This window comes from Mustela erminea, chromosome 18 (genome assembly GCF_009829155.1).
Source record: "Mustela erminea isolate mMusErm1 chromosome 18, mMusErm1.Pri, whole genome shotgun sequence".
In the NCBI taxonomy this organism is placed as follows: Eukaryota; Metazoa; Chordata; class Mammalia; order Carnivora; family Mustelidae; genus Mustela; species Mustela erminea.
Window position 1 is genome coordinate 53,709,640 of NC_045631.1, and position 243,793 is coordinate 53,953,432.

The 243,793-nt window shown below is 53.4% G+C and overlaps 2 long non-coding RNA genes across 8 annotated transcripts; one reads left to right on the forward strand and one right to left on the reverse strand.

The window, feature by feature from the left end:
* Positions 1-60,718: 60,718 nt before the first annotated feature.
* Positions 60,719-65,503, forward strand: LOC116577808. The gene is made up of 4 exons (XR_004280624.1): positions 60,719-60,951; positions 61,988-62,153; positions 63,765-64,374; positions 64,976-65,503. It is a non-coding gene; the product is annotated as an uncharacterized LOC116577808 (long non-coding RNA).
* Positions 65,504-80,956: 15,453 nt separating this feature from the next.
* Positions 80,957-242,808, reverse strand: LOC116577109. Of its 7 annotated transcripts, none has more exons than XR_004280389.1 (4): positions 242,256-242,808; positions 116,203-116,271; positions 95,366-97,681; positions 80,957-83,099 (listed from the first exon to the last, which is right to left on the reverse strand). It is a non-coding gene; the product is annotated as an uncharacterized LOC116577109 (long non-coding RNA). The 7 variants fall into 7 exon arrangements; XR_004280387.1 differs by lacking the exon at positions 80,957-83,099 and having other exon boundaries at positions 94,885-96,804; positions 97,031-97,681; XR_004280391.1 differs by lacking the exon at positions 80,957-83,099 and having other exon boundaries at positions 94,885-96,804; positions 96,921-97,681.
* Positions 242,809-243,793: the final 985 nt, after the last annotated feature.

A 243,793-nucleotide genomic window follows, 5' to 3' on the forward strand; every position in this document is an offset into this window, starting at 1 on the left:
CGGGAGTAGACTGAGAATGTAATCCTCACGCATCCTTTCTTGTGAGGTCCCATTTGGGACCAGGGTTACTCATTTATGAATGAATAAAGTGCCACCTTGGCTTGGCAGTGCCTTTCGTGGGTCCAGATTACAGCCAGGCTAATCAGGATTTAAAGGGGACTGAACCAACGGTGGTGTCCTTACCTTAAATGAAGCCAATTAAATTAGCCAGTGCATGTCCTGTTAGCCCCCTCCCCATGGCACCCCAACGACGCTGCTCCTCTCTAAAAAGAAGAGCAGTTGGAGAAACACGTAGCTTCTGCAGAGAGAAAAGTGGCATGTAGAAACAAACATACGAAAACACCTTCTTGGGTAAACTCGCTGCTTCCTGGGCTTTTGTACCCAAGCCCTGCTGGCTCGCAGCTTGGTTTGTTTCCTTAGTGGGAACCATGATGCATCTGGCTGGCTCTTGGCTTCCAGTCCTACTTGTAATTTGAAGCGAGGGTAGATGGCTGGGGTCAGACAGCAAGGAGCCTGCAGGCTTAGGGGGGAGCCTCCTTGCTTGATGAGACACCGCAGGGCGCCGAGGTAGGAAGTCCTAAAACTCTGCGGTGTTCGGCATCCTAAGCTGGATCCTTCGAGAAGTCTAGGAGGTGGCAGAATTGAACTCGGGCTTTAGGAGTTCCCTGGGGATGAGGACTGAGCACACCTAAATACCCCAGGGCTTGATCTCCCCAGGGCACAGGAGATATCTTACTTAGGAACCAAGGATAAGACAGATGTTGCTGCCGCTTGCTGAGAATCCCCGGGGAAAGAGTGAGCCCAGCGCTTGGCACCTTGTCGACGCTCTATAAATGTGAGTTGATTTAAACCAGGAAAACCTCTGTCTGCCCCCTGTCTGGCTTACACCCCTGCCGTACCAAAGAGGAAATAAACTGTGGTCATGGGTGAGTCGAAAAATAATTTTGGATCAACTTGGAGATCTACCATAGAGAGTTTTTGTTTTTTTTTTTTTTTTTTTTTAAGGCTGATTCATCCATTTGACTTCGTTCACTGTTTTAACCAGGGTGATGAAGAAAAGGGTCTGTGCATGAGGTCCCATGTGGAGAGTAATGAGAGGTGGCCAGAAGCGTCCAGGTGGGCATCTCTGGCTGAGAAAACCACAGGAAGCAGGCTCATTCCCGTCCGATGGAGGAGACTTGGTGCTGGTCAGAAGGCAGAGGATGTGGGGTGAGGCAGTGTGTGTTCCCGGATGACTCAGCCGGCACCAGAGCCCAGAGTGGGTTCCAAGTACCCAGAGTCCCCAGGGGCCGGGCTTGGAAATGGCCATGCGGAAGGCAAGGTGAGACCCATTTAACTCTCACCTCCCCTGAGAGCAGCTGGATGTCTCAGACTCGCCTCTTCCTGTCCCTGTTCAGTGAGGCCGACTTCAGGAGTGCAAACCCATCCTCACACCAGCCCGGAGAAAAGTGTACAGCAATGAGTGTGCATTCACCAGCAAAGTTAAGTGCATGTGTTCCGGAGTTAATCACTGATGTTGGTTTCTTTTTTTTTTTTTTTTTTTTTTTAATTCTCTGCTGGCCAGAAGGATCAGAGACTGTTCTGTCTGCCAATATTGCCAAGGCGAGCCTCAGGTCTGCCCATGGTGAGCGGTGCAACCTTGGGCATGTGACTTGCCCGCAGATGCAACCCTCATGATGCCGTACCTGTGACCCAGGAGCGGTGCCAGGGGCTAGGGACACACACATAGGTAGCCACCTCTCCTGGAAGAGTTATTGGGGGAAGATGAATACCTCCGCCAAGTATTTCAAGACCACGTGGTCAGGGCTAAGCTGCACTAGGTCACACATGTGAACATGGGTGCACACACACGTGTGCATTGCACACTGGGAGCAGAGAGTGAGATACTAAGTCGTTACTGTTACTGAGGGCGTTCTGCCTGTTTTATGCCTGCAACCCTATAGGTAGCTAATACCATCCCCGTTTTACAGATGAGGAAACTTTACGGCTCACGGGGCCAAAGTAAGATCCCGATATGACATAGCGAGGACACGGCGGAGTCAGAATTCAAACTCCAATCCCTGTCTGTCTGAACTCCTAATCCCTGCACCATGCATGACCTTGAGGATTTACGGTCTGGTGAGGGACAATGGGCAAAACAAGGTAAGAAAGAATGACATCAAATGGGGCAAACATACATAAGTAGACAGGTAGATCAGTAGTCTCATCCCAGCTTCATTTCCCAAGTTCCCGATTCAGATTCCCAGGGCCTTGCTGAAATTTGCCACATGGGAACACAGGAAGCCTGGAGCCACCTCAACGTTGGCAAATCCCAAGTCTTCATTCTCCCCACCCGGCACCCAGACACCTGGTCTACCCTTCTATATTCCTTATCTCAGCCAGTCTTGTAATTGCTCAAATGAGTGTCTTCGTGACCCTTCCTCTCACCCCGCACACCCCAAATCCTGCTGAGTTTCCTACCTGCCTCTCCCAGGATTCTTCGGCCTCTCTCTCCCTGCTGGCCCTGCCTCGTCAAGGCTGCCATCAGGCCTCCTTACCTGAATCTCACCTTCATGCTAGAGTCAGCGACTCTCCAACAAACCCCTCTAATCGTGTCACTCTCCTGGACTAAAATGCCTCGCTAATGTCACCAAGCTTTCAGAAGAAATTAAACCTCTCTGACATCAGTCCCAGCATGCCTAGAGCCCCATTCTAATCTACGTTCTTGCCCTGTCTTCTACTCACTAACATCTGGTCCGTGGTTCCCCCATCCCCTAAACACATCCATTTTTTTTTTTCCAGTTCAACAAACAGTACTAAGTACCCTTCATTTGCCAAGCCCCATGTTGGGCACAGGGATGTAGGGCAAGTTTTCTCATTTGTGACACGATTGATGTTTTGCACAGATAATTTTTTATCACGGGGGCCTATCCTATGCTTTATAGGATACATAGCAGCATGCCTGGTTTCTACCCATGAGATGCCAGTAGCGACTCCCCCCCAAAGTTGTGAGAACCAAGGATGTCCCCAGACATCGCCAAGTGCACCTCAGAGGGACACAATCATCCACGGTCGGGAGTCACCCCTCTAGAAGAACGAACACTTCCCAGTCTCTGAGAGCCTGGCCGTGGTTTGTGAGAAGTGCTGGACCCCCGACTGTGCAATGCAAAACGGGGGATGCCGAGGACACAAGCTTTTCCGGGGGGCGCCCTGAGTTAGCGTCCTGACTCCTCTGCTTCCTTCTGTGGGACTTTGGACAGTTTCATGAGTTTTCTGAGCCTTCAATTCCTCATGTGTAAAATACAAATTCTAATTTCTACTCCAGGCCGTACAGTGTGCCCTTGTAAATGAATATCTGTACGCTCCTGACAGGTGGAGACCCTCAAGGTAGGATCTTTTCCTAAACCCTGTCATACACTTTCCACGTCCCCGGATCATGGCCCAGAAGGAGCTTCCGTGCCTTTGCCACATGCTGTTGCTTCTACTCAGAATCCTAGCCCCCCTCCCTTCTCACCCTTGGACAAATCCCTTAAAACTCAGCTCCAGGGTCGCCCCGACAAACGGGTACAGCACCGCAGAGACAGAACTAGGTGCTGTTTTCTTTGCACCCTCCATGGGCTTTGCTTCTACCTCTTGTAGCCTATTATTCCCATTGCAGACTTGTTCTTTCTCAAGGGCAGGGGCCAGCCAACATTTTTTCTTAAGGGCCAAAAGCAAATATCTTATGTTTGGGGGCCACAGGGACCGGGTTCCAATTATTCGATTCAGCCACTGTAGACGAAAACATCCATCAACAGTAGTAAACAAATGGGGGCGGCTGTGTGTCAATAAAGTTTTATTTATAAAACAAGATGGCGGCTGGATTTGGCCAGGTCTAGGACCTCGGCTCTGAACAGTGAGCTCCATGAGGTCAAGGCCCGCGTCTTCATTGGTTTTTGTATCTGTAGCACCTCCCACAGCACCTGGTGCATAGCAGACACTTTAAATGATTAAAGATCAATGGGTCCACCATCATCAGCACACTAATATATAAAATCTTTTTTGAGATTGTGTGCATTAAGGAGCTGACCAGAACAATACAAATTACCTCCAAAGCTAATTCAGTGATTGCAGAGCCAACATACATTGAAAGAAGAGTGGAAAACCCCTCTTCTCTTGAGCAGTGAGCCAGGGTTTAGGTAGGTGTAAGATTGCCAGAGAAAGTACAGGATATCACGCCAAGTTTGAAATTCAGAGAAATAACAATGAGGTTTTTGGCATAAGTATGTCCCAAGAAATTTGGGGGATATACTTACTCTAAAAAAATCACCGGTTGTATATCAGAAATTTAAATTTTCTCTTTCTTTGTTTTTGTTAAATCTGGCCACCTGATTTGAGCACAGACTGTTGATAATCTCTTCTGTTTCCCTCCCTCAACCTTCTTGCAGAAAAGATGAGAGCCTGTCTGACTTGCTGGGCCACCTTCCCACCCTCCAGGAAGAGGGCCCCCTGTAAACCTCATGGCAGCGGCAAGAAGTTCTGTTGGAACTGGAAATTTAATTAACAAAATGCTAACATGTAATTTCAAGGAGGAGGGGGGAAAAGCGTTATCATGAAGTTAATAAGAGAACTATTTTAATTATGGTATTTAACAAGTTATGACCATGCCACTATGTTCTCTGGGGAAGGATTTACATAGTTCAAGTATCTTGGGGCAGGGAAGGGATATGATGAGGAATGGAGTTAGAAACATTGCTATCCTGCGCTACTCTGGCAAATCTTTGAGTCCTTGGGCCCAGTGTTGAAAAGCCACAAATGTCAGCTTGAAGGAGCTCCCACTGGCCAAATCTGGGATACTTTGAACAACAAAATCAATGAAACAATGGCTTATGACTAATGAAAATAAGAATGCATGAGTCCATACTGATAGAAATAAATTGATCTTTTGATGAGAAACAAAGTTATTTGCATTGTCTCAAAATGCCTCCCCAGGCAGGAAAAATATTTATTAACTACATAGGGAAAAGTGGTGATTTTCTGATTGTGGGATCTGGTACACCCACCTTCTTTAAGTGCTCGGCGCTGTGTTTCACGGGTCAGGACATAAGGAGAAGAACACAGCATCGTTTCTATGATTTGTCTGCCAAATACATGCACACCTAAAGGTCATCATGAAGAATCATTACACAAACTAAAACTAAGGGACACTCGAAGAATTCCTGGCCTGTATTCTCTAAAGTTACCAATGACACAGGGGCACCTGGTGGCTCAGTTAAGCATCTGACTCTTGATTTCGGCTCAGGTCATGATCTCAAGGGTCATGAGATTGAGTCACGTGTCAGATTCTGTACCTCGTGTAGAGTCTGTTGAAGATTCTCTCCCTCTACTCTGTCCCCCCCATCTCTCTCTCTCTCTTTCTCTCAAAATAAATAAATAAAGCTTTTTTTTAAAAAAAAGTGTCAATGTCACAAAAGTCAAGGAAAGACTAGGAAACTGATGGTTCAACATTGTCCAATGAGATGCCTCCATTACGACAACTGGACCCATTACTGGAACAAGGGATGAAGGGCCTTGGGTGCTAATGTCGGGATCAGGGTGGCCATATGCTAGCTTACGTAGGATGCACTTATGTAAATATACGTGTGTAAGAAGCTATGCGGCTTGTAGAAATTCCACACTAAGATTTTCACGGTGATGGGGCATCATGTTAGCAATTGACTGGAAAGGGCTTCCTAAGACAAAGTTCTTTGTACAGTGTTGGTGATTTTTCTCTAAGCTTGAGATTGTTTCAAAATTAAAACCTAAAAAAAAAAAAAAAAAAAAAAAAAAAAAAAAGGCCTGGTAGGGTGACAAGACACAGATATCAAAAGGTAGTAGTGAGGAAGCTGCTGGGTTTGGGATTCTGTCAAGACAAAGAGGTTGAGGGGCACCTGGGTGGCTCAGTAGGTTGAGCCACTGCCTTCGGCTCAGGTCATGATCCCAGGGTCCTGGGATCGAGCCCCGCATTGGGCTCTCTGCTTGGCCGGGAGCTTGCTTCCCCCTCTCTCTCTGCCTGACTCTCTGCCTACTTGTGATCTCTCTCTCTGTCAAAAAAAAAAAAAAAAAAAGGAAAAAGACAAAGAGGTTGACCAGGAAGTGGACCGGAACTTGAGCTGGGAGCTACGGGCTCGCCCGAGCAACTTCAAGTCATGGAGGCACAGAGGAGATGCACCAAATTCCCAAGAGGGTCCTGCTCATCTTCTCCTCCCCAAAGAGCTTGTGATGATCCGTAATCTGTGAGGGCGAGCCAGATGTCCTGGTGCTGGTTCCCTGTGGGTTATCTTCGACCCCAGGACACCGTGCCTACTATACCTTGACTTAACCAGCGGAGTCCTGGGGAAGCCTTGGCTCTTCTGCTCCCCTACAGCCCGCTTCCCAGAAAGCTGGCTGTGGTTGTGGTGGTGCGGCTGTGCGTCTGTCCCTCCTGGGCCCTCTCCCCGCTTCTCTGTGTGGAGCCCGGTGGCCTGAGGTTCACGGGGACAATGACAGAGGTGCTGGAAACACAGCCCCTGCTTGTCCGATGTTAACAAACCTTCTAGCAGCCGTTCCTCAGATATGTTCGAGACCTCATGTCATCTCTTTATCCTTACAACTTTGAGTCACCACAGAGGCGGTAACAGGGGGACGCGGGGGCCACTAGGACGGGATGGCTCTTCCCAGGCAGCCGGCCGAGTGTCAGGGTAGCGTGTTTGAGGAAAAGAAGTCAGATTGCTTCGTCAGCACGAAACACAGATGCCCGCCCACCACAGTCACAGACACTCTTAAATATCTGCCCCAAACGCTTAGTCCAAATCACCGTCTTCCCTGACGACAGGTTAATAAGGCTCCGGGGCGCTCCAATGCCCCTTTCCACCTCTGTTCAGGTTCAAAAGCCTACAGATCCCATCGGAAAAGGGCAGGAACAATGCCCTCCTAGACCAGCTCAGGTGTCTTTCCTCCTAGAATTCCCCAGGAAAGGGAAGAATGCAAATTATGCTTTTCTCTCAACGGCTGGCCTGCCATGACGCCTGGCCGCGGGCGGGTCCGAGGGATGGCCCCGATCACATAACATGGCCTTGGCACCCGGCTCCGTGTGGCACCCTGACAAACCAAACACGAAACTGCCAGGCTCGCTCTCTGCCACCCGCGCTGCCGGGAATCCAGCTCTGGATGAAATGAGAGTTTGTTTACACGTAGGTAGGGGAGATCAGCCTGAGGGTCTCGGCAAACTTTATAGTCTAGCCTTGAGAACGAGGTGCCCGCTGTCGTTCTCATCACGTGTGGCTCCCTTAAGGAGCACGGTGGTGTTCACTCAGCTGAAGCACAGAAATGAACAACGGCCAGCTCAAGCTTCTATGTAGAGATTGGGTCAACTGAGGCGTTTCTGGCCATGATTTAAAAAAAAAAAAAAAAAATTGCCTGAGAAAAGTAACTTTGAAAAACAAATACGTTTAATTATGTCATAGAGTAAGAGGTCTGAAGGTAGGTGGTCCCAGGGTGAGTTAATTTGGCAGCTCAGGGCCCTGGGTCACAGTCCTTGAAATGTTTCCTCTCTTTTCCTCATGGTCACAAAATGGCCGCTGCAGCTCCGAACATCAAATCCTGCATTAAGCACCTGTCATCTCCTGGGCACTGTACATGGAGGAGCCAAAGAGAGGAGATCCCTGACTTCTCGTGTCTTACAGTCTATCATTAGTTCATAGAATGTCCTGGAACATGCCCAACTACAGTGATGCTGACGTCTTTCCATCCAGATTGCATAAAACAGCTTTGTGCAATTCAGTCTGTACTCCTGTATGGTAGTCTGAAAGCTTGACATACCCAGAATTCCTTTCCTCCAGGATTCCAGCTTTCCCAACTCTCTGAAGCAGGTTGTTAAATAATTAAAAGATGTTCTAAATTCAACGCACCCAACACAGTGCCTGAGACATGGTGAACACCCACAAAAAGTAAGTTCCCATGTTCTCCTGATGGTTCAGGCTGCTGGGCCCCATGGCACGGACGTGTCTCCTCGTCCCTTTTATGAAAGAGGTTCCTCTTGTTGTCTTCTTCTTCTTTTTTTTTTTCTTTTTTTAATTTCCCTTCTTGTTGTCTTCTTAACTAAACTACTGCCTCGTGACAGGAGGGTCGGTGATTTATAAGGAACCTTCTAGCCTTGGTTTCAATTCTCCCACATGGGCAGCAGAGCTAATTAGTGTTCTCAGAGCATGGTTTGTCCTGGGCCCCCATCATGAAATCAGTCCCAGTTAATTTTTTTTTAAAGATTTTATTTATTTATTTGACAGAGAAAGAGATCACAAGTAGACAGAGAGGCAGGCAGAGAGAGAGAGGGGGAAGCAGGCTCCCCGCTGAGTAGAGAGTCCGATGCAGGACTCGATCCCAGGACCCTGAGATCACGACCTGAGCAAAAGGTATTGTTAGGGAACCGATACATGTACGTAAATAGCAACAGAGTTGGACAGAGAAGCAAGCAGTAATGATCTGATACCTCGTGTTGCTGAGCAGGAAAAACATTCCCTCCTGACTTTCACACCGCACTGCCAAGTGGGAAAATTCCCCTCCACATCCCTGTATCAACTCTCCACGCCAAATCTCCGGAGGGCGTGCATCAAGGAGGCCCGTGGGGACCAGCTCTGCTGCAGTCGGTCAAACGTGAGAGAGGAAGCCAGGCAGGGAGAGGAAGGAAGATGAAGTGACAGACTGAGCTCAGCCTCTCAGTGCTGTCATTTGGGGCCAAGTCACCGACAGTCTTGTCGAAATTTCCACTTCTCCGGATGCTGGAAATAACTAGCTTTGCCCCTTGACTGTTCAAACAAGCAGAGGTCCACGGGCTCCGAGGGCTGCAACCAAGCAGAAGGGGCCCGCCCCGGCCCTCATCTGTTCTGCTCCGGAGACCATGTTGACCAAGAATTCCCACGGTCGAGTCTTTCTCACGAACACGAGACGCGTCTCGGAGTTCTCCGAGCCCTTCAGTGTCACGCCGGCTGCCCCGTGGCCTCTTCCCATGACAGTCCCTGCGGTGGGTGAGATCCGGGGGGGGACACGACAGCTTTCTGGTTCCTGGACCCCAGTTTCAACGCTTGTCACTGTCTTTGCCACTTTTCCAGCTGTGTCTTGGACTTGCTGCCATCCCCGAAGAGTCCCGCCTCTGACATTTAAAACCAGAGCTCCCTGACACAATGTCCATCTTTCCAGCTCTTTCTCCTGCTCAGTCTCTCACCTCGTCATGCTATCCAGACTCTGGACGCCTCCCTTTTCTCTCACACTGTCACCTTTCCCTTCCTGTACGTTTCTTCCCAGGTAAGCCCATCAGCCAAGGCCACACTTCCGCCAACAACTGCAAGAGTGACGGTGTCTCTCCGCTTCCAGCCCCAGTCGTGCACCAGGACCACCACAGATCCGCTCTGCCTCCACGTCCCAGCCTTGCTCACAGACCCCAGCGGGCCAAGAGCCACCCCCAATAGCTTCCTTACCACTCAGCCATCCTCTTACAACTTTCTGGTCAAACCCATGCCCCCATTTCCTCACAGCAATGCCAGGATCGAAGCCCCTTCTGCCAACTTTCCTAACAGAGGGCACCTTGCCTATTTCACCGAAAATAAAATGGAAAGAAAAAAGAGGCAAGTGGACATGAACTTCCTCCCTTGGTGCCCAGCTCTCCTTCCTTCCTGCCTCCCTAGCACGAGTCCTTCCCCAAACACCCACATATCGTGCCCACTTCTCCGATCACCTCCCTGCATTTTCTCCTTCTGTCTCTCCGTTGACATCTTCCTGTTGCTCTTTTGACAAATTCAAGCGTTTTCTATCCTGAAGGGTCTATTAACTTTGCAGCCCCTCTAAATCTGGTTCACTGTCTACTTACCGTCTACCGCTCCGTTGACCCGCTGCCAGTCTCCCCGCACGCACACTACCAGGTTTTCTGCAGGGAAGTCTACATTTAGCGCAGCTACTTTCTCACCGTCAGTGTCCCTCAGCTCATTGGATGGGTCCCCTCCTTCTCTGCCCCGAAACAGTTCGCTCCAAGGTCCCACGTGGGCTCCTGACCCCCAGACACAAGGGTGATTTTTGGTGGTCGTGGCTGCCCTTTCTGCTATGCCTTCCGTGTTACCCACGCATCCTTCTTTGGATGTGCTCCCGCCTGCTTTGGGGACACTGGCCACTACCTCTGAACAAGCTCCCTTCTACGCCTAACACAGCTCCCTGGCTCTATGGAAGAGTTCGCTTTTTCTCCCCATCTCGCCAACGTGGCTGTTTCCCAAGACTCGGTTCTCTTGCCACTACCTCCTGTCCCCTCATCCACTCACCTACAGAGCCCGTAACCACCACCCACATGCTAACGACTTCTAAATGGCTGTCCCCGCTCACACGGGTCCTCTGGGCTCCGTAGCCCCAGAGCCCGCAGCGTGCCGGACATCTACACCGAGACCTCCCCGCAGCGCCTCAGAGACCGCCCCCCCCATACCGGCTGGCTCCCCTCACCCCCTCTCTAGCTCCCTCCGTGAATAGAACCATTCACCACTGTTTGTCCGAGTAAGAATGCTGAACGCTCCTGACTACTCACATGTAATTGGAAATTAAATCTAGTTGATCCCCCAAATCTCTCCACCACTCCCTCCTTGGCACCCCCATCGGCATGCCATTTCTGTAGCTTCCTTTGCCCAGAATTTGGAAGATGACCCTACCTGGTCTTCCTGCCGCTGGCTTATCTGCCTATATTCTATCCACTCATCCTTCTGGCCTCAAACACCTCTCATCCCCTCTTAACCTGTCCCCACGCAGGTTAAGGTCTTTCCTGGCTTCTTACTGACCACGGGATGAAGGTATTTTTTTCATGGTATTGGACTTCCGGTGAACTTGGCTTCTTTGCTCTGGCCTGCCTTCATCTCACCTCGGCCCCCCCTTGGTGTGATACTCCAGGCATCCGTAACTGCTCACCCCACCCCGCCCCTGTAATTGCTTCCCACCCCCCACCCCCGGCTCTGAGCACCCTGGTGCCTTGACATCTGGGCTTCTCATCTTTCTGAAACAGCTCATCTCTAACCCGCTCTCCCTCTGACCTCTGGCCTGTCTTGGGCGGGGAGGGGGTCTCCGCTCTGGGACCTCATCTCTTGAGAAGCGTCTCCTGACCGCACCAGAACTGGTGCTCCGTCTCGTGGCATTGGGGTTGTTTTCTCTGCCCCTTTCTTTCCTCCAAGGGATGAGTCCTGTTCTTTGACCTTCATGCTCCAAGAGCTGAGACCCAAGCAGAGTGAGTGCGCATAAAACTGTGTGGAGTGAATGCGTGAATAAATGACCTAGAAGAAGGAACACGGCTCCCGGTCTTTCGTCTCAGAGAGGTACAACGGAGAGCAAACGTGCCAGCAGAAGGAAAGAAAAGAGGACCTCAGCAATAAATGCAGCCAGGTCCAGATAGGAAGGTCTTTATCTGTAGAATATTAGTTTGCAAGTCGGATCATACAACTAGGGGTTCTGTAAGAAGGCCCTCGATGATGTGTGAGTCTCTATTATTTGAAGGATGGGACAGCTGAGATCAAATCATCCCCTAGATTCGTGGAGTGTCTATTGGGTGCTAAGCCTCCCTGAGCCTCTGACTCCATTTCCCCAGAAATAAAAGCCTTGCCTCTGAGCATCTGGCCACTGGCCCATGGCTCCTGAAGCAGACTGGTCTACACCCCAGAGAACAGAAAATCTCCCCTACATGCTGGGCTGCTGCTCCCACAGACCCTTCCTACCCTGACGTCAAACTTCCTGAAACTGATCCTTCCTCCTGGTCGTGGCAGGAATCGGCGGCTGCCCCAGACCAGCAGAGATGGGAGATGGGACCAGCGTGACTTAGCAAGAAGCCGAGGCTGGGCTGGGGGAACAAGAGCGTCCATGGGGAACCGGCCAGGAAAGGGCCCACCCCGATTCCAGTCTGGTTTTCCAGTGTCTAAAATATTTTGCTTTTTTCAGACCTCTGGACAGGCAAGGCAGAGCCACGTCGAAGGAGGTAGTGCAACAGAAAGAAAAAAAAAAAGAAAAGAAAAAAGAAAAGAAAAAAGAAAAGAAAAAAAAAAAAAGAATTATATCATGTCACCACTATTCTCGAGCAAGGAATCCCAGAATGTTTTAGCCCATTTCATATAATTTGGGAGGCGCCCACAGCGAGGCAATACTGGACAACTTCACAGGGAGGAGCCCCTATTGTCATCTATCTCCCAGATTTTCACCCCTTTCTGGCCCCCACCTCACCCCTCAGACCCACCAAAGGATCTTGGAGTTCAAGTACACATAAACCAAGCCTCTTCCCTGCCCTCTCCAGATCTTTGTCAAACCGCTGCCCGAGAACAGCCAAAGACAAGTGCCACCTTCTGGGTGACTCCTCTTTCAAATCACCAAACCTGAAACTAGACTTTTCTATAGCTCGCCGAACTCAACAGTACGTGCTTACCTGTCCTGCCATCTAGAGAGGGTCCCCCAACCCCTGGACACCAAACCGATCATTCCAGGGGAAGAAAATGTATCCGGTTGTTTCCTGCTACCTCGGACCAGGGTCACCACCATTTGTTGGCAAGTGGGCCAACTTCCAGGGGTGAATTTTATTATGACCTCTAAAGACTTTCGTTAACAAAACGGAATCCCGGAGGCCAACCTAAGGAATATTTATATCGGACCCTTTGTTAGGCACTTGCAAACTGGGTCATTTAACAGCGACCAGAGACTTTTTGTCTCGTGCTGTAAGGAAACTTAGGGAAAAGCGACACCTGCCCACCCCCATCTCGGACACCTACAACCAGCCCCCAAGCAGGCAATGCTGAAGGGAAGCACGTACCTTCTAGACCTCTCCCTGTGACTGCCTTGGGTGCTCTCTGCTTTATTGCAAACCAGGCGCTCTCTCAAACACTACAGAGCTTGAAACTCTTCCAGAGTGTCCTACCTCTGGCCCTCTGAGCGTGACCTCTTGGACTTTGATCTCTGACTCTTAATAGGCTTTGGATTTGCTTTTGCCTTGAGATCCTTCCACTCTGCTCCAGGCCCCTCAAAACCAGCAGAAGGGGCCACAGCGAAGGGCTCCTGGGAAGAATTCCCGCTCCCGGAAGTCAGTCCTACTCACACACGGAGGGTGCCGAGTGGGGAAGGAGGGCCAGAGAGCGAACTTGGAGATGGATGGACACACGTCCCAATGTCAAGCCATGCCACCGTGTGCCCTGTTTCTGCTGCGTCAAGCCCGAATTTGGTCCTTCTTCAAAGCCAACCCTTCCAAGAGTGGGATAATGCCCTGGCCAGCAAGGCGATCCCTCCTACTCAGTTCCTGGAAGCATTAGCTCATCAGAACTTTCTTGCTTGCTGCTGCACAGAAGGAGCTAAGGGGGAGGCGTGCCAGAGGCTCTCAGCTGCCTTGCCGGTTTGAACAGACCTCCCTCCTTCTGCTGAGACGGTGGGTCTTCGGGAAAAGGAGTCCCAGCTGACTAGGCTGCCTTATTGTTCCCCTGAGCTTGCCTGCAGGTCCCTGGTCTTTCCCTCCGCTCCCCCTTGGCCTCTCTCCCTTCCCCACTCTCCCCTTTCCCGTCCATTTGCTCTTGTCCTGCCCAGCAGACAAGGGGTTAAACATTCAGTAGAGGCACAGGTGCTAACAGGGAAAGTGTGGGCTGGAATCTAGAATGATCTGTCACCGTTCCAAGAGCTTCTTTGGGTGAGGAGTGATCCCAGATTTCACTAACAGTCTCCAGGTGAAAATTCCATAAATCTAGAAACTGTGAAACTCAATGGAAATTTAATTAAATGAGTTAATATATGTGGAAGGTCAGGGACAATGCCTGGCACCTAGTGAGCTGTGTAAACACTTTGAAATGAGTAAGAGTTTGGGGAAGTATATATTTCAACATCGCAGCTGTCTGTATGTTCCAGAACCCTTGCAAATGGTTATTTGGCTGGGTGTCTGTGCACTCCAAGTCACTGCTCTGTCTGTCACCAATCCTAAGGTGTTTCTCTCCTCCTTTTCTTTCCTTCTTTCTCTCCCGTCCCCCTACGAACCTGTGAGTCGGCGCACATGGCTAACGATCCCTGTCTCCTGTTCTCACCCATTTGCCTTCCTCTCGAATCCAGTAAAAAGTCTGGATTTCCCTGAACCTTGGGTCGGTGCGGCTTATGTGGTGTCTTTCCCATCGCCTTGGCTGCAAACACATTGGTTTTATAATAATAACCATTTCGTTGCTTTAGAATCAAGCTGTAATTAGAGAAAAGCACTGGAAAGCCCATCTAAAGTAAGCTTTCCTCTCCCAAGCACACGGGCAAGCGTTCTGGTTGGGTTTTGACAAAGGGCGGCCCTGGAAATCTCATGGAGAAGAGGTTGGAGGCGTGGAGGGCGGTGAGAATCTGGGGGCTCTGACCTCTGCACTGGCCGTGAGTGGGCTCAGGGCGGCCGTGCACCTGCCCGTGAAAAGTGGAAGCAGCCTCCAAGGCACTGAGAATCACCTTTAGTGTCCTTCAGAGTCACGGCTCAAAGGGGAGAGGAGCAAGAAGGCTTTCTTCTTCCTAATTCACGCTTCATGGGGAAAGGAAGCAGGTGTCTAAGAAAGCGGGAAGCTTCCTTCACCCAGATGTGCACGGGGCCTGCGCTTGCTGCCAACCTCCCAGCTTTGCTAATTGGACCAGGCTTGTGCCGGGTCCTGGTTGTGCGGGGCGCCAGCTGACTCTGCCCAAGGCCCTCCCGTCCTGTCCTCCAGGAGAAGGGAGTGACAGACGCCGTGCTCCTGAGACATGATGAAGATATGAGTCAGAAGAAGTGGGAGGGAAATCCGCTCCAGGTTTCGGGGGCGGAGGGGAGAAGTGCCCCCAGCTGGATGGGGCTGACGGTAAAGGAAGGAGATCCCTACGGAAAAAAATATCAGTGTCCCCAGCTTCCTTCTTTCTAACCTACGCTGATATTTCAGAAATAGACCCGATAAAGAATAGTCAGGTCCGAGAGCCGAAGAGCCCACTCTGGACATGTCCTGAGTGCTCACTCCGCGTTTCACGTGGTTCTCGGTCCGGGCTGATGAACGGACCGGAGCAGCCTGGTCACGCCGTATCATGTCTGACTTCAAGCCGTTCTCAGGTACCACCGCTTTCGCAGATAAGCAAACTAAAGCTCAGAGAGAGCAAGGAAGTTACCTGCGACACACAGCAACCAAGTTGGCCGCCAAGGCTTCACCTCTTTTAGCCCCTAGGACGATACAGTGTGCAGGGACACTGAAGACCTGGGGCATGAACCCCGCATCTCTGTCTCCGGCGGGGGATGGGGGGACACTGACCTTCTCACAGCTCCCCATCACATTGTCACCTGTCACCTGTCGGGATGGCCACATCGCTGACATGACTCACCTATCTCGGTGTCTCCGTCCGGGTTACAGTCCAGGGTCTGAGATGAACAACTTCCCAGTCCTGCAAAAATCAAAGGAAACCAAGTGAGCAAACGTGATCCATGATGGGAAGGTTTTCAATCAAACACCATGAAGCTTGAGACTCTAAAGTCTCATTATTATTATAAAGAAAAGGGCCCCACGGCTGATAGAAACACTGTATCATCTGCCTCCCTGTCTTTCAAAACAACAACAGGAGAAGTAATCTGTGGTCCGTCCAGATGACTATAATATTCAGCACTGAAAAGAAGGGAGCCAGCAAGTCGCAAAAAGACACAGAGGAAGCTCAAAGGCGTGTCACATGGCGGAAGAAGCCAGTCGGAACAGGACGTATGTGCTCTGATCCCAATTTCATGACATGGCGAGAAAGAGAGAAACTATGGAGAAAGTAAAAGGACGAGGGTTTGCCAAGGGTTAAGGGAAGGGAGGGGTGAGGGGGTGGAACCGGTGGGTTTGGTGGGCAGTGAAACGATTCTGCATGAGACTCTCATAGCGAGTACATGTCCCTGTACCTTCGTCAAAACCCGTAGAATGTGCGAGACTAAGAGCGAACGCTCACGTAGGCTGTGCTCTCTGGGGGATAGTGGCATGTCCACGAGGTTCACTGGCTGTAACAAACGTCCTTCTCTGGTCAGTGGGGGCGAGGGGACGTCGAGAGTTGGGGAAGCCGTGCATGGGGATGGGGGGTATATGGGGAATCTTTGTTCTTTCTTCTCAGTTTTGCTGTGAACCTAAAACTGCTCTAAAATAAAAAAGTCTCAAAAAAAAAAAAATTCCGGGGCGCCTGGGTGGCTCAGTGGGTTGAGCCGCTGCCTTCGGCTCAGGTCATGATCTCAGGGTCCTGGGATCGAGTCCCGCATCGGGCTCTCTGCTCAGCAGGGAGCCTGCTTCCTCCTCTCTCTCTGCCTGCCTCTCTGCCTACTTGTGATCTCTCTCTGTCAAATAAATATAAGAAAAAAAAAAAAAAATTCCTATGGCAGTAGGAATCCATTTCAATCCAACCAACATTGACTAGACTTGCTAGTTTCAGCAAAATAACCTTGTTTTCTCCCTGACATTTGCCAGTTTCACTTTGCACAGTTTTCTGTCTCCTGTTTTATTTTGTGGAAATACAAAGAAAAGTAGCAAGTGGCCCCTGATCCTAGGAGAAATGTTCTCAGAACGGTGGTGCACACATTTCAACCTACCCGGGTGGGGGTGCGAACATTCTTGTTAAAAACGCACATCCTTGGGGCGCCTGGGTGTCTTAGTCATTAAGCATCTGGCTTCTGCTCAGGTCATGATCCCAGGGTTCTGGGATCAAGTCCCACATCGGGCTCCCTGCTCAGCAGGAAAGTTGCTTCTCCCTCTGCCACTCCCCCTGCTTGTGTTCCCTCTCTCACTATCTGAGGTCTGTGTCAAATAAATAAACAAAATCTTCAAAAAAAAAAAAATGCATATCCTTGGGCCCTCCCCCAATCCACAAATTCGGGTCCTCTAAAGACGGGGCCGGGTGATCTGCATTTCCACGACTTCCCCATGTGACCATGTGTGCTCAGGTTTGGTAAAAACCACCTCCTTGGGACCAGGAGCCCGAAGAGCCTCTGGGAGGAAGCATGCCAGCAGGACTGTGCCCCTGACCTTCATAACCTGAGGTTGGTGGGAACCGACACACAAAGGACCACAGACATCCGGGGAAGAGTCGGCAGCCCCGGACCAGCGCCTCCCCTTTCCGAATGATGGTCACATCTGAAAATCTACCATCGCTGCGCCTAGTCCCTCCTAGACCGATGGCGAGCAGGTCACACTCATTCACAGTGGTCTCCCCAGCGCGGGGCTGAGCAGGCGACGTCGGCTGGACCCAGAGACGACACAGCAGCAAAGATCTCCCAAAACCTCGCCACAGGGATTTATTCTCCGCTCGTGGGCATGTGCAGCTTTCCCTGTGGACCCCACGTGGAGCACCCCAGGCTAGGCAGCCGAGCGATCCAACTCAGAGCTTGGACAGGTCTCCTTGGCCTCTGTGGAGACTGTGACCCCAGAGAGCTTTATAACCTTCCGGAAACCGGGAACATTCTGTGTCTAGAAGTCTCAGCTCTAGGGAGCCCCACTTGCTCAGGGCGGTGTCACCAGCCCGGCTCAGTTTCCAGGATACAAATATGAAGCAGCTAAACACTGAGTTCTCAAAAGGGAACCAGGCAGGGAATGAAAGGGAGCCCGAGGCCTCCCGAGGTTTGCAACCCCAGCTCCCGCCCCAGCATTCACCTCTCCACAGTTCAGAGGGCCCTGGGTGCCATCAGCACCCCCGACCCCTCCACCCCCACGGATGCATTTTCTTTGACTTTTATCTCTTCTTTGAAATCCAAAATGCTCCTGAAATTGTGGGAACCCTGATGCGCACACTCTGGGTCTTGAGTTTGCTGCAGTAACATATTTTCAGAGACTGGGTGGCTTCCGCCAAGTGTATCAACTTATCGTTCTGGAAGCTGGGAGCTCGAAATCAGGGGGTCGGCAGGGTCGGCTCCTTCCAAGGGCCCCGAGGGAAGGATCCATCCAGGCCTCGCTCCTCGGCTTGTAGACGGCCGTCTGTTCCCTGTGGCTCTTCACGTGCTCTTTTCTCCGTGTATCCCTGTGTCCCGGTGTCCTTTTTATAAGGACAGCAGTCGTACTGCGTTAGGGCCCCTGCTCTCATGATCTCACCTTGACTTGATCACCTCTGTAAAGATGCCATCTCCAAATATGGTCACCTTCCGGCGGACCGGCATTAGGTCTCCAAAGTGTGAATTTTGAGGGGAACAGGGGACACGGTGCAGTTAACCCACCATATTAAGCAGTTGCCTTCCTTTGGGACAGAAGCAAAACAAAGAGAGGCTTAAGGAGAAAAGCTGCTGATCAGAAAAGGCCCTGAAAGAAGGGATTGGTAGCCCCCAGAGCGGTGGGGAGAAGGACATACACTCAGTCTCAGTGCCCAGTGGTCCTTACCTGTCTTCGCTTTGCCAATACCTTTGCGACTACTTCCCCCTGCACCTGCCCCTCCACACCTGCCCCTCCACAGGGTGACATGGGCACACTGCTGCTCCACAGCTGAAGGAAGGGGACAGAATGGGGAGATATGCCCTGACCCCCTTTCTCCAAGTCCTCAGTCACCTTAACAACCTGCTCCCACACTGAACGCCCCCCGGAGCCCAACGTGCGACATCGCCTTTTCTTCTGGGTTGCCCTAAAAATGCCTTCCAGTTGTGACCAGGGGGCGGAGCCTGTCACCTTTCATACATTTTTCAGTTCTTTTGGCAACAGGCTAACCCGAAGTCCAATACCAGTTCTGTCACTTACCACCTGTTTGGCCTGGAGCAAATTACTTAACCTCTCTGTGCCTAAGTGTCTTTGTCTTCCGGGAGAGATGATGGTGAGCCTCTGTGTTATTGGAATGACTCAGTAAGAGAGTATATGTAAAATGAATGTGTGTGTGTGTGTGTGTATGTGTGTGTGTGTGTGTAAGGCTGGGATGCCCTGCTGTTCTGAGACGCACAGTTCCTGCTCCTCTCCGTGTGTGTGATGGATGCCCGGGGCTCCCAGCACCTGCCCTGCACAGATGAAGGTACTAGGAAATGTTCCCCTCCAAGTGCTGACCCTGAGTGAGCCCCAGACTTCTTGTCTCTGTGCCTAGAAGCCAGGGACCGTCCCCACCTCTGCACCCCGAACTTTTCCTTGAAGCCCCAAATATTTTTTTTTTTTTAAGATTCTATTTATTAGGGAGAGAGAAAAGTTTGAGCACAAGCAGCGGGGAGGGGCAGAGGGACAAAGAGAGGGAGAAGCAGACTCCCCCACTGAGCTCGGAGTCCGATGTGGGGCCTGGGATCGTGATCTGAGCTGAAGGCAGCCGTTTAACTGACGGAGCCAGCCAGGTAGCCCAAGTCCCAAATATTGTTCTGAATATACCAATTCCTTGGATCACTTTAAGGGAAAAACCCTCTAATAAAGACTGGGCAGTTACAGCTGGTGGGGTGAATTATGTCTCAGAACTTGAGGACCTCCCCACATTCCCCCTCCCATCATCGTCCTGAGAGTTCTGGGGGTCCCGATTCCTGGGGCGCCGGATAACCTCTCCGTGTATGCGGCGAAGTCAAGCCAGATCCTCTGTCCCTGCTCCGTGCTTGCTTTTGAAACCCGGCCCCCAGGTGAAAGAGTTAACAGAGCTTCATTGCAGGAGGATTTCTCCATGATCTGGATACACGTCCCAGGGATCAGGGCTGTGGGAGGTGGTGCAACTTGTGGCAGTTTTGCTCGGACCCTTGGCTGGCAGCCCACCGAGCTCCCAAGCCCGATCGTTCAAGTCAATTTCAGATTTAATTAAGAACAACCAAGCTGAAGCTGAGGCCTCCGCGAAGCCATCACCCCGCAGCTCGGAGAAGGTCAGGGAGATAAGTATCTTATCATGAAACAGAAAGCTGGAAAAGGCTCCCGTCACCTCACCTGTGAAAACAAGCCCCAGTAACCAGCAAGGTGCAGAGGCCCGGAGTCCGGGCTCAGAAGGAGTCAGAGCCATGCCTGTGGGGGGCGAGGGTCAAGGGGAGGTATGAAAAGTGCCCTCCAGAGTGGCCTCGAAAGGATCACCTTCCTCCTGTCCCCAAAGGCAGCAGGAGGGCCCCACAGGCCTCTCCACCTCCCTCCGGCCCTCTGGGGTCCGAAGACCAGGCACCATCTCTCACCTCCTGCGGGTGTGACTTAGGAACTGATGTCTGGAAAGGGCTTCCGGGACGAAAGCACAGAGAATACAACGGGAAGAGAGAAGGAAGGAGACACAGACCAGGTGGTCCCTCACCTCTGGATGGAGAGGCCCCAACAGGGGGAATGCGTGGGGAAGGATCAGTGCCTCAGCCGATCAGCCAGAATGCCGGGTAATTTCCAAGTGTGGGTCATGGGCTCCCACCTCAGAATAGCCCTCAGTTCTGGGAGGCTCCTGATCAATCCCGATTCCTAGGCTCCATCCAGACTCCGGAGAAGACCATCAAAAGGGGCCAGGAAATGTAAATTTTAAAACATCCTTCTGATGAGGCTGACCACACGTGTTTGGAGGAGAGGGCGGCCTAGAACCAGGATTGGCAAACTCTAGCCTGGCGGCCGAAGGTGGCCCACTGTCTGTTTTGATAAATAAAGTTTTACTGAGACCCAGCCACGCCCATTGTTGATATGTTGTTTATGCCTATTTCTGCAATACAGCGGCAGGATTGAGTGACCGTGACCCTCAAGAACCTGCCCCTTTCAGGGAAATGTTGACCAGCTTCGGGTCTGGAATAGTGACAACCTTAGCACTATGGTAGAATCACCTGGAAAGCTGCAAAAATAACTGAAGTGACCCGCCCCTGATCAGTTAAGTCAGAATGGGGGTAGCGGGAGCCTCAGGCAGGGTTAGATTTTTAGATTTTTAGGTTGCTAAGGTCTACAAAGTGGGGAGAAACCCTGTGGACTTAGAGAGTGGGCAATGATTCAGTTAGTGCTCCCTCCTCCCATGGCAAATGGTATCGACGAATACTTAAGGAGGATCTTCTAGGAGGAGTAAGACCCCAGTTCTAAGAGGGGACTCCGTCATACCTGTGTTCTACGGTTTATAAGACTTGTTTTGCAGTAAGTGAAACTCGGCAGTTTTCTTTCTTGGACACCAAGGCCTGCTCTGTCCTTGAGGAGACATCCTTGAGTTCCTTCTAGTGGCTGCCCAGCGCCGGCTGGCCCACGGACTGGTAGCCTCAGAGGCAGTTGGAGGAGCTACTAGCAATCCAGGCTCTGGATCCTGCCCAGGAACTATGACTCCAACTCGCTGCAGCCTGGGAAGAGTCTCCAGGTAGTTGCAGAAGCTTAACGGTGGCCTGCATGCGTGTACGTGTGTGCCTGTGTGTGCGTGCGTGAACATGAGACTGTGCGAGTTGTTGAGCCTGTGTGAGCCTGAGGGTGAACCCACGTCGTTGTGGTGAGTGTGTATGAAACATCCCTACACGAGAGACGGTTCTATCCCACGAGGAAGAGCTTGGGTTCTGCAGGTGGGCAGCGGGGCGGGGCTGGACCAGGGCAGGGGGAGGGAGACGCCAAAGTCCCTCTTGCTTAGGGTCCCCTGCCTCTGCTGGGTCGTGGTCCCACTGCCAGCCTGCGGGTCCCTTCCACCACGCCCCTGCCCTGTGCTGTCACTTCTCAAAGGCTGTTTCCTCATCCCAAATCCTTGCTGATAGAGTTTGGAGAGGAGAGACGAAGAAAACATTGAGATAATGGTCTTAGGCGCACAGTTGAGGAGGCTGGCAACTGCTCATTTGTCCTTCTCATGAAACCTTTAGGGAGAACCTGCTCTGGGCAGGTTCTGTTCCAGGTTCTGGAAATAAAGCACGGCACATGGGGCACCTGGGTGGGTTAAAGCCTCTGCCTTCGGCTCAGGTCATGGTCTCAAGGTCCTGGGATCGAGCCCCGCATCGGGCTCTTTGCTTGGTGGGGAGCCTGCAAACCCCTCTCTTCCCCCTCTCTCTGCCTGTCTCTCTGCCTACTTGTGATCTCTGTCTGTCAAATAAATAAAATCTTTAAAAAAAAAAAAAAGCATTGCACAAAATAAAATGAACTCCTTGCCCTCACGGAATGTGTGTTCTAATGGGGATAGAAGGGGACAGGAGCACACACAGACAACCAACTAACGGTACTGTGCCTTCCAATGGCTCTAAAACCTGTAGAGAAGAGTGAGCAGGACCGGGCATCATATGAACACGGGCAGGGACGTTGGTCATAGTTCCAGAAAGGATGCAGCAGACATATCACTGCTTCCCCAACGTGGATGTCTCATCGGCTTGGCTCCAACATTCCCAAACTTCCTGGGACTCCAATATAGTTATTTGTGGTTAAAAATCGAGCATTCTATCGAGAAAGCTATGTGAAACAAAACAAACATACGCACAAAAATAAAGTAGAAATGCAAAAACAAACAAAAAAAAACCCCCACACTTTTGCTGGAGGTTTGTTTGCACTGGCTTCTCTGCCAAGAGGGAATATTTACCCACACAACAAGGGGGCGGGGCCTTCCAGAACGCAGCCGAAGCCGGGCCCCGTTGCCAAGGCTGACAGCTTCAGGGACGGCAGGGACCCCAAGCCTACCCCTCCAGAACCCAAACCCTCATTTGCAGCGTGTAATTCTAGACGCACCGAAGACAGAGAAACCAAGATTGTGGCAGCTTTGGCCAACCCCACTCCCAGGGGGCGTTTTGTAATGGAGGAAGAAGATTTTGAAATAACTCTCTTCTGGCCAGTGAGAAATAAATCTCAGTTTCTGGTCAGAGGCTGAGACTAACTGGCTCTGGGAGTCACTCAGGAGAGAAATCCACCATCCTTCCCCTGCTGAGTCCCATCTGCATGCTGGGCCACCAGGGAAAGGACCGTTTCCACACCCCAAACAAGCCGGCTTTTGAAAGGGCCCTCCAGGAATCCAGAACTCAGATGCTTGATGCTGGCCGTGATTTCCCAGCCATCATCCGTGTTGGCTCGTATACGCTATGGCCCGCGTGCAAGTTTCGTTCCCAGAGTTCGACCCCACGCATCCCCTGCCGCACCTCCTACCTCCAGCACACGCTCACTCCCAGGGGCAGCCAGGAGCCCATTAGACAGTGTCAGTAAAAGTCCTTTTAAAAACTGCTGGATACAGGGGCACCTGGGTGGCTCAGTCTGTGAAGCGTCTGCCTTCCGCTCAGGTCATGATTTTGGGGTCCTGGGATGGGGCCCCACATCGGGCTCCCCGCTCAGTGGGGGAGTCTGCTTCTCCCTGTCCTTCTGCCCCTCCCCATCCCCACTCATACTCTCTTGTGCTCTGTCTCAAATAAATAAGTAAAATTAAAAAAAAAAAAAACTGCTGGAAACAGATACTAAGGGAACTGTTGTTCTGACTCTCCGTTCAGATCATCAGGACTCTCTGCCCCGAGTCCGCACAGACACACCCTGCACGGGGCACCTAGCGTGTTGAGAACACTCAGAGGGCTGTTTGCCTATACTGCCAGTTTCAGGGAAGGGGTGGCGAAGAGATTCTGCCACATGGGCTGCACGCTAAAGACATTCTGGATTCCTCTGTCCATGGCCGCCACACCTTTCCTCCGAGCTCAAGGGCCAAAAAGAGACAGACCATGGAGAGAAGTTATTCCCACTTGGATTTTAACATTGAAGCAAAGAAGACCCCTTAACATACATTTACTGAGCACTCACTGTCCCCAGACGCAAAAAATGTAAAACGAAGATGTCATGTTCCCTTCTGTCCTTCTAGGAGTGCAGAGTCCGTAAAGATAACAGATGAACAAATGTATTTTAAAATGACAATGACATCCACCCTCCCTTCTCTGACCATTAAGACCTTATGTGATCTGGTACCTACCTACTTTTCAGAACATATGCCGCCCGACCTTTGCCTCATTCACTCCACTCTAGCTGGTCTTCTGGCCAGTTCTTGAACATGTTAAGAATGTTCCTGCCTTGGGGACTTGGCATTTTCTATTCCCTCTGTCTGGAATATTCCTCCTGAAAACATGCCAATGGCTTGCTCCCACACTTCATTCAGTCTCTGCCCTCCTGTGTCCCTCTGAGCAGGCTTCCCTGCCATTCTACTTGTGACAGCCCTGTGGTTTCTCCGTCTGTCCATCTTACCCTGCTTTATTTTTTTCTCAGTGTATCACCGTCTGGCATGAATGGTACAAATGAATTTATCATCTGTCTCCCTCAGTGCAAGTAAACCTTGTAAGTGCACCAACTTTGCTTTTGTGTTCCCTGCTATATGCCTAATGCCTAACACACAACAGATATTTATTAAGCAAATAAATAAATGCTGTAATAAAATCAGAGTGCAACACAATCTGTCCAACCCAGTCCCAGGCTAGGAGAAGATTATCTCACTTTCAGTGTCTCCCTTTCCTGGAAAGTCTCCCCAACCACAGTCCTAAGGATCAAATCGTATTTCCCTGATGACATTGATTGTAAAAGCTGGAGATGCACTTCTCCGAAAAAAGAACTTTGCACCAATATACAGTGAAATCTCAGAAAACTGTTCCAAATCATAAAAATACAACATGGTGTTTTTCTAAAATATTAGCTGCAGAGTTGCAGAAGACTCAGATGGGAATGCCCAGCAATAAGGCAAAACAAAGTCAGCATGGGGCCATGGAAGTGGGAGAAGGAACCAGAGTATCTTCTATCAATCCCTCCACCCCTTTATTCCCCAAAGCAGTTGCTAAGATAGATTATAAGGACTCCAGCCATCTGGAGGCACAGTCTACAAAGTAAATTCTAAAACTTACTGAGAAAAGCTGGGAAATACAAAACAAAGTCAATGAGAGCATATTTCTCTACTGACACCAAAGTTTCAAAGCTTAGAGAAAGCATCGCCACCAGCCTGTGGCACGTGGCACGCAGACCAAGCCCTCCCCAGCGGTCTACTGCAGTGGCACAAGCCTCCTTTATGGCTTGCCCCACGCTGGGTTCAAGACACATTGACACGGTGGCTGGCTTTTAGAAATTTGTTATAAAGATGATGTGACCAACTCAATCTTATCAGAGAAGAAAGAGTGATGATTCAAAATGCAGCAGGAAGTGAGGAAATCAAGGAGACTCACCATGGAGAAGTTTAGAAAAAAAAATAAAAAAGACAGAAGCATATTTATTGAATCTGATGGAAAAGGGATGCTGTGAAGTCAAGTGGGATGCATGCAAGTGAGACCCATGAGTCCCGCGGCTTGCTCTGAGCCCAGTCCATGCCAGCCACTGCCACGGGGACCCCTCTGTGGGCAGTGGAACTTGTGTCAGAGGAAGAGTCATGGGAGCTAACGTCTCACCGCCGCTCCCACTCTGCCTCGAGGGCTATAGGACACCGGTCAGAGAGCACAAAAAACCCACAGCAGCCTTAATAATAATGACCTGCAGCTCCAAGAGCTTCCTGGGTCAGCAGGACACGAAGCCTCTCACATTCACGATCTCAGTTAATCTGTCAACACTTTAAGAAACCAAAAGTGGACTCCCCCGCCTTCCAGACCCTGCACCGCCCTGGGCTTCAAACCCGGGCCTGACCAACCCTTCGGACAAAGAGACCCTCTGCCCACCTGCTCCCTGTCTACACAATGGCCTTCACCCTTTCTACCCTGCACCCCTCACAGGGTCACTGTGAGGGACAAACGACATGTCCTGTCGAAAGTGCCTCATGGGGTGCCTGGGTGGCTCTGTCAGTGAGGTGTCTGCCTTCAGCTCAGGTCATGATTCCGGGGTCTTGGGATCGAGCCCTGCATTGGGATCCCAGCTCGGCGGGAAGTCTGTTTCTCCCTCTGCCCCTCCCCTGCTCTCTCTCAAATAAATACATAAATCCTTTAAAAAGGAAGAAAGTGCTGCATAAATGGGAGAGGGTGGTCTAGTTGTCCCTTCTTCAGATCTGCACAGCAGGCCTCTTCCGGGCCAATCCTCCTGGTGACCAGAGAGACGGAGGTGAAGTCCTCTGGGGCATGCGGCCAGCGGATGATGCAGAGAGAAGCAAGGTGAGTGTTACTAAGGGCTGGGGGTGGGGGGAAGCAGAACGGGCCAGGGCAAGTGACAGTGAGCTGGGGAGATGTAATTTTGCACAAAGTCAATGAGGAGGGCTTCCCTGGGGAGAGAACCTTCGAGCACATGAAGCCCATCCCTGGAAGATCACTTGGGGCCCCAGAACAGTACAGGCCAATGGATGAAGCCTGGTGAGGGGAAGCAGGGGCATGAGATCAGGTGGGCACCCAGGGTCCAGAAGGTCTTGGGACTGTCCTCCTGAGAGGCAGGAAGTGGCAGGGGTGCAGCAACCCCGGGGAACCTTGGAAGGGATTGCTCTGGCTGGTCACAGAAGCAGGCTCTTGCTCTCTCGGGGGCCAGCAGCTCCTGAGCTCCATGAGCCGTGCAGAAACAGCCCAGCCTGACTGCACCAGCGCTCAGTCCTGGCCTTCGACTCCTCTCGTTAGCCCCCTTTGCAATCCGCACGTTAGCTGCTGAGTACAGGGACGAGGGAACCGGAAGTTTGCCCAGGTGCCTCCCACCAGCTTCCCCCACCCCCTGCTTATTTGCATGAGATAACAGCAGTGGGTAATTCATTGCAACCGAGCAACAGAAACCAGAGGATGGAGAGCAAGGGCATCCCAAAGCAGGAAATGATAAGGGTGAGCGGTAATGCGTGAAAGCCTAAAGGGGGCTGGGCTTCACCAGGGCGCAGACGAGACTTAACCAAATGTGATTCTCCACGCTCCTGAGAGCAACACCCAATGCAAAACTATTTGCATGCAGCCGCTGTGTATGGCATCGGCTAATGCCGCAAGGGGACACCTAATTTAAAGGCACGGGATAATGGCCGTATCGGCTTCCCGCCACATGCATGAGCTCCCAGGCTTGAGGTTCAGGCATGGCAGTAAGTGGGTCCGCACAGTTCTGGTTTCTCTCCTCGAGGTCAGTCTTCTGGAAGGGGTTCTCTTTTCCAGAATAATAGCCAGCACCGTTGCTTTACGCGGGGGCTGCCCTTGGCTGCAGAGGAACCAGATTCCAGACTTCTTTCAATGCTGGACCCTCCATGCGTGGTACCAAGAGGAATTGCATGGGGGTAAGGAAGGCGGTGATTTCTCATAGAAGGTTCCTGTTCACCCTCAAAAGGAATCAACCCAGCGGACAGCTGGATAACAGATCTCCAGCCTCTATGGTCATGACACATTATATTTCTGCTGTTTCAGCCACTGGATCTGGGGTTTGTTATGACAGCCCAGGGAACAGGTGTACTCACCAACAGCTCACACTCCACATCAGGTCTCTAACGCTCATTAGGTTTCCCTGGGGGCCTTCCCTGACGCCCTGCAGAGGACACTCACGGAACAGAAGCTGTGGACAGCTCCCATATGGTGCTGAAAGTTGTTGGGCTCTCGGCTCCTGGTTCTCCAGTGAGGGCTGGGAACATGCCCCCATCACTGCTCACTTTGTCCTAGGCACTGTGTAAGGACTAGTTCATTTCATCCTGGTGTTATTCTTTCCTCCACTTTTCAGGTGAGGAAACAAGAACGTTCGTTGGTACGTGGTATTCATGACAGATGGCAGGGGAATCTGGAGCATCTTGGCCAAAGAAGAGTCCTCCTGAGAAGAGCTCTGCTCGTAGTTGGTGGGTGATGGAGCTCATGGAGCTGTGAGCTCTCCTGACCCAAGGAAACATATCCCAGAGGAGGAGGAGGTAGGCAGTCAGGCCAAAGTTCAAGCCTGGCTCTGCCCTCCCCGCCCGCTCCACCCCAAACAGCCATTTGACCTTGGGCACATGGATTCCAGAGCTTTTTCCACAAGGAGGGTATTAACCGGAAAGTCCATGTGTCATAGGACATTCAGCATCCCTAGAAACCAGCCACCTATACATTGCAAACGACACCTTCCCAAATGGTCCCCCAAATCCTTCTACGAATTCCAAATATCCCTTAGGGGACAGTGTCCTACCTAGTGGAGAGCCACCCAATCACCTTTTACTGCTAGAATGAGAAAGAGACTATGCTTTTGTCTAGGTCATGAGAGCCTAGGGATTCTCCATTTCCAGAGAGCGAGCTTTTACAAGCTCAGCACCATTGACGCTGTGGACAGGATGGACGTCTCTCATGGGGGTCTGTCCTGTGTGCTGTGTGTTTGACTACATCTCTGGCTTCTACCCATCACATGCCAGGACACCCCTCCCCCAAGCTGTGACCATGAAAAATGCCTCTAGACGTCCTCACATGTCCCCTGGGGGGCAAATCCCTCCCAGTTGAGAACCACTGATACAGAACACTCAGTACGAGGTTTGCAGTAGCGCTAGAAGGATTATAACTATTATGGTGAAGACACCTAGCTTTCCTCCGATTCCGTTCAGTGACGGCAACGGATCAATTCAATCAGACGATGAGACTGGCCCACGAACCCCCGGCAGACCTGCCTTAGAGGAACAGCCCGCAGGCTTCCTCATCAATTCTGAAGACGGAGTGTATTTATTGCCAATTTTAAGAGCCCTTAGCCGAAGCGCCCGGCCTCCCCTCCGACCTCTCCCTCTCCATCAGCTGTCCGATGCTCCCCGGCCCCTCCCCCACTTGCCATGCCATCTCCAGTCTCTCCACCACCGCCCGAGGCGAAGTGCCCTGTCTCCTTCTTCCACACACCCTAGCAGGTTCTCGAGAAAGACCCTGGTCTTCTCCTCCTCCTCCTTCAACCCTTCCTTCTCCTCCTGTCAGGACCACATTCCCCAGACACCACGCTGATGTTCCTGACTCGCAAACTCCCCTCTCTCATCTTTCACCTTCCCACATGGGCAGCCTTACTTCCCGCGTCCCCCAAGGTGTGTCACCTGTCCCGTTGCCTTGGTGTCATGCGTGCTTGCTATGTCGTCCCGAGCAGTACATGCCTTTCTCCCCACTCCTTTCCCGTTCTTCCCATCCTAGCTCAAACTCCGCTTTCCCCAAAGCCTTGTCCGTTTCTCCAAACCCCAAGGACATTTCCCGTCATCACACTCTATGACAGCTTTGGTCATTCCATACAGCAGAACACTTACCCATTGTTTAAATCCAGCATTGCCCCCCTCTTTTTTTTTTTTAATTCTGAAATGATTAGATGAACAAAAATATTATTTCTATGGTATGAAGCTCAGTCAACCCCCCCCCCAACCCACGCCATCCCACTGAAGACACCTGGCTTGTTCTGTCCTTCAGATTTTTACTTAAATGTCATCTTCTTAGCACCACCTCTCTAACCATATCATATTTAAAGTTGCAACTCCCTCCCAGGACTCCCAGGCAGCCCATCCCCCACCTGCTGGCAGCTAAAGGGATTGATGAGCTTTTGCTAAATGAGCTGCTGCTTTCACGGAGCTTATGTGAGCCGACAGAATTCCTTGGACATCAACTACACTCATGTCACTCCCTTACTTTGTTCACAGTTCAATATCAGATCTGTTCTCAGTATTTTATGATGACTCCCCCTCAGTGCCCGCGACCTTGACTTTAATCTCAAAGGCAAGAGTCTCCTCTGGGTCTTTTTCATGGAACTTTTTATTCTAAAATTTTTTGATTCACAGAAAAGCTGTGGGGTTGGTGTGGCAAGTTCCCATACACCCTAGCCCGTTTCCCCTATCATGAACACCTTCCATTACTGTGGTTTATTGAACCAATATTGATGCATTATTATTAAATGAAACGCATACATTTTTCAGATGCTCTTAGTCCTTCCTGATGTCCTTTTTCTGTGCCAGTTTCTCAGCCAGGATACATCACACATAGTCACCATGTCTCCTCACGTGCTTCTTGATGTGACATTTTCAAGCTTCCCTGTTTATCGTGACCCTGGTCGTTTTGAGGAGCACCCCTCAGACATTTTGTAGAATCTCCCTCCAGTTTTATTTGTCAGATGTTTTTCTCCTGTAAGAAGGTAGTTACAAGTTTGGGAAAGAAGACCGCGGAGGTGAAGTGCCAGCCTCATCATCTCATCTCAAGGCTACATGCTCTTGACATGTTTTATTGCTGTTGATTTTGACCTTGACCTCCTGGCTGAGGTAGCATTCATCAGACTTCTCCATTGAGAAGATCCATCTTTCCCCTCCTTTCCTGGCTGTGCTCTTTGGAGGGAAGTCACTAGGTCCTATCTCCTTGATGGTAGAGTATCTACATAAATACTTTGAAATTCTCCTGCACAGAGAAGGGCCTCCCCTGATTATTTGTTTACTCGGTCATTTACTTACATCACTATGGGCTCATGGGTATTTATTTTCTACTTTGGTTTGTAGTGAAAAGAAGGGCCATCTGTACCCCAATGTTTATAGCAACAATAGCCACGGTCGCCAAAGTGTGGAAAGAACCAAGATGCCCTTCAACAGATGAATGGATAAGGAAGATGTGGTTCATATACACTATGGAGTATTATGCCTCCATCAGAAAAGGATGAATACCCAACTTTTGTAGCAACATGGACGGGACTGGAAGAGATTATGCTGAGTGAAATAAGTCAAGCAGAGAGAGTCAATTATCATATAATCCAATACCACGTTATTTTCTTGTTCAAACTGTTTCAGCTTTGACCACCAAGAGCTCCTTCATTTTGGTTCCCGTGCTCCTTTGCCATACTCCCAGCCTTGTATGCATGGGTGTTTTGGTTTTGGTTTGGTTTGGTTTGGTTTGGTTGTAGTTTAGGCATTCCCTTGCTTTTTGGCACTAAATGTCCTCCAGGCTCATTTTGGATATTTCCTGTCTTGGCCCTGGGATCAACCATCTATCCAAGGACCTTGGTTCTTCTTACTGGAGAATAGGACCAGAAACAAAAGGTGTTCGGTGTGCGCATGGGCAGTGTGGTGATGTGAATTCTACACCCTCCAACAGACAGCACAAGGAGACATATGCATATACTGATCCTTGTTTGTACACACACACATTTATAAATGTTTCTATACGTAACCCTCTGTGTCCATATCAAGCTAAACACGAGTTCACGAGTTCAGACTGATACTTCCAACGCTCATCCATCACCACACAGACCACTCTAGCCTCCTCCCGTTACTTATCGGAAGTGCCCACTCCAACAGTGAGAAGCTGGGTTCCTACCATCCATGGTCCATCTACTTTCCTGTTCAGTTCCAGTAACCATGTAGAGCAGTAGGAGAACGATTAACCAGTGCCCCCATGGGGACCAACTTTAGGAACCAGAGTAGCATTACGTGTGTTCCCTTTGCTTTTAGTCTTACAGAGGCATTTCCGAAGTCACGTAGGTCCACACCTTTCGCTCCTTAACCATTCCGTGAGAAGGTTGTGTATATTTCCAACACAGTTAGTTTCTTCTATCACATTTTGCAATCCATCCTAGAATCCTCCAACTTCCCAAATATTTTTTTTTAATTTAAGATTAATTTATTTATTTCAGAGAGATAGAGAGACAGAGAATGAACCCAGTTGGCGGAGGGACAGAGGGAGAGAACCTCAAGCAGATTCCCCACTGAGCGCAGAGGCGAACACAAGGCTTGATCTCCTGACCCATGATATCATGACCTGAGCCAAAATCACAAGTCAGATGCTTAACCAACTGAGCCACCCAACAGCCCCCCAGATAATTTTTTTCAACTGTGTACATTAAGGTTTGCTTTCTGGGCTGTAAAGTTCTATGGGTTTTGACAAATGCCCAGAGCCATGTGTACACCATTACCGAATCTAACAAACCTTCCATTGCCCTAAAAATTCCCCTGTGCTTTGTCTATTCAACTGTCCTCCTGAACCTCTGGCAATCACTGAGGTTTTTTTTTTTTCCTTCAGTTTTTGCTATCTGTATTTTTACCTTTTCCAGAATATCATAGAAATGGAATCGTGAAGCATGTAGCCTTTCGGACTGGTTCCTTTTATTTAGCAATACACATGTAAGATCCACCGTGCCTGATAGTTCATTCCTTTTTGCCACCGATCAAGGTGGGTACCTACCCAGGCTTCTTGACCCATTTCACCTATGGGAGTACATCATAGCTGCTCCCAGTTTTTGGTGATTGTGAATAAAGCTATTATAAACATTTGTGTGCAGGGCCCAAGTTTTCAAATCAGCCAGGTAAATATCCAGGAGCACACATGGTCAAACTATATTTAGCTCTGTAAGACCTTCTCTGTTTATTTGGGAGTTTTATTCATTTAGTCTGGTTGGTTGTTTTTAGGAAGGCTCGGTGCTGAGACATCCACAGACAAACGTTTGATAAATAATATTTTATGTATCAAGGATCTAATAGTGCTGGTTCTAGACTCCGTTCCTGGGAGAGCAGGTTAGATTGAGGCTGAAGGAAAGGACGTCCCCAGGGTATAACCCCCTTCATCACCAGAAACAAGGAGTCAGGATGCCTCAACATCAAATCTGCCCATGGGGTCATACACTGTGTCTCTTTCTGTACCTCAACTCAGCCGTGCCTTGTGGTTTCTGAGATAACACATGTGAAAGGAATATTAATCACTATTAACTGCCAAATCCTCAGTTAATGTGAAATCGTGTGACCCAACTGAAAACCTTATTGTCTCCATTTGATTATTTACTGTATCCTCACTCCCTGGGCAGCTGTTTTCCCAAATCCAAACACTCTTGCTGCCACACCCCAGAGTGAGGAGAAGCCCATTTTTTCCGGGGGGCGCGGGGGAGGGAAGTAGTGTTAAAGAGCCTGAGCTCATTTACAAAATATCAGATCTTTCCAGCAGGATCTGGCTCCCCTCCCATGCTCTGGAGGATAAGAGATCCTGTCCTCCTCCTTTTCCAGTGTGTCATGGGACGGAGGGGACCTGGGGTGTGTCTGGATTGTCCTGCCCAGATTTATCCCAGAGCTGTGGGTGGGGGACTTGAGCATGCATTCAGATCCCCTAGATGTTAAAACTCAGACTGCTAGGACCCATCCCCACAGTAGCTTATGCAGTAAGTCTGGGTTCAGGAGAACTTTCTAACAAGTTTCCAGGTGTTGAGATGCTATTGGTCCAGGACATGTCTTTTTTTTTTTTTTTTTTAAGATTTTATTTATTTATTTGACAGACAGAGATCACAAGTAGGCAGAGAGTCAGGCAGAGAGAGACGAGGAAGCAGACTCCCTGTTGAGCAGAGAGCCCAAGAAGGGGCTCGATCCCAGGACCCTGAGATCATGACCTGAGCCGAAGGCAGAGGCTTTAACCCACTGAACCACCCAGGCGCCCCGGTCTTGGACATGTCTTAAAGAACCACTTCCCCCCAGAGGATTATCTTTCATGTAATCAATATGCCCAAACCATCACTAGGACTTGCCTTCACTGCTCAGAGGGAAGACAGAGTTGGGTGGAAGAACTGGGGAAGGCTGGGCTGAATGCAGGGCAGGAGGGCCAAGGAGTCTGGCACATTGACGCGGGGCACACGAGTCCCCCTGCTGCTCTGGAGATGGCTTCCTACTGTGGTAATATCAGCTTCGGGAGCAGAAATGGACTATGGTGGCCAGAACGCCTTTGTCGTAAAAAGGAAGGAAGTGAACTCGGTGGGTGGAAGCGACTCACACAGCCAACCAGGGCAGAGCCACAGTGACCTCCATTTTCTGGCTCTTTCTACAGTAGTAGAGCTACTTGTCCTTGCTCGAGGCAGCACAGGTGACTTCTGTGCTCAGAGGTGAGGAGGCCAGAAGCAAGCCCGTTCCTGAGAGGATGGACGCTTGAATTGTCATCGCAACAGGAAGTGAACAAAACACAGCTGCTCCCTCCATCCACCCCGTCCACAGACACACAAGCACACAGGGGTTCACGAGGGTCAGCGCTCCAAAGAGACAGGGTGGGAGGTGGTCAAGAGGGAAGACGAGGCATCATTGCTTCTCAGAGCAGTAACTCGTGTTGGACCACGCAGGATAAAGAACTCCAAGCTTCTAGAAGACGAGACTACCAAACTTCCCAGTTGAAAAACCAAAGATACTTTCAGTCCCTCCCTCCAAAGAAGAGAACCCTGGCCTTCCTGTTCTTGTGACCTTGGAGGTCACTCACCGGAGCAATTCACCGTACTTGTGGAAGACGAGTAACTTCCCGTCACCGTGTCTGGACCCCGGATCTCAGAGCCCCTCTAAAAGGAGAGGTGAGGGACCGGCAAAGGAAGGGAACTGGGGTGGGGGGAACTGGGTGGGACTTTGGCTGCTTTTCCTTAGACTTAAAATATTATTAGATGATTTCTTTGAATTTCTAACAAGCAGGTTGAAGTTTAAATTACAAGATCTCTAACAGAGTCAGAATCCAAATGGCCCAGGAGTCCACAGACAACAATTGCCGCGGCCGGATGGGTTTCAGGTTCGTTCTTTGCGGAGACAAAGCTCCCATTGAGTGGTGGGGAGGAGGAGAACCCCGGGGAGGGTATTCGTTACCCTGATCCCCATCCCCAGGGCCAGGGGAGGCCGAAGAAGGAAGAAAGCCCGACTGGTCCATGGGCTCCCGAGGACGACCATTCGCAACGAGGCACATACCTGCTCTTTGGGACCTCTCCGGACCAGAAGACCTCTCCGGGCACAGAAGACAAAGATAAGAAAAGAAAGAACCAAGCCCAGTGATGCAAGCTCATGAATTCGACAAAAATGAAAAAGCACAAGCTTCCGAGAAGTGACTGGGTTCTTGGTAGCAAAAAACCCTGCCGTGATTTGTGTGAGAGAGGAGAGATCCCGCTGAGGTCTTCTGGGAGGTTTGGGTCACACGTCCCTCATTTGGTTGATGCACGATGTGCAAAACCCTTCAGCCAGAACTCTGCATTTAATCCCTTCTCTCAGAGGCTGTGCAGTCACGTGGCCATGGAACCTGGGTTTGGGGTGAGGATTTCAGTCCCGCTTGGGATAATTAATAATAAATTACGCCCAAGTCCCCTGTGTCTCCTGGGGCTTTTGTGAGCATTCAAATGCAAACATATGTAATTGTCAGCAGCAGAGCATCTGCAACTACTGGTCATCTGTTCCCACATACCTTGAGAGAAGAGGCTCGGAACAACATGGCGACTTCCATTAGCCTTTGACCACTCTTGGGATCATCCGCCACTGAAGGACCTTCAGCCGATTGCTTTCTTGCTCAAGTTTCAACATTTCCAGTTTCTTCTCCAAAACAGCTGGTCCCAATCTACGAAATAACCCCTTTGCACACTTGAAGACCATTATTAAGATTCCCCTTGGCCATAAACATATGAAGAAGTGTTTAACAGATGAAAAAAAAAATGTTTAACCTCACTGGTAATCAAAGAAATCCAAATCAAAACAACAAAATGCAATCTTTGCCTATCAATTTGGTAACTTTTTTTAATGATAGTACTCCATGCTGGTGAGAGTAGGGTAAGGCGGCAATTTCGTACATTGCTGGTGGGAACATAAATTGGTACAGTCTTTCTGGAAAGCAATTTGGCAATATGTTATCAAGACCCTGAAAATTGTCCTTACCCTTTTACCCAGTAATTTCACTTCTGGGAATCTATCTCAAGGAAATAATCAAAGAATCGGACACAGATTTCTGCTCCGTGGGATTTGTTCTAGTACATGGTATTTTGATTTGGGAATAAGTAAAACCACCCAGAAGTTCAGGGATGCCGTGACACATATTAATAAGTTATTAAAAGACATGTTAAGGAGGAATATTCAAGGACATACAGAGCGGTCGCTATAAAATGGACAACACAACCACACACAATAGGATACAAAACGAAACACAGCAGGATTTTAATTATATAATGACATATTCATACTTTTCTATGTGCATAGGGAAAGGCTAGACTCAAACAGCAAAATATTAACTTCTTATTAGAGGGTGATAGAATTATGGGTGCCTTTTTATTTTCTTCTTCATAGTTTTATAACTAAAAAAAAACTGTTTAAGAGCTCACGTGGCCTTCTACGTTTCTAGGTATGGTCCCCAGCATGGTCCCTGCCCTCCCACAGCACATTCTAGGACCAAAACAAAGGGCGATCAAGGGTTGCAGAGATTTTTCTAGAAAGGGCCTGAAAGCAAATACACCAAACTCTACAGATCATACAGTGTCTGCTGCACCTACTCGACTCCGCTGTTGCTGGGAGAAGCATCGGTGAATGATGCGTCAACAAGCAGACACGGCTGCGTTCTAATAAATCTTTATTTACAAAATGAGGCCGCAAGTTCCTTTTAGCCCACCACCTTCGTTTGCTGACCCCTGGTCTAGATGATTTGAATTTCTCCCAGCCCCTAAATAAATAAATAATAAATAAATAAATAAATATCGTTTCAAGCAAATACACTTGTAGAGACTTCTAGAAGGATCGGAGGAGGCAAAGTTCTTCCCCATTCTCCTGATGAGTCAATCCATATGAAACCTTTATTCAGAAGCAGCCAGCCAAGGGCACTCTTCACAGGCCGGGATGATTCACCCCTGCAAGGTGTTCCCTCCTTCCCCGTCCTCCGCACCCCCTTCCACGTCGGCTGCTCTGCACCACCCACTTCAGCCCTTCCTGCAGACCGTGGGGGGGGCATGAAGAAAGCCAGAAGTCAAAGTGATGACAGCCGAGGGGCTGCAGACTTGGTACGGCAGAGAGCTGGTTTGAGATTTCCACTCTCTGCCATCCACGCGGCTGCAGAGGCGCCCGGAGTCCTCTGTCTGTTGTCATGTTCTCTTCTGGTCACTGTCTTGGAACACTGACCACACATTAGCTGGGTCCCAAGCAATGTTCAAAGGGGGGCAAAGAGATGTGGTCTTTTTTTGGCGGGAGGGGGTTGCTCGGTTTTGCAGACAGACAAACCGAGCCCAAGGTGAGAACACACGATGCACTTGTAGGAACACTTGTGTATGACACGAAGCTTTGCAATGTCCCTTCTCGGGACTGGAATCCTTCCCACTCACCTTGGCATAGACACAGGTCATTGTGGTCCAAGCGGTCTTTCCCCCCACTCCCCACCTCTCTGTACCCCCCCCCCCAGCCTCCTGGTGTGTGTTTGCAGTGGGGACACCGGACCTCAACCGTCGTGGACGCCGGACGCTTGTCCAGGAAGCAGGAATGGCATCTGGGAGCAGCGTGTCCATCAGACCCAGGGACGGGACAGGAGGTTATAAAATCAAAGTGACGTTCTGGGGCTCTTGACGGCCTGGTCACTAATCAAATGTCACCAAATGAAATGTCAAGTTGCAAACCACCAAGTGAGAACGGCCCAAGTGGAAAGAAAAAAACAGTCATCGGGAGTTTCTCCCAAAGTCCCTTCTGGCTCTTGGGTTTGATTCCCCTGACTCGGCTTGGCCTGACTGCCTTATTTTCTCCTAACTCTAAATCCGGGTGGTGAGGCCGGGAGACAGGCACTGGCGTTGGCCAGCTTTCCATCAAGAACCCACTATCCTGGCAATTACACGGTGCTACGGAAGAGAGAACAAGGAGATTTTGCATTTAAAAAAAAAAGTAGAAACCCCAGGAGCTTATTTTGCTCATAAAATGCCTGTCACACCCTCGCTAAGACAGAAAATCTTCACACCAAACCCTCACACTCTGCATTAGGCTGACCGCCGAAGACTTATTTTCCTGTTCAAAACTGTCGCGCAGGTCCCGCTCTGATTTGCCGGGGATGGAGGCGTTTGATACTGTTTCGTCAGAACAAGGGTGTGTTGAAGGCCCATTGTGAGTTGCACTGTTGCACCCTAGGCCCTCTTTTTTTTTTTTAATTATTAAATCTTATTCAACAAACAAATATTGGGAGTAGTAGGGTGTATTGAAAGCCCATGGGATTAGAAGTAATCCATGCAGCCTGCTTTTTACACATTTTTCGCCACGGAAGACAGTTCCCAGGTTGAAACACAGTTCCATTACTTCCCAGCTGTGTGAATTACTTAATCTCCCCAGTCTTATCTTTCCTCTATTTGAAGAATAATAAAATAAGATAAAAAAAGGAACAGTGTGGGGGTGGGAAGCTAATAATATCCCTCAGGCCCAGTTGCAAAGACGGAGCAAGAGACCGCATGTGAATGTCCAGGGTAGGACAGAACGTTTTATTCCCTCTTCCTTTCTTTAAGCAAGGAATGGTGTTAATAACTCGGAGAGAGGCAGGAGGTTGGCACCTGGCCCTGCCACCCCCCACCAAAGTGTTGGCTCTTTAGGGAGCAAGATTTATGGGCACAGGTCATTTGAAATGTGGGACATGCCAGGAAGGGCTGTGTAATGTGCTGTTGGAACAGAGAAGAGGGAGAGGGTCAGTCTAGCCAGCAGTGTCCGTGAAGGCTTCTGGAGGTGGGGAAGGGGGGTGCATGACACTTCAGTCATGCCTTGAGGGACAGGGGTGGAGACCCATGACAGACTTCTGGGCCGGGGACCTGTCAGAGCATGGGCTATAGACAGAAAGGGACAAAACATTTCAGGCAATGATGAGGCATTCAGGAGGGCTGCTCGGTCAGGGGCACGAGAGCCCAGGAAGAAGGCTGGACTAACATCGCCAAGCAGGCCAGATCACGAGGGACCCATGAGCACTGTGCTGAGACCATGTGTCCGTGCGGGGGCCGGGAGATTTCAAACCCAGGAAATGGCATCATCAGAACGCCACGCTGACGGTGTGACCCTGTATTTCTGTCTGCCCGGGACAGTCTGGCCATGAAATTATTTCATAGATCTCCCTTTCCCTCACAAAGTGCGTTTGGACACCGAATCACGGAGCCACCCGAATTTTTCACCTTGCTGTCAACGGGAGAAAGACACCGGGACAGAACGGGGCTAGCCCCGGACAGATTCCTCTGAAGGCCACTTCGAGTAACCAGGTAGGAAAAGAGAGTCTCCAAAGGCAGAGAGCCAAAGGGAACAGCAGGAAAATGGCAGAGCAACGGCCGCCTCTGAAGGTAGGTCAACAAGACCTGTGCGTTGGGAGAGGAGAGGAGGGAGCTCGCGCGCTGGCGGGTTTTTTCCAGCCTTAGGGGAGTTGAGTCATGGGGAGAGCCACGCAGTCTGCGGAGAAGAATGTGCAAGAAGCTGGAAGTACAAATCCAGAGCACGGGAGAGGTCCGAGCCGGAGACGCGGATCTGGCTGACTCGTGGGTAAAATGGTGGAAGAAGGCGTGGGGGGGTGGGGGGACCACCCAGGAAGAGGACAAACAAGATGACACTCGGGGCTCCCTGACAGATGATCATGAGTCATAAGTAAAAGAGATGAGGAACCCGGGAGAAGCAGAATCATGGATGCCCCGGGGAGAAGAGAGCTTGGGGAATGGCCGTTGGCCTCCACAGAGCCCGACGCTCCCGAAGGACTGAGCAGGCCCGAGGAGGGCCCTCGGGAAGACCTCGAAAGCTCCAGTTTGCCAGAGCCGTGGGGGCGGGAGGCAAATTGCAGGGGCCTGAGGGGGCGTGGGAGGCCGGGAAGTGCTGTCCACAAGCTTGGACGACTCCTTGGGTCCATCTGCTAGAGAAAGGGGGGAAAGAGATGGGACCGTGGGGTGAGGGAGCCGTGGAGAGAAGGCAGGCGCTGGGGGGAGTGAAATGGAACCGAAGCGCGTTTGGGCACCAAGAGGAGAGGGCAGGTCTCATTAGGATTTCCTGCTCCGGCGGAGGAGCCACAGCCGAGACACAGGACTCCCCGACGACATCCAGAAGGCCGGGAGGAAGCACGGCTGTGACCCGAGGTGGGGGCTGTTAGGTTGAGGGAGTGAATGGGGGTGATGGTATGGCGGTGGTCACCGCAGAGGTGGCCCTCACTTGTCACAACTCGCGACACTTAAGAGCGACCGCTGTTGACGCGCAAGTTCCCCGCATTCATTGAAACCTCGCGGCCACCCATTTTACAGGTGGGGAAATTGAGGCTGAGGGAGGCGAAGCCAACGGGCCGCGAGCAGCTGTGGAAGGGGCAGAGCCCCGACCGAGACCCGGATCCTCGCTGACCACACAGCCGGACGCGCGGGCCGCCCGCGGGCCGTCCGTGTAGACCGGCGGCTTCATCCTGTCCGTGGAGCCGGAGGTGAAGTCATCCGCCGTGAATGATGGGGGTGGATTCGGAGGCCTCCGAGGAGGAAGGAGGAGAGTTGAAACAGCTGCTGTGAAGGCTGCAGCGGGGATGGGCCCGGGGGGAGAGAGGGCACCGGCTGCTTCCCAGAGGTGCTGATAGCTTCCAGGAGATTCCGTCTTGGTCTTATCGCCCTCACTCCCAGCCCCATTTCCTGCCCAGAACTTGCCCCACGAGCTTCTCATTTCTTTTGTTGTCCTCTCTCGGCTCATCCTTCCCTCCAGGGAGATAAGGGTCACCTGGGTCAAGAAGAACCGGGTCAAAGATCCTTCCCGCCACGGGGTGGCTCGTTGGTGGTGAGCAGCAGGGGATGGGGCCGGGGAGGCCATCCTGAGCTCCGAAAGGTTTAAGGGAAGCGGTGCATTCAGCTGGCGGAAATGACTGCGGATGGAGGGGCTGGGAGCCTCGGTCCAGAGAGTGGAGTCAAAGTAATCAGCCAGGTAAGCTGGTCGTCACCTCCTTCTACCCCAGCAACAGGCCCGTCCGTCCCTGGAGGCCTCTTTCCACGGAAGGGGTACCATGTTGTTAGCAGTCAATGAAGAAGCCTCCTGGGAGCCTAGAGCTTAAACTTTTTCCTCCGAGGCACTGGTTTGACCACTTGGAGACCAGTAACAGGCCGAAGCTGGCCCTCCCTCTTTGGGAGAACTCCACTGAACTATTAACTAAAGGTGTTGGCCCCAGGGACAGGCCTGAAGACACAAGATTATTGCTTGCTGGACGTGACCCACCAGCTCAAACACAACTATTAAGCCATGGGTGGAATTAATAAAATCCATACGGGCCCCGAGTCTAGAAGAAGCTGGGCTCAATTCAAATTTCCATAAAAGCGGCTAACAGGACCGGGGAATTGGCATTGGATTCTAGAAGCGTGCTGGCTTCCTGCCTCCCCAACGTCATTTTCAACACACTGGGACTCGGGATAGAGAAATCTGTGGGCTGGAAGATTCCAGAAGCTTTTATTAGAATCTTCTCAGGGCTGTCGTTTCCACGGGGCTAGAAACTCCCTTGCAGGCGGGTCATCATTGTGGAGTCTTTGAAAACAGAGAAAAAGCACAGGGAAAATGACCCGCAGCTCCCGTGCAGGCTAAAAGGGAGTCCTTGGAGGGGATACAAGCAAGTGGTGTTCCGGTTTATATTCGAATGCTGCTAGTTGGGGGATGGGGCTAGGAAGAGGGGCAATGGGGCTCTTCATGGAGAACCGGGCTGAAGGTTCGTGTCTTCAGAGTGCATGGGCAGATGATGGAGAAGCGGCGATCCCTGTGTGCGCCCACGTGCACCCCAAGCTGGGGGAGAAGGGCCTACCATCATGCAGCCCAAGGTAAAATAAAGCCGGTGCCTCCCCTGCAGCCCCTGGTTAAACTGGGTTCCCCTCCCGCAGGCAGGAGAGTCTCCTGAAACCCGGACCACGTCCCCAGCGCTCCTGCTGATTACCATCTTTCCCCTAAGTCGCCCTGAAAAGCAGCTCAGGGGCAACAAACCCCTCCCTCTCGCACCCGTTCCAACATTTCTCTAATTAATGCAGGAGAAAATTAATTACAGAGGGATTTTCAAGACCTCGGCATCTAATGGCCAGCCCAGCCCCCTCCCCCACCCCAACCTCATTGGCCCCCATTGGCTGTGCCGGGCTCCCTCCTCCCCAGCCCCGCGCGCACAATACCGAAGGCTAATTAGGCCGGGAAGGAGTTTCTTGGCAAAGGGGGCTGAGCGCTAGGTCAGTACCTTGAACAACCCAGAAGAAAAACAAAACAGCATTAAAAGAAAAAAAGAAAGAAAGAAAGAAAGAAAGAAAGAAAGAAAAAAAAGCCCTGCTAATCCCAAGCGCATTTCCGCCAAATATTCTCCTTTTCAAGTGTTTTCTTCCTGGTAAACAAAATGCTGTCGCTGGCTGGGCAAATTTTAGGACACGGTTGCTTAGTAATATTGGGGAAAACACCATGTCCTCACCTCAGCTCCATTTGTTTCTCTTCTGTCTTGCTCACTTCACTGAGAGGCCCTGACATTCCCACATCACGAGGGTTTGCCGGTTTTGTAAAGAAGAGCCGGCTTTTCTTCTTTCTCTTTTCCCCTTCCTTCCTTCCTTCTTTCCTTCTTCCTTCCTCTCTCCCTCTCTCTTTCTTTCTCTCGTTCATTCACTGTAGTCTAACCGCTCCCCAAAGCCAAGCTAGGAACATAATTCGGGTCCTGTAGACCAGCGCCATCCAGTAGAACGGTCCAATATGGCAGCCGCTAGCCACTCATGGCTCATGGCTTGGAGCGCCAGGGCTCCTGTCAAAACCCCTGAGGGTTGAGCTGGCAGAGACACCGACAGGGTGGTCGTAGAGTCTGGTGGCTCTGAGACGGTAATGAGGGACCAGGGGTGGTTTAGCGTAAGGATCACACCGGCTTCCCCTGGAATGTGGTCCCATCTTCTCTCTGTGTGTCTTGGTGTGTCACTTAACTCTTCTGTACTCTTGTAGACAGTCACGCAAGCACACCTCAGGGTCGTATCTCAGGTCCTGATAATGGACGCCAAGTCCCCACACATATGTGAGGCCCCCAGGGAGCCCTTCCACCAGAGCATAGCGAGGACAGCTGGCGTGACCACGCTGCAGTCCGGCTCTCCTTGGCTTGCTTTTCTGCTCCCAGAATTCTGTGCTGTTTCCCAGCTCCGCGCTTTCCCCTCTGCTGGGAACGTCCTGCCTCCTTGCTCCTCGGTCTGGGCCTCATGGCTTCCTATTTAATCCAAGAATTCCTAAAGGCTCTCAGCTCGAGAACTGGGAAGCTGTTTCTTTTCCTCTCTAGTGCCCCTTACTCTCTCTAACCACCCCCCAGTGTATGCACACGCACATTCACACATGCACACACCCACCCCAGAGCTGGGCTGGAGAACTTTCTGCAACCTCGTCTCCGTGAACATCCGCTTCTCTGCGTTGGTCTCTGAACGATCTTTCTTTTTCTTTTTCTTTCTTTCTTTCTTTCTTTTTTTTTTTTTAAGGTTATATTTATTTATTTATTTATCTGAGAGAGAGAGAGCATGAGAGGGGAGAAGGTCAGAAGGAGAAGCAGACTCCCTGTGGAGCTAGGATCCCAATGTAGGACTCCATCCCGGGACTCCAGGATCATGACCTGAGCCGAAGGCAGTTGCTTAACCAACTGAGCCACCCAGGTGCCCCACTGTACGATCTTTTTATCAACCTACCATCCCTGTTACAGAGTGAACCCCGAGGATACAATCCGTGTTTAACCTCGTTCAGCTTTTCAGTGGTGTCCCCAACAACCAAGATGGCATCCAGCACCCAGGGACTTCTCCCTTAACATTTGTCATCTGTGAGACAGCAGTTCTGCATCACGGTTTACCCCCTGCCTCAGGGGTCAGCAAATTATAGCCCACAGGCCCCATCCAGTCTGCCACCTGCTTTCCTATGGCCCTCAAGAGAAGAAGGTTTTTGGTTTGGGTTCTGTTTTGTTTTGTTTTTTTAAATGTTTGGAGGATTAGATTTTAAGTGGTTATGTAAGCACCTACATAATGGAACTGACTTTGCCTCTTGACTTGCAAGGCCTAAAATAGTCCCTTTCTGGCCCTTTAAAAAAAAAGTTTGCCAACCTCTTGTCTAGATCCCAAGAAGAGCCGCTGATGGGGCTCAGGGTAGCCGGCAGTCAGAGAGAGGGACAAAGGGTGCTTGGGGAAGGATGCTGAGAGAGGAACCCAAAGCTCACATCTGGGCCACTTCCAACGGAGCTGACCCCGGGGAGCGGGGCGGATGGCACGAGTTAGTCCCGGAGACGCAGCCGGCGGCACTTACCGCACAGAGCATGTCTTGTCTTTCTCAAGCCACCGACCTCGCCCCACGACAAACCCCTCAGGGCGTGGGGGTTGGGGGAACACATGACCTGGACTTCTGAGAAGGTTCTGACATGCCTGCCCTCAACCACGGCAAATGCAAGAGGGGCTTCCTGGCGTCCGGGAGGTGGCTTGGCTACGTGAAGGAGCCGTTTCTATTTAAAGTCAAGCCCCCAAACATGTCTTTAATAGCAATGGAAAGGTCTTTCAGAGCAGCATGCACGGAGGCGTGGAAGCCGTCACCCCGCAGACAGGAAGCCGTCTGCTCTTCCCTGTCCTGCAAGACAGGAGCGGAGGCTTCCAAGAGCCAAAGCAAAGATCGCCCAGGCCCGGATGCCACCGTATCAAGGTGAACAACAGGAGAGTCAAGGTCACCGCGTCTCCGTCCCACGTCCCTTCCGACCTTCCATTCACCGTCAGTGTCTTCCGGTACCCCGCTCGGAAATAATTGGCCAAACGTCACGGGTGTCCGGGAGGACGTGGAGGCTCACTCATTCGCCGGCTTGGTTCCCTCGTCCCAACAGGGAGGGGCCGAGCGCACCCGACGTGCTAAATATTTCCCGGCTGGAGAGTCGGCTTTGCTTCTGCTGCTGCTTGGCACCAGAGAGACAGGAAGCTATTTAGATATATTATCTTCCCTTTCAGGAAGTTTAGAGGAACTTTTCTATTGCAGTTCACACAAACATCCAGCTAATGGTCATTTAGTCATGCCGGCTCATTAAGTCACCAGGGAAGAATGCGCCGCCTGGTTTGACGACGCTCCGGCTTCTCCACTCGCTGCCCTCGACAAGGCAGAGAGGAAAGGCTGGAAGGGCGCTAACCAGGACTGGGAGCTCCGCCGGAAGGCCGTGAGGGTCCAGCATAAAGTGATTCCCACTTCCCAGGGTCGCCTCTGGTTTTACAGCGTCATTGAAATGGGAGTGAGTAAGAAGACGGTGGTCTCCATGAAGAGTTTCCAGCCAGACGATGCTGCATTTTAAGGGAGATCTAAGAGAGCTCTTGGCAGGACGTAGTGAGAATGTGGTTATGAAAAATGTGATACGGATCCACAGACTAGAGTTCAGGTCATGGAGAGGAATCTACAGCTGGGAAAGGAGCTTGCTGCAGACCATCGTGGCTAACTACGATCCATCCGTTATTAGGCTCTGGACACTCATATGAGTGCATTGACTCATATGAGGCTCAAACAACTCAAGGAGGTAGGCATTATGAGAACGTTGGCCCAGAAAGCCAAATACGTCGCCTAAGCTCACGCCAAGGATGAGTGGCCGGGCTGGGATACGGATCTGGCCTGCGCTAGCCAATGGGACTTTCTGCAAGGGTTAATGTGTCCCATATCATTGGTTTCCAATATGGAAGCCACTAGCTCCATGTGGCTCCTGGGCCCTTGAGGGTAGTGTGACTGAGGACCTGAAGCCTTCATTTTACTTAATTTTAATATATTTAAATTGAGATAGTCACATGTGGCTAGTGACTACCATATTGGACTCCCCGTTCTAAGCAGTCTGGCTCCAGAATCCACACTCTTCAAGGTTAGACTGTCTTGCCTCGTAAATCAATTGAGAGCATTTGTAACGATTTATTAGGATATTTTTCAATATTTTCAAGGATAACAACATAGAAGAAATAGGGTTAAATGAAAATGCAAGAGAGAAAAGTTTGCTTAAGTTAAAAAAGTAGACATCTGTTCAGATCCGGTGTTTGGCAAAACACCCATAGAGGGAGTAAAGTGAAACACTGTCGAGAGAGGCGGTGGCTTCCTCTTGCTTAAGCAGTAAATTGTATCAAGCTCCTGTAAAGTGACCTTATTAAGTCCCTGCTCTCTCTAGAGCCATATGGTCTGGGTGGGGAACCAAGTCAAATCCATCCAACAAAGCAAGGATACAGAATCCAGGGTCCATTCGTCCTGCTGGAATTCAGGTTAGATGTTTATGCGCAAAAGCAGAAATGATCCTGGAAGCCTTCATGGAGGAGACGGCATTTTAGCTGACGGTTTGAAGGATGGATTGGATTAGCACTGTGGGAAGTTGGAAAGGATGAAGGCAATGACAGACTTGGAAGGAAAAACAAACTGTTCTTGACAGATCTCTTGGAGACTGACATTTAGGGATTAATCAAAAGTGACTCCAAAGTTTCTAGCTTGGACAAAAATAGTGGTTCTGGGGGCAGACGTGGGAACGTTAAGGGGTGGTAGGTGACAGTTTGGGGAAATTATGACTTTGGTTTTGGCCATGTGGATTCCGAGGCCACAGCTTGTGTCAATCTCGGATTAATACTCACTTTTCAAGAGCCATTAAATGTCCAATTAAATGGGAGGAGGGTGGTTCGGAAGGCTGCCCAAGATCGCCTCCATCCTGGTACTCAGTGACTTTGCTTTCCCCTCTGAGGCTGAGAAATGAGGCCACGGCAGAACGGAAGGGAAGCCACAGGCCTCCAGAGACGCACACGTCACCACACCACTGGGGACAAACGCATACCTTGTTTTCTCTGCAACGGCGAGTTGACAGACACCCGCTTACTTCATCTTGGAAGTTATATTCATCTGCCCTTTGGAACATCCTGCCCGATGACCGATTCCTTTAAATAGCTTTTTTTTTTTTTTCTTGATTATATTTGTAGTACCTACTCACTGCAAAACATTTGGAAACTTCAAAAACAGAAATAAGGAAATGCGATCACATAGACACACACAGGCGCACACACACACGGACCTACATATGTATGTGCAAATGTAGGCACACGTACGTGTATATATATTTATGTAGCTATGGTTTTCATCCATTTCTAGCTGGTATTTCAAAATACTTTGTTGTCCAAAAGAATCTATATGAATAAGTAAGAAGATAACGGTACCCAGCTTTTATCGAGTTGTTAGTGAATTCTGGGCATATAGGAAAAAATCATCGATTGCTATGCCACACGCGAGAACATCTAGAAGAGTCTCTTCCTAAAACTACCCTATATACTTTCCTCTTACTGCCCAGCAAGTACATCTTTAATGCCTCTCTTCATCATATGCCTTTTCCCTTTGACCCAGCCCACTGCAGATTCAGAATTCCCTGTAAGAAACCAAGAAAACCAAGAAGGAGCAGCGGTGGGGAGTTAGAAGTAACGAGTAGGGACCCAAGGAGGCAGGAGCCCCGCCGATTTTCTAAACCACACATCTGGAATTCCGGACTCTTAAGAATGTTCCTGACAAGAAAACAAACACTGAACACACATAGGGGAAACCACAAATAGACACATTGTCAGAAGACTTGCGGAGGAAAGAGAGTGAAGAAGACACACGAAGAGGTTGGGTAGGACCAAGGGGAATTTGTATGTTGCCTTTCAACTGCCCCAGGGAAAGCTGAGATTAAATGACCCCCTAAAGAATATGATCCATGGAGACAGGGAATCGGTGGATAATTGAAACACACACACACACACACACACGCGTGTAACCTCAGTGGGGTTCTTCTCTCTTGCCTTGGTTTCCAGGAATTCAAACCAAGGCATTGGCGCTCGGTTCTTGGAGATACCCACAAACACCAAGGGTGTGGGGGGATCCTTATCTAGTCCTTTTTTTTTTTTTTTTTTTGCAAGAAATGGCTTGTTCTCTGAGCAAAGCCTGTAGGAGGGGAGAGCTATCTAGTGTATACACCTAGGGAGGGGGTAAGGAGGGGATGGCCTTTCCTTCAAAGATAACACAACAGCCCCAGACGGCCGGTGATTCTCTCTCCAAAACCTTCCTAATGAGCTCTCTCGGGGGGTGGGGGTGGGAGGGGGTATTTTCAACCATATTTCGGCCACTGCTTGTTTTTTTAGAATTCTGTGTCCATTTTTCGATTTCACAAACGCTGTTTGCAATGACCTTTCCCTCTCCACCATCTTTGACAGTTTCTCATGCGTGAAACATATTTTTGTTCATTATTTTTTTTTTTTTTGTCTACAACCTCCCCTCCCAACCGTCCAGCCCGGGTCTCCCTCCCTGTACCCTTCACCCCCATGTCAGACATATAATGAATTACCATTCCTTCAGACAACGAGGTTGAAAACTTGTGGTCTCCAAGGCAACGGGGTGTCCTGGGGTAGGGTGCCGGGGAGGGGGGCTTGCCCGGCCAGGAAAGGACTGGAAGTAGAGGGGGGTGGGGAGGCAGAAGCAGAGATGATATCATTCCTGAAGCCTGAGAGCAGCCAATCGGCTCATGAGGATATGATGTCATCTCCCTCATCTCACCCCCTTTTGGCCTAGGTAGCCCCACGGAGAATTCTAGACAAGTATTGAGCTCAAGTTGTATGGCTCTGAGAGAAAGAGGGCGGGCGATGGCAAAAGGGGGGAGAGAGAGAGATCCACCGGCTCTCCGGATGGCCCTAGCAGACACTCCAGTCTTCACTTAGAGGCAGCCCCATAAAAATGTCATCAGCTTGGGCTCTCCCTGCATTACAACACAATGATTTCTTTGGGGAGAAGAAAAAACCCTGAGATTTATTTTGCAGCCACACCCCCGCCTCCCTTGGAAGAGAAAAACCAACCAACAGCAAGTGGTGAATGAACGTCTACAGATCAGCCCCCAGCAGCCCAGCCTGAGAACTTTCTGAACGGAAAGATGCACACGTTCGCACCCAACCGGCCGAGCACATTTATGCCGCTTCTCGGCAGCCACGGGGATGGGGAGATGCTCTAAGTGCTCCGGGGTTGGGAGCCTGCTTTGGGGTGAAGCTGGCGGTGCGGGCCACTTAAGGTGTTGGGGGAGGGGCGTCTGTCCCCAAGACAATGACAGTATCTAGGGCTCGGTGCCAGGCTCCTAGGAGAAGCAAACAAGCCATGGCTTTAGGGAGGGGTGCAGGCTCGTTAGAGCGCCTACTGATGTGTTACCCCCACGCAGAGGGGAGGGTGAGTGTGCACGGCTCTCTTCTGCCAGATTTTTCTCTTGGGACTGGGAAGCAGTGTTATTTTGCAAAAATGTTCCCAGGAGTCCAGGCCATGGAACGGTGTGTCCAAAAGCTTGGACCAGGTCAGGGCGGCCCCCTCCCTGCTCCTGGACAGTGCAAAATGTATAGCTTCCCCCCAGCGGTCTTTTGAAGTCTCTCCGGAGTGGTATCATGCGGACCCACCTATGTCACCTTTGAGGAAACAAAGAAGCCAAGATCCATGCCCACTCCCCATTTTGCAGACCTGAGCAATCAAGGCCAGAGAAGGAAGGGGCGAGCCAAGGACCAACAGGAGGCACCAGTAGGTCTGGAGCTGGACCTACAGCTCTGTCTCCTGCCCACTCTTCGTTCTTGGAGACCAGCCCATGACACAGTGATCGTCCCGGAAGACAAAAAGCCTTCACTTTCGACATCACCTTTCTCCCATTTTCTGCATAAGTCATTACGGTGTTGGACCCAGATGATGACCTCCAGCCCTGTCCCTATGAAGTGTAAGCGAGACACGCTCTGCAGACCTCTCCAGCTCCCCCTTGGTCAGCAGGCCGGACGCACACCGGACGGGCCAGAAAGCAGAGCCAGGCTCCCCAGGAAACCACCTCCAGGAAGGGAGACTAAACAGAGGTCATGAAAATAGGTGCAAATTGTACACACGAGCGTTATGAATCAGGGCTGGAGACGCACAAGGGAAGAGGTGAACATCCATATTTTAGCAGATACTTACTGATTTCCTACTCTGTGGCAGGTGTTGAAATAGAAAGATGGCTAAGTCTGAGTTTCACCTCATGGCAAGTCTATCAAGTACAAGACACTGAGGCTGTGCTTCCCCCTTTGAAAGCCCCAGGAGGACAGGGACTCGGTTGCATTAATGGTGTATACCCCGTGTGCGGCTTGGTATACAGCAGACGCTCAATAAATTCTTGCCCCATGGCCAAAGAGAAGCGATGCTAGAATGATGGTTCTATCTTTGGAGGACATCAGCAAGGAGGTGATACCCAAACAGGGCATTGCACGACAAATAAAAATTTGCCAGGTGGAAGGAGAGAGGATATTCTAAGTGGAGGGAATCCCATTTGCAAAGATGTAGAGCGTAAGGATAGGACAGGATGGGTTAGTGACATCCAAGCCTCCGTGGCTAAAAATAACATAGTTTCAAAATGGTGTTTTCGGGCTTTATTGCCTCCCCGCATTTATCCTCTGGCCCTCAGAGTTGAGTTAGCAATGATTCCGTGATCTATCAACCAACCGCCTAGCAACAGCATTTACGGACTCATCAATATAGGAATATTTAATGGTTTGTAATTTTTATGGACTAAATGCTTGTGTCCCCCTGGGTCCAAAATTCCTATGTTGAAATCCTAACCCCCAGTGTGATGGTGTTAGGAGGTGCAGCCTTTGGGAGGGAGTTAGGTCATGAGGGTGGAGGCCCCATGAATAGGATTTGTGTCTTTATAAAAGACACCCCAGAGAGCCTTCCATTTCTTTCCACGCGTGAGGACACCACAAGGGGATGGCCATCTCTGAACCCGGAAGTGGGCTCTACCAGACACTGAATCCACTGGTGTCTGGACCTTGGCCTTCCCAGCGTCAGAACTGTGAGAAAGCAATGTTTGTTGTGCAAGATCCCCAGACTCTAGTATTTCTGCTGTAGCAGCCGGAGCGAAGACAATAATTCTACCCCGAGCTCAATCATGGTGGCCTTCAAATTCGTGCCAGACTTGGCGAAGGGGAGGGCTCCTTCAAGCTGATTTCTGCAACAAGCCCCTGTCCTTTTAAAAATGTGTATCATGTTTTAAATTGGTACCAAAATGACCTTCTTCGCTTGGATGTTCCAGTGGGATCATGAGGCAGCTGAAGTCTTCGGGGAGGCAGGAGAGTTTCGGGGAAGAAACACTTGGCTTTACAACATTCTGGAGAGAGGAATCGGCTTTGTGGAGGGACTGATGAGCTCCTCTTAACAAAAACCATTAACAAGAACGTAAGAAACATGGTCAAACAAATGACTACAGAAAGGCTCATGTACCAAGAATGAAAAGGTTTAGAGGCACAGGGCAGAGGTGGGAAGGAACTATTTCTTCACACCATTATAGCTCAAAATGTCACATTCTTGTGATTTGTGTGGGGTTCTGTGAGTTTTTAGCAGCCCGGACACAAGAGTCTCTATTACCGGGGCGCCTGGGTGTCTCAGTGGGTTATGCCTCTGCCTTCGGCTCAGGTCGTGATCCCAGGGTCCTGGGATCGAGCCCCACATCGGGCTCTCTGCTCGGCAGGGAGCCTACTTCCCCCCCTCTCTCTGCCTACTGCTCTGCCTACTTGTGATCTCATTCTCTCAATGTCAAATAAATAAATAAAATCTTTAAAAAAAAAAAAAGTCTCTATTACCCACCCTCATTTTTGGCTGTCATCTCCTACATGATCTCCTAATAAAAACATTTAAGTGGCACTGAGGTGGCTCAGTCGGACAACAAACAAACAAAGAAATAAAAATCTTAAAAAAAAAAAAACCCACAACATTTGGGTAAGGTTTCCCTACTCCCGTTTTACCAAGGATAGCACCAAGGTCCCAAAGCATCAGGAGGAGACAGGCAGGTGTGTCTGGACGCTGGCATCCTGGCCAGCCTGTGACGTGGTCGGTTCGGGTAGGCGGGAAGCTCTTCTTCACCCCGACTCAGCTTACATGACCACTGAGGGTCTCATGCTGAAACGGGGCCCAGCATGAGGCAGGGGACAATGGCCGCATCCCAAAGCGAATAGTGGGGCCCGGTTGGAGCAACATTAAGATGCTGACTCTCGTCACCAAAGCAGGTGTCCGGGAACCACGCCCAAAGCAGAATGAGGAGGCCTCCCAGTGTCCTAGCAGAAGGGAGCCCATTCAGGGGACACCTGCATCCCTATCTCTGGGGTCAGAATGAGGTCACGGCCTACAGGTTAGGAGACTGTCTGCTCTTGCAACACGGGTCAGCAGTGCCGGCCGGAGGACAGTCCCCCATCACAGGACCATCGGGAGCAGCAACTGATCTTGACCTCCAGATCCCCCCTAAGTAAAACAGGGACGCCAAAGGCCCACAGAGAGGTCTCAGCGTGTCTCTGATGCCAGCCCCCTGGAAACCTTGTTTTTTTATTCCTTCCCTCCCACAGCCTTTTGTTTCTCTTTTGCCTTAGAGGTGGAGCCTTGGAAGTCAGGGAACTGGAACAATCATCCTGAGGTCCCACGAGCCTGTTTCCTCTGCACATGGGAACAAGCACACCTCCACCTCAGGGCTGTGCGAGGGTTCAATTAGGCACCGTATTTCCCACTGGCGCTTTGCTCAGTCTGGCCCAGAGAAGTACCTGGGGACTTGGAAACCCGAGCTATATTCGCAGGTAGGGTCGCTAAGGAGGTCACGAAGGCAAAAATGAGATGATCCAGGTGGGTCCTATCTGGACCAGTGGCCTTGTAAGAAGAGATTAGGACACGGGCACGTGTGCATTGCACGGACACGCGAGAAGAAGGTGCGTTTGCAATCCAAGGAGAGAGAGCGCAGAAGACACCAACCTGCCCTGCCTTGACCTTGGCGCTCCAGCCTCAGACCTGCGAGCAGATAGCTGTCTGTGGTTTAAGCTGCTCGGGCTGTGGTGGCCTGTTCCCTGTGGCTCAGGGAACCCTGAGCAGACTTGCCCTTCCTCTCGGCTCCTACCCTGTCTTGTCCTTCTCCCTCTCTGTGTCTCTGTCCCTCCTGCCCTGCTCACGGCTCCCATGGATCTTTCTACAGCGTCTCATGGCGGGCGTGTGGCTGGTACCCCTTCTCCAGGGACAAGACTCAGAGCGCTCGTCTGGGTCCGAGCCTCCTGTTTTCTGAGCTTTCGGCTCGAAAGTGGATGGCAAAAAACACAAAAAGTAGAACTTTGCCTTTTGTCCGGATTCTGTTCTTCACTTAAAAATGCCAGGTCTGCTGTCCCTTATACCACCAAAAGCCATGGCCTCGAACTTGGCAGCCAGAGCTGGGACGTCAGAGCAGCCGTGAAATAAAATCGCTATTTATTGGTCTCTGCCTTCTGACAAAACTGGTTCTCTGCTGCCCACCCGCCCACCAGGCCCGCGGGCAAGACTGCGTGGTGAAGACACGGGCGCGGTGAGTCACCAGTCAGCTCAACCGAGGACAAGGGCTGCTTAGGGAGAGCCAGGCCTGAAGCCCCACTGGGTGGGGGTCCACAGCAGGGCGGGCTCCCCAGAGACCCCTGGCCTGACAAGGCCAGGAAGAAAGCCCTTCCTTCAGGGTTCCGACAAGGCGGTCCTCTTAGGCTTACATCACGTGGCCCTGACCGCAGCCCCCTACCAGCCAGGAAGCTCTGGAAGACAGAAGAGGGTCTGTCTGGAGGAGGCCTGAGGGCAGGGGAGGGCCCCAGGGCCGCAGGAGAGGGAAGGTGTCCTCACTCACAGTTCAGCTCTGTCCCCGGGGACAGGTGACCTGCACTGAGGTTCCATTCGGGGCCCCTTCCAGTGCCGCTCAGCCTTCCCCACCCCTCACGGCAAATCGGGGCATTTCCAGAAATGATTACAATCAGCCACGCTACCCTGAGAGCTGCCCCAGAGCCCTGCCAGGCAAAAACACACTGTTCTTCTATTTTATGAATGAGCAAGCCTGTATGCTTTCTATAAATGTCTGCGTAAATCACTGGTAAGCATCCCATCTTGGCACAGGAAACACATCCCAGGCTGCAAAAGTGGCTTCTTCCCCGAGAGAGGCCCAGGGGCCGCTCCCTTCACTGCCTCTGGACCCTAGGGAGCTGCCTCCCGGCCTGTTTTCGGGCTCCGTAGAGAAAACCCTTGCTCAGACAATGAGTCAGCCCCACAGGGGCGACGGCTCACCTTTCCAGGGGCATCCTGGGCCGAGCTCCAGGTGAGGCCCTGTCAGGGCTGCTGGGGTTTACGGATCCTTCTTAAGCCATCCTCCTGGGAGTTCCAGCTCCCCAGACCCGTGGCCGCACCCTGCCCACCAGGGCTCTCGCCAAGGGTGGCGCCTGCCGGCAACAGCGCCTGGGAAGGTCTCTGCGCTGTTGGCATTTTACGTAAGAGCTCGTGTCCACTTAACTCACAAGTAATCATTAATGTTACCCCTGGCCCATGTATCCAACTGTTAAACTGACACTAATGAAATGAGTCTCAGGCACCCTGAGACCAATATTAAAACCAAGTCTGCGCTATTAACTTAAGTGACCGGGCTGATTTATACACCGTGCCTTGCATTTAACCAGAATGGAGGGTATTTTTTTTTTTTTTATCAAAATGCACAGACATTTCTCCCACCCTGGCTTTATTCATTCTGATTACATCCCAGCGCCAACTGGATCAGACCAGCCCACACCAGACGGCCCCAGCCTTAATTGCTGGAATCCTAGTTCTGCTTCCTCAGTAGCAAGGGATTCGCAACAAAGGGGAAATGTCATGGAAAATCAAGGGTTGAAAATAATGTGCGACGTGTGACTTTGGAATCAGCTGTAATGAGTTTCCCATAGAGTCGACTCATTCAAATGGTTTGAGTTTTCACTTTGGTTTAAAAAAAAAAAAAAAAGATGGGGGTACCCAGTTTTAGGAGGTCTCTCCCCAGCAGAGGCTCTGACTCAGCAAGTGTTGTTTATGCTCTTACCTCCTCCAGGCGGGCCTCTGGGAGGCAAGAGAAAGTTGAGATCCAGGACGACTGTGTTGCAGAAACCCTGCCAAGGGTGAGAAGCCTGGTCGCTGTGGTCCTTACCCCTTCCCCAGCATGCTGAGCTTGGTGGTCTCCCTTCATTTAGAAGTCAGTGATGCATTCATCCCACAGAACACCAGGCATCCTACACTCACGCCAGGCAGCCTGCCTTCCTCCTGGTCCCCACCCCTGGCCTCAGGGACACAGACCAAGACGGCCGCTCAGCCCGCATCCTCTGCCCGAGACTCCCAGGCTCCATGCAGGTGGGTGGGCGGCACCTGGAAGAAACACAGCCAAGGACAGCGCCGGTTCTCCGGCTGCCCCGAGGCGGGCACACGTGGGCCAGAGCAGGAGGCCAGCTGGCCAAGGGACCCCATGGCTCCTCTGTGACAGGCAGGCCTGGGTCTTTGGGGTGAGGCAGCTGTTGGGGCATTTCACTCCAAAGACCTTCGAAGCTGTGCTTCCACAAGCCAGGATTCAGGGTTCTGGGGTGTTGCTGGGAGGTGGATAGCATCTACTCCCTGAGGAAGACCAGAGGGAGCGGTGGGAGAGACAATTCGGGAGCCCACTACTGAATGGGTCGAGGCATCCTAGGACAGAAGATGGAGCTCGCCCTCCAATCCTGGTAGACCCCCCTGCCCCCCACCCTGCCGTGTGGCACAGTGGAGGGGGCTGGGGGCATGCTGATTTAGAACAGAGGCTCCAGAGTCTCACCTTTTTTTTTCTTTTTATTATTCACTACTTGGTTTAGATTCCTAAATCCAGCTGTGTGGCCTTGAGCAAGCTACCTACCCTCTCTGAGGTTTCTTTTTCCACGTCCGTAGGAGGGGCATGGTAACAGCCACAGCACTCCTATCAGAGGGTTAAGTGAGATGCTGCATACAAAGCCCGTTGCACAGTGCCTGGTATATATGGCTAATGCTCAAAACCGATGGCTTTTCTCATCTTCTTGCTTCTCCCCCTGGGGGCGGCCTCACCCCTTCATCTCTGGAAGGGAGGTGCTCTTTCCTCAATTCCCACCCACTCTTCACTCATCGGCTCCATGTTCTCCCGTTTATTCGGCTCACACGGGCTCTCCTGGGAACCTGGGACCCAGGTGGCAGGTCTGGAAGCCGTGGGCCAAGTCAGACCATCACCCTGTGGGGCCAGCGCTGGGCAAGACCACTTCCACCTGCCTGGCAGAGGTGTGCTGCCCCGAAGCCACGCCCCCACGGCGTGCCGGCCCGAAACCACGCCCCCATGATGTGCCTGCCCGAGGCCACGCCCCCACGGTGTCACCTTCAGTTCAATCACCTTGGCTCTCCCCCTTCCTCTTGGCCTGGCCTCGCAGGTCCCTTCAAGAAGCTTTCAGGCACCCCTGCTGCCTTGTCAGGCCCTAACTCGTCGGGCCGGCTTGCCTTGGTGCTGTGGCTTATCCAAACATCTTCATCGCTTTTCATAAATTCAATCCCTCCTTATCTGCTGCACCATCAGGAGGAAGGGCAGGGGGGCTTGTGACTGAAGTGCGGGGAAGAGAAGCTTTAATTAGCCTCCCTCTCCTCGGGGTCACCCGCAGTTCACTCGCCCTGCCCTCACATGTTCCCAATCACGTAGTGGGAGCGCCAGCGTGGCACACGCGGGCGACATCTGTCCTCGGCTCCCTGCTCCCGGGGCTGTGCAGGAGGCAAATTGTGCAGGGAGCTCAGCTGGTGTGACCTCCCTGCCCCCCACCCCCACCCCTGATCTGTCTGGTCACTGCCTGAGCTGCTAGAACAGAACCCCAACCTTGGGCCCACCAGCAGGGTCTCCCTGCACAGAGCATCAGAAGGCACAGGGCTCCTACCAGCGCCCCCGGAACCGCTTCTGTGATAAGGACTGGAAAGAACACTGGGCTTGGAGGAGGGCCCATTAGACTCTGATTCTAGACCCTTTAGCTGTGCAACTGCCAAAGATTCCTTGTCTTAACAACAACGACGACAAAAAAGTGGGGATGAGCTTTCTGATCTCACCTACCTCCCAGAGCCGACAGCCCGGAGCAAGAATATAGGCAGATACTCTTCCTTCCGTGCCAAGTACTCTCCAGACCACTGGATGTGTGGCCACGGATTGCCACAAACAGGCTCAGAGACTGCTTCCGTTCACGCTTGTGTTTTTAACCCAACTCTGCCATTTTCCTAAAGCCCGGTTTCTTCCCCGAAGGCCTTGACTTGATTCAGTCACCCAACTGATGGGGTTTCAAAGCTGGGGTCATTTTTCAAAGTGTAAGGATACCACATGAACATCACCCCCTACTCCTCTGGCCACTTGCTCTTTCCACACATTTAACTATTTGAAGGCTGTACAGGAAACCCTCATGAGAGTGCCCAGACCCCCAGTCTTGTGCTTTTCACAGGTATCAAATCACCAAGATCATCCAACAGCGCAATGGGTTTCACAATAGTCATTTCCAAGGGTTCTTCTGGGTGCCAAGCAAGCCCTGTGCTGGCTCCTAGGAAAGGTCCTCAACTTGGTCCCGGCTGCCCAGAAGGGTTACGCCTAGAGAACCCACAGAACCTGGTCATCCAAACAGGAACAGTCCTGAGAGCAGAAATGTCCTATTAATAACCACATTGGGAAAACCCATGCAAACTGGGACGGTCTTGAGCAAATGGGGAGGTGTGTTTTTGCATTTCCTAGATCCGGGGGGAGAAAGGAGAAAGAAGAAGGGAGAAGCTGGGTTTATTTTCTCAAACAACATTGGAAAGCTGGGTGCCCAAAGGGACAGAATGAATGGATCTCTCAGCCACTGTGCTGCCTGGGAGAAATGGAAACGCCTGTCCTCTAACTGGTTCATCAAGAATCCCACTAGGGAGTGAGATCCTCCCCCCCACCCCCACCCCCGCACCGTGTGCAGCTTAGCGCCTGGAACATTCATATGCAGTCCACGTTGGCTGGCCTGAGCTCGAGGGAGGAGACCGATCGCAGGGAGAGACAAGTCCTAGATTCCCCGAGAGGTCCCAGGCCCAGCGTTTATGATTATGATTATAACTGGCGTGTGTGTGGTAACCAGGCCTTCCGAGCGCATTCTCATGCATTTTTTCTTTTGATCTGAAGCAGATAGCTCCGACGTCGGGAGCATGCGTCTGATGGGCCACCCGGTTGAACAGCACACTGACTGAGCAAGAACAAAGACCATCAATGAAGAAGGATGTTTGCACTGTGCTTCCCGCTTGCCTGAAAACAGGAAGCTTTGGAGGCGAGATCTCCACCTCTTCCTTACCCCAAAGCGACATGGCCTGAGAGGCTTTCCTTTTAAGACTTATTTTTTTTTTTTTTTAACTAGGGCAAATCTCTTCCAAGATACTTGGGGGTGGGGGGCATCATTCTGCTGCAGTGAGAAGGAGCTATGTGTGCTCTGATGGTTTAGGGGGGCAGAGGAGCGCAGCGCCAGGCCCTGCCCCATTTTCCCCGTTACTCCACACGTGACCTCTGCCGATCTCACGTGGCACAAGCCCCCAGGGTGGGGGTGGAGGGTGGGAGAAGCTACCACGGGGTGGGGGTGATGCTAGCAGTTGACCCAGTGGAGACAGCTGGGCACACTCCTGGGGCTAGTGACTTGGAAGAAGTCAGAGGGGGCAGGCTGTTGAGGCACGTTTCCAGGCCGATGACAAGGATTGCAAAATGGCCAAACGGACCTGTCACGGGGATGGTCTTCACTGACACCAGGAAGGACCAGAAAAGGGCTCTCTTGCTGACAGAGAAGGACTGGGGACCAGCCAGCGAGGAAACCCAGGGGCCAAATATGGCCGAACATGGAGAGGAACGGGACTGGGGATGTGTGTCTGGAAGCCGACGGTGGGACAGGGTTCAGACTGCCCTCATGAGTTTTTATTCAGCGGTCTCAGTGGCAGCCTCTGGGTCTCCTAGTTTCCTCTTCTTAAAAGCCAAGGTGGGCAGGGGAATCACGTTCTGATCAGCAGAATTCTCCAGAGAAACAGAACCAATAACGGGACATGTACATTTGTGGGCATGCTTGTGTGTGTGTGTCTTTGCAGCTCACATATATGCATATAATGTTCTCAAGGGCAGTTGTACCTCAAGAACACGGCAGAGAACATCCAAGCAAATTCAAAACGTAGGTAGGTAGGTAGATGATAGGTAGACAGATAAGATCTGTCATTAAACATGTCAACTAGAACGTAGAATTATATAAGCCAACATGAAGGGATATACGATCCGTGCGTTTCAAGATTTGGATTTTCCTCTTTCATTTTTTAATCGTGGTTCTCTTTGGACACTTGCTGAAAGCCTCTGGCAAAACCATATGTTTCGAATTTGGGTAGAGCTCCGGGGAACAGTCAAGACTGTGTCTACTTGTCTCCATATCGGAAGATTACGAAGTCAAAGAGCCACCCTGGAGAAAGACAAGACTGTGGAAAAGGGAACAGGGGACTTGCGGGAGGAATCCACGTGGTAAAACACAGGAAAAGATGCTCAGTGTCCCAGGAACCGTGGGAGTCCACACTTTAGAAAGTACCGTGAGGACAAGGTCTCACCTCTCACCCTGCTGACACGGGCTTCTTGGAGGTCTGCTGGGCATAGCTACCAGGTTTAAGTTATACTCTTCAACCTAAATCTATGTATAGATTCTATGTATTTGCCCCTAGGGAATACCTGCCTATGGGTGCATACGTGTTGGAATGCTTACTGCAATCTTGTGGCTACTGGTTAAAGACTATTAGAAGTTTATACCACCACAGACCGGTTAAATAACTGATTATATATCCAGGTGATGGAATTTTAAGCAGCAGTTAAAGAATGGGGGGCAGGGCGGGGGTCCGTATACACAGACAGGGAGAATGGCAGAACGATGCATACAGAATGAGCCAAGGTTCTGTTTTACAAGCTCTGTATTTGCGCGTGTGTGTATGTGCGTGTCTACAAAAATACCGAGAAAGCAGGCCTAGATCAAAGCCCACTAGGATGAAGGAAGGAGGTGACGGCGCTAGGAGCCCTGAATTAATCACCCTACGAGCACTTGTGTTGATTCATCTGTTTACAACCAGCACGCAGTCCCACATCGCCTGCATGATTTCAATTCCAGTAAGAATAGCAACGACAGTATTATAAGAGGCAAAAACAGAAGAGAGTCGCTAGCCTTTCGCTAGTGCCTGTGATTTTCTCCGTGGGGTCCACCCTCTCCCTCCCCGCTCCCCAGTCTCTCCAGAGTGAGGCTCTCAGAAGCTTAGCTTACCCTTAAGGAATGCAAACGCAAGAGGGACCCATATATGCCGTTGCAATTTCTAAATTCTTCCATCAAACTTCCAGTTACGGTGCTGGTCAGGGTCTCGGCGGGAGATGGACGACACGCTCAAATTAGGTAATGGGAGCTGAGTCAGGGTAAAAGGATTATTTGACAAGATGCAGGCAGGGGTAGGGGGTTCGGGAGGGATGGTACCATCCACAGGGGCTCTACCTTTGCCCAGAGAACGCAGGGGGAGAGAGGGAGGTGCTGTGAGCGTCCCGGCTTCACTAGCCTCCCTCTCTCCCGTCTTCCTCCAAAATTTGCCACGGTCCAGAGTCAATGTCCAGAAGCCAGGGAGGCAAGGGGGAGCCCCCTGGGTGCAGTTCACACAGGTCAGTCCCCCCGGCCCAGAGCAGGGGGCGCAGGAAGGAGAAGAACAGACAGGGGACAAGCACACACGCCGTTGTCCATTCGAATGCAGGAGACACGCCTGATCACAGCTGGACTTTCAAAAAGCTCCAGGACCCCACGCCCACTTGCTTGGATCTGAGCTTGCATCTCCTCCACTGACTGGTTCTGTGCCCTCAGACTCCTCCCACCCCACTCCCCAGCCCCTCGTGTCTCTGCTGTAAGACAAGGGTGTTGAGTGGATCTAATTATTCTCCAGGAGCCTTCCGGCTCTAACTTCCCTGAGTGTGAGTCTAGAACTCTGCCTGAGCATTGAGCCCTTTCCGTGGACGTGTAGTACGGGCGACAGCTGTCAGCTTCTCGGCAGCAGGGAAGCAGTCAATGTTGAAGGCCCGTGGCAGGTCGTGAGTAGGTAGGGATATTTATGCACCTACTGCCCCTTCTGCTTGGCACCAAGCAGGTAAACAAAATAGCTTTGCCAAAATGGGACAATCCTTAATACCGGCCCCCTGCTGGTGCTCCGGGACAGCAGGTGGGATCCACACGCTGCTGAGCCTACAGTCAGTCTTACCGATTCACTGCTTTTGGACAAGGTGACTGGGTAAAGGTAAGGATAGGTAACAGATTCTCACCTAGTCCAGTTCCATTTTCTCTCTCAGCCCTGCTCAGCCCCCGCCCTCTGAGTCAGAATAAAGACAGTTCAATTCCCGAGGAATGTTGCCAAGAACCCTCATTCCTCAACCAAAGGCTCACGCCTGAGGAATGTAATGCATGGTCCACCTTGCCTTTGGGCCCCTGACAACCCAAACAGGAGGTGGTCGAGTACCCAAGTGACCCCATTGTGGTTTGGCCCTGCCCCTCCGAGGCCATAGGCTCTGAGCTCTCCTCTCTCACGAAACGAGCTGTTCCTTGGAAACCCCAGGACTTCTCCTTTACCTCTCCAAAGCAGAAGAGCTCTCAGCAGTGACCTTGAACCAAGAGCGTACAAAGCCCGAGGAATCATCTGACTTCAGAAGGGTACAGAACCCAGCTTCATGCCTGGAAGGAATTGTAGTGGCGATCGTACATGCTTCCTCCGTGACTTACAAAAAAACAATCCCTCCCCACCACCCTTCCTGTAGACTTTTGGCTTCAGTCGATGGTGAGTTCACTTAAAGGCAAGAATTTTATTGTGCCTTTCCGTCTCCAGTGTTCTAGCTGTACTTTTATTAGACAAGTACCCATAACAAGGAGACGGGATGGGCCCTCCAGCTGAAGAAATTGATACTGAATAAGGCAACATGTCTTCCTAGCAACACACTCTCAACCATGAACTAAGTCCCCAGCCATGCGAGGCATTGCAGAAGACTGAGTCACACCATGCTGGTCCTGTGCCAAGAGGACATACTCACCTACCCATCTTCCCAGGTATTAGAGCTAAGAAAGAAAAGACAGAAAGGTCTGAATTATTCTTCCTCTGTATTTGGTTGACTTTCATTCCTTATCTGAGTGTCCCGTACATCCTCAGCCTGAAATGCTTGGATTACAGAGACAAGAGCTGTCCTCTCATCTGTGGACGTCCAAGGAGAAAGAGAAGGGGACGCCCAGCATCGGTGGCGAACGGACTGGCCAAAAACCTTCACAAACTTCGTTGTATGTTACCTTCACAGTTACTAGGTCCATTTAAAGATGTGGACATGGAGACATTTCCTGGAGAAAGAGATCGATTTTTTTTTCCAGGGTCACTGCTAAGCGGTAAAGCTGCTCTTTGAGCCCGCGTCACCCTCACTTGGAAGCCCTGGTTCCGTCCACCTCGACACACTACCTGGATGTGGATTTGGGGGAACTAAATCTGGATCTAACGGTTTTTGAGGTCCCAACATGGGGTCACGTGGGATGTTTCTGTTCCGCGGGCTATACCACATTGTCCACTCTCCCCAGTATGAGGGGGTCTGGCCAGGGCAAAGGAAGGACTTGCTAAGGGAAACAGTGGAGGGATGGGAAATGACCCAGCTGCTTAGTTCTCCGGGCCCGGCCCGCCCAGACTGCGCAGAACGGGGAAAGAAGCTTTAGGTGAGGCTGGAAAGGAGCCAGGTCAAGTTCCCCAGGACAGGTGCAGTGGGATGATGGTCTAGACCCCTTAACCAGTGCTCACAGCCCCTCCTCTCCCCCCATATACTGTCTCCTTGTCCTCCTAGGCTTCTCCGAGGCTAGTGAGCGAGGCCCAGTGGAAACCGCTGTATCAGAGAATGGCCAGCACAGCAGAAAATCAAAGAAATGATCAAGTCCAGTTGGAGTTTCAAAGAAGGCTTTGGAACACACTGGGGGGAAACACAGGATACGGAAGAGCCAAGCAGCACTTGGGTAAGGACTATGAGAGATTCCCTGTGTTGTTGGGGGTGGGCAGGGACTGAGTCAACATTCTGGGAACCAGGTCAGGGGTGTTTCCAAGGCTCCTTAAAGCAGTAGCTGGAGGCCTGTGGCCCCAGAGGGTCTCTGGTTGGGAGCAAAAGATGACTCAGCAGTGACTGGTGGGGACTGATGGCCAAGAACCTCTTGAGCAGGTTATGGCGGTGTCGGGGGAGGCCAGCCTGGAACATGACGCAGACGCGGCAGGCCAGCAGCTCCTGAAGCCACTCTGCTCTGCTAACCCTCCCCAGTCCCGGAAATTCCATGTGGCCCCAACTAAAAGGGGGCCGGGGTTGAAATGTCCTGGTAGAACGCAGTTGTAAGAAAATCAAGCTGAAGTTCTTGCATTTCTGACTTTGTAAACAGAGGCTCACATCTTTTCTCTGAGTCAGGCATCTCTCCAGGACAGACCCCTGCCCCCCTCTTCCCATGCACAGAGTTTACAGCCTCGGCTCCTTACCCCGAACCCCCGAAGAACCGGCCCCACAGGCGTCCCTGCCACCCAGGAAGATTCCTGTGCCTCGATGCATGCCGCACGCGGGGTCCGGAACCTCGGGCTTCAAGGTGCCTCCCCACAAGGGCAGCCGCTCTGGGGACAAGTCCATCGCAGCCCAGTCCATTAGCAGAGGAAAATGCTGCGGGGGGGGGGGGGTGGGGGGGGAGAGGCTGAACTAAAAAAGGACAATCTCCCCCGCCCGCTGCCTCTGGGAACACCGTATCTCAGGTCTGTTGGCCACCCAAGGTGCTGGGCTCTGCCAGACCAGATAACCATTCCGGTTTGACAGGCACCCACGGCCCCCTGGTATGTGCCTTTGGCCCACCTGATAGTTCTGTTTTCCTTCTCCTCTGGGATCCCCGGGCGGCTGCGCCCCTCCCCTTCCCGGGTCGTCCTCACCCCTGACTTACAGGCGCAGCAGATGTCCCCCCCAGCCCCGCCTTCCCAGAGGCCACCCTCCAAGAGGCAAGCAGCCCGATGCCCTGACGTCATATTGTTGTTTAAGCCTTTAAAACCCAAGAAGCACTCGCAGGGGGCAAAAGAGCTTGACATATCTCAGAGCACCCATTCTCTGCCCACACCCCCCCAGATATGCATTTGTCTCTCCGCAGTGCTGTGGGAGCCCCTATTCTGCAGAAGGCCCTGTTCTGGGGAGTGGGCGGGGATGGGGATCTGCCACAAGAAAGATCCCCAAGATCTCTGCTCTTGGAGGATGCACATTCTAACCCGGAAGGGCAGGCACGCAGTGGGGCTGCTCAGATGCCCTTTCCGAGGACTCCCGGCCTGGCTGAAGGAGCCTGACTAGCTCGCAGCCCCCAGCCACGCTACCTCCAAGGTCCTCTTCGGCTTTCCAGCTGAGGGCATACTCTTCTTGGGGAAACCCCTGGCCAGTGCCTGAGCGAGGCGGCGGGCCAAGAGCCAAGCCATTTCCACCCACAGGGGATTTCTCCGACGGGCAGTCTCCACTCCAGAGCTCCTCGTGGGCTCCCGGAGACTTTGCAGGTTCACGTTCTCATGGCCCCTCCTATCCAAGCCTGTTTTACACCCCCCCCCTTTTTTTTCTTTTATAGGCGTTACACCCCAATAAACCCTAACTCCATCTCTGCATCTGCTTCCCGGGGAGCCCACTCTATACACAAACCACGGTGACTGACAGGTGTTCCAGAAAGAGACAAGGATGCTAGGATAGCAGTGGACTTGGCGGAAGAGGACAACGTTAGCTGGAGGTCAAGTGCACCCACCGTCCCCGAGAAGGTGACATTGGAGCAGAGACAGGAAGGAGAAGGGAGCGTCAGTCATGGCCTGAGGACCAGGGAGAGGGCTCCAGGTGGTGTGGGTTGGGAGAGGCTGAGCAGCCGAGTGATGGGAAAGCCAATGGACAGGAGCCAGCAGGGCTCGTGGCCTCTTGAGCGCCGCCAGCGGGCCCTGGGGTTCTCCTTCCGGTGGCGTTGGACGATAGCTCTTCTGTCCTCAGCGTCGTCCCCCTGGACAAACCCAGGTGTGACGAAACAGTGAAACACACCAGTCACTGGTAATCGCATCACGACTCAGGGCGTATGAGCAAAAGTTATCCCCGCAGTCAGGGCTGTGACCTACATGAGACGCGCCTGTGGCAGTGGTCAGTTCTGGCCGCTTGGAAAACCGAACTGGAATTGGAGAGACGGCAAACGGCGTTGCTATGTTAGTACCTGCTCTGATTTGTTTTCAAAAGTGAATCACTCACAAACCTCAGGATGTTATTCATAGCAAGTCATTTGTTCCCCTCTTCAAGAGTGACGGTGACGCACTCGCCTATCATTTCTCCCTGGAGTAGAGCTGCCTCCCTGGAGAGGGGGTCGCAGGGTGGGGTTTTGGGGAACCACAAAGAGCCCCTCTCTCCACCTGGACACCTGGGTCTCAGCAGCCATCTCCAGAGAGCCTTTCCCAAAATCAGTGGTTCTCGACAAGAGGCGATTCCGTGCCCCAGGGAACATCTGGCCATGTCTGGGGACATTTTTGGTTTTTACAGTTTAGGGGGACATTCCTGGCAACTCATGGGAGAGGCCTGAGATTCTGCCAAACACCCTGCAGGGCACAGGGTGGCTTCCCGACACGGGGAATTGGGGCCCCGTATGTCAGCAGTGCGGAGGAGGGGGACCTCGGAGCAGGGGCTGTCCACGTGGACCCGCCCAGACCAACGGTTTCAGCTTTGACCTGGGGGCACGTTAGACATGCAAATCCCCGGCCAGGGCCTCACCCCGGCCTTCCTGAATCTTCTTCCCCAACTATTTCCTGATTCCAGTGATCGCAGCGGGATGAACCATGAGATGAACCACGGGATGATTTCAGGCAGGTGCCCTTCCACGGAGAGCCTGCAGCAGAGCCTGAGACACACACAACCAACGTGGAATCTTGCTCTTGCAGGCACCACGTCTGCCTGTTTGCACCGTCTTCCTTAACTGTCGGTAACACACCAACAAAGTTCCTTAAAAGAGAGACTCTAACCCTTAAGATGGCAGACTCTCCCCCACTAGCAGCCGTCCGGGCTGGCTGGTAGGGCCAGCTGGGGGGACAGACCCAGGCAAAGGGAGGAGGATGGGCGCGATGACCGCACCCGCCCCGCCTGCCCCAGGGAGGTCCTTTCCAGGCAAGGATTCCTATGATAATAACGTAGAATGTGGCAGAGGGCTGCATTTTAATTAATTTTAGTCCCTTTCAAGACCACAGTTATTATTATAAAAACACTGATAATACCAAACACATGTTGAAAATACACAGCAGGCTGCAGCCCGGGAGACCCGGGGACGTGCTAAGTCATATGTCATCTGGGGTGCTGAGAAATCAGCAGGCCCCTCCCCTGTGCTCTCCGACACCCCACACCCTGCTCGGTAGGCCTGCTCTCTCTTTGTCACCAGCAGGCCCCCTCCCGGCCCGGCCTCAGCCCTCTCCTCTCCCTCCCTGCAGAAACTGCTAGAAGCTGGGAGGGCGGGGAGGTGTCAGGCCCCCATAAATCCCTGTTTAATTATTTTATTGGGAAAGGTGGTTGGCGGGAGGAGGAAAGAAAAGGTGCATTCTCTTATTTTGGAAGAATGCGTCATTATCTGCCTCTGGGGAGAGGGGAGCAGCTCCCTGGGCTGCAGGCACTCCTGAATTATGATGTGAGATGCTCAGGCGCTGGGGGTCTCCCCTTCCCCACAGCAACCCCCCCTGCCGCCCGCCCACCCCGCCGGCTGAGGGGTCCCTGGGCACAGCCCCCTTTCAGGTAAGCACTGAAGAAGGGCCAAGAAGTGCAGTGCAGTGCAGCGTGGTCGAAGCAGGGTAGGGGCCTGGTCCCAAGGCGGCGGCACTGCCCCAGAAGAGGACCAGCCCGGAGAACGGTTGGATCCACTATCACCTGCCCAAACTGTTCCGTCCTGCCTCCTTGGCCCCTGGTCACTTCTGGTTCCCCGGTGTCCCTTGCCTGGGAAAGCATCTCGCGTCCCCTGAGGAGGTTAGGAAGTTCCTTCGTAGCTAAAACAGGAGAGACACCTGCCCTGGTGGGGGGTGCTCTGGGATTGACAAGTGAGTTTGCGAGTTTTCTATCCACGGTCTTACTCAACGTCCCCTCTTCGTGCAGATGACGGAGCCGTACTGTTCACCCCATTTCATGGAGGTCAAGTGCCTTTTCCAAGGACACACAGTGGCTATAAGCAAGGTCATGGGAGCAGGGAGCCAGGATGGCATAAGGCTCTTGCCCTCAGCAATCCACTGTGGTCCCCTACCCGCGAACGGATCTGCCCCAGGGGTGGGCACTCCCCACCCTCGGCCAGTAGCACCCTTTGAAGACATTCCCTCCAGCCCCCGGGCTCGTGCAGTTCCTTGCACAGAGAAGAGGATCTGGTCCTTGTGTCCCAGATAGTGGCCTCCATCATTTGGGTTCACAGCACACAGTTCAAGTCAACGGCTCCCACCCGCTCCTCCCTCAGCCCGAACTCGGGCTCCCCCACTGAGCTTGAGCGTCTGGCCCCTTGCTTCCCCCCCCCACCCCTCAGGAATCCCTGCCATCACTACTCTCCCTCATCCAGGGAGCTGAAGGGCCAGCCAGGCCTCGACTCCATCACCCATGGAGAAACTAAAACCCATCTCTTTCCTGTTGGTGCCGAGCCTGACCTGCCGAACTTTCTTTTAAAGACCTGAGCGAGGATTTTCCTGAGGACAGCCCCTTAAACAAGGTTTAAAAAAAAAAAAAAAATCAATAAAAACTAACACAGGTAGGCGCTATTGCCTGTTACACGATTAACACATTCAACCCTTGCGACAGCTCCATTAAGTAGGCCCTGTCTCGTGCCCATTGCTATGGATTAAGAAACCAAGGCATGAAGTGTTCAAGTACGTTGTTTGGAGGCCACATAACTGGCAAGTGAGGGGGAATAAGATTAGAAAGAAACTCTCATGGGGAGGGCATTCGGGGAGAAGAGGGGTCATACAGGAGTTTTCCAGGAATATTTCCAGGAAGATAAAATCACATTTTCATTCTTTTCAGTGTCCTGAGGTTGGGGGAACAAGGCAGAATCCCAAGAGACTGTTCTGCCACCCGCATTGTTGGTGTAAAACCGTCACGTGTCCCCTGGGCTTTCGTCCCACCGCTGTATGAGGATAATCAGGCCAGCTCATGTGAGCTGCTGTAACAGACACGCCCCGGATCTCAGTGGCTTAACACTGGAAACGTTCATTTCTCATTCTTGTCCCAGACCAAATGGATGAGCTTGGAAAGGAGCCTCCCAAGCGGGATTTCAAAGGCATCAGGGTGCCCAGCTCTTTTGATCTTGTTTTGTCACACTCTCGGGATCAGGGACAGGAAGGAGCAATCCCAGAAGTAGCATCGTGAGGACATTTCACAGGGCTGTGGAAAGGGAGTGCTTCAGAACTCCCCATACTCCACCATCCAGAAGCTAGTCACTGTTGGGCCAAACTAAGTACAGGGTGAAAAGGGGGCTGGGAGGGAGGCTGGTAAATGTTGACTTGCAGCGCATCTAGGAAGAGAACATGGGATGACGAGCATCTGGGGCTCTTTCCCATACTGGTGAATCCACTTCGGTATCTTCAGCTTGACCTCCGTCGCATGCTGCCAACGCTGGCTCTTAGTTTCTCTTTCAGTGTGATGCTCAGGATTAAACAGACTCTTCCAGACATGGCCTCGCCCAGTCCACGAGACCCTGTAGCATCACCTCTCTGGGTCTGGATACCATATGTCCATTAAAGCAGCCTACAACGATTTCAGCATTTTTAGCAACAGTCACACTGTTGGATCATATTAGGCTTGTGGTCAACTAAAACCTCCAGATCTCTTTCATGTGAACTGCTGCCAACGGAGGGCTCTCTAATCTACTTCTTGTGCTTCTGAATTTGAAACCACACGAAATTGAACAGCGATCATTGAAAGTCTTCCATCTTGTTGGGTTTGGCTGAGCATTTGTGTCTACGGAGATTATCAGGGATGCTAAGGCTCCCATCCATCATCTGGGCTTCAATTCTAGCCTACGGTCATCTTTAGAGTTTCTTGATCTTTCATCAGGTCACTGATAAAAATTCAGAGGCCAGCGGAAGCCTCAAGCGCAACTATGTTTGCAACGAGTTTTTGATTGATGCTTCGGGGTATGGTTGTTTAACTATCTGGGGATCTGTCTCACAAAACTGATATCCAGCTCACATTTACACTTTCAACCAGATGATGAAGTCAAATACAACTTCATTCATTTTGAGCTTGGTCTTTGAAAGCATGTAATGTACCCCAATGTATCATTCCTATTGAATTCAATATGCCATAAACCCTAGTTAATCCACAGTTGTAGTTTCTTATCTGAAGTCCACATGGGTTGTTATTAGGAGGATCCCAGTGGAATCTCAGGGTCCTGAATCCCACACCATCAAGAATACATTGAGACAACAAAGGCACATGGCCTTGAAACAGAAACTGACCCAACCAAGATGGCGCCACATAGCTGTTAGTCCCTCCCCTGAAATGCCCACATGTTTTCCAGCTTACAGCCTCCCATCCATCAACCCTCCTTTCTGCCCTTCCAGTTAGAAAGACAGGAAATAGGACTGCCAAGCATCATGTTGGGTAAATTACCTGAAGTCTTTCAGGTGTGACTCACGTCAACTGCGTGTTCATCACTTGCCCAGGGAAAGCCTCCTAGGGACTCCCATGATACTGCCCATCAAGGTCCACCTCCACCCAGCTCCCAAGGTCAAACTCAGGAAGGAGGGCTGGTCTGAATTAGTGAAAAACCCCGAGTACAAAAAGCTGCCAAAGATGGACGCTTGCAGGATTTCCAGTGGCGGAGTACCTCATCTACGAGGGTGTGGCCAAGAAGAGGTTCTGGAGATCTGATAAGAATCCTCCCTAATTAACACACTAATTGTTTCCAAGTAGATGTTTCTAAGGGCTTGAGAAGCTTGTTCCCTCAAGTAGATCCAAACCCTCCCTCTCTCCACCAAATATTGTTTCTATTATTTACTCCCTGGGCTATGCTTTTTATCATAGGATATCTAGAGGTAAACCTAAAACATGGTGAAATTATTCTGAATTCTTAATGAATGAAATCCCTGATAATTACTGTATGCGTGTGTGTGCGCGCGCGTGTGTGTATATATATATATATATATATATATATATATATATATAAAATAAATATTATATATATAAATTTATATGTATATAAAATATATAAATAAAATTAAAATATATATATTAATCTGAGTTTTTAGGACCTTACTAGAAAGTGGGAGGAAACTGTCCAAATTAATTTTTCTTCAGACTAGAATCATGCATCTTTTGTTTATAGGTTTTTTTTTTTAATTTACTTAAGTCATCTTTACACCCAATGTGGGGCTTGAACTCCGAAGCCCGAGAGCAAGAGTCACCTGCTCCTTTGAGCCAGCCCAACCAGGCGCCCCTTTAAAAAAAATATATATATAGTTTTTAAGACTAACATACTTAAGACTAACATAAGACTAACATTTTAAGACTAACACATTTAAGACTAACATATAAGACTAACATATAAGAAAGATAGCTTTCTAGGTAGGAGTCAGGCACGGGCTGTGTACTTTCATTTATTCCTTTAATCCTCCCAGCAAGAACAAATCAGCCCCAGTTACAGATGGAGACAGGAAGGCTGAGACAGATCACGCAGTGAGTAACACTTAGTTTCTACAAAGCCAGGAATCAAACTCAGGCTTCCCGACTTCAGCAAGACTTTCTTTTTCTAAGAGATACAGGCTCAGGGACATAAGTCGACAGACTTTCCACGGGCCCATGGCAAAACACTGGAACCCTTCAAGTCAAGAAAAAATATTGGCTCCAGAATATAAAGGACTACAAAATCTACTTTTACCAAATATTCTTTAAAAAAAAAAAAAAAAGTCTCTTCAAAATAACCTTGTTAACTGGCCAGTGGTAATTTAACTCAATTCTCTAATAGTTATTAATGAATATAATCAAGTTTAAAGCACAAGAATAGACCTCTATAAAAGTCTTCGTTCTGCTCCTCCATAAAATTATATTTAATGTGGGGTATGGGGACATTTTAAGACTTTTGATAAGGTGAAGGGCAGGGCCTCCAAAAATAAGAAGCTTAGGGGTTGCTGAGATCTGAAAACATCCGTGGATTTGAGTCTCGCCTCGTAATCCCACTGCTACGCTACATTTCATGTCCAAGTTCATGTTTCTCAGTCCCTGAGAAATAAGCCTGTTCTCTTTGCACTAACTTACTCAACAACTTCTATATGTTGGCTTAGCGGGTCCCCTCAAGTTGAACGTATAAAGCGATATTTCTTTTTAAATAGTTGCCAATACGCTAACACGACGGGTTTGAGCTAAGTCAGTTGCCTGGGGAGACGTACTGTGAGCGTAAGTGGTGTTTCACGACAACTGGGCAGGGACAGGATAACCAGGAATAGGTTCGCCCAGCTCAAAGGGACCATTGCTCCCCTAGAGGGCATGGGCCAGGCCTTTTCCAGAAGAACCTGGAAGGGTCGATGGTACAGCAAGCTTGCCCTACTCCACTCCACCTACTTCCTGCACAGAAATCCCATGTGGTGTTGCCGGTCACAGGAACCCCAGTTTTCCGGAGGTGGTGTCCAGGCCAAGCGTCCTGGGCACTGGCCTGGCGGTCAGGAGGCTCTCCGCCCTTCATGAGGCTTTCGTCTCTGTCAGCAGCCAAAACAAAACAGGCAAAACCAATTTCTTGACTTAAAGAAAGTTCTAGAAACCCCAGCTGTAGGCACTGGTCAGGAGGTACAGGTGGGGATGAGGGCTGAGCTCCCCTGAGCCCTGCTAACCACCCCTTGAAACCAATACCAACCAATACCAATACCAACAGCACCGGACATTTTTAGAGCACTTTTTTGGGCAGGTACGTTCAACCGCATAGCATCCGACGCACGTCGTTGTGCCACGCAGGGAACCTACATGAGGCAGAGTCCACCACTGCAATCCGTAGGTAAGGTCCCCGGCAGTCAAGGGACTGTCCCAAAGCCACCCAGGGATGCTGGGGCAGAGCCTGCCCTTGACCAGGTCTCCGGACCAAAGGACAGCCCTTTCCTGACTCCCGCCGGTGGCTCTCCCACACTGCGGTCTGGGCTCCCAGGAGAGTCACCCCCTCCGCTCCTCTGCTCCAGGACACCGAAAACCCCAGAGACCCTGGCCTGCTGGCAGAGGGCCGCAAGTTACCCAAGATCTTGACTCCAGAATAGTGTTTGTGTGTCTAAGACCTGGTAACTTGAACTATGCTTCTCATTTTTCCCCTTGAAAGTGGCCCAGGAGCCTGACTCATGCTCGCTGGGCTGGAAGGTGCGGCCACACCTCCCGCCGGCCGCCACTCGTCCCCTCCACCACGGTCCTGGGCCCCCGGGCGGGCAGGCGGGCGGGCAGAGCGGCTTTCCGGCCACACCAAGCCCCGTTCTCTCCCCGCTTTAGGAGCTGGGCGTCCGTCCTGCCACGTGCACCTACACCGACGGCAGTCCCTCACGTGGGGCTGCCTGCAGCGTCTCCTGACCCCGGTGGCCTCTGCCCACCTCACGTTCCCAGCGCAGGTAAGTCTCCCAGACACCTGAGACCCACGCAGCCAAACCCACGACTCTGCCTGCGCGGACCACACTCGGGGCACCTGCCTCATCTTTCAAACCCTGTCCTGTCCACCGTGATGACCTCTGCCAGGCCCCTCCCATGGGTCCCTTCCACAGGCATTTTATGTAGCTCTCCCCGAGAGCCCAGGACTGGTAGTCACCTAGGATACAGCCGATGTCTTCAAACAGTGCCTGGTCGAGGGGCTGAAATGGACAAGGAAATAAATTTCTATTCAAATGAATTCGTATGAGGAGGGAAGCATAGGGCAAGCTGTAACCCAGGGGCAAAGAAATTTTAAACACCTACGACTCCAGGAAGGCTTCCTGGAGGAGGGGATGCTGGAGTGGAATCCTGACACGCGGATCAAATTCTGTTTCCAATCAGGGCTCTGCTGGCTCAGCTTGGACCAGCCCAAGTGGGTGGTCACTAAGTTCATGCCAGTAGGTGGGGCTCCCGGGAATATTCCCAGGGTCTCCAGGGACCCTCTCCCCCATTGGTAGCTGGTCTGGCCTTTCCTCGGGGTTAGCCTCGGGGTCTCCCTCGAACCAGGAAGCCAAGGCAAGCGGGGAGGGCCCTGAGGACAGCTGTCCCCGTGAAGCCATGAGGTGTGCTGGCTGGAAGGAAGAACCCCAGAAACGGGCTCCTTGGGACTGAGGTCTCCGGGGGCTGAGCCCGTGGGGACCAGCAGAGAAACCACCGGCTTGGCTCTCCAGGCCCCTGGAGAGCAAGATGCCGACTTGGCTTGGCTGCCTTCCCAGATGAGGAGACGCAGCGCAGACCTCAAGGCCGGTGCTGTTATTCCAGACGCCGAGCTTCTCCTCGTAGTCACGGTGAGGCTCGGCCGTGCCCAGAGACGGTGTCTGCACACAGCAAAGAGGGCCACCTCCCAGCTGGCCACCAGGAGCATAAGACAAGCAGCTTTGAGTTTGATTTCAAGCCCATCCTGTGACCGACTCCAGGCCAAGGCAGTCCCTCGGTCCCAAAGGGGAGGCAAACACAGCTTGGCCAGCAGGCTCCAACAGCATTCCAGGGAAGGGCGTTTGAGAGGCAGGTCCATGGTGACCACAAGGGAGTGGGTGGGGGAGTGCAAAGCATAAGGTGACTTTGGGGGAGGGCAGAGGACCTAGGACAAGTGACTACTCACTTGTTAGCTGGGCCAGGTGCTTGGCTGGGGGCTCTGTCTACCTTAGATCATCTGAGTCGTGCTGAAAAGCGTGATGTGTCCCATGTTAACAGATGAAGGAACGGAGGCTCACAGAGGCTAAGTAACTTGCCAGAGGTCCACCAGCCCAAGGGACAGCTCTCACGTCTCAGCCTGGCTCAGGGGCCACCAGCCCCCTGACTCAAAAGGTAGCTTTTCCAATCATCCTAGTGTCAGGGAATGGGAGAAGGACAGGAAGTGGGCGACCGAGAGCTGGGGCAAGGCTCAGGAACGCAATCATCCGGGCCCAGCCTGGGGAACGGCAGGTGCCATGCTCGGAGGCAAGGAGGGTGACGGGGAGCCCGTGACCGGAAGGGAGCCACACCTGCAGAGTGGGCTCCCCCAGCTTGTCCATCCTGTGTACCCCAGGCACCCGCTCGCAGTGTCAGCTCCCCTGCCCTTCCCCTGACCCAGCCAGGACCTCCCAGGGGACCAGGGAAGCTTTTGGCCTCCGGTCCTTTGTCCCATATCCTGCCAGCTCCACGGAGCCAGGCAGCCACCTCTCCGCCACCCTCAGAGGTGGCTGGGAACACCGGTGCCTGGCTCAGGGAGGCTCCTGGAAGCCCTAGGCACGGATCAGTGCACTCAGCCATCGGATTAAAGGGGCTCAGAGCGAGGGCAGCCTGCAAGGTTGGGCCCGCCGGGTGGCTCTGGAGCAAGGCCAGGCGGCCCTTCCCTCCTCGGCCCAGCCAGTGGGATGCTGGGCAGCCCGAACAACCTGGGGGCAGAGAACAGGGCAATGATGTGGCCTCAGATTTTCCTTCCAGCTGCCACAAACGGCAGAGCCCTTGGGGTCCGGAGGTGGCTTTTCCTGGGGAAAGGAAAGCTCTGCGTGGTCAGAGTCCCTGTGGAGGGGTGCGGGCCTGCGCCGTGGACCGTGTCCCACCAGGGTCTTGTTTAGAGTGATTCACTTGGACAGAGACCTGACACTGTATCCTACAGGAAATCACAGGCCACGAGCCAGAAAGAAACCAGGTCAAGCTTCATGGAATCAGGCCACCAGGAAGGAAAGGCAAAGAGCCCACTGTTTGCGGAGTGTCTTCTCCATGCCGGCCATACCCAGCACACACAGGGCATCACCCTTCCTGGGAGGTCAGGCCTTTGCCCCATTTCACAGGCTAGGCCAAGACAGTCAGCGATCTGGTGGCGGTTACTGGAGTGGCAGGTGGCCCACCTCGGATGCAAACCCAGGTGCTCCTCACCCCAAAGGCCGACCTCCATCTGACTTTGTCATACCGAAGACCGCCTCTGGGCTTTGCCACCACCCCTCCCTGGGGCACCGCAGCAGATGGCGTGGAAATCCCGGAGGGCACCCTGACTCTACGAGGCAGCGGGGTGTCGGGGTCGAGAGCACGAGACGGAGTTCAAAGCCAGGCCCTGCATTTACAAGCCGTGTGCTTTTGGGCAGAGGTCTTCACTTCGCTGGGGTGTCGGCTCCTCTTGCAAAGGACAGGGCTATGGCTGTTCTGTCCTCCGAGCTTGCCTGTGAGGAGGAAATGGAGGGCTTGGGGTAGAACGTTGAGGCCCAATGCTTGCACACTGTACATGTTCCATGAAAGTGAGCTCACGGTCCTACTGGTAAAGTCAACATCAACCCGCATCTCGAAGACCTAGCTGCTGTCACCACACCTTCCCTTACCAAATCCCTCCCCACCCTCGAAACCCCAAACAAGCTGCAGGTTTTCGGGCAGGTTGCTGATGGCTCGGGGCAGTCCCGCAGTGGGGCTGAGACCAGCCGGGGAGGAGGCAGGGGACTGAAAATAAACACGCGTCAGCAGACCACACACCTCATCTCCCGCCCCTCCCTCTGCGGACGGGAGGAGGGAATGCCGAGCTCTCCGTCCACGTCGAGTCAAGGCAAACGTACTTCTTCTTCGACGGTCGGGAGGCCGCGGGAAATCGAAGTCGAGTGCCATGAAGGACCACCCCGGACGCCACCTCGTCTCAGGGACAGCCTCACCTGGCCGCCCCCAGGGCTGGGAAGGAGCCAGGAGCTGGGAGGATTGGGGACCCTCACAGGCTGCGAAGCCAGAGGTGGACCCATGAGCCCACAGAGGGGTCCCACATGCAAAGACACACACACACACACACACACATTCCAGCTGTTCTGAAACTCTGTGGCCCTTGGCCTCTGAGGGAATCACAACGCAACTCAACCTCCCCCTTCCCAAGACACTGGACACAGACGCCTGGCCTGGGGAACTCTGAAAGGAACAGAGACAGACACAGAGACCGCCATGAAGTCCCCAGAGATGGGGCCTTCCCGGACCAAGCCCAGACCATGCACAGGTATTAGAGGTCTACTTTATTTTGAAAGATGACAACACGCCCCACACCCCTCGCCTTGCTCACTGGTGTGTCCCAGTCCCTGACTTCAGTCCACTGGCCCTGCAAGGGACCTCGGTCAGGAGCCCCCTGGCTGCAGCCATTGCTTCCAGTCCTCCTCAGACGCCCCTGACCCAGCGGTCTCTGAGCGCCCCCGAGGCCGCCTCCAGGCAGCACGCTCAGCTCGGCGGCTTCCCCCGGAGCTCACAAGAATTAATTTACTCCCAATTCTCAAGGCTCACCTCCTTCCCGGTGTTTCCACCCTTCACGGCTCCCCACAGCACAGCAAATAATACCTCATTTTATATGGAAAACGCTAAAATGGGGTCACACCTTTTAAAAGATATTTCCACGTCACAGACTGCAATCAGACTTCTCCTTTCTCCTGCCCTCTGCAGTCACCACGCTGGCCCCCTCCACACACACACACACACACACACGCACACGCACACGCACACGCACACGCACACACGCACGCACACACCCCCGTTCTGCTACCAGACTTCCCTAAGCCCGTTTAATTGAAAAGGCATGATTTAGGCTAATTGACAGCAGATGGGTTCGGCTGCAAAACGCGGAGAAGCATTTGTTGAACATGATTTACAGCAACGAGGCAAAACTTTCTCCTTTTTATATCGTTCTTCGGGCTCTACAGCCAAAACAGCTCAGCAGAAATGAGAGGAGAAAAAAAAGTAATTAGTGTTTAATTTTTTAACAATTTTTAACTCCCTTTTTAATTGCTTTACATAAACCTGTCCTAGAATTTTACAGCCTTCAAATCTCTGTCTAAGTCTGGTCCTTGTTTCTGGTTTTAATTACAGGGAGGCTTGTCTGGCACGTTAAATTAGAAGAAAAACACACACACACAATTTCAGAAATATTTTGCTGTTGGACTCCCGACCGAACATCTAATATTTCAGCGTGCGAATGGGAAGGCTCTGGTGGAAGCAAAAGTGGGCCAAGGGCTCCCACAGTGTGACTGCGTCAACCCCCAAACGGTCCCTCAGGTTATTAGCAGAGAAAGAGCGGTCACGAGACAGTGTCCGGTGGCACCCGGTGGCCCGGGCTCCGTACGGCTGCTTTGGAAACAGCCGGCTTTCCCAGAAGAGCGGGGCGTGTTGTCGACCTTTGCAGGCCTTCAGTCCGACTTCAGGTTCTTGCTTCCAAGCCAGGCCGTCAGACCTCGTGCTCCCGTCTCTGCAGTCCCTTTCTCGGCAGGACGGAAACCAGAGAGCAGCGTGTAGAGCAGACAAAGGAGGGGCAGGGGGTGGCAGGTCTCCATAGTGCAGGGTTAATGGGACAGAAGGGTCCGGGGTGGTGGCGGAGAGATGCAGGCTGTGTCCAGACCAGGTGGCTGCATCCGGGGGCATCCTTTGCAGAGACCATCCAAGCTAAGTCCTACCTGCCCTGAGCACTGGACCTTCTGCAGCCTCCAACATGGTAGCCCCCAGCCTCCACGTGGCTACTTAAATTGAAACAGAGGAACGTGAGATCCGATGGACAGTTCCCTCCTTCAGCTGCGCTGGCCACATCCTGACTGCTCCGTAGGCTCCTAGTGAACACACGGTACCGTCTAAGTATGGGGCTTCTGTTGGACAGGGTCGCTCCGCTCCAGGTTCTTCCTGTGGGAAACGTGGTCTGGGGCGAGGCCGCCTGGGTGTCCCCCCCCGGGGAGGTGGTGAGACACGCAGGGTCGGGGGCCTCACCAAGACTTGGAAACGGCGACACAATGAGCCCCCAGGTGATGTGAGCACACATTCGAGGTCCCATCCCTGAAGCACCGTGGCTGGCTGGGACTTGGAGCAGGATAATGGCCCGTGGATTCCCTTCAAGGTGCGTGCAGCGGTGGGGGAGAGCGAGCAGATGCGGATATGGGCTAAGGGCTGCGGTGCCGTCCTTAGGACAAAGACCCCGCAGGGCTGAGGCTCCCCGGCTTGTGTTCATTAGCGCCGAGGCCGCAGACCCCCTTGGCAGACCCTGCCCGAGCCTGCCCTGGGCTCCTCCAGGACTCCCGCTGGGAGGCGGAGGGCTGCCTGGCGCCGCTGGGCGGGCAGCTCTGGGGATGGAGCCGGGCCAACGCCGGCTCCCCACACACGGTCATTACCTCCCGAAAACCCGGGAGTTATTACAATTAAAACACGTTGCAGGGGGGAGTGGGGGCTGGAGGAGGTCCCTTTAGGAAGGAACACTGGGATTAAAAGAAATTAGAGCTGTTGTCATGACGACGCCGCCAGGCCGGGCCTACCCTGTGATTATGTCAGTGGGAGGGGGATGGAGGCAGATGGGGCTGGGACAGGGGTGCTGGGCGGTCGGACCCAGCTGCGCGGGCAGGAGCTAGGCTTTTTCCCTCAAAATGGGGTGCAGCGGCCTGGGAAATTGGATTCCTGCTGGCTCTCGAATTCTCTGGAACTGCTGCTTATCCCGGGGAGCTCTGTGCTCCAGGACGCTCCCTCCCGACCCAGGCCTCTGCCATCCCTTTCTTTCTGAACTAGGAACCTCCCAAGAGGGCCCCTGCTCTTTTGGCCGAAGAGGTGGAATGGCTTGGCCTGGTTTCCTATCAGCTCCGCGCTGGCGCTTAGGAGACCCACGGGAAGCCAACCATCCCTCCTGCAGGCGGCTGGGGCAGGGACTTGGGGGACCGGGGGTGGGGGGCCAGTCTGCAGCAAGAAGTACACGTGTGCAGGGTGGGCAGAGTCCAGGAAACCAGGAGCGGACGTGTTCTGGAAGGGGACCCATGATAATGAGCAAGATGGAAATCTGCCTGGGACCCCTCCAGGCCCCAGCAGAGGATTAGGGTCCCTACAGAATGGGGATCCTCGTTTGGCAGAGCTACAGCGACTGCAAAGAGAAAACAGTAATTAGCTCTCTATCTCTCTGCTCGCCATCCCCCCTCCCCCCACCAGCAGGTCTGGCCCACAGGCAAGGAGGACCTGTTCTGGAAGCCCCTGGGGGAGCAGAAGGGATGGAACCAGGAGTTTGAGGCAGGGGAGGGGTGTAGGCTCCTCTCGTGAGGGGGGCTCCCAGCAAATTGTCACTTCACCAATCCTGGCTCCTCTGGTACCACCTTCAAGGGCTCATGGGCTGGACGCACAGGAAGGGGGTACACGCCGGACAGGAGGGAGGAGGTTCAGGCGTCCAGAGGGCGGAAGGTTCACTGAGCCCCAGGCTCGTCCTTGGTCCTCCTTAGAACCCCAGGCTGGAGAGCCTTGAGATTCTGGATCCTCCTCCTCCTGGCTTTGGCCCTCCATGCTTTGCCTTTTGAAAGCTCATCATTTCCAGATTTCCCATGCCCAGAGCCACTGCCCATCATTCTAGACTTTCAGAGTTTCCCCGTTTATATTTGCAAGACCTGAAGTGTCCCTGGAAAACATGCACGTGTTGTAAAATTAGGTCTAAGTGCAAAGCTCTGCTTCAGCCACTGAGTTTGTGTGTGACCTTGCGCAACTCACTGGACAGGTCTGTCTCAAGTTCCTTCTCTGTACAAACCCATCTAACATGCAGTGTCATCTCGGGGTTTGGGACTCCCGGTTTTAAAATAGGGACATTCCGGGCCACCTGGGTGGCTCACTTGGTTAAAACTGCCTTTGGCTCAGGTCATGATGATTGAATCCGGGATTGAATCCCGCATTGGGCTCCCTGCTCAGGGGAGTCCGCTTCTCCATCTGACCCTCCCCTTCTCCTGCTCTCTCTCTTTCTCAAATAAATAAAATCTTAAAAAAAAAAAAAAAAAAGGGACATTCCCCAGCAAACCAGGACATGTTGGTCACCCTTCCGGGCACAACACAAGCATCTTGGGGGGCCAGCGATTGCCGTATACGAATGGGCTTCCCTCCTTTGTAAAATCCTTTCCACAATATAGGCACACAGAAGTATCTGTATACATGCATACACACATGTGTGCACCTATATGTGTATGGATTTTCCGAAGACATACACTGAGAGGTAATTATTCACATTTCAGCAAGAATCCGCACTTGGCAAAATGACCGAATGTGACGATCCTCTCTACAAGGCTCAGGTTAGGGAACCCGACACATTATGGAAGGAAAATCCACGGAGACTGAGTTGACAGACAGGAAAGCCAGAGGACATCCGTGCGCTTCGGAGATCCTCTCATGTCCAGGGAAACCCCAGGACTTCTAGAAGACTCTTGCTTGTTCTAGAGGGAAGCGCAGACCGCCTCCTGCGCTGGCCCCACTATGCCTCCATGGGGGTCTGAGGGTCGCCAAGGCTTCGCAGTCGCAAAGGCTTCTGTCCAGCCCAACCGGACAGAATGGGCATTCTGCGTCTGCCCTTTGTGACCCACACAGGCAGCACTGTTCCATGTATTTTCCTGTCCTCCCTCAGGTCGGAGTTCACGGACCGGCTGAGGCTCCTTTCTGCAGCTCGGAAGCGACTTCGGGTGGCGAGCTCCCAGGCAAATTGAAACACTCACATCAGTGAGGGGGGTTCAGAAGCAATGACTCCTGCTGGGCCCACGGAAGGGCAGTCCTGGGGACTGAGGTCCCCCAGCTCCACCACTCCCAGCACCCCTGCAAACCTGAGCTGAGAGAGGGCAGGGGCAGTGAGGAGGGGTTGGGCGATGCTGAGATTCCTGTGTCTCTGCCCCCTCCCCTCCACCTGCTGCTTCCAGGGACAACCTGAGCCACCATCAGTGTAATACACGTCACTCACTCCCCCCCCTAAATCGTGAAGGGAAAGGGCCCAGCTGGAAACACATCCTGTCTTCCTTCAAGGTGAGGTGACAGTGGGGCCAGGCACAGCAAGGGGGGAGGACATTGGAAGGCGTTGAAAAGGAGCGCTCTCTTTCTCTCCCCTGTGGAGAGACCAGAGTCCTCTCCGGTAGGTAATGAAAAGGATGCAGACTGCCTCTGTGTCCCCGAGGAAGGGCAGGCTCCCCAAGGCTATAAGGCTAGAGAGCCCCAGGACCCAGAGCCCCCTCACCCCTGCAGAGACAGAGGCTACATCCCAGGGAGCGCATGGTGACTACTTAGCCTGTCCGGACACCCAGCATGCTGGAAGGGGGCTAGCCATGATGCTGGCTCTTCCTATTTCTTAGCTGGTTGTTTGGGGGCGGGGGGGGGGTGCTCACCACCTTCAAGGCTGGGGCTCAGTCCTACTAGGAAGAGAATGTTGAGCTAAAGGATGCTGACATGCCCCCCACCAAACCCCACCTCCATCCCTGCCTGTTTCTGCTACTTACTGCATTTACTATACTACTTGGGAGTCTCTTTCCCTCTCCCCAACCTTTGACCTCTTAGAAGACTAGGCTTTCTGTGTGTCCCTTTGTATCCCATGCACACAGGAAGCACTAAATAAATGCTTACTGAAACAGACTCTTTTTTTTTTTAAAGATTTTATTTATTCATTTGACAGAGATACAAGAAGGCAGAGAGGCAGGCAGAGAGAGAGGAGGAAGCAGGCTCCCTGCTGAGCAGAGAGCCCGATGCGGGGCTCGATCCCAGGACCCTGGGATCATGACCTGAGCCAAAGGCAGAGGCTTTAACCCACTGAGCCACCCCGGCGCCCCTAGACTCTTTTTTTTTTTTTTTTTTAAGATTTTATTTATTTATTTGTCAGAGAGAGAGGGAGCACAAGCAGGCGAAGGGAGAAACAGGCTCCCCGCTGAGCAGGGAGCCTGATGTGGGGCTCCATCCCAGGAAGGCAGACCCTTAACCCACGAAGCCACCCAGGCGTCCTGAGAAACAGATTCTTTACAGCCTTACAACCACGCTTGTCCAAGGGGCGCAGGATCTAGAGGACAGCAGACCAAATCCCCAGGAATCCGGGCGGGGTATCCTGACCACTCCCTCCCTCTCCCCTCTCCTTCCCCACACATTTCCCCCAAAGGAGGCTGGGAACTGGCCCACTGCTCTGCCTCACATAATTTAACAATAACAAAAAGGAAAAAAAAAATGCAAACAAGCCCTCGAGGAGAAAAGGTAGCAAAGAGGAAAACACAGAAACCCGGGAGAAGAGGAACATAATGTGCACTGTGTACACACAACTGCAAGTTAGCATATCCCAAAGCCCCCTGGACAGAAACCAAACAGGAAATCTAGAATCATTACCAAATGCACTTCCCTGATTTGCCCTGCCCTCGGCCCCTGGGGGCAGGCCAAGGGACCTCAGGCCCTGCTCACCCGGGCTAGAAGCCTCGCCAGAGGGCGGGACTTTGATGGACTGATGGGCATTTCCTCCCCTCCCTCTTCCCTCCTGACCTCTCTGTAGGGTAGGGTTTCTCCGGGGATGGTTGACAGGATGGGACGGAAGCCTCTAGCTGCTGCCACCTCCCAGGAGCAGCAGGGCTCAGAGCCTTTCCACGGAGGCCCCCCATGATGTGGGAGTGGCAGGTGGCCAGCAGCTGGCCGCCCTCACCCCACTCCACGGAGAGCTGTATGATGGCCTTGGCTTTGGGATCAAGACCTCCTGCTCTTAAGAAAACAGATCAGAAATTTTGGCATCCAAATAAAATATGGGGAGAGGAAGCAAGTAACCCTTCGAGCGAAAGGCAGGCCACGAGGTGGAAGTAAAAAGCCTGAGCAGAACCCTGAGCTGCCGTGATCACAAGTTCAGGTTCATCCTCTCCGGGGCTATTGCTCTTGTTTGGAAGTACCATCAAAGACTGCACCCGGGCCCTGGCTGCCTTGCCAATCCGTCCAAAGTCAGCCGACCTCGCGTGTGAAAGCCAGATAGGAAATATTTTCAGCTTCAGGGCCAGGGGGATCCCTGTCGCAAACTCTGCCACTGTCCCACGAAAGCAGAGACCACACGGAAATAAGGGGCGTGACTGCGTCCCAATAAAGCTTTATTTACAGGGAAACCTGGCTGGCTCGGTAGGTAGAGTGTGCGACTCTCCATCTCATGGTTGTGAGTTCAAGCCCCGTGTTGGGTGTAGAGATCGCTTAAAAACAAAATCATTTAAAAAAAAAACTTTATTTATAAAAAGGGTCAGCTGGCCAGCTTTGGCCCACAAGCTACAGTTTTCCTACACGTTGGCACAGTTCATGAAGACCATGGAATGATACGATGGCCGAAGACTACGGGCTTTGAAGTCAGGCAGCCCTAGTTCAGGTCTTTGCCCGAGGCTTACTGGCTGCGTCACCTTGGGCCAGTCACTTACTCAAGCCCCACATCCCCACCTTTAGCGAGTAATCATGCCCGTGTCACCGGGTGAGAGTGAGGACGGAACCGAACCGACTAAAGCATTAGCCACTCCGTAGATGCTCCTCGTTCTCATCTGGAGGGGAATTAAGGGGCATCCCCGGGCAGGCGCGGCTGTGAGTCTTCCCCTGTTGTTGGAAGAGCGTCTGTACCCCTGGTGATGACGGTCCTCAAGCGTCTTTCCACGCAAAAACTCGTTTCCTAAAATTCAGTATTCGCCGGATTCATTTCAGGATGCTAAGTCAGTTGGTTGCTCGCAAGAACCGACTGCGGAGCTTTTAAATCTCTTAGGCCCGAATCTCTGGGGGTGAGACCCTCAGGGATCGAGTTTGCCGTTCTCCAGAGGATTCCACGGGGCTGCTCAGATGGGAAGAACAAGGGAGAGCGTGTCCTCTCCTTTCTGTCTTCTGCTCCCGGTGGCGATCCGTGCCCCGGCAGCATTAGCATCACCGGGGAGCTCGTGAGAAAGGCAGGTTCTCAGGTCCCACCCCGGACCTGCCGGATGGGGCTCCCGGCTTCGACAGAATCTCCAGGGGGCTCCTGCGTACGTCCGACGGGAGGAAGATCAGTCTAGTCTACAGATGCCTGACCGAACTTGGCTCTTCCTCAGAATCCCCTGCAATGCTTAAAAAAAAAAAAAAATTCACCATCTCACTGAATGGAAATCACTGTGGGTGGCCCGGGATGGGTACTTTGTTCCAGCGTTGTATTTGCAAATGTTCAAATGTAGAGGAATGTTGTACCCACACACCCACCACCCAGATTCTAAGATTCTCCAGCTTTTGCTGTGTTTGCTTCCTCACATACCTGTGCACGGATCTACCCATCAACCATCTCGCTGTTTCAATGCATGTCAAGGTCCACTGCAGACATCCGGACCCTTCATCCCTAAACACTGTGGTATGCATATCATTAATTTCTAACAAGGTCTCCAATTGGTGCAGCCATTCATCTAGTGAGAGTCTTTTTTTTTTTTTTTTTTTTTTTTTTTCCTGTCCAGAAGGAATGGTACTCAAGACTTGGTTAAAAAAAAAAAAAAAAAAAAGCAGTCCTCTCCCTCCAACGCTTAAAAAAGGGATGCCCTGGGCTTTCTGGTGTTGTCACTTTCAGGATTAGGGGAACGTCTGGTGTTTGGCGTCATTCCACATTGCTCGTGAACCCCACCTCCTCTTTCCCTTGGTAGGACCTGGAGACAATGGCCACGCACTGCTATCTCCCTGCATGTCTTGTATTTAACACTGTCATTAACTGTGTTCATGTTCCCCAAACCTTCCCTGGTGTGTCTCCTCCTGGCAAACCCTCCAGGTCTTCTGCATCCCGTCTGTGGAGACTAACCGTGAGCCTGCCATTACAAATGTCCAATTCTGTAGTCGAGAACGTTGGCCATAATGTCACCTTTCCCTCTGGTTTTCCCATATCTTCTCCTTGTTTTTGCTTCCTTTTGTTTTTGACCATGACCATGACTGCGGAATATAAAGTCCCCAGCTCTGTCATTCAGGGCTGCCGTGAACCCAGAAACGAATCAGATATTTTTCTGACCACTTTAACCCAGAAACCAGGCAGGACCATTCATTCTGGCCAACAACCAGAGCCCGTCAGTCCATTACTGCTCCCAGCAGCTTTTTAGGAATGTTCCAGAATCCCTGAGTCGGGTCTGCCTGGTTCTAACTAAACTTCTGCTCCTCCCCAAGGCTCGCGGATAGTCACCAGAACCCTCGAGATAAATTAATGAGAGTTATTGCCCTTAAATAATTGCCCGATGACTTCCAGATTATTCTTCCACAATCTAGAAGTCTGAGCACACACCCCCAAGCTGCTCTGTGTCAGAGATAACTGGGTCACACATAAGGTCACGCTTCATTCAGCATTTCCACCTACAAACATAAAAGGGCGAATGGGCTCTCTCACCCCCTGGCCCTTGCCCACTTCTTTTTCCAGACCACCCACTCTCTGTTTGCACTGGTCCTCCAACCTTGAAACCCGACACCCTCCTCTGTCGGAACCACCCATGCTTAAACAAATAAATACCCCAGAGCTACCCACTCCCCGGAGGTATTCAAATAAATGTCCCAGGAAGGAGTGTGGGGGAAGGAGGAAGGCCGCTCTGGGCCTTCTCTGCTGGGTGCCTGCCTCCAGGCATCCCTGGGCCTGGGAATCTTTGCAAATATTGGACTGGTGGTTCTGTGCAAGGCTCGCCACGTGACCCACCAGAATGGAGAGGGACTCCATGGGCTAAGAGGGTCTGTAAGTCACCTCCGGGGAAGTTTGGCAGCTGGAGCTCAGGGGAAGGGAGGCAGGGACAGTGGGCAGGGCTCCATCAAAGGGGAAGACCTCCAAAGCCTGGGGGGAGTCCTCCCTGAACTCCTTCTTACTCAGCCCTCAGCGTTGAAATCCCTCCAACTGGGGAGGGAGTGCTAGGTGCCATTCGGAGAGCGGATGGATGGGTGAGTGGGGAGGAACAGGGACCAGTTCTCTGGGACTCCGAAACACTGAGCTATAGCCCTGAGACCAGCCTTCAGTGAGGAGGGGAGGGGTGCAGGGAAACAGGACGACCCGCCAAAGCAAAAACCTCCTTGTCTCTGACTCCATGCAGAAAACCACCAAGAGTCTTTGGTTTCACGGAATGTGGACAGCTAGGAATAAAGTCTCAGCTTTGTCACGGGTCGGTTGGTCAACGGAGTCACTAATGAAAAGGATTTTCAAGCGTATCTGGGAAATAAGTAGGGGGGAGACAACGGCTGCTTTAAGAGACTCTCAGATAGTTGCAGACCTCCCCCTACCCCTCACCCCCACACCGGCCCCCACCCCCAGGAAGGGAAGAGGAGGGACGTCCTGTCCTCAGAAGTTGGCCGAGGAGGTTTTACGGATGGTCCAGGAGAGTGTGGACGAGGCCTCACTAGGAAGCTGGCCGAGAGCCGCTGGTGCGTAAGGAAGAGGGCGGGGAGAAGGAGCCTACGTTTCAAAAATAAACACAAACCCCAAAATAAACACTGTTAATGGAAGTGACTAATCAAGGGTGTGCTGAACTTGGTGGTTCTTGATAAGATACAGGTGGAAATGCACTCGGAAAAACTAACAGATTTTTTTTCCCCCTTCGGTAAACCAAGCGAGGGCAAGGGTGTGGGGGACGGGGGTTGGCGCACGGTTCCACCGCGCAGCAGGGATTTAAAACACAGCTTCTCAAGGCCAACGCCACCGATATTTGGGGCTGGATAATACTTTGTAGTCGGGGGAGGGGCTGTCCCGTTCATCGTAAGATTTTTAGAAGTTCTCCCGGCTTCTACACACATCGGAGCTCGCTGTAGGGCCTTAGAGGGCCAGACAGCTGACCAGGTGATGAGAACATAGGACCTCATGCATTTGAACGTCTGCTGGACGTTAATGGCTGTGCGCTCCCAGGACCTCACCAGGAAGCCAACCGCTGGTCCCCAGACCAACATGATCAGGGTCTTGTCGATGAGGAAGCCCAACAGATGAAGTCCCAGAGCACACAGCTTCTAAAGTTTTGGAAAAACAATTGCCATGGCCTCACAGTTGCCTCGGCGGGGAAGGGGAAGGACTATGACCCATTTCCAAGAAGAATTCTCTAGACAAGTCACACCAGGATGCCACTTGGAGTCCACGGGGTAGACCCGCCTGCCTCGTGGGGCTCCAGAGCGAGCCACAGGTAGGACCAACGAGAGTCACTTCTCAGACCCCAAGCTTCTCTTGCAAGGCAAAGACTAAGGAGAATGCAGGGTGATTGCGCAATGGTTTTTAAAGACACTGTTTTCAGAGACCCCCTTGGCCACCTCACCACTTCTGGTTTCCAGAGTCTGCAGTGACCTAATCTGTAGTCAGCTGTCCCTTTGCAGGGGGGCGGGGTAAGAAGGATTCACCAAGGTCTGAAAGCAAAACGTCAACCGCCTCATTGGCCATCTTTGCTGGCGAGCACCTCCACGATGCTCTGGGACCCCCCTGAACCCAGGCGGCCCACATTCCCAGAAAAGAATCTCATCACTCGCGATCCTGCGCCCAGGCAGCCTGGCCTGCTTCTGTCCCATTCCACAATGGGACAGAAGGGGACATTTACCATGGGGGAGGGGGGTGGTTTCTGTCGCTTGGATGCACGGAATGAAAACCACTGCCTGCCTGTCTTACCTGGACAAGTAGAAACTTTGAGATGCTTCTACCTGGCCTCCCTAAGCTCTGTCTGGAGTCGGGCTGCTGGGCTGGAGGAGAAGAGTGATGGACCGAGCGAGACGGAGGAAGGGGAGAAGCCTATGGGGCCCCTTCGCAGGCGCTAAGTCCCGGCCTCTCTCTCTCTCTGCCTCCCCACTCTCCACCCCCTATTCTGGAAACACCACAGAATCATCTTCCCCGCTGGCCTGCTGCTTCCCTCCTCAGCAATCTGCTTTTCACGAAAGAAAGAAAGAAAGAAAGAAAGAAAGAAAGAAAGAAAGAAAGAAAGAAAGAAAGAGAAAGAAAGAAAGAAAGAAAGAAAGAAAGAAAGAAAGAAAGAAAGAAAGAAAGAAAGAAAGAAAAAGTGTTCTAAATAGAGCGGAACTGAGAATGGGGAGGCAGCCCGGATGAAGTCCTCCCCTCCCCGGAGAGCCTGGCGTCCCCCATGGAGGGCCGGTCCACCCCCAGCACCTCTTCTCAAAGCATTTTTGACCCAGGAGCGCCCAACCCTGACGGCAGGAGCAAGGTCACCACGGATGGGTTTTTCCTCTGCAGCACTTGGCCTGGGCTGGAGCCCTCCTCCCCGCCAGGCACCTCAGACATGTTCTCGGGCCTCCTCTCCCTGCATCTGCCCTTGGAGGCGGCACCCAAGGGGTCCTGTTCCAGGCGGGGGCTCAGAGGCCCACCCCCACCCACGCTCACCGTTAGCTTGCCGCCCCACGGACCCACCCGGACCTCAGCGTTCCCAGATCCGAGGTCTGAGGACAAGGACTGCCGGCTCTCCCCTACCACATCAGATTGTGGAATACGAGGCTGCATTAAGTCAGTCTCTGGGTGCTCTCAAGGGGCCCGGGGAACCAGACCGGGCGTGGATCCTGACACATTTCTCCTCCATTCTGGAAACGTTCACCCAAAGCTCTGACAAACCCATCACGGGAGGAGTGGGATGTTTTCCGAATCCAGGCACCGTACACGGTCCCGTTCGTTTCACCCGTCCACGCGCACGCCCAGAATCATTCTGATGTCAGCCAGAAGGCCCTTCTGCCCTCTGGCCCAAGACTCACACCCATCAGCCCCTCAGAAGACAGGGCCGTGAAGAAGGCCCACATCAGAGGGGGCGTCCAGCTCCCCCCTCCAACCTGCCACCGACTCCTAACCCAGGTGACCAAGCCCATCGGGGCTTGGTCGCGGACCCTGGGACAGCTGCTCTAGGACGTCTTTGGAAGAAGGGTGTTGGGGGGCCAGTCAGGAAGAACGGAGGAAGCTGGGGGGCTCATGGGGAAGTGGTGGGAGGTAGCAGACCCTGCCCTCCACCCCAGGCCACTTCTTGGTGCCTCCACGGAGTTAAATCCGAAGGAATCTGAAGTCAAACGGATTCCGTGACTTGTCCGTGAGTCACGCCACCCTGTCTTTCACGGCCTCCCTAAATTCAGCACCTCCAAGAATGCCAATTCATGCTATTGGGCAAAGGCGAGCCAATTAGAAAGTGAACTTACCCAGGAAGTGGGGATAACCAGCGCGCACAGCTAACGGCATAGCGGGGGGCGCACCTCCTCCATCCAACACGGAAGGAAGACAGAGGGCAGAGGGGCAATGCGGAGACCAGAGGGATAGTTTGAGATAGGCAGATGGGGCCCTTCATCACGCAGTGCGTTTATAAGCAAGAATAAGCATTGTTCAGAACTGTTTGGTGGGGGGAGGGAATTGGGTTTTTGTTGTTTTGTTTTGTTTTCGTCTGATCTCATGTTCAGAGTTCAGAGCCCAGGTGGGGTGGGGGGAGCAAAAATAATAAAAAATAAAAAATGATTTCTATCTCCTTTCTTACGAATCTGGCTTGGACCCCCCACCCCCCCCCCAAAAAAAGAAAAAGAAAAAAAAATTAAGAAAATGCTGAAACAAGGTTTTCTCCCCCTCTGGATGAACTGTTTTACAATAAGCTACCTGCTGGGGTCAGGAAACCTGAGCTCAATGTCTTTCCGCTCGCACAAAAACTCATCACGAGGGGGACTCGTGCAGAAGAGCCTCTGCGGGGAGACGGTCACCCCCACACAACCCCTTTGTATCTGTTCCAGCTTCTCTGTGAAACCATGTCTCACCTCCTCCCCTGCTCCCTCCTCGCCTCCACCCTGCTTCCAGCTCTGCGAGAGGAGCATGGCGTCCGGCTAGCACCAACCATCCACCACGTCTACACCAGGAGGTGAAGTCAGAAGGCGAGGGTGCGGGGGAACGCTCCAGCGGACAGGGGCGGGGAGGGAAGGGCTGCTCCCTGGGCCCCGATAGGGAGCTTATTTTCTTTCCTATTAGGTGTGTGATGCTCGAAAGGCAGGGGAATGGTCAAAATCAAAATAAATAGCCAGCGGAAATAGACGGCCCCTCCCTGGGAATGGTAATTGCACAGGATGAAAGTTTATCCAAACATATGAGAAAAATGGTGCGTGGTGCAGGGCGGCGGGCGGGAGCGGGGAGGAGTGATCCTTACTGGAAAGGAAATTTGTTTACAACGTCTTATTTGCTCCTGAGTTTTTAATGCTGTGCTGGCCCCATGTCCTGTAAACAGACCAGCTTTTCCACTCTCCAGCGGTGCCAGGAGAGCCAGCAACCGAACAGCCAGAGCTGCCGCTGGAATCTTGGGGCACCGAGGTCTCCCGGCTATGAGAACCCACGCCCAGCCCGGGGTCCGAGGGAGAGGGGCGCTGGCTGGCCCGCAGCGAAGAAGGGTGTGATGGGAACTCCAGGGGTGGAAACGGGGAGAAGCCTGCTGGGCTTGGGAAATCAGCTCTTCTCTCGGCTCCCCGGGGAAGAGGCCAAAGGACGGGCCTCAATTACCCAAGGTGGGTGTCTAATGGGGTATTGGTAGGGGCCCCGTGGACGGTAGGGGCTCCAGGCAGTCTGGAGAGAACGTGGCCTTTGGGAGGAAAAGTGGGACTGGCATCCGAGAGGGCCAAAGAGAATGTGGCGTTGAGCGTGCATGGGGGGTGGGAAGGCGATCACTGCTCCCAGAGTCAGGGTCCAGACATCACCCCCATCCGTACTCCCGGCCAGCAGCTCAGCTCTCTCCCCAGAACAAACCCAACAGCCCAAAGAGCTTGCTTGCAGTCAGAGGGAATCAGCGACGCCCTGGCGCATCAGGGGAAGCCTGATGCGGGGACGGAGCGCACACTGGAAGTTTCTCTTCCTGTCCAGGCACGGAGAACATCTGAGCCAAGAGTCACGGCAGACGGGCCACGGGGCTCCGTGTCTAGCGTACAGAGGGCGCACTGCCTGAGTGCGGAGTTGCTGGCACCGTGCGCAGGGTCTTGCCTACAGGCCCACGGAGCCCCCACGGAGCCCCACAGAGCAATGTGAAGAGAAGGAAACTGAGGCCCAGGGAGGCAACGGTACTCCCTAGAGGTCTCATGGCTAGATTGAGCAGGATGGTTCCGGCCGAGCTGGTCTGGAGCCAGAGGCCGGTCCAGCTAGCCTCTCTTGAAGGTCACTGCGTCCTAAGATGGTCACCAGAGTCCCTCAATTTTTGCACAAAAAAGAGTCCTCTGGACCCACCCCCACCTCTTCCCGAACCACCGAGGTGTGAATGGGAAAGACTCCGAGGTCTGGGGTGTTTTGTTACAGTAGCAGACTGGGACTGATACGGCTTGCATTTCCTGTCCCTCCGGAGATTTCGGTGGAGAAAGCGGAACAGGGTGTGGAGGACGGGGTGTGTTCCCCGGCGAGTCACGGACCCCCTCAGCTTCGTGTCCTCATCTGTAACAACGAGGTCTCAATACCTTTCATGAAGGGCTGTGAGATTCGAGCGAGGAGCTGTGAAATTGTAAAGCACTCTAGAACACGGGACGTGTTCCGTCCTGGATTGCCTGAGCTTTCTTGGCCGAATGTCCTATGATCTCTCTGTTTGAAACTGGTGCTGGTGACCGCAGCCCACAGAGGGCACCCCCTCTGTCCAAAACTCCGATTCTACTGGTTTGTACAACGTGAGGAGATGGGAGGTACTTTGAGTTCTTCCCTTCTTCCCAAAGAAGGTGGACCTCCCACCCGTATCTCCGTGGCTCCCTTTTCCTTTCTATGCTCCCGGTTAATCAGAGAAGGGTGGTTAATCAGCACATGGGAAGAGACCCTCTTTCCCGGAGCCTGCTTGATTTTGAGTGACCCCTCTTATGTCCTTGCCTTCTGTCTCCGGGTAGGAGATCTGCAGGAGATCTGCCCATCACTCTCCATCTTCTCTGCCTGTAACTTACTGGGAGAGTTTGTACTGGGGTGAAAGGCAGGAAGCAGCATCCATCCAGATTCTCCAGGAACCCTAACAAACAGCAGATCTGGCAAATGCAACAAAGACAGTGCGTAAGATTCTGAAGGCAGGGAACATCTCCTACATGGGCTTTTCTTCCCTTCTGTGTTTCCCCTATTACACGCTGTTAAGTTCTTCAGAAATTTTGACCTAAACTTCTGAGTTTAAATTTCTCATTCCGACCTTAAAAATGACCCCAGCTCTCAAATAATGAGCATAAAAACAGACGCGTGCTATTTCAAGAAAGGCTTCTGCAGGGAAAGCCATCCATCCAGCCACAAGTACATTTTCTCCACTGTTCAGAAAACACTTTATTGGTGAATAAAGGGCAAACAAGAAACTGGCAAATGTGGTAGGACACGCGGCCACAGGTCATGAGCAGGGAAAGTCAACCCAACATCTCTCTTGTCCATCCCCCTTGTTGAAACTGCCAAGCTGTAACTGAAGAGCTCTGAACTCGAGGCCCCTTAATGACCTTGGTTTCGATCCCAACCCTCCCAGGTAAGACTTGGTCCAAGTGATTGATCCATGTGATTTTGTTTTCTGAGAATTAAATGTCAATCACGGTGCCTGTCACGTGACCATGACCACGGGTGGGCATCTCAGGAATAATTTTCCATGTACGAGGAGTGATCCTGCTTTCCATAGGGTAGGGGGGGAAGGGGAGGGAGGGCTGGGGAGAAGGGGGTACTGAAAACAAGTTCAGTGTAAGCACAGTGAATGCCGTATGAAAAGTACTGTGGTCTAGGGAGGAGGGGTGAGCATTTTTTGAGTGCCCATCCCACGCCAGATGCATTAAAAGAACATGTACCTGGTCAAGAGGAAAGAGGGAATTCAGGAAGGCGTCCCAGAGAAGAGAGACTGGGAGCCGGGCCTTGAAGGACTAGTAGGACTTCAGTAGCCTGGGTACCCAGCATTGACCTTTTTAAACATAGACACATATAGGAAGAATTGCCAGAGGATTAAAAATCATGCTGAGTTCAATCAAAAATCACCACTGGAATGTGAAAAGAACTTTCTTAATTAAGCAATTCCAGAACATTCCCAACTCTTGGCTACAAGAGGAGTGTGGGTGAGCCATGATATCCTGAACTGGCCCGTATGGTGCACCCTCTGTGGACCGTTGCCAAGGTCACCAGGCACTTAGGGTGCCCTGTGGGCCGGACCCCATAGTGGTGGGTATTAGCAAGCCCCACCCATGAGGTCCAAGGACCCCAGGAACTGCAGTGCTTCAGGACAGATTGGCTTTGGACTAAGGACGCTTGAGGCAAGGAGTAAAGAATGTTCCATATAGGGGCGCCTGGGTGGCTCAGTCGGTTAAGCGTCTGCCTTTGGCTCAGGTCAGGATCCCAGGGTCCTGGGATCAAGGCCTGCATCGGACTCCCTGATTGGTGGAGGGCCTGCTTCTCCCTCTCCCTCTGCCTGCCTCTCCCCCTGCTTGCGCCCTCTCTCTCTTGACTGTCAAAAAAATTAAATTGAATATTTAAAAAAAAAAAACATTCCATGTAGTTTAACTTCATTGAAGCTCATACTTGGAAACTGGGGAGACCAGGTGCCTGTCCAGCCCCTTTGGTCGGGACATTTCGCTCCCTGGATGGTGACCGGCCCTGGTCAGACCCCAGTTAGCGTTCCCGGCACTATCCTCAGCGGCTCATCCCGCAGGACATCTGGCTGAGGTCACCAGCCGCTGTTCAGCACCAACAGTCACATAGGAAGGAAAGGTTACAGCTAAACAGGTGATGCCTATCTTTTTCCGATGCCCAGATTTATGTTCAGGGCCAAGGGCAGAGGGGGACCCGCGAGGACCACCTGGTCCCCAGCCTCCACCCCGGCAGGTGGGCCATTCCGAAGCCAGCGGAAGCCCAAATGCAGCCAGCTTTGGGAACAGGACAACGTGACAACATGTCTTCCACACTCTGCCTTCCCTATCTCTTTAAAACCCAGCCCTGAGTGGCAGTAACAGCAGGGGAGGCAGGCAAAGGAGGGAGGAAAGAAGAAGGACACGGGAAACAATTAAAACAAAACCGCACGACCAAAACCCTGTGACAGAACTTGATAACCCGAAGTACACAGTGATCGGTGCCGGACGGCATACAAAAGCCAAGAGGCAGGTCCCAGGACGGGTCAACTTAAGACTTAATATTTGCCTTTCCCTAAGCAAACTCATAAATCCCCTCCAGTTGCAGCCACGCAGAGCCCCCGGTTTTTATTCCTTGGTCAGAACGACAGGCAGCTCCCTTCCCCCTCGGTCACCCCGGCAGAGAGCAGCCCCTTCCCTGTGTCCGCCATCAGTCTAGATGTCTATTTGCCTTCTGCCTCAACAAACTCGAGTTCAGTGCGACTGACGAGTGCAAACAGCTTTGAAGTATTCTTTGGTAATGGACTTCCCGGGACAGCCCTGCTTTCGGCTTGTGCCGCCGAAGGCAAAGGGAGAAGAGCTACTTGTCAGAGAACAGGCAGGCCTCAGCGGGGTCAGGCGGGGCTCAGAACTTGACCCATGGGAGGGATCCTAGAGGATCACCTGCACCGCCCACTTCCGCTTCCCTCTCCCAGTTCGTGGATGAGAAGACTGAGACCACAGGAAAGGGCCTTGGGGCTGAGGTTAAGGTAGGACTAGAGGACAGACTTCCAGACCCCGGGGTTCAGAGCTCTTGCCAGCCTGATCATGGAAGGTCTTATTCAGAAGCATAGGCGGGGGAACCCAGCCCTGCTTCCCACCAGCCTCGCGCGAGGGTCTTGTCCAACATCAGTGGCCATTCCCAAGGTCACCCTTATGCCCTGTAAACCACATTCCCCTGAGCAGAGGACCATACTTCACCATTAGAACCTTCTATTTCTCCATCAACACTGGAGTTTGGGGGGCCCTTTGAAGAGGATAACAGGTCCCTGTGGGTAAAGCTTTGATGCGACGGGGCAATCTCACAGGAAATCCCGAGCAAAATCCCGGGACGGGGCCCTAACTTGAGGTTACGTTCGTAACGGATCCGTGTAAGAGGAGCGCCCTCAGCGCACAGATGACATGCCTTTCCTCCATACCTTGGGCAACACCTGATTTACTCTTCGCACAGGGAGCAAAACCCAGCAAAGCTTCAGGTCACGGGCTCAGGGAGCGAAGACGGCGCTGCGGCAGTCAGAGACCCAAGAGGCTTCAGGGACCACGTGGCCCGACTCCTCCGTTTTACGGGGAAGCAAAGAAGACGAGGGGCTTTCGGAGACAAAATCTCAGATTTCCTCATCTCCCCACTCTGCGCTTTTTATCAGCAGAAGTCACCCTGGATTGAAATTAAGAGACCGATCCACGCTGGGGTGGGGGGTGGGGACAGCGCACCTGCCTCAGAATCTCATTGGGAAGTTGACGTTCATGGTCTCTAGGCAGCCCATGAACTGCTCTTCACAATCCCACGGCTTCCGCTATGGGGCAGAATGTCATCCCCCCCTCACCCTCTCTCGTCCCTCCCCCACTCCGCCAAAAACGCTGCCTCCCCCAGGCCTGGGCGATCCCTCGTCAGATGATTCCTGCCTCAGTCAGAGGTAAATCTAGAAAAACGTGATGCTTTTAGACCACCTTGAACTCTGGGATTCTGGGGTCCTCTGCGGATAAGATAGGACAAGAGAGGAAGAGGAGACGGTTGCCTTTGGCACAACAGTGAGACTTCTGGAACCCAAGACGGTACGTGGGCCATGAAGGAAGGGTACGTCTGAAATGAGTTCATCTTTTTAAAAAGAAAAGCGGTGCCTAACGTGCTGGGCTGGCCTTTCTCCACCAGCAGCGAAGGCACAGAGTCAGAACAAGGGGCAAAGTCTCAGGTGCACGGGGGATCTCAATCTTCGCACAGGGGTAATAAGAGTCGGGTTTCTCGACGTTTGCATGCACGTCTCTACCTTAGCAGGCAATGACCCCCCTGTGTGGTCACAGCATGCGGGGGCGGGGGGGGAGGGGGTGTAGGATGAGCCGCAGGCTCGCGTTCCAACACCGCAGACGCTCACGCCCGTCTTTCAGCAGAAAAGATGGAAGCCTGATCCCCTGACAAGAAGCAACAGCTTCGGGATGGCATGCAATCCCGAGAGCCTGGCTTTGACTAACCCGAAAAGAACCTGTAATTTGCCTTCAGATTGTTCTTACTTGTCAAGAACACCAAAAGTTGGGCAGGTACAACCTTCCCGTCCTCCTCCACCGCCCACGACCACGACCACGACCACCAAGCTCCGCTCCCTTATCCCAGATAAGGTCAGTGTCTGGAGAGGGAAGAGGGAGCTGGGAGGTCCTATTCAACAGGATTGGGGTAGAACTCGGAGGTGAGCTTTGGAGGAAAAGCACACACTTAGGTCACACTGACACGCCCTTCAATATTTCAAAGAATCCTAGAGTTCAAAGGAATTTCAGGAGGTTCTCCAGCCAACTCCTTCACTCCCTAGACAAACCCATCTCGACAGTTTTAGCTCTTACTCTCTCTCTAGCAAAGACGCAGAGTTTTCTTTTTGGCTCATTCTCCATGGTACGTGCATGTCTCTGAGACAGGCGTAGTCTGGTTCCCCAGTGGCTGTGGGAGTTTTTGTCTCCGAATGAACTGCTCTGTCCTTACCAAGGAAGGTTATGAGCTTCACCTATTTGGAGTAGGACTGTGTTGGCGAGGAATCCCTGATACCCTGCGTGGCTCCCGTCTCCACTATCCACAGCCCCTCTTCTGAAGGACGTGGTCTCAGCTGGTTCATTGTCCCCAGGTTGTAATTCAGTATCATGCCACCCTACCACCCGGCAAACACCTGACGTGGTCAGGACTGGGTGCTTGAGCCAATGCCTCCATCTGTAGGCTGCCCAGTGGTCAACAATGTGGCCAGACGTTGTGGCTCTGATGGCAGCTGGCCAGGCCTCTTAAGAGCATCAGCGAGCTACGGCAGATAACACAGCAGACGCGATGTCATCAAGCCACCCAGGAGGGTGGCCAATTGTTCTGGTATGCCCAGGACTGTCCCAAGTTTATCAGTGGAAGTCGTGTGTCCCCAGACATCTCTCAGTCCGGGGCAAACTGGGACAGCTAGCACTCTTAGCTCATCATCAGTGGAGAATTCTAGAATCAGGAGCAGTGCGCCCTACTGCTGAGCAGATAATCAGAATGACATGGCGTCAAGAGCTCTTGCTGTTCCTAGAAACCGTCTAGAGAATGGATGTTTCGAATGGCTTCAGGCTTCTAGAAAGGCCTCGCTGTGCAGTGGCTGGGTGGACTGGTCCTGTCTACCTTACTTCCAGAGCAGCTTGGAATAAACCCACGTGAATGGGGGTGATCTAAGAGGGTCTCTGTTCCTTGAAACCCCAAGGACTCTAACCAGGACGACGAACCTGTGTGCGCCTCAAGGAAGACCAAAGCCCACAAACAAGACTTATAGTTCAACAGCAGGACACGGCCTCGGGAGGCTGTCCTCGCTCATTTTGTGGGGACTCTGAGAGGCCAGGAAGGATGCCACTGCTCCAGTGACCAGACAGGGACATCGCTCCGGGGTCACAGAAACACATCACTACAACGAGGAGAAGGTCGCCGCGTATGGCCTTAATTCCTTCCACAAAGGCAAGCCGTCCGTTTGCGTTAGCAGGAGAACAAATGGACGTTGTTGGTCCTGCGACCGAGACAAGGTAGACTCTAGAAGGGTTTTCAGACTCTAGAATGGGCACGGCGGCTCTGGAGGGAAGGAGCAAACAGGACTCGTGTCTCGAGGGGCCCGACCGGCCGTCAGGAGTGTCCTCGGGGGCAAAGAGGGTCGACAATAGACACACCAGCTCTGGTCGTTAGACGGCCTGTGATGCCGCACCAGGCGCTGGCACGGGCTCCGACTGCCATCTGAGAGAAGGGTCTTCACAGCTGGTGGCGCGTCTGTGTCAACAGAAGACAGCTGGGAAACGGATAGAATGCTATGTCAATTATACATCAAAATGAGATTTAAAAAAAAAGAGAGAGAGAGAGAGAAGAGACCACAGCATTCATTTTTTGGCGCTTCCAGACAAATACCTATGTGGGATCCAAGCAGAGAAAGCTGGACATGGAGGACCCCAACGCCCCTACAGGAGCCCCCTCCAGGGTCCCTGACCTCTGAGGTCCCAAAGAACTTCTGCCCTGACCTGCATCGCTCTGGAATCCGAGGGCCCGGATCCCCCAAGAAGCAAGAGGACATTTGACGCCGGTGCTGCTCACATAGCAACACAAACATCGGCTTCTTCAGAAGGAACAGGAACAAAAATTAAAATCCCATTTGACCTGAGTGTGGTTAACAATTCACTCTGTATCCGGCTGGAAGATAATGGAACAAACACGAATTGCCGAGTCCAAAGGCACAGCAGACGCGGGAGCTGGGGGGCCGGCGAGGGTGTGGTGGAAAAGCCTTTCGGTTTCCGGGCACTGGGGGCAGGGGAGACGGAGGGGCAGCCGCGGCAGAGGAAACGCTTTCCACAAGGAGGAACGGCAAGGTCTGCGATGATGCTGAGTCGTCCGGCCGGAGGTCACGTCCGGCGCACACGGGGCCGTCCACAGACTTCTCTCCTCGGTGCAAGGGTCTTTGCTTTCTCCTTCAACGTCTTCTCAAATCCACAAGTTTCTTCATTCTCCAAAGCAAGAATTCTTAATCAGATCCAGAGCTCTTGCCTCTTAAGAGATGGTCCCATCTTAGCCGGGTCCTTTGCAAGGTGGCGATGGTAGAGCTTGGCTCCCGCTAGCTTCCTGGTGAGAACGGCGAGCGAGACAGAGCGGTCCTTAGCCGCTTTCCCTTGCCGGGCCTGTAGACCGAAACACAGCATCAGAGTTAGGTTCTGCCTCCTCCCTTTCCGCAGTGAGCTAGACTCTCCTGTCCTTAGCGCGTAACGGTCTAGCCGGTGAACAGATACCACAGTGCAAAAATCACTATTTGCGCTAAGACAGAGAAAGAAAAAAAAAAAAAAAAAGGAAGGCCTGTTTATACGTCCCCTACACTGAATTCCCTCCAGGAACCCTCCACACGCATCTCACCGCTATACCAGACAGCTGACTTAGACACACAAAAGCAAAGCGCTGAACCCAACCATCCCAGAGGAACCGCAGGCTTGTTTTCCAGCCCATCACGACGTCGTCCGTGAGATTTGACGCAGGGAGCATGGAGGTGTTAGGTGACCCACTTTATAGACGGGAAAACTGAGGCACAGAGGCTGCCGGTGTTCTCAGTACAGGACGGCAAGGGTCTGGTCCCTATCCTAATGCCCACTTGAGCGGGGACTTCTGTCTGTTCTCCCAAATCCCTTAACAACGAATTAGGAAATTATCCAGAACTGATGGGGTCCCTTGGAGGAAACGGGAAGACTCAGCTTAACACGTTTGCTTTCCAAATGTTGACGGCAAAGAAGCGAAGACGGACTTGGGCTCCATGTACTTTCCTGACTTCCCACCACCCCCTGTGATTCCCCATTGCCGAGGGGCCAATAGAGTTAGTGCCACCAAATGCCCTCAGGGGACGTCCCCATTTGAAGATTGATGGGGCCCAGTGAGGCAAACAAAGGGCCTACTCCCAGACACGAATAATCCAGGCCTCTGGACTGCGACAAGCTCCGTCCACCCCCAAGGAACAACGTGGACGCCTGCGGATACATCCATTCCCCAGGACCACTCCGGGTGAGACGCTGTGGAACCGGACCGAGAGCAGACAGGCAAGCCCTGCCCTTCCAGGCCTTGGGAGAGAGGGGACACTGACCAAGCACGAGGCCACAAGGACCTTGACAGCGGCGGGACACACATTGGAGATTCTGGGGGCGGTCTGGGCTAACAGGCCCCCACCAGCACCCCCCCTGCAGGCCTTCGGGGGTCGCTAACAGCCCAGCCTGTGCAGGGGTGCCGTCCTTCCCGTGGGCTTTGGCTACCCCCCTGGCAGGGACATGTGCAGCTGCTGCGACACCAGAGACAAGGCACTGTCAGAGACGGGACGAGGTACCAGTGAGGGCTTGCTCACGGGAGAATGGGCAGAGAGAACGCAGAAGACTTTCCTCTGCAGGAGAGCTGCAGGGAGGGGGGGGTCTGCGTGTGAGAGCCACCGACCCACGGAAAACCAGCCAGCGTGGCCCACGCAGAGGCACTCTGGGGTCCCGAGAGGCTCTCTGATTGTCCACCAAGTGGGAAGCACAAGTCTCACCCAGGTGGAGCCCGGGCCCTCCAGATGCTCTTTCATTTGGACCTGAAAACACCCTGAAGAGCCCCACCGTTCTGCGAACTTTCCTCCCGTCCCTCCCGGGCAGCCACTGAACTTTCCTCCCGTCCCTCCCGGGCAGCCACCCTCCGCTATGTCTCACGGAGGGCCAGAAGGAGCCTTTTCCCCAGGGAGACGCATGCAGCGAGCAAATGAATTGGCAGCAGCGGGTGGATCACACAGGGACTTCCTTCTTGTTGCCCAGCAACTGCATGCACTTGGCAGGGGGACGTTAAACACAGAGGGGAATGTTGGGAGGCATTTGCAAAATAAAATAAAAAGCAAAACATACAACACCCCAGACTCATCCCAGCAGGCAGACCGAGCCAAGGCGGCTGGGGGCGGGGGGGGGGGGCGGGGGGAGTGGGGGCGGGATGGGGTGGTGTTGGGGGGACAAGGGAATCACTGCAGGAAAGGAAAATAAAGTTAGGACAGAACCAGCCCAATGGAGCTTAACGCTCCGGGCCCTCCTGCCTCCCATAAACTCTGCTACGGGTAGCATTTGGATTTGGCCAAAGACACACCTCCAGGAGCCTAGAGAAAGGCAAGAGGGGGCTCCGAGATTGGGAGACACCTGGGGGGTTGCAAGGTGACCTAGAAACCCGCAGCCCTGAGGGTTTGCCAAGCCTGCCTCGGGTGACTGTCCCTGCTGCTTACGCTTGTCCAGCGTGCGTCACGTCCAGGTGAGGTCACTGCCACCTCCAGGGCAGGACCCCCTCCCCCACTCCTTTTCCACTTGAGTGTTTTCGTGCCCGTTGCCACGGCTGCTGGGGCTGATTAGACAAATCTCCGACTCACCGCCTTGCCCTTCAGAACCTGTCTCCGGCCTCTCTGAAAACCCCCCGAAGTGAAATGCAGGCAGCGTTCCGGTTGGGAACAGCCCACGGAAGCAAAACTGGGGACCAGGAAAGGGAGCAGAGGAGCAAAAGAGCCCCTGCGGCTGGCTGGGTATCAGCCCCCAAAGACACCACGTCCTAATCTGGGCAACCTGTGCATGCAACCCTCGGTGGCAGAAGGGGTCTGATGTGCGCAAGACGATCCCGAAGACACAGGTGGGCCCCAAGCGTCAGCAAGAGGGTCCCTGTTAGAGGGAGGCGGGGGGTGGGGTCTGGGATAGGGAGAAGATGTGACACAGGAGAGGGAGAGAAATATGAAAATGCAAGCAGGACTCTGGAGTCATTCGGGGAAGAGTCGGAAACATAGGGCTTCCAGAAGCTGGAAAAGGCAAGGAAATGGATTCTGCCCTAGCACTTCCAGAAGGAATGAGCCCTTGGGGTACTCTTGCCTTTGGCCCAGTGGAATGAGCCTCCAGAATGTATGAGAATAAATGTGTGTTGTTTTAAGCCACGAAGTTTGCGGTAATTTCATGGCGGCCGTAGGGAACCAATCTTGTCTATGCAGCAAACCAGGCCTCTGTCTCCTGCTAGATCAACAGAAGAGGGGACTGCGGTGAGGACGCAGGTAACAGTGGGATGCGGCAGGTCAGAAGGGACGGGGTCCCACATTCGGCTTAGAAAAGTCTAACAGGGTGCCTGGGTGGCTCAGTGGGTTAAAGCCTCTGCCTTCAGCTCAGGTCATGGTCTCAGGGTCCTGGGATGGAGCCCTGCATCGGGCTCTCTGCTCAGCGGGGAGCCTGCTTCCCCTCCACCCCCACCTGCCTCTCTGCCTACTTGTGATCTCTGTCTGTCAAATAAATAAATAAAACCTTTAACAAAAAAAGAAAGAAAGAAAGAAAGAAAGAAAGAAAGAAAGAAAGAAAGAAAGAAAGAAAGAAAGGAGAAAGAAAGAAAGATAAAAAGAAAGAAAGAAAGAAAGAAAGAGAGAAAGAAAGAAAGAAATGTCTAACAGACACCCTGCCGGCCCAGCAGGAAGAGGTCAGGTCCCCAAGAGCGGCCAAGGCAAGAAGCAGCCCAGGAAGCAGGGTCTCAAATTATAGCATTTGTGACTGTCACTTGGGCTCGTGGCTTAATCTCTGCAAGTCTCGGTTCCGTCATCCGAAAAACAGAGATGATGTTATTATGTGTCTTGCAGAGCTGTTAGGATTAAATGATATACGGCATGAAAACACACGGCAGATGCCAAATACACAGATAGTAATGGTCACTCTTAGGAAGGATTAGGCACGGACATATGGGCAGAAGCTGTTAGTTGATTACCCTACCATGTATTCTCCCTTTTCTACTTAGTAACGTAACTCTAAGTTTAAGCTGACACATTGTGGCCCAAAGCAAAAAGACTACATTTCTCAGCTCTTCCTGTAGCTAGCTATGGCCACGTGACCAAGATCTGGCCAAAGAAATGTAAGCAAAAGTGTTGTAGGACCTCGGGAAAGTGTGCCAAAAAGTGTTGGAAAGATGCCATTGTTTTCCTGTCTGCCTTTCTCACCTTCTGCTTTCAACGAGGACATGATGGCTGGTGCTCCAGCAGCCATTTTGGACTATGAAGGACACTGGAGATGGGAATCACGCATTAAAATGATCCAACAAGAAGATGGGAACCTGGGTCCCTGGTAACTCCAGAACCATCAAATCAGCGTTGGATGGCCTTTCTCTGGATTTCTGTTATGTGGGAGAGAATGCTCTTCTTTGTTGTTAAGTCATTGCCATTTTAGAGTTTCCTAGCGTCCATAATGGGTACAATATATCACATATCTAGAAAAACAGGATTCAGAGTCAGTCTAGACTAGTGATTCTCAAAGTGCAGCCCTGGACGGAGAGCTTGAGCAAGGACCTGGGAACTTGTTAGAAATGCAAATTCTCAGGCCCCACCCCAGACTTATTGAATCCCAAACCCTGGGAGTGAAGCCCAGCAGTCTGTGTTTTAACAAGTTCTCCAGGTGGTTCTGGTACACTCAAGTGTGAGAAACACTATTCTAGAGCAAAATTTCTCAGCTCTGGAAGTAATGTTTGGGGCTGGATAACTCTTCCTCAGGGTGTGTGTGCAGGGCGGGCGGCTGCTCTGTGCAGTGTAGATGATTAGCTGCATCCTTGACCTCTAGCCACTAGATCCAGTAGCACTCTCCTGTCCGTGTGACCCTGAAAAGTGTCTTAGACATCGTAAGTGAGGAAGGGTGGAAAAGGGGTTCAGCAAAGTCACTCCCAGTCGAGAAATGCTTTCTCTTGGTAGTGGTTCATTCTCAACCGTGGCTACACATTAGCATCCTGTGGAAAGCTTCTCAAAATCCCAATTTTCCCTCCAGCTGGGTTAAATCAGAATCTGCTAGGGCAGGACGAGGTAGCAGTTAAAGCTCTCCAGGTGATTCCAGCGTGTGCCAGCAACCCAGCGAGAGACGGCCCCAGGCCGGGGAAGGTGACCCACCACTATCCTGACAACGGGAAGCCCACAAGAGGCTCCCAGGCAGACGCTGTAAAAGCCTGACAGCTGTCAACCTGGGAATGGGCATCCTCGTCGCCAGATGGGGTGACTAGATGGGGAGGAATTCCTGGAGGCTGTGTCACCTCGTTTCCCATCAGAACTGGGCGGACGCCTCTCAGTGTCTCCCATGAATAACCACACAAAGCCTCAGTTCCCTCCCCTAATAAACAGCACACAATGGACCAGCTCCCATGAGCTAGAAACATGAGCTCATTCAACAAAAAGCATCATCTTAATAAAGACAGTGGTATGGCACTAGGGCCTATTTAGAAACGGGGAGCATTAATTCTCCTTCCAATTGGTAAACTCCCCGGGCGTTGAAACCCCAGTCCTCCCACGAGGATGCCTTCAGAGCAAAGGGAGATTTCCCATACACTGAGCGCAGCCCTGCAAATCAGCTTGGCTGGGGCTCCACGCTGGGTTGGAGCAGGAAGGAAGGAAGGAATTCAGTGAGAACCAGCAATGGAGAGAGGGACAGATGGACAGGTTGGTGCTCTGGAAAAGAAAGAGGAGGTCATGTGTGAATTGTTTCTCCTGCTGGGAACTGTCTTTTATTCCATTACTTTCTTCCCTGCTTGGCCTGCCTGAAATGCTGAGGCAAGCTCTTCCTCGTTTCCCTTGGCCCAAACCATTAAGTCCAGGATGGCACTGGGGGAGGTGGGGCAGGGGATGGAGAAAAGGAGGAGGAAGAGGAGGGGGAGGAGGAGGAGGGGAAAGAGAGAAGCTCACAGGGCTCTGGCATTCTTAGGTATCCCTTCCTGCCAGTTCCCGGAGGAGCTGGCTTTTCTGTGTCCCGCTTGCATCAGCCCTGCCTGGTTAGCCCAGATGCGAAGAGGAGTCTGTAACCCTCGGAGGTAAAGCCCCCTGACCCCACCGCGAGTCTCTAGGGGGCTAAGGTTCAGCACAACAGAGCCCACCAGTACATTCCCGTCCTTTCTCAGAGGTCCTGCCTTCTGCTCCTTCAGTAGCCGATCCGGAACAAGGTAGAAGAAGTCCAGTTCTCTGTGCCACGGATGCGGAGGAAGCAAGGAAGGAACTCAGGTCCTTCTTCTGTTCCGCGGGGACCTTTTGACAGGCTCCTGGGTTATCCCAGTCTCTCGTGTGCAGGACCGGCTGCTGGCACTGGCCACTTCCAGGTGCCCCCACCCTCTCCCTGTACTACGGCCCTTCTCCAGCTTCAAAATCTACCTCCCGCTTGACAAAACCCCCGGTTCCCTCCAGCCTGTAAACCTCGTGTGCAAATGTCCTGACTCTTGCAAATGTGTTAAAAAATAAACTTTAAAAAGCTTCCAGATGTTCTGTTTGTATGGTGGTGTTTCTCTGCGGCTGTCTCCAGAGGCCAGCGCCTGCGGTCCAGCATCCTGACTGCCCAGAGGAACTACGAGGCGGCCAAGGGGCACGGCCTGGGGCTAGCGGAGGGGGATGCTCCTTCCACTGGGACTAGCCTCCACCAATGGTTCCATCAACCCTCCCCCCCTGCAAAGGTACGACTCTGCGCTTCCCCCTTTATTCTCCCACAGTCCGTCACGGCCCATGCCTTCCTAGAATACATCCTCGGGGTTCTTTCTACGGAGCATAGAGACCTCCAAAAGACCCCAAAAGGGCAAGCCTGAGATCCCCGAATGAGAGGCCTTCAGGCTCCACGTCCTCAGGGTGCCCACCTCATGGCTCCCTTGACATCCTTCTACGAACCGCCTTTGACACAGAGTCGAGCAGGAAATGACACGGGGAGTCCCTTACATGTAAGGGGTGAAATGGTGTTCGCAGCTGGTCAAGGCCCCTGGGGGCTGGTGGCCTCTGATCTGTAGGAAGGAAATTGCCAACGGGCAGCCCTGGGCACACATGGCCCCACACGCACCCTTCCCAGCACACACACACCTGAGGGCAGAGGATTCTTTGCACAAGGTGACGCCTGCTCCCTTTGATGCTCGCCGGATGTGTTCCCATTGGGTGAGAACCAGACCTCAATAAAACCGGGCATTATCAAGAGGCTGGTGGTTTGTGATTGCCCCCGCCTGTTATCTCTGTGGCCCCGGGTGGGGCCGCTTTGCGGTTCTCCACTGAAAAGCATTAACTTCTAGGTGGATCAAAGACCCTTCCGAACCAGCCAACCTGGGTCTCTTGTTTACCCCCATGAGATTGTGCCTAAAGATGGACTTTCGAGATAATAGGGACCCCAGTCCCACCCTCCCCTCGGTCCTCTCCTCATCACGCAGCCTGTCCCTCCAGGGCCACCCAATGGCCAACCACAAGGCCCTTCTCCTCTCCCTCTTCAGATGGCCCGTTTAACGACAGCTAATCGGGCACGGGGCCCCAGAGCGGCCGGCTCTGCTCTAACAACGGGGACCACGGGCACAGAGAGACACCTACTTGCAAGCCTTGCAAGAGCTCCTCTGTCCTCTGCGAATCACGCCGGGGATGGGGTTCCAGAGATCACCGGGTTCACCGGGATCACCAGCCCTCACCGGGTCCTCTGTGGGGCTCTCCTGTCTACCCAGACGTGGGAGGGCCCGTGGCCAGCCTTCAGTGAGGACACGGCGGGATTTCTGACCTGTCTGGATCGAAAACACCAAGGACAGTCAACCACATGGGAGAGAAAGAGCTCGTGCATCCCAGGACTGCCATGCCAGTGGGCTTCGGGGGCTCCGAACGTTCCTTCTCGGCACCTCGCAGGTGTGTCCCGGGGCAGTGGGAGGCTCGCTGTGGCATCACACATCAACGGACGGACGAACGAATGATTGATGGAACCAGAGAAACACGAGCAACCCAGGCTAGTCATCTCCCAGGTGTGGGAGGGACGTGGGCGCCCGACACTCATCCCTACGGGCAGGAAAACAGTCCGGAGGCAAGTGGCACTGGAGACATCTCCGCTTACAGGAACGGAGTCAAATCGAGGACAGAGTCCCAGATCTCGGGCAAGTGCCCCCAACACCCTGTGACCCACACGGTAAGCAGGAAGGAGAACAGTGCCTAGTCCGTTGTAGGACCATCGTGAGGACTGAGTGAAACGCAAAAGGCTCCGTAAGGGCATCGGTCAGCATCATCGCACCTACCCCATCTGTACGAAAAAATACAGGAGCGCGCTTCCCGGGAAGGAGGGACGATGAGTCAGCGCTTGGTTATTTTCCTGGTCTAGACCAGACCTCACAGGTGTACAGGGACTCCAGGCCCATCTGACGTTACGTTTCTCTTTTCCTTTTGTTATCAATAATGTTGTCTGTAGCCCTTCGATTGCATGTGTGGGGCTGCGTGCTTAGTACAGGGGGCAGGTGACACGGCCCCGCCTCAGGAGCCCCCACCGTGAGCCAGGCAGACGGGGCGACATGAATCGAGCTCCAGCTCTGCTGCTGTTCTACCTGGAAGTGCATGGACGTCCTTGGGCTCCAGCTCCTGGGTCCCACCCTTGCCCCTCTCCTCCTTGGAGACACTAGTGGCTGGACAGACAGCTCAGGCCACCCAGAAGGGCAAGGGGGCCTCCAGGGTCTGGCCCCAGCACCGCCGCCTGGACGGCAAGGGGCGTGGGTGCCAAATGGACAGGGGACACGGGGCCTCAGCACCTGCCCGTCAGGACTCGGCCAGGCTGCTACCCAAGGCTGCAGCTGGGCTTTCAGAGGCCGGGGGAGGTCAGGCAGCAAGTTCACAGGACAGGCCACCCACAAGGCACATCAGGGCTGCTGGACTGTCCCCGGGGCCAGTGCAGCTCCGGCCCTTGGCCCTGACTCGGAACACTCGACCATATGGCTTCCCTCGGGGAGGATGAGAAGAGGAAAAGAATAAACCGGGGGCAAGAGAGAGAGCCACACCTCCCTCTGGACACCGGGGACCCTTCCCGGGCTTAGGGGAGGGGAGGCTGGCACAGCCCCCAGCAGCAGGTCGGAGCAAAGCAGGCGGACGTCCCTCCAGGAAATGGGCAACCGTGACCGCAGCGTGCCCACGAGGACCGGGGTCTCCCTGTGTTCTGCATGCAGGGCCGGGGAGAGAGGCTCCCAGGGTCGGATCTGAACTTCAAACGGCCTGAACCTAGGGTTACTTCACGCTTTTCTAATGAAAGATCCAAACTGGATTTTCATGTTTGCAGAGACAGCTTTGCCCAAAAGTGTAGGCAGCGGAACAAAACAGGAAGAGAACTCTCTCTCTCTCTTGCTCTCTCTCCCCCTTCCCTCCCGAAGTCCAGGGTGGGGGCTTGGGGAGGGCAGGCGAGGGGGCAAACAAAATCTTGGCAGCCTGGGCCTGTAGGTCCCCTGGAGCCTGCTTGTGTTCTGTTAGAAGCTTTTCTCTTTTCTTTGGTCCCGCAGACACCAGTTGGTTGGTCACTGGTCCGGGCAGGGGTGGGGGTGGAGAGGAGCTGGGTGAGGCTCGGGAAAAAGAGAAGAAAGAGGTGAAGAACGGATTCTCCGGCGCAGCTGGAGAGAAAAGAGCCCGGGTGCCTCATCGGGGCGTGCTGGGACTTGCTGGAAACCAGAGCCCCAGCTGGCAGGAGGAGGGTGGACAGTGGAACCAGAATTCAAAGGGGCAGCCGGAGGAGGGGGGGGACGATGGGGGAAGAAAGGGAGGTTTCAGTGAATCATACAAATGAGAGACAGAAAGGATGTCAGGCCACCTTCTCTTCCTTCCTCTCCTAATGTGAATTATCTCATTAGCCCCGAGGTTCCCAGAGGCCGACGCTAAATGATTCCTGTAATGGGGAGCTCAGTCCCCAGCCTCTCTATGGGGTCAGACTCCTAGAAGGGCTCTTAAAGGGACAGTAGCAAACCACGTCAGACAATCCGTGCGACACGGAGTGCCTTCTCCAGATGCTTCATGCACCGTTAGTCAGACCCTTGCGTCCTGTGTTTCCACGGACGAAAATTTACTGTGAGGAGACAGTTACGGACATCGGGATGGGCTCGTCAAGGACACCCCCTTCCCCACCAAAAATGAGAGTCACCGTTCAAACCCCCGGCACCTGTAAATGTCGCTTTATGTGCCAAAAGGGACTTGGCAGGGGGGATCAAGTTAAGAGTCTTGAAATGGGGAGAGGAGATGCTGGATTATCCAGATGGGCCCTGAACGCCACCACAAGGGTCCTTATCAGAGGGAGGCAGATGGAGGGCTGAGCACAGAGAGAACAGATGTGAACGCAAACACCGAGGCAGAGGCTGGCGTGATGTGGCCACAAGCCAAGGAATGTGGCAGCCTCCAGAAGCTGCATGAGGCCAGGAACGACTTGTCCCTGGAGGCTCTGTAAGGAACGGGCCCTTCCCACGACTTCATTTTAGTCCCATAAGGCTCATTTTGGTCTTCTGGCTGCCGGGACTGTAAGACAGCACATTGGTGGGTTGTTGTTTTTTAAGAGAGAGAGAGAAGGACAGTATCCACACACATTTCCCTGCACAGCACGGGGAGGGGCAGAGGGAGAAGGAGAGAGAGAAGCTTAAGCTGGGTCCACACCCAGCATGTGAGCCCAATGAGGAACGTAAATGACCCTGAGATCACGACCTGAGCCAAAAATCAGGAGTTGGATGCCAAACCCATGGAGCCACCAGGTGCCTTACATTTGGGTTGTTTTAAATCACCCAGTTGCTGGTGATGTGTTACAGCAAACCCCCGAAACCAGGATGGATATGAATCAAGTTCTTGCTACCAGGCTGGTCTTCAGAGCCTTTCATGGCAAAATAAGAAACTGGAGGAACATCAAAGAACTGTTCAAAAGTAACTATGCCATGGGTTCAACAAGGAAATACTATATAACCATAAAAACACTGAAATATCCTTTTCTTAAAAATAAAGGATGGATGTATAACTGAGTACAGATCCTGAGTATTTTCCTTTTATAAAATTTTCCAACAGTAAGCAACTTATAACTACGTCTGTCAACATATAAGTCACAATTTGGCAGAGAGAGAGGCTGAGAATCCAGGCTGGGTACCATTCTGGATTGTGAAGACTGTCCCCTGGCAAAGGTCTCTGCTCATACACGCACCTCAGCCTGGCATCATGGCCCTCGGCCCACGGGCCAGTGGGCTTGCAGACTCTCGTCCCTAACATGCAAATCAGTCCTGTCTCCTCACAAGCAGTCTGGTCCCAGGGACCCCTCACCTCAAGCCTGTTCTCCTACCCTACCAGACAGCACATTCTTGTCAGCCTCATACTCTTAGACCAAGGCGTGCCTAACAAATTACTACAATCTGGTGGCAAAAAGCAACAGAGACTTCTGTCCTCCTAGTTCAGGAGGATGGAAGTCCAAAATCAGGGTGTGGGCAGGGCTGGTTCCTTCCAGAGGCTGGGAAGGGGAACCCATTCCAGGCATGTGTCCCAACGGCTGCTGGCTGCCAGCCATCCTTGGCTTGTGGATGCTCCCCTCCGATTCTGTTCCCATCTGGAGACCCCCCATCCTCTCTGTGTCTCTCTGTTCCCTGTCTCTCCTCACCAACTTGTCAATGGATCCTTCGTGAATCATACTTGCAGAGACCCTATTTGCAACCACGTGGTCACATCTGAGGTTCTGGGTGGCCGTGACTTCTGGGGGATGCTCTTCGAGGCACTGCACAGGTGGCCTCCACGACACTCTCTCCTCCAGCTTCCTTTACTTCAAGTCTCAGCAACTCCACAAGGCCTGCTAGGATTCTTCCTGGTCCCAGATGTCAATCGCTTCTGGAAGGACTAGGAAGCAGACAGAGTCTCCTGCCATGACAAGGGCGTGCGGCCTCAGGAGAGATGGAATTCTCCACTGTGCAAGGTTCCTGCAGAGAACACCTCTCTGGAAAGCCTCAGGGGAGATCCTGGTCTGGCCAGGAGACGGAATGAGACGGTCAGGGAGAGTCTGGCTTTAGGAGAGCAGGAACTGTGCTAGATTCACTTGGCACGGCGCTGGGCAAGGAAAAGACACTCACCAGGTGTTCACTGCCCCACCAGAGAGGCCCCCACAAATGCCAGCATTCCTTCTTTCATTGAGTATGTGGAACATTTTAGAACAAAACAAAGAATTTGACGATGTGTATATTCAATGACTATTTGCAGAGCGACCTCTCCATAAACCGCACTACGAGATACAATCTGACGTTCCTACACGCCTCTCTCTTCTTTTGTGGCAAGACGGTGACAGACCACAAGGCCAGAGATCATTAAATCAATACCTCCACGATTAGGCAGACTGAGACCCAGCGCCCCCAGAGTTTCTATATGGGCAGGTGGTGGGTTCCTCAGGAAAGCCTACGAAATAAGGCCCTTGCTCCTTGTCGGCCCACTGCAGAAGGGAGAGAAGGCAGAGGAGCTTTCTCTGCAGCAGCCAAGGGCAGTGTCTCTGTTCCTGCTGCAGCCCAGACAAAGGACACCAGCCACATGGTGATTTATCAGCCGTGAGAGGTCCAAGGATCTCTTAGGCCACAGGTGGGTGTCTGGAAAGCCACCCTCCCGGGGAGCACAGACCACAGACCCTGCACAGTGCCTCATCCCCGATCTGGGTGGCCCTTGGCCACTCCCGAAGCCTCGCCACAGTGCTCAGTGATCTCAGCTGGCCTCACACAGACCCTGTCAGGGGAGCAGGACAAGTGATGTTATTCTTCCCACTTTACAGATGGGGAAACCGCCTGAGCGCTGGATGACTTGCTCAGGGCCACCCAGGGAGCGTGTGTCCCGGCCAGGAGCCCAGGGCCCTCCGTCCGTAGCCCAGGCAGGCAGGTGGCATCCCCACCGCCCCCCTGAGTGGCTCCCGAGCGCTTTAGGGCCTTCCACGGGAGACAACAAATACCGGGGGCGGCTCTTCCCTTTGGGTGCTGGGCTGCTTTTTGGGGGACCTTGGGAAGCCTGACTCCCTAAAACTCCCACTCTTCCTGGTCCATCCCCCGTCCTCCTTCTGCTCGACGGCTGCACGTGGAAGGGCAGGGACCGGCGGGGGCAGGCCTGACCTGTGTCTGGGCTGGGCCTCTCCCAAGAGTGGCGAAGCCTGCCTTTTGGGATCCAGAAGGAGAAGCCCTTATGTACGTGTGTACTCTTCCCGGCCTGGAGAAAGAGGGAGGCAAAGCAGAGCTGACCTGAGGCCTCGCTCTCCTCTTGAGGTTTGCCCACCTGCCCCACAGAGGTTCTCCAAGCCGTCCCCTGTTGTATCACGCTGTCTCAAGCCACCCCAGGAAGAGGCTGGGTGACTTCAGGGCAGGAAAGAGCTGGAAGAAGGCTACCCACTTCTGGGGCCACAGGTCAACAGGGCAGGGATTAATTATCTTCGGGTCAGGCCTCTGGAGGAGGAGGTGGGGTTCTTTGGCTAGGGCCCCTGGCCTGACAGAGCCCACACCACCCAGAGGCATTCACGGCAGAGCTGATGGAGGCCCAGGAGCCAGGACTCGGCAGGCGGCACCTGCACACGAGCCCGGGCCAGTCCCGTCCACAGCCCGCGCCGTCTGGAATGCCCGGGATCAGGCGGGCTCCTGGGACCTAGTCTTCCGGCCAAGGCTTCCCCTTACCAAACCACTTCTCGGTCCCCTTCCTCGTCCTGGGTGGAATGTGTGTCATCCTCAGAGCGCCCGGGGACACGTGGTACAACCCAGAGCTGCGTGGGCTCCTCTGCCTTCGGGGTTCAGGCCGGAGAGGAGCCCTCGGAAGGTGAGCGAGAGGCTCCACAGGCTCTGGGAAGCCCAATCTTGGCCGGCGTCCGGTTCCCATGACAGTCTTCCTGGCAGCGTTAATAACTAACCCCGTCCCAGACAGGTGCTGGCGGCCTGGCCTCAGGAGTTCTCGCGCAGGGTTGACAGTGAGTCACTTCCCTTGCATAGTTTGCTTGCAGACTGAGTCACCCAGAGGCCGAGCCTTCCGTACACGTTCTCACACCTGGGCCAAGGCACATTCGTGCCCATGTCCTTGACCCCCTCGTCTCCAGTCAGCTGCGCCCTGCGAAGTCGACCCTCACGGCCGGGGCCACACAAGTGTCCCCGTGAGCCAGCCTCTGCCCTGCCCCCAACCCACCCACTCCCTCAGCAGGGACGGTGACCCCAGGGCCCAGGGAGTCTGGAGAGATGTCAGAGACGGGTGCGGGACAGGTGGTCCCCTGGGCCCGATGCTGGGTCATGTATCTGTCACCTCGGACCTTTACCCTAAAGAGCACTCTCATACCTTCCCACTCCTCCACTGCCAAACGAAGGACGACTGGACGTGGAAAGTTCTCAACAAGGAGCCAAAGCACGAAACTGTGAAGCCATGTTGGCTCCACCACTCTGGGGAAGGACAGAGGCTCTGGGGTGGTAAACTGAGTCTCATGACTGTGGCCATGCTCTCTGTGCACTGCGTCAGGTGGGAGAAAGGCCTGGCCTGGCAGGACCAGGACCAGGTTCCATGGGCTCTGGGGACACCTATTAAATAAACCTTGCCTAGAAGAACAAACTGTCAGGGAACCCTTTGTCCCCCAACTCTTATATGGTATTTTCCTACAAAAAGGATTTTTATTGAAGACACAGAGAGAGAGAGAGAAATATGAAAAATGAAAAACAAAACAAAACAACAACAAACAACAAACCCCAAAACGTCACTGAAATCGTTTGGGGATTTACTCCTGTTTAATCCTGAGAAAGTCCCTCCCGCCACCTGGTTTCCAAAACAGATGCTAAACACAGATGAGCTCAGGTTGGACCGCGCTGGGCGTCTCACGGCCAGGGGCTCCTGGCAGGTGCGAGACTGTCAGGTTGAGAAAAGATGACACTGTTTCTAGCATCGGAAGATGTCCAGTGTGCAGGCGTGGCGGGAAACCTGACACCTCACCAGCGCCTCCCCCCCAGCACCTGGCCTTTTGGATGACCTCCCCTTGTCTGGAGGAGGCGATGGGGTGACAGGGCGCTCCCTGGGGGCGGGTGGCCCCGTATCGCCCACTCTCAGGAGTCAGAGTGCAGCCCATCCGCAGGGCTCTGAGACCACGGCTACAGCCCCGTGCACCCCGGGGAGCCCCCCGGACTTTCCAAACTGAATTTTGAAATCGGTTTTGGCAGCCGTGGCCATGGCGCACCCACCCAGGCCATGAGGGCCTCTCCCCACCACACGCGTCCTGCACATCGTGTCCAGGGCCCCAGCGCCGAGGGGACAGAGGCCAGAGGGGAGCAAGGCTCCACTCCCGGGGGCTGACTCGGGGAGCCCGAGTGAGTCATCAGGCCTGAGCGGTGACCACGACGTCCCGGGGTGAAGTGGGAGGCCTGAGGACGGAGCCCGCTGCCCAGACGCGAGCCACGGTGACTCACATTTGGACCCCGAGGGAAAGTTCCATCTGCGAGTCCTCTGGATGGCTCCCGTCTCCCGGGTGAGGTCATCCGCGCTGCCGCTCAGAACTGGGACATGCTTCTTTCTCCCAGAACCCCGGCATTTCACTCGCAATTATGGTTAGGGCAGAAATCCTCATCCCAGCCACAGCCGCTCGCCCTGCCCACCGCACACACACGCACACACGCACGCACACACACACATGCATACACACACATGCGTGCACACACGCATACACACATACACACACCTGCGCACACACGCACGCACACACACATGCATACACACAACAGACGGACGGTAGGGGAGAGGCTGTCCTCCCTGGGTGTCGGGCTTTTTCATCGTTCTTTATGCCAAGGGGTCAAAAGGCAGCGACGGGGACAGGCCTTTGAGAGGAGGGACACTAAATCTGCGCCCGTTGGTTCGACCGTGTTGTCGCTGCTTCTGACGATGGCCCTGTGGGTCCAGCCGTCAGGCTACCATCTTGCTCCACGTCCCCAGGGGCCATCGGCCTGGAAGCCGAGGAGAGCACAGCCTCGGGTGGAAAGAGTCCCCTGCAGAGCAGCGCTCAGGAGCTCGGCAGGGTCGTTCAGAAATACACTCGAGCCTGGGAGAAACGTGCAGGCGAAGACCTCACCCTGCTCACTGTCCTGTGCTTTGCAAGCGAGTGTGACAGGGCGTGTGCACTCGGCTAAGGCTTTGCTGGGGACGGACTGCAGTTTCCGGTGCACGTCAGCTCACGGGACATTAGCTAACAAGCACCACGACCAGGTCCTCATGGAAACGTTCTGAGAAAGACACGTCTGTCAGGCGGGAGCTCTGGCGCACGCTGAGCCGTCCCCACCTGGACGGTCACGGCGACCGCAGGGCGGGAAGGACCAACGGCGAAGGCGGACATTCCCGCAACCGTGAGCTCCCTATGGTCAGAGGAGGAGGACGATGAGGTCGAGGCAGGGAGGCTGCGGAGGGAGCGCGTGGCCCCCGCCAGAGGGCTGTGGGGACCCCATGCGGGATGGTCTCGAGCTGCATCCCTGAGGGCGGCCGCCCCCCCCCCACTACCCTCCCCACAACTGGAACAGGAAAGCCAGAGCCTCTGGTCCCTCCTCCCGTCATTTCCCACCATTCCCTTCTGTTTCCCCTTTCCCTTCTCCTTGCTGCTGGGCCCAGCGCGGCCCGACTGAGGCCTGGAGACCCCCCCGGGCAGGGAGGAGCAGAGAGGGACCCGCCACCACCCCGTGCAAGACGCCATCCTAAATAGGCAACCACAGCTGCTGAGAATCATGCCCTGAGGAACAGCCTGGAAGCTTCTCGGCTCATCCCCGCTGGAAATGCCATCCGTGGTCACATACCTGAGATCAGGCCCGACAGGCGCCGGCACCTCAGTGCCCCTTCCGCGCGGGCCATCGGCCGCCTGCTGCTCTGCTCCTCTCTGTCTCCAAACCAGCCCCCAGGAAGGGCGACCGCAGCACACTTGTCTCACTGGTCTCAGAATCCTGCTGTGACTCCCGGTTCCCTCACTGGGAAAGCCTGACGCTCCCTTTCCCCCGACCCCTGCCCCCGCCCTGCCACCCAGGCTCTCCCTGGCCTGGGTCTCATTCCAGTTCCACCGTGCTCCTGTCCTCGGCCTGAATGTCACTGTTCCCTCTGCGGAACCCTCGTCCCCAGCGTTTCACGGACCGGATCCTTGGAGCGTGTGCACAGGGGTCACCTCCTCAGTGAGGTGTCTGCTCCGTTCAACGCTGCACCCAGCCCTCCCCTCCCTGCCCTGCACACGCGGCCTCCCTTTGTGCCCCCATGTCTGCTGTCTTGCACAACACCGTCACCTTATGTACAAGCTAATTAACCCATATACTGTTTTGCTGTTTGCCATCCACCGTCTCCCGCACTAGAAGGCCAGTCCCGTGACAGCAAGATGGTGTTCTCCGCCTAGAACGGTCCCAGCACGCAGTGAGCCTCTAATAACGCTCTGTTAGGCCATTCCCACGGGTGCAAGGGGCCGTGTATCTTAAGGAATGAACCGCTCTTCCTGGGGGAGGGAAGGGAGAAGCCGGGCTAAGGCAGAGGGTGCTGTGTCGCCAAAGGCAGTGCCCACACTGGCCTGGAAAGTCCCCTGGAGTCGCTCAGTCCTGTCCCCGCCCCAACTCACACACAGCCTGCTGGTCACCCGGGCACACGCAGCCACCAAGGAACCCTTTCGCCAACGGACTCCTCCCCAGCCCCAACCTCCCACCGGACGCCCACACCGGGGAGCCAGCGGGGAGAGCACGGAGCACGGAGGCAACGTGTGGAAATATTCCAGATTCGGGGTTAGGATACACAGCAGGTCAGTTTGGCTCTGAGGATCCAAATTTGGGTGGGAAGTGGGAGCAATTAACATTAAGTGTCCTGTGAGAGCTGGTTGCTGGGATAAACCAGAAGGGAACCAGGACAAGGCGGCGGCTTTTTGGTTTTCTTTGGCCTTTTTTTTTTTTTTTTTTAATCAGAAAGTGGCAGGATGAATACTGGATTTAAGAAAGAAGTTTCAAGAAGACAAAGGCAAGATCGTTTTAGGAAAGAAAGACTAGAAATTCCCAAGGTCGGAGCCCCTCATGAGCGTCCCAGCTTGCGCGACCCAAGTCCAGATCAATAGCGTGGCTGGGAGAAGGGGCGGGAAGGATCAAACCGAAAGTCGCCGGGGAGCAACTGCCAGGATTTAGTGTTCCAGGGGGTGGAGGCGTGAACACCGTTAACACCACTGGACATCATCCTTCTGCCTGACCCATGCGGAATAAGATACGTAAGGAAGGGAAGAGACAGGGCATCTGCCGAGGTCTAGACTTTTATTGGTATCCACTGTATTGTCCCATGTAACCCACGACCTCCCCTGAGGACAAGGTATCAGCACCAGCATCTTCTAGGTGAGGAAACAGAGGCTTAACAATGCACCCAAGATCCTATCCGGAGCTAACGAGGGGAAAAAAACAGCCGCTGACATTCACTGTGTGCTTTGTCCGTTCCGGGCACTGGGCCAGGCATCTCACTCTGTATCCTCTCATCTCGTGCCACGACACGGCAGGGACGGCTCGTTCATTGTCCCCATTTTACAGATGGGAAAACTGAGGGCTAGGGGAGGGAAGGTCAGCAGCGACAGAAGGCAACCCCGGGTGAGCAAGCGTTCCTCTGCTTCCTCATCTGTAGGCTGGGTATGACACGCTCCCCTGCTGGCATTTCGAGAGGTGAGAACGAGTTCACCCAGGTAGACGCCGTGAGAACCCAGCCCGCCTGGAATTCACTGCAAGGACTGTTAGTATTTATTAACCTGTGTCTCTGGACCTTCTCCGACAGCTAACTGCAAGGCTCCTCCTGCCAGTCAGCCCTCTGGGCTAGCAGGCGGGTGTGGGTGCAGGAGGGCTGTCTGGGAAAAAGGAGGTTGGCTGCAGAAGGAATAAACCCCCACCCCCACCCCGAGCGAGCCGAGCAGCAGGGGTGTGGCTCTGCTCTGATTACCCGCCGCCTCACCTTCTGTCTTGTCCTTCTTTTCTGGGCTCGGAGCACCTCCCTAGGTCAGCCTCAAAGCTCTGATTTCACCTAGAAAAAGAAGGGAAAGTTATGCCAGGAAAAGCAGAGTAAAACTCATCTGCAAACTTAAAATCTAGAGGGAGTGGTCTCCGAATGCCCCACAGCCTTCCAGGAACATAGGCGTTTAATAATTGTTTAGTCTTCAATATAGAATAAAACTACATTCCTTCTGAACAAAGGCAAAAACCCATTTCCTCTGTCAGTCACAGACATGGCAAACTGGAAGGTGACTTTCAAAGAAATACAGATGTTCATTCTAATAAGGAGACCTACAAGAAAATGGAAGGAAGGTTACATTGGAGAGCAATTTTTTTCAAGTTAAAACTTAAATTTACAGGGGGCTTGTACACCTCCCCCCCAAAATAATAATCTATTGTCACAGTCCTGAGTTGTTCTGTTTTGGGGGCCCCTTTCCTCAAAGACTCTTATGACACTGTATCTGAATTGTTTTATGTTCTGACCACATGGCACGTCTGAGTTCATGATATGGATCGCCCATGAGGAACCTCTAGCTCGGTGCCCGGTCCCTGTCGTTATGAGCTAGACCTTCCCTGCCTCCTGCGTGAGTTTCTGGAGTGCAAGGCTACGGCGTGTCATTCCTGAGCAAAGGCACGAGGTTACCGGCAGAGTTGCCGCTGCTGCTAAAATAGATATTTAATCTTTAAATCCGACCTCTGTCCAACCTGATTCAGACACCAGGAAGGGTAGTATTTCAAAAGGTGTTTAAGATAATAGCCCCATTCTAAGCTTCCCCATCATTAGACTCAAAGAAATCACTCTAGACCCCTAGGCTGGCAAATGAAAACAGAGAGAAGAAAAAAAGGGGAAAAATAATACCATCAGATTTGAAACAGAAAACTTGTAACCTTCACTCACAAGGGAGAGGATTGTTTGGGTGGCGTTTTGTTCTTTCCCTGGATGCACACAGACATCATCTTGGGGCTTGGATCACTCCCGTGGTTTCTAGAGTTACGGAGGACCAGGTCCAGGCTGGTCCTCTGTGGCCAACCCCACCAGCCAATGCCCACTGCCACCACACACCCTCCAACGCCAAGTCGGGCAGCAGAACGGATTCCCACTCCTGTTACTGCCTTATATAGGGCCACCCCCACACCCAGCCCAGGTTCAGTCTCTTAGGTGCGGAACATCCCATAACCTCATTCAAGCTAAAGCCTTGCATGGAATGGACTGTAGCCTGACCCTTCCAGGGGAAATAGGAAATTGGACACAAGTCGATCTAAGCTCACCCGGCCCCAAGACATTTCAGTCCAACCAAAGCAAGCCGACCTCGGGGAGTGGGGAAGTGGAAAACCCTAGGGTAGGGGGAGAGCTGGAGGAGACGAGGGGTTCTCACCGTCCAGGTCCCCAGACTTGGCTACCTGCTGAAACCACTGTTCCCCATTCCCCTGGGCAGCCTGAAAGACATCTTGAAGCCTAGACCTCGTTCCCAGCAGTTCTGATTGGCAGAAACTCAGTATTGGGTTAAAAAGAACTGAAGCTCCCCAGGTAAGTCTAACATGCATTGAAATGTAGGGACCATCTGGAGATTCTTTTAGAATTCAAAATCAATGGCTCTGAGGGGGCGGCCTGAGATCGTGCCTCTCTTACCAGCTCCTGGGTAAGCCCAGCGCTGGCGGCCCGCAGAGCGCGCTCTGGGTGGCCCCGGCTTAGCAGGGGTGCCCTCTAACACCTGCCTTACGTCCGGTTCCCCTGAAACCTCAGGCAAACGGATCCCACTCCACCCTCCCGAGCCTCCCCAACCCCTGTCCAAGAGGCCCTGAGGCACAACCCCTGAGGTCCAAGAGGCACAGCTAACCTGTGGAGTGCCAGACGGGGAGAGACGTCACTCGCATCCCAAGAGAGCTGCGCCTATGCCTCCATCCCCCACCTGGATCCAAGCCCCAGCCCAACACACACTCTAGGAAGCAGTGCAATCAACAGAATGGTTTCTTTCTCTTTTTTTTTTTTTTTAAGATTTTATTTATTTATTTGACAGAGAGAGGTCACAGTAGACAGAGAGGCAGGCAGAGAGAGAGAGAGGGAAGCAGGCTCCCTGCTGAGCAGAGAGCCCGATGCGGGACTCGATCCCAGGACCCTGAGATCATGACCTGAGCCGAAGGCAGTGGCTTAATCCACTGAGCCACCCAGGCGCCCCAGAATGGTTTCTTTCTGCTCTGTTCCTTAACGTGAGTGGGGCTCTTCCCCTCTGCTTTCTGTGCCCACAGGCTTATCGAGGGCCGGCAGGCCGCAGGCCTCCAGGAAGCCCGGGGGCCCATGGATGCAGCCTCTCCCGGCCCCCTGGCTCAGCATCTGCCGTGCGGAGCCCTGCACACCCACCTCCCCGCTGCCCTTCCGTGCCCAGTGTGGACCAGGGCAGGACCCGGAGCAGAGGGCACTTCCTCGGAACAGGCCAATGGCAGCAGGCCACGCCTGGCACCAAACCGCTGTGCCACGGGCTACCCACAGCTGGTCCCCCAAAGGTCCCTCCCTTCCCTCTGTGCCCCCACACTGACTGGTTCCTTCCGGGGGTCTCCGGGGATGCCTTGAGCCAAACAGCACCTAGGGGTTCTTGGCCTCACCACCTCCAGCCAGGATGGAAGGGGCTGGTCCCCCGGGATTCCTCCGACGGAGGATCAAAGAGCCCAGCGGGCAAGGCCACAAGAAGACTCTGGCCTGCAGCGCGCCCAGACCCTCCCCAGCCCACAGCCTCTCCAGAAAGCACATCACCACCTCCGTCGGTCCTCAGACAACAGAAGGCCACACACCGCAGCAGAGGGAGGGCAGGAAATACAGGCGAGATCAAACTCGGGCTTCTCCCACTCTGCAAGTGAGCAGCCCCTCTTTGGCCAAAATAAGGGTTGCAGGTGGGAGAATTCTTGGACCTCCTGGATGGGTCCAGCCAGGGTCAGAGGGGCGTGACTTCCACAGAGCAGGTCAAGTCGCTGGCAGGAGGCCAAACCACTGGGTCCCATTTCGAGGCATGTACCAAAAGGCCAAAGCCCATTGAGCGTAGGAGGCAGTGCCCAGGACCCCCCAACCATGAACATGTTCTAATTTCTTATAAAACTAGAAGGAATAAAAGAAGTATAATATGAAAGCTCACATCTCAACGAATCTGGCCTGCACGGCAGTCATCCTACACCACAGCAATCAGAAAAGGCCATTTTTAATTTTTTTTTTTTTTTTTTTTTTTTTTTTTTTTTATGTTGGAAAGGGGCTCATGACGACAAAAATGCCTAAGGTCATGAGCGTCTGATCCACTCGGAGTTCGACTTCCTTCCAACCTCCAAACCCGCCATTCTTCATGCGGACCCTTTGTGGAAGGCCTTTGGCAGCCCTGGAGGCCACTGCTCTTTCCCAAAGGCCCCCAGGCCAGCCCAAAGACCCTTCCCCTAAGTGCCTCCCAGCAACACTCCCCTGACTCCGACCCTGGCTCGCCGGGTCCACGCAGGTGCGCTGGGCCTGCTTCAGACCAGGCAGACAGCCCAGCAGCTCCCACCCCCGCTCAGCCTGGCAGGTAGACCAGCCCCTCTAAGTCCAAACACACGCTCAGCCCCCTGCAGGATAAACACCGGGCATACATCACACCCAGGCCTGTAAAAGATAATTACACAATCTGATCTGGGCAAATTAGGCCCACGGAACCGTCTAATTCGTACACTGAACTCAAGGGTTCTATCGGCAGGAAAAATTAACCTGGCTCTTTATTGGGATTTGCCCCCAGGTCAGGATTAGGCATTGTTTACCTTTTTAAATTCTCTAGCTGAGGAAGCCTGGAAAGGCTCTTTCTGCGCCCACCCCTTCTCCTTTCCACCCCATCCTGGTCCGCCAGCTGCCCAGGGGTCTTTCCTACAAACTCGCTCAATAAAGCCCCAAGGAGAAGAGACAGACAGACAGACAGACAGTTATTTTTTCACAAAAGAAAAGTTGGGCCATCCCAAACCCAAATCAAGGACTTTATTAATGGGCACTGACTCAGAACGAGTAAACAGAAGAACTGACATGCCCAGATGGCAATGTACCTCCTAATTATTCTGGCCCAACTGTGAAATGTGGACTTGGAAAACACTCACAAATGCACATTTCCCTAAATAAATATGCTGTCTCTCTCTCTTCCTCTCTCTCCCTCTCCCTCCCACCTCTGTGGAGGAGTCTCTCGAGAGGAGATGCCATGAACAGGGGTTGCTCGGTGCCTATCCCCTTAGCTCATCACCGGCTACAACACCCAAGACCTGTTGCCGGGACGTCAGGACAAGTAGACAGCAAATGAGGATTATCCTTCGTCTAACCAAAATAAGCACCGTGGCAAGACAGCCGGCTTTCCCCGCTCTTTGCAGGGGGTTTCCCCTGGGGGGAAAAAGTCCCCCGCGGACTCCCAAGTCAGTGCTGTAACAGGGAGACGAAGCTCTGGCCCACCCAGGGGTATTTAGGGCTCATATGTTTGTGGCTCCTGCAAAGGGGGGGTGTCCATGTGAGGACAAAGACGGTGATGAGCACACAGGCCGAGCGGTGCTTCGGGCCAACGTGATCTACCCATGAAATCATTGCAATGTGCCTCTCCAGGAGACGGAGATGGCTTTTCTGAGCCTACCCTGGAGCCTACAGTAGGTCCTCTTGCTCTTTAATCAAAGGGCCGTGGGAATGGATCGTATATGGACAACCTGACCTCAAAAATATATGTCTGTGTGCACGTCGCTCTGTCCGTACGTGTATACTCCAGGACAATGACTTTATGGGAAAGAAAACCAGTTCCACACAACAGCCTTCGGCTTCAAACAACAGAGATCTAGTTCTCTTGCTCCTGATCCGCAAGGATTCCGGGCGAGCCAGTTAAGAGACGGGGAAGAGGGAGCCGGAATGGGCAGACTTACTGTCAGCTGGATTACTGTCTTTGTAAGGAGGTGTAGCCAGATCTCAGCCTCTGAGTCCAAGAAGGCTGAGGCAAGTGTACACTTTTTGGAAGGAGACCTCCATCCCGTGCCAACTATATTAAGGAGCCTTGGAGGAAGGTCGGAAGCAGCAAAGAAACGTGTCCCTCTTCCTGAACGGGGAACACACCGACACATTCGGCAAAACTGCCCGTTCCAGGCGCAGACAAGGGGAAGTCGAGTATCCGGCAGAAACCGTGCAGATGGGACGACACCAAGGCTTGGTGAATAAGCGAAATGATGTCACACACACTTACGGGTTCTAGAGTCAGTCAAAGGCTAAAATCCTAGCTTGGCCACCAACCAGCTGTGTCACCCTAGATCCCTTCCTGGGTGTCCCCTTTCTCACCTGATAGTCACCATTCTTTGTCACTCATAAGACTTCCACGACCGCGAGCCACGATCAGTCCTGTTATTTCTGGTGGAAGATGCACAGTGGAATTACTCTTGTCTGCATTTCACACATGGGGTATCGGTGCTAAATTAAACCACGCGTTCAAGTGCGTAGCTTGTTTCCAGGTTGGGGTAAGTTAACTGGGAAGGATTAACTGCTAGCAGTGTAAAAATAACTAGATTACAGAATTGCACAGTTCATAAAGGCGAACTTGGAAGGAGAAGGCAAAAGGTTAACCACTGTCATGTCTGGGGAGCAGGAGTATGGGCAATTTGTTTTATTTCTACATGTCTACAGTGACCAGGCCTTGTTTGGTGAAGGAAAAAAAAAAAAAAACACCCTTGGTATTCATAAAGATAATACAAATAAAATGGACATTCCAAAGTCTTAAGTTAGAAATAAAACTATCCACACGATTTTTAAAGAGAACAGTCAGAACGGAAGTTGCAGGATTGCTTGTGAAGTCAGAAAGAGATACAGCAAGCTTGACCCCAAGTTGGGGTTCGAGGTGAGATCCAGCAGGGGTGCACCTGGGACCTCCTGTGTGATCCCCAGAACAGGGGTGAGCCGCACCGCAAGGGGCAAGTGTGGGTGACTTCAGAGGCAGCTGTAGATTTCACCAAAGGGAGAGCAGCACCTTCCCCTGAAGGGTGCAGTCCACACCGGCTTGAGCTATAAAACCTGACCAAGAATCTTAACCCAGCCAACACGCTGCAGGCCAGAGGGTTAACAGACCTGCTCCGTGGCATTTTCCAAATACCTGTGCCATTATAGACAGAGAGCTCTGAGGACACTAGCCACTTTGGTTCACGACATGTGTCTCCATGCACTTCCCGGAGCTTCTTACATAACCCCTGGCTGGAAACAGAGGCCAAGCACCATGGAAGCAGCTGAGGCCACGCCAGAAATAAGGGGCCTGCTGCTCTGCGAAAGCATGCAGCGGGACAAGTGGATTTGTGCCTGAAAATCAAGATCCTCATGGGCCTCCTTTGGGTGTCCAGGCCCAGGAACTGCCCCCTCCCCTCCTCTTCCTCCTGGGTCCAGTATAGACGGGGATCCCAAGGCTCCAGCCCCAGCCCTGCTGAATGTCCATCCTCTCCCCTGGTCCTTTAAGATTTCCCCAAATCCCTGCCCCTGTCCTTTCTCCTAAGCTCCAGGGTGCAAACAGCCTTCAGGCTGACCCCTGATTCCCAAAGAACCTTAAGTTGTCCACATTTAGTGGTAAGTCCTTCTCTCCCCCTCAACCAGGCTCCCCTCAGCACCTTCCCATTTCAGTGAATTAAACTTCACTCTCTCAGTGACCCACATGGACAATGTCCCCCCAGATCGCATGAGTCACTACCCCTGGTCAGTTCTTCTGCTCATGTGGTTCATGATCCATCTTGTCCATATGTCTCCATATGGACACAATCCATATGTTCCCCCACAGCCGAGGCTCTCGTTAGCCTCCAGCCCAGGTGTCCACATAATAAAAATGTCATTTGCTGAGTGCTCACTGTGTCCCAGCACTTCCCATGGATTCCTTTACTTAAGTCCCTCATCTTGGGCCACGTCTCCCCCTGTTATCTATCCCTCTGCACACTAGCTCTATTTCTCAGCTAAAAAGCTTCCCATCTTTGGTGCCTCAGGTCCTTTGCACTTACTGCTTCCTGAGCCTGAAACAGTTTAATGTCCAGAGTCTCAGCTCAGACCGTGCTTTCTTAGAGAGGCGTCCATGATGACTCCAGGACACGGGCCACCCAAGCCATACAAGCCACAAACCTCTTCACAGCACTTGACCTCATCTGAAATGACCACATGTGTTTATTTAATTCTAGTTTGTATCTCTGCCTGCCGAGAATGTACCAGGTTCTCCACTGTATGATCGGCATCTGTTGGAAGATGAAGCCCTCTTCCGGTTAAAAGAATGAATGAATATTAGGATCCCCGTGTGGAAGACAAGGTCCCTGACATACAGAAAGATTTAAAACTAGTTCAGGGTCATGAGGCTAGTAAATAGTTGAGGCCACATTTGTACCAAGCTCCTCTGGCACCCAGGAAAAAGCTGACAGCACCCTTGCTGTCCTGTCTATGGCTACTGTAAGGGCCCCCACCCGGGCTCCCTGCCTTTCAGCTTGCCTGGTCAGCCCCCTCTGTATTGCTCACCCAGGCTACCACTCTGAAATATCGATTACGTCCGACTAAGCTTGCCAGTCGACAGCGGCTCCCTACTGCCTTTTGTGCACAGACCGAACCTGCCCGCCTCGAGTCAAAAGCCCCCTACTCTCCATTGCTCCTCCCCTCTCCCCAGCCCTCCTTCCCACTCTGGGACTTGTTTGTAGGACTTCTCCGTTGCTATCTAATCTTCACTTCCCTGTACCTGCAAGGCCTCCCTCACTCTGCGCCTCCCTAACACCTTCCCTTTAGGCCCCACCCAGGTACCGCCTCCTACAGGAAGCCACCTGACTTTCCAGCCCTTGGTGGTGGCTGGGCCTTGAGCCACAGTATTACCTCTGGTACCCTCTATGTGCACCAAACCTGAGAACACAGGGAGAGGTTACCTATCCTTTTTCCCCCCACAAAGAGATCTTAAATTCCTTTAGGGTGGGAATTTGCCTCCTGTGTGGGGCTTCCTAGAGCCCCATGGGGTAAACAGAACCTTAAGGGGAGGAGCCCTGGTGCCCTGTGCCACCCTCCGGCCCGCGGGGCTCCAAAGAGGTGGGTGGCTGGCCACAGCACCGGCAAAGCTCTCTCCCGCCTGCCGAGTCAGAGCGGCTGTCCTTGCTGCCTCCGGAGGCTCTCCGATGCCTCAAGTCTTCCCCAACAACCCACCTCCCCCTGGAGATGCTAACAGTAGGCCCAGTCTGACCTCTCCCCCGGATCTTCACTGAGCGGAGTCCCCAACAGGAGGCCAAAGACAGAGGCCAACCCACTGTGCCGAAAAGAACGGAACCAAGGAAGAAAGGAAGGAAGGAAGTTAGTTAGTTTACAAGTTTCTCTCTTGAAACCACATCTTTGCCCCCTGGGGACACCTTCTGCCCATACGGTCAATAACCCCTCCGAAGTGGGAGCATCGAGGTGGAGTGTCCCCAGGTGGCGGTCAGGACGTACCTGTGGCCGAGCGCGGGCCGACGGCTCACCCAGAGAGGCGTGCGGCCTGTACCCTCGCCCTCTGGCCAAGCCTTGGCCTCCGTCTACGTCAGTTTCACCGTGTTTAATGGAAAATAAAATGTTCAACTCAAAAACACTTTTCCAATGATATTTTAAGGGAAAATGAGATCACAGAAAACGAGGGAGGTAAGTTTACATGGTGTAACCCCAAGCCACATTCTTTTCCCAAAGAATCCCCCGAGAAGTTCGTGTGTGCAGGTATCTACCTGGGGAGACCTGGCCCTGGAGGCCACCTGGACAGCAGCAACACGCATGGTGCCGTGAAAAGTCACGCCGCTACCCAAACCCACACCCTCAGTGCAAACAGCCTCCTCCCCGCCGAGGCCCAGATGGATCCTGAGGTCCCTTAGGTTTGTGAAAGCTGCCGACGGCCCCCTCGCCAGCCTGGGTCAGCCCTGTGCCTCTGCCAGAGATACCAAACGTTTCCTAAACCCCAGGCCCAGCGTACATAGCTATGAATAGTTATTAACATTAACTGGGGGCATTAATTAAAAACCATTCAGCCAGGCAAATGCTCATACTTTTAAAAAGTCATTTGGGTAATCGCCTTTCCATGCTACAAACTTTCCGAACGACTGACAGGTTGACATTTCATAATGTTGTTTGTTTTAATCAAGAAGAGGGAAGGAGCCAGTGTGGTTCCCGGTTCCTTTTTCAGGTGCCTTGATTTATTGATTGGCAAATCCCCACTTAATAGCTGTAAAGCAGGGCTAGGGGAGAAAGAGGCTCCCACCTCTCTGGGTTGGTGTCTGGGCCGGTGATGAGGGACGTGCCCCAGGGCATTGGCACGGCTTCTTCCATCCTCCTCCCCCGCCCAACACCCAGCAACCAGCTTCTCCTGGGTTGCACCGTGGGACCTCCCGAACTCTGCTCTAGGCTGCCCACCACCCCATCTGTGCCCCCTCTCTACCAGAGAAGGGCTACTTCCAGCACAAATATACAATGGAGGGGCTCCTACTTCAGCAAACTTAGGAGTTGGGGGGCAGTGGAGACTTGGCTCTTAAACTCTCGAATTTCTTTCTTAAGGCAGCAGAACCCAAAACCCAGGCTGGCCTGCATGAGTTGGAACCCCAGACCCACCATTTACTCTAAGTCTTGGGCTTCTCTGTGCCTTGTTTTCCCATCCATCAGCAATTTGTATAAGTTGAATACCCGCCTGTAGGGTTGTTTGGAAAGTTAAATTAAGATCAGTAAAGCGGGGCGCCCGGGTGGCTCAGTGGGTTAAGCATCCGACTCTGGATTTTGGCTGGGGTCATGACCTCAGGGTCCTGGGATGGAGCCCCACATCAGGCTCCACATTCAGGGGCGGCGTCTGCTTTAGAGTCTCCCTCTGTCCCTCCTCTGCTCGAGCTCTCTCTCCGTCTCTCTCTAAAATCAATAAATCTTTAAAAAAACATATTGACAAAGCACTAATAACAGCATCTGGGGCACAGTAAATGCTCTGAGTTTAAAAGCCCCCCGTGCCCCACAGGAATAAGGACACCAGCCTCTATGTGAAAACAGAGTTGAATTTGCCTTGGTTGACAAGACCACCAAGTACCGGGCCTTAGACCATTTCCCCAGCCTTCCTGTTTCTGGGGTAGGGTGGTGGTGGGGTGGGGGGCGCCAAGACCCCTCCAAGGCCCAGCCAGGTCCCAGGCACAAGCGGTGACAGCCGCTGCCCATTCTGGGGACTGAAGGCACTGAACTTTCCATCTGACACTGTCAGCCTGCCCAGGCCACGAAGTCTTTTATGGAAAGACAAACAAGCTTTCCCGGGAGGCTGCCCGGAGCGCGGCGGGCTCCCTCGCCAGGTGCCCCCAGGTCCGGGGCAGGCAGACGACACACGGCCAGTGACGGGGAGAGAGACGTGAGGCTCTTGGGGAGGCGCACACTCGCCACCCAGCCCTTCCTCACGGCCACACTGTGACCTGCCTGCACGAGGGACACCAGCAGCAGCCACCCCTGAAGGGAAAAGCGGGGAGGGTTCTTAAGGAAAAACCACCCCAAGGCCTTGCGGCAGCCTTAGGGCAACGAAACACGACACAGGCAGGCACAGATCTTATCTGAAATCACTGCACGCCACTAGCGCATTTCAGTATTACTGGAACACCCACTGCCTGTCACATATTACCACGGGCACCGGAAATACAAAGCGGAGAAGGCAGGTGCCAGGCTCCCAGAAAACCTTCTAGGAAAGATAACGTCTCAAACAACGGATGCTCTTATTTTGTGATGTGAATTACATGTGTGTGGTGTCCTTTATGCGTGTCATACGTGTGGACATCTGTATGTTCACACACCGCAGCGAGGAGCTCCAGGAGAAGGCGGCTCCCACCCTCCGGGGTTGGCAGGATGGAGGGCATCTGGGCTGGGGAGAAGGGAAATGACTATGGGGTCATTTGCCAGTGCGTTAGCTGGGTTTAGTGCAAAAGAGGATGGTGGGCACTTCTGCATAGGAATTCCAAGTCTGGCACTTTCCTAGCTGCACAGTCCTGGGCATCAGGGGTGTTAATACTTGGCTGAGCATCAGCAAAAAGCGAGGAATGCACAGACACCCCCAGGCAGACAGGCAGGCAGGTGATCGATTAAATGCCCAGGGAGAGGAAGCGAGAACGCTTGGCAGAGGTGGCGTTCAAATGAGGCCATCGGGAGGCGGTTGGCTGTGCTCAAAGTCAGACGAGCAAGCGACAGGCCCTCCTGGGAGCCTGCGGGCAGCACAGGCCCGATCTGCATTTATGCTGCTGTATCAACCCCATCGGCAAAATCTGGGCCATCCTTCCTCCTCCCTCCTATCCCCACGGGATGTCTGGGGACACATGAGAATCGAGCTGGGGCAGAGAGTGGGGTGAGGGATGTGTGATTCTCAAAGAAAGGCAAGCCATGAGCGGAAAGGATGATTATTTCACTTGGGGAAACCACGTGTAGGCAATGGTTGCGGTTTCTTCGGGTGTATCAGGAAATCCTAACAGAAAAGAGGTGATTTAACTGAGACCGGGAAAGAATGTGCAGATGTTTTAAAATATTAAACGGAATTCCGAAAGCCCCATAACATGATGCCTCCTTTCTCAAGCTTGGCCAATTTTAAAGGCCTGAGCTATAACCGGGGACCGAACAGATCATAAGGCTGTTGAACTTGGCTCCCCGGTCCCATAGCAACCAGCCTCCCTCTGGAACCCAGGGACCCAGCCAGGCTCCTCATGCCGTGTGACACCACTGGATTCTGTTTGGAGTATCATCTTCAGAGGCAGTTACTTAAACTGAGAGGCAGAAGTCATTCCAGGCTTCTAGTAAGACCCAGGACCTGTCGGGACTCGGCCGAAGCTGCAAGCCCATCAGCAGACATGTCGAACTCTGGAGGAAAACTGGGAGGTCAGTGGGCTCCAGAGAGATGCAGGGCAAATGGGGGACCACCTGCCAAAAGGCTCAGAAACCCCCAAACACAGCCAAACAGACGGGGAGCAGAGATCACCCATGATGGCACGCATACAAAGGAGCACAGAATAAACACGCCTCGCAGCCAACGGCCCAGAGCCTGGTGCAGAAACTCCACAAAACCCAACTCTACAGGGCACAGAATGCAGAGAGATACAGGCTGTGGAGACAAGCATCACGCCAAGCAAAGTTTTGTTAACTTATGGGGGTGAAGGATCAAGTTCATAACTGGAGAGAGACTGGGTTCGCCCATCGCCTTAGATGTTTCAGAAAGAACTGGACAGGATGACAGCTGCACAGGTATCAGTGCGAGCTTTAGCAACAGCGGAGTCCGGAATTACTTGGTGGATGTTTATCTCCTATCTAGCTGCTCCCCCCAGCTCTCCACGGCTCCTGAAAATTTCTAGCTGGGTCTATATTGTGAGAACTTAGGGAAAGGTCTCACTGTCTTACTGTCCTTACTAAGATGGATCTCCCTTCAAGGCAGAGTCCACAGGCCAACTCATCTTTTTGTGCCATTCGATTAACGTAAAACCCTTCAAAGTCCCACCTTCAGAAATCCCACTTCCAGAACTTCCTCCTTTGAGGATGAAGATGGAGATCATTCTACTGTATTGTGTATAGGAAGGTGTAAGGGAGGCCAATTCTGCTACAATCTGATTCCAGGCCACTTCCAATGAACAACAGGCAACATTTAACACTCTGTGGTTCGGAGATGGTTGGAAAGTCGGAGGTTGTCTCCTGTACCACCACGTGGCTCAGAAGCCTCCTAAGGTCGAAAAGATAATGTCTTCCAACACTTCTTTGGTCAAGTGATAGCTACTGGTCAAGTTTCAGAAACAGACAGCATCTGAAGTTAAGTAGAAGAGGCAGCAGGGAGCGGTGGGGGGGACAGGGGCAGTGGGTGGGGTTGGACTGAAGACACGAGGCAAGAAGGCTTCCCCTAGAGGAAGGGGTCTCCACCTCAGCCTGGAGACATCTGGAGCTGGACCACTCTTGGCCGTGGAGGCTGTCCTGTGCACTACAGGACATGGGATGTTTAGCTGCCTCCCCGACCTCACCCACCAGATGCCAGGAACATCGCCCAGTTGTGAGACTCAAAACTGTCTCTAGACCACTGTCCGATGTCCCCCAGGAGCAGGAGGATGCCATATCACCCCTGATTGAGAACCCCAGGATGAAAGTCACAAGTTGGTCACGAATTAGCAGTGGGATCTGAAGGCTGTCAGAGGTCTCTGTTCCTTCAAGTTCTCATCCACGAGATGAGGACACTGGACTCTACCAGTGTTTCCCACGCTAGGGGTGAGGCATCCCCTAGTGGTATCTGAGATAGCTATTGGTCACACTCAGACATGCTGTTAGATAAGACGGGAGTCACACGGAAATGGTTTTCCCTTTTCCGGTCTCTTTCCCTACTGATCAAAGCAGGAAAAGCATCCTCATTTGCGGCTTTAAGTTGCAACCCTCCCTGTAAGAGAGAGAGCAAGTCTCCGGCACAGAGACTTGGGAAAACCAAAAAATCTCCATCTTTTATGATTTCACTGTATTTTCTCTTTGTGTACAGCGACCTCCTAATTCCATTTACGACAGTGATGCAGATTTTCTTCTTCATGTATGTTTATTTACATAACCTAGGAGCCCACATGGAAAAATATTAAGAAAATAATAGTATGTGTGCCAGGATGGCAAAATTCACAGAAGCCTTAGGAAGTGCTAGAAGGGTTGACACCATCCTTCCCACAATGATTCCTAACTCACGCTGGACATTTTCTCGGGTGCCTCACACGAACCCCAAGACATGAGGTGAGATTAGTGATTTGGAAATTCTTGAATCCAAGTCCTCTCATTAGTCTGTTGTAAAGGCTGGTCACTTGTCATCTGTCACAGGTTGAATTATGCCCCTCCCCCCACGGAACAAATTTGTAGGTTCGAGTCCTAATCCTCAGGACTTCAGCATGTGATCTTCTTTGGAAAGAAGGTCGTGGCCAGGGTCATCGTTAGGATGAGGTCACACTGAAGTGACATGGGCCTTTAAGGTGACAGGGCTGGTGTCTTTATAAAAAGGGGAAATCTGAATCCAGACACACACACGAAGCACAGCCCATGACAGTGAGGCAGGGACGGGGTGATGCTTCAACGCACCAAGGGATGCCTAAGGTCACCAGCAAACCCCCAGAAGCCCAGAGAGAGGCACAGAACAGATCTCCTTCAAACCCCTCAGAAGGAGCCAACCTTCTAGTTCCCACAGCTGAGACGCAATACCTTCCAGCTGCGTAAGCCGCTTTATCGGCAGTCCTTTTTGTTACATTAGCCCTAGTTGACTCATACCTCCTCACGAGTTCATTTACTACTTTGTTGACTGTCCTTGGCACTCAAGAACCTCCCCGTGGGACAGGAAATGCAGACATACTTGCTGAGGAACTTGTCTTTTGTCTTCATTCGGAGATGGTCATGGAGGGCAAAGGTCATAAAAACAAAACAAGCCCCCGTCCACCGCCATCAGTGCTTAGGTACATCTCCATAGGCCTGCTATACGGAATCTTCACAAATTGTATAAATTCACTCTTTGTTCGTTGCGTGTTCTTCTCTGGTGGTCTACAGGGTCAGTCTCCAGCTGTGACACATGGGTGCCCAGCTTCCACCCAGAGGGAGGACCCAGGGTAGAGGCAAAGCAGGGCACAGCTGTTAGTACCTAGACTTCAGAGCCTGCAGGATTCTCACTGTTTCCCCTAAAAAAAAATATCCTGGCCTCCTATGCAGACATTCATACCAATCAGGCCTTCCAGTCTGAAGGCGCTGGCTACCTCCAGCTGCTTAGAGCAAGCTCCAAATATGCAGGCATTTGAGAATTCATGACCAAAAGCAAACTCAAAACTTGAAGGACGGTCTGGTGAGTGACAAAGCAGACAAAGTCTTTTGGGTCTTTCTCCCGGAAGTGTTCACCCAACACGTTCACGTAACGTGCGACCTGGTAGGGGACCAGAGCCACCGCTCACTAGCCAACAGCAGAAGGAACTAGAAATTCACTGAGGCTAACACCAAATCAGAACCCAGGACTCTGAGACACGGCCGAGGGGCTGGGGAACTGCGGCTCCATCTTTTTGGTTCAGAAACATGCCCCTTCACTCATTGGCCTCTGCATTATACAACAAGAAGTACGCCGAGCCCACAAGCCCGCTTGCGTTTTCCCTCCGTCTAAAACAGATACACCGTCATCCCACACCTCTGATCACAGCCGTAGTTTGAGAGATCGATACTGAGGCTTGAACGTAAAATAGCGATCCTCTTTCTCTCCCTTTCCGGCCGTGGCCACGTAAAAACCAGAGCCCGCCGAAGCGAAGGGAACCAAAAAGCACCACCGCCCAGCTGCGGCCACACACCTGGTTCCGCCAGCTCCCATCCTGGAGGTGTGAGCCCCAAGAGTGAGCGGGCATCGATGGTGAGTGAGATGCTGTGCTGGGAGCTGGGGCTTCGTCTCTCATACAGTGGACACAAGCTCTGCCTGGGTCACTTGCTTATATCCCAGGTAGGGACACGGGTCGTGAGCAAGTAAGCACAAGCATCTGATGACCAACCATGAAGCTTCTGGGAAGAACAGAGGAACGATAGAGGGGTGGGAAGCAAGTCACAGGGACCGCACAGGTCCCTCTTGGGGACTAATGTGATACCTAACGGGAGTAAGTTAGCCACACGAGCGAACGTACGGAGCTGCCGCCTCTGGCTGTCCCCCAGGCACAACTGGGGTGGACCCCACTCCCAGGCCACGCTGCAGAGAGTGGAAATTCTGAAACAGTTACAACAGAAAACAACAAGACTTGAGAGAACACGAGACCCGTGAAGACACAAGCCAGGGGAACACCCGTTCACCCAAAGTGGACCTCAAGGTAAGGTAAGAAGCTCAGAGAGTCCTTGAGAGCTGTGCCTCATTCTAGCACCTACCACCGAATGGAGTTTTAAAGGAACCGAGCAAAGCCGTGCGATTTTACCCCTCTGGTCCCCTGGGCTCTGGGAGGGCATTGATGAGGGCCTCCAGCATGACCACTCAACCTTTTATCACCATGAGGGAAGCATGGCTAAAATGAAATAAAATAAATAAATAAATAAATAAAGGCTTCCTGATACCTTGTCTGTCGTTGGGATAACCCCCAAGGCAAGCCTGGAAAATCCCTTGGCTTGCTAGGTCCCTGGGGCTCAAAGTCCTCCTCTTCCCGGCCCCACCCGCCCAATGGAAAAGTACTAGCATCTCAATGGCTGGGTTTCTTCCAGGGGTCCCTACTGGAGACGTGTCTATGCATCCCGCCCTGCCGGTACCCTATAGGAACATCCCACCCCACTGGGGTGAGCCCCAACCTCCCTTTCTGGCCTGACGGGCTTCCACAGCCTGAACAACGCTGCCCAAATAACCAGGCAGGCAAGCGTGGCCAGGGGCCAGGAAAAATGCCTTGAAAAGCAGGGAGCGCTTCAGACCCGACGGCTCGCAGCGTGGCTGGGCCGCCCCCCTGCGCGGAAAACGAAGGGACACGAAGATCTGGCAGAGCAAGGAGGCGAAGGCGCCCTCCACACCCAGCAAGGCGGCGGGTCCCGCGCCCACGGGGCACAGGGCGACAGGGAAGGCGGCGCTTCCCGAGCCAGCCAAGGGCTCTGGCAAGGGGAAGGCCGGGGTGGGCGGTGGCCGCGGGCGGACTCTGGGACCTCCGGGACTCTTTGCATGAGACGACACACCTGACTGGCCAGGGCACACCTGGAGGCCGGGGCGGGCCAAGCTCTCCAACAGTCGCTCACTGTTCCCGGTGCGGAGAGGCCTGGCAGCCTCGCGGCTCACGGACAGGGGGGCTTTTCTCCTCCTCGGTGGGCCACGCCTTCCCAGGGCACACATTCCCTCCATCCAAGGGTTTCGTCCAAGCCCCAGGCTCTGACCACAAAAAGTGCCCTTTTCTTTGGCGGGCTCACCTCAGACGTGAGGTGCTGGAGAGCCAAACCGCCTGCTAAAAGGACATCCCCAGCACATTTCTTTCTAGTCAGAGGGTCCATGGCCGGTGGCCACAAATAGCACGTCCTTTTCTCTCCCTGCCCCAGCCCTGGGGCCCTCCCGAGTCGCTCCCTCGGTGCCAGCTTTATTAATGGCCAAAGGGCAGTGGCCTAGAGGAGCCCTTGGCTTTCTCAGGGTGCTCTGGGTTGACCCAAAGCAAGCTGGGCAAATCTCTGGTGGGAGCCAAAGCCGTTGAACACAAGGTCTTCAGGTTCTCAGCTCATCAGAACTGAGTTCTGGGCTGCCCCCAGCCCCATGTTTCTGGAAAAAATGCAAAACGTCATGGCGACCCCCTCCCCCCTGCGAGCCTCCCCCCAGCATACTCCGACGTGCTCCTGGTGGGGGTGGCGGGGGGGTGGGGGGCTTCCGGCCTAACAGTGGGACAGAGGGACACTCTGCCCAGGAGCTTAGCAGATTTCTTCTTTTTAAAAAAAAATTTTTTTTTTTTTTTTTTGGTCCCACAAAACCTGGTTGTGAAAGGAAAAGCAAATGCCAGCCCTGTTTGACAGACATCAGATTTATGGCCGTTTTTTAAAGCCTCAAGTACGTCACAAGAATTGGCCCACCCACTGCACTGCCCCAATTGTAAACACGGCCGGGGGCCCGTCGCCGCTCTCCTCGTATCGGGTCTGTGGTCGTCCACCTCTGAACGGCCCTTGTTCCCCTGCCTCGGTCCCTGGTGGGTTAAAGAGCCGCCTGTCTACGCGGGAGAAGACCGTGGAGCGCTCCGGGCTCAACCCCCAAGACAAACACGACCGGCTCACGCCTGCGCCGTCTGCAGACGGGCCGCAGATGCTCATAAACACGGTTGGGGTTTATGGTCTGCCCATCGATTTCTCCATCCATCCCCTACCCGGCGAGCCAGGAGATCGTTTTTTTTTCCCCCCCTTCTCTTAACGTACGAGCTCAGTAAACTGTTGTCAGGCTTGGCGATAAATTTATGCGTGTTGGCCTCCAGATGTGGCTGGAAAGAAAAGTCAACACAGGGCAGGAGCAACCGCGTTTCAGGTTTGTGCCCTGTTGAGGCTGAGTCTGCAAAACCAGGGCCGAGAGAGACTTGTTTGCCCTTTTCAAGGAGACACGGGGAGGCAGATAGCTTTTCCTAAAGGTAGGGATGCTATTCTGGGCAGGAAAGAGAGGCCCAGGTCCTCCGGACATTTGAGGGTAAGGATCGGAATGCAGGGGTGTGGCACCTTATCCAGAGTCACTTGGAGCCTGGTCCCCCTCTGGCTCAGGGAGGGTTTGCGGGGGGTCCCAGCGGGGTTCTTCAGCGACTCCCGACTAAGACGCCAGCCTGGAGGGGCAACGTCTTCAGATCAGAGTGAACTCTAAAAATCCCTATCGTGAGATCTACTTTGCTGGTATCACTTATCCAGAAAAAAGAGACGGGAGTTCAGAAAAGAGGCAGAGGGGTACAAGGAAGCAGACAGCTCTGCCCATTCCAAACTTGAACCCGTAGGTTTTAATTGATTTTGTGGGTCATGAAACCAGTGGGGCATGGGAGCCTTTGAAATCAGACCAGCTGACCTAGCCATGGTGAGAAGCAGAGAGACAGGCACCTCTGAAAAACGCCAGGTGTCAGAAGATGGCATTTCTTCTGCTATTTCTTTAGAGGGAAAAAGAGAGAAAGACAGGGCACCTGGGTGGCTCAGTGGGTTAAAGCCTCTGCCTTCCTCTCAGGGCATGATCCCAGGGCCCTGGGATCGAGGCCTGCATCGGGCTCTCTGCTCAGCAAGGAGCCTGCTTCTCCCTCTCTCTCTGCCTGCCTCTGTGCCTACTTGTGATCTCCATCTGTCAAATAAATAAATAAAATGTTAAAAAAAAAAAAAAAGAAGGAGAGAGAGAGTCTGAGCTCTAGGCATAGCGTTTGAAGGAGAATACCCATGTTTTTTTGGAGTGTATTTGCTTTACCAAAGTAATAAAACAAAAATTCATAAGGCAAAGGTTTTCTTGGTAACAATTCAGTGGAGATATCTGTGGAGTTGTGACCGACGGCACATACTGAAGATGTTCTCCCTGGAGGTTTGGTGAGGCGACAGGCTGGGCATGTGGACCAACAAGGGGGCAATGGTCACCGCAACCCACCTTTGTTCAGTTCCAGAGAAGAGGCGAGTAATTCGTCTCTGAACATCAAGTCACATACCCACATCAGCATGGAAACCGGATCCGGTGACCAGTGAGGACGGTCTCCCTGGGGGACGTCATGAGTGACACACCTGGGATTTGCATGATTGGGGCTGTGCAGACATGTGTTTTGTACCTTGTTCTGTTCTTTTTTTTTTTTTTTTTTTGGACAAAGAGAGAGAGAGAGATCACAAGCCACCCAGATGCTCCCTCATTCTGTTCTTTAATTGGAACTTTGAGATGAACCTGAAAAATGTCTTCCTTGGATGAGAAATTACAAGATCACTGAATGACGTCCGGAGTCACGAAAGGTCAACAGTCAGTTCTCTGCCTCTGTACTCTGATGTCTTTGGTGGGGACTAGGGGCATATAAAAGCTAGCTGGCTCAGTATAGAGACCTGAAGGGTGCTGTGACATTCTTTTGGAGCTACATGATGAGAGAGAGATTTTTAGATTGTATGTCAAAATCCGGCTTTCTGGATGGTCTTGTGAAAATGAGAAGATCCGTAACGCCCCCGTGGGTTCCTACACAGGAACAGTATCAACCTGAGAAGCAGCTGCCTCTTTATGGTGGGGGGTGTGTCTCCAGGGTTCTGTAATCTGCACTGTCCCAAAGCACCGACCTCATTCAATCTCTTGGGCTACCTTTTTGGTCCCTGTAGGCATTTGAATTTATAATTGAATTCAATTATAATTGAAATTATAATTCCTGGTCACAAAACATCTCCACTAGATGCTTCTTATTTGATCTTTTTTGTGGCAAAGTCAAAGGTGGTTTCCGATCCAGGCAGCCCTTCTATCTATGTAGAAACAACAGAGCGTGGTAAAAAGGGGGTCAAAGAGAAGAGAAGATATTATATCAGCGACTGGCTCTCTTTGATTTCCTCGTACGAGCCAATAGAACTTTTAGTGCTATGATACTCCCAAGTCTCTCGCCACGAAATGATTGGAGCAGGTATGTCCTAGATCTGTGCCTTATAGATGTCACTAAACAGCAGCATGAAGGGACCCAAGAAAGCATCCAATGGACACAAGTCCCTTCTCTCTCTCTTCCCCACATTGGAGTTACTGTCCTGGGTGAACCACAATATTGATGTGTTCTCAAGGGGCTTACAGTCTTCTCAAGGGGTTTGTATAAGGACCCACGAACCAGTTTGAAGGAGCTGCCAGTGGCTGAATCTGGGACATTTTGAGCACCAAAATAATTAAGGAAAGCAGTGGATTATAAACCACCCAATAGGTAGGTATTCATGAGTCCATGCCAAGAGTGAACAGACTCATTTGTTTACTATATAAATAAGTAGGGAAGTCGGGGGACTCTTGCTAGCAGTGGAATGCCAAGAAGCAAACGGCAAATGTTTAGGGAGCCCTGGAGGCGGAAAATTATTTGCAACCATCGTAGCAAAGATTGGATCAGGCAGGAGTCATCACTGGATGTGGATTCTAGGAAGAAATTTCGATGAGGATCTTTGCAGGATTTTTAAAGTATCTCTCCAGCAAGACTGTTAATATTGCAAGGAAGAAAAGCCCAGTACTTATACACTGGAGAAATCAGACCATACCTTACATGGGTGGTCAAAATGAGCATCACTTATCCTGGACAGATGGACACCGGGTTCTTCTAGATGTGTGATGCTGAGAAAGATACCATACCACCTATCCAGCAGTTCCAGACCACGTAACGTCAGTCTAACCACAAGAAAAGTTCAGGCACAAAATGAGGAGTTTTCCATTAACAAAATGGAGACGGGGGCCCTGGAGAAGAGCAGTACTCTTCAAAAATGCCCACATCACGGGGCGAATGGGTGGCTCAGTCACTGGGCGTCTGTCTTCAGCTCAGGTCATGGTCCTGGGGTTCTGGGATCGAGCCCCACATCAGGCTCTCTGCTCAGCAGGAAGCCTGCTTCCCCCTCTTCCACTCGCTCCGCTTGTGCTCCCTCTCTCGCTGTGTCTCTCTCTCTCAAATAAATAGAATCTTAAAAAAAAAATGCTCATGTCCTAAAAAACTATGGCTATGGGAATGTTCCAGATGAAAGGGCAGAAGATACCGCCTTGCTGTAACAGACTCTAGACCGCGTTCAGCACCAGAGGGAAAGGGTACCATAAAGAACGTTGTTAGAACAACTGACAAAACCAGAACGAGGCTGGAGAGTACAGAGAAGTATCCCATGAGTCTACATCCATGGAAGGTATGGAAGGCGTGGCTACAATGTGGTCCCTTACAAGGATACCCCTCTTCTTAGGAAACGCACGTCAACGTATCTAGAGGCAAAGGGCCACCATGTATGTAACTTGCCTTCGAGTGGTTTGGGCCAAAAGACTAGAGAGAGGGAAAGTAAGCGATCAAGCAAACAGGGTAAAATGATAACAACAGGCGATGTGGGTGAAGGGTGACAGAGGACTGAGGACTTCACACCATTTTTAGACTGTTTGAACGATCTCCACATTAAAAGCTGAATAGTGTGGAAGCATGCGCGGGTGTGTGTAAAAGCAAGACAGCACACAAAAGTGTGCTTACAGCACAAGTCTGTGGGACAAGCCACGCAGAGCGGAGGACTGAACACCAGCCGGCAGAGCTGGGCAGGTCTAACGGGGGCCGAGCCGGCAGGGAGCTCTCGCAGTTAAAAAGGCGGAGTTTTCCAGACGAAGGACACAGCTGGCGCCAAGATCAAGCAACTGGAACTTAAGTGTCCGCTGGGGGTGGGGTGGATGTTTCCCAAAACGGACTCGAAGGCTGGAAAGACTGAAAGCCAATGGCAGACCCAGATGGCAGGGTAAGGGGCGTCCTCTCGGGGTCAAGGGTAGCGTGGGAGCAGCAGGTGGTATCTGGGAAAAGTCGCATGACCTCCTGGTGAGGGGGACAGACCGGAGAGATGGGCACTGGGCCAAGGAAGGCCACTAGGGGCCAGGGTCAAAGTTTGGGTTGGTGGTCGCCAAAGGGCCCCAAAACGAATGTCAGTGTCCCACAAGCGGAAGGCGCGCTCAGCATTGTTAAAAGGCTAACAACGTAATGCCTTCCGCAAACATGCTGTGTTTTTCAAATCCTTGGGAGATAAAATATTAAGTTATGACTCAGTCAACAGGAGTCTGAAAACCCGTAAGACTCATGTGGGTCTTCACGCTGGAAAGGGTGAGGAGCTCTGGGGGTTAGGTGTCAAGTTCCTGGCCAGGGCGGGGCTGCGGAGAATGGGGTGGGGAGGAAAAAAAAAAAAAAGAGGAAGGGTGGATCAAAAGGGCTGGATGAGTTTGGGGAACGATACTTTTAGTTTAATTATAACACGTTTGTTAAAGACGGCAGAGGGGAACTCACTCCCAGGAAGTGCAGAGGCATGGGACCTAATAACCTTGTTTTTAAAGAGCCAACGTTAGAGGGGCGCCTGGGGGGCGCTCAGTGGGTTAAAGCCTCTGCCTTCGGCTCAGGTCATGATCTCAGGGTCCTGGGATCGAGCCCCGCATTGGGCTCTCTGCTCAGTGGGCAGTCCGCTTCCTCTTCTCTCTCTGCCTGCCTCTCTGCCAAGTTGTGATCTCTCTCTGTCAAATAAATAAATAAAATCCTTTAAAAAAAAAAAAAAAGAGAGCCAACGTTGCAGGTATAGATTAAATTAGAGCGGGCAGCAGAATGCCAGCCAAAAGGTAAATAGGTAATAAAACTTAATGTTGATGTCCAGACAAATTATTTTACCCCAACGGGAAAGAAACCTGGGGCCCAATCTGGGGGCAAGGGCATGTAGGACTTCAAAGGTAACGCACTTGAGGAGGAAGGTAGAAAAAGAGATACACAGAGCTGACATCTGAAGAAATCCCAAGGCTACGGATGCAACTTTCAGAGCTGTGTGTGTGTGTCTGTGTGTGTGTGTGTGTGTGTGTGTCTGTGTGTGTCTGAGGGGTGTGGCCAAAGCCCTGGCAGCCCATTGGACTCTAGAATAGAAACCTCGGGCTGGAGCTCATCCCCTGTGAGCAGAGGCAGGATAGGGGGAATCTGTGGGTGGTCAGGGTTGAACGGGCCAGGGCGAACACAGGAAGAACTAAGACATGGTTTGGAGGGAGCCACGCGGAGGAGTGGGAAAAGCCGGAGTGGGATTTCCAAGAGGAAGGGATGGGTGAACTGTTGAAACCACCTACAGGATTCACAGAAATCTTTACCTCCCTGTACAAGCTGGGATGCGGGCAGTCATGGCGATGTCCAAGAGCATTTTTTTCAGCTCAGAAAGGCTGCTTGGGACATGCTGGCAGAGCCGATGAGAGACAGAATGGATGGGCTGGAAAGGGTCCAGGTGAGGAGGGCTGGCCACACCCGAGAGGCAGTAGGGCTGAGCTCTCTCTCTCTGCGACTTGGGGAAGGAACGGGTTAAGTGGGACACGGGAAAAGGGGCAGAGAAGTGGCGAGGGGAGAGAGGCCGGCAGAGCCTGCATAGCGTGGAGAGGACACAAGGAGACCAGGCGATGTGCCCTGATCAGGGTATTTTTTTTTTTTATCCCAGTGGGAACCCATCTCTTGTCTTCCTTCCATTCTACCTGCATATCATTGACAGGGTTTAGCGAGAAACCATGGCAACAGGAAGCATGAAGAAATGACTGAAATGCTAGGAGGACACCGTGCCTCATGGGGCCCCAGTTCTGTTTTCTGGGGAACTGGATCCTTTCGGCAGCAAAGAGTGAGACGCCCCACAGGCTGCTGCTGACTGTCCCACAGCCGGATCTGACCTTTATGGGACCAACCAGCTGGCGGCAGCCATAAAGCAGGCACAATGAAGGCACGGGTTCCGAGTATCGGCCCAGCTCTGGGCACTCTGTGCCAGCTCTGGGCACTCTGTGCCAGGAGGCTCCTGTCCCTCCTGCCAGCAACTTCCCAGATGCCCAGTATCACCCCAGCCCCGCTCCCCTGCCAGGTCCTTCTCCGTGTCCTATAAGTAACATCCTTTGTCTCATCAAAGGATGCAGGAGAACCCTGCTCTGAACTCTGCTGCCCGGACATCTTGGTGAACCTCCACTTCCCCTGCACTCCTATCCCCATCCACACTCCGTGCTTTGAAACCCCCAAATCACATAGCAAGGCACTGCAGATTGAATACTGTAACCCCCCCAAATTCATATGTTGAAACCCTAAGCCCCAGTGTCACGGGATTTGAGGATGGGGGGTCTGGTCATGAGGGTGGAGGCCCCACGATGGTACTGGAGCCCTTGGGAGAAGAGGCAGGCGTGAGAGAGCTCTGCTCTCTCCCCCTCCCATCCCCCTCACCATGAGAGAAGAACACAGCGAGAAGGCGGCCGCCGGCAAACCAGGGAGAGAGCCTTCACCAACAACCTGACCGTGCCGGCGATCTGATCTTGGACTTCCTGGCCTCCAGAACTTGAGAAAGAAACATCGTTTCAGCCGCCAGTCTAGGGAGATGTTGTCATAGCAGCCCAAGACCAAAGGTAAAGTGTCAATGGGGGGGGGGGGGGTGTCCACTCTGCCATCCCCAAGATTTAAAGCAATGCCTTCCATCGGAAGCCTTCTGCTGGCCACGCAAGGGGCTCTGTGCCACACCAAGTTCACTCAGCCCAAACCTGGTGGCATGAACATGAAGTCACCCCCACCCTCCAGCCCTGAACTCAATAGACATTTTCTGGATTTACTCAGTCCTGTGCAGGGGACCCCAGGCCACCTCCGATGGGCTCATCCTCTCCCCAGGAGACAGAAGACTCAGAGACCCTTGGCGATCCATGGACAGGTTTCATTATCTCTTGAATGCTCCAGATTTTACTTGTTTTCTTTCTTTTTTTTTTTTTTTAAACCTTTGGAAAGCAGTAGGAAATGGCTCTGCCCTTGCCCACAGCTTCTGCCTCTCCAGCCGGCCCCACTGCTTCTGCCCGACAGCTCTCCCCTTGGCTCCCCTCCTGGCCAGGTCCAGGAGTGTCTGGGATGAGCGCAAAGGAAATACCCCAGCGCCCACAGGCACCCGGAGGCTGCGTGCGCCATGGTGGTCCTTGTCCGAGTGGTCACGGCCCGCGGCCAGACACCCTCGGCCCTTACGGCTCGGGCCCTGCCAACCACAGACGTCTTCAAACAGAGCCTTTGAAAAGAAGCTTTGCCTCGGTTCCACCCCTGCCACCGTCCTGGGAAACAGGGTCTACAAGGAAAATATTTTCTTAAAGTAACCCCCTGGTTTGGCGGGTTTACCTGCCATAGGGAGTCATTAATATTATTATTATTATTATTATTATTATTTTTAAAGAGAAGCATTTAGCTGCCCCATAAGAGCAGCCCAGGGAAAGGGGGGAAAAGAACTGTCACCCTCTCTCTCTCTCCGGGCCCGCCTGAACTTGAGGTTTGGCTCAAACACCAGGACGGGGCTGGCCAAGAGAAAGGTGTGGCTCGCTGAAGGACATGTCCAGGAGGCCAGCAACCGAAAACTTGAATCCCGGCTCGAACCTCGCCCACCTCCCAGCCTGGACAGCCGGTGACTCACTTCACCTCTCCTGCCCTGGTGGCAGCATCCAGTAAAAGTGGGTCTCCTGACCTCACTGAGGAGCAGGGAGATTAGCTCATGTTTATAAAGCACTTTGAAGATGAAAAAGCCCGTGCCTAAAGGGGGCTATTATTATTATAACTACCTGTGGAAAAAGAAAAAAGAATGGGAATCTGTCTAATGATCAGCTCCTAGCACCCACAGAGTCAGAGGTGCAGGGAGCAGGTCTTTGTGGGCAATTATTCTGGGCAACTTATACTTGCGTCTGTGGCCCTGCGGCACCAGTTCCCAAAGTCTGGGATGGGGAACACCGTTGGGGGTGCTGGCAGACAGCATTACTCAGCGCCAAATCACAGAGGAAGGAAGCAACTCTCCTTCCTTTCTTCTGGAATCCTACCGCTGGCATTTAGGGGGACAGGGTCAGATCCATGCCAGCCAGGTCTGTGACATCTCTCCACGTGCTCATGTCGCTTTATGGCAAAGAGAAAGATAATCTCAAAGCCAGAGGCTTGGCAGACAAGGCCACCTCCCTGGAATTTACACATCGGGTTTTGATTTCGCTGTGCTCAGTATTTCGAGATGGACTTTGTACAGGAAATCATAATGGATGCACTACATTTAATTTTAAAATAATGTTTCTTGGGGCGCCTGGGTGGCTCCGTGGGTTAAAGCCTCTGCCTTTGGCTCAGGTCATGATCCCAGGGTCCTGGGGTTGAGCTCCGCATCGGGCTCTCTGCTCAGCAGGGAGCCTACATCTCCTCCTTACCGCCCCCCACCGCCTGCCTCTCTGCCTACTTGTGATCTCTGTCAAATAAATAAATAAAACTTTTAAAAAATAAATAAAATAATGTTTCTTTAAATCAGAGTTTGTCACTCTCGGCCATTGATACTGGGGAGAGGGGAGCGGTCTGGAGGCTTCTCTGCCGTGAGGGCTGTCCTGCCCATCCCAGGATGTTCACCCAGCGTCCCCAGGCCCCGTCTACTCACTAGATGCCAGCACCAACGCTCCACCCCAGGGGGGGCCACCAAAAATCAGTCTCAACATCATCCAATGTCTCCTCCGCCCACAACTAAAACCACAGTTTTTAGTTCAATTCACTTAAAAACACACACCCCAAAACAAAAACGTCCGTAAGTAGCAAAGGCTGCACTGAAACGGCTCCAGAGCGGGAACACCTGTAACAGGGAAGCAGCTGACCGATGGGCAAGAGCTTCCACCGTTTCTGGAAGTCACAAACAACAACATTGAGAAACCGTTTTCATTCCAGACCTTTCCGAGGGGTCATGCCCCGCTTATCAGATCTCCAGACTTTGGTGGCTACCTGCTTGTCACAACTGGCCTCATCGCCTAGAAGCCAGAAAAAGGAAAGGATGGAGGCTGTCGTTGGGAAACAGGGGTGGGGCCCATCCCGAGAGGCTCGGCCGCCCCAAAAGGGCCTGACAAGACGCCTTCGTTCCTTCCTCCAACGCAGAAGCTGTGGCCTGGGATGAAAGGCTCCGTGATGTGTCCCAGGACAGACTCTGTCTGTAACCAAACAAGCCTAGAGCACACGGCATCCCAGGCCCTGCGTTCTCGCCAGCACCACGCGGTGCACGGCAAAGGGCAGGCTGAGGACAACATCACGGCCCTCAGACTCACCGTACAGGCAAAGGGCTTACAAGCACACGCTGCTTCCAATGTGCAAACTTCAGTGGCAGCAAAGCCATAGCAATGAACTAACGAGAGCCTGTCCTGGCAGCTGCCCAGCACGCACGAGGAAAGCCTACGCCGTCACCACCGGCGGCCCCGGCACCCACAGGCTGGCAGCTGCTGTCACGGGTTCCTCGGTGCGGCGATCTCTGGGCTTTTCACGGGATGTTTTCCTTCCCTGTCTCTCTCTCTCCCGCATGTGGCATCTGCATTCCTCAACTCCTTCTCCCGAGATCACAAGGAAGTTAAACGCCCAAACTTCCTGGTTCATGCAAAGTTAAGACTGTCAATTCCACAGACAGCAGAAAAAAACAGTCTCATTGCGAAAATTTGGTGTCAGCTCTGCCTAAAACCCTTGTCTGTCTCAGAGGCCAGCACCAGGCATCGAAAACAAAGTCACGACTCCCAGGAGGAGCTTCTGCGAACCATCAGCAGAAAGGATCCGAGGGAGACGTGGACAGCACGTCCTCACGGCGCGGAAGCCCTGGGCATCACCATCATCGAGGCAGCAGGAGGCCTCTGAGCCCTGAGCATGCCTGAGGCCAGCCTGGGGAAGCATCTTTTCCTGTTCCCATTGTTCAGACAAGGAACCCAAAGGCCATGCACCCACGCTGTCTACTCTGTGATTTGGAGAATCAAACCAATGCAGGCACGTGACCGACATTAACAGGGCAACTCACAATGGTTATGCCATCCGTGGGCGATCCTATCAATCCCTCCATCAGTTCTTCCTGAGCCTGCCACAGGAGAGCCCGGAGCCAGCCCTCCAAGATGCTGCCAGGCGCACAGCCAGGGTCGGATCCCTGAGAACCTTGCATCCCCACAACTACTTAGAGAGACGGCACAGGATGATGTGTGACTTGTGGCCAAAGGAGTGGCTGCGAAGTCAAAAGGAAAATCTCTGGGGACTGAGGAAGGGCTTATTTATGGAAAGCTGGGTCTGGAATGGTCAGGAAAGGACAGGCCTGCACAGAAGACCCAGGCCAGGCCATTCCTCGCAGGAACCAAGACCATGTGATAAGAACTCATGACGCTGTACCCTTGTCTGTGTTCTCTGCAACCGGCCAATGAAGCTGCTTAGTTTCCCACCATCGACTACATTCAGAAAGCTCTCCATGGTCTTGGAAGCACGAGACATCCCCTCCAAACACAAAAACAACAACAAAAAACAGTACCTGAACTTATTTCTCTTCAGCTGTAGAAAGTACATGATTAAAATGATCTTTTTTTTAAAGTACTACGTTTCTACTTTGCTTAGAAGAGCCTAAAAAGAGCTGTCAGGTCTTCACACTCAAACCATCCCGGGGCTGTGCTGGGCCCTGGGAACAGAAAGAACAGGGCCCACCCTCAGGAAGCTTTTGGTCCAGATTGGGAGATGTTGAGGGAAGGTGAGAAATAAATAGATTTTTAAAACCTGTACTATGGGTACGTTACAAGTCTGAGATTAAGAAGGTCACTCTCTCCTACCCCTAACATTTATCAGCCCCTCCAGGACCCTTTTGAGAATATACACAAGTCCCCGAGAAGGAATCAGCGGTTTCTCCTCATTCCCCCAACAAAGCCCAAAGAAGCCACATTTGCCCCTGAGAGAACCCATCGTCCCAGTGGCAGGACAAGGCAGGTTTTATAATGTGGTGAAAATCTCCAGTCCGCAGCCTTACGTTCTCTGGCTCATCCTCTAACAGAGAAAACGTCTCCACTCCTGGAATCTCACACGGGCAAACCCAGTGGCATGGGAAGGAGACTTATTGTCAACTTGCGTCTCGTGCCCAAGAGCTAGGGACGACCCAGGAGTCCGTCCCCAGGAGAGAGGAGACCCAGAGTTGCGCGTGCACCCAGCTCTTTGCTCCTGCCTAGATCAGGAGTTGGGAACTCTGTGAAAGGCCAGACGCTGGCTGGGAGGCTGTGTCACAGCCACTTAACCCGGCCGCAGAGGGGAGGAGGCAGCCACAGCTAACACATAAACACAGGGGAGTGACCAAGTCCCAATAAGACCCTATTTACAAAAACAAGTGGCTGTCAGTTTTGGCCCAAGGGCCATCATCTGCTGACCACTGGCCTAGAACATTCTTCCTCCAGATACCGACATGGTCTCTGTTCAAAGGTTATCTCCTACGGAAGCCTTTCCTGGCCACACTCAGCAGTACCCGTCATCCCTCTCTCCCTTGATCCCTCTCTGATTTTTTTCCACAACATTTATCACTTCTGGATCTGTTTGTTGATCCACCAGCTATCTGCTTCCCCTCCAGGGATGCCAAGAGAGCTTCGGTTCTGTTTGCGCCTGGCACTTAGTAGGTGCTCAGCGACCATCTGTTGGGTGAACGACAGAGCGGCGGCCCCTCCATCCGCCCCGCCACCCAGCCCCGCAGGCGTCTCGGACTTTAGAAGGACGGAATGCTCAGAGGTCAGCCCGGTTACCAGAACACCTCCCTGCCCCAAGGGAGGCCGCCCGCTAAAGCACCCTGTGCCCATCTCTGGGGTTGTTCTCTCTCTCTCTCTCTCTCTTTCAAGAATCTCCAGAGAAACCAGACAGTGAAATGCTCATTGGTAACGATCCCAGGTCATTGCTCTGTGCCACCGCTGAGAAGATCCCGTAAGCCAACAGCATTTTCTCTTAGGCTCTGCCAACCCCTCTGGAACATTCCACAGAGGGCTCTAAGAGAGACAAGAGAAAAGAAGCAGCTCCCGGTGGCTCACCCTCCATCCGCCAGAAGCCAACCTCACGGCTCTTCCGGAGACGGAGCTAATACATTTTTCAGCCAAGAATCAAACCCACCTCTCTACGTCCTCCTACTGTGGGTCGCTGCTCCCTAAACTCCAAACCGGTTTCTCAGTGCTGACACGGTGAAACAGGGAAACCTAAACCTCAGGGCTTCTCAGGGACAGGAACCTCCCCCATCACACGGCCTGGGAGCATTTGCACAGCAGATGAGTGACTCACGGCCCAGCTCATCTCCATTGACAGATTAGGGATCTACTGTTCTGTTTCTCCCAAGGCCAGAGGGACACCAGACAGGACTGCCGGCCGCAGAAGGAAAACCATCCCCTAGTCCATGAAGGAACCCAGCGGAAGTTTCCCCTCCAGGACAGTCTGATGGAGCCTCACTCCTTGGCTGTTCTCCTGCCGCCCGGCCCGCTCCCTTTCCTACCTCCCCGTCCTCTGCACACGGCCTGGAGGAGCCCTGGGCCGCCTCCAGCTCCAGCCCCACTCGCTCTCAAGGGAAGTCTGTGGTCACACTTTCTGTCCAACCGGTTCTATCCCTTATTTTTGTTTTAGGGACGATTATTGCCATGGTGATGTCCAGGTGACAAGGATGACAGGAGGGAGGGAGACCGCTGTAGGCAACCCTTATCGCTTACGGAATGTCAGGAAAGCAGGGGCCTTGGGAGACGAGGAACCTGACCAGGGCTTCGTACCTGTCGCAAGACAGAACACACTAGAAAACAGCGGAGCTGGGGCCCCCAGGCAGCCTTCCGCCAAGAAAGCGCGGTCCGTCCGGCGGCCCCAGAGGCAAGCCCATCGCCCCCACACCACGTTAGCTGGATGCACGTTTTCACATTCAGGAAGAGCACGGCAGGAAGGAAAAAGAAAGCAAAGGCTGTGATTAGACAAAAAGGAAAGTGGTTTTTAAACAGGATTCAGATAACGCTCCAGGATCCAAGGAGCGCCCCGGCCCGTGGGCCGCCTGTCCCCACGGCGCTGGTCATTTCTGTGTTTGCTGTGCCCACGGTGTGGCCGATCGATCTGTACCTCCAGCAGCGGGGCGCGGCGAACGAACGCAAACCCGGTTCCTGGGTATTAGCTTAGCGTCCGCAAACGGCCTCTGTGCTTCCGAGGAACTGGGCAGCCACGAAAGCAACGCCCACTCACGAAAACACGAAGAAGTGAGGAATTCACCGGGAAATCCTCCCCATCTAGGTTAGGATGAACCTCCATAGGGTCCCGTGGGGGCCAGCACACACAGACAGACTCGTGAAATAATGAGTTTGTAAAAGATGAATATAGAACTGCTGCTACTTATTATTATTATTATTATTGTTATTATTATTATTTTAGGGAACATTGTTCTGTCGTCAGTAAGTACGCTGCGCTAGCGAGCGCTGCAAACCAGCTACGGAGCAAGCGTTACGGATCGGTGGATTCCCCGACCCAAGTCCTGTCCCCCGACTCACACGCTGCACCACTGACCCTCACTGGAGCCCCATCTCAGCACCTCCGGTTTTTTCCTGTAGGTGTTAAGAAAGCATACGCTAGATTCGACTGCTTCGTGGCTCTGTTATCGATGAGACACTCTATTTTTAAAGGTTTTCATATTCTTGCTACCCAAGAAGGCAGGAACAAGCCTTTTAATAGAGCATCACTGGCAAGGCGAATGGAGGTTTTGTAAAAATATAAAAGAACGATTTAAGCAATGATGGTGGGTAACAATGCAAAGGGAAAGGCTCTATGGCTTCTGCTGGTCTGGGCCGCTCGGAGGGTGTATTAAGTGTGTGAGACAGAGTGCAGGGACGTGAGGCTGCTGTGAGCTCTGGTTCTTCTCTCTCAACCATCAGGGCAGTAAGGACGCCTGATGGGCCCATTTATGCGGAAAAAGCAGCAGCGCTCAGCCTGGGAGAAAGGAAACGGCCTGCACAGGGCTGCCCTTGCCTTTCTGAAATCAATTAACGGTGGCCGGCCCCTCTAGCCGCACAACTCGAGTGTGCATGCCAAACGAGGAGACAACGCGGTTGAACAGGGAATGTTTCTTGCAAATCATGGGTTTGGAGCAGGGCTTTGTGGAGGGAGAGTCTAGGAGAAAAATGCTGGGATGGCTACGGGCGGGCAGGCTCTCCATGAGCGCCATCGCCTCCCCCATGATTGTGCAGACGAGGCTTCTCACCACCTTCAGTGGCCACAGAGGCAGAAGCTAATCATGAGGTCCCAGAATGGCCAGGATGCGTCCTTTAAAACACGCACACACATGCACACACACAGATACAAGAGGGTTCAGAGTCCCGTCTCTTTCGCCTGGGATTTTTCATGCCGAGGAGCTGGGTGTTACCCATGGGAACAAGTTTCTCTGGGGCCACACGTGGCTGAAACCGCCCTCCCAGGGACAACATCACGTCTCCCAGACACTGGCTCCCCTGGGAATATGCGAGCAGAGAGCCACGGCCGGATGATTCATAAGCTGAGCCCTCAGCGCATTCCCCTATGGACCTGCAGTTTCCATGACTCAGCGTCCCCTTGAGCCCATCCCCACGGCCGGGGTCACGGCCGCTGGCTGCTGCTCCAGGCCGGCCACGGTGCAGGGACGGGCACTTGCCCGGGGCCACCTCTGCTCCATTCTTGCCTTCTCTCCTCCGTCAGAACCGGGGGAACCCGTGGGAAACTTCTCAACATGAGAGGCTCTATTTGGGGACTACAACATCATCCTGGTTTTTTTTTGGCTTGTTTTTTAAAAGATACCACACTTACCTGTCAAAGCAGGCAAAGGTGTAGAACTGAAGAGAAGGCTGCTGCACCTACATTCTTGATAAAAACGGGACATTCTGCAACATACATTCTTCTAGTAACTGTCCTGGTGCACTCAGAACACCTACGAATCGTAAAATGTAACTCTGTCTTCCGATCGTAATTTTTGGAAAACGACTTCATGTGACTTTCCCGATACTTCTCCTACTTTGCTAATCAAGACCCCTGGCCGCCGTGTCCTCCCCGAGGGGACATAATTTGGGGTGCTCCTTGACTCTGTGCTCCCCAAACTGCAATTCTAAGACCCCAAAGAAATACTTCTGTTTTATTTCAGTTCTGCCTCTGTTCTCAGTTGAGAAGTCCCAAGCACACGCAACCGGTCCCATGAGGAGTGGGGATGGGGGTCACGGCGGGCACAGACAGACACGCATGAAAACGACGATCTCTCTGTTGAGAAATTACAAGCTCGGCTCCAAGGTCACCTTCTTAAAATCCCCAATGACATCTTCTCAACCACAGCCTCTAAGCTTTGCTACTTCTGGATCTGGGATTTTGTACGTTTGAGGGTCTCGGCTGCCAGAAATCAAGAACAAGGTGCGAGAAGGCAGAGAACCAATACACAAATACGCACGACCGGGCGAAGAAAACGAGCTCCCCCAAGCCACGCTCTGTTTTTATCAAGTGGACCCCAACCGTAAAAAGGGGAGATGGAGATATGTTGGCCCTCCCCTCCCCCAACCGCCGCCCCTAACCCCACTGGAAATGACCCACTCAACAACCTGGGCTTTTCTCTCTTTAAGGGGACGTCTGAGAACACACAGCTCTGCAAACACTGGCAGCCCATACGCGATCCCGAAACTCAGAGCCTACTTCTGAGCTACGTCACTGTAGAATTTCCAAATCTCCAACCTGGTTTTCGCTTCCCTTAGTTTAACGTAGCAAAGCTTTATCGACTTTTCTGATTCCTCATGGGCTTTCTTCCAAAGTGCATGAAGGTTTCTGATTGTTGCTGAGTGCCTACACCTACCCGCCTTGTTTAAATAATCCCCAATCTAGAATAAGGATCAGCCAGCTTTCTACCAAGGGCCAGACAGCAAATATTTCCAACTCCGCCGGCTGTACACTCTCCATTAGGACACTCACTTCTGCCTTGGTAGCCACAGAGCAGGCACCGGCCAACGAGCAAACCAAAAGGCACAGCCGAGTTGCAACAAAACTTTATTTATGGACGTTGAGATTTAAATTTTGTATCGTTTTCACGGGTTGGATTCTTACTTAGCTCATGAGGTGCCCAGAAACAGGTGGCAGGTTGGTTTGGGCCCATGGAAAAGGAAACCCTCTGTGAATTCTTTCTTTTGAAAAGCAATATAATAATGATGATGGGAATAGCGAACATTTATGGAGCGCTGATTAAACAGAAGGCACCCACAATACTTGTTCTCGCTCTAGTATTCTAACACCCAAGGTAGGTAGGGTTGTGTAGATGGCGAAATTAAGTCTTAGAAGAAGACAGGTAATGGGCCAAGTTCACGTAGCAAGGATGTTCACCGGTCAGAAATCTCACTACAGCCAGAGACAAGGAGGCGCTCCTCCAGCATCCCTAAGCAACAGAACGTATTGAGGAGGATGTGATGAAATGCCAGTTGCCTGGGCTTTGTAGGACTAGTTCGGAAAAGTCAGAGCCAAGGGTGGGGGTACGGAGGAACACCCATCCGCTTCCTGTACCAATTCCTTCTCCAACATTCTCCAGCAGCAGAGCTTGAAGGGGCTCTGGGAATCAGCCAGCATCAAGGTGAGGGATGAGGGCGGTGCATTTTACAAACGAGGTACCGCTTGTACAGTGGCCCCCAGAAAACAGTGCAGTCGAGGGGACTGCAGCCCATCGCAGGTGACACGAGCCCATTGCAGGTCACTGCGTTCAGCTCTAGTGGCTGCACTGGCTCACCAGTCCCCGAGGTTCTACACTGGGATCCCCAGAAGTAGGATTTGCCCACATGCAACTCCCTACAGGAGGCTTCCGCCTTCTGGACACTCTGGTCTCCCAAATATCCCTTCTTTCTGCCTGCCTGCCCATAGCCAGCCTCCCTCTTCTGAGCTGGATGCAAATCACCCTTAGGGCCAGCCTCCCTCTGCTGCCCCCCAACACCCCCCTCCCGCCCGAATTCCATGCCAAAGGACGTGGGGACAGGGAAGAGAGCTGGGTGGCTGCTTGCGCCTCCTTTCAGGGCCACTGCCTGATTTCTTCTCTAGCCTGGGCACCAAGGCATCTCTGGAGGAAGAGCGCTGCCTGCACACCCAGCAGAGCCGCTGGAAAGCCTCGGATCCTGGACAGACACGGACCAGAAGCCAGAGAAAGCCGGCTGCTGGAGCAGGGCGCTGCCTCGCAGACACACACGCTAGTTTCCTAATCCCTGGGCCTTCAGGAACAGGAGGCCCCAGCCGCCGCTGCAGCACTGCCGCAACAGGCCTAAGGGGCGGGGCGGGAGGCGAGCTTCTCATTATGTAAAACGCTTGGCTCCTTCCTCTTTCTCTGCATCCTGCTAGCAATTTTGTATCCGGTTTGGGAATTCCAGGAACATCTGCAATTGTCTTCTGCCCAACCACACATGTGCAAGCCGGGCTTGGTCGTGTTCCTACCTGCCGGCGCCCTGTCATTAGCTGAGAGCTGAGAGCTGCGCAGGGAAACACAGCAAAGCCCAGCCGGCACCCACACCTGCGGGGCTCGTCGTCCCTGCCTCACCCGGCTCAGGCCTGGCGCGCAAAGACCAAGTCCCGGCTCCGGCAGGGAGAATCGCCGGGGCACAGAGGGCTCGTTCGAACAGCCGAGGTCCTCTGACCAAACACACGGGACCTTTTTCACACAGGACTCCCCCTCCTCTCCTGGGCCTCTGCAGGCAGGTTAGCCTTTGTGCAGGCGAGGTCAGGGCAGGCCAGGTGGAAACGAGTGAGGGGCAGCGGAGGTCAAGGACAGGCATCCGCTCGGGCCAGGCGCAGCGGGGGCCTCGGCTCAGATCAGGGAGTGACTCCTTGGGCTGTGAGCTCCCCACCTGCAAGAAACCATTATCTTGGGAGTCAGCTACCTCTTCTCACTGTTTGGGCCTCAATCTGTAAAATGGGGTAAAAACAGTGCCCACCACCGTGGATTAATGAACTAAATGAAGGGACGCATGGGACGCATCTGGAAGAGCCCATGGCCCAGAGTTCCCATGCAACCAGGGGTTACGGACGTTTGTTATCACGCCCAGTCCTCGTCCCGACTAGGAGGCCCTGTTCCCCACCGCCACCCTTACACTCCCCAGTATCCCCGCGCCCCTGCACCCTTTGCTCTACTCCCTTCATAATTTCTCTGTTCAGGGGCTTATCTGCCACCATCAGCCGCTGGCTAGGCTCCCAAAGCAAGGAACTCCATGCGTGCGATTCCCCTGGCATTATCTGCTGCAGAGAAGGAACCCAGGAAATGCTTAAACAACTAAACCACTACCTTGGGCCTCTCTTCCTGACTCCAAAACCCCACCTCCAGGGCTCAAGTAGACATCTTCCCAAGTACACCATGCGGGCAGTACCAGAAACTCCCCGTAACCCCTCCTGGGCTCTCTATCGTGGCTTCCTTGTCACACCCAGATCTTGGCACACGGGAGACACTCAATAAATGCAAATGAAATAACTCGGGAAATCATGGGGACTCACCCATTTGTTCAGGGTTGGGCTTACATTTTTGACATCATCTTGGATGATTCCCTCTCCCCCCTCTCCCACAAGACTCCCGGTTTCCACGTTGTCGATTTCACCCACCGCCAAGGTCACCTGTTCCATCACCTCCTTGGTCCAGCACTGCCGATCTCTCTTCCCAGCCTCACAGTCCAGGGACCAGCTCTTTGCTCACCAGCCATCCCTCCATCCTGCTGCCATGGGGGCGCAGGTAAAGTCAATCCCCCGCTCAAAAGCCTTCCTGATTCTGCAAACTTCCACACCCAGCCGTTGAGCTCCTCCTACTTTTTGACCCCATCTCCGCCTCCCGGGTCCTCCGGCTGCATCCAGCTGTGGGGAAGCCCTGCCTTGACCCACCTCTGGCCCCACGCTCAACGCAGACTGCCACCGGAAATGGCCGTCTTTGCCTCCTGACTCCAGCTCTGCTGTCAAAGCCGGGGAGCCTCCACGGCCTCCTCAGAACTGTCCTTGCTCTGACAACTTCCTCGACCTCTCCTAGGCACTCCTGCCTACCTCGGTCTTCCACCGACGTCCTTAGCTCGCTAGCCCACTGCATGTGTGCTATGCCATGTGTTGCACCAGTCGGCCGGACCCGGGAAGATGGGAACCAGACCTCACTCTTCTGGGCCTGGAGGAAATACTCTGCCCATAGCAGCCGCTCGGACAGTGCGAGCGTAGATGTTTATGAGGATATATAAATATCCTTTTCTTTTCCTCAGGCAGCAACCGCTGGCCGAGGCTCTGAGCCCCTTGCATTACTGGCCGGGAGGCAGCGATGCTCCCCTTTGATCTCAGTGAGCAGGTTCCGCACCTGCTAAGGATCTGCCGTGGGAGCCTGGCGAAGGGCGGAAAATGCCTTCCCTGACCCGCTGGTCCCCCCTTCAACTGCCACAGTCAAGCCTTCCATCCAGCTGACTTAGACGCAAGATTTTGTTTCCACGAAGGGATTAGGTGGATACGAATTTTTCAAAAGCTACTAGGGCACCTGGGTGGCTCCGTTGGTGGAGCGTCTGCCTTTGGCTCAGGTCACGATCCCGGTTGTCCTGGGACCGAGCCCCGCGTCAGGCTCCCTGCTCCGCGGGGAGCCTGCTTCTCCCTCTCCTCTAAGCTCCTGCTCTTTCTTGCACGCTCTCTCTCTCTCTCTCTCAAAAATAAATAAATAGAATCGTTAATAAATAAATAAAAATTGAAAACTACTAATCTACTCCAGCCGGTTCACCTTACACAAGGGAAGAGTGAGACCAAGAGAGGGGCGGTGACCTGTGCAAGGACACAGAGCTACTGGTGAGCGGAGGGCAGCTCTGTCTCCAAACTGGCCCGTGCACCTGCCCCTGCCAGACATGTCCACCTGGGAGAGGGTCGCGGGAGCACACCCACGGCCACCGCCTCGGCCCCCGAGGCTTCCACCCTTGTCTCCACCTCGTCTCCCTCGGTGGGTGACTCTAAAGGTCTCAAACCCAGGAACGGGCGCAACGCAGACAGGAGAGAAGCTGGCGGAGCCTAAGGGTGAATCAGGAGGCCGGGGAGCTGTGACAGGCCCCAGGAGGTACACTGCGGAGCACCCCGAGACTGCGCTCAAGGGAGAATCCTGGTTCCGTCCTCAAGTGCCTCGCTCTACCTGGTAAAGCCAGAGATCCGAAATTTCACACGAAATGCAGTATCAGCGACTAACCCAAACCTTCGTGGCAACGAGGTACAAGTAAAAAAGAAACACACCCGCGCCCAGGTCTCTGGGGCCACAGACGGCTGCATTCCGACTCCTGACGCAGAGAACCCAGCAAGACGAGGGGAACCCAGGTCTGAGACTGTGAGGTCTTAACGATCTTTGGGTCTGAGAGAATAAAATCTAGTATAAAACGTGACTTCTAAAAGTGAGGCCATTTCAACATCCCCTTCCTGTGTCCATAACGCCCGTGTGGCGGCTTGGGATGGAGGGCATCTGGGGAAAACACACAGTAGAAGCAAACCGGCCATGTTTTTCTAATAAAACTCTTAAAACGTGCCCCATAAGTAACGGCAGTTCTGAGTACGGAGTAATAACGCCACAATAAATTAGGGAGAGGAGCCCCAGCGGCTCGCAGCCCGAGGGGGGTCTCAGTCAGTGCGTCCTAAGCTGCAGACAGACGTCAGCAGGACAGACGACCCTCGCCACCAGAGCCACGGTGCCCCCCACTCTCCTCTGCGTCCCGTCCATAAAACAAGGTGATTTACGGAGACACGGGGAGGATCTTCACTTCCCTCTGCAGAATTTATTCGTCTTTAATGGCTTGCCGGGCCTCCCCTTCCTTCTAATCTCTTCCTCTCCCACCTCTGCTCTCTCGGCCGCCAAGGGACAGCCGGCGTGGCAGGGCGGCCCAGCAAAATGGTTCAAGAACAAAAGGGACAGGCTGAGCGGGCAGGAGAGAAGGCGGCCTCAGCCTGAAAGGGGCTGGCCTGGCAGATGTGGGCTGAGGGTCCCACCTGGCTTTTATTGGGGAAAGAACTTATTAAAGAGACTCATTCCACCTGTAGTGAAAAACTGGAACGCAGCAGACCGGGGCAGGGCGGGGAGCTCGGGGGATGCGCGAACGGGTTCCCCTTAAAGGAGACACAAATGATTTCAGCTCCTTGGACACAGCTCCAGGGATAATAGGGACCAGGATCTGTAATCGGACCGTCACTACCATGACTCAAAATTCGTCCCCTTGCTGGCTCCCACACGGGTCTTGTGTTTTCCAGGAAGCAACTGCTCTGAAGCCAGGAGGCCAGAGGTGAGAAAGTGAGCGAAGGTCTTGGAAAGGACACACCTGCCGGGGAAGGCCCCCCGCCTGAGACCGGGGTAAGGTCTCCACAGGAGGAGAATAAAAAAACCCCCAGTCCAGGTAATTAGACACTTGTCTGTCATACTTCTCAAAGCTCCTTCCTTCACTGACGTGAGTTCATTTGATCCTTGGAAGAGCTCTGCTAGGGCAGCCGGACTCCACTTCATGAAGGAGGGGCTGAGGCCCAGAGAGGTCAGACGGACTTGCCCCAGATCACAGAGCTAGCTCATGGAAGATCCTCTCAGCCCAAGTCTGGATTTATTCCTCTGTTCAGTATACCCAGCAAAGTTGTTTGGGGAGACAGGCCAAAAAAAAACCATTTTTTTTTTTCCTAACCAAGAACAAATGCAAATATTCACCATTAAAATTAAAAAAATCTACAGGTCAGGCACCTGGGTGGCTCAGTGGGTTAAGCATCTGCCTTCGGCTCAGGTCATGATCTCAGGGTCCTGGGATCGAGTCCCACATCGGGCTCCTTGCTCGGCAGGGAGCCTGCTTCTCCCTCTGCCTCTGCCTGCCTCTCTGCCTGTGCTCGCTCGCTCTCTCTCTCTGTGTCTCTGACAAATAAATAAAATCTTAATAAAAAAAAAAATCTACAGGTCAAACTGATTTCTGCAAAGCCCATCTCAGATGACACTGGGACAGAAGCCACCAAGCGTGTATCTGGCTAAATCTGATTTTTCTTTTTCTTTTCAACAACAAGAGAGGTTTTCCCCGCTCAGCACTCCAGACGTACGTTGTCTCCCTTCCCTTCAGGCCCCAGATGCCTTTCCATCTTCCCAACAGCTACACAGGGAGGGGAGACGTGGGCAGGGGAGTGTCAGATGTGACGGACTCTGAATTTCCTGAGACTTGGTCAGAAACCCGCTGCATAAACTCCAGACAGCTCCTCCAGGAGGAGACTCCTCTGGGTGGGGCCAACAGAGGGTCAAGATGGCCCTGTGGTCTTCAGGGTCCACACCTGGACCCAGGATATACCCACCCTAGTGACAGACACCAGAGGCCACCGGACGGAGTGGCCAAGGAGTGGAATGCACTTTCCGTTCCTGAAGAGTCCACGGCTATGTCAACTGTGAGAAGGTCACGGAACCGGGGATGGTCTGGAGGAAGATGGGTTCCAGACCAGGTGGCCCGGCAGGAAGGCTTCAAAGGTTCCACCACCCTGAGTACACGTCAAGGGTCAACCAGCACATCAGGCTTGGTAGACCAGGAGGCTGATTCCCTCACCAACCCCTTTCTCTACACGGACCTCTAAACAAATCCTGCGGGCTGGCTCTGACCTTCCCCAGAGCTGTCCTTGCGGGACCCAGGCAGGCACCCTCCCTGTAATGTCAGGGAAGGCTGGTTCATTATCTAACAGGGCCGCCCACCCTTCCCCCAGGTCCCCAGCCTGCACCCAGTAGTACCGTCAACTGGGCTGCCCAGGAAGCCCTAGAAGGGGTTAGCTGATAAGCAAGGCCGTAATTTACAAGCCTCAGTGTAGACAGCCCCTCCCAGGGGCTTTTGAAAGGTTATTTCGGGGAAAGCAGTCTTAACAATCTAAAGGAAAGACGATCTGACCTAGGGTCTCTCAACCTTGGCACTGTGGGCCGCCATTTTAGGTTGGAGCATTCTTTACTGAGGGGACAGCCTTGTGCACTGTAGGTCATTGAGCAGTCCCCCAGCCTCCACCGACTGGATGCCAGGGAGCTTACCCTTCCCTCTAAGCTGCAGCAATCAAAAGAGGTCTCTGAACATTGTCAAAGATCCCAGGAGTTGGGGGGGGATGGGCAAGACCACCCCTGGCTGAGACCACTGGCCTAATGGTGGGGGCAAGGGGAACTCGGAAGTAGGGGGCCCATCAAATCATACTACCTGGGGACACCATCTGATGAGGCTTATGTGTAAAAGTCTGACCACAAGGCATTCTGGAAACCTCAAGGTGATACCGGCAGGGAGGACTAAAGGGCCTTCTCCATCAGGAGAAAAAAAGCGAGGGCGGACTCGGCTTGCCAGAGCACTCCAGCTGCGTCGGGGGCAGAGGGGTGAGACGCTGTGGAGTGAGAGCTGAACAGAGACCTCTCCGAGAAGCCAAGGGCCACTTCTAAAATCCTCACCTCATGAAGGAGATGACTTGTCCACCATCACTCCTTCCTCCTCTCCCGACGTGTCCCTCCGTCCCTTCTACAGGACGGTCTGCTAAAGGCTTCTCATCAGTATGGGAGGAAAGAGGCATCTAGAAAGGCCTACGCTCGCTGGTTTTCACGTACCTGGGCAGGTGCCCGTTTGGCCCCTGAAATGATCCTGGAAGCTGGAGCCAAGCTAGGACCCTGCTCAGGATGCTGAGAAAACAGAGTTTCGAAAGGGATGGGGGGCGGGGAGGGGGGGGGCAGGCTCCCAATTAATTGAGAAGACGCAGCCCTGCCACGCTTGAGTTAGACGGCCCAGCGGAATGTAGGGCCCTTTGTGTTCCTTCGTTTGAAACAAAAGCGAGCAGAGTGGGCTACAAAGGGGCCTGGGGGAGGGGAGAGGGAAAACCCATGGCTTCCTGTGAATGGACCCTGTTTGCGAGAGACGGGGGGCGCTCCAGGCACAGGGGCCTGTCAAGGCAATAACGAGCATTTGTGGATAAAGTCTGTCCACATACGTCTTTAAATTCATTTTCTTTTCTTGTTTGTGGAGAACGGTTTCTTTCCCAAATCTAACTGCTTAAACTTCCTCTCCAGACCCGCACTGTCCAGTCCAGGCGCCCCCAGTTGATGGGCCACTGGAAATGGGGTAAGTCCAAGCTGAAATGGGCTCTAGGGTAAAATACACACCAGATCTCCTAGACTTCGTATGAAAAAAATAAATAAATAAAGTAGCGAAAACAGAAACAAAAATTTGGGAACACCTGGGTGGCTTAGTCGTGAAGCATCTGCCTTCAGTCAGGTCATGATCCCGGGGTCCTGGGACTGAGCCCCACATCAGGCTTCCTGCTCAGTGGGAAGCCTGCTTCTCCCTCTCTTACTCCCCCTGCTTTTCCCTCTCCCCCTGCTTGTGTTCCCTGTCTCGCTGTGTTTCTCTCTGTCAAATAAATAAAATCTTTAAAAAAAAAAAAAAAAACAAAGTAAAATAAAATAAAGTAGAACATCTCACTAATAGGTTCCTTTTATATCAACTGCATGCTGAAATGATAAAATTGGGGATATATTGGATATATATATATAACGTATTATTAAAATCGACTTCATCGATTTTCCTGTCCTCCTTTAAATGGGGTTACTAGAAAGTTTACAATGACATACAGAACTTGGGTTTTACTTCTATGGGACAGTCCTGCCCTAGGCTAATGGCTCTCAGTTCCTGCTCTCTCTCTCTCCTACCTTACCTCCTCTCTGGCTCACAGAGCTGCCTCAGATTTTCTGGATCCTTTTGAAGAGTCTATCAATCTTAATTCATTTGCCAAAAACATTCGAGATGTCTTCTGCATGTACCGCACTAAGCTGGGATCTGTGGAGGACCCGAAAATGAATCAGACTCTTGAATTGGGGGCCAAGGCTCTGAAGGGCCTGGCTTACCCCTTTAAGAAGTGAAGTCGAGAGAGCCAGCTGCGGGGAACCCACCAAGACAGAAACTGCAAATGCCCTTCCCTTCCAGGCTTGGCCGCCATGTTGGACCAGTTCCATGTGGGCAGCTGGCGAAGCGAAGTTTTTACTTTCAACACACAAGTGGCTTTTCTGGTTCTTCTCTCCCCCTGGTGACACTAACCCCACCACCCGTTGTCTCTCCCTATACCACAGCTTTCTTTTTTCCTTCCTCATCTGACACAGGGATCGTACATCTTGGAGAAAAGAACCTGTGTTTGAGGACAGAGTGTTGTAGCTCTTTGTCCCCCAAGCTGACCCCGTCCCCGGCTGAGGGCTTCAGTTTGTCAAGCCACGGAAGGCCCATGAAGAGCAATGGGAGAGGGTCGAGAAAAGGCATCCCTCATCCCAACCCACCGCATGGACCGGGAAGGCTAATTTTCATCCAGAAAGGACATACATCAGTGATCAGTGATCGGTACCATAACTCCAGCCAGCGTTCTCGAGGGGAGCAATTCTGACCCCTCCAGCGGGCATGTGGCAATGTCTAGAGTCATTCCTGATGATCATAACTGGAGAAGGGGACACTGCCGGCGCCGAGTGGGCAGAGGCCGAGGGATGTGGCTAAACATCCTACGACACGAGAAGAGAATTATCTGGCCCAACAGGTCAATGGTGTTGAGGCTGAGAAACTCTGATCTAGAATATGGAGGAGGCGAGTATCCCCCCCGCCACCGCCACCATGGCCAAGCCAGAGCTTGCTTTCATCTCTGGCATCAGCCAGCATCCCTCCTCCCTCAACACCACCTTCCAACAAACACACCTGGGAGCAGATCCAGGAAAACCTGAAGGATCAGGGCAAGAAGAACAACCGGGAGAAGAAAAACAGTCCAAACATGATTAAATAAATTAGCGCCGCTAATTACCAGGGTTCTAACTTAGCACCTGGAGCAACAGCTGGGGTTGCACAGCATTGAGCAAATAGCATCCCCAACTCGGGCCGGCTCCGGGCATATAGACGTGCTCCTCCCCGCCTTCCTCTGGCAGAAGAGGTGCCTGAGAAAAGACGAAGCAATAAAGTCTTGGAGCGGAGTGGCCGCCCTCTGGAGGTGGGTCCAATGCCACGGCCGCCTCTGCCACACCTACACACCCCAGCAAGGACGTTCCCGGAAGAGCAGGTTGCTCAATGCAGTCACATCTCCTCCTAGGCTGAGGTCCCAGCTTCCCAAGCTGCTGACGTCTGCAACTTACCCGGCCTCCTGCCTCCGTGAATATTGTCACCTTCACGCTTGGGAAGCGTCCGGACAGAACTGACTGCCCCCCTCTCCCAGCCTCTGCTTTCACTACTCTGCTCTGTTCCTCTGGGCCCGACAGTATTTTCTCTGGAAGAACTGTTATTCGTTCTACGAGGTACTCCCAAGGCCCGGTGTCTCGCTACTGCGATTCCCCCGGCCGGGTCGTAAAGTCTAACTAGATGCCCACTGAACGTGGGAAACTCACTAGGCCACCCAGACACCGTTGCAACGTGCAGGTCTCCAGTCCCCAGGGCTGCTGCCTCCCCGTCACCACGGAAACGCAGCTGTGTCACAGCCACACGGCTTATAGGTAAGAAGCACCAGGACTCTGGTCTGGGGCTACGTCTCATTTTGATTTAAAAGCTGCTGTTGGGGACGCCTGGGTGGCTCCATGGGTTAAGCCTCTGCCTTCTGCTCCGGTCATGATCTCAGAGTCCTGGGATCGAGCCCCCATCGGGCTCTCTGCTCAGCGGGGAGTCTGCTTCCCCTCCTCTCTCTCTGCCTGCCTCTCTACTTACTTGTGATCTCTGTCTGTCGAATAAATAAATTAAATCTTTTAAAAAATTAAAAATAAATAAAAAATGACATTGGAGGAATTTCCCAGAGTGCACACTTTACTGGGTTGAACTGTGGCCCCCAAAAGATATGACCACATCCTCAGAATCTACGCTTATGTCCTTGTTTGGGAAAACCATTTACAGATGGAATTATGTAAGGATCTCAAGACCAGATCATCCTGGATGACCCGGGGGGGCCCGGAATCCAGTGACAGGCATCCTTACAAGAGACAGGGGGAGGGAAAGACAGACACGCGGAGGAGAAGAATGCGTGGAGATGGAGTCAGGGATTGGAGTGACGCTGTCCCAAGCCAAGGGAAGCCCGTGGCCACCTCAAGCCGCAAGAGGCCATGGGGGATGGTTCCCTAGAGCCTTCAGATGGAGCCCGGCCTTGCTCCCATCTTGCTTTTGGACTTCTGGCTTCAGAACCGTGAAAGAAGAGATTCCTGCTGTTTTGACCAGTTGGGAGGCAAGTTGTTCCAGCAGCCCTAGGAAAGGCAGGAATGCACATCCAACCCCACTTCTCATCAACCATGTTGCCCACAAATGCAGCTTTTTTAGCACAAAACATGGCATTCTTGGCTTGAGTTGTGAGTGCATTCATTCACACTCTTATTAGACCTCTGCTCTGCCCTAACACACCTCCTTGGCATTTCCATCACAATGGTCCTTCCTGAACCCTCCACATACCCCTCTCACCCCTTGCCCTGTCCCTCCACATCCTTATTGCTCAGCAGCATCATACTTTGACAGCATGTGGTTGACACAGCACCCCCCCATCTGAATGTATGTCTCCTAAGGGCAGAGGACAGTTCTGCTTATTGACCCTTACGACTCCAAGAAGGAGAGTGTGTAGCACATAGTAGATTCTTTAAAAAATTGGGTGGGATGAATAAAATCATAGTCCTCATCTTCAAAAGCAGAGAAAGTCTAGAATGTTCTACTATATTTTCATTCCAGAGCATTGTCTGCAAATATAAAGTCTTCCTGCACCCTCCCTTGGGTTACCATGGACTTTTACACATATCACGCTGGCTCCATGAGTTAGAAGTCCATCATGATTTGTCTTTGGAAAAAATGGGATTTTTCTCCGAAGGGAAATTCCTGTGCTCCTGTTGGCTAAAACATATTGCCTAAAATGCCCCTAAATTTTTAATGAGTGACCACTTTTTTGTGGGGGTGGGGGTTTTTTGTTTTTGTTTGTTTTTGTTTTTATTTTTGTTTCTTGCATCCCCCATTGCTAGCACTTTCTTCAAGACATACATGTTGAGACACACAGGGAGTGATGACTTGGGATGCCTCAACATGCAGACATCATGCTGCTTGGCAGGCCAGTGCTCCCCTGGGCAGCCAGTGGCTTCCAGGAGGTGGTTGCCACCAAGGCCATGTTCCTGACACACCTGAGGACATTCGTGACTCTGAAGTCACACAGAGAAGTTCTAGCTGGACCTCCTCTTTAGGAACGCTGAGGTCCAAGGACCCTCTGTGTAAATGCATTACAGCATTTGGTCAACAGGCCGTTATTGTTCAGCTCAGCCCAGATGAGTGCAAAAGGACCTTTCATAACAGGTGAGCTCTGGTCTCTCTGGAGGGACACATGAGGCCCTCCCTATTCACACTTTTTTCAGACATTAGTTCTGCAAGTAATAGCACGGAACTTTTCAGGGCAGGATAATAAGTAAACAGAAGTCTTTCAGGTTTTGAGGCAGGGGGCCTTAATAGGAAGGGAAAAAAAAACAAAAAAACAAAACAACTGGAGTCACAGGGGAATTTGAAAATCAAAAAAACAAAAACCAAAAAACTCTGTCCTTCTAAACAAAGCCAAAATATTCTTAGTACTTCCATCTGCATTCGTCTGGCTCTTTCTTCTAAGCTTTCCATCAAAAATAGCCCATCACTGTTGTGTTACTCTGGCCCAAGGACCGTGCTGGGAAAGGAAATCCACCCTTAAAGGGCAGAGAAGAGAACAAAACGTCCTCAATGTGCCAGAATAAGAAAGCTCATTAAAATGTTTTCAAATTTACACTGCAACTAACTTTAAAACAACAAAACCAAAAACCAAAAAACAACCACTTGTCGAGTTTTGGTGAAGTATCAGAGCATATCCACAATGATCCAAAAAAGTTACAAATATTCTTACATGTCTGGCTGCAGCTGGATTTTTCTACACGTCTACACGTGTGCCTTCAGACTGAAAACTCAGAAGCAAGTCCCACAATCCAGTCAGACAAGAGGGAGCTTAGCAAAGGCAGGAAAAGAGGCCGCTCTTCCTGGTTTTTTTGTTTCGGGAAATACAGTTATCATTCATAAAAAGATTATAAGGCTAGCATGCAATGTATGATTGCATTGTTTATTATTATTATCATTATTTTCATTATGCCTGTATTATTTTCATTTTTCAATGAATAAACAACTTCTAAAGATTTCTCAGTTTTCATTACCAACACAGTCAATATCGGTAAGTACGAACCACCATACAACAAAAGCTCTTTGGGCTCTCAGAAACCTATGAGTAAGTCCTAAGACTAAAATGGAAGAACCAGGGCCGTAGACGAATATGTCACGATTTCACTAAGGAGGAAAGGAAAAAAAAAGAAACAAAAACCAGATCATCAACGATATCTTGTCTGGGTTCCTCCTCTACTTCTTTCTGTAACCACATGGTGCAGACCACGCGTAAAGACAAGAGGCAGAGCATTTCTCCAGCTCCTATGGGTGATACTGTCTCCATAATGCATAGAACCATAGTTAGACCATGCCTTGGGTTTAGGTCCAGAGCAACGGTTCCTAAAGTGAAATTTATTTTCCTCTGGGAAGCGGGGGAAGCATTAAGTTCCCGAAAACCAGTAACAGCAATATTGGATCATTTTGATGAAAACTTTTTTTTTTTTTTTTTTTAGCCACAGGGGAAAAAAAAGTAGCCAAGTCCTAACGCTAAACCCGGGCTGGGTATGGGGATTTCTACCACAATAAGAAGGTGGAGGACTAAAGCCTGAATTTGTGGACCCTCTGCAAACAGGGAAAATCATCCTAAATAGCGACACTCCCAAAGCCTTAGAAGATGCCTAGAGAAGAATGACTTAAAAAGAAACCTGCCTGGTCTTGGGTCACCTGGCTCTTTCTGGGTGGCCCTTCCAAGTAACCACCCCGGGAGATTTCTGCTTCTGCAGCCGCAGAAAAGAAGCTAATGAGCATTTCCCAGGGAGCAGTGAGAACCGGCGTGCTAAAGCCCAAGGTGGTTGGTTCTGAAGAATTTCTGGAATGGGCATCCTGGAATTCAGAAGCTCCGGGGACCTCTCCAGCCACGGACTCTCCTGCATGGAGGTCCTCTGGGAGCCTAGTTCTGAAAACGGTTCCAGTTGACATGCAAGTGACCAGAGCATCCCGTCCTGTCCACCCCCCCCAAGCCCCCCCACCTGTGGGCTCGGCCGCCCCGCCCGGAGGCTATTTCCTGGGCAGACCCCAGGCACACAGGCCCCTTCTTGAGGTTTCTAAGCCGTCTCTCCTCCGGGCGGCTCTGGCAGGTCCACACGGCTCCCTCGGGCTGCATAATTAGCGGGCTTTGGGCCACCATGCCCGGTCTGCTGCGGTTCCCCACGCCCAAACACAGCCCTCCAGCCCCCTCCTCACTGGCGCCACTTCTGCCGACGCCTCGCACACATTCCCCCCCCCCCCACCAACCCTGAGGCCACCTCGCCAACCGTGGGTCCCCGCACGGCAGCCCCGGGGCCCGCCGCCGCCACCCTCACACCGACACGCTCCCTAATCCGCTGGCAAACGCAGAGCTAGTCTACAAAGCCCTCCTGTCACCACCTCAGAGCCCAACTTAGTCTCAACCCATTGAGAGCCTTTTCAAAGCTATGGTGGGAAGAAGGAAAATGCAGGGACGACAAGAAAGGCTCATCTCTCATCTGGATTCTGTCCTCTCTGTCTCTTTCCCTCTTTCTCCTTCCCCCCCACCCCGGCCCCAGCCCCCCAGTGAAAATCACAATCCCACCGCTGGAAGGTAATGTCTTAGGAGGTCATTTCTTCTATCCTCCTGCTTTGGGGCAGGACTGTCCTCAAAATAAACATGCAAAATTGCTGTCCGGCTCTAGAAGGCCAATGCCACAGCCAACTTCCTTTCTACACGTACCCGGGCTGTGAACCCAGGGTCAAGCTCATACCCGTGCTCTTGACAATCAACATGAAACATACAACAGAACACCCTCACGGTCTCCACGCCCACCGGAGACACTCTCTGGGGCCGCGTGGACACCCCACTTCCCACCCAAGCCATCACGAAACCCTCTTCTAATGAGCCTGGAAAAGGCAAAAGTGAACGCACCGGGACCAGAGGAGCACACCCGTTCTTTGTGTTCTAAAGTTTACTTTCAGCTTCAGCAAGCGAAAGGATTTTTTTTTAATATAATAAAAAAAGTTATATGACTTTAATTAAATGCACTTATTAAAAGGGTGAAATATTTGGAGAGGCTGTTTCTGTGCTCGAGGCACATTTTCCAGCGTGCTGTAGACCGTCTGCATCCGTCCGCTCTAGGCAATTTTTAATGCACAAATAAATCCGCACCTGACGTGCTGACAGATGATTATGCCGTGTGGCAGCCAACAAAAGTAAACACAGGGGCAAGTTTTAACCTCTTGCAGTCACAGAGCCTTCCCTGCTGGGCCCGGCTCAGGTGCACGGGACTGCTAGCAAAGGCCTGGCCTCCAGCGAGGCATCTTCCTGTCCCTGGAAACGGGCTGCCCTCCCATCAGGCTGACCGGAGTGTGGCCCGAGCCAAGGGACAGGAGCGGGTCAAGGGAGGGGATGGAGAGGAAGACTGGCCACACGCAGGGCCCTCCCTTCTCCCTCCCCCCCAGCCAGCACCCTGCCTTCCTTCCATCCTGTTTACCCTGCGGCCCGAAGCTCCACGGGCTTCTGCACAGCAGGCTGGTCCACAATCGGCCAGCGCGCTCCACGGATCCTTCCAGGCGCCGAGCTGGCCCAGCCGATGGAGAGCCCGGCCACGAGTTTCTCCCAGCTTTGCCCAAAGTCCAGCCAGTGACTAGAGCACTAAACAGAGAAGGGGCAGTTTCCTCCTCATATAGCAGGACCTCAAGCCGAGGGAGTGGGCAGGGGAGGGTGAGTCCGGGAATGGAGGCTCTGAGACTCTCGCACAGTCTGTCCGGCAGGCTCACCGTCCCACCAACAACCTTGGAGCAGAGCAGAGAGCATGCCTTCTGCATCTGTAAATCATCACTTTTGTTACTGTAATTTACTGGGTGTTTACTACAAACAGAACCCAGTGCTAAGGGCTCTAATACATTATCTCATTTTATCTCCACACTCTCCAAGGCCTGGACCACTAAAACTCATTCATTCTTATCACTAATTGGAACAGCCTCCTCTTGGCCCATTCTCTCCACAAGCTTACTGTCCTCGTGCTTATGAGAAATACTTGGTTATTGCCCACGCCCTAACGCCCGCCCCGGAGAATCCATAACAAAGAGTACAAGTACAAAGAAGCAACCACATCTACCTTTAACAGCCCTGAGCACGCACATATTTTTTTTAAAGATTCATGTATATATTTTGAGAGAGAGAGAGAGAGAGAGCACAAGCAGGAGGGGCAGAGGGAGAAGAGGAGTGCATCTCGAGTGGACTCCGCGCTTAGCGTGGAGCCCCAGGTGGGGCTCAATCTCACGACCCCGAGGTCACGACCTGAGCCAAACATAAGAGCGAAACGCTTAACCCACTGTGCCCCCCCCCCCGAGGTGATCCCACTCCCCAAGCAAGCACAGGTGTTTGAAGAATAGAGAGGAGCTCCATTACGACCACTGAAAAATACTTTCTTTTTCCTCTAGGGATAAGTTTGGGGATACCTAAATTTATTTTTAAAACAACAGAAAGGCTTGGGCACCATGAAATGTGATCAGATAAACACAAAATTCCTACAGAGGGTCAAAGGCTAAAGCCGGTGCCTTCCCCCCTGGCAGCCAAGAGACGGAGTTGGACGTGAGCAGGGAGACGGCCTCGCTGGCGGACACGTGTCAACCTTCTGAGTCTGGGGGATGTTGCACTTCACGAGGTAGAGCTCGGTGCTGCTCCTGGAACAAAGGTATAGGCCTTTCTTTTCCCAGCACCTCTGGCACTCAAGCTAAGAGCAGCAGGCTTAGGTTCCCTGCCTCTGTCACGCCTGTGGCCTTTGAGCATGAAGCCCTAACACAGAGCAGTGGGAGTCCTCAGAGACCCCACCCACTGAGCTGGGGTACCAGCCACTCCAGGACTAATGGGCGCTTGGGGAGGCGGCCACTCTCCTGCGGCCTCCTGTGCCCGGTGTCAGTGGCACGGTCTGTGACGGATGTGCCCAGCGGTGGAGGTGACACTGTCCAGACCGGCTCTGCAGCACTTGAGACACGGTCCCCAACCCTGGTTTCCAAACCCTTCGCCCTTCGTGGAGATGCTGAACAGAATGCAGTCTGCTTTCAGTAAATCCTGTTTTGGCCTCACTTAGCCTGAGGTCATTTCTGTTGCTTGCGCCTATGGCCTAGGATGGAGATAGGGTTCTGTGCCAGCTTCCTAGCACGGGTACTTGGAAATTACAACAGTTGGACTTTTTCCTCGTTCTGTTTCTTACCTATATTAATTTTCACTCTCTATTGAAATAAAATGTGCAATAGAAAAAAATGTACATTTCATGAGAGTCCAGCTCATAGAATTTTCACCAGGTAAATACACCCATGTAACCAGTACTCCCGGCGTCTGCCTTCCCATCATCACCGCCAAACAAGGACAACCTCTATCTTGACATCTGGCACCACAGACCGTGTCTGAACTTCATGTCAATATAGTAATACAGGGTAGAGTCTTCACCTCTCACTCAGCCTCACGTTTGGGAGACATGTCTCTCCTGCCTTGTGCAGCGGTGGTGCGTTCATTTTCACTGCTGCATACTATTCCACCGAATGCCTATCCCATGGTCCATTTAGCCCTTCTACGATTGACAGACAGCTGAGTGCTTTGTAACTGCGGCATTTCAAACAAGGCTGCTAGGAACATTCAACATTCTAGTACATATCATTTATTGTTTTTTGGCAACATATCTAGTACATATTTTTGCTGGGTTATAGATCAAAGTACTTAAAATGGGTGTGTGTGTGTGCAAGTGCACACACTTTGGAAGTGCTGCCAGTCTTCTAAAGTGATCATACCCAGGGTGCCTCCATGGGCCAGTCAGTTAAGCATCTGCCTTTGGCTCAGGTCATGATCCTAGGGTCCTGGGGTAAGCGATCAGGCTCCCTGCTCAACAGGGAGTCTGCTTTTCCCTCTCCTTCTGCCCTTCCTCGCCACTTGTGCTCTCTCTCTCAAAATAAGTATTTTTTTTAATTAAAAATAAATTTTAAAAAATAAAAAATGCCTGGGTGTCTCAGTCAGTGAAGCATCTGCTTTCGGCTCACATCATGGTTATGATCCCAGGCTCCTGGAATCGAGTCCTAGATCCGGCTCTTGGCTCAGCAAGGAGCCTGCTTCTCCCTCTGCCTGCCATTCCCCCTGCTTAGAGGCTCACTCTCTCTCTCTCTCTCTGACAAATAAATAAAATCTTATAAAAAATAATAAAAATTAAAAATAAAGGGGGGGGGGTGCCTGGGTGGCTCAGTGGGTTAAAGCCTCTGCCTTCAGCTCAGGTCATGATCCCAGGGTCCTGGGATCAAGCCCCACATCGGGCTCTCTGCTCAGCGGGGAGCCTGCTTCCCCCTCTCTCTCTGCCTGCCTCTCTGCCTACTTGTGATCTGTCAATAAATAAATAATCTTTTTTTTTTTAAAGGGACCATATCTATTTAGAATGATTTTTCACTGGACTCCCAGAATAACTTCTGCCCCCAAGATGTAAGACACTGGGGAAGAAAGAGATGACTAAGGAGAAGGATGTCGGTACAAATCCGTACGGTGATGTTTCCCTCTTCTGAAATGATTCCTCTGCAGACTCTGCAGATGAGTCAGTCTTGGTATCCGGCCCGCTGCCGCCCGGCTCGACCTGGGTTAAATGACTGCTGACAGGTCATCGTGAAAGTCAAGAGCACAGCTGGATCGGGACTTCTGAACTCACGGCCTTTTGACCCAGCAGCACAGACTCACATTCCAGCCAGCCGCACTGGCCCCAGGACACCGGCGGCCGTGTGGGGATCACCACCTTCCCCTGCCTCCGAGGGGAGACGGCGTGCATTTGGACGGGGATCCTGGGCCCGAAGGCCTGCGGGGCCAGCAGGAACTTCAATCAGACCACGAGGGCCAGGCAGGGTGGGGATCAGGTCAGGAGTGGTGGGGATTTGAATAAATTGAGAGCGAATGTCCAGTCTTAGAGGAACATTTATTACTCAGCTCGCTGATTTCTACCATATGGGAAAGAAGACCCCACTGCTGCCAGATTTTCTGACTTTTCAAGGGGAGCTCGAAAACTGGATTTTTTTTATTTATGAGATACTGCAATTTGTAATGTTGGCTAACGATTTAAAAAAAAAAAAAAAAATCTCTGAACACCATCAGCCCAACAAGACACATCTAGAGATCAGATCTGGCCCCAGAACCTGCTCTGGATAGGGCCACCCCTGGCTTAGTGGATTCAGCACCTTACGTTCCCAAGAGGCGGCCTTCTGGGGCAGCACAGAGCAGAGCCGAATGGAAATCACCATGACAGCTCTCCAGAGAGGCACATCCGAGATCCAAACTCCTTCCTTCTTCCGTGGACGGGCTCCATGGAGGACCCTCTTCCTTACCCTGATTAAGGCAGCGTTCCAGTGAAAACCCTAACCATCACAAACACCTCGGACAAGGTGCCTCGCACCTGATGGGGGGGAGGGGGCACTCCTGCGTTCTTCCCTCTACATCTGGCGGCGACGTGTCGCGTAATTACCGCAGGTCGCCAGCTCTGCCCCCGGGCCTCATTACACTTGGCAGGATCCTTTGGAATTGGCTACATCTGGGGAAGTGAAGCACAACCTGAAAAACAATTTATTCCCGCAAGAACTCATCAATGAGAAGACACTCCCACTTCCGCCAGGGAGACCCGCTTTCCCAATGGCGCAGCCTCCACGTGCGGGTCTCCCCCCGCTGCCTGCGCGGGCGGTGACGAGGTGGGCCACCTACCTCTTCTTTTCTGCCTCTCCCCTGACCGCCGGGCACCGACACCACCTCCCCGCCTCTGCCCTCATTCCCTCTCTCTGACGGCCCTCATTCAACACATCCCTCGCACACACGTCCGCTCACCGATTCCAAGAGTGAACAGGTGGAAGCAATCTAGCCACAGACACGGCTGGGAATAAACTGGCCCACTGACTTTCTCCTGGTCTCAGCTCCCACTTTCTAGATCTTCATCAGGCAGGTACATAGTTGGCGCTCAATAAATGTTGGTCGCATGTCCTGCATAAACACCGGTCGCCTGTGTGCAACCAGCTGCTGTGGAAGGACACGAGTGCCTAGCCAGGACATGTAATCTCACCACACCCCACATGCAGGCTGAGACAGGTGTCCCCAGACAAGGGAACAGGCTCGAAGAGGTCCTGCGGCCACCTGGGCAGACAGCAGATGGAGAGGAGAGAGGCAGGGCCTGTTCCAGGTCATTAGCTTCCGAAACCCCACTTCCCAAGCGCCTCTGATGATTATTCAATAAGTTAATAACCTAAATGCTCAATAAACATTAACGACCTACCAGACACTTAATTTACATCGTGAGCTCAGGCAATTCTTCCGGCAGCCCTACGAGGCTTGGTTGAGTCGTCTTCCCAGGGAAATTAATCGAGCCCGTCTCAGAGGTTCGTAAGTGGGGTGATTTGGGCAAACATAGGGCGGGGGCATCTTGGGTTGTCCCGATTCATGGTGGGCAGGTGTCAGGGTTGCTGGAAATCTGCCTCAGGCCGGACTTCCCCGCCCGAATGCCATTTTTTTTTTAATGCTATTTTTTTAAGATAGAGGCATTGCTTCAAAGGCTGCAACGTGGCAGAAGACAGATGGATAGAATAAAGCAGACTGTGAGAAGCACCAAACGAGGAGGAGCGATCACACGTGTTCCAAGATCAGAGCGCCAGGGAGACTCGGTGAGCCAGGTGTTCGGGGAAGGCGTTGCGAAGAAAGCAGGACTTTAGCCGGGCTTCGGATGGAACTGATTCCAATCGGCACGGAAGGAAGAGAGAGGGAGAGGGCAACAAAGTCAAGTGTGCAGAAGTGAGACTCTGCCCTCTGAGTTGAGAGGGACGCGGGAGAGCCCCTGGGTATGTCACAGGGTCCTCTGTTCAGAGCGAGGCAGGCAAGAGGGGTTTGCACGGTTTGCACTGGATTGAGGAAGGATTTCGTCTACACCCAAGGAATTCCAACCTATCTTGTAAGACAACAGAACTCACTATGGGTTGAGCGCAGGAGAGACCCAAGTGGTGGTTTCAGGAGTGAATGGACTCGACAAAAGAGAGGGTAGAATGACGGGTCAGTTAGAAGCGCTCTCCATAAACCCCCATAAGTAAGAGTCCCCAGTACCAGCAGAAATCAGCCACCGAGCCCTGCCGACACCTTCTCGATACCCTGTTTGCATTCAGTTGGGACAGGAAACCACGTCGGGAGGCTGAGAGAAAAGGAAGGGTTGAATCCCACTTCTTATTTCCGAATCCGATCACCAGAAGAATGACGGTACTACAGCTCGTAAGAAAACATTTGAGGAAGGGGAGTTTAGGCTCAAGTCATTAGGTAGAAATGTCAAGGGAACAGTAAGAGCTAAACAGAGAATCTTGGCTGTGGTTCAGAGACACTCTTGTCATTCTCAGATACAAAATGAGACCCTTCCCATCAGCTCGCTTTCAGGACACTAGCAGCAACAACTTCCGTGCTAACCGTGAGGTCGGGGGCTCCCAGGGAAACTTGCCCCCTTACGCTCCGCCTCTGTTTAGTCCCCTACCCTTGAGTCCGGGCTTGCCCTGGGACTTGCTTTCACCAACATAATGTGGCAGAAGGAATGTGTGCTGGTTCCAGGCCTAAGTCTTAAGGAGATCCAAGAGAGCCGTGCTACCCTACTGGACGGATCATGTGGAGAGACCACGTGGGGAAAGAGAAGCCTTAAAATGACAAAGACACAAAAAAAGATCTAGTGTCCCAGGGTCCCCATGCCCCAGCTGGGACTAGCCCTGGCCAACTCTCAGCTGAATGAAGCTTCCTGAGTACCACTACCCAGCAGACTAGCAGAAGGGCTGCCCAGCCAAGTCCAGCTCAGACCCCAGAATCACTCACAATAAGAGAGCTGCTGTTTTAAGCCACTAAGTTTTGGGGTTGTTTGTTACACAGCAATAGATAGCTGATACACATCCACAAGGCCATCATGCTACACTGGAGTGCCCTGCCGGTCCATGCAGAGCTCCGCGCACAGGCAGGTACGTGCTTATCCCGAGAGATAGAAAGTGAGAATGTAAACAGCAACACAGAATCACCGCTGCCATGTACAACCCACTAGTATCCAAGCTTAGTGGGTAGTTGGAACCTGCATAAACATTTGTAAAATGGATACATGGCAGCCAATCTGATTTTAATAGATGCTAGTGAAGCCGGTCCAAAGCTTACTTATTCCTGCAAGCCTTCCTAGGAACTTGCAAGCCTCAGTGTCAGGAAATGTTCTCACTGATCCGACTGGGGTCCCCAAGGCTCCTGAAGCCTGTTTCCTCTTACACAGTCAGATGGAGAACAAGCTGGTCACTGTCCCCACGTGCACCAACGTGGCACCATCCTCGGCTTACCTGAGTTCTCTTTTCACCAAGAGAGAAGGCGACTGCATTCTGACTTCTGCAGACTGATTTTTGCAACCTTTCGGTGGTGCCACTGTTTCTGTTCAGCAAGAACCTCCTGGGCAATCTTGTGAAAATGCAGTTTCTGCTTCGGGAGGTCTGGGCTGAGGCCCGAGAGTCTGCATGGCTAGCTAGTCCCAAAAGAGGCTACTGCTGCCGAGCCACGGACCACACTGTGCACGGCTCTCTCATTTTACAAAGGGGGAAAACAAAGTGCAGAGAGAAGGTTCGACCACCAACTTCAGGCCCCCCAGATCAGACAGCAGGGAAAGATTCTCTTCCCCAAGGAAGGATTAGCTAGAAACCAGCAGGAGCAACGAGGGCAGGCTTTACCTACCTACAGAGCACTGGGTCTGGAGCAGATGCTCTCTGGCCACTTTAAGAAAAGCCCGCTGCATTGGAATCAGCCCCAGAGCTTATGAAATGCAGACCCCCAGGCACTCCTGCTAGGAACTGACTCAGGAGCTCTGGCATGGGGCTTCGGAAACTCCGTGGGTGATTCTGACGCCCAGCTGGGTTTGGGATTGTTCATCTAGACCACTTGCGAGGTGGTGATCCCCAGAAAGTAAGACACAAAACGATCTGCTGGCCAAGACTGATTAAGAGGCCTCTACGTCCCAGGCGCTGTTCTAAGTCAATACTGAATGATCTAAACGTCACCACAACTCTATCTAGTCAGCTCTGCCATTCTTCCCATTTTACAGAGGCCAAAACTGAGGCTTGGAGCAGTCGTGTAACATGGCAAAAGCCACTCCCTTAGTCAAGGGGCTGAGGCGGGATTAGAACCCAGGTCCTTAACTTGAGTCTACATCGTAACCACGATGCCCTGTTCCTCTGATTTACTGAGAAGGTAAGCTTCTTGGAAAAACCCCAAGGGCACATGGTTGGATCCACTGGGGCCTTGTTCCCTCCAAGAAGAAGCTCTCACCAGCTCCCAAGAACATCAGCACGTGTTCCTTGGGAGGAACGGCAGGAGATGATCTGAATCCAACATGGTAAATTCTGGGTTTGAGCAAACTCCACAGCTTTCCTCCTGCACAGCCTCCCCGGCAAACACAAGCACATGCATCTCCAAGGCTAGGAGGCGCGTGTTGCAACACTCCCCAGACGTATTGGCCACAGGATCCTTTTGTCCCAGAGCATCTCGAGGCAGGAGGACGACGCCAGGAGCTCCCCAGCTTGGGGAGACTGTGAGCCCAGAACTGTGCTTCCACACTGTAGCATGCACGTGAAGTTCCCAGAGAGCTTGTTAACACGCAGGTTCTAATTCCCTAGGTCCGGGTGGGGCCTGAGCGTCTGCATTTCTAGCAAGTTCCCAGCGGATGCTGTGGCTGAGTCACACTTGGCCTGACCACGGACTGGAGCACCGCGCTGGCTGGCGGGCTCCGCTCTGCACTGCCTCCCCAGACAAGCCTTAGTCCAGCGCGTCGACCCCAAGAGAACACCCCTGATGCAGATTTCCAGAAGGGCTGGCCACCGCTGACCTCCCCAGACGTGGAATTCATCCACAGCTTGCATGGTTCGTCAGGGACCCCAGGCCAACGGGGCGGGGTGGGTCCCGACCTTCTAGAGAGGGATCTACCCCAGGGTCCACACCTCAGCCCTCCTCTCCATGTCTCCCGAGCCCGAGCCTCCAGAAGCCCTCCTCCTGCCGGTGAAACCCTCCCAGCGGGCAGCCTCCCTCCCCGGGCCGCCCAGGGTCGCCGTGGCCCCGCTGCAAGGAAGGAAGAGGAGGTAAAAGGAGGATACGCCGAGAGTGAGGAGGCCCCGTGAGGTCTTGTGACCGACCGGGCCTCCCGGTGCCGCCGAGGTGGCAGTGCCAACGCGCGGCGCTGAAATCCTTGGCCGGGCTCCGAAGCAAACACCCACTCCCAACAGGCCCTGGTGTGCCTCCGAACAGACTGTGTAAATAAGCGGGGGGGGGGGGGGGGGGGGGGGGGGAGAAAAACCCCAACTGGCCACAGATCCCGCTTTCAAACACGTTGAAACAAAATAATCCCTCTCACTCACTCCCTCCTGCTCCCTCCTTTTTTTTTTTTTCCTAAGTTTCCACTGGTGCCGAGGCCTCGGTGGAGCCTGGCCGGCGGCGTGTTAGAGCCTGCAGCCTACCTGTCCTGCATAGGAATGAAGCCTGGAGGAGTCACACGATATGCCCGCGCTGCAGGCCCGGGGACGACAGCTCCCGCATTCAGAGGCCGGGAAACAGAGCAAAAGCTGTTCTCGGAGTTCGGCTGAGAAGGGACCTGGTGGGGGCGGCGTGGGGGCGGGGAGCAGGGGGAGCAGGGGGAGCGAGCTGCACGAGAGCTAGTCTGGTTAACCCCCCTCCAAAGTGCAAACCCCCAAGGCAGAGAACCGAACCCCAGAGAAGGAAGCTAGAAATCCAAAGCCCAGAAGGAGCTGCTCCTGGACAGCCTCTCTCCAAGGGCTCTCCGAACTCCCAAGTGTGTGCCCAGACAAGGGGGCAACTTGCTTGTGGTTTGTTGCTGGTTTTGTATTTGGTTTTGAACTTGCTAAGGGCAGGGCGGGGCGGGAGGGGGCTGGGGGGGTGTGGGGGGGGCATGAGTCATCTTGCCGATGAGAACCCATCCCCCCCCCCCCCTGCAAGTTGAAACAATTGAGTTGTCTCTCCTGGTTCTTGCCAACGTCTCTTACTCAATCTTGGATCAAAAGGGTGGTGAGGAGGGAGGCCGGGGACAGGAATCCAGACGGTTCTGGGCCTCTGACATCAGGCTCAGCTGCTGGAGCGGCGCTGAGGGGACGTGACCCAGGAGGGAAGCCGGGAGCGGAGTGGCGAGGTCGGGGAAGAAAAAACTGCAAAGAGCGACCCGATCTGTGGATCCCGGGGAGGCGAAGCCGGAGTGGCCTGAACAGTGTAGGGAGAAGGGCCAGCTCCAGGGCGACCTTCCTGGTCACAGTCACTCACCATGTCCCTCCTTGCTCACATTCTTAGAAGCAGGGCTGGGACTCTGTCCTGGGCACAGGCCCGTCCCCGGTAGGCATTTCACCACGATTGTTTACAATCGTCGCTACTCAGAAGAGACAAGCCTCCGCCGGGTGAGCCCCAGAGCCCGCGGCTGGGCAGGAAGAGAAGTCTAGGTCCCCCATCCAAGAATATCAGCAAATCCTCATGAAGCATCCGTTGTTGTAATGCAATTTAAAAGGCCTGGTTTGGAGAGCCTGTCTGACACTGTACAGGTCTGCGGCCAGAGCCAGCACCACGCCCGTTGTGGGATCTCAGGCTGCCATTTCAAAAGGAAAAAAAAAGGAAAAAAAATCCCTTACACATGAATCTCCGTTGACCATGGCATGTGCCTCTGGTCTGCACTCGCGGACTCAGAGCTGGGTATAAGAGGAGGGCCCTGGGGCGCCTGGGTGGCTCAGTGGTTTAAGCCACTGCCTTCAGCTCAGGTCATGATCTCGGGGTCCTGGGATCAAGTCCCGCATCGGGCTCTCTGCTCAGCAGGGAGCCTGCTTCCCTTCCTCTCTCTCTGCCTGCCTCTCCGCCTGCTTGTGATCTCTCTCTGTCAAATAAATAAATAAAATCTAGAAAAAAAAAAAAAAAAAAGAGGAGGGCCCAGAAAAATCAGACGGGGCGACCCCCGCTTCTAAAGAACAGATACCTTTGCTGGAAAAGAGCCAATGGCCCCACGGAGCTGGGTGGCTTCTGTCTCTGTGGAGACACACCTGGGATGTAAGGAGACCACGAGCTAGCCCTCCGGAGGGGCACTGTGTACCGGGCATCTCTAGGCAGGGGTTCTGGTCCCCACAACCACCCTGTGAGGTGGAAATCATTACTCTCCCATTGCACAGGTGAGCACACGAAGGCCGTGAGGACAGGCCAAGGCGCTGGGGCCCAGGAGACAAGGGATAGCGTGCTGGCTGAAGGCACTTCCTTCCTGTGACTCTCACAGCACTTTCGGCCCAGAAGTCAGAATCAGAAAGCTCTCACTTGCTAAGAGAAAGGAAGGCTCCTGAGGTCCCCAGAGGTCAAACCCAAGTGCAGCTTCATGTACAACTCCCTCTTCCCACCTCTGTCCCAGCAGAGGTGACACACAGAACATACAGTGAAGGCACAGGCTCTACCCGTACACCCACCAAAATGGCTAAACTTCCCCAAAGTGACAGCCCCAAATGCTCTGGAGCCACGGGAATTTCCGGCCGCGGTCGCTGGCGGGGCAGCCGTGTGCAGGCACGTGGGGAAGAGGTCCGCTGGCTTCTCACGGAGCGAACCCGTTGGCTGCCCTAGCACCCCGCGGATCCACACCTGGTCATTTACCCGAGAGGAATGAAAACGTACGTAGGGCATGACTCCATTTCGGTGGAGCTCCCCCTAGAACCGGCAAAACTAATCCAGGGAGGACAAAAAGTATCAGAAGAGCAGTTGCCCCTGGGGGTACAGGGGTGGGGGACGGACTTGGCAAAGGCCTTGTGGAAACGGGCTGGGGGCTGTGGCATCCACGCCTACAGGACCCCGGAGGTCCCTGCAGCACGGCATATGCAAATGACTTAAAGGGAGCAAAATGCCCGCAAGCAAACATTGAATTCTAGTTAATGATCTGATAATATGATAGAGGGAATTCCTGCGATTTCCTTGGGACGATCAAAGAAAATGGGACAGAGAGATGCGTGGACCTCGGGCTGGTCGTGTGATAAACTTGGTCTGCAAAAGTCCATCACGGAATCGAGGTGGCAGGTGTCCGGGTGCTGGCGGCAGAGTGCTTTCGACCTGGATGTATACTGATAAATTCCCATCCTAAAATACTGGAGGGCAGAGGAAATGACAGGGCGTTCCAAAGTGCTGCATTTCTAGAGCTGCTTCTAGTCGGAGGCGGCTGCAGAGAGAGACAGGAGGAAAGGTGAAACCTTCCGAGGGCCCAGGGCTGGACCCAGAGCCTCCCAAATGCAGAGTCACTTTCAAGTTTGGTTAAGACCAGTCCCGGCAGCCTGGGTCTGCGTTCGGCTGCTCTGTGCGAGACGCAATTTCCTGTTTCTTGGGCTGAAGCACCTCTCGGACTTGAAATTTCCTCTCCCTAAAGAGCGTTTGGGTGAGTTCGGTGTAAATGAATCAGAAAAAAATGGATTAAGTTTCTCAGCACACATACGGGCTTCAAGAACAAAGTACAAAAAGAGAGACATGGGTTGTCACGAGGTGGGGAAAGGGTCTCCGGTTCGAACCGGGCACGAAACCACGGTCCTGAGAAATACTCGATTGACTCGTGCTCTCAGTTCCGTACATCAAGGGCTTGTGGGGCCCGCTCTTTAATATGCAAATGACTTTGAAAAATATTTCTCCTCCTGGAAAGCAGAAGGGAAAGGAAATGCTTTGAAGCCCTCCTGGTTATTTAATTATTTTTTTCAAAGGTAAGGCAGTATATTTTTATCCAATATTAAATAAACATTTTTGAAATGGTATGTTCAAAGCCCTTAAGCCTCTGATGTTGGTTCGGGATGTTTTTTTGTTTTGCATTCTGGGCACCGAGTGAAGATGGAGCCTCTTTCTTGCCAAATGTTCTAGAATCACGGAACATTAGACCCAGGAAGCCTAAACGGCCAGGATGCTATTGCGTAAGAGAGGGAGGCTCGGACAGGCTCTGGCGACCTTGCTCAAGAGGTAAGCAGTGACCTGCTGGGGTCAGGGGGGGGGGGGGCGTGGCTTCCAAGGCCATGTGCAGAGTGTTCTATTCCCTGCGGGGAATCGCCAGGTCTGGCTCTGAGCTGACAGTCCTGGAGCCTCCCTTCCTGGACCGGCAAGTTTATAGAAATGTCTTTTATCAGCCACCATTAGGGATGATGGCAATGGTCACCTCCCCAGGGACACACGGAGACTCCATGAGTGCTTAGAGGGAAGGTGGGGTGAGGACATGTAGAGTCAATGAACCTTTATGTAGGAATCAGAGCTCAGGAAAAAAAAAAAAAATCACACCTCTGAAGGATTTTTCTCAAAGGGCCTAATTTAGACACAACATATACAAACACAACCCACAAAGATTATTTAGGCACAGAGCACGGGACAGTGGGATAGGAAGGGAACAGCATAATCATGGTCCTCAAATACTTACTGTTTGAGTAACAGCCCATAAATTCTTATTAAGTGAGTTAACAAATAAATATAACACACGCTCTTGCCTATCGCATAAGTGGTAACAATTAGCACATAAGCTTTCGGAAGGGGTACGCTGGGGTGAGACACAGCCAACACCATGAGCTGCCAGGGACAGAGTCCCCTAGATGACTGTGGCCTCCCCTGTTAGTAACACTGTATGGACTTGATTAGCTGTTGCCATGCCTGTAAGAGAACAGAGTCACTAAACCTATTTTATAGATCTTTAAAAAAAAAATTTTAAGATTTTATTGATTGATTGATTGATTTGACAGACAGAGATCACAAGTAGGCAGCGAGGCAGGCAGAGAGAGAGGAGGAAGCAGGCTCCCTGCCGAGCAGAGAGCCTGATGCGGGGCTCCATCCCAGGACCCTGGGACCATGAACTGAGCCAAAGGCAGAGGCTTTAACCCACTGAGCCACCCAGGCGCCCCTAAAAATTTTCTTAAAAAGAGCAAAGGCTATGTTCTTGATCACGACCTATCTTCCCTGCCTGGCTGTGCCCAGAGAGTGAACTAGGGGCCCCTGAGGGACACAGTCAGTTGAGCATCTGATTCTAGATTTCAGTTCAGGTCACGATCTCCGGGTGGTGAGATCGAGTCCAGCGTCTGGCTCTGTGCTCAGCAGGGAGTCTGCTTGCGTTCTCTCTCTCTCTCCCTCTGCCCCTCCCTGACCCCGCGCAAGTGCATGTGTGTGCTCATTCTCTAAAATAATCAACTAGTAAATCTCTTAAAAAAAGAAGAGTGAACTAACATCCTGACCCCAAAGTCTAATGGGGAGAGAGATAGGGAATAAAACCAAAACAATGACAACGAAATTATACTGTGTTCTACTTTCTTTCCCCAAAGGGAATAAGCTTTCCTGATTTTTTTAACATAAAAATAATAATTCTCATCACAAACTAGAAAATGAATGAAGATCACCTATAATCACAGCACTCGGAGGTAATTGGCTCACCTTTTGTTAAAAATCCTTTCAAAAGATTTAAGTGTGCTCATAGGCCTTAAAAAAAAAAAAACAACACTTTTTATTTTGGAGTAATTTTAGATTTACAGAAAAGTTGCAGATAGTACAGAGTTCCTGTACATCCTTCACCCAGGGAAGAGAAAACATCAGGGATATTTTCTGTAACGATGGCATATCTGTCAAAACTAAGAAATTCACAAGGACCGTGATACTGTGAACAACAGATTTCATGTAGATGACCACAGTTTCTCAACCGTCTCTTTTCTGTTTCTGGACCCGGTCTGGGGTACCACTCTGTAGGGCTCACGGTTTGTAAACGGACTCGGTCTTCACCCTAACCCAAACAAGTACGCATCGTGATCGTATTTCTAAGTCATTGAACAGAAATCTGTAGCATTATTTCCAGTAGCCTCCGAGCACACATTCCACTCAGTGGCTGGGTGATTCCCTCCTCTCGAAGGGCGCTGCCATTGCTTTCGGTTTCTCACTGCTCCATAAATGCTAATGGGTACACCCACCCACGCTGGGCATCTCTAATGATGGCGTCACAGTAACTTTCTAGAAGTGCACAGAGAGTGTGGCAGGGAGCGCGCGTCCTTGGAGGCTTTCCATGCATGCCACCACGCTCTCCTCCAGAAAGCCTGAGCCCTTGTGCCTTACCGCCCTCAGATGCGTCACTTTACATTTATCTGGGCAAGAAGACTCATCTATGCCCCAGAGAGAAAACCATGGGACTGGAAAGAGTTAATGGATATTCAGGACAAATATTCCCCACCACCCCCACCCCCGAAAACCAAGACTCATCATTTCAAAGAACCACCCAGAAATTAAGCCTTCATTCCCTTCAGCTCAAGCTACTCCCACTCTCTTCTCTCTGGGTCTGACAGAGAGAAAGATCTTTGGATCTTCAGCATTTCAATCATGGAATTGCTTTCGGGGTACGGGGGCAACCCCCACCGGGTTTAACTTCCTTCTTGTCCCTCTGTAGTGGCTCTGGGAGCTCCCTGAAGGAAGCTTGAGCAGGCCTGGGCAGTAATGCATACAACAGGAAGGACAAAAGGATTTGGTAGTCAGCAAAGCTGTGTGCCTTCTATTTTACTTTTTTTTTTTTTTTTTATGGTGAAAGAAATAGGGGGAGGGGTTGGGACCAGAAAAATGGTTTGCCTATCTAGAAAGGGCTCGGCTCGCGGTGAGCCGGACCAGGAACCTGCCCAGAATACTAACTGGAACCGTAGTCTCTTTTCTAAAAGAAGCCCATATTTTATTTTGAGACTCCTCTTCTTCAATGCAAAACACTTTGTCCCCATGCTTCGCCCTGTAAAATGTTATATATTTAAGAACCCTGGAAAAGAGGGTGGCGGAGAAGGTTTTGAGACATGGAGCCAGGCCCCATGCTGGGGAATTCTTAAGTGCCATCCTGGCCTGCAAAAAGAAAAAAGAAAGAAAGAAAAAGAAAAAACAAGCTACTGGTCAGAGGGAATGCTCTTCCTTGCCAAGCTCAGCTTGAATGAATACACAACACAACCTCTTAAAGGGGGAAACACTGCTTTAAACTCAGAGTTTCTTCTCTCAACGCAACTGATTAAAAACAACAGGAAGTTCAGAATATTCTGGGAGGAAAAGGGCTGCAACATGAGATACTTTCTTCACCCCAATGTTTGCAATCTTGTCACTCCGGTCAAGGCCACACCTTCAGGTCAGGAGGGATCAAGTCTTTGTGGCAAAGGATGCCAGTTCACTTCCCCAAGAACAATGCCCCAGGTCTCTGGCTTGTCAGCTCCCTGGGGCCTCTGTGGTCTGGTTCTGTGGCTGGTAAAAACCCATTTCACTTTTCTGCCCAGAAACTACCGGAGGATCTTCCCAGGGAAGAGAAAAATCTAACTGGTTACAGGGATGTAGGGCCTTTGCCCAGAAGTCTTTTCCTTCCCTGCCCCTTTCTTACAGGGTCCTCCGGCTGTTGGGGAGGAAAGGACTTCACCGTATGGAATCTGGTTGCCAGGAAGAAAAAAAAAAAAAAAAATAGGCTTAAGACGAAGGGAACACTTTCTCTCATTAGCTCATGAAGTACGATAGTAATTTAATAGGAGAGAGTAACCACACAGAGAAATTAAAGCCTTAGAATCCGAGGCCTCATATTGAGCAGGTGTCTTGCCGGGTGAAGCCCTCACATTGCTGGTAACAGAGCCTTGTGAGGCCGGTCTGGAGATCTTTGACTTTTAGGTGATTCAACCTACCCACTTGAGATTAATACCCAAGCCGTGACGAGAGGAGACCCCGGGACTCTAACTGCGGGAGGGTGTCCGAGGGCGCCTTATCACGGAGCGGAATTTGCGAAATGACGGCACTTTCACCAAAGCCCTGAGCTGTGAGCAGGGCTCCCTCCGTGTTGCGTGTGTTTGTTTTCTTTCGATCGTGAAGAGCTATGCACGCTCTGTAAGCACAAACTGTCCAAGAGGGAGGGTACACGGACAGACCTTCGTACCATAACTGAAATGCGCTGCTGGGATCGAACAAAACTTGCAGCAAATTAGGCCTGACATTTAGGAATACCCACCGAGTTACTGCGCTACACACACCTCCAGCGTACGAGACAAACCTCCTGACAGGGGTGACTCAAAGTCATCTCTGGGGCGGTGGAGGGGGGGGTTCAGAGGGGAGGGAACCCGGGAGATCAGAGAACTCCCTACACGTCCACGGAGAAACTGGGCTAGGGAGGGTTTATAGGGAGGACTCCAACCCAGCGGGGGGTGGGGGGGCTGGATTCCGAATGCCCCCCAGGGCTGTGTCACAGGATAAACAAAACCACATGACTCCTTCTCTCCGGTTCTGATTCCAGCCTCGGTAGGAGGCACTGCTGAAGCCCAAGGAACTGGCAAGGGAGCACCTGTTAGAAGGAAGGGGGCGGAGGACCTCAGAGGTCCCCTTCCTCCCCGAGCGTCCAGAGCAGAGAACCCGGGAGGCGCAATGCAGGACGGCTGGGCCGCTGCTGCTTTAAACGTGCCTGGTGCCTTCCTGTCCCCGGCAATAAATCCCCGACGTGGGGGGATTTAAAGCCAACATCTGCAGGAGTCCTAGAGTGCCTTCAGTGGCTCGAAACGTGGCCTGGGTGTCCCATACAGGGTTGAGCTGACTTTCGGGGTCAGGACCCATCCCAGAAGTGCGGAGCGATCTATATGGACATGGGCTTCCAGAAAACCCACCTGCTCGCAGGTCCCACCGCCCCTCCCCACCCCAACTGCACTGCCTGCACCTGAGGAAGGGGTCACGTGTCCCATATCCCAGAGCAGAAAGATCGGATGGCAATCTGGAATACAGGACCCTTCGGGAAAGAAATACAGGGGCGGCCAGAACCCATCAAAGGGCGTGAGTGCTCAGAGCTCTTTGCAGCCAGGCAGAGAGGAACAAGGAAGAAAGTAAAGTCTGAGGGGGGGGAGAGCGGGGGGGCACTTAATCCTAAGGCGGACTCCCAGTCTGTCCCTGCCCCCCTCTTCCTTCCAGAAGGTAAGAGTAGTGATTTGACTCTGGGGTTGCTCCCATCAGCCCTCCTTACTGGGCCTACCTAGAGGTGGACAGTGAGAAGAAGCTGAAGGGAGAGTCACCTTGGATTTGGCCGTCCCAGCCTCCGGGCTGCAGCCAAGAGCTGGTTCAAGTATACGGCAGAGCCCCCACACCCGCTGTTCAAGACGGGGCGGGGGCGGGGTGGAGTGTGTGTGTGTGGACTTGGCTACCTGCATGTTGGGGGGGGGGGGTGCTGACTGTGTATACGCGCAGCCCAGGGAGGAGCTGGGGTTTACCAGATGGCGGAAAAGCTGACCGCAGGAGCTCTGGGATCACTCACTGATGCTGGAAGATTCTGATAAGATTCTGTCCCTCCGCCTTCCCTCATCTAGCCCGAGTAGCGCTCCCGTTACTCCAGGCGGGGTCCCTTTAAGCCACCACTGCCAGCCAAGACTGTGGGGGGTTCCTGGTGACTCAGCCGGGCCCCAGAAAAGGGGGTGCACTATTGCTCAGCCAGGACAGGGCTGCAAGCCCACACGCTGCTGTGAGAGACAAAGCCGATCTCTGGAGCCTTCTAAAGCACCCTCCCTTCGGTTGGACAGGCCTATTGCCACCCTAGCCATGCTCCGTGCGTGGACACACAAAGGCTGGCTGTGGTCTCTTCATGGCTTGAAGGCAAGACAGTGGGCTGCCTCGGCCCCAGAAGGGAAGGCCGGCAGCCGCTGGGAGAGGCCGAGGGGGTCTCTGCCCTTCTCTGCCCTCCGGCTGAAGGCAGCTCACCTGAGTATGGACGGAGTTCTGCCTGTTTGCTCCTCAGGAGGCAGGGCCAGGGAAAGAGCCAGCAAAGTGAGCCTAGGGAGCCTACAGCCCGAGGTGTTTCCAGAAAGTCCAGGAGCCCCGCTCCCATTGAGACTGGCCTATTTCCACCCGTTCCTAAGCAACACAACATGAAACCCACTGGAACGTGCTCACCGAGCCGGTGAACTGGAAGGCATTGGGGGTCACTGGGGCTCACACCCCCACAGCACAGTGCCTGCGGGGCTCAGACATGGGGAGAAGAAGACAGAAGACACAGCCTCCGCCCAGATCTGAATGTCCCAGAAAGCTCCTTTTACAACAGCAGAAGAAAAGGAGACCCAGTCTCTTGGCGGCAAGAGGAGGTCCCCCTGTGAGGGGCTGAGCAAAGCCCGCCCTCCCCATTCCTTGGGTCCCTGGTGTGGCCGGTTCAGATTTCCAGGTAAGTCACAGCCAAGGTCAGCGTCCGGAAGCTGTGACAAGTCTTCCTGAACACAACCCTGCTGGCATGCACGGTACCTCCCTCGGCCCAGCTCTCCGCCTACTGTCTTCCTTAAAATACCAGGGCAAATGCCTAGCGGTTGTCACTCGGTCCTCCTGTGAGATAAACATCGCCTTCACCTGTTTTTATCCGTCCCCCTAGGACCACTTCCGAATTGTATCTGAAGCAGTTTCATCTCTACGGCTGGGCATCAGGCACTCTCTTCCCAGCTGCAGAAAAGCACACACATACAGGAGACACGGGGCTCCCAACAGGATTTCGGGGGATGTTGTAGGAAGGGTGCTTGTGTTAAAAATGAAAATCCACTGAACACCCCCCCCCCAAAAAAGTGAGTCTTACTGTATGTTGGATCTCAATAAACCTGAGTTTAGAGGTGCCTGGGTGGCTCAGTCATTAAGCCTCTGCCTTCGGCTCAGGTCATGATCCCAGGGTCCTGGGATCGAGCCCCACATCAGGCTCCCTGCTCAGTAGGAAGCCTGCTTCTCCCTCTCCCACTGCCTCTGTTTGTGTTCCCTCTGTCACTGTGTTTCTGTCAAATAAATAAATAAAAATCTTTTTTAAAAAATTATAAATCTGAGTTTAGAAAAAGATCTACAGGTTCATCCTTCCTAAGGAACAAATGAACACACACACACACACACACACACACACAAAACTAAGGAACAAATATGAAGGAAATCTGCATCCTTTTGCTTGGCTAACGTGTTCATAAAAAACAAAAGGTGGCCAAGAAAGCCTTCCGAGGAGCCTGCCCCTGGAAGCCCAGACCTGCTTCTGCCCAGGTATCCTGAAAGGCCACGGAGCGCCAGCCAAGAGTGGGAAGCACGTGCCATCCAAGGGGCCACGCCCTGTCTTCCTATCATGAGACACACACAGGCTGAGGGCAAATGATTCACAGGCATGGGACCAAACCAAGACCTTTCACAACAGCCCAAAAACGGAACCACCAAAGGGCCCGCCGACATCCCCATAGCCCGCCGCATACCCTCATATAGTAGGTGTTCGAGAAACTTCCCGGAATTCCACTGACCCCACGTTAGGCTGCCACGGAAGGGACCGGGCCCTCAGGGTGCACATTGACCCTCCCACGCCTTCTGCAGCCCCTCCATGTCACATGTGATTAATGAGTCCCGTGTCACCAACGACTCAGGGGTCAGCCTACTGCAACGGAAACATGAATGAGTCGGGAACGGCCTTAGGATGAGAGAGATTTCAAGAGTGATGCCAAAGGAAAAAAAAAAAAAATGGGGACATTTTGTTTTGTTGCTGACTTGGATAGAAGCAAGGTTTTCTCCTTGTCCCAGATCAAACCCCGGTCTGAGTTTAGAGCTTCCCTGAATCCTGAAAACCAGCAAAGGATCTAATTAAATGAGACCCCAAGGCTCAGTGTACTTTCTAGAAGTTGCCAGAAGTCTAGAAGGGCAAATTGGGTTGATGTGGGTGAGGCAGGGGCGAAGTACTGACTAACGTGTCCTAGGCTTTATTAACAAGAACCCGTTACTGTACGTGTCCTAAGCGTCAGGTCCTACGCTCAGCGTGCAGTGACCTATCATTAGCGTGCGCCACGTTCAGTCACCATGGAATCATCACAGCCCTAAGGAAAGGCATTGTCATCCCTATTTTACAGGTGGAAAAACTGAGATCATACGGCTAAGAGATGACACGGAGAAGGCTCAAACGCCCGGCGGGCTCTGACGCCCACAGCCCTGACGTCGTGACCCTGACTCTCTGGTTAAACGTGAGGGCGCTTCCGTGGATCGTACTGAGCTCACTGTCCAAAGAGGATCTGGTCCCAGGACTCGTCAGATTTCCGATTCAGAGGATTCAAGGACAGTGGCACTTGGCGGGATCACAAGGACGAAGGGCTGCGCAGGAGAGGTCCCTGTTCACACAGCCCCCCTCACCCCCCGCCAAGACTCGCCCCTGCCCAGCCTGGCAGAGAAGGAGCGCCCGGTGGCTTCACGGACACTCAAATGGCCTCCCCGTTTATTCTGCAGGCCGTCTCTGGGGGAAAGGCCACGGGAGGGAGAGATCAGAGGCTGAAGCCTGCTAAGAATGAGACCCAGAGGCTCCCCAGCCACTGTCCCCCTGACCCTGGTGGGGAGGGAGTCCCCACCCTGAGCGGAAGACACAAGTCAGTCTCTGGCACCTCGCGAACATTATGCGAGGGGAAGAAGCCAGACACAAAAGGCCACGGACCAAGGGACCCTATTCACAGGGACCGCAGAGCAGGCAAACCCACAGGGACAGAAAGTAGATTAGTGGTAGCCAGAGGCTCTTGGGAGGGAGGCGTGGACAGTGACTACTTAAGGGGGACGGGGCTTCAAAACTTTCTGGAGCTAGATGTGGGTGGGCGCGGCACACACTCTGACGCGCTCTGGGCCGCGAGCCCTGCGCTCGGGTAGGACTGCAACGAAGCGTTCATGTCGTATGACCTTCACCACGACCTGAAAAAACACAGGTGCCTCCCCCAAAGGACCCTTGAACTGGTTCAGTGAAGCAGGAGAGCAAACCCCGGAGTGAAGCCTTAGCCCCCATGAGACCTGGAACTGGAGGACCCCCCCGCCCCGAGACCCTCCAGCGTAGAGAGAGGGCGGCCTGGCCTGGGAGGGAAGAGACCGTGGCGTGCAGGCAGCCGGAGCGCTGGGCTGGCTCGCTCCGTGGCAACGTGGGGAACCGGAAGGCAGGGCTCCCTCCCCGGGCAGCCTCCCCCAGGCTGGGGCGGCTCCAGACCCGCAGCCCCCCCTGCTCCCCCCCTCCCCCGACCTGGCAAGCATCCTGGTTCCTTTCTTGGGACCGGGAGCCTGTGTCCTTGGTCCGCATCACAGAGTCAACAGCAATCTCTCTGCACTGGGCAAACAAGGCCGCGGTAAGTGGCGGAACTCTGACAATATTTAATGACTCAGGGGGTGGGGAGGCTTTGCAGGATGGAGGGCAGCGAGGAAAGGAACCAGAGAGCCGGCAGAAAACTCCAGGGGAAATTCCGTGGGGGGGAGATGAAAGGGGGCTGTAAAGCAATTCTGACAGGTTAACAGACAGGTAATATTCCGCCGGTGTTGACTTAACCAGGCTAGCGCTCCATGCGGCGGCGATTAAGCCGAGGCACGAGAGCCTCAGCAGCAGAGGCTTTCGGGGAAACAAAGCTCTACTCAGAGAAAACCAAATAACGGCCAGTCAGAAGCTGGCGGGGGCCCCCCTGCCCCTCCCCCGGCGCGGAAGCCGAGGGAGATGCTTCCTGGAGATCGGTCTGCGGGGACAGCATCCAGCGGGATCTGCGGCCGGGGCTGCCGCAGGGGACAGAGGGCCTGGCTTCCGACGGGCACCTCCCCGCACAGGGTGGGGCCCAGGCCACGGGGCCCAGGCCACGGGGCCCAGTGCTTGTCCTCCCTCCCACTGCACACCGGACCAGTTCTGCCAGTCCGTCTCCCAGTCCTAGAAGGCCAGCTTGCTGGTCCCACCCACCGTCCCAGGGCTGCGGGCTCAGGACGCAGCCAGGCTGCCGGCGAGCCGAGAAACTCACGTCGACTCCCAAACCCCAAATACACCTCCTCCTGCATCAAACCCCCCCACACCCCACCCCGTCTCCGTTCTTCCATCCCCTAGCTGTCCTCCACGGGGCAAGCTCCCTCACCACCCCCCTGGGCCTCGATTTCCTCATCTGTGGAATGGGACAGTAAATCCCACAAAGCCGTTTGATGGCCGTGTTACTTCTCATTGATTCTGTGTTAGCGCAGTTTAGACAAATATCACTGATATGGAAGACATAATTAAATAACGATGAGGAAGAAATAAACAACACCAGGGCTACACAAGGGCATCTGGATCACAGTAGGTACTCGATACAGTTCAGTTCCCGGTGACAACTGCCGGTACCGACCACCTGCCTGAATTCCCAACACGGCGGAACGACCTACAGGTTGAAAGGGCTTCATTTTTTTTTTTTTTTTTTAAGGTGTGTTCAGTTGTTATAGCTCCACGCCTGCTCTCACAGAATGGGGAGCAAGCTCCTGGTGGGGACCAGACGCGGTGTCACCTTGGCTGAGGTACCACAGTGAGACGCCCCAGACACCCTCCGCTCCGAGCGACTCGACGCGGCTCCATGTGCCCGCGCTCATGGGAAGAGGTGAAAGTGTTCAAAGCCACTGAACCAGCACACAAGGGGTGCCAAAATTCTGACTTCATTTCCTCCAGCGTTCCCTGGCCTGTGTTACAGGACACTACTTTGAGGTTGGATTATATATTTTTAGGTTATTTGGAAAATCATTGTGGCTTTAAATAATAAAATTCTGAGTGACATCTGTCAGCCCCGGTTACCAGGAGTCGGCTAAGCGGTGTGTTCTTTCTTTTTCATTTTTAAAAGGGCAGTGAAGTAAGTGTTACCTAGAAAGTTCGTAAGAGTCGTCAGGGTTGTGTATTCAACACTCTCCCGAAACGGGTCCCAGAGGCGTGTACCAGAGACCGTGCTCCAGGCCTGGGTGCCGTGCCCAAGAGCGGAGCCGGCCAACGCTGCCAGAAACATGGTGGCGGGATCAGAAGCCAAAGAGCCACGGGGGCATCTGGTCAACCTCCTGCATGTCATCAGCGGAGAAGAAGAGGCCCCGGGCGGAGAGGCAGGTCTCCCCAAGGTGCATCCAGCGCTTTCCAGGTTATCTGTCACTCGTTTCTTCTCATTCCATGGCTTTGGGCGGTACCCCAGTGAGGTCTGTCTCCTGTGTACGAGCCAAGAAGTCACCTCATAAAAGGGTTTCTACACATGGATCTCGGCCCCAACCCTTATTTTCAGGGTGCAATCATGATCCCTACTCAGGAAGGCGCATCTTGAGGTCCACCACTGCTTATTAATCATGGGAGTCTTATTTGGTACAGGACTGGTGGGTTAGGGACTAGCTGTGACGGGCACAGCTTCAGTCCCAAGGGGAAGGCGTCACTTGTAAAGAGAACTTGGAATGTCTGAGTCCAGAGAGTCTCCTTCTCGGAGAGCAGGGACCCCTGCCCCAACGAGCTACCCAAAGCCATCTGCCCCACACCCCCAGTGCCCCAAATGGCCAATCAAGCCCTGAGTATCCTTGACCCAGCGATATCCCCCTCTGACAGAGAAAACTCCGGAGGCACAGAAAGATTGTTTGTACCCAGGACCTGGAGGTAATAATATCTGTTAGCGCCCAGAAGGCTCTCGACACTCATCCAAAGGGAACAAAGAGCGGCTCGGAGTCTGGAGTCTAACTCAGCTTTTCTCTTTTTTCTTTTTTTCTTTTTTGGTGGAAGGGGAGGCAGAGGGGGGCAGGTTGCAAACAAAGAGCGGATGAACCCCTGACCGTTACAGTCACAGAATTCTCCTTTTTCCCCCAGAAAAAGCTTGATCAACATACAACAACATCTGAAATTTTGCTCGGCTCCTCTCTCGAACCCAGTGCCCAGCACAGGGAACCCGTTCAATGAATGTTTGATGAAGAGACAAATGGATCTGGAAGGTGAGTCTTTCAGGGAAAACCAGGAGGTAGATTAATGCATGTGACCTGAGCCCACATTTTCTTGTACAGATCAAGGGGCTGGAGATGGGCCGGGAGTTCCAGTCGAACTGACAGGGAAACCCTGTTTGAAAGTCTCTGGGCTTTGGGGCGCCTGGGTGGCTCAGTCAGTTAAGTGTCTGCCTTCAGCTCAGGTCACGATCCTGGGGTCCTGGGATCCAGCCCCATGTCAGGCTCCCTGCTGAATGGGGAGTCTGCTTCTCCCTCTCCCTCTCTTTCTCCCAGCTCATGCTTGCCCTTCTTCTTCTTTTTTTTTTTTTTTTTTAAGATTTTATTTATTTGGCAGAGAGAGAGATCACAAGTAGAGAAGCAGGCAGAGAGGGAGGGGGAAGTAGATTCCCCGCTGAGCAGAGAACCTGATGTGGGGCTCGATCCCAGGACCCTGAGATCATGACCTGAGCCAAAGGCAGAGGGTTTAACCCACTGAGCCGCGCAGGCACCATCATCCTTGCCCTTCTCTCTCTCTCTCTCTTTCTCAAATAAGCAAGTAAAATCTTTTTTAAAAAAAATGTTTCTGGGCTTTGAATGCTCCTTCTCCATGAAGACGGCTATGACACAGGGACGGCAGGATGATTCTTCCCATTTGACCAAGGAGAAAACCAGGGAACCCAAGGAAAAGCTTCTGCGGAGTCTCAGAATGAATCAACAGAAGCGCTGAGCTGGCCTTTGGCTTGCTCACCTTCCTGGGTATTTTCAATTCCCTTAAAGTAGTGTTTTAGTCTCAAGCACACACACACACACACACACACACACACACACACACACACACACACGCAGCTTACACATCACATTAAAAGCCTGCAGACAATAGTTACTTAGGGGACATCAGCCCTGCCAATAGTCTCTGCCTAAACCACGTCACTGGCTGTGGCTTTGAAGCCCACGAAAACAATCCTAATCATAGTTCTGGAAAGCCAGGGAAGGTGGCTTGCCAGAAGAGGGAAGTATTAGACCACACCTCAAAGCTTTCTGCACAACAAACACTGGAAATGAGGAGCTTGAGGGGATATGTCCCCCAAAGACCTCTGCTTCACCCGGGCATGCTCCTGCTTCCCCACCTGAAACACTGAAGCCTCCCCTGAAGGTCCCCCCCACAAGGTAAGGGGTGCCTGGTCAGGAATTCAGGAGGTGCTCCATTTACGTGAAATTAAGAAGACTGGGTCCCTGATGCACTTGCGTTAAAAACTATCCTCCAGGGGCGCCTGGGTGGCTCAGTGGGTTAAGCCTCTGCCTTCTGCTCGGGTCATGATCTCAGGGTGCTAGGATAGAACCCTGCATCAGGCTCTCTGCTCAGCGGGGAGCCTGCTTCTCCCTCTCCCTCTGCCTGCCTCTCTGTGATCTCTCTCTGTCAAACAAATAAAATCTTTAAAAAAAACAAAAAACTATCCTCCAAATGTATGTGGTCTATCCACATTGGAATATTACTCAGCCCTGAAAAGGAAGAGAATTCCGACCCATGCTACAATGTGGCTGAACCTTGAGGACACTATGCTCAGGGAAATAAGTTGGTCACAAAAAGGGTAAATATTGTACGATTCCACTTAAACGAGGCGCTTAGAATAGTCAAGTCACAGAGAAACAAAATAGAATGGTGGTTGTCAGGGGACTTGGAGAGGGGGCACTGGGAATGGAGAGCTACTGTTTCACAGGGACAGAGTTTCAGTTTTTGCAAAATGAAAAAGGTTTTTGTGGGTCGATGGTGGGGATGTTTGCACAACCATATGACTGTCAGCTTCATGGCACTGAATGGTACCCATAAAAAAGGTATTAAAATGGTTAATTTTATATCAAGCATGTCACCACAATTATAGGTAAATAAATAATGAAAAAAGAAACCTCTATGCTCCAAGAGAAATCTACATTTTCAACCACCTCGTTCCCAGCAGGGCAAGAAGCAAAAAAGACCTTCGAAAGACCATTATCCATCCAAGTCTTGGTGCCTATCCCCTCATTTCTAAAATCGCAAACACAAGGCAAGGAGACAACACGCAGGGCGTTCGAGCGTCCCCCGTGTTCTGAGACCAACTGCTCATTTCATTTCATCAACTGATCACCAGGCAGCTCACTGGAAAAGCAGGCTGCAGTCCTGATAATGAAAGGACTCTAGAAGATCAACATGAATCACGGCAGGTCAATTGCCCCCATCCCAAACTCTGCCACTCTTTAAAGGAGGCAGAGGGAAATGAATTAAAAAACCAGGAAAGGAAAACAAACCAAAACAAGAAAGGACAAGCGACAGACAAACGGTATGAGAGGACCCCTGTGTCCCAGGAGTAAGACTTCCTGCAGGAGGGACAGGGGATACAGGGGTGGGATGTGTTGGGACGTGGCTTCCTCTTCCCCTGTGGGGAGCAGGCAGGAGCTCTCTCCAGAGGACTGTGTCTCGTTGGCCCTTCTCTGCAACCTCTGCTCCAAGAAAAAGAAAACGTGTTTAACCAGAGATACAGGATGGAAAGGGCAGCCGGCTTTTAAAACCTGGGCCGCGAGTGCCCTCGAAGGTTGGTTTTGCCCTTAAAGGAAATGAAATTTATGGCTTGTCAGATAAGTAGAAAGGAAAACCCTCCGGAGGGAAACGTAGCCAGATAAAAGTCTACACACAAGCAAAACAGTTTTTTTAAAACATAGTGTCTAAGCATCTCAGCCAAGAAAAGGTCCTGGGATCCACCAAGATTCCTTCTAACTTAAAATGTAGCTCTGTTTTAATTTCACTTTAGACACATCTCCACAAGAAGCCCTTCCTTCTTTCTTTGTTGGCTGGGCTCGTCCGCTGACCGCCTAGCTGGGAGCGTGCAAGCCTTCCTTTCCAGGGCAGAACACTGCAGTTAGCCACCGAACGGTCATCTGGGGCAAGGGGGGAGGGACAAGGGGGGAGGGACAGGCAAGAGAGGGCCTTCTAGATTGTTGGAAATATTCTCTATCTTGATTTGGATGATAGTTACCTGCATGTCTACGTATGTGAAAACTCACTAAGTTCTGCATTTAATATTTACTTACTTCACATGTGCTATTCTTATAAAGATTTTATTTATTTATTTATTTGACAGAGAGAGATCACAAGTAGGCAGAGAGGCAGGCAGGGAGTGGGGGTGGGGGGCGGAAGCAGACTCCTCGCTGAGCAGAGAACCCGATGCGGGGCTCGATCCCAGGACCCTGAGATCATGACCTGAGCTGAAGGCAGAGGTTTAACCCACTGAGCCACCCAGGTGCCCCGCGTTATTCTTTACATGCAAACACACAGAGATTACTTTTTTCCCACACATAGATTTTTTTTTTAAAGCCCCGTGGGTTTATTTCATGTCTAATGAGAGCCAAGTTGTTTTTTAAAAGGGTCCCCATCAACAGTTAGTGCATTCTCACAAGCTCCTACCGTCCCCCCCCCCGCCCCCCCATCCTCCTATCCTGGCTCTCCCGACAGAGTAACCAAAACCCCCATCAGGCAGCCGATTTCCTGTTGGAATGGGGCTTGCGAGGCAGCAGACTGAAACCCAGGACAAAGGGAACCAGAGACTCTCACCAATGTCTCCCCGAATCGTGCTGAAATCTGTCACTCAAGAACTTTACCGGAGATGTCCTCTTCCTGCGTGAGAGAATGACACAGCGTGGACATTCCCTTCTCGACGTGGCAGCCTTTCAGAGAGCAAACCCCGTCGGTATCGTCTGAGACAATTCACTCATTCCACATCCGAGATGATTGGACAACAGGATGTGACAACTATTTATTATGCCTATGATTTTTCAGACCCCCTCAAAGTCTGCCTGCTCTCCTCCAAATACACTCCAATTTACAGGACCCCGGAATAACCAATGGCCCTGGTGCTCTGTGTGACCCAGAACCGTCTAGGACACTGCTTTTCATTATCTGGACATTGGGATTCTCTGCTGCAGCTTGATGTTTTCATCCTATGACTGACTTCCAAAGACGCACCCCTAATCTTCCCTTGGGCAAATGCGTAGGAGCTAACATTGCTGAGTTTCGTCTTGCTGGTTTCATCCCATGGTCCCTGTCCCTGGTGGCCACTGGGAACCCGACTGTCTAGTATTCCAGTTGTCCTCCAAGTCTGGGGCCATCTTTGTATCTGAAAACCCCAGTGTTCATCCAAACAACACGCCCACAGCCACTGCGGATGTCCACATGGTCAGAAACCAGCCCGCCCACCTGCCCGACGGGGGTATGCGGACACACTAAAACCTTCTCCCGTCCACCCTGCAATTCTTTATCTCCTCCAGAAGCACGCCCGAGAAGACCCAGCGTATCTCCTGCAGTCAGGACACTTGTTGCCCACAACAAATTCTCAGCCCTGTACCGCTATCAGGAGCGTGAGCAGGTTCCAGACTCCCTTTCTCCATGTCCATCTCCACCCCTCAGCCCCCTGCTGCGTAATCGGGAAACCATTCTCTTGGTCTTCTGTACTTTTCTCTACTGTCATCTCTTGTGTCCCCATTGCTCTTGCTAATGTTTCTTCTGGAAAATGTAATGCTTTCGTTTCTCTGTAGTGTCCGTCCTGGTGTGGGTCACGCTCAGCCCTCGGGTCAGTACAAGCATGTGTTTGACCTGGAGTCAGACCCGGAGGCAGGATCTGGGGCTGAGGTCCAGACTTGGTGCTGAAAGCTTCCCAGCAGACAATGCTATGTCCTGGGAACACGGGCAAAGGCCAGCTCTGGGGTGTAGACACAGAGGTCTCCCTGAGACCCATGCATCCCGCGCCCAACTCCCTCTGTGGCCACCCAGAGCTCTCATCTTGCCTGAACTCGCAAACCCTCACTCTCACGCCACCAACTGATCTTGCCCTCCTTCCTGAAGTCATCTTGCTTCTAGATCGGCCTTGCAGTCAGTCTACCTAACTTGGAAGGTGCCCCCAACTCCTTGCCCCCCCCACTCTCTACCCCCAACCACGGAACGCACCCAGGACCACACGTCCCTCCTCTCCCACCCACAGAACGCAGCTGGGCCCACACACCCGTGTCCACGGAACGCACCCAGGCTCACATAAAGGAAACAGGGTCTTGCTCTGCGTGGGGATCCTGGACCTGAGCTCCTGAGGAACCCTCCTCACCTTTCCCTCCATTGTCTCACTTCCCAGGCCACCCCCCACCCCACAAACCAAACGCCATGCACTCATAAGCTGCCTCTTCAGCTCAGACCCCCCAGCACACCGCGGGCCCCAGCCACACCTTACTGGCAAGGCCCATCTCCCTCTGGTCACCCCTACCCACCACGTGTTGTCACAGACCCCGTGTCTCAGCCGTGTCAGCCTTCCCTCATGGGAATGTGATCCCGTGCAGACCAGCCCCCCACCCCATTAGACTAGCTCGCCCGTCTGCTTTTGGCTTCCTACATGCTGTTCCTGCTCGTGATGCCTGGTCTCTGCCGCTCCTGACCCACGTGCCTCCACCGCGCCTGAGTGGGGCGATCGTCCCTGGATCGCCGCAAACGCCCAGTGCGTGCGAGGCACCCCCGGCCCGAGCACTGTGCGATTATTACCCCGTTTCATCCCGACAATTGTGTGCACTGATGTGCGTCCACCTGTCGTACAAGTGGAGACGCGGAGACAAAGAGGCTAAATCACTTGCCTAAAGGTGCGCAGCTAACGTCCAGGTCATGAACTTGGAGAGAGTATTTGAACTTCTCCAACCTCTTCAACACTTCGTTTATTCAGCAGGCACTGACTCAGCTTTTCCTTTAGCACAAACCCCCTTTCTGAGCAGCGGGAAATGGCTCTGGGTCCGCGCAGGCTTCGCTCTGCGCCTCCCCACCCCGGTTATTATTGTGGCCCTGCTTCAGTCTGGGGGACACGGGTGATGTCGTCTCTCCTGGAACCCGTCTTTATGTGTAAACTGGGGATGATATGACCTAACTCCCAGGGTCCTCTGAGGGCTGAGGTAACACTGTTTGCCTGGGGGCTCAGTACACCTTAGGCGCTCAAACAATGCTCACTGTATGTACTATACCTGCTCACTAGGGCCAGTCCCCAGCACGGCCCCTCTGACAGGTCTTCTGGGGGCCTCAGAAAGCTCCAAGTGTCACCCACAGGAAGACACGTGGGAGAAGGACCAGCCTGTCTTCGAGGCTCACGCCACGTTACCTTGGAGCATCATCTTTAAAGTCCATATGAGGGGGATGCGTGGGTGGCTCAGCTGATTAAGCAGCTACCTTTGGCTCAGGTCATAATTCCAGCATCCTGGGATCGAGTCCCACGTTGGGCTCCTTGCTCAGCGGGGAGCCTGCTTCTCCCTCTGCCTCTGCTGCCACTCTGTCTGCCTGTGCTCACTCACTCTCTCTCTCTAGCAAATAAATAAATAAAATCTTTAAAAAAATAAAAAATAAAAAAAATAAAGTCCATATGAGGGAAATACACCTGCTGGGTAAACAGAGGCCCCGGGAGCCCCAGCATCCCCTGCCAGCTCCTTCCCAGAGCAGCTGATCCCCTCGGACTCGGTCTCCGAGGGAGATTTGCATGCCTCATTTACTGCGCAAAATAGAAAGAGTAGCCCTCACGTTTCACTCAAAGGCATTCACTTGTGGTTTTTATTTATAATCCTGCACATGTTTGTGCACAAACAAACACGCCAGCCAGGAAGCATGGGCCTAGGTGTACACACACAACACACGCACACACGCACGCACACACACACCAGGAGCAGCGAGGTTCATTTGTAGGAAGGCAGTTAAAAGTCAGTCTGTTCACTGTTTCTACAAGACAAGAAGCTATCAACCTTCCCATTTTTGATTCCAGAAACCACCCTAAAATAAGCATCTAGTCACTTCAATCAGCTCTCAAAGTCATGCACCGTAGTGCACGCGGTATAAACTCTAGCATCTTTCTTGCTTTGCTCTTTGTTAACCTAAGAATTTGGAAAATGGAGGGACAGCAAAAGAGAATGACATGTGGCCTCTGAAACTGATAGACACCCGAAGCGGCCCCACCCTTCGGCCCCATCGAAGCAGACAGGACAAGATGGAAACTCGGCCCACCCACCCCCCTCCACTATTTGGGATATACTCGGTCTGCACAATCCACTGAGGGACCCTATGAGGCTTGGTGTTCAGATCATCTCACAGGGGTGGGGCTGGGGGACAGAGAAAATATCCTAATATTTTTTCACTGATGCCTGTGGACCAAGAGATAGTGGAAGAGATCTATGGAGCCAGCGAGGCCCCAAGTGAGGTTTTTCTTTGTACTGAAAAACCCAACCGCACTGATTGAAATCCTGCAGCTGATAAGATGTTTCAAAGTAACTCTCTGTCAACACATTTGTTTCTTTTTTCATCTTTATTATCTTGCAGGAGGTGGTTCCCTGGCCATCCGATCTTGCTCATTCCATCTCTCTCCTTTAAAAAAGAACGGGAGGTCCTCTCCCTTCCGTCTACAGAAGTACTTTCTGAACAAACAGACGCAGCTCCTTGCTGGAACTCTCTGGAGCCCCTCCATGGTAAGAACAAAGCCTGAAACAATGTTGCAGGTTACAGCTCATAAGTCACCCAAATGGTGGGAAGATTTTTGTTGGGAGCACAGAAGTCAACTGAAAGAAATGGAGAATGTTCTCTGGCTAGAAGGGTCTGTGCCTTTTAATTAATTAATTTAATAGAGAGGGGAGGTCAGGAAGGAAGCACCCTTTGTAATTTCTCAGGCAGGGCCAGAGTTTGGGACAAGAGGGCACTGGAAACACACAATGAGTATACTGTGAAATGTGACATTTCACGGGGGAATAGGTTGCAGAATTCCCAGGAATTTTGAGAATCAGTAAGGTGACTTCCAAGAAATTTCCAGGCTGCCAAGAAGTGTCCAGGCCACATCGCTAGACATCTTGAGAATACCCATTCCTTTCTGTGTCTCTAGTCGCCCAGGAGGATTTCGATGTTAAAACTTGAAAATTCTTTAAGGGAAGAGAATGTCTTCAGTAGGCTGGTTGTGTATCTCAATTCCAAGCTCCCCTCGGAGCCATCCACTCCGGCCTCTTCCTCGACCTTATATAAAGCCCTCCCAGTAAAGCCCCCTTCCAAACTCGGAGATATGTAGCATGCTTTCTGAGAGGTCCTTAACCTAAACTCACTGTGCGTTAGAGTACAGAAGGTGTGAAAAGAGATTAAAACCACATTTCCCTCTACCATCCAAAAACACGCGTCATCTCTAAAAATGCTACGTCTCCAAAACTCAGATGCCAGCCCTCCACTGAACTCACCCTTTGTTATGCTCACTCTTGAAAGGGGACCTACCCCATCAGTCCAAAGCCACACATGATATGAACCTGCTCGGGATAACATCCCAAGAAGACAGTATGTGTGTCAAGGTTTCCTTGGACAACGGTCACCATAACGTTTCTCATGTTACCACGAAGAAATACATGAAGGGTGCAAAAGGAAGGAAGAAAAAAAACTCTCCCAAGGGGAGAAGAAGGGAAGGAGGAGCTTGTCTTAACAGCAGAAAGAAAGAGCAAACTTTTTCTTAGAGCGGGACTTCCTAGCACCGAGCTCTGCGCTGTACCTGCCCTGTCTCGAGTTCTCTTCCCTCAGACCCGCGCCCCACACACCCACCCCCTGTGCCCCCAAGATCCAGTGTTGCTATTCCGTAAACTCTCCCTTCTAAACCTCGGGGCTTCTGAGCACGCTGTTCCCGCTGCCCAGAATGCCCTTCCCCCTCACTTCCTCCAGGCAACACTCCCGGGAGACCTCCCCATCCTTCAAGGCCTTTTGTGTTCCTGACAATGTCTTCCCGCTGACCCCAGGCAGCATCCCACAGGGCCCGGCAGACCCCTAGAAGCCCAGACTTCTCTCTTCCACCACTAGCCCCAAATTACACCCCTGTAATTTCTGGCTCCCTGGTCGTCCTGCCTCCTATCTGAGGATGCCCTCGAGGGCACAAATCTGCAGGCGTCTTGGTGTCCCCGGCACCACAGCACCGGGCCAGGCGGATTAGACATGCCCAACTAATATTGGTTGAATAAATTAGCGAACGAATAAGTTTCACCCAGGAAGATCTACAGATAAGAGGTTCTCTTAAACACAAAACACGTACCAGAACTCATTGCAGGGGTGCGGTTTACAGGTGTCAGACCCACACCTCCCCCTCCGCCCCCCCACCCAGGGCAGTCTGCCGGGATGGTGGCGCTCAGCCTGCCTTTTGCTCCAGCAAATTTCTCCACTGCCTCGCTCACTCCAGCAAACACCTGCTCTGCTTTTTACTCTGCTGCTTACTTACGATCTTCAGAGAGTGACCTCTACTACGTGTCGGAACTCGGGAAGGGGGAGGGAAGGGGGAGGGAGGGGTGCAGGAGAAGTGTATTCACCTACGGCTTGAGTCCGAAGCCCAAGCAAGCGTCATCTTGGCTTCTCATGCTCTGATCCAAGGAGAAGAGCGTCTTGGCGCAGGATGACCCAGGCGGAGGAAGCCGACTCCGGACCCGAGTCAACAGGCGGAGAGGGAAAGGCTGCGAGCTCTTCCTGCTTGCGACATCCGGAGATGAACGGGCTCAGGTATGTGCACATGGCTGTCACCACAGGGTCAGGGGGTTGTGTCTTAGACACTTTCCTGCCTGCAGATCCCATGGGGAGGCCGAAACCCCAGAGGGGGCTGACTGCAGCACGTAGCCGTCCGGCTGGTTTCTGAACAGCTGCCAGACAGCAAAGATCAAATCTCAGGAGACAAGCACATGGTCCTCTGTCATCTGGGCCCAGACGGCTAGTCCACACCTCCCCCTTCCTCCGCGTTCCCCGGGAGCAGGGCAGCTGGCTGTGGTGTCCGTCCAAGGGGGCATTTCTAACCAGAGCAGGCTCTCAAGGGGGTCACGTAGAGCAGGTCGGTCATTTCCTTGCTCGGAGCCCCTCCTGGGGGGTCACACCCCTGCCTCCAGACCCCGATATGACCTGGAGCTGAAGCAGGAAGGGCACTGCTTTCTCTCTGGAGAGGCAGACAGGTGAGAGTCAGGTTCTCGGCTCTGCCCTCAACAAGCTGTGTGGCATTGGGCAAGTTGCTTAACTTCTCGGAATATAGGCTTCTTTATTCAACAAATGGAAATAATTGCCACCATGCAGAATTGTAAAAGTGCTCAGGATAAGCTATGCAGAACACCGTCTGGGCACAGCATGCGGTCGAGGAACAGAAGCTGTAACTTACGGTATTTACACGGAGTGTCTGACGATAAGCCCAGGGGGGCAGTCTTTCACGGTGTCTGTTCTCGGCTGAGGCTCGTCGCGAACAGCGTTACTGGAATCCCCGGCCCCAGCCGCAAGCAGCAGTGACACACCCGCCTGCTGGTGCCCAGGGGACTCTGGGACAGGCCCACGTGGGGCCCTGCCCACGACAGTCAGGCTAACACAAGACGAGCTTTGGCCTCACCCCCTGAGACAGACAGAAAATGCCAACATCCACCCAGAACCGGTCTCTCGCTTCCCCGGACTACCACCGCGGGGTTGTTTTTAGAGCAAAAATGAAGATCCGTGTCCCCATCCCGTCGGTAAATCCCCAGGCCAGCCCCCAGCATCATGAGAACAGGGATAATCCTTGCGAACACAGAGTTAGCCGTGGGAGCGTCCGGGGAATGTGGCGACCTCCCCACGTGGGTTTTCAGGGTGGGACACGGGGGGGGATGCGACGGGCCATCTCCATCTGCCTGGGGACACCTGCGGCTTTCACGAGCTGCCACCGCCCCCCATCACAACTGGAGATGTACTCTGTCAACAACCGGTGCGTGTGTGTGTGTGTGTTTTCTGACACTGTACCCCGCTCTCTCCCACGCTTTATAGCACAGGCTGCAAAGACACCTCCCACGGCATCTCCTCGGGAGAAAACAGCAGTCCGGCCGGCCAGCTCTAGAAAGATAATGGCTTTGCCACCGGGTCCCCTCCCTCAGACACCTGGCCCAGCAGAAAGGCAGTAACACGCCCCTGGCTGAGTCGGGTCCCCACAGTCCCCCGCCACGTGTCTGCCTCCCTCCTGCCACCCACCAGGCCACGAGCCTTCAGCACCCTGGTGCCCCTCGCCAACGGCCGGGCCAGAAGGCACGCATGCTCCCTGGATGATGGATTCTGCTTTAAACGAAACTCGCTGGCACTCCAGTGTCACCCGTGGTCACCTTTGGCCCCGGCCCAGGAGGCCTGGCCCTGCAGAGTCCAAGGAAAGGCCTTTTTCTTCTCTAAAGGATCTGAGGAACCACAGTGGCAAGGAGACAGAAGGCCCTCAGGCGGGGGAACCCCAGAAGTCACCCCCCAGGCCTTTCCGCCTGCCGGAGAGGCCTTGCCCTTCCTCTGCTTCTCCCCACCCCCACCGTGCCCCTTCCTTCCCGGGAGACCCGTTGTCTGCCCGATGCCCTGGGTCACACCTTCTGGTTCCTTCCACCTTCAGGGGTGAGGATTCTGATTCTCCACGCACACGATGCTCTTTCTCTTTCTCTCTCTCTCACAGACACACAAGTCCATGGAAGCCATGGTCTTCCTCAGGGGAAATGAGATACGGGGAGACTTTTTTCGTGTCTAATGACCGCTACTGTGCACACTCATTACCGAACACTCTGCTCCCTTATCCAGAGTTGCTGGTTGTCTCTTGTGGAGTTTCAGGAACAGGAAGTGGATTCCATGACTTCTGGAGGAAGAAACGCGCAAAGGTCCAAACCCCAGGGCCTTGACGAGCGGTGGGATGCGGGACCCTCTCACTGGCCGCCCCCCACGCAGGAGCAAGGAGCCCACCGCGTCAGGGGAGGTGAGGTTGGGGAGGCGGGGACACAGCCACGCAGCAAATCGTGTCAGAGTCCGGCTCAGGCTTCAGTGCTTGACACCGGGTGACTTTGGGCACAGGATGCACGGTCTGTCCAGGTGTCCGTTTCCCACCACGGGGACCATAAGAATGCCTCTGTCGTTGGGGTCTTGTGAGAATTCACTAGAATAATCTAGGTAAAACCCTCGTCCAGTGTGTGCCTCGTGGAAAGCATCAAAGAACTACCAGCCTTTAAGAACGTGCTCTCCAGGACTTCAGCTGTCCTCACACCAAGGCTAAGGACTGGTGGACGTTTCTGGATTTTCCGGATAAGAAAAAGCAAAGCCGAGAGGGTTGTGTGATTCCCCACACGAACACAGAGCTGGAAACAGGAAAAGCTGGACTGTGAGTTCTGGTCAGCGTGGCTGCAGAATGCTGTCCTCCCCACCCCCGTCCTGCCTTGAGGGCCACCAGAGGCACAGGAGACCTGAAGGCCATCTGGGCCTTCATGGCTCCGTGTTCTTTGTCCCTGTCCCCTGCCTTTTCTTCCCAGGGTCCTGAGAAACCGCAGGACCCGTCGTGCCTCCCTGAGGCGGCCAGGCAGGGTGGCAGCAGCAGGAAAAAAATGATAAAAGAGAGAAAGAAGACAAATAAAAGAACGTTTCGCTTCTCCTGGTGCCCCGCTGCCCTCAGGGTAGGGGACCAAGCAATGCCCGTTTATCTGCTGTTTTTGCTTCCCTTTGCTACTCTAGGTGGGAACACAAGCTCGCCGGGTCCCAGGTTTAGACAGGCCAGTCGCCTGGGGCAGCCTGGAGGGACCTGGGCGGACCCGGGAGAAGCAGCCTGACACCCCTTCCAACCCCCCCCCAACACACACACACGGGCTTTCTGCTTCTGCCCTGGGATCCTCCAGAGGGACAAGGGCCTGCATTGGTGACCCCAGAGCCCCACCTCTCAGGCCCCAGACCCTGGGCAGCCTGGAGAGGCTCCGGCCCATGCACAGATGCCTCGAGGATCCACGAGGCCCGCTCAGAGCTCAGAGGGTCGAGCACCCTGCTCTGGGCGTTCCAAGAGCTGCTGAGTTCAGCAGGGCTGCTCTCTCTGCAAATCGAAACGGGGCCGCCCAGGGCCTTCCGGACATGCCACATCTTCCCAGCTCTGCCCTGCCTGGAAGCCGCGGTCCGGTCATCCTCCCCCAAACGTGGGCAGCACGGCTCCCAGGAGACCCTTCCACGCAGACACGTCGCCTAGAGCCGTCTGCACATAAAAGTTCCAGTCGACCTGCTTGAGTTCAGCTTTCCAAGAGCCGGCTTGCCCAAGGGAGAAAAGGACTCGGTGTATTAAATTTAAAAGCAGGCAACCGAACCCAGGAATCGACAGATCCCGTGTGGGGGACAGATCCGTGCGATGACAGTATCTATCTTAGAAGAAGGTCCTGAAATAGAAGTCATTTCTGGGGGAAAAATGATGAGTGCTTTCTAGTTCTCGCTCTGTGTTTGTCATTGTTTTATTAAAGTGCCCTGGGGCAGGTCTGGAGTCAGATACAAAGTCCGTTTTTAAAGAGCTTCCTTTCTTCCTCTTCCTTTCTTGCACTCCCCACTAGCCAGTCTGCTTGCACTCTATATGCAAACACCTTTCCCTCCCAAGCACCAGCCCCAAAGAAGGATTTTTTTTGGAGCAAAGTTAGAGCCACAGGAAAGCTTTTGAAAAGAGGAAAGAGGCCAGCCCGGCCATTTCTCCCTTCAGTTCCTCCCCAAAATCAGAACACAGATTAGATTAAATTGTAATTCTTGCAGACCCCTGGGCGGGGGGCTTGGGGAAACGGACCCCGTAAATGGCTATTAGTGAGACCGCAGAAACATGGTGCAGGCAAGGAAACAAAACAAGAAAAAATGAAACATGTTGGACGCAGAATAAAGTCAGCGGCCGGGAGCCTCTGCGCAGCCAGGACAAGGGCAAGGGCTAGAGTCCCAACGCTCCAAGTGGCTTCCATGCCGGGTGTGGGTGGGGAGGCGCTGGGCCCCGGGTGGAGGCTTTGTGCTCCCGGGAGAAGCGGCCGGGGCTCCCTGCCGCCAGCAGAGCCGGGCACAGCCGCCAGGCGCCCGCCCGGGGAGACCAGCGGCACCGGCCAGGGCCGCCAGCAGCCCTGGCGCCCTCGCCCGGTGGAACCACAGCGCCATCAAGCGGCCACTCGGAGAACGGCTGCACAGGGCCCAGGAAACAGGTCCAGGACTCCCAGCCCCACCGGCTCTGGGGGAGGGTCTGGAGCAAGGTCTGGGCCTGCCAAGCTGTCACTCCAGGCCCGCAGGCAGGAGCCTGCAGACGGACACCAGCTGTCCAGGCGCACCACACAACCCTGGGCTGGCCAGGAGCCGGCTGCCCTGGAAGATGCTCGGGGGGCTCCTTTTGCAATCCCAGACCCACCCTCTCCTCCAGCAACTTGCTCCAAGTTATAAAGGACTGTTTCCCAAGAAGAGTGGGGCTAGAGCAAAGGGGAGATCTGATGGGCAGCAGGCACACCCTCAGGGGTTGTGCAGAGACACACAACCGCAATGAGTCAGGCTCGTGGCTCCGGGCCTGTGCAGCAGGACACTCGGTACGTGTTCCCAGAGAGTGGGCTTGGGTCATGGCCCACAGCCTGCAAGGGCCACAGACTAGGATGTGTCTCTCCTGGGTCATGGTGCCTGACTGTGTGTGCGTCCCAGGACAGACTCTGATCCTCCGAAACAGCTCATGGGGGAACGCAAGAGGGCACATGCCCTCCATCTACGGACCGCGGCAGGAACCCAGCACAAGAAAATGACAAATCCTCAGAACCCCAACCAGGAAAACACATTTTAATAAGAATATTATATAACAGGAAATCATTGCAAAGGCAGGGAGTATTTGCTACATGTGAATGACTCCGCTAATTCCTTTATGCACATTATCTTACTTAATCTCGCAAACCACCTGAGGAGATGGGAACTTGTATGATTTTTGTTTTATAGAAAAGGAAAAGGGAAGTACTTTGAGGTTAAATGATTTGTCCAAGGTCAGCTGATCAGCAAAGCTTTGTCTGGATCTCAGAGCCCGGAGTCCACTCCCTCGCTTTTGCCTCCCGAACCCCCTCTTTTCCATCCAGGCCCCGTCTCCCAGGGGTGGATTCAGGTTTGACGGGACCTGAAGCTTATTCCTTTTTCGGGGGGGGGATAGCTTCTTTAAGAAAAATAATGAGGGGGGCGCCTGGGTGGCTCAGTGGGTTAAAGGCTCTGGTCTGCCATCAGCTCAGATCATGATCTCAGGGTTCTGGGATCGAGCCCCGCATCGGGCTGTCTGCTCAGCAGGGAGCCTGCTTCCTTCTCTCTCTCTGCTTGCCTCTCTGCCTACTTGTGAGCTCTGTCAAATAAATAAAAATCTTAAAAAAGAAAAGAAAAAGAATGAGGTTTAAAATACACAGGAGTTGAGAAATGCATAGCTCAGGGCAGGGTGTAGAGGGCCGGCAGAGGTGAGGGGCTGTTGCCTCATTACCTCCAAGGAAGATCTACCTCTGCTCTCCCCCTCTGCCCCCTGCAGCTGGTTTTCCTGCCAACTCTGCATCCACGCCTCCCGCCACCGCTCTGGCCTCTACAATGGACAGCCGCACCCCACCTGTCCCTGAAAGTGCTTTGACTCAAGGTCGCCAATGACACCAACTGCCAAGTGCAATGAGTGCTCTGCTGCCCCCACCCCCCAAAAGAACTCTGCCCCTGACATTTCCCCTCCTACAAACTCTCTTCTCCTTGGGCATCCTGGACACTGCATTCTGGTTTCCCCTCGACGTCGGCTACCATGCCTCTAAGTTCCTCACTCATGGAGCTCCTGTCACGTGCTCCTTCAGTGTCCCGGTGAGCCTGGCAGAAGACAGAGCATAACCTCTCAGATAGTCAGACCCAGGGTTTAACCCTGTCCATGCTTAAGAGCTGTGTGGCCATCAGCAAGGCTGTCACCCTCTCTGAGCCCATATTCTCTTCTGTATAATTGGGATGAAACGCCATAAGTTATTTAAGCGCTTAAGTGACCTAATATATGCAGAGTGCTTAGTAGGATGCCCAGCACACAGTAGGGCCAGTGTCAGCCCCAAAGGCCAGGCCATCTTTCTGTCCGAGGCCCTAGATGACCAGTTCCAGTGCCTGCAGAATCATCTCACACATGGCCCCTCGGAGGACCTCATCTTGTCTGCAATTGTTCATGGCATCACCCTCAAGTCTGTGCCCTCCCTTTGCTGATTTCCGAAAGGTACAAGTGACACTACACCAAGACAAGAAATCCAGGATTCATCCCGAGTCCACCTTCCATTGCGCCAACAATCTCCCTGGGATCCACCAACCACGCCAAGGACCCCCCCTTCCTCAGCCCGTGCCCTCGCCTGTGACTCATGCCCAGGTCCTCCTGATCTTGCCCCGGACCTCTGAATAGCCTCCTACATGATAGGCTGCCCTGCTGCCCCTGCCCCCCACCGCCCCCAACCCATCTTCCACACCCGAAGGGCGAGCTTCCTCAAACACATTTCAGATTATGCTGTGCCTCTGCTGAAGAAGCACCGTCTGTCTTTCCATCAGCATAAGGGTCAACCCAGCCTCACTGCCCCCTTAAAACCCCCTGCACGACTACAGTTTGCTCAGACATCCCAAACTGTCCGCATTTCCCTAACGCGGCACCAGGCGCCACTGCCCCCTGTGCTGTCGTGCACACACTATTCCATCACCTGGAAGTCTCCCCACTTTCTCTGCCACCCACTGTCAGAGCCCATGCAAATGTCACCTCCTCTGAGAAGCCCTCCAGGATGCCTCCTCAAAAAAAAAAAAAAGAAGAACAGACCCACTCCCTCTGCATCCTGTGCATGCATCAACCATGGCTCGATTCAAACCCTACAAAATTCGGATTTATTTCCTGTTTCCCAGGCCACACGGTGAGCTTTCTGAGAACAGTGCCATCTCGAAAGGCGAGAGAGTGTGTGTGGTGGTCCAAAGGGTGAGTTCTGAGGCCAGACACCCTGGAGACAAGTTAGAGCACCTCTCAGTGCCTTCACTCTGCCACCTGTGTTGTGGGATAAGGGCGGGGTTCCCCCGGTGTTGGAGGGGGCGGGCATGGATAAAGCTGCTTAGAAAGACCTGACATAGCCCAGCACTGAGAAGGAACAGCAGACAGTGAGCCCCACAAGGAATTTATTTCAAATGTTCTAGCAGCCACTTTAAAGAGCTCAAAGAGGGGCTCCTGGGTGGCTTAGTGGGTTGAGTATCTGCCTTCAGCTCAGGTCATGATCCGGGGGTCAAGCCCCGTGCTGGGCTCCCTGCTCAGTGGGGGGCCTGCTTCTCCTTCTCCCTCTCCCCCACCCTGGCTTGTTCTCTCTCTCTTCCTCCCTTCCCTTCTCTCTCTCTCTTTCTCGAATGAATAAATAAAATCTTAAAATAAAAGAAAAGAAAGAGCTCAAAAGAAGCCATCAAAGTTAATTTGTTTAACCCGATCCATTTCACATCTTAGCGTTTCAACAGAATCAATATTTTAAAAATTATTCATGAGCTATTGTGCTCTTTTTTCACAGCGAGTCTTTGAAATCCGGTGTGCATTTTCGCGCTGAGAGCACCTCTCCATTCCCGTGTGTGACTCCCGGTGGCCGCACTGGACCGCGCACTCCGGCGGGTTCCCCGGGGAAAGGATGCTGGGTAGCCTGCGCTGGTTTCCCCCAGACCGCACCATCCCCTTTCCGTGGCTGCTTTGCCTTTTATCCTCTCACTGAAATCACCCGTGGCTGTGAGCACAGCTATAAGGCCGAGTCCTGTGAGTTCCAGTCAACCACGGAAACCAGGGGTGGTCTAGGGGTTCCTGACTCAGCCCCCCACCAATGTCCGGGTCCCGTGTTCGCCAGGCAACCACCCAGGTGCCAACGTGGCCTCCCAGGGACCCTGACTTTGGGCGAGAATCTGTGCAGGGGAGTCTCCCATTTTAAATGAACAGACAAGAACTCTCTCTTCCTTGGTCACTACGGATTTAGTTTTCCTTTTTTGTTGTTGTTAAAGATTTTATTTTTTTTTAGATTTTATTTATTTATTTGATAGAGAGAGAGATCCCAAGTAGGCAGAGAGGCCGTCAGAGAGGGTTGGAGGGGAAGCAGGCTCCCTGCTGAGCTCAATCTCAGGACCCTGAGATCATGACCTGAGCTGAAGGTAAAGGCTTAACCCACTGAGCCACCCAGATGCCCCAAAGATTTAATTTATTTATTTGACACAGAGAGAGAAAGAGAAAGCGTGCACATAAGCAGGGGGAGCAGCAAACAAAAGGAGAGGGAGAAGCAGGCTTCCCTCTGAGCAGGGAACCTGATAGGGGGCTCGATCCCAAGACCCTGGGATCATGACCTGAGCCAAAGGCAGATGCTTATCCAAGTGGGCCACTCAGAGGCCCCAGATTTAGTTAGTTTTCACTGTGTGTCCAGACTCTGAACTTCCTACAAGTAGATGCAAAGTAAAACACAGAGCATCCTTCGATGGTCCGTGCAGCACTGTTACAACCTTCATTCACTCAGTCCCTTCTACGTGCCAAGCACACAAGTCCTTTCCCTTCAACAAACAAAACAGCAACAACCACCAGCAGATACACTGTCCACAGTGGAAAGATGTTCAGCTCTTACAGTTACTTTCTCCCCTATGACGTCATAACAGTGTCGCCGTGTCATAGGGACCTTCGCGAGCTCCTCCCCGAGGACCAGCCTGGAAGCTGCGTAGACCTTCTCTGCGTATTCTGGAATTTGACAATTTCTAGACTTTCAAGGCTGGGGCCACACCAAGGGCGAGGATGCAGTCCTGGAGCTGCCTTGTGATTTCTGCCTCAGAGGGCCATTTTCTTTGTTGAAAAAAAATTATTTGAAAAAAATTTTAATTGCATCTTGTCACGGTATTGGTAGAAGGACAACATAAAGCTCACCCAGTGTAGATATATATATACCTATAACGTATTATATTCTTTTTCCTTCTGATTTAAAAGAAATTGAAATAGGAACATTTTTGTGGGGCCTGAAAAGCATCCTGGGACATGAGCCCCAGGACTCTTGCACCTACAGGACATGCTGGCCCTGCCAAAGGAAGGCCACTGCTGGGTAGGGGACCTTGAGGTTGTCATCTGTAAGGCAGGTTTCTACAGATGGAAAATGCAAGTATTTCAGCCTGGGTTCTCTTGCTTTCCCACAAAGCAGGAAGCCACAATCCCATAAAAGTCCTGTGAGTCACCCGGAGGCCACAACCCAATTCTTGAGGCCAGTAGTCACAGGTGCGGTGAGGGTCCACCCATCCCTGAGGCCCACAGGTGGACTCCTGGCGTCAGGGGTGTTCACGAGGATGGGGTTTTCATTCCAGTCTGCAAAGCTGGTTGGCCCCTCCTGCCTCTGTGCGCTCCCCGTCACTAACTCAGGCCCAAAACCTAACCCCCTCCCACCAGATGCGATAATCTACTTACATATCTGCCTCCCCAGCCCCAGCACAGTGAGCGCGAGACACAATTCCATCGCTATCTGCCTCTGCTTCCCAAGGCCCAGCACATCGCTCCGGGAGGGAATGAGATGTTTACTGTGTGTTAACTACATGTGCTCTCTGCTCTCTGCTCTGGTTATCTTTCTGTGTGAAGGCGTGATGAGCGAATGGAGAGGATTTTAGCATGACCACGCCATCTGCCAGAATGTCTTGTACTTCTCTCCAAGACACACATGGTATTCTATTTTAAGCCCAAGACCTCTCGGTACCTCCTGCCCAAAACATGTTTTTTTGTTTTGTTTTGTTTTGTTTTGTTTTTTATGTGGCAAACATTAATTACTCTTGTTTTAAAACAAAAAAGGGAGAGCACTCCCTGTCTGGCTGGCTGTGTGGCATTCCGTGAGAGCGGGACCCAAGCATACCCAGGGCTGTGACGTCACGGTGCTGGCCTCTCTCTCTCACTCTCTCCTAGCCCAGCTGCCACCATGTGACCTATCCTCTTGAGAGTCCCATATGACAAGGACCCAGGGCCCTCAATCCAACAGCCTGTAAGGAACTAAATCTGGCCATCTTCGAGTGGGCTCGGGAGTAGACCCTGCCCCACTCGAACCTTCGGATAGCTGCAACCCCGGTCCCCACCGTGACTGAAGCCTCCGGAGACCCCCTGGCTCAGAGGACACAGCTGCACCGCACACAGATGCCTGCCCCCCAGATGCCTGAGAGAACACGTGCTCTTTCGAGCTGCAAAGATCAGGGTGATTTGTTACGCAACGTTTGGTCACGAAAACAAGTCCCGAGAACAGTGCCTGGCCCACAAGAGGTCCCTGAATATTTGCTGAATAAGTGAAGAGAAAGAAAATTAGAAGCCAGGGTGATGACGCGCCAGCCACCTGGAGTCTTAGAGGAAGGCGGGGTCTAAGTTAACAGCTGTAGAGATAGAGACCTCTCTGCCGGATTGGAACAACCCCCAAGATGAAGGCCAGCCTGCCCGACGGCTACTGTCCTGGTTATGGTTCACACTCTGTGTGGCGACTGCAGCCTCTGGCCTGGCCCCACCCCCACCCCAACCCCCGTTCACAGACCCCATGCACATTTATCTTTCCCAAAGCCCCCCCCCACCCCACCATCCAAAGCCTTCCCAGTGTCTCCCAATACCAGCATCATCAAGGTCAAAACTGTAACTCAGCAGGAAGGCCCTCCCAATGCTGCGCTCCCCGCCCCCTCCCTGCCCTGCCCAGCAGCATCTAAAGCATAAAAATCTACTTTGTGCACCAACTCTTCCGCCATGACCTAGTGGACACAACTGGGTCGTTGAGAAGTCTCTGGTCTCCTCACTCATAGGCCCGCTCACCATGGGAGTCTAATTCTTCCCCTCCGGCTGGCAAGCTCACGCCTGCCCTCCCCTCCACAATGACCCTCCCCGTTCAGTCCATAAATGAAGCAGGGCCCCCCTAAGGCTGCGCCCAACTCCCCCCCAGGTGGCGCTCATCCCTGTGCTCTCCCCAGTCTGGCTCCCTAACTCACGATATCCTAAATGAATGTATTTTTATGGACATCTAACCAGGACAGCCTCTAAATTGCACTCCATCTCACAGTTCAATTAAAGTCTCTCGTCCTATAAGGAGAACAAATTTTTGGTGGGTTGGGAGAGGCGGCACCACATCACCTCGGTCAACACTGGTCCTTCCACTGGTAGCCAAACCCGAGCAGGACCGTCCCTCACACCGTCCGCCCTAAACCCCGCTCTGATCATCTCCCTCCTAGACCTCCAGAGCTGCCACTAAGTAAGCGGTCTGGGGGGATGCGTAGAGGACCGTCCCTAACATCCACATCCCTAACCCCACTGCACATGCAAATGCCCCCTTGGAAATAAACCAGTGGGCTGTGACTTGACTTCCACCCCACCAGCCCCAGAGAAGCCCCACCACTGCGGAATGCTCCCTCATCTCCTCACCCAGAGAGGGGAAGTCCCTTCTCTCCAGAGCAGTCCAGGTGTATTCCATATGACGTCTATGGCTATGCTGGCTTTGGCCCAACCGTCCCATAAACCCCTGGGGGTGGAGAGGGTAGGATCTCCTTGGAAAACAGAACCTCCTTCCAGCTCCTGAAGTTCCTGCCTCAACGGGGGCTGCCACCTCCAGCAGCATTTCCTCCTTTTATACCCTCCTGCCCGTGTGGGTGGGCTTATTCAGACACATGCACACACACACAGACACACACACACGTGCACACGCATGCACACGGGCCCCGAGCCGGGCTCCTGTCCCACAACTCAGGAGCTGGGTATGAAGGTTGCTAGCGTCGTGCCCACTGGGGTTTAACAGGAGTCAGTGACATCGTAGCCACGGGAAAACACAAAAGGACTCCTGGGAGGGAACACGTCTGTCTGAGGGACCTGTGCGATGGTCACAGGAGGTGCCTCCCAAGAAACTTGAAAAAAAAAAATCAAGAAAAAAGGCTTCTTGTAAAATCAAACTAAGTAAACCAGCAGATAAAGAGAAAAGACAGTCGTCCCCTCAATGGGAGGGATTGCGACCCTTGGCGGATCACACGGATGCTATGTAAAGAAGGTCTCACGTGGAAGCAATAGCCTCACGCGTGCAAGCACACACGTATGCACACAGCCCACACATGCATGCGGCTACACACTTGCAAGCGTGCACACACACACACACCTGTACTCATACATCGCACACACTCCCCCATTCCCATATGTGCTCATGAGCACACCTGCATGCTCATGCATTCTCTGGGCGCACGTGCCTACACGGGCACAGGTGTGCACACACCCTCACCTGCACACATGCACTCCGGTGTCACACACATTGACACACACGTGTGCACACGTCCATGCACACACCTGCACCTGCCCCCCACACGTACATTCACAGAAACACACCTGTGCATGCACACAGTCATCCTCTATATACACACGCACATGTACACACGCGGCTGCTCTGTGCACACGCACCCCACCCTGAGGCACACTCACGCCCGCTTCAGAGAGCCAGCCGGGGCCGTGCACAGCCAACTCCATCCAGGGAGAGTGAGGCTGGGACTCCGGGAGCCTGAGGGCGCCACCCGCCAACTGCCAACCCCACGTTCCGCAGACAACAGCTTGAATACGAGGTGGTGTCTTAGGTGCGGAAACCAGGAAGCGGGGGGCCATGGTCGGGACTCCAAGAATTCCCACACCTGAGAAAGGACAGCTCCTACCTTCCTTGGTAGGTGCGCTGGGAGGCACGGTGGGATGCACTGGGCCCCCAGTTACACATCTGTCCCGTTTCCTCCAGGTGCCTGGTCATCGCCAGTCCTGCTGGAGCCAGGACCCAGGAGGCTAATTCCCAGACCCCAGAGAATAGCAGGGCAGCTGACCTCCTCTGGGTTTCCCTACCCACCCTGGAGTCACCCTGCTCTTGGCCGAGACCACCACTTCATGCTGGGGCCCCGGAGGGTCCAGGGGAAGGACGAGGGAAGGGGTGAGGGGTGGCCCCGCACTTATCGGAGGTCAGCAGGCCCCATGAGGGACCACTGCGGATACCGCGGAAACCATTCAGGTTGAAATGCGGTGAGCATGTGATGGTCTAGATCCAGGCCCACCGTGGCTTGGCCATGACCTTGGTGGTGGGGGGGGGGGGGGGGCGCTGAGCCATCTGGCCTGTTGGCTTCCTCACCAGGAACATGGAGCAATGACTAAGTCCTGCTCACAGGACACTCTCAGGGTTAATGACAAAAACCTACATGCAGGTCTCTCTAAGCCTGGAAAGAGTTATTCCATGATCAAGACCAGGGAAAATGCATTTTAAAAGGCATCCATGAACCCATACAAATAACCCAACGGATGTATTAGTGGGTGCGAGAGACAAAATCCCTTATAGAAGAATTCTAAACAACACAGGAAGGCACTCCCCCTCCCCAGGAAATGAGCTGGCTTCCCCACCTGTGAAGCATGGGCTGCCCTTGGTGACCCTCTTCTAACAAACAGAGTATGGAAGGAGGAAAAAATAGCAAATCTGCCGTGGAGGCGCCTGGCTGAGCCACCTTATCCCAGAGATGAAGGTCAAGGTCACCGGGGAGACGTCACGTTGATATCACACACCCCTGCTGGGAAGCAAGGAGAACACGTCACCTCTGTGTCTTTCTTCCCCAAACGCCAGCCTGTTATGAGAAAACATCAGACAAACCAAAACTGAAGGATGTTCTTCAAAACACACGACCGGTACTCTCCAGAACGGTCAAGGTCGTTCGAAACTGCCCAGATCAGGAAGGGCTAAATGCAGTGAGGGATTCCGGATTGGATCCTCAAGCAGAAAAGGGTTACTGAAGAGACTAGGGAGATGCGAACCACGTCTGCGGTTCAGGCGCCGGCACTGAAGGGACGTTAATGTCTTCGTTCAACAACCATCCCGAGGTTAGAGCAGCTGTCACGGGACTGCTCTGTACTAACCCTTCAACCTCCCACTGAACCCTGAGTTATTACAGAACTAATGAAAAATTTTATTTTTAAAAACTGTACGTGATCCAGCAGGTGGATAACTGGCCAAAACCATTACCCAACCTACCCCGCACCCGGAATCATGACCAATGGCAGAACGCTGTCAGGAAGCTGTATACAAACAGATCCGTGGTCCATCGCGAAAGACAGCTGACCAGCTCCTGTGTACCAGGCAACCAATAGTCTCTAATTCCCCAAACCATCTCGAGCACCAGCCTCCCTATAAATGGGAGCCGGCCAGTGGGGGAAGTTAAGTCTCATGGCATTCAGGTGTGCCCCTGACCCAGGGCTGGCCCTGCAGCAGAAGCTGTGGTCCCCGAGCCTCACTGCCCCTTTCCAGACCAGAAGCACGAAAAACCAGCACCTTGTCCTATCAGAGCCCTCGGCGCCCTGTAAGAGGTGAGCCCCCCTTCTGGAAGGCGTCCTCTTCAGACAGGTTCGTCTTCCCCATCACTGCAGAGTTCTTTTGAGAGCCGATACAGGGAAGAGCCACTAGGTGGCGACAGACCCCCACCTGTGTCAAGGAGAGGTTGTGCAGGCAAGGACTGAGGCAACCCCCTGCTCAGACACAGTCCTTGGCCTCACACTTCCCAACAGTAAATCTTTTTATAGGCCAGTCAGTGTTTGCTTGGCCGCTGGCAGAAACCAGTAGACAGCTCCGAGCTCCTTACCTGGGAGCATACCCACACCCACACACTACCCTCACTCTCCAGAGTCAGGTTGGAAAACTCATCTTGACAAGCGTAGTAACAGTCACCACTGGGGAAGCAGAGCTTCTGGCCCCTTCTTTTAAACCTCAAGAGCCCCAGGTCGAGAACCCAAGTGCCTGGGTTTGAATCCCAGCTCTGTCCCTTCCTATCTGAGGGATCTGGGGCCCCAGGCTTAGCGGAGGGCGCACCTTTCTCACCCAGCTCCTGCTGTGGGGAGCAGGTCCAAGCCCATGAGCTGCACAGGGATGATGAAGTAAGTCAGCAGGTGGGGCGCCTGGTTCAGTCAGTTAAGCGTCCGACTCTTGGTTTCGGCTCAGGTTGTGATCTCAGGTCGTGAGATCGAGCCCCGCATCAGGCTTCATGCTTAGTGGGGAATCTGCTTGGGGAGTGTCTCTCTCTTTCTCTCTCACTCTCCCCCTCTTCCTCCTGTTTGTGTTCTCTCTCTCTAAAATAAATAAATCTTTAAAAAAATATAAGTTAGTAGGTGAAAGTCACTTAAATCAGCGCTTTGGAATTGTTTGCTTTTTTTTTTTTTTTTTTTTTTTGGTGGTTACTTCTCCATCTTGCGGGGGTATATGTATCTGCCCCTCGGGCCCCCACCCCACCCCGTTATATGGAGAGGGTAGGGTCTAACCGTGGCAAGCCTACAAGGAGCCTGGTTACGTCTCCAGTTTCGAGAACGGAAGACTCCGTTCTTGGGATGTTATCTCAACCTCTAACCAGTTTCAAAGAACCCACCACAGAGGACCACCCCCTTACACGGGGGGACATTAGGCAACGTCCTGTATCTTGAGGGAGACAGCAAGAATGTGCCTGGCAACGTTGCAATGTTTTACCCTTGCTTTCCTGAGAGGTGAGGGTTTTTTGTTTTTGTTTTTTAAAAGGTCAAGGTGAGTGTTTAGGAACAACTGCTTGAAAATTTTTTCTAGGCTCAGGTACGACGGCCTGTGACCAAACCTTGGCATGCAAGCTTGTTCCTCTTAGGACTCAGGTGTTTCCTGGAGACAGTCGAGCTGCAGCACAGCAGAGACAAGGCTTCCCACCTCGCCTGTCCCTCCATTTTCCCCTGACGGTGGGATGTGACAGGGAATGAGTCCAGAAGCTCCCTGAAGGTCCCAATTCCTTGTAAGAACAGGATGGCTTGGCCACACGGCAGTCTGGGGGGAGCCCAGAGGGTCCAGGCAACTCTACCAAAGCACATGGACAATGTCCTCTACAGAGAACGGACAGAACAGATCTAGAAAGCTCTAGAGTACTCTAGACCATATCCATGCCACCTATAGAAATTACAGCAGACCACTTTATCCTAGGATATCCTAAGATCATGGTCTCGTCTTGTTTTTTTCCTGCCTTCAGTTGCCTTTCTTACAAAAAAAAAAAAAGTTTGTAAGTAACCTATCTTAAATTCATTTGGCAACAAGGCTGGGTATAATTATGTTCAACGTTTTGCAAAGACACACAACTTTTTTTTTTAAGATTTTATTTATTTATTTGAGAGAGAGAGAGTGAGCACAAGCAGGGGGAGGGACAGAAGGAGAAGCAGGCTCTCTGCTGAGCAGGGAGCCTGAAGCGGGAACTTGATCTGGGGACTCTAGGATCATGACCTGAGCCGAAGGCAGACATTTCACCCACATTTCACCCTCAAAGACACACAACTTCTTTAAAGCAACGTCCACCCGGAGAGAAAAAGGGCAGCTTGGATTTTCAGGTTTTCGTTTGCAGCCTAAAGCTAGCACGACTTGAAGAGGTGCCGGCAATACTCGCATCTGTCCACCAGAGGGCACCATAGCCATAGAGTCCAGGCTTCACAGCCAGTTCCAGGGGCAGAAACACCCCATAAGAGAAAGGTCCCTTCCAGACCCCACCTGAGCTGCAAGCTGCTGCAGGACGCAGGCCCCTCTCAGCCTGGTTCAGTAAGTGGGCACCTGGGGACACCAGGGGCTGCAAACCCGGGACCCTCAGTCTGCATTTGTTTAAATTTGTTTAAATTCCCACACTTGCCAAGGGCTTCAAAGATTTAAAAAAAAAAGAGAGAGACAATGCCATGGAACATCTGAGATCACACCACTTTCCAGAACATACTCCCCCCCCCCCCCCCCCCGAGACGCACAGGTGCACACCACCTCATAACACCAGCCCCAGGCCCTGCGGGGCGAGTTCCATCCCCCGACTACCATATGGGGAACATAAATCCCAAAAGTGCAAAGTGACCTCCGTGGCCAGAAGTCAGGGACGGGGGCTGCCGCGCCTGGGCAGGTACCACCCAGCCGGGGCGGTTTTCACGTCAGCACAGCTCCTCCCAAAAGGCAAACATGAGCCCGTTCTCAGGAGCGCTGGCCTCTGTGACCTGGAGCTGGGATAAACCTGGGGTGAACGTTGCTGACAGAGCCCGGGGCGGGTCCCGGAGCCTTGGCCCATTGCCAGCAAACGGGGACCGAGGAGGCAGAGGAAGGAAGGCACTGTTGGGAGGTCTGCAGCCCCTTTATCTGCCCAGAGAATTCCTCTGCTCCTAAACACTTCAGCAGGCGATGGCCCCCTGCCCCGTGACGTCACACCTGTTGCTGGATCTCACGCTATAAAAAGTAAGGTAGGAAGGATGCTTCCCCTCACCTCCCGTGGGCCCCATGAGACCCAAGCATCCCCCACCCCCCGACACCTAGTCCAGACACCAAGGCCAGTGCCCTATTCCCCTTTGCCACCCAGCAGGGCTCTGCCCCTGGAGAAACGTCGAAAATCCAAGAAAGACAAAAGGCACCTGCCAAACCCACAGAGGTGTGCAAGCCCAGAGGACTAGCGGCCACTCTGGGGGGTGCTCCTGCCCTGGGGTCGATGAGAGCATGGCCTCCCCGCCACAAGCCCGACATCCAGGGCACGGGACATAGGAGTGATGGGCCAGAACCCCCCCAGACAAAAATGCCCAACAAGGAGCAGCCCCCGATTTTCACAGCTCTTCCACATCAGGATCAAAAACATGGGTCCAATACCCTGGCTCCAAATTCCCTTTCTGTCCTGTCCTAATAAATATTTTATGTCCAAATCTAATAAATAGTTTATCCCCCAAATTGTTTCTGGGCAGAGGATGACAGTGTCAACCCTTCCGAGATCCACCAGACAGATGAGTCTGTTGAAGAGTCTGTTGAAACTCAGGTCGGTCCCCGGAGACCCACACTGCCCCGCCGTGAAAGCTTCCTCCCATCCAGCCCCAGGTGCCTGTGAGTCCCCGCTGTGTCCACACCGGTGGCCTTTATCGCACGCGGCCGGGAGGCTCTGGGCCACACACAAGGTCAGGCAGCGTGAACACACCATCGTTCCCGGGAGGGAGCAGCCTGGCCGCTCCCTGTGCCCCCCCCACGCCCACCCCGTGATGCGGAAACACAAATGCTGAGAGCAAGGGATCTGCAAACAACCTTGACTTTGGGCGGATAAACTATATTCTTTGCCCAAGAAGAACATCCACCTTAACACGCAGACCACGGCTCAGTGGGGCCTGTCCCTGGACCCGCAGGAGACCCCGTTCCCAGCCACGACCCTCAGCATGGTCCCCGCGAGGCACACTTCAGACGGGAAGATGGGGTGTCTTGGTGCTGAGCCCCTGGGGGGAGCTGGAACCACTCCATGGGGACCTCTCAGGGCCAGAGACTTGGTCACGGTAACTGGGGCGGGGGGGGGGGGGCGCAGGGGCAAGGCCCGTGGTATTTTTAAAGGGCCATGGAAATCTTTTAATTTATTTTAAAATCAGAAGAAAAAAAAGAACACAAACTTGTAAGCTGAAGGAAATGTCTTAATATATAATGTTGGTATGTTTGTATTGAGACCAACACAGTTGTTTAGTTTTGACTTTTTTTTTTTTTTTTTTAGGGAAGAGAAGGTCCACGGAGGCAGAAGGAGCTCGGAAAGTCAGCTTGAGGCCCGGAGCAGCCTGGGAGGGAGGGGTCCCTGAGCACGAAAGCCCTAGGAAGCCCCCCCCCCTCAGCAGGAGCCCCTTCTCCGCCCCGAGGGGAGAGCTTCTGCGCCCACCGCCCCGGACCACGGGTCCCACGTCGCTCGCGGCGTTCCCAGCGGCCGACGGACCCTTTAGAAATTGGGTCCACTTTGCCGAGGGCCTCATCCAATTCTGGGCCCAGAAGTCCTTCCCACAGGGCACAGAGGCCCGGATGGGGGCAGAAAACCAAGCAGACGAAACTCTGAGCCTTCCCTGAGACAAATCCTGTCACAAAGCTCCACGTTGTCCACCTTTCCCTCTGTCTTAGAATAGCCCTGTCACAGAACTCGCCATTCAACCGCGCCGCACTCAGCGGCCCCCAGCACGCCTACACGGTGAGGGGCAGCCAGCCCCACACTCTGTTCCAGAACATTCTCGCCCCACCCAGAGGACACCCCACCCCCAGGAAGCAGGGGCGGCCCCCTGGCCCCCACCCTATTCCCGGCCCTGGTGACCGTGCACCCACTTCCCGTCTCCCTCCTAGAAGTGGCATCCTGTGATGTCTCCAGCCGCTTCCCCTGAGCGCAGTGTTTTCAAGACTCACCTACACTGAGCGTGTCAGGACTTTGCTCTTTTTAGGAGCCGGGGAACATTCTGTTGTTCGCTCCCTTTTCTTTCCTTCTCCCCTCTGCGGGCAGGAGAGCACTCTGGAGGGAAAGCGAGACGCTCTGTGACCGACTCCGTCTGAGGTCACTGGCAAGCCCTTGACGTGGTCAGGGCTACGGATCCTCTAAGTCCGCCTGCACAGAACCCGGTCTACACCCACAGCCCGGGACACCTTCCCCTCTTGTTCCATCCTCCAGGGCCCGGGAGCCGAGTGCTGACTCAGCACGGCTAGATCAGGGGATTCTGGAAGCAGCCAGGCAAGCGGGGGCTCCAGAGCCTGGGCCATATACCCCCTACCCTGGCCCTGTGGCGAGCCCGGGGGCTGGGCTTCCTGGCCCCTCGTCCACAAGGACAGGACGGGGAGGACCAGCCTTGGGTCCTGGAAGAAGCAGACTCAGGAGTGGGGAAGGCAGGAGGCAGTAGAAGGAAGAGGACAGTCTCCCCACGAGCTGGGGACGGCGAGGGGAAGAGGCTGGAGAACCCGGCCCACGGGGGGCGGCTCCTTCTACAGTGCTCCAGGGGCACAGGCAGCAGGGAGGCTCCGCGCTGTGGGCGCTGGGAGCTCTTCCTGGAAGCGAAGGAAAGTGCACGGCCCTGAGAAAGACAGCGAGCGGAGAGCTCTCTGGCCACAGCGAGGGCCGCCTGCCTCCCGCTGACCCTGTCCCCAGGCTTCCACACGGGGAGAGAATGGCCTCCAGCCCCTCTTCCCAGCCCTGAGGGAGCTTTAAAGGAACAGGATAGGGGTTCTGATCATCAAGTCAGAGACTCAGGGCCCTTTAGATGCTCTTATGTAAAAAAATACAATGCAAAGATTTTATGCCAGCCTTGGGGTGAAAATGGAAACCCAAAGGCCCAGCATTGGGGACTCATTAAGAAAACAGTGGCCCATTGATGCAGCAGCTCTCGTGCCACAGAGGACCATGATCAAGGTTCCTGTGACCTTGTTGTAAAAGTGACAGAAGAACAGAATCGGACTTGGAGCTGGCACACCGCCATGACGCGTCCCTGGTCAAGTGCGCCAAGGAGACATCAGACGTATTTCATCCAAGGGCCACTGCCAAGTGCTCCGAGTTTCTGACACCGTGTTAGTATGTCCTATGCCGGCAGAATGAACAGAAGAGCCTCCATGTTCCTCGCAGTCACGTTGTCCTCTGTGACAATCCCCATCACTTTCTCCCTCTCACAACCGGACCTACAAGATCTCTCTCGCAGTGAAAGCTTGGCACCCCTACCACAAACGTGTTTGCGTGTATCTGTGCACACACACGCACACGTTACACATATGTGCGCGCACACATTCTGCAGGACCACTTGGCGATTCTCAAGTCAGGGCAATTGGTGGCACTTGAGGCCAGGCCCTCAGCGCCAAGAGGACAAAGCAGCTCTTCTCTTTCAAGGGGTGTTTGCTTAATGCTCAGGCCTCCTGAGCCCAGGCCGGGTTACAAGGAGGAGAAAGACCTTTCAACGCCTGGAAGGAATCCCGGTGCAGGCTGCTGCCTCCTTTCAACCCTCCTGTGCCCAGTGGTCCTTCCAGGACGGGAAGGCAGGAAGAGAGGAAGAGAGAGGGGTACAGCCAACATGGAAACATGGGCGGAGGGTTCCCCCGGGGATGCGGAGCAAGCCTGAGACTCAAATTTCTCCTTCAAATGTGAAGCATCCTGCACCCCACCTTGAGCCTGAAATGCACTTAAGGGCACAGACGGTCCTTCAGCGGCAGCCACGTGCTGGGCTCGTCCAAGAACAAAACCGAAGCGTCTCCAAGTTTTATTTCCAGGATGGGCACCTCGAGAGCAGAAAAAAGGAGAAACCCGAGGTCGAGGTTGGAAAGGCGCCAGCCCCTTGCAAACTGCTACTGAAACACCTGTCTGACCAACAGGTAAAACAGAGAAAAAGAAGTTCAATGGCCTCGTTTACATGAGACTCAACGAAAGCCGGTACTCTGCCAAGGCACGACGCAAACTGTGACATGGGTTTTGCAGCTGTGATCCCAGCAAGCAAGCTACGCACAAAGACGAGGAACGTGAGAACAGGAAGAAAAAACGAACGCCAAAGGTGACATTCAGAAGGAGAATCGAACCACCTGCTCTGAGGTCGGGACTCCACAAACAACCCACATATGGACGGCGGATGAGCAGCCGGAAAGTACTGGTGCGTGGCCAGGAGGCGGGATTCTCCGGAGAGTGTTTCCAGGTACACAGGGGTCCGGAATAACAAGCAAGCTTTGAATCGTGGTGGAAAACAGAAGGAACCTTACCAGACCACCGCCAGGGGATGGCAGCCCAGAAAGGCACTGACTGCGTGTCCCGGGTTGCGGCGCGATTCCCCGACAGCCCACGCCCATCTAGAAGGCGCAACCCGGTGTCTGCCCTGGTGTCCTCCTGCTGACTGCAGCTCGGCAGTGACCACAGCCTGGTGGCCTGCTGGTGGCACCTGTGTGGACCACCTGCCTCGGAACAGAGCTCGGTCACCTGCTCTGGCCTCGCGTCCCCGGCTCCCCCTCCAGCCGGCCAGTACTCCAGAGCTCCGGAGTGCTCCCCACAACCTAGCCCCTGGGCTGTGTCCATTTCTTCCGGACCATTCAGAACAGCAGCTCTGGGGTCTTCTTCCCCATCTGGGGGCCCAGGCTCTTGCTCATGCTGCCTCAGTCTGCCTAGCTCCTTCCTTTCTGGGGCATCCGCGGGGCTGGGGCTGGCTCTGTGGCCGGCTCTCTCTCCCCCGCTGTCCGTGCCAGACACCCAGGACAGGTTTGCTGAATGAATAAACGGCTCCTCTTTCCCTGTCTCCTTGGATGGGGGCCGGGGCTGGGGAGGCAGGAAGGAAAAAAAACCTGAAAATACATCTAAATAGGCTTTTTGGGGGGTTTTTGACCTTTGTATACAACAGCCTTGAGAATCAGCCAGGGCAGAGAAAGCGCAGCTGCAGCCATGCGGAGCCCTGGAGAGAGGAGGGAACCTGCCCGCGTTCTCCCAGACCCTCTCAGGGGAGCAGGAGCAAGGCCATGGGAGGGTCAAGTCCTTCCCGGCTGGGAGGAGGGCTGGCCCAAGTTCCAATCCTCCACTTACTTCAATTGCCAGGAAACAGAGCTTCTCCGTCTGTTATTATGACTTAATTAAGCCAAAACCGCCCGGAAGGAGGAAGCCAGGTCCATTAGAGCTGGCGGGCAAGGTGGGGCGTGCGCATCGGGCCCCCCGGCAGGAAGCACGGAAGGCAAGACTCGGCTCGGACCCCGAGGTGCAGCCCCCAGGCTCCCGGCACACCTCCACCTGGGTGCGCATTTCCGGGTAGCCCCTCCGAGGCCCTGTATTTTAGTCTGGACGCACACACACACACACACACACACACACACACGACTCAGTGAGAAGTCGGTGGTGGCCAAATGCCCACTTTTCAGAAGCCCCCTAAGTGGAGGAAGCCAGATGTTGTCTCACTGCATGGACACGGCACACCCCTACGGGGCCAACTCACAGAGCAGATCAGCAGTCACGTAGGGCTGGCCAGGGCGTGAGGACCAATGGCGAACAGGCACCAGGAAATTTAGATCAGGTGTGGGGTGGTGCAGGGTTGCTAGAAATGTTTCAAAACCACATTGTGGGACAAAAATGACATCGTGGCGACGGTCACACAAGTCTATACATTTACTGAAATTCACTGGCTTGTACGCTACAACAGATGGATTTTATGGGACGTAAGTTATTTCTCAATAAATCTGATGTTTAGGGACGCCTGGGTGGCTCAGTGGGTTAAAGCCTCTGCTTTCAGCTCAGGTCATGATCTCAGGGTCCTGGGATCGAGCCCTGCAGGGAGCCTGCTCCCCAACCCCCCGACAGCCTGCTGCTCTGCCTACTTGTGATCTCTCTCTGTCAAATAAAAAAAGGAGCTGGTGTTCCCCTAGGCAGCTGCGAGGAAAGAATGAAGCATCCCATTCGGAGCCGCCAGTGGAGGCCCGCGAGCCTTCCCATGGCTGTCCCTGGCCGGGTGGGCTGCAGAGACCGTGGCTTTCCCGGGTCAGACAAGCCAAGCGCCTCAGCAGCTGTCTGATCCGAGGCCTGCCTTGCTGTTTTCTCATCTGTAAAACGAGGCCAGCAACGTTCACCCGCACTTGCGATGCCCCCAGAAGGCAGCACGTCGTCCACACTCAAACACCATGTTAGTGCTTTTTCATTCCATTTAACAAGTACTTAAAGGCATCTCTGCAGTGTGCCTGGCCCTGCGTGTGACGCTCTGGGGGACATAGAAGTAACAGAAAAAGTGCTCAGTATTTCCAAGTTTACCACCTTGTCGACGCACGAAAAAAGCAGCTGAAGGCAGCTGAGAATAAAACCTCATAACCAGGGCCTAAAACATTAGTGCTGGAAAGTCCAAAGGCCGAGCCGTGGCCTGGAGGGGAGGGGTCCCCAGGAGAGCCTCTCAGGGGAGCTGGGGGCTGAGCCCGCCTTGAGCAGAGGCAGGAGGGTCAGGAGGCACAAGTGTCGAGACCCGGTTTCAATCCCTGCTCGGCCCGTCACCAGCTGTGACGCTGCTGGGCAGGATACGGAACACTGCGAGCCGCACCAGGAAAACCAGCAGCAGCGAACCGGAATCCCCTGCAGTGTCCGTGTCCGGAGGGGAGATCTAGCATGTGGGAAGGATGTGGCAGAGGCCGACACACGGTGCAGGCTCGGTTATCCTCGGGCACCTGCGCCTTTAAGGAGAGGTGGCCACGTGAGGGCAGAGAGGCAGAGGGAGGATGATGGGGAGGAGAGAGGAGGAGGCAGAGGAAGACAAGGAGGAAGACAAGGACAAGGAGGAAGAGGGAGTGTGGCGGGAGGAAGCCGCCAAGTCGCCGGAGACAGACTCACAGGAGGGGCCTGGAAGGGAGCAGCCCTGTGCAGTACCGTGTCCTCGACCACCCCTTCCTCCCTCAGAAAACCTGCTGGACCCCACAGCTCGAGGCCACAAACCCAGCCCAGGGTAGCATCCGCTCCTCTTCCTCCCTCCTTAGCTCCAGGCCCCCCGCCAAACAATGGAGGCCCCGCTAAGCAGAGCGGACCCCCAAAATAGGGAAGATGAGACAATTTCCCTCAAGGAACAACCAGTCCCACTCGGGCCCTGTCTCGGCAGCCCTGGGCCGCTTCCGGAGGCTCATGCATCATCATCGAAGATGAAAACGGAGGCCAGGCCCCCGGGGGGGGGTTAAGGAAACGGAAGCGGCACCCGCAGCAGGCCAGGCCCAGGGGTTGGGGCCGAGCACGGCAGGGCAGAGCGAACCCCCTCCTCCTCCCACCACGGCCCTCTCAGTGAGCCGGGGACCGACACTCTGGCTTCTCGGGGCCTCCGTCAAACACAAAACATACGGACGCACGGATCCCAACACTCCTGCAAGGCGACGTGCCAGCAGGTAGTGGGCACCGCCCCGCGTGTCTCTGCAAGGGAGCTCAGTGGGCAAGTGGGTGACCTTGAGCCAGGTCATGTGACCTTGGTGAGCTCTGCCACTGCAAAAGGAGATGCACGAAGGCCTTGCAAGGCTCTGGGGAGAGCTGACAGGACCGCGGCTGCCCTGGCTCAGAGCGGTCCTTCAGTTCACGGTGAACCAGCCCAGGGCCTAGAGCGCCCCCGCCCACTGGCCGGGGGTGGGGGGTGGGCGCTCGCTGACCTTCCTCCAGTCATGGATAAGGGTAAGGAAGATGGATAATGATAAGGATAAGGATGACGTCTTCCCCACTGGGCCATCGGGAGGAACACAGGAGCCTGTGTGGCTGCGTACACACGTGTCCGAGCAAGCTTCCACGTACGCCTCCGTGGGCGTGGCTGTGTGCGTGCCTCACAGCGATGCTCCTGGAATAGACGGAGCGAGCAGGTCAGCAGCCGCCGCGAGCCGCTGGGAGTCTGTGCTCAAGCACAGAGCGCCTCTCTCTCAGAACCTGGTTAAATCAGCCCAGCGCGATTCTGACCCCCGGCCCCCCCGACCCCTGCCACCACCGCCAGAAGGAGTGTGTCGGAGCTGGGTGTCCACACCCCCTCCAGGATTCCCCATCGCGGCCCCTGCTGGCAGCTGGCTGGGAGTCCCAGTTCACACAGCTTGGGGCGGAAGGGGGGTGTCCTTGTGCACCGTGAGGGCTACTGTCCTGGGAACAAGACCCCTCGCGGGAGATCAGGGGCACGGCTCTCGCTCTCCCCGGGGGACTGCGTCTCCTGCTGGGGTCCTGCAGGCACGCCGCGTCTGAGCGAGGGCAAGCCCATCCCCAACACCCAGGATGCAGGGCCGAACCAGAGAGGGCAGTGTTTCCGCCGAAGAGACGGGACACAGGAAGCCAGCTGAGGGTCTACAAGCCCCTCTGGTTAAAGAGCAAGAAATCATTAGTTAGAAACTGAAGTGAGTCACTGGATTTGGGGAGACCCATCCACAGGGGGCAGCAGGGAGTATGCAATCGGGAAGGTGCACAGGCGGGTGGTCGGTCATGGAGGGTGCAAGGCGGAAGCGGTCCAGCTGGGAAGGTCTCATGCCGCCTCCTGCACCCCCCCCAACACCCGAGGTCTCCGGCACTACCTGTGGCCGGGTGAGCGGCGCCCCACGAGTGTCCTTCTCCCCACATCCCAGAGGGCCTGCTTCCGGGCTCGGAGGGCCTCTCTGCTCAGCGGCAGACCATCCAATCAGCCCAAGTGGGAAGCAAGACCGTAGTCCACTAGGAGCCCCCAAAAAAGAGAGACCCCTCTAACCATCCTCCCTCCCAAAAACCCAGGAAGACTCCCATGTGGGATCTTCTCTTGGGTCACCCTCAAGGAACAGAGCGGATAAGGAATGGACTCCCCCAAACCTGGCCCAGGATGCAGGGTATCAGGGCCGGCCACCCCCACAAACTGCCAGCGGAGCTCGCTGTCCCGCTAGGAGCCCACGTTCCCAACACTGAAGCTGCCATCCATCCAGTGCGGGAGTCCTCCCCACACGCCTTCTCCTGCCTCCCCGGCCCTCGCTTGCCCTGACCTCCCTAAACAAAGGTGCTTTTCTCCCTGCTCCTCGGGGTCACCACATTTTCGTCAGACCTGTGCTTGTTTTCCTTCTGCTCGGACCCATCTTGGCTTGCCTCCCCAGGCACCACCGTCCCCCCGAGACAAACCCCGTATTGTTTTCAGGGACCTAATACATGACAACACCCCCGCCACTTATCCCACCAGCCCGCCCACTCCCGCTTTCCCGCTGAAGTCTCCCTTGTGCTAAGTGTCGCCCTCCCCCAGGGCAAGAACAGGAGGCTTATGTCCAGGGGAGGGAGAAACCTGCCCCAGCAGCTTCGCCTCCCCACCGGCGGCGTGTGAGCACGTGGAGGGGGAGCCCAGAGAGAGGCTGCGGGGGGCAACTCCAAAGCCCAGCCCCTGCCCTCCCGCGCAGGCAGCGGGAGCACACGGGAGTGGTAATTAACAGAGACGATGATAAACCAGGAGGGTGTTCGGTCCACTTCCCAGGGTGCGCCTCTCCAGGAGGGCTCCCCTCGCCCACTGCAAAAGTCCACGACAAGAGGGATTAAGCCAAGCGTAGACCGACGCTTTGCCCGGTCACACGCATGAGGTCGACCAGGCACGCTGCGGGAGGGCATGTGGGCACCCAAGGAAGGGTGATCACCGGTGAGAAGGCCTTCCTCTGCACGGCCTAAATGTGGGCTGCGCCATGTGTGGGAGCAGAGAGCTGAAGGGCCACGCATGTCATCCTGGCCAAACACAGACCCCAGTGCGCTGTTCCGAGCCTCCGAAACAACCCCGAGCCTCCAGCTTTCCTTGGGTGTGAAAGAAGTCACAAAGGGACAGCACCGGCCCGACGTCCTCAGCCATCTGCTCCCAGCCCAGACCCCAGGCGCGGTACTGCCTGTTCGCTGACCTCCCCACAGGCCCGAGACAACAGGTCAGCCACCCCTCCAGGAGACCAGCATCTTGACTTCCCAGCCCAAGCGGAGGCTCCTAGCCTTCCCCTGCCCTCGGCCAGGCTGTATGCGCTCACAGTCTCACTGGGGCCATGGCAAGGGTCCCACCTTCCCCTGCGCAGGGGTGGAGGGGTGGGATGCCCTCCTACCAGGGCAAGAGGGACCTGAGACACAAGGAAATGTGCCCGAAGAACCGGGAGACAAGAGAGTCCGTGCGCAAACCCAGACACACAGAGCCACGCGCGGGCACATCAGGAAACGTGACCGCGTTCCTTCTAGAGCTGGATGAAGTCTGGAGCGCGCATCTCGGTATTCTGGCTACGAAATAAGCAAAGGCACAGAGAGGCCCGGTGAGCCCTTGAGCTGTCTCTCCTGGGAAGGAGCAAGCGGATATGGACCCTGGTCCAAGACAACGGCCCTCCTTTCGACGACCAACCTATAGATCGCGGCTCCCAAACCACTACACACTGCGATGAGTGTCTCCGAACCCTCGCCTGCAGGAAATGAGTCACACTGTGGCAAAGGTAAAGAAATAACCAGGGCACACCCACGAAAGCCGCTGCCCTGCCCGGAATGACCCCGATCCACACCCACCTGCTGCCAGCCCCCTCTGGTGCAGGTTGCCATTGCCGTGTAAATGTCCCCGGGGAATGTTCTGGATCCCGGGGCTGGTGGGGACTCCAGGCCAGTAACACTCGTTTTCTCGGTCCAGTCCTGGGAGATGGAAGCAGAGGCCCACCCTCCAGCTGCCTGAGGCAGGGGTGTTGTTTCTCCCTGTCCCCGACCCCTACCCGTGCCCAGCACCTGCTTCTCAGACCCAACCTCTTCCTCCTACAGGAAGTCCATCTGCAGAGCCCAGGTGTCTGTCTGTCCGTCTGCAGGAGGTCAAGTTCTCACCAAGGTTGTTCCTCTACCACTTCGCCAGAGACTGGGGGCCAGTGGTGCCCTCCTGGTTCACCCTGTAGGCAGGTGCACGGTCGGGCCAGGGGCCGCGGGCATGGCAGGTTCTGCCAGACAAGGGGAAGGCCTCCTGCCCTGGGCTGCCAGCCCTGACTGCCCTGGCAGCTGTGATATGTGAACAGGGACCCTGAACTCAGCCATGAAGCCCTGAAGGGAAAGCCCTCCTGGCTGCCCTGCCTCCCTGCCCCACCGCCTCCAGGCACCCACCCTTGGGAAGGGCCACACAGAGACGGGATAGAGGTGACTTGAGAGTTTCAGAAGCCTCCCCCCACCCCTCCCCAACTCCCACACACAGGTCAACCCCCAGGGTCTATCACCCTGAGGAAGGGAAATGGGAAGAGAAAGGCAGATTTGAGGCTGGGGGTACTGGGAGCTGGGTCAGGGTTCCCCTCTCTCAGACATTTGTGGAGAAGCTTCCTTCTTGACCAGGGCTCCAGCAAAGTTCTTTCACTCAGCTTGCTTGCTGCAGCAGTCAGGCGTCTCCCTCCCCGCCCACGCCGGACAGCACCCACTCCAGCCCCCCGGCCATCCCCCCACCAGAGCAGGCACACGCGGGAGCTGAGCGCTCAGAGGGCATGGGGTAGAGAGACCCCAACCAATGCCCTGCTTTGCGTCCCAGCACCAAGGAGCAGGTTTCCAGCCAGTGTCGGGTAAAGGGAGCGAGGAGCTGCCGGAGGTCATGGACAAAACCCAAACCAAAGCCAGGCCGGAAGGGGAGGGCCTGGGAGCCTCGTCCTTCTGCCGTGACCCTGGTACCCTCAGCACCTCCCCGCACCCGCCCTTTAGCTGTGCTGGGCCCTCCTGTGGGGCAGCAGGCAGAGGCTCCAGGCTCAGACACAGCAGGGCTGGAACCCCAAGCTCTCCACTGCTTGGTGACGGGAGGCCAGCACGTTCCCTCTCTGGGCCTCCACTCCAGGTGTGCTCAGCACCCAGTAGGTGCTCAACTAACAAGACTCGCATTCAGATGACCAATCACAGAAATTTCTGGTTTACGTGACAGCGCGAAAACCTCTCCACATTTAACAAAGGCTACACCTGAGTTACGGCAAGCGCCACATGTGGGGGCTGGGGGTGCCCACAGACCCTGAGATGATGGGACATGTACACACACACACAGACACACACACACTCTCACGGCTGGGGCCTGACCCACCAAGTGCTCGAGTGCTGTCCTATCCAAACATGCTGAAGAAAGAAACCCGGGATTCCTCCTGGCAAACCAAGACTGACTCCCCCCAAAGAGCTTCTCGGGGACCTGGAGGGGTGAGCCGAGGTGGTTCTGGCCGAGTTAGAGCCCCCTGCCCCCTGCTGAGATTTCCCCTACAGATAAACTGATAAGATAATGGCCCACAAGGCTCTCCCCTACCAGCGCCACCACAGACCCCTCCTGTTTGCTCAGACCCCTGCTCTCCAGCACAAAGTCTCCACTGGTCTCCCCGCAGGGGTGAAAATAAAGGGGGTTTTGTCCTCCTCCCCGCGGGTCTGAGCGAGTTTATCTGACGCTGCAGCCGGCTTTGTAAGCTGAGTATCCCAGGATAAACGCTCCCTTAAGAGTCGCTTGGCTTGGGACAGAGGGACCCTCTCCAGAGGAGAATGGGGCGCTTGTTCCGATGGTCTTTTAATATGGGGGGCGGGGTGTCCCGGAGGACAGGCCTCCAACAGACTCTCACAGAAGGGTCTCTGTCCCCGGGCTACAATGGAAGGAATTCTTAAAGACACAGATGCAGAAAGGGGGAATGCTTTTTTTTTTTTTTTTCCCCCTAGGAGGAGGGGAGGGAGGTTAGGGCGGGAAGGAGAGGGGGCGTGGTGAGGACGTGTCCCTCCCAGAACAGTTCAGGTTCTAACCAGGCATCTCTGCCTCAAGGGCACCAGAAATGCCCTCAGAGCGGGCCACCCAGCAGAGCAGAATTCTGGTGGCTTCTGGTGGCATGGCTGTGTTTGCTGGAGCCGGATCTGCCTCCCAGAGCCAAGCCAGGAACCACCAGCACGCAGAAAAGAATCGCATTTTGACCTACGCGAAGGGCCCTCATTCCCTTGGAGGCAGTTTGACTCCCAAGGTTCCCTATGGAAAGCGGGGGAGAGGCAGGACACCCCCGGGTCTTTCCATAAATCAAATTCTCTCCGGCCGCCAGGGAGCGAGGGTAATTGACTCCTCTCCTTGCTTATCTCGGTACAAGGTCACTGTAACTTCCTTCTGAACACATCCCAAACGATCACAACTGATGTTTTATAAAGGCCGCCCCACGAGATGGCTGTGCGTTTGCATTTCATTCCTGTTCAATGGAGAACTTCCCCTAGGAAGCTGAGAGGTACCACAGAAAGAGCGGGGAGGGATGCGTCCACCCAGAACACTCCGGCGCACCTTCCTGCCCACCTCGCTCAGGGCCCTCTGCCGAAAACAGTAGGGGAACGAAAAGGAGACCCCCCCCACGCCGAAACGAATCAAAGAGCCATGGACTGTGCTCTAAGGGAGCAGGGAGGAAGCCGCGGCCCCAAGATGCAGCAGAACCTTCCCAAAGCCACAAGGCAAATGAGGAGACTCAGACGTGGGCAAAACCAGGGCTCTCGGCTGAGCCGCCAATTCTAGGCACAAGGGACAGAAGCACGCAATGCCTAGGGCCACTTGGAGCAAAGACCCGTAACACCTTCCAGAAAGGGAAGATGTGTTGCCGTCTTCCCAGCGCACCGGGATGAACCAGGCAGAGTCCACAGGCCCCGCGCCCACAGTCACACACAGCAACAAGACGGCAGGGTGGCGTGGGCCTTCGACCTGTCGTCTCCCCACGTATATACTGTTTCTACTGGAGCTGCCACCAGGCCAGGTGCCATGAGGCTCACTTCTGATTGCACCGAATTAGAAAAATCCACGTCTGCGACCCAATCCCCGCGGTATAGCGTAGACTGTTAACACCACAGATACGCAGACAAGGAGAAGATTGGATAAGAGGAAAAACAGAGAGTGAGCACCTGTTGGTGAGTTTGAGGACAGCCTGAGCAGCCACTGGCCAGGATTAGTGCATTCTAGGTCCCTTCCACTTGTCAGTGTCACTGACTAAGCCCTGGGACAGCAGAGGAAGGAGACGGGAAGGACACGCCCCCTTAGGAAAGGTTGTAGCTACAGGTCACAGGGAAGAGGGGGTTGAGACAAGCCCACTGCAGACCCCCAGAAGAAAGACCACCAAGGACACCTCATGCCCTGTCCCCAACCCCCTGCTGCCATCCATCCTCTCGGGCCAACAGGGTTCCTGGGGCTAGTGGGTCCCCAGAGTTGCCTGCACGCTAGAGTACGTATGGCCCTTTCACGTGGGTCACTGCACTCAAGCCAATGGAAGCCCCGTCCTGGGCTTTCCAAATTCTAGCTTGCAGCCCAGGTTCATCACCTCTGAGAAGAAACCCCAAAGGGAACAACCACGTGACTAGGAGGTGGAAATTTTCATCCCCAGCTAAATCCGGTGACATCGGAGTAGAGACAACTACAGCCCAAGCAGAGAGAACCATGGGGTGCGTCCATTTCTGTAACACTGACACAGGCTTTAAGCCAAGAAGGGGCAAGAAAAGGAGGAAGAAGAATCCAAGATTCATTCGGTCTGATCTGCAAACCAGACACAGCCTGACTGCCACCCCACCCGACCCCAAGGCTACACAAAGTTTCCCTCTCCACCTGCCCAATCACGTCAGTTAACACGTTCTTTGAGCAAAGGACAGAGTGCATGGTGGCAAACGGGAGTGCAGCCCAGATAGGGCAAGGATTTCTCCACTGCCCTTAACCCATGTGGAGGCGATGTTGGTACAGCCCAGGACAAACTCTGTCCAATTTCCAAGCAGAACATCAGAAAGGCAGACCTTGCTACAGGTATGGTCCAAAAGCTCAGCTCAGCTTTGAGCTCGAGTCAAGTGCACACAACACTGTCCCAGTAACAGAAAGTTACACCCCCTTCAACCCAGCATTGCCATCAAACGCCTTGATCGTGGGCCAGCCTACTTCCCTGTCCCGCTCAAACAGGTGCACCCAACCTTATGAGGTTCCTCTACCGAGAAGGCTAGACCTCCCCAGAATCATCCCTCTAAATGCCAATGACCACAAGAGATAGAAAAAGTGCCAGGAGTCCAACTGGGTACACCATGGACTGAGCATCCCTCCCGCGATGTCAAAAACAAGGGGACAGATGATGTTGACGCGTGCCGGGGATACAAGCCTCTCCCCGTGAACAGAGTCAGGACAATACTACAGGGAAACATCATAGTTTCAAAACGAAATAGGGCTGCCTCTGCATCCCGACTCCAGGCTTGCCAGGCTTCTCAGTCTCCCAGCCGGATTTTACATCTGTAGAGAGGAAGGGGCAGATGGCAAGAGAGAAGAGGTAGACCTCGGAGAGCGGCCTGGATCCCGGGGAGCAGTGACTGACAGGTCCTCATCGGGAAACTCCAGTAGATGAATCTTCCCATGAATCTGGGGTAAACTTTTCTGACACTGACTTCACTGGGAAGGGAGAAGGAGACACTGGTTTAAACTCGCCCGTGGGTACCTCGGGAGCAAGAGGTCAAGGATGGGCCAGAGCCGTGGAGAAGTCACCAAGTCTACGTGCGACTGCCAGCACTCTCCGAAAGAGGCTGGGGGTGCACGGAGGGACCAGAAGCTAGGGGGATGCAGTCATGTGCCGACCCAGGGGCAGGTCAAGGTCCGGGGTGGGCGGTCTTTGGACAAGGGAGCCCTGGGAGCCTCAGCTTCCTCATCTAGTAAATGTGGCAACACTAAATGCAGCAGCTGGCACAGGCCGTAGGGCGTCTACCACGTACGTCAACACAGGATGATCACCCCTCTCCTCCTCCACGGCAACCCCCACCCCCTTCCTACAGAGGCTACCGACATTCCGGCTGCAGAGCAGAAATCATCTATTGCCATGACAATGAACGTTTTCCTCGCGATGGCAAATGAGGACAGCCGGGAGCACCTGCCAGGGCAGCGTGGCTGCCTTTAAGAGCTCACACGACCCAGGAGCATGAGTCAGTGCTCCCCCAAACAAAGCCCACCTGTGTAACGTGTGGACGAAGCAGGCAGGGAGGGCCCCCAGCCGGAGTTCAGCAGCCCAGGGAGCAGAGCCATCTCTCTAACTCAGAGCCCCCAGGACCCAGGGCACAAGCCAGCACGTGTGTGTGTGTCTGTGTGTGTGTGTGTGTGTGTGTGTGTGAGAACACCATCTAAACAAGGCATCTAAAAAAGTCCACACGGGCGGCTGCTCCAGGACACGCCTTCTGTTGGATCTACCTGGATGCCTGCTCTCCTGCCTGGGCTGCAAACACAGGAGTTCAGCGAGAAGTCTCCGCAAACCCATCAGCCCCGTCTCCCATCGCTGGGCTTTTCACACCGGAATAGGACCCCATCTGCCTCTGCGAGCAGACCGGGAGTAACACCATTAGTCTGGAGGCACGCTCCGTCGGGGGAAGGGTTTTCCTTCTATTTTGAAGAAATCTCAGGGGAGAGCTGCCATCGCAAGCACCACGTTGCTACTCCAGTGACAAGTCTTTCATGCAGTAAGTGAGAACCAGCCTGGGGCGACCCCCGGCAAGGCTGGACTTGGAGATCCGAGAGCCGAATCCCCGGCTCCCTGATGGGGCAAGATGATGTGCCGTGGGAAAAAAAAAATAAGACTCCCGGATCAGAGACTCAGAGGAGGAAAGAACTGGTAAGGTTCGGCCATTTGTGACCTGTCACTGAGCATTACTGTACCCCTACAGCTCCTAGGTCCCAGCTAGACCACGGGAATCACAACTGCTTCCCTGCCCACTATTCACTCTGGTGGACTATCCAGTAGTCCAGTCCATTCATAGCAAATATCTGATGTTTCTCTGCATCCCGCCCTGCTCCTAAGACCTTACTTTTTCCATCCATGCATCCGGGTGGTTCTGGGGAGGGAGGCTGCCTCCACCCATCCATGAGCTGTGAGGCACGTGACCGCAGGACAGTCAAACGCTACTTCCCACCTACTGGCCCCACAGATGGATCCAGGACTGAGCTCCCGCAGGGTCTGCCTTCCTGACAGCTGAGACAAAAAGCATTCTCCTGTTCGGGGTCTGCAAATACTTGTGCCCTTTCTGCTTCTACCGGGAAATTAAAATACAAGAAGAAAAAGCATTGGAGAAAATCACCCCAAATCACCCAAAAGCACAACACCTAGACTTCCCAGGCAAATGAACACCCCAGAAGTTGGGGATTTAAGCCAGTTAGAAGTGGGTTCTCGGTCCCTTGCAACCAAAAGTATCCAACCTAGACACAGGCTCTTCTTTTATGGATGAGGACAGGAGCCCCCAAGGGGCCCAGTGACTTGCACAGTGTCATACATAGGCTGGTGACCGGGCCAGGATGCGACCCCAGGGTTGGGCACGTGCCAGGACCTGAGTCTGAACCTCGGCTCCATCCTTCAAAGCTCTGGCTCCTTACAGATACTCCTTAAAGTCTCTCAGCCTCTGACATCAGAGCCACCCACCCACGGCTAGCCTCGAAGGCTGAAGGGCCAGCCTCGGACCACCTGCTCCCAGCCTGTGCCAGGTTGGCGTCCGTCTCCTCCCGACATAACTGTGTCACACTGGTTGGCGGACCATGTCTGTTGAACCCTTACCCAGGGAGGCAGAAGGAACAGGGCGAGGTCCTAGTGTAGGAGACCGGGATATCAAATGGCCATTCTGACCGCAAACCAGGGTCACGTTCACACAGCCATGTTCCCCAAGTCGGTGCCCTACAGATGCCAGGAGGACAAGGGCAGAGAGAAAGAATCTGGAAAAGAGGAAAGGCGTCTGTTCCAATACAAGGGGCGGGGGGGGGGGTGACCTGGAAGTGACCAGGAAAACAGTTCCAGGAAAGGAGAACCCCCGTGGTTAGGCTGGAATTCAAAACCCAGACCATCTCAGCTCTTTGGTTAACCACAGCCCTGGTTTCTACTTAAGAAATTTAATTAAAAACCCAAATATCTAAATTTCCCACCCGGCTTGCCAGCGGCCACAGATTCCCTTCGATTCAGAAAAGCCTCCCCCAGGGTGACTATGGCCACGAGACGCGTCTTGTGCGAAGTCAGAGGAGAAAGGGTCACAGGCAGGGGCTGTGGTGGACAGATGTCCCGGGAAGGGACCTCCTCCCTTCCCTTCCCAGAGAGCAGAAAGCCTCCTCAGGCTCGGAGCCATCCTGTCCTGTCACCCCTACCCAGGAAGAAGAGCTTTGTTTCCTGCTGCTTCGTTTTAAATTAAAAAGAGGCGTCAGAATGACATCAGTCGAAATGCACTAGAACCACGGTCATATGGCTCCTGGGAGGGAAGGCCCCTTTCCTTCTGCCGTGTGGGGGAAGGCGCAGAGGCTGGGAGATAGAAAGCTGTGGAGCAGCCACAATCAGTCCCCAGGCCAATTAGACCGCTTACTGCAAACACCTAACCGCCCACCCCGCCAAGCCTGGACTGCAAACACCTAACCCCCCACCCTGCCAAGCCTGGACACGCACTTGGGATGCCCGATGCCCAACCAGGTGAGTGTGAGCTTTGGGGGCTCACACGGGGCTTCACGAAGAAAACCCGAGGAGGGAGCTGGGCATCCTGACCCAGCCGCTAACCAGGGCTCTCCGTGGGAGCCGGGACAGAACTCTGACACGGCACTGCTGTGCTCAAAAGGGTATTTCTTAAGCTATATGGCTGTGCGGAAAAGTATTCCATAGAAAAGGAATTAAATTTTTCACACACACACACACACACACACACACACACACACACGGCCAGAAAACTGCATATATGAAGTCTGACCATATAAAGAGGGTCCCCCTGGAGTTCTCTCCAATGGCGATGCCAATCTCTACCTTCCCAACCCTCACCCCCCAACCCTTCCCACCCCTCCCACAACACTCACCATTCACAGCGTCTGCTAGGTTAGGAGTCGGGCACTGGTCCTTCTGGGTCCAGTCTCTACCTGCCTCCTAGCACCCACCTGTGCCTTGACAGCCTCTTCTGCAAAACGGGGATAACACCTGGTTAGGTCGCCAGGTCGAGGGGGGTACCCAATGGGATAATGGACACAAAATCACTTGAATAACACCAGGGCAAAGCAGCAGGACCCAAAGAACTCACTAGATCACCAAACCATTTAAGGTACAAAGCAGACCCAGGGCTGAGCACGGCTGCTCGTTTCCCCGGGGCACTTAACTCCCAGGGAGGAATCTTCCTCCAAGAGAAAAGGAGAGTCACAGACATCCCGAGTGTAGATCCCGGCAGGAAACAAGCTAACCGCCCTGGTTTATCTGCCTTTAAAATTAAAGTGCCACTTCACACTCAATGAGATGGCTATTACCGAAAACAGAAACAAACGTGTTGGCTGGGGTGCCGGGAAGCTGGAGCGCGTCCGCCTCGCTGGTGGGAGTGTAAAATTCTGCAGCTGCTGTGGAAAAACAGTCTGGTGGCTCCACAAAAAAAAAAAAAAAAAAAAAAAGGAGAGAAAAAAATCACACATGAGATGACCTGTGGTCCAGCCATGCCACTTCTGGGCATGTGCACAGAAGCGCTGAGAGCAGGGACACGAACAAATATTTGCACACCCAAGTTCATGCAGCGTGAGTCACAGTGGCCAAGAGGTAGAAGCCACCCAGATGTCCATCCGCGGACAGATGAATAAACAAAATGTGGTCTCCACGCACCATGGGAAGCGATTCAGCCTTAAAATGTAAAGAAAGCCTGACACGGTTACAACCCGGAGGACAGGATGCTCGGTGACATGAGGCAGACACTGCGACTGCGCTTCCGCGAGGTCCTGTCCATAGAGACAAGAGAGCAGAATGGCGGTCGCCAGGGACGGAGGGAGGGGGACAGGGAGTTCGTGTGGGACAGGTGCAGAGTTTTAGCCGGGGGCGCTGATGAAGGTCCGGAGAGGGATGGTGGCCGGACGGAAGGACGGTGCGGCTGTCATTAACCGCGCATGTGAGAAATGGTCACCCTGGGAAAATTGGCCGCCGTCACAAAAGGTGAAAATTTTTAAAATCAGCCCAGTGAAGAAAGTACAACTGCCAAGACAGCTGTCCCTTAGAGCTCCTGAGGTCTTCACCCACAGGCTGTGCCTAAAGGCCAGCCTGTCAGAGACTTTCCCTTCCACACCTAATGCAGGGCAGAAGCTTCCCCCCCAGAGGCAGCAAAATCAAGCCAGCTTCCGGCCAAGCCTCCAGCCCCAGCAGAGTGCAAGGGGCGGCAGCAGCGCCAGAGAAAGCATCCAGCAGGCACTCAGCACTTGCAGAGGTTACGAGAGAGGGAGCGTGCTGGTAAGTGACACGTGTCTACGGCGAGGGATCGCAACAGTCCGCCGGCGGCTCAGCAGGCAGGTGCTGACGAGGCCAGCGCAGCCTGGCCAGCCTGGTCTGGGAACAGGGGAGATGGTCTGTCCTGCCCGGTCCCACTCGGGCGTCTCCAGCCAGTCCAAGGAAAGCACAGACGGTCCTAAGGTGAGATAAGGTCACTTTTTAGGAACGGAACTACAACCAGACCCTCATGAGGGGCACTTGCCAAATGACGGGGGGCTTGGAGGATTCACCGACCCGAGGGGAGAGGCTGAAGGTCTGACTCATTTCTGGAGACCCAGAACTTTTATCATCTGTCCCCCTGCAGCCACTGCTCTCTTAACCAACTCAAAAAGCACCTGGTTTCAAGACTTCTGTGTGAAAACCTGTACCAACAAACCAAAGGCGGGAGGAGGCGATGATTCACACCACAAAAAGAATGCTTCCACAGAAACTAGCCTTTTCAGCATTCCTCCGCTCAGATGCTACCTCCAGGCTTTCGCACGTCATGTGATCACCCGAGATCGGTTTTGTGAAGACCTTTTCTCCAGGGGCAAACCTAGTCTGCAAGGCACGCGATTTTGAACGGGGCATCCTCAGCCGATGGCATGGGTCAAAGCGAGGACATTCGTCCAGGACCATTCCCTTCCTGACACAGAATGAGCTGGGTGCTGGGTGCGTCTCCCATGTGAAGAAGGGTAGGCTACCGGCCACGGAGGACCCCAGCCGACTCCAGGGTGACAGCGGACATGGCCTAAGATGACAATGTCCAGAAAGAGAAGTAGCAGCGGTCTACTTGGGCACGACAAACAAAACCAGAAGCCTGCCTATCGTGGGTATCTTCTTCCAGCTCCCGGGGAGCTCACAAACCCAAGGAGGGGCGATCCTGGGGACCGAATTTATTCCCAAAGCCCAGGACTGCTGATCCTTTATCATTCACCCAAGCACAGCCATTTCTGTCCTCACCAAGTACAAGGGATACCTGATTGCAAGCCTCAGATTTCAAAACGTGTACCAACAAACGGAGCAAGTACACGTGGGGGTCCAGACCAGGTGGAGGTAAGCCTGGAAGGCTTCCTGGAGGAGAAAAAAGAAAGCAGCTTCAGCAGGGAAAAGGCTCAATTCGGGCTTTTGCTGGCCAAGAAGTCAGTCCACTCCCTGATTCCTGAAGTGTCCATCTGTACAGGAATGGCCTGGGGAGCCTGTTGAAAATGCAGGCCTCTGAGCACTCCCCTGCCCCTATGCATGAGATGGGGGGAGGGGCACAATGGCAGCTGAGACACTCATTGTTAACAAGTTCCCCAAGCAATCCATTCTTGTGCAAACCACAACTTGAGGGACTGGTGGGGCAGCTAACAGTGGAGAGTCTGAGCCGGGCCCACGTTGAGCGGAGCCGGAGGTCCCTGAGAAGGGAGGGCCCACAAGGAGTCACTGAGGAGTGGGACAAAGCAGGTGCAGACACAAGAAGCTGGTCCAGAACTAGTCACAACATCCCCAGTCTGGGTCCCACCTGCCTGCCAGGCTCCTTGCTGGCACTGCTTGGTGACAGAGAACATGACCTCTGCCACAGGGGCCGGAGAAGGGCCTCTGTCTTGGGCTTCCTCCAAGGCGAACTCAGGCATTGGCTTATGCAAAGACCCTGGGGCCAGCCTTCCTCTGGGTCAGCCAGCTGCTTCCAAAAGCCCCTCAGGGTGGCTCTCCTCACCACTCTCGGGAGAAACTGGTCCCCTAAAGAGAAGGGGGATCACTTTCTGGCCCCTGGTGGCTTGACAATACCTAAAACCCGGTCCGAGGGAAGAGCAGAACCCTTTGTTCCTTTACATGTGCCAAGATAACCAGGAAACACAGGCTCTGGTGGGTCTGCACGCTTAGCCGCCCAGCACACCTGCTACCCGGGCCGCCGTGAGTCACCCACACAGGCACTGCGCGCTGGACTTGTCAGCCACGGAGTCGGTTTCTTGGCGGATCGCTCTCACGCACACCGGATGTCATCACTCCACCTACCCCTTGGAAGACGTGTCAGGACAGATCAGGCCATAACCCCATTTTTACTAAACGACTCACTCCCCGGGGAGGTGTCGGGGGTAGGAAGGAGGGGGACACAGAGAGGATCCTGCCATTCCCGGGGTCCGGGCTCCTCTCCCCTCCAGACCCTGATGGGTCTCAGCTGCGCTGCTGGCCCTAACTCGGGAGGGACAAGGGGCAAGTTAACCTGGGGACGAAAGTGGAAGAAGGTTCGATTTAAAACCTCCCGAGTAAAGACACTCTGCTGCGATGAATAAGACCTAGTGTTCTCCCGGACGGCACGGCGTCCATAGTGAACAATACTGCATTGTACACTTAAACATTTGCTAAGAGGGAAGATCTTCTGGTAAGTGTTCTTATCAACAAAATAATAATGATGATAAAGAGGGCGGGAGGAAACTTTGGGAGGCAATGCCTGTTTATGGCCCAGACTGTGGTAAAGGTCTCACGGTGCCCACTTACTACCAAGCTCGCCAAGTCGTATAACATTAAATTTGTCCAACTTTGTGCATGTCAGTCACACCTCAATAAAGGGGTTTAAAAAAGGAGAGCAAGAGCATCTTCTGAATCCCTCTCAGCTCCCATTTTCTTATAAGACAGAATTTTCTGCAGTGCAAGATTCTGAATTGGAGGCACCTGGGTGGCTCAGGTCATGATCCCAGAGTCCTGGGATCAAGCCCCGTATCCGGCTCCCTGCTCAGCGGGGAGCCTGCTTCTCCCTCTCCCACTCCCCCTGCTTGTGTGCCCTCTCTCACTGTGTCTCTCTCTGTGTCAAATAATAGATAAAATCTTTAAAAAATATATATTCTGAATTAGATTCTGGACCAGAAAAAAGATATATTAGTGGGACAACTGGAGAGATGTGTTAAGGCCAGAAGATAAGTTCAAAGTATTCTGTCGATATTAATCCCCTGGCTTTGACCAGCACACTGAGGCTGTGTAAGATGTTACCATTTAGGGAAGCTGGGTGAAGGGTATAGGGGAACTCCATGTACTATTTTTGTGACTTTCCTGTAAATCTAGATTTCCATCAAAATCAAAAGTGAATTCTCTTTCCGAAAAAGGGGGGCAGCATTTTTAATCCAACTGCTTACTAAATCTCCCCCTGAGGCCTTGCTAAAATAATCTACACCGTACTCCTGGACGCAGACTTGAAGGGACTCTCACACCAATACTGGCTTCGGGAAAACCGAAATGAACACAACACTGCCTTAGCCCAGCAAGCATCTTCCCCGTGTCTACTGATTTCAGCTCCCAGCTGGGGCAGTAAGTAATGGACACACGAGGCTCTCTCCCTCCCAGCCAATCTTGGAAATGTCCACCCAGAGGGGCCCTCCTTTCAGTCCAGACGTGACTCTGACTTAAAGCAAAGAGAATGATTTCTGGGAATTTTCCAAAGGAAATAGCCCAAAAAGTGGACAAAATGTATAGGTGCAAAAATGCTCGCCAATGCAGTACTTCTCAAGGTAATCTAGAAATACCTTAGCGTCCAACAAGAGGGGAACAGTCAGGTTAGGGTCTGGTTTGGGCAGAGGAATACGATCATTACTTGGAGATTGTTCAAGTAAAATTGAGAGGAAAAATACAGTATCCAAAGCTGTATACATTGCAGGGTTTCAGCAGTGAGGAAATGTATCAGAGAGCCGGCACCACTCAGAACTGGCTATTTTTTTCCCTGCCTTTTCACTTTTTAATGGTTTTCTAAAGAAGAGATAGAATGTGTGAATTACTTTTAAAATCCAGTGAGATGCAGAGGTGGAGCGGCGGGTCAACCCTGGGACAGTTTAAGAGTTCCTCTGTGCGGGGGGAGGCTGGCAGGGCGAGAGGTTGGGGAACGGCCACGGGAAAAAGTGCTGTGCCCACCTGAGCATTTCCAGGGACCTGGATGCGGCCAGAGGCACGGGCTGGGGTGGGGGGTGGGCAGGGGACAAGGACAGTACCAACACATGCTACCTTTTCTCTTCCTGTGGTGCCTGGCTCACCTGCCTACCCCAGGCAGGTGCTCACTGGAGGCATGGTGCCCTGAGAAACATCCCCAGGGAGACCCTTCACAGCTTCCAGAAGTTGTCTGTGCAGGATAGGCTTTTGGGCAGGAAATAGGTCATCACCAACAGGCTGCCAATAGGGTTGTGGGGAAGGAAGGGAATCCCGCATCTGGGAAAGCATCTCCAGGAAGCCATCTTCCAGCAGGCGTTGGGGGAGGGAGGCGGGGGATTTCTGGAGTTGAGGACAAGCAGCAAGGAGGGAGGAGGTAAAGGAGGACCCCAGTTTACCTGTACATCAAGACCACTAGCTCAGTCATTCACTCAACAAACACTTGCTCAGGGCCTACTCAGTGACAGGCATGGAGTCGCCCCCCAAGAGCGCCAACACAAAAGGACAAGGAAAGGACAAAGCTACGGATACTGAAGCCGTTTGCTTTTAGTTCAGGGAGCAAGACCAAGCCCCCTTCCCACGCTGGCCTTGAACGCCTTCCATTAACAGACTGCTGGGGCCGTGGGGGGGGGGGCGGTGCGGGGGGCGGCCGGCTGGTGAGGGATCAGGTAGAGGCGCGGTGGCCGCAGTGGACAGAAATCCTTCCATCTCCACCCCTCAGAAAGCCTTGCCCACACCACCACCGGTGGCCCTGCCGCACAGCCTCTCCCCCAAAGCCGGCCAGGCGACAGGGACGTCCAGAAACGCCCCAGCCCCCACCCCCACGGTGAGAGGCGCGGTGCCCCAGCCACATTCTGGGTCGCCCCGGAGCAGAGACCGGGAGCTCGCCAAGGCGGCACCGCTCCCGAAGTAACGGGCCCGGAGAGCCACAAGGGCAGAGGTAAGGGCAAGGGGCCTTTTCCCGGCGGAGGGTCTGTCCCACGGGGCAGCCTGCGGCTTGGCGGCGTCGGGGGCCGGATGGCGCTGACCCCGAACGCCCGGGAGGAACGCTGACCACCGCGACCAGGGCCAAACGGCTCCGCCCGGAGGCAGAGGGATGGCCAAATGCCCTCTGCGGAGATGTCAATACAAGAACAGAAAATTCAGTCCAAACCCGAGACCTTCAGGGAGCGTCTCGAGGGAGGACAGGGGTGGAGGGGTGGGGGTGGGGGAGGCGAGTCAACTCGAACCTCCTCCCTGGAATCCTGCCGGGAAACTTACCTGCAGGTTAGCGACCCGACCGCTACAGGTAGAATGAATCGATCCAAGCATGGAGACGAGGTCGTGGGTCTTCTGAGCCCGGCTGACACACACCAAGTAATCCACGTTAGGGGTCCGGAGCCCTTCCCCACTTTCCATCCAAGGCCAAAGCGCCAGCAGCCCCGGGCTCTGCGCTCAGGCCCCGCGGAGATGACGGGACCTCGCCGCGGAGGTTCCCAATTGCCAGCATCCCCACCCCGACCTGGGGGGTGGGCGGCGGCGAGCGCACCCCGCCTCCTGGCGCTCCACGGCACCCGGCACGAACACAGCTCCCCGTCTTTCTTCGCTGCGCATCGCCCGCGCGAGCCCTGAGATCCCCGCGGGGATCCTCCGTGCCAAGCCCGGGAAAGCGCCCAGGGCAGTTCCGCGCTCGGCCGCGGGGCCGCGAACCCCGGGCGCCATAGGGGTGGGCGCCGCGGGTGAGGAGTGCGGGAGGGAGAAGTGCGGGGCCGCGGGAGCCCGCCGTGTCCGCCGCTTCCTCCGGGGTCCTGCAACCCCCGCCGCTCCCGCGCTGCCTCCGCGCTCTGCTGGCGGCCGGGCCATTCTGGCCTTATATACCGGCCGGCCGGAGGCGGGGCGGGGAGGTGTGGGCGGGGCGATGTGGGCGGGGCGTGGGGTGGGGGCAACCAGGGGGCCGCACTGCTTCCTGGGAGGTGTAGTTCCCTCGGCCTAGTCACAGCAGATGCAGAACCGCTGTAGGAAAGGTTGGGGTCCGCCCCAAATAGCTGTGCTCCCTCGCGGGTTTCTCCGTCAACTCCGTTAGGTTAAATGCCGCCCGGGATGACAAACCTTGGGAGCCCTGGAGTCAGACAAGCCCAGCAAGGTCGCAGTCCCAGCCTGCCCCCGAGTTATCACGTGTTTTCCGTTATCTCCTCGGAATCTTCACCCGACACGCGGGATATTAGAGTCCGCTTCCAGTGGGCTGTAGAGGGAGGGGAGCACACTCTTTGCTGGCCCGCCTGCACCCGGGGCTGGGGGGCTGATCTCCCCATCCATAATAGAAACTGTAATTTCCTTACCTTTGTTAAACGCTAAGCAAATTTGGTTTCAAGTCTCCACCTCTGAAAACCAAATGCTACCCTGGGAACCCCAACCCCTCCCCCATTAAAATTCTGGAGCTGCCACGCACTTCATCAGGGCTCGGTTTCTGCAGCTGCTTCCTCGTGCATTCAACACCTGAGCCCCTGCGCACACTAGGAGCACAAAGGCAGGAGTCCTCCCTCAAGGAGCTCACCCTCAAGTGAGAGAAGGCAGCGACCCTGCTGTAACTCTGTGGACCAGGGCACCTAGCTGTGCCTCCCGGCCTGAGCCAAGGCGTCCAGAGGGCTGGTGTCTGAAAGGAGTCTGGAAGAAATGGCTAGGAAGTAGCCAAACAAAGAGACACACAAAACACAAAACAACAAAGGCAGGCAGACAGCTGGCTGTGTGGAAGAAACCAAGAGGGTATAAAAGAAGGAAGGGGGGACTCCCTGGAGAGGAGGGGAAGGGTCTTGTATAAA